The sequence below is a fragment of the Callorhinchus milii genome, unplaced genomic scaffold, assembly GCF_018977255.1.
Source record: "Callorhinchus milii isolate IMCB2004 unplaced genomic scaffold, IMCB_Cmil_1.0 Scaffold21, whole genome shotgun sequence".
NCBI classification, from domain to species: domain Eukaryota; kingdom Metazoa; phylum Chordata; class Chondrichthyes; order Chimaeriformes; family Callorhinchidae; genus Callorhinchus; species Callorhinchus milii.
In genome coordinates, this window is record NW_024704762.1 from 8,695,992 (window position 1) to 8,979,758 (window position 283,767).

The 283,767-nt window shown below is 47.4% G+C and overlaps 11 protein-coding genes and 1 long non-coding RNA gene across 26 annotated transcripts in view; 8 read left to right on the plus strand and 4 right to left on the minus strand.

Moving 5' to 3' along the window:
- Positions 1-3,012: 3,012 nt before the first annotated feature.
- On the plus strand, positions 3,013-24,150 carry LOC103182026 (microtubule-associated protein 1B). The gene is given in 8 exon segments (XM_042342690.1): positions 3,013-3,159; positions 7,851-7,952; positions 14,375-14,457; positions 15,204-15,344; positions 15,472-15,523; positions 15,526-19,191; positions 19,642-19,877; positions 20,575-24,150. Coding segments are annotated over 8 exon segments (4,581 nt in total). The 5' UTR covers positions 3,013-3,014; the 3' UTR covers positions 20,731-24,150.
- Positions 24,151-28,986: 4,836 nt separating this feature from the next.
- Positions 28,987-57,183, plus strand: LOC103182096 (FCH and mu domain containing endocytic adaptor 1). The gene is made up of 26 exons (XM_042342725.1): positions 28,987-29,078; positions 41,446-41,537; positions 41,647-41,721; positions 42,379-42,520; positions 43,200-43,352; positions 43,893-43,997; positions 44,136-44,234; positions 44,428-44,524; positions 45,109-45,153; positions 45,419-45,491; positions 46,235-46,259; positions 46,710-46,767; positions 47,380-47,558; positions 47,907-47,931; positions 48,422-48,484; positions 48,797-48,937; positions 49,377-49,796; positions 49,920-50,023; positions 50,153-50,270; positions 50,742-50,853; positions 50,937-51,092; positions 51,471-51,603; positions 52,184-52,389; positions 52,984-53,048; positions 53,203-53,367; positions 53,994-57,183. Exons 1-26 carry the CDS (start codon positions 29,052-29,054, stop codon positions 54,014-54,016), a joined length of 2,901 nt encoding a protein of 966 aa, XP_042198659.1. The 5' UTR covers positions 28,987-29,051; the 3' UTR covers positions 54,017-57,183.
- Positions 57,184-58,055: 872 nt separating this feature from the next.
- Positions 58,056-62,249, plus strand: rex1bd (required for excision 1-B domain containing). The gene is made up of 5 exons (XM_007898872.2): positions 58,056-58,173; positions 59,607-59,683; positions 59,982-60,186; positions 60,909-60,997; positions 61,522-62,249. Exons 1-5 carry the CDS (start codon positions 58,099-58,101, stop codon positions 61,610-61,612), a joined length of 537 nt encoding a protein of 178 aa, XP_007897063.1. The 5' UTR covers positions 58,056-58,098; the 3' UTR covers positions 61,613-62,249.
- Positions 62,250-62,323: 74 nt separating this feature from the next.
- Positions 62,324-70,713, minus strand: LOC103182028 (cytokine receptor-like factor 1). Of its 2 annotated transcripts, XM_007898876.2 has the most exons (9): positions 70,616-70,713; positions 68,471-68,749; positions 66,953-67,082; positions 66,258-66,427; positions 65,866-66,023; positions 65,517-65,685; positions 64,889-65,067; positions 64,387-64,423; positions 62,812-62,893 (listed from the first exon to the last, which is right to left on the minus strand). In XM_007898876.2, exons 1-9 carry the CDS (start codon positions 70,671-70,673, stop codon positions 62,877-62,879), a joined length of 1,197 nt encoding a protein of 398 aa, XP_007897067.1. In that variant the 5' UTR covers positions 70,674-70,713; the 3' UTR covers positions 62,812-62,876. The 2 variants fall into 2 exon arrangements, with proteins under 2 accessions (XP_007897065.1, XP_007897067.1); XM_007898874.2 differs by lacking the exon at positions 64,387-64,423 and having other exon boundaries at positions 62,324-62,893.
- Positions 70,714-75,003: 4,290 nt separating this feature from the next.
- tmem59l (transmembrane protein 59-like) lies at positions 75,004-82,955 on the plus strand. Its single transcript, XM_007898877.2, has 8 exons — positions 75,004-75,217; positions 78,271-78,376; positions 78,805-78,899; positions 79,746-79,898; positions 80,766-80,907; positions 81,295-81,406; positions 81,796-81,913; positions 82,619-82,955. The coding sequence occupies exons 1-8, from the start codon at positions 75,056-75,058 to the stop codon at positions 82,772-82,774; spliced, it is 1,044 nt and encodes a 347-aa protein (XP_007897068.1). The 5' UTR covers positions 75,004-75,055; the 3' UTR covers positions 82,775-82,955.
- Positions 82,956-86,694: 3,739 nt separating this feature from the next.
- On the plus strand, positions 86,695-97,436 carry keap1a (kelch-like ECH-associated protein 1a). Its single transcript, XM_007898878.2, has 7 exons — positions 86,695-86,866; positions 92,207-92,865; positions 93,596-94,036; positions 94,169-94,845; positions 95,239-95,444; positions 96,032-96,208; positions 96,948-97,436. The coding sequence occupies exons 2-7, from the start codon at positions 92,740-92,742 to the stop codon at positions 97,139-97,141; spliced, it is 1,821 nt and encodes a 606-aa protein (XP_007897069.2). The 5' UTR covers positions 86,695-86,866; positions 92,207-92,739; the 3' UTR covers positions 97,142-97,436.
- Positions 97,437-107,621: 10,185 nt separating this feature from the next.
- Positions 107,622-158,318, plus strand: ssbp4 (single stranded DNA binding protein 4). Of its 7 annotated transcripts, none has more exons than XM_042342604.1 (18): positions 107,622-107,797; positions 108,933-109,005; positions 109,307-109,368; positions 111,699-111,783; positions 151,854-151,943; positions 152,580-152,660; positions 153,100-153,159; positions 153,834-153,900; positions 154,048-154,118; positions 155,020-155,087; positions 155,249-155,297; positions 155,527-155,562; positions 155,886-155,937; positions 156,085-156,155; positions 156,400-156,478; positions 157,049-157,077; positions 157,341-157,442; positions 158,029-158,128. In XM_042342604.1, the coding sequence occupies exons 1-18, from the start codon at positions 107,742-107,744 to the stop codon at positions 158,059-158,061; spliced, it is 1,164 nt and encodes a 387-aa protein (XP_042198538.1). In that variant the 5' UTR covers positions 107,622-107,741; the 3' UTR covers positions 158,062-158,128. The 7 variants fall into 7 exon arrangements, with proteins under 7 accessions (XP_042198538.1, XP_042198539.1, XP_042198535.1 ...); XM_042342605.1 differs by having other exon boundaries at positions 158,032-158,128; XM_042342602.1 differs by lacking the exon at positions 107,622-107,797 and adding an exon at positions 107,983-108,064.
- A 5,595-nt stretch (positions 158,319-163,913) lies between these two features.
- Positions 163,914-173,374, minus strand: isyna1 (inositol-3-phosphate synthase 1). The gene is given in 12 exon segments (NM_001292878.1): positions 163,914-164,444; positions 164,811-165,028; positions 166,119-166,232; positions 166,429-166,509; positions 166,512-166,592; positions 167,034-167,249; positions 167,600-167,749; positions 168,155-168,348; positions 168,716-168,845; positions 169,255-169,416; positions 171,696-171,818; positions 173,191-173,374. Coding segments are annotated over 11 exon segments (1,635 nt in total). The 5' UTR covers positions 171,810-171,818; positions 173,191-173,374; the 3' UTR covers positions 163,914-164,269.
- Positions 173,375-173,459: 85 nt separating this feature from the next.
- Positions 173,460-175,343, plus strand: LOC121850536. 4 transcript variants are annotated; one of them, XR_006085639.1, is made up of 2 exons: positions 173,460-173,518; positions 174,510-175,025. It is a non-coding gene; the product is annotated as an uncharacterized LOC121850536 (long non-coding RNA). The 4 variants fall into 4 exon arrangements; XR_006085636.1 differs by having other exon boundaries at positions 173,470-173,518; positions 174,341-175,343; XR_006085637.1 differs by having other exon boundaries at positions 173,470-173,518; positions 174,344-175,343.
- Positions 175,344-183,435: 8,092 nt separating this feature from the next.
- ell (elongation factor RNA polymerase II) lies at positions 183,436-235,131 on the minus strand. The gene is made up of 12 exons (XM_007898883.2): positions 234,971-235,131; positions 220,666-220,713; positions 207,155-207,270; positions 204,728-204,888; positions 198,722-198,984; positions 197,064-197,188; positions 193,274-193,367; positions 192,187-192,694; positions 187,692-187,758; positions 186,149-186,320; positions 185,175-185,219; positions 183,436-184,872 (listed from the first exon to the last, which is right to left on the minus strand). The coding sequence occupies exons 1-12, from the start codon at positions 235,103-235,105 to the stop codon at positions 184,756-184,758; spliced, it is 1,851 nt and encodes a 616-aa protein (XP_007897074.1). The 5' UTR covers positions 235,106-235,131; the 3' UTR covers positions 183,436-184,755.
- Positions 235,132-240,004: 4,873 nt separating this feature from the next.
- fkbp8 (FKBP prolyl isomerase 8) lies at positions 240,005-246,593 on the plus strand. 2 transcript variants are annotated; one of them, XM_042342880.1, is made up of 9 exons: positions 240,005-240,055; positions 241,885-242,291; positions 242,773-242,942; positions 243,402-243,490; positions 244,061-244,281; positions 244,608-244,780; positions 244,859-244,936; positions 245,468-245,602; positions 246,354-246,593. In XM_042342880.1, the coding sequence occupies exons 2-9, from the start codon at positions 241,904-241,906 to the stop codon at positions 246,438-246,440; spliced, it is 1,341 nt and encodes a 446-aa protein (XP_042198814.1). In that variant the 5' UTR covers positions 240,005-240,055; positions 241,885-241,903; the 3' UTR covers positions 246,441-246,593. The 2 variants fall into 2 exon arrangements, with proteins under 2 accessions (XP_042198814.1, XP_007897075.2); XM_007898884.2 differs by lacking the exon at positions 240,005-240,055 and adding an exon at positions 241,389-241,472.
- Positions 246,594-247,334: 741 nt separating this feature from the next.
- LOC103182038 (unconventional myosin-IXb) overlaps positions 247,335-283,767 on the minus strand; it is a 39,834-nt gene continuing 3,401 nt past the window's right edge. Inside the window, exons 2-41 of one of the 4 annotated variants that reach the window (XM_007898885.2) lie at positions 276,234-276,328; positions 275,800-275,862; positions 275,159-275,258; positions 274,247-274,350; positions 273,917-274,046; positions 273,174-273,263; positions 272,751-272,867; positions 272,451-272,585; positions 271,818-271,939; positions 271,272-271,413; positions 270,893-271,088; positions 270,322-270,397; positions 268,998-269,090; positions 267,726-267,839; positions 266,826-266,865; positions 266,076-266,198; positions 264,985-265,065; positions 264,399-264,509; positions 263,833-263,955; positions 263,051-263,200; positions 262,699-262,865; positions 261,118-262,074; positions 260,733-260,799; positions 258,173-258,279; positions 257,689-257,837; positions 257,306-257,511; positions 256,983-257,090; positions 256,689-256,865; positions 256,163-256,204; positions 255,441-255,552; positions 254,761-254,834; positions 253,670-253,862; positions 252,976-253,104; positions 252,169-252,274; positions 251,615-251,746; positions 250,928-251,042; positions 250,119-250,166; positions 249,353-249,495; positions 248,797-248,924; positions 247,335-248,331 (exon numbers count right to left, since the gene is read on the minus strand). In XM_007898885.2, the coding sequence (XP_007897076.2) occupies positions 247,856-248,331; positions 248,797-248,924; positions 249,353-249,495; positions 250,119-250,166; positions 250,928-251,042; positions 251,615-251,746; positions 252,169-252,274; positions 252,976-253,104; positions 253,670-253,862; positions 254,761-254,834; positions 255,441-255,552; positions 256,163-256,204; positions 256,689-256,865; positions 256,983-257,090; positions 257,306-257,511; positions 257,689-257,837; positions 258,173-258,279; positions 260,733-260,799; positions 261,118-262,074; positions 262,699-262,865; positions 263,051-263,200; positions 263,833-263,955; positions 264,399-264,509; positions 264,985-265,065; positions 266,076-266,198; positions 266,826-266,865; positions 267,726-267,839; positions 268,998-269,090; positions 270,322-270,397; positions 270,893-271,088; positions 271,272-271,413; positions 271,818-271,939; positions 272,451-272,585; positions 272,751-272,867; positions 273,174-273,263; positions 273,917-274,046; positions 274,247-274,350; positions 275,159-275,258; positions 275,800-275,862; positions 276,234-276,328 (5,841 nt within the window). In that variant the 3' untranslated portion in view covers positions 247,335-247,855. The remainder of the gene's footprint in view (positions 248,332-248,796; positions 248,925-249,352; positions 249,496-250,118; positions 250,167-250,927; positions 251,043-251,614; positions 251,747-252,168; positions 252,275-252,975; positions 253,105-253,669; positions 253,863-254,760; positions 254,835-255,440; positions 255,553-256,162; positions 256,205-256,688; positions 256,866-256,982; positions 257,091-257,305; positions 257,512-257,688; positions 257,838-258,172; positions 258,280-260,732; positions 260,800-261,117; positions 262,075-262,698; positions 262,866-263,050; positions 263,201-263,832; positions 263,956-264,398; positions 264,510-264,984; positions 265,066-266,075; positions 266,199-266,825; positions 266,866-267,725; positions 267,840-268,997; positions 269,091-270,321; positions 270,398-270,892; positions 271,089-271,271; positions 271,414-271,817; positions 271,940-272,450; positions 272,586-272,750; positions 272,868-273,173; positions 273,264-273,916; positions 274,047-274,246; positions 274,351-275,158; positions 275,259-275,799; positions 275,863-276,233; positions 276,329-283,767) is intronic. The other 3 variants (XM_042342641.1, XM_007898887.2, XM_042342642.1) reach the window with 3 other exon arrangements.

The window sequence follows — 283,767 nt, forward strand, 5'->3', positions numbered from 1 at the left end:
CTTGTAACCTGAGTTGAATCAAGTAAAGTAAATAATAATAATAATAATAATAATCCTTGCATTTGATATAGCGCTTTTCACGTCGGGAGGACGTCCCAAAGCGCTTCACAGAACACACTGTAAAGTGAATTGACTGTATATTTGTGGGCGAACGCGGCAGCCAATTGCGCACAGCAATGACCCACAAACAGTCGTAGATTGAAAATGACCAATTTATTATTGTTTTTGGTTTTGGAGGGATTATTATTAAATAACAAAGCAACACTTACTTTTCAAAAGGAATGTTTACCCAATGTGTTCTTTTCAATTTATTGCTGAACTCAAAGCAGTTCACACAACTGACTGGGAACTGAGGAGGGAACCACAAAGCTTATCCGAATAAAATATAGTTAGATTCACTGAGGTCTAGGAAACGAGCATCAACGAGCAATATGTAGGAATGTGGTTGTTATCGTTTGGCGAAATGTTTTTCGTGGGTAATAATCTGTTCAAAAAAAAAAAAAAAATTTGCTCACTCAGTCCATGATTGTTTGTGAGACGATGCCGCGTACAATTGACTGCTGCGTTTTTCCTACAAAACATAGTCAATTCACTTGACAGTATATTCTGTTTAGGCACCTCGGCGATGTGATAAGGCGCTCTATCAAATGCAAGGATTGTTGGTATTACGTTCTGCAGCACTCGGTGCTTTTATTAAATAGTTCCTTACTCTGCCACTAAATGGGGCACTTAACTGCAAAATCTCCCTTCAACCAGTGAGGGGACCCAACACTGCACAGCTCAAGCACTTCCACGCCTGTACCAGCAGAAGGGGCACTTCATTTATTTGCCCACAACAGCTCAATGAATGACTCCAGAGCTGCAGATGAAGTCTTCCCTGGAGTAGGACTGAGGGTAGGACCTCAATACTTTGGCCATCAGGTGCCCTCTCTGGTAACAGCACCTCCTGCTCCCAGAAACTAATTGAACTTGCGAAATGCATTGAACATTTAGACCTCCACCAACTGCCCTGGCAGCAAACTCAGATAACATTAGAGTGGATGGGGAAAAAAAAACAGGACCAAGAGATATGGATGTTGAAGAGCCAGACACAAGCACAGACCAGATGGATGGGCCAGATGACCTCCTTCTGCTATTAATGTGTTCTCATTTCTGTCTCTGCCTGACAGTGACTTGTTGAGCATTTGGATCTTCCAATGTTGGTTTGAAAAAAATGGAATAAATTTGACTCCCATCACTTAGCAATCCAATCGGATCTAACAAGTCACATGTTCTGGTGTCCTATTGGTTGGAAAGAGGTCTTTTAGGTATTTTTCAGGTAATCAGAACTTAAATAATAGACACATGTCCCCTTTCCCTCCCCCCTCCCCCGCTTCCCGAATGGACCTTGGAGGCAGAGGACAGGTAACTAAACTTAAAAGTTCAATGCAGCAAATAAAACATGACCTAAAAGTAAGAAATAATGGAAAATTAAGTACATTATTCGCTCTCCAAGAGGTCAAGAGAGCATTGGGAATGAAGAGAAATAGAGACTAAAAAATTGGAAACGTAGAAATTCTGTTGTTTAGGACTGTTTGAAGATTAAAATTACCAAAAATGACCTCTATGGTCCTGTTATAGTAATTAGCATAATAATAATTCGACTGTTTTAAGGCATAAGAGATGAAATATAAAATAGCAGGTCTGGGAACTACAGAATTCTCTGGATGTGTTGTACTGTTGTTTTAAAAATATTTCTAATGGCATAACTGCACATCTTGTGCACATCTTTGTTTTTTTTAAAAAAAGGACAAAAAGTTACCAATGCTGTAAATTATTTGGAATCAAGTAGTAAATGTAGTAGAACAGGTTTCCCTGGGAAGATGGTGGAATGAAACAAGATTGGTGTCACCTGCCTCGGTAGGTAGCATTATCCTCTGAGGAGCAGTAGCCTCTGAGTCAGAAGGCTGTGGGTTCAAGCCCAACCTTAGGACTTTGAGTTCACTGTTATGGGTGAAGCCCTAATATGGTGTCTGGGGAACTGCTGTCTTATGGAGGAGGTATCTTGGAACTATTTGAATAGTGCTGTTCCCCCCCCCCCCCACCCCCCCCTGTGACTTGGCAAAGAATCCTCGTGATTTAAAACAAAACCCAATTTTTTGGCTGTTTTGTGGGAGGTTGTGTCTGGAACATACACTGAACTTGTCAGGACCTCTGATAGCATAAGGATTATAATTAAAATGTGGAGATTTGGTATCTTATGGTTACTTCTCTCCCCCCCCCCACCCCCCCTCCCCACCCCCCAGCTCAGCATCGCTACTGTGAAGTGCTCTGGGACACTACCCTGTGTGAGGGCCGCTCTGTTGTTGTGCACGCGCGCGAGTGGGGGGGTGGAGATGTAATAATAACCCTCGCCTTTGATACCGCGCCTTATCGCGTCTTCGAGACGTCTCGAAGCGCTTCACGGGATAGACTGCGAAGCGACTCGGCTGTATATCTTGCGGGCAAAGCGCAGAGGGCCAATTGCGCACGGCAGCGCCTGCCCCCCCCCCCCTGTGTCCCCACCCCCCCCCACACACACACACACACACACACACAGGAGTGGACGGAGTGACCCAAATTGTCGTATTATTATTATTATTATTATTATGAATCACTATCGATTTCAAGTGTGGGAACAAGGGCCGAGGAGGGGAGGTGGGGTGGGGGGGGGGAGGTGGGGTGGGGTGGGGGGGGGGAAGAGAAACAAAAACAACCCGGAAATGGGCGGGTGTTTATTTTTTTGAATGGTGGTGGTGGGGGGGAATGAGTAGAGATGCTCTTTTCCCGCCAATCCCGGTTTGAATGGAAACGGATACAAGTGGCGGGGGGGGGGGGGCGAGTTCTCGCTGCCGATTGGCTGGCGGCGAGGCGGTGGGCGTGTCCCTGGCTGTGACGTCGGAGGGGGGCGGGGTTTCAGGGCAGGGAGGGGGCGGGGCGAAGCCGGTGACGTTGCGGGCGGTGGTGGAGGAGGAGGAGAGGATTACGAGGGGGCGATGGCGGAGCAGCAGCAGCGACAGGGAGAGGGGGAGCCGAGCCCCGGGATGCAGCCACCGCACAAAGCCTCGCTGCTGGTGGTCCTCGGGGATGCGGGGCGCCCGGCCCTGCTGCTGCGGGAGCTGATCGCGCAGATCGAAAGAGGTGGGGAGGGGAGGGGGAGGGGAGGGGGCTTCCTCAGGGTGGGGGGGAGGGATGGGGGGGGCTTCCTCAGGGTGGGGGGGGGAGGGAGGGGGCTTCCTCAGGGTGGGGGGGAGGGAGGGGGGGGCTTCCTCAGGGTGGGGGGAGGGAGGGGGCTTTCTCAGGGTGGGGTGGGGGGGAGGGAGGGGAGGGGGCTTCCTCAGGGTGGGGGGGAGGGAGGGAGGGGGCTTCCTCAGGGTGGGGGGAGGGAGGGAGGGGGCTTCCTCAGGGTGGGGGGAGGGAGGGAGGGGGCTTCCTCAGGGTGGGGGGAGGGAGGGGAGGGGGCTTCCTCAGGGTGGGGGGTGGGGAAGGGAGGGGGCTTCCTCCGGGTGGGGGGAGGGAGGGAGGGAGGGGGCTTCCTCAGGGTGGGGGGGAGGGAGGGGGCTTCCTCAGGGTGGGGGGAGGGAGAGGGAGGGGGCTTCCTCAGGGGGGGAGGGAGGGAGGAGGCTTCCTCAGGGTGGGGGAGGGAGGGAGGGGGAGGGGGGGCTTCCTCAGGGTGGGGGGTGGGGGTTTTGCTCTCAGACTGTCTGCGATGCGATGCCCGGATCCCCGGGCGTTGGTGCACCAGGAGAAAGTGGAACCCATCCACCACCAACCCTCAACCCTCCCCCCACCCCCATCCATCCACCTCCTACACCTACACCCCCCCCCCCCCTCAACCCCCACCACACCCCTCCCATCCAAACCCCCCCCCCCCAAAAAAAACCCCATTGCATTGCAATGCGTAATGTGTGAGTGTATTATGGGGGGAGGGAAAGAATTTGCGATTGCACTGATGCGATCCCAGGGGGAGGGGGCGGGGAGGGGAGGGGGAGAGCATTGCATTAGTGTGAAACACTCCCCCCCCCCCCTCCCCCATCCCCCTCCCCCACCCCCCACCACTCTCACACACACCCTTCAGAAGCGATTTATTTTGGAATAGACGAGGGTTACACATTGTCTGGTGATATTGCAGTGCAGATTTGGGAGTGTGTGTTTGGGGGAGGGGGGGGGGGGGGTCAAAAAAAAATTGTGTCTGTGAGAATATCCCCTCTCCACCCCTTTTTGTTTCTCGCAAACGTTGCATTTTTTAGAGAAAAAAGAAATTCCCTTTATTTCCCTTTATTTGCACACCCCACACACACACACACCCCCCCACACACACACACCCCACACACACACACCCCACCCCACACACACACACCCACACACACACCCCACACACACCCCACACATCCCCCCCCCACACACACACACCCACACCCCACCCCACACACACACACCCACACACACACCCCACACACACCCACACATCCCCCCCCCACACACACACACCCCCACACACACACACACCCCACCCCCACACACACACACCCCACACACACACCCCCCCACACACACACATCCTACACACACACCCCACACCACACCACACCCCACACACACCCCCCCACACACACACCCCCACACCACACCCCCCACACACACACCCCCCACACACACACCCCCACACACACCCCCACACACCCCACACACCCCCCCACACACACACACCCCACACACACACACACACACACACCCCACCCCACACACACACACCCCACCCCACACACACACACCCCCACACACACACACACCCCACCCCACACACACACACCCCCACACACACACACACCCCACACACACACACCCCACACCCCCCACACCCACACACACCCCCCCCACACACACACACACACACACCCACACACACCCACACACACACCACACCCCACACACACCCCACCCCACACACACACACACACACCCCACACACACACACCCACACACACACCATCCCCCCCCCCCCACACACACACCCCCCCACACACACACCACCCCCCCCCCCCACCCCCCCCCAAACACACACCCACAACAGAAAGGTTCCTCCAATTTGATGGCGTTGATCTGGCGATGAAGGGGCGTTTCTCTCAATGAAAGAAACCTCCTGTACACCCACCTCCCACCAAAAAAAAAGGCTCTCTCCCCAAACTATTTATTTACTTATTGCAGCTCATACAAATCTGATTGATTAACCTTAACACTGCCCCCCCCCCCCCCCCCCCGTGGGGAAGTGGAGGGGGAGGAATTTTGGCAATAAAAACTCACATGTCTTTTTGGGGGGTTTTATTGTTGGGGTGTATTTGCAGTGGAGATTGTTGGAATTTTTTTTCTCACATGATTCTCTAGAAGAGAAACTCCTTCCTCCGCCCCTTGATATTTTTTTTTCGCGTGTGGGGGTGGGGTGGGGGGGGGGAGTGCAAGAAAACGAGAGCGAAAAAGCGTTAAGTGTTTTAATTTTTTTATTTAAATGCTTCAAAAGTTTGCAAGCTGCCTCTTCCGTCCCTTTTCGTCCCAAACCCCTCGTGCCTGTGCTGTACGTGCGTCCAGAAAGAGGGGAGGGAGGAGGGAGGGGGGGGTTGGGGGGGGGGAGAGAAAGAGAGAGAAAGAAGAAAACTTGCATCCAGATCGGATCGAAATCCGATGTTCTGCAATGTTAATGTGCGATTATCTCCGCATTCCATCGTCTATTTCGGACCTCCCTTAGACCTGATCAAATTTACTGATCGAATTTAATAGCGGAGGATTGGGTTCACGTGTGGGATACAGTTATGTGAGCGCGTGTGCGTTTCATGGGCGGACACAATGTGTTTGCGTCTTCCTTTTCGTGTTGGCGGGTTACAATGTGTGTATGTCTTTGCCACTTTCACATGTTATATATATATATATACACACACACACACCATTTGTTTGTGTCCATTTTGCATTGAGATACATTGCGTCGGCGTGTGTCTGTGTCTGTCGGGGTGTGGGCGGGTGGGGGGAGCGGGAGAGGAGGGTGTAATTGCGCAGGAAACGTCAAATCTGTACGGAATTCGGGTCAATTGGCAAAAGGTGGAAACGGATTCGGTTGCGGTTTACAGACTGTTGGCCGAGGATCCAGTGACAGCAAACCAGTTATCAGTAAAGCTCATCATAGCTTGGGATGTGACGCCTGGGGGACATTTTTTTTTTTTCCGCGCTTTGAAACCGGTTTAATTTTTAAACCCTTTTTAGTTTTGTGATCGGGCCACACTTAGTCCCAGCAGCGCAGTGATCGCAACAACAAGATTACATTTGTATAGCGCCTTTCACGTCCCAAGGCGCTGGACAGGGTACAGTATTTCAGACCACACGCCTCTGTTTACTTAGCTGTAAGTGGGAACACGGTTATTAGTTGATTGGCGGATTCCTTTACAGAGCTAATAATCCCTCCTGCTCCCCCCCCCAAAAAAAAACATCTGGTCGCTCAATCCACGACTGTTTGTGGGACACCGCGGTGTGCAGTCGGCTGTTGCGTTTCACCCACAAAATGTACACTTTACAATGTATTCTGTGCGAGCGCTTTGAGACTTCTCAGGAATGTGACAAGGGACTATATCAAAAACAAGGATTACTATTAGTACCATAGTGCATGATTTTGAGCACCCGGCCTGCCTTCAAAAAAGAACAATGATGCTTTTGAGAGGGTTCAGGAAAGAGAAGAGGAGGGTTCTGAGTTCGCGTAGAAAACAACACCCTGTGTTGTATTAATCCAATGCCGTTTCGTGTCGAATGCCTCAAAGCGCTTTACACAATCGGGGATGTTATGGAGGCAAATGTGACTGTTTATTTGCCCTCAGCAATGTCCTGCAAACAGCGAGTGATTCACCCTCTTGTCTCTTGAGTCAGAAGGATGTGGGTTCACATCCCAAGATAGGGCTGATATTTGAGCTCAGATACCAAGCTGACGCTCCATTGCAGTGCAGAAGAAATGCTGCATTGTTGGAGGTGCAGCCCTTCAGATGAGATGGCTGTTTAGATGGATAGGCAGCACCGTTCGAAAAGAGAAAGGAGTTTCTCCCAGTGTTCTCTACGTACGTCAATTGGTCATTCATTTCATTGGCTGTTGGTGGGATCTTGCTGCATGCAAATTAAATTGGCTGTCACGGTTTGCTTTTTTTTAAAAAAAAGTCACTCACGGAAGAAATCCCTGCAAAACCCTTTGCGAGGGTTTGATGTTGTAATAATAATCGTCATCCTTACATTTCATATGGCGCCCTATCATGTTGTTGAGGCGTCTCAGAGCGCTTCACAGGATATATTGCAAAATGGTTGACTCTGTATTTTGGGTGAAAGGATTATGGCGAGATGAGGAGCCACTTCATTTCAATTTTTGCGCGAATTTGGATGAGGAGGGGAATGTGAACTAGAAGGAGCTCCTGTTCTGTTCGTCAAAGTTGTGGTGGGGCGGAGGGGAGAAGAGAAGCTAATCATCATTATTAACAATACCCCCCAGAATCACAAGACGGTCTGAACCAAATTGAATGACGCCACCCAGCATGAGGGGCGCTATATAAATAATAACAATAATAATCCTTGCATTTGATACTGCGCCTTATCACGTGTTCGAGACGTCTCAAGGCAATAAATGCAAGTTGTCGTCGTTCTTATTCAATGCCACTGATGGAATTGTCACTCAGTTGAAGAAAGGAGTCCAACTCCTTCAGGGAAATGGCGGCGGGGGGGGTGGAGGGAGGAAGGGGACGAGCTTACAGTGTGTGCGTTTCTCTGTTTGTGTGCCGTCTCACCGCGTGTCTTGTCTGGCTTATCTCTAGGAATCCGCTCCTGGGACATCGATGCGGTGCATTACAGTCTGGACGAACAGCTGAAGCTCTTTGTGTCCCGGCACTCGGCTACCATTCCCGAGGAAGTGAAAGGTAAGAGATCGGCAGCTGGGGATCCGGTTACCAGCGGCCCATTCTCCGCTGCGTGTGAATTCCCGACAGCGTTAACCCTTTGCAGGTCCAATCCCATCTTCATCTCCTCACTGAATGAGCTGTAGCTGCTAATTTCACACCCCTCCCTTCCCCCCCCAAAGATTGTACAGTACACCTCACATACGTCGTGTCAGTTGGAACCATTTAATATAACAAAGTATGAGTTGTGTGAAAATTGCATAAATTGTAGAAAATTCAACGGGACTTGGGCAGATGTACTCTAGCAATTTCACCCACAAAATATACAGTCAGTTCACTTTACAGTATATTCTGTGAAGCTCTTTGAGACATCTCAACGCTGTGATAAGACATTATATCAAATGCAAGGTCATCCAATGCAAGGATTATTATTGTTATCCTAGCACTGTCCTTTCACCCAGTCGGATATGAAGCAAAATCTTAAGTGTGTTGCGGATGGCGTGATGTTTCTCTTTGTCCTCACTGAATGAGCTGTAGCTGCTAATTCAGGTCACGACTCGTGTAAACACGACTGTTGTCTAAGGTTCAATGGCCTCTGACATTCCTGACCTGTTCTGATCTGGAACCTGATAGTACGTAATCAGAGGGCCAATTGTTGGTTCTTTCTGTGATTACTTCACAAAATGAACGCCTTGGGATGTCCTCCTGACGTGAAAGGCATTTTACAGATGTAATTTTGAGTTGCATTTGACTCAGACTCTGGATTTTTTGGGGTCGGCCGGGTGTCTGACACATGCAGAAACCCATCACCGGGCTTAAGGGGCTCTGGAGAGGAAGGAATCGTGGATGTGTTTGGACGCCAGAGCATTTGCTGAAAACGCCCTGTGTTTTTCTGGCTTTACTGTGGGATACTGCGGGAGAGAGCAGCTACTATTATTGTCTTGGATAAGAAACATAAGCTGTCCGATCGATCGCAGGGCTTGGGTTCTGCGGGGTATCTGTCGTCCAGTATTCTGCTGCTGATTGTCTGCGGGGCACAAGCTGTTGGACGAGAGATTGCTTGCTGTGTTCAAGGATGGCACTCGGTTTGCCAAGAATGCTGTCTGCTCTGTGCGGCTGTGTGTGTGACCCTTATAGCAATAAGTCTCAGCTCTGGGGGGTGTTTTTGTTGCCGACTGAATGGAAAACAATTCTGTCCAACGTGTGTGTGTGTGTGTGTGTGTTGTTTGCGTCTGTGTCTCCATGACAGTCACTACAATTGAAAGTAACTCATTGTGTGAAGTGCTTTTGACATAAGACACTATATCAATCACATTATGTGTGTGTGTGTGTATACACCAATGCATAAGTTGTGGCTAATATGGAGTCAATGTATTGGAGGTTTGCTGGGGTTGGGTGAGACTCAGATGAGCAAATCCACCATTGGCTTTCAAGCTCTTGAGATTACTTTCTTTCCCTCATTAGCCAGAGAAATGCTGAGCATTCCTGATTCCTGAGAGCTAGTGGCAGCTGCTGCTCTCTGTGCTTGGAGGGAATAATAAGGGGGGTGGGTGGGGGGAGAGAAAGAAATGCCAGGGAGGGGGGAGGAGGAGGAATGCAGGGAATCCTGGTGTCTGTAGCCTGGGCATAGAGCTCAGTTGCGGTGGTGAACCATGTTCTCAGTAAAGGGCTGTGCGATTATCCTTCACCAGATTAGCTGCTGGGAGAGGTGGGTGTGTGGGGGCGGTGGTGAGTTTTACCAACACTGACTTTAATCAGTGTTGGGTTGGGGAAGGCTCCTGTTGAGACGTAATTTCTCCAAAGTGTGACTGAAGCAGAGATCAATACCTCAGTGTGCTGACCAGCGAGCCTTAACCAAATGAAGTGAAGAGCTCTTTGTCCTGGTTCCTGAATGATGTGAAAGCCGCATGACTTGCCCCTGATCAGACACCGGCTGCCCTCTGGGAAGCCTGGGCTCGATTTGCCAGCCGACCGCTGCAGAAGAACATTTAATTTGTCGGGACCGTTTTAGAACTGGCGTCAGAAAGGAGCCTCTTGTTTACACGCCCTCTGTTTTTTCTCTCTCGCTCTCTCTCTTGCTTCCTGTTTCTTTCCCGTAACCCAGTAGCGGAGTCTCATAGTGCAGTGGTTAGCACGCTCGCCTCCCAAGCAAGAGGACCTGGGTTCATTCCCGGGCGGGGAGAAACCTTAGGCAGATTTCCTTACTCCACACTCCTCTGTTTACCTAGCGATTAGTAGGAACCCGGTTGTTAGTTGATTGGTGGGTGGCTTTCCGGGGGTAACAATCCCTCACCCCCAAAAATGTTTGTGGGACACTGCTGTGCGCAATTGGCTGCTGCGTTTCACCCACAAAAGACAGTCAATCCATTTTACAATATACTCACTGTGAAGCTCTTTGAGAATTCTCAACGATGTCATCATTTTTCTCTCTCTCTCTCTCTCTCTCTCTCTCTGTGCAGTCTGACTAAGATTGACCCCTGGCTCCAGGGCAGTGTCTAGTGACGCTGACTGGTGCAGGGAAGACGTGTGTTTAGAAATTGCTTGGTCGTGGATGTGTCTGTTTGGCACACGCTGAGATCCGCGTGATTCCGAGATTGTCTTCACCTGAACAACATTTTTCCCCAAAAACCAGAGAAATCGTGCTTTCATTCTATCTGGGTTTAACTCGTTCTGACACAGCCTCTCCGCAGAGCTGGGACATCTGATCTAATAGCAATGAATGTCTGTAATTGATTTCACTGGGGTCTAGTTACTTGACTTTATTAAATTGGCTGCCGCATTTCGCCCACAAGATCCACAGTATTTTCCGTGGGTAATAATCCCTCCGCACTCTCGCACAAAAATTGGTTACTCGAGCCACGACTGCTTGTGGGACACTGCTACGCACAATTGGCTACTACCTTTCGCCCATAAAATACAGTCAATTCGCTTTACAGTGAATCCCGTGACGCGCTTTGAGACGTCTTGATTGCGTGATAAGGCGCTATATCAAATGCGAGGATTATTATTATTTCCGGATCCAACATTGACATCTCCAGCCACTGCTCAAGTCAGTCACATATCCAGTCTGCCGGTTCGGGTGGACATTACTTGATGCTAAATGGGAGTTTCTCCCCGTGTCCTGGCTGACAATCCCACCAATACACTGGTCAATCACTTTCATGGCTCTTTGTGAGACTTTTGCTGCGTGCAAAATGGCTGCCACATTTGCCTGCAAATATGCAATCACCACATGTTATTTATTAGCTGTTGCCTATGTTGTGCTGTGAGGTGTATTGATCTTTATTGCTGCCATAAAGATGCAAGGGTTGTCTTGTGATTAGAGCTGAAATGTTGACAGACACAATGATGGACTGCAGACTCGCTGGAGAAAGCTCTGTCTATCATGGGAACTCTGACCCGAGGCGACACCGAATGTACAGGGAAGTGGAGAGACAGAATCACCGACCAGGCTGTAAAGGATTCACTGAGCCCCAGTCGTTGTCTTCCAGGCCGGAGTTTGTTTAGAACATTAATTACTAGGAGCCGAACTTTGCAGCAATGGACTGTGGCAGTGAAGGGATGGGTCTGGATTCACTCCAATGTAGGAGTGCGGAGGGAGAGGAAATTGCACACACCCCGAAGTATCCATCTCTGCTGTTTTTGCCCATTTTTGTCACACTTGCGTTCTCTTGCAAGGCGCTGTCTCTGCAGGCGGCACCTTCACTCACTCACCCTTGCATCTACGCCTTGTCACACATTTTCCATATTTTACAATAATAATAAATAATAAGCCTTGCATTTGAGTGTAGCACCTTATCACATCATTGAGACTTATACGGAATATATTGTAAAGTGGATTGACTGTATTTTGTGTATTTTTAGCTTCCGTCTCTCGGTATCTCCTGTCTTTGTACTTGAATCCGACCTCTCTCTCTCTCTCTCCTCTCTCTCTCTGTCTGTTTTTCTCTCTCTCTCTTGTGTTAATTGCAGTGTGACTATCCTCACTGGTATCTCTTGATGAAGTTCCCAAACCCACACATTGCCGCTGTGGGCCACATCTCGGCCTGTCGGGAGTCCAAATTAATTTTAACAAAGTGATTAATTGTCATTTTGCCGTCTATCTGTACGTTGAGCATTCCTCCGTCAACTTCCTGATCGCCCGCTCCGCAAAGCAGTCCGTTGCACTTCTCTCTGGCGCGATGGCCTTCAGGAATTCAGAAACCTGCTGCCTTGATTTACAGGAAACCTGAAAGGAATGTAATTATTGCCGTGCGACTGTAAACGTGCCTCTAGGGCAGAATTAGTACCTGATGCTTCCTGGAATGTGGAGCTGGGCTCCTTCTGGTTCATCGCAGAAAATCTCCCAGACATGTGTCCAAATGCTGACTAGGTCAGGCACAGCTTAGAGACGGAGTCGAGCTTCCTCTACACTGTCTGTCCAGGACTCCTGGGTCAACCACAGCACAGGTTAACAACGACAACAAATTACATTTACACAGTGCCTTTTCATGTCGTGAGGATGTCCCAAGGTGCTGGGCAGTCAGGGGGTTGGACCCGAGCTGGTGGTTGCTTGGGATCAGGATGGGTGGAGGGCAGGAAGAAGAGCGGTAGAACAGAGTGAGACTCGCTCGACACTGCCCCAAACACCCACCCATTTTAGCCCTGACCTCATTGTAGTGCCCCCCGTTACACCAAAGTATCTCTTCCACCTCATGCCTTGACTGCTGTTGAGTGTCAATTCAGGCCTCTGGAAATGTCCTCAACTGGTTTTGCTTAGGGCTTTTGCAGATAATAATAAATAATAATCCTTGCATTTGATACATCGCCTTAACACAATGATAAGCGCTCAACAGAATAGACTGTAAAGTGGATTGACCATGTGATTTGTGGGCAGAACCCGTGGTTTGGGTCTGTGGAGGGATTTGTTTCAGCGTATAGGGAAACGGTTCACACTTCAGGCCTGCAGGAAGGCGGCTGGCGTCTGCCGGGCAAACTGGGTGTGGGGGTGGGGGTTGCCCTGTTCTCATCTCTGACCTCTTGTTGTAGGCGTGAGGGAGCAGTCACTGTGACTTCCTCCTCAGTCTGGGGCCTCTCAGCTGAACCGGGTGGTTTAACTAACGACCACAGCTTTGGAACCCATTGTATCCTCTCCGGCCTCTCTCTCTCTCTCTCTCTCTGGCTTCCTGTTTGACATGAGTTGAGCTTTGGTTCTTTCTTTCTTTCATTCATTCAGGAAGTGCATTTTGTGAACTAGAAGGACCAACAATTTCTCAACGCTTCAAATATCTGAAAAGAGCCTCTTAATCCCTCAAATGGGTACTCGTGCATCATAAAAAATAATCCTCTGTATTTCTGTTCACCCTACCCCAATGTGTTGTCCACCATCCCCCCAGCTGAAAGGGGAAGGCCGCCAAGGGACAGGAAGCCTTCCTCTCTATCTGTTCGGCTTCCTCTTTAATCCCTGTATCCTGAACCAAGTGACCCTGCATTGGCTTGGATGTACAACAATAACTTACATTTGCGTAGCGTCCTTCAAGTCAGGAGGACGTCCCAAGGTGCTATTGCAAATGTAAGTCAGGGATTTGGACCCGAGCTGGGGGTTTGGGATCAGGAGGGGTGGAGGGCAAGGAGGGTAGGGGGGTAACAGGGTGACCAAATGCAAGGCGGTCGAAGAGGAGAGGTAATATATTTGCCACAAAATGGTGAATCTGGTGAATGAGAGACAGAGACATCTCCGCACCAACAAGGCACTCCCGCCGGCTCAGTTGGTATGATGAGTGACCCTTGACGTCCATGTTTGTTGAGAGTCTGGCATCGACCCAGACTTTCACCCGTCTCGCAATCCTCAATATGTCTCTGAGCCAGGGCCAGGCTGCATCCTCTTAGGTGGCAGCAGATGCCAGGTTGAGCTGCCTGGAGCAGTGATATAAGCTTAGTATAATTTCACAGCAACCCTGCTCTCCCAGTCCTCTACCTCCCTCCCTCTCTTTCTCTCTCCCTCCTCCCCTCTCACCTTCCCTCCCTCTCTTTCTCCTTCCCACCCTCTCTCGTTCACTTCTTCGCTCATCAGCTCTTTAATCAACAAAAGCCGGCCGTCAGCCAGAGTCTTGTTCAATTCCCTTTGCTTCAGCAAAGCTTTCTGCTGTGACCTTGCCCGTTGTTTACAAGGGCAGTCGGTGCTTTATGTTTCAGCCTTGACGAACAATCCTCTCGTTTCCATGTGGCGCTCATAGCAATAAGATGTCTTAAAAGCGCTTCGCAGGTAATTGACAACAGCTGCAAGTGGGCTTTGTAATTGAGGAAACGTGGCAACTAATTGGCACCCAGTAAAGCCGCCCACTCAGCATCTTGCTCCCAATTGCTGGACACTGAGCCAGTTACTGAGTGCTTTGTTGGTTCTGAGCTGGTCACGACGCACTGTTACCTCCTCCACATCTCTCTGTGCTTCTCTCTCTCCTTAGGTCAGAAGATCCTCCATCACCGAGGTGAGGCTTTGGAGACTCTCGTCCTGATAAACCCTACCTGCGAATTGCTGTGTGCTGAGGTGAGAGTGCCGTTTGTGATCCTCCTGTGGTGTGACGGAATCTTTGGACTAGTTCGTGGCTTTGCAAACGGGATTTGTGTTCACTGTGACTTAGTTAAAACAGTAATTGTCAGCAAGTTTCCTTTCTTTCTTTTTTCCTTCTCCACCCCCCCACCCTACCACGTCCACGTAAGGATGACCATGTATGTAAGATGCTGGCAATAGTGGTGGTTAAAGGTTGAATTCATAAATGTGGGTGAGTGGGGTGGGCGTAAGGTGGCTTCAAAATCGGGCAAAATGTCACAAAGTTAGTGCTATTTCCTGATGAGACAGTTACACTCACCTTAGGAATCGTTTTGGGGGAGGGAGGAAGTCCAGAATAATACAGAAACTAGTTGACGGTGTGAATCAGACGTGTTGTTAATAGATGTGCTTGTAACCCCGGTTTCCTGTAGCTTAGTGGCTAGAGCACTCGCCTTGCAAGCGAGAGGACCCGGGTTTGATTCCCGGCAGGGCGAAACGTTGGGCATGTTTCCTTATTCCACGCGCTTCTGTTAATAAAAAAAATCTCAATCCATGACTGTTTGTGGGACATTGCTGTGCGCGTTTTGCCCACAAAATATACGGTCCATTCACTTGACGGTGTATTCCGTGAAGCGCTTTGAGACGTCTCGAACACGTGATAAGGTGCTACATCAAATGCAAGGATGGTTATTATTACTGTTCACGAGACAGCCCCTTCTTGACGTGTGGTATTTTCCCTGCAGGTGCGAAACCTGATCTCCGGACCCTCCCGGCAGAAGCTGTTGGTGTTGGCAGGACTGTGCCTGGCTGAGTCTGGGGAGCTGCTCTTGCAGAGCGGACACTTTGCGCTCCAGGATTTCATCCAGATTGTCAACGAGAAGGAGGTTGGTGGAGAATCCAATCGTCAGTGCCAACCCCTAGGGGGAAGCAGAGTCTCTACGTGACTTTAAAAGGGAATGAGACGCTGGAAATCTTTTATTTAACACCTTCATATCTTTTTTTTCTTCTCAGATCAGTGAGCTGTTGAGTTTGTCCCCTCCGGAGGACAAGGCCACCCTCACCCTCTCTGCCCTAACTTTGGCGAGTGGGAGAAATTCAACCTGGAGAAGCACAACCTGCACGAGTACATCGGGATCAAGGTGAACCCACCGGAAACGTTGGCCGAGATGGAGGGTCTGCAGGAATTCCTGGAATACCTGTCGGAATCGGTGGAGTCCCCGTCCCCCTTTGACCTGCTGGAGCCCCCGGCCACGGTGGGTTTCCTGAAGCTTTCCAAGCCGTGCTGTTACGTCTTCCCAGGTGGGAGGGGTGACTCCGCCTTCTTTGCCGTGAACGGCTTCAATATCCTGGTCAACGGGGGTTCCGACCAGAAGTCTTCCTTCTGGAAACTGGTGCGTCATCTGGACAGGGTAGACTCCGTCCTGTTGACTCACATCGGGGCGGACAACCTGCCTGGCATCAACAGCCTCCTCCAGAGGAAGCTGGCCGAACTCGAGGAGGACCAGTCGCAGGTCTCCGAGGCCAACGGGGACTGGATGAAGAATCTCATTTCCCCCGAGATCGGGGTCGTGTTCCTCAATGCTCCCGAGAGGCTCAAACATGTGGAGAGGAACAACAAAGTCAGGCGGAGCGTGGACGAGGTCAGCTTGACGCTGCAGTCCCTGGACACATTGGGAATCACGCCGTTCCCCTTCTGCCGGACGCTTGGCAATGCCTTGGAGCCGACCATCCTCTTCCAAAAGATGGGAGTTGGCCGTTTGGAGATGTACGTCCTGAACCCCAGCAAAGACAGCAAGGAGCTGGACTACTTGATGAACCAGTGGAGCGGTAACGGTGACCGCAAAGGGTCAGAACTCCCCATCCAGTGTTTGACCTCTATCTGTGCCCTCATCGCGTGGCACCCAGCCAGCCCCACAGAGAAGATTATCCGAGTCTTGTTCCCCGGCTGCGCTCCTCAGAACAAGATTCTGGAAGGACTGGACAAGCTGAAGCATTTGGACTTCCTGAAGCAGCCAGTGGCCACGCAGAAAGATCTAGAAGCCTTGAAACGAGATAAGAGTTCCAAACCGAGGCGCACAGAAAGCCGGGAGAGTCTCAAGAGTCTCACCAAAGGGTCAACGGGAAAGACGTCAGAAAGCACTCTGGGAGCAGGGAAATTGGCATCTAAACCAGTCAAGGTTGAGAAGAAGGATAAGACCAATGCTGGAAGAGAGAAGACCAATGGAACTGGAAGTGAAGGAGCGAAAGATCAGCATTCTATCACAGAGACTGATAAGAAAGCAACGGAACCAAACAATGTCAAACCTAAAGCAGACTTAAGGCAAAAGGGGCCAAAAAAAGACATTAAAGCATCGAAGCCCGAAGACCATAAAGACACCAAAGCCTCCAAAAAGGATGAGAAGAAGGAGCCAGAGGACAAGAAGTCGCAGAAGAAGGAAGAGGGCTCGTCATCGGTCAAACAAGACGGGAAGAAAGACCTGGTGAAGCAGATTAAGAAACTGGAGCCGAAGAAAGAGCCTAAAAAGGATCTCAAGGAAATCAAGAAGGATGAGAAGAAAGTGGTGAAGCAGCCAGTCAAGAAACCGGCAGCTGAAGCCAAGAAGGTTACCACAAAACCCGCTGGCCCTAACAGAGAGGCGTCTGAACCCAAAAAGGAAGCTGCTTCCACAACCAAAGCAACTGCCAAACCTAAGTCCAGGGCTCAGAAAAAGGACATGGATGTTGAACGCAAGAAGCCCCCTGGCGCGGTGAGTTTAGCAGAGGCGAAAGCGGAACCCGGTGCATCAAAGATGTCTACTCCAGAGGACATGACAGCTGATTTTGAGAGGTTACAGCAAGATGAAGGTGTGGCACAGAGCCAGGAGATTGGCTCCCTGGACCGCGGGACAAGAGCTCCGGACAGTAAGACGACCGTGCTTGATGAATCCCCAGATGAGGGCTTCACCACAATGGAGAATGAAAGTGAGCTGGATTCTTCACCCCAAGAGAACGGACACGAGGTGAATGTCAGCCCCGCGGAGAGTGAGGAGCAATCGCCCGAGGGACCTGCAGCAGGGGTGAGACATGGCGAGGAAGTTCGAGACGATCAAATGAACGGCCACCTCTACGTGACTGAGAAGGAAGACGATTACGAAATGGAAAGTCCTGGTAAATTCAGGAATTGTGAGGAGCTGTTGAGCCCCAGTAAGATGTCCAGCCTGACCCCCCTCGCCAGGACCCCAAGGAGCGACCGCAGTGTTAATTTTGACCTGACTCCAACTGAATTTCGGCCGCCGGATGACCTGAAAGGCCCCATGTTTATGAACTACCAGGAGAACCTGGAGGAGCACTGTGCGAGCTCTGAGGAGAAGACTTTGGAGATGGTCACACCTCCCGGCTCCGCTCCTGCCAGCGCTGGCCACACACCTTTCCACCAGTCCCCAGTCGACGAGATCCTGCCGAGAGCCGAGGATGGCGTGGCTGATAAAGTGTCCAATCTTCTCAATGAGGAAACCCAATTGAAGAATTCCAACAACAAGTCTCTGGAAGGAGGTAATCACTCCAGCTCGAGATCCAACTCGGAAAACACCAGCATGTCCATAGACAGTAAACACACAGGGTTCCTAACCCTAAGCCCGTTCAAGGACGTTGTCTCTGATGTCTCCCCAACTCTCACCACCCCGTCGCTGCCCGCTGAGGTGGGCTCCCCTCACTCCACCGAAGTGGATGAGTCTTTGTCCGTGTCCTTCGAGCAGGTTCTCCCACCTCTGAACGAGGCACTGGCATCTCCACGGGAGGACAATCAGAGAGGACCTTCCAATGGCGTTTCCCCCGACTACGAGACCTTTTCAGGAAAGGGGGAGCCGCACCCCATGAGCCTGCCCCTGAAATCCCTGCATGAGTCCTTTCGGATTCACAATCAGGTGCCGGTGGGCCTTGCTGTTGGGGACGGTGATCACGCATTCAATCACAGTGATGGAGTGGACGGACACTTGCCCCCTGTTTCGGGACTTCCCACCGAATCTCCCCACGACGTGGACCTGTGCCTCGTGTCCCCCTGTGAGTTCAAGCACCCCAAGACCGAGCTCTCCCCTTCCTTTATCAACCCCAGCCCCCGAGACTTGTCTGACGACAGCGATCTGTCCCAGGAATTTGCCAAGCCCGTTGCCCAGAGGAGACCCCATAAGAACCCGCGAGATGAAACCCCACCCACGTCTGCCAGCGACTCCCTACCAACTCGCTCGGACTCTGACGTCCCGCCCGGGACAGAGGAATGTCCCTCCATAACCGCGGACGGGGGGATCGATTCCGAGGAGGAGTCTGAGTGCCTGCCAACGGACAAGGCGGGCTCCGGTTCTTCCCTCCGCACCGGGGGTCCCCAATCACGTGACCCTCCCCCAGCCGCAATGAAAGACCCTACCCCTCCCCCGCCCCATCCCGGGCTTTGCATGGTGGACCCAGAGGTCCTGGCTCAGAGCACTGCCAAAGACAAGGCGAAGACCAAAAAGTTGGGATCCAAGACATCTTCTTCGGCCCCGGCCCGGAAACCAACAGCTCAGCCCAAACCCAAAACTCCACAAGCAGCGACCAAGGAAGTGGCAAAGTCTGCCGGAACGGGCAAGGGTGACCACCGGGAGAAAATCTCCAGGGTCAACTCCAGCCAGTCCATCAACGGGGAGGAGAAGAGAGGGAAGAACGCCCCAGGCACAAATCCCAGGCTGTTGCACAGCGGACTTCGAAATTCGGCCACAGGTCAGTATCTCTTCCCGTCAGTCGCGTTGGGCGGTGGACGTGAGTTCTGCTTTCACATCTTCTTGATGGTTTCCCAAGAGTTCAGAAAACGTGTGGCCACTCGGTGGGTTGTGAGAGGGTGGACTGCACTGCCTCAATTGATTATACACAATCAATTGGGTGGGTAGATTGATGGAAATTAGCTCAGGGTATTAAAGGGCAGGAAAAACAGTAAAGGGGACTGAATGGCCTACTCCTGTTCCTATGTCCCCACACACTCCCCCCATGCCTGCTAATCAGTCAAATGGCATACTTCCTGTCCAGGCTCAAACAGGAAGTGTAGCCAATTGGTTTTGGAGTCAAACTAGTTGGATTGGAGGAAATTGGGCAAAATGTATCAGAACTAAGGAGTGGGCTTTGACCTCTTGGGCTGGAGACCTTGCCTCAATGTGAATGTCTTGCTTGTTCCAGGTGCAATAAGTAAGAGCTCAGCGGGAATCAGCCCCCCACTGGGGCCGCCTGTCTATGTGGACTTAGCTTACATTCCCAACAACTGCAGCGCCAAGACCATCAGCGTGGAGTTCTTCAACAAGCTGCGCTCTTCAGTTTACGTCATCAGCGGGAACGACCCAGCGAAGGAAAACGCCATGAGAAGTATTCTGGACGCGCTCCTGGAGGGCAAATCCACATGGGGCAACAATATCCAGGTAAGACTTCTGTTCACAGGTGGAGTTCCAGGATAAGGCTGTCCCTTTGGGACATATTTTTACTCACAAGAGGCTCGGAGAACTCCCAGAGCAGGTAATGCTTGAGTTATTATTCCACAATGCTTTCAAACTGAACATTAAAAGAAGGAAGTGGAGACTAAGTGAGCTTGCACTGAGGAACGACAATTTGCTGGTAAATGCAGTTGAGGTTTGTTATTGGCCCTCTTCCCTTTTTCTTATTTAAATTTTCCCCACATTAAGTGTCGGCTTGGCTCAGCTGATAGGCCTCTTGCTTCTGGCTCAGAAGGTTTACCTGTAAAGCACATAAATATTGAAAACAATTGCTATATCAAATGTAAGGAATTGTTAATCCTAACATTTATTGTTATAGCTTTCACCTCGGGGTTTTTTTTGGGGGGGGCTGTAGCTGCTCAATAGGAGATTGACCTCACTTCAAAGTCCCTTCACCTCACTCTCTCACTTGCCTACCCCCCACCCTCCCTGCTCTCCACCTATCCCAACCCGTGCTCGGGTCCAAATCCCTGACTGTCCGGGGCCTTGGGCCGCCCTCCAGACATTAAAGTTGGGACGTCCTCCTGACGTGAAAGGCGCTCAATAAATGGAATCTTGTTGTTGTTGTTGACGTACAAACGTTGGTGTCGGTGGTATCTTCTCTGACTCTCTGTTTTGCTTCCAGGTCACCATAATCCCGACCTTTGACTCCCTGGTCATGCACGAGTGGTACCAGCAGACACACGAGCGACAGAAAGCTCTGAACATCACGGCTCTGGGCAGCAGCAGCACAGTGGTGATGCAGGAGGAGACCTTCCCGGCGTGCAAAGTGGAATTCTGATCAGCGGGGGACCACTGGCCACAAGAGACACGGAGGCTCTGCGGGGCGCACTGAACATGCTCGGTGCAGCCTAACATAGAGCACAGTGGTGTTTTGGTCTGTCCTAGAGTAGGGTTAGACCTTCTGGAGTTGTGTTTATAGTCCTGTGTTTCGGTAAATGCACGTATATCTCAATACTCTTACGATTATGTGATTTTTTTTAATATATGTAAGTTCCACCCTCGCGACTAGATTCCAAATTTCCCCAATATGCTGTTGAGCCTGGAACGTCAAATCTTTCCCCCACGGTCGGGGGGGGGGAGGGGAGAGTGGGTGGAGGGGGGAGTGGGTCGATTGTGGAACAAAAAGTTGTAAATGGCCGCCATTTGGACCCTTCATTCTTTGGAGGGCACCATTTTGTTTCCATTATTGTTTTGTGTTGGTTCTTTTTTGGAATATGTGTGCAGGTTTATTTGAGCTGTCTGGGATGCGGGAGGAGAGCACGAGAGGGGTTTCGGAAGGTGTTTGTTTGGGTGTTGTTGCATGTGGACATTGGGAGGACTTTTGACGTTAGTAGACTGGCGTTAATTCTGCGTGTACCAGTGACTTTAAAAAAAAATCCCTATTTCAGTTGGACAGGTCAATGTGTCAGACCTACGGTGTGCAATGCTATGGAAACACTCCCCTTTTTATTCACAGCCGCAAGTGGCAAGCTTCGAAATAGACGTTTTTTTTAAAAAAAAATAATCGACCTCAGTTGCCCGTTCCCCAGTTGGCCACAGGTCTCCACCAACCTTTTCTCTGTGAGTCTATATAACTGTAACTTTGCTGAGAGTCCCAGGTTTAGGATCTGTTATCTCGGCCGGGCTCGTGGTTTCTCTGTAAAGAATAACTTTAAACTTGATCGCTGTCGAGTCATCGATCCCATCAACCAACTTTATTTGAATGGTTTCCAAAGGCAGGCAGAGAAAATGTTTCACGAGACCATGTTTTGACCCTGTTTCTCCCAGGTCCCTGAACAGCACACACTCCCGAGGCTTTAAGAGAAAGGATCACTTGAACCTTTCCACGTAATCACTGCTTCATAGAATAGTCACACTGTGAATTTTGGGACCTCCTTCCCTTCTGTTGAAATCTTGAATATATCTTATGTATATTCTATAGTGAGTGTATAATATATTATTGCATGCTCTCAGTTTAAGCCTTTGGGGGGGTTAAGGAGCAGAGTTGAGAAAAGCGAATTCATTTTGCTTTTGTTTTGGATAGCGCAGGTGTTGGTGAGAAGGTGAGGTAGGGGCAGGATTGTTCAGGGGTATAAGTGAGGTTCATCTTTAACTTTGCTCTGAGACTAATTATTGGCGATTAAAACTGCAACTTGGACTCGCATCAGGGAGCAGAAGGAAGGAACGGATTCAATTTTTAATCTGGGATCGAATTCTGTTTCTGGGTTGTGTCAGACAGTACAAACCCGAGTCTGGCCACCACAGTCCCTGTAAACCTGGTGGTAAGTGTCCTTTCACTTTGATGAGGTCACACGCGGAGGCTTTGTGAGATGAAGAAATTGGTGGGATAGGAAGTAGTTGATCGAACAGATGAAGGTATAGGGATCAGTAGTGGAGGCTGCAATACTGTGTGTGTGTGCCGAAGAGGTGGAGAAATAACAGGACTGTGCAGTGCAGTGCAGATGCTTTGTTCATGGTGAGAAACGTTTCCTGTGGAAGGTCAGACTGGAGTTGTTGTTGTTGGACAATGAACAAATATTTTGATGGCTGGATATTTCTGATGAGCAAGTTTTTCCCCCTCCAGCCATAGGTCAATCAACTGAAAGTCCAGCAATGGGTTAGTCAACTATAAGTCCCTCAACCCCAACCAAAGGGAAGCAGTTGGAACTATATAGTGATCGCATCAGATCTAAAGGACTGAATCTCCCAAGAAATGTTTGGGACGGCAGCCTTTCGGGATTGGTTTGCTCAAAGCGTTAGTGCTTGATTTGAACTTTGAGATGGCCATTTGAAAGGGGATGATAAAGATGTAGTTAATTGGGGAGTTATTGCACCACTGTTTACATTCAGGAGACCTACAGCTTAGGTTAAATTATACCAGGTGAGCCTTAGCTATAATCTAGCTGAATTGGTCAGAACACACTCCAGACTAGACAGAATTACATTGAAACGAAGCAACGTAGTTGGAGGCCTAAAAAGTAACGGCCCCCAATCCAGTCCTTTATTTATTCTCTATAAATTAATATATACATGCCTTTGTTAATTTTTTTTGGTCCGACACTATTTTGTAATAACTAAAGATAGGGGAATGTTAGTCTCTCGCCCTGGGAATTTTTTTTACGAAGAAATAAAATAAGAAAAAAATTTGTTTTTAATGTGAGATTATTCAGTATTGAACACTAATTGTTTCTGGGCTATTTTGTTCTGTAGGGGAAAATGAAAGATGCTGTGAGTGCGTGTGTATGTGCGTGTGTGTGCGCCTACGTGTGTGTTTGTTTTTTTTTCCCAATTTATATTTTATAATGAAGTTTGGCAACATTACTGTATTTATTCACAATGAAAAGTGTATGTTTAAAAAAAAAAACTTGATGTAACTGACTTGACAGTTTGTGCCAATCATGAGTGGAAGGTTAGCCTGGTAACGGAAAATGGAGCTCTGTGATGATAGATGGACCGAGTGCTAAGAAACGACCACGAAGGGCGCCAATAAATGAGCCGGGCGGTCAATCTATCTGAAGCCTAGTAAGATTTTTTTTTTGTCTTAAATTCAATTGGGATCTGTTTCTCTACCCCTCCCCCCCCCCCCCCCACCCCCATTCTCAAAACATTGATGTTTTTCCAATTTCAGACTGAATTTCAGAACGTCCCAAAATTGTGCACAATCATAAATTTAAGGCCGTGTTTTTGACGGCCTAAAACCCGGTAGCATTTCTGGGCCTTGTCATTCAAATCACACAACAACCTTGGCTTAAAAACATGATTGACTACTTTGGGGTGTGGTTTGGGCTCTGGGTTTGAAAGGTTGTCTAACAGGGGAGGATGGTAATGAAATGTTGGCTGTTGATTGATCCCTTGACCCATGTTTTGAGGGTTATGGCCAATGCTGTGGGACATGGTCTGAGTTGACATCAGGAAACCAGTCTCGCTTCTCACTTTGCCCATTTCCCTGTCTCTGGTTCTTTATTGAAAATTATATTTCACTTGGATTTGAGAATAACCTGCATGGAACAAGATGATTGCTTGTGAATCCACTCGCCTCCCCACCACTCCCCCCCCACCCCTCCGCTCCCCACTCCCCCATGCAGAAGTCTAGGCTGCTATTTCTTATTTACTATTAAAGATTGTGTATACACACTGACTGCTATAACTGCTGGCACTACTGTTATTATATAATTTCTGGCTTTAAGATGGACTTTAACAATAAAATACTTCAAAATAATAGAAGGGGCTTTTAGTGGTTTTGTTTACCATCCACATTCAAAGATTTGATGTAGTTAACATTGAAAGTTCTCTGTACTTTCCTGCCTCACTCACTCACTCACTCACTCACTCACTCACTCACTCACTCACTCACTCACTCACTCACTCACTCACTCACTCACTCACTCACTCACTCACACCAGCTTCCAAAGTGAGTGAATTCCAGAATTTTCCAGCGTTCTCAGTAATCGGATAAGTCTGGGTGACATTTCGGGCCAGGGATGCAGGAAACTCCCTCGTGTCTAACCAGGTGAGTTTTGTGCTGTTGTGTGAAGCCCTTTTCTCTTTGGAAGCTCAACCACTGACTTGAACTTTTAGAGACAGTTCACGTCCCCTCCCACTGCGGCTGTGAGACTCAATATACACTTGACAAGTCTTGAGACTAATGTACAAGCACTGATTGGCATCTTTACTTTACAATGCTCTGATCCTTTGCTTCTTTAAGCGCTCTGGGATGCTACCCTGCGTGAGAGGTGCTATATAAGTTGTTATTGTGGGTGGTAATAATCCTTGCATTTGATATAATAATAATAATCCTTACATTTATATAGCGCTTTTCACGTCGGGAGGACGTCCCAAAGCCCTTCACAGAACACACTGTAAAGTGAATTGACTGTATATTTGTGGGCGAACGCGGCAGCCAATTGCGCACAGCAATGTCCCACAAACAGTCGTAGATTGAAAATGACCAATTTTATTATTGTTTTTGGTTTTGGAGGGTTTATTAGGTAGAGGATTATAGGTAGAGAGGTGATGCCCAACAGTTTTCCAGCCTTGCTCACATCTTGACTTGCACTGTGCACCTTGACATTTTTATTGTAAGAAAATGAAATCAAAAGCGCTGCAGTCTTTGTGCCTAAAGCATTTAGATTTTTTTATAATTTTAAACGATTGATTGGAACTCGCACCGCACGTTCAGGATTTGACGAGTTGTGTTGAAATGACGCGTGTTCTGTGTTCTCTCTTGACCGAAGGTTAACCAAAATCTTCTTCTGCGCCCCCTTTTAATCGGGGGGAGGGGGGGTGGGGTGGGGGGTCATGTAACGAGAGGAGGTGAAGGAAGGAGTGAAACCTTAGACAAGTTTCCTTACTCCATACACCTCTGTTTACGTAGCAGTAAGTAGGAACCCGGTTATGAGTCAATGCTCAGGTCGCTTTCCGAGGGTAACCATCCCTCAAAAAAACATTGCTCGCTCAATCCATGACTTACTGTGCGCAATTAATTGGCTGCAGTGCGTCGCCCACTAAATACGCATTCAAGCCATTTTACAGCGTATTCTGTGAACCGTTTCGAGACGGTTTCAACGACGTGATATTGTAAGGAAGGTGCCAGCGACGTTGCCATTTTGCTGACTCGTCTGTTTTGCAGCGAGGAAGGACAGGATGGAGCTGAGAGGAAGGGCTGGTCCCCAGAGGTGCTCAGCTGACGCCGCAGCTGATTTACAATTGGCCGCAACCCTCGGCGAGCGGGGATGGGGTGAGTGGTTGCTGTGGTAACTCTCGGATAATTTCTCACATTTTCTGTCGCTGTGGGAATTGCTTTGTCGAGAGATTCCGTCTTTCACCATCCAGGTTTGCATCTGATGCACAACAGCATAGAAAGCGCACACACACACGCACACGCACACGCGGTGCTGTGCACCAGTCAGTTTAACTCTTGGGAGACTACAGAGAAGTTCCGCTCTCGCGCGTTAACGATCTGCTGCTGATTATTGAACATTCTTTGTTTGTTTTTTCCAGTCCGTTCCTGTATCGGTTAGTGATGAACTAACAGCATTAAACCGTGTACGACACGTGTGTTAACAGAATTGCTAACATATTAAAAACATAGGGCTAACAGAATCCAGGGTGGTTTTGATGCAGAGCACAGGATGCAGCGTAACACGGCTTCGGATACATTGTTCTCGTCTTGGGATACGTTGTAATCGATGTTCAGTGCAGCGCAACAACAAACACACAATGTAGCTCTTCAGTGTAAATAAATACTGGTAACATTGCTAGATCCAGGCTGATATATATATGTGTGTGTGTATATATTGTATATATATGTGTATATATATTGTATATACGTGTGTGTATATATTATATATATATTGTATATATATGTATATATATTGTATATATGTATATATATATATTGTATATATGTATATATATATTGTATATATGTGTATATATATTGTATATATGCGTGTATATATTGTATATGTGTATATAATATACATGTATATATATTGTATATATGTATGTAATATACATGTATATATATATCATGTAGGGATATAATATCTATAGGGTATATGGTATATAGGTATATATGTGTATGTGTGTATATATGTATATGTATTATATGGGGATGTAATATATAGGGATGTGATATATATAGGGATATTATATATAGGGTGTATAGTATATGTGTATTGTGTGTGTGTGTATATAGAGGCCACAGAACAATTTCTCCAAATTCAGTAAATTTTTCTGCACAGAATGGAAACCCCATCGAAGGAAACCCAGAGCCCACCTTCAGACACGAGTGCCAACTGGTGGCCGACGAGTGCAGTGATCGGATCTCAGCATCACAATGTAAATAAGGGGCTTTTATTTTCATTCACAGCTATCAATCCGACCCATCCAGAATAGGCAGCCTGGCTGCTTGGGAGCGGAGGAGCAGTGAGATTCGCTCTGGCAGATGCACAATCTATTTGGTATCAATTAATATTCATAGTATTACAAATTAATAATTTGGTCACTCAATCCACAACTGTTTGGGGGACGCTGCTGTGCGCAATTGGCTTCCAAGTTTCGCCCACAAAATATACAGCATATACTGTGAAGCGCTTTGAGACATTTAGAAGACGTGAAAAGCGCTATATCAAATGCAAGGATTATTATTATTACAGTGTAATAATAATAATTTACTGAAGCGCTTTGAGACGTCTGAACGATGTGGACACAGCACTTTTCAGGTTGGGAGGATGTCCCAAGGCTAACACCCGAGCATCTGACCAATGAATTAATAACCAGAATCAATTCCAGGGATTGGTATTTTTATGTAATTATAGAACTGCTTTGTTTTTACATTTTTAATTTACATTGAGAATGAAAGGTATTTGTGGTGCAATAACGCCCCCTGCCGGGCACCTTCTGCAGCGTGATACGCAGAGCCAGATGTGAAGGTACTTTTTTCCCCAGAGAGAGACCTCTCCACGATCAGCGGTCTTGTTTCTCAGAGGCTCGATACATGCGTCGCTTCTCCCACTCCCCTTGCCCTGATAGAAAACCCCCAAAGAAATATCATCGCGGTGAGAAGCCAAATAAGGTGCATTGCCCGAAGGCATCCTCACAAGGACCACAGTTTCTTTTAAGTTATTTGTTTTCAGCCATGGCAGATGTGGCCTTATTGCTCTTGGCTAGGAATGGGAAATTAAATCACTTCTGATAGCTGTCTGCTGATCAAGTGTGTGTGAGAGATGACAGGAATTGGAGTTGAGATACAGATCAGCCATGATCTGATAGAATGGTGGACAAGCTTGAGGGGCTGAATGACCTCCTCCTGTTCCTATGGACTGGACTTGGCTGAGGTGGCCGCTCAAGAGTTGGGTGTCTCTCCCTCTCCAGGCTGACACAAGAGGAATGATGATTTGAAGAAGAACAGTGGAGAGCATCCAAGGAGCTGCATCCCAGCTTGTGTTGGCACCACAGGAAACAGGAGGTGTAAACTGGAGGTGTTAAATCTTTGTTAACTGTTAAGTTTCACAGTAGCTATCAAAGCCTAGTCATTGAGGTTTTGGCTTGCAGGGTTATAATAATAATCCTTGCACTTGATATAGTGCCTTATGTCTTGAAGACGTCTCAGAGGTCTTCATAGAATATACTGTAAAGGACATTGTATATTTTTTTGGTGGGTGAAAAGTGGGCCAATTGCACACAGCAGTGTCCCACACAGAGCCGTGGATTGAGTGATCAATTTATTACTATTTATTTTTTTGGAGGGAATTATTCCCCCCAGAAAAGTGATCCACTAATCGACTAACAATCGAGCCAATTGATACCGGAGGCCCTAACTGGCATAGTGTGTGTGGTTAAAGGATACAAACACCTCCGCACCAACTATCAACAACAATAATAACAATAATCCTTGCATTTGATATTGCGCTTTATCACATCATTGAGAGACATCTCGATGCTCTTCAGAGAATATACTGTATCATAGAATTATAAAGCACAGAAGGAGGCCATTCGGCTCATCGTGGCTGTGCCGGCTCTTTGAAAAGAGCTTCCAAATCAGTCCCACTCCCCCGCGCTCTCCCCGTAGCCCTGCAAACCTGTCCTCCACAAATAATTATGTCAAGCGCTTATGACTGTGTGTTTCGTGGGCGAAATGCCAGTGGCAATAATTTAGAGAGAGTAAAGTCATAATAATAGTAATCCTTGCATTTGATATAGCGCTTTTCACGTCGGGAGGACGTCCCGAAGCGCTTTTAATTCAAGAATACAAACCCAGTTGAGTAACGCTCAGCCCAGAAGAGTGGCTGTGCCTTTAAATAACCAAACGAGGAGGCGGGACACTCCAGATTGGCACCTGCGCTGCCCAATGAAACGCGAGGACCGGGAGCCGTTCCCCAATGGGCGATCCGCAGTGCGCCCGAGCGACAGGCCAGGGGGGACCAATCAGCGGGCGGCAAGGCCTGGAGGGGGTCCCGCCCACTTGACTGGCGGGCGGAGCGGCCAATGGGAGGAGCCGGTTGCCGGTCCGCCCGCCCTGGGGCGGGGAGTGGCCAATGGGAGCGCGGGGGGGAGGCGGGACCTGGGCAGCAGCGGCTCGGAGTTGGGGTCCAGTTGCAGCTGCAGCGACTCGAGATGCAACATTTCGGGGTCAGCTTCTGGGTAGGTGTCTGGGGCTGGGGGGGTGCATGGGTGGGCATGGCATGGCATGGCATGGCATGGCAATGCACATACAGGGGAGAGGATAATCAATGGGCATCACCCCCCCCACACACACACACACACCCTCACACACACCCTCACACACACCCTCACACAGGGTTATCAGTGGGCATTGCATTGGAGCTGCAACTAGTGTGCAGCCTGCATCAGCCTCCTGACACCGGCCGCCCCGCCGCGGGCAGGCTGCCCACATCTCGGACTGACCCACCGCCTTGGGATGTCCCGTCGATGCCAACGGCGCTCTTTGCCAATGTGATTGGTTGCGGTGGTGGCGGTTGGGCGTCTCTCTCTCTCGCTCTCTCGCTCTCGCTCTCTCTCTCTCTCTCGCTGCAAGTTTGCAGGTGCAAACGGCTGCTCTCTCTCTCTCTCTCTCCCCTGTTGATACCTGCAGTAAGGTGTGGGGGGGGTGTGTGTGTGTGTGCGCGCGCGAACCGGACGGTTCGTGGGCGCTACCCCGTTACAGTGTGTAAATCGCCCCGGTTTGTAACCGCGCTGCCCCGCTTTATTAAGCGGAATTCATCAGCGTCTGCACCGTACACCCCTTCGCGAATTCAACATCAGGAAGCCCGGTGGTTAGAGAGATCTGCAGAAATTGCCGTTTGTTTGACATGCACAGATAGATGCGTATAGTGTTACAGCCTATTCATTTGAAGTTGTGTGTGTGTGTGTGTCTGCACGTGTGTGTCGTACGGGAGTAATTGGACCTGCAAACAGACAGCTTATTTAGAGTGACATGTCGGAAATATTTTTGGATTGCCACAGAAAGGGATTGTGCAAATGACCTCTTTTGCGCCGTCAATCGGTGGAGGGACATCTGTGAATAGGCTTTGGAAAAAGTGTGCCAATGGCGGGTGTGGGGGGTTGGTGGGAAGGGAGGATGGGGGAAATAGGCTGGGTGTACTGTTTAGAGATTTGTCTATAAAATACTGCCCCTGTAGGTGTTTTGCACCTGGGATGTCGATGGAAATGTTAGGTGAAATAGATCCGTGACTGAGCTTTGTTGTGCCTGTTGTGCCTGCGGTGCTTGAGGTGGGCGGGTGTGGGCGACAGTCTGCCTGGCTCAATTGATAACAATCTCAACTCCCGAGTCAGAAGGTCTTGGGTTCAAGCTCCACGTCGGGACTTTCAACTCACAGCCTAAGCTGACAGTCAAATATATTGCTGGAGGGTTGGGTGCATTGCATTGTCAGAGGAGCTGTCCTTTGGATGACGCTTTAAGCCGAGGTCTCACCAGCTCGTTCAGGTGGGCAGTAATGACCCCATGACACTATTCGAAAAGAGATGGGAGTTTCTCTCTCCTGGTGTCCTGGCCAACAATACACCTGGTCACTCACAGTGTGGTGGTTGTTTGTGGGATATTGTACCCAATGCGAAAGGCATTTTATCAAATGCAAGGATTATTGGCCTTGCTCCCTCCTTCCCCTCTTTTAGATCACGACTGAAGACCTTCCTCTTCGACCGCGCTCACTGTCACCTCCTCTCCCCACCCCCTCGGCCCGGTGTCACGCTCCGCCACTGTTCCACTCTCCGAGATGTTGCCCCGCATGATGGGCGCTATATAAATGCAAGTTGTAGTTGTTTATTACCCAGTGCAGACAGGGCCTTGCTTACAGTCATTGCAGAATACAGCACTCACAGCTCCTATTTTCTGGTGATCACTTGACTGAAGCTGCGCTGATTACACCATATTCGCTTGTTCCATCCGTGCCCACTGCCAGTGCATGTTAATTGTGTGGAGCGTCTGTGCTGTTGGCACAGAGCACACCACTCACTCTTGGCAAATAAAGTCCCAAAGTATCTGTGTGAAATTCCCCAGTATTATATTAAAGTGTATAATGAGCTTCCCTGTTGCTTTCATATATGTGGTGTGGCACATTCAGCTCAGACGTGCTCGGAGCTCTGTGTTGTGGTCGCTGATTTCAACTGGGGCAGCAATTTTCCTCAACACCCATGGGCTAGAGTCTTGTAGTGTAGAGCACTTGCCTCACAAGCAAGTAGACCCAGGTTCAATGCCTGGGCAGGGTGAAACCTTAGGCAAGTTTCTTTACTCCATACTCTGTTTACCTAGCAATAAGTAGGAATCTGGTTGTTAGTCGATTGGGGGATTGTTTTTCCGGGGGTATCAATCCCTTAAAAAAATAATAGTTTGGTCCAAGACTGTCTGTGGGATACTGCTGTGCGCAATTGACTGCTGTGTTTCGCCCACAAAATATACAGTCAAAGCACTGTACGTTTTATTCTCTGTGAAGCGCTTTGAGACATTTCAACGATATGATAAGGTGCTATATCAAATACAAGGATTATTATCATTTCTCTAGGCTTTCTGTCTAATATTCCTGTTTGTGTCATTCCTGTTTGCAGAATGTTGTAGGAGTAGGTTAGCTGCTCCGCCTGCCCTCATAATAAACAGTCACTTCGCTTCAAAGTAACTCACAGAAGGAAGTGTGCGAGGATGTTTTGATTAAATAAATGCAAACTGAAAACGTAAACCTATTGATGGTATCAGATGATGGAAACAATTGTGATATTCAGGTCATCTACATAAAATGCATTCATAGATAAATCAACGGAATTTAATGTTGAGATAATGTAAGATGATAAAAATTGTTACTAATTGCCGCCCCTTCCTCCTCTTCTCTCCCCTACCATCCCAACAGGGGCCCTAAATATACAGGCCTGAGGACGTTAGTTCAAGAATATTAGCAAATTTGAAATGTACACAAGTTGATAGATTGGGCCCCTTTACAGCTCTTTTGCTGGAGGTTTGTAACACACCCAAAACCACAGAAATCGTTGCCGTACTGCGCTCGGGATACATACACTACAAACCACTACAAAGGCTTTAGCAGCTGAGAGCTAATAATCCTTGCACTTGATATGGCCCCTTATCACATCTTCGAGACGTTCCAAAGTGAATTGACTCTATTTCGTGGACGAAACCCAGCAGCCAATTGCGCACATCAGTCACCGAGAGCTGTCGCTGCAATTTCCTGCCTCCCCCCCCCACCCGGCCCTCACAGTGTCTGGCTAGCGCTCAGGAACCCTGGTTGACTACTCCCTACATAGAATTTGAAATTTGTTTTGAAATAACCTTCTCTTCTTCCAAATAGCGCTTTCTTTCAAGTGGGATCTTTAACATTCGCGTGAACCCTGAGGAGAGGACCCTTTGTTCAATGTCTCGTCTGAAGGACAGAACCTCCAATAGCTTTTGGGGTATTATCTTAGGCCATGACATGAGCTCAATTCCTTAGGCAGAGTTGTGAACCCACAATATTTTGACCCAGAGTCTCGAGTGTGGCTCATTGTGCCAGACTAACAACTTCTACTTTTAACACCTTCGTCCACATCATTTGTAGATGAGGAGCATTGGATGATGCATTGCTAATAACTTGACCGTTACAGCTGTTTTCCTTTGGTCTTATTTATTCACCCATTTTACAAGATCCAGTGAGCTTTCACACCAGAAAGGCCAGAGTGGTTGTGAGGCATTGTAATCCAAACAACAAGATACAGTGTTTGATGTCCACTATATTTACTGTATCTATCATTTCATTGCTCTCAGAATCTTAGGAAATATATAGATAATTATTTGGGTAGGATAAATTTGCAGGGCTATGGGGAGAGCGCGGGGGAGTGCGATTGATTTGGATAGCTCTAGCACAGACACGATGGGCCAAATGGCCTCCTTCTATGCTGTATAATTCTATGATACTATGATATAGTGTGTGGGCTGCCTTTGACAGATATGAATTTGCTGCAATAACTGTCTCTCTCAATAACCGCCTCTGTCTTTCTTCAAAATCCACTTGACCAGGTTTTGGTTCCAGCGTCTGTTTGCTGCAGATGTCTGGCTCGCCCACTTCGCTTCCCAGGATCCTGGGAAAATAGCAAATTATCTGGTCTCCTTGCATTTAAATGAGCTGAGAACATTTCAATCCCATTTCCCTGTCTCCCCCCCCCCCCCCCTCTCTCTCTCTCTCTCTCTCTGTGCCCTCATTACCTGCGGTATTCTTGCATGCATTGCATCAAACCTGTTTTTATCACAAATATTCAGGACTAGAGTTTCTTAACATCAATCTCGTTGCAATTCCTATTTCTCTACAACCTGAGGAGTCTTTCCAGTGACCGGATGGATAATAGGTGCTAGAGTCTATTATAAAACATGTACCTCAAACCCCACCCCCTGTATTCCCTTTCTTACCAGTAGAATATTGACTGAAGCCCTTATAGGGGGACCTGAGCTCATAGTCTAAGGTTGGAGAGTACCATCAGAGGTGTCATCCTTCAGGTGAGATGTTAAACCAATGTCCCGATGACCTGTCCTTCAGGTGGACTTTAGAGATCCCATAACACGATTCTAAAAGAGCAGGGAGTTTCTCTCAGTGTCCCGGCCACAAACGCTCCAGATACAATCAGTCATTCACCTAATGCTGTGTAGAAAATAGGTATTTTGTATTTGGCTGCAAAAAAAAACGATCACTACAGTGATTACTGTTGAGAGTTTTGAGATGTCTCAAAGTGAAAAGATGCTCTGAAAGTTCTTTAGAATCATAGAATCTTACAGCACAGAAGGAGGCCATTCGGCCCTTCGAGCCTGTGCTGGCTTGGACTCACTCTTTGAAAGATCTATCCAACTAGTCCCACTCCTCTGCTCTTACCCCATGGCCCTGCAAATTTTTCCTTTTCAAAAACCTATCCAATTCCCTTTCTCACCTTGAAAGGCATCTGTTTGTTTAATGACTTTCTCACCATAAAACTAACCAATACACTTTACAACTTCTTCATCCACTTTGTACAATGTCTTGTGAGAGTGTTGTTTGTGCTGCCCTGCCCATTTCCTCAAACATTTGTGGCTTTTTTATACGGTCGATACTTCCTCCTTTTTAACCATATTTAGCTCTCATTTTTACATCTCACACTTCCCCACTTCTCTGTCTTATTTAACGTCTTCCACTGAGGTTCTGATCTCTGGTTTTGATACTGTAAACGGCACTACCACATGGACTGGGCTCCTTGCCCATTTTGTGCTCAGTTGGCCGGACAGCTAACGGAATCCTAAATCGGCCTCAGTGTCTCTGCAACCACAAAGCTCTGTCAGATAGGGAGGTCCTAGCCGGACAAGCAGTGGGGAAAGTTCACAGACAGCGCTCTCAAGGGCAAGCTGTGTGGTTTAGCTGGTTAACATTGTGTCTAATATTTTCCTAGATTAGGTAAGCAGGGTCCATCCCTCCAGACAGTGAGCGCACACACCATTCCAGACACAGGGCGATTTCCACGTGCAGGTGGTTTGCTTATGTGGAGCTCAGTCTGGTTTCGAGTCTGTTAAAAGTGCACGCGTGTTTCCTCACGTGTGAGATCAGGCTGACAAAACAAACCCTGTGTTACTTCCCCTAAGGTCCACGGTTTGCCTGCAAATACACCGTCACTTCTCTTTACTTGTGAAGTGATTTGAGATGTTTTGATGACACTAATAATGCTGATAAATCTTGCATTTGATATAGCGCCTTTCACATCGGGAACATGTATTAAAGTCCTTCACAGGATATACTTTGAAGTGCAGCGACTGAGTATTTTGTAGGTGAAAACAGCAGCCAGTTTACCCACAGAAATGTCCTACAAAGAGCCGTTATGTGAATGACTAGATTTATTTGGGGAAATGTCAGCCAGGACACCGAGAGAGAGCGAGAGAGAGAGAAACTCCCTTTATACTGGTTCCTATGTTTGAATGTCACTCCCTCCTCCACAAATCACACTAAATGGTAGCTTCATATCTCAGCTTAAGAGAGCGGATGTATACGAGTCTTGTATCAAACACCTGCACTTTCTGCTGCTCTGTATCAAACAGTGAATTTATAATGAGCTTGTGATTTGGCAGGAAGTGTCTGTGTTGGACCTGGCACATGTTGAACGAGGAGTGGTGATCAGTAGTATCTCAACAAGGGTCTGTGTTAGCATCCGTGTTTGACAATGTACAGTTAACGTGCCAGGGACTGACGGAGAGGACGTCATAACAGAAGAGTGTGAGTGTGTTCCAAAAAAATTAAATGCAATTAATGACTCTGGGATGAGAGTCTCTGCCTGTTCAGGTAGGCATTAAAGGTCCCGTGAGACCATCGGAAAAGAAAAGAGAGTGTCCTGGTCAATAATTTCCGGAATAAAATTAGTCATTTACCTCATCGCACATTGCTGTATATAAAATGGTTGCCACTTTTGGCAATAAAACACACAGTGACTACACTTGACAGTCATTACTGTAAGGTGCTTTGAAGGGTTTTAGTGTGAGAAGACGCTGTATCAAACGCAGGTTGTTTCTAACCCAGTGAATTTTTTTTTTATCCGAACATTTTGGTATTGAATCCCAGATTCAAAGTGGAAGCAGAACTCCGGAACGAGAAGGGAATCTCGTGCGAGTCCGACACTCGTCCCTAGCCTTTCCCAAAGCTCTTTTTGTATGTTTCGGAGTCTGGCATTTAATAGAAATCGAACAGATGTGGGTTGGCAGAGGATTGAGCCTTCAGGCACGAGGTGCTGTGAGCGCGGAGGGTAAAAATAGGTGAGCGAAAGGAAGCGACTTATTCTCATGTGTAATAGCAACCACTTCGCACAGTCTGCACATTCATCATCCTGTCTCCTCCTGTCGCTGCCTCCGCTCCAAATGTATTTCCTCAAGCTCACCAGATGCCCTCACGGAGATGGCTATGTATTGGGCAGGAACAGCAATAGTGCAAACAATAGCAATAAGTCCTAAGTCAGCAACTGGAAACCGTGGCTATCCACTTCCCCGTTCCCCCCACTCCCCAACCCCCACATAACATCTATAAGCTTTTACATTTCAAGCCTAAAATTGTGGGACATTTTAGACCAGTAATCCGAAGAATTCTTTCGTCTGTCGAGGTTGTGGGGAAATTCTTTTTCTTTTATCGTGGTATTCGTTCAGCCTTTATCTGACGAGAACAGAGACTTTGAATCGATGAGGAAGGTTGGGTGGAGTTCATTGTAGATTAACATTCGTTAACACTCATTGTGAGAGTGTGGCTGGACGGTTGGTGAAGAGATGGGTCTTAAGATGGGGGAGGGAAGGAGGGAGGATGTGGTGGGACTCTGGGATAGAGTTCCAGTGATCGGAAGGAAGAGGATCTGGGTTTGATTCCCAGGCGGAACAAAATCCTAGGCAAGTTTTCTAATCCATAAACCTCTGTTTACATGAAGTAAGTAGGAACCCAGTTATTAGTGGATTGGCGGATCACTTTCTGGGGTTAATAATGCCACATATAAAAAATATGATCACTCAATCCACCCGCGTGTGTGGGACGCTGCTGTGCGCAATTGGCTGCCGCGTTTCGCCCACAAAATACAGTCAATTCACTTTACGGTGTATCCTGTGAAGCGCTTTGAGACGTCTCGATGACGTGATAAGACGCTACATCAAATGCGAGGATTATTATTATCGGAGGGGGTGGGGGGGAGGCGGGGGGAGGACAGAGAGGCTGAAAGCTCACCCAGTGAATTTCCAGGGAAGGAAGCATTCGGACAGCATTCCTCAGAATATAAACCGGACGCTGTTTGCACCTGTCAGAGTTGGATCAGTTACAGGGTTTCATGACTCCGCTCCTTCACACACTGCTGGAGATGAGCTTTCTCCCCTCGACGCTCTGACATCATTTATTTTCCAATTTATTCTGGTCGTTAACCCTTTGTTTCTCCCCCCCCAAATGAATCGATAGACAGGAACTCTTGAGTACTTAATGCAGCGAATGATTAGGAGGTCGGAAGTCAGTGTATTGACGTATTTTCTCTCTCGGAGAAACGCGTTGAAGAGGCAGAAAAGTCAGAAGGAAGCTCAGTTTGACGTCTCACCCAAAGGGTGGCACTTTGACAGTCCAGCGATTTCCCACCCCCACCCCATCCCCACCCCCACAGGACTGCACTGGAGCGTCAGCCTAGACTGGGAGCTCAAGTACCAGACGTGGGGCTTAAACCCACAACCTTCTGACTCCCAAGGCGAGAGCGCTGCTGGCTGAGCCAAGACGTGATTCCTTAGGAGTCTCGCAGTTGAGATGCGAGAGTGATCGACTCGAATGTCAAAGCGCTCTGGGGCGCTAACCTGCTTGAGGGGCAGCTACATAAATGCAAGATGCCGTTGAGCGTAAACACGGACCGACTTGTCTCGAACTCCTGCAGCCCGGCGCTCCGTGCGTGGGGTGAGGGTAGGAAGCCATGGCAGCCTCGGTCAGCCATGACATGGTCATGACATGACATGGTCAGGGCGGACTTGGAAGGCGATGGGGCCTGAACCCCGTCCGTCCCTTCTCGTGGCCTGGAGGCCGGGAGAAATTCCTCCGGATGTGGGACTCTCCCTCCGATGTCAGTGTTTCACTGCGTCTGTCTGCTCTCATCCGCTGGGATCGCTCCGGTTGCCAAGCAACTGGGTTGCCCTGGCTACGAGGGCTGCAAGAATAGCTGTAGTGTGTGGGAGGGGGTGGCACCAGGATGGACCTCACTGGAGCCAGTGTTCAGGGTGTACAAAGGGCTCGGTCACACTGGCCAGCACGTCACCCCCCCTCCAATAATATATCGCGGAGTCTGTTTGCAAATAGATTTCTCTGTGTTTTTCTTGGGGTGGGGGTGGGGGCTTTTAGCAGATTTCAAGGGCGATCTTCCTTTGAAACTCCTCTTTCCTGTTTTCTTCTTTCAAGAGCAAATTGGATAGATTTCAGCGCGGGAGCAGTATCTCGGGATGAAGGGCACAGTTTGAGACACGGCCATGCGCAGGCGACTGCCAGGATGGCGGAAGGCGAAACTGGGTGGACCTCGGTCTTCCTCCGCCTTGGCAAATTTTTGTGCTCTCGGGTGTAGACGGGGAAGGGGCAGGAAGAGAGAGAGCGATTGACTTGAATGTCAAATTGGGAATTATTTCGTTGATAAGGCACTAAAACTTCCGATAGATCTCTCTCTTCTGTTGCACTTTGTTGCTCTGTCTCTCTCTCTCCCCTCACACTGTGCTCTACGTCTATTGGGTCTTTAGCCTTTCTGCCCCCACTCTTTGTAACTTCATCCCAACTTGGAATATATTGAGATCCTCTCAAATTCAAGGGGCTGGGATGAAACTATTCCTCCCCACACCCGCCCTCCCCCCACCTCTATGTGTTCAGGACAAGTTACTCAGAAGCTCTACCGGTCTCTGTTATGGAGAAACCACTTTGTCTTTGTTTCATGTCATGAAATGTTTATGATCTTGACGTGTGGCAAGAGCACACCTGGGACTGGAGGATGTCTCGGCTTACACACGCTGATTAATTAATGAACGAGAAATTGATCGCTTCAGACCTGCTGCTTTTCCTGCTTTCCCCAGTCAAAGCTACCTTGGTTAACAAGAAGATTCCGCCCTCGGGCTACAGTCGCCCACAAAATATAGTCAGTTCATCTCTACAGTGAATCCTGTGAAGCGCTTTGAGACATCTCAAGGAGGCGATAAGGCGCTGTAACTTGCATTTATACAGCCCACTTCACGCTGGGTAGCTTGTTGTTTCTGTTCACCCAACGTTACAGTAAATCCTGTGAAACACTTTTGAGACGTCCTCGATGACATGACAAGGCGCTATATCAAATGCAAGAATTATTATTCGTACAGAAATAGTGGGTTCTGAGTTCAATAATTTGAGACTGTGACCTCTCTCCCCCTCCACCCCCGTGAATAACACATGGAAGTCTAACTTGTATGTGGCCTTTTACCACCTGATCTGCATCCTTTATCCAGTAAGGCAAACTGTGTTGAGAGTTTTAATAGGGAGCTGGGCTGCGTTGGGTGGCGGGGGGTAGTAGATTTGGATGGGTGGGTGAGTGGGGGGGGAGGGGGGTTGTTGGGTACATTCTATGGGGTAGGTTTGGAATAGTTACTGGGGTAGAAAGCGCCTTCCGGTTGCCTGTTAAGGAGGACTGTTGGCAGCGCTGTGCGTTCAGGTTGCAATTAGGCCAAGCAGCTCGCAGGGGCTAACATGTTGATGTGAGAAATTGCGTATGAACAGCCTGTGTGTGTGTGTGTCTCTCTCTCTGTCCACTGTTTCCTTTAATTCTGTGTCTGTGTGTGTGTATGTATGTCTCACTCTCTCTATCCACTGTTTCCTCTTATTTGGTGTGTGTGTGTCTCTGCCTCTCCCTGTCTCCCTCTCTCTATGTTCTCTGTGACAATCCCTCTGAATCCTGGACTTAAATCCAGAATAAAACAGGATCCAGATTCCCCCAAACCAAACACCTGCGACTGTTGTTTACCGGAATCAGTGAGGAGTTAAGTTCCAAGCCGAGTGCAGTCATGCATCAGGGAGGAAGAGACTTTTGTGGTTTATACAAAATCAAACACAACCCGGCAGTTTCAGCTAATGATAAATGTGAGAATAAGAGAGTGACTAGTGACATATCATTTCCACTGGTGGGTGAAACGGCAATAACACCATAAGACCTAGGAGCAGGAGTAGGCCATTCGGCCCCTCAAGCCTGCCCCGCCATTTAATAAGATCATGGCTGATCTTCTAACCTAATTCTATTTACCTGCCCTATCCCCCTATCTCTTAATCCCTATATCCTTTAGAAATCTATCAACCTCAGTCTTGAATATGTTCAAGGACTGAGCATCCACAGCCTTCTGGGATAGAGAATTCCACAAATTCATTAATCTCTGAGTGAAGAAATGTTTCCTCAGCTCAGTTCGAAAAGGCTGACCCTTAATCTTGAGACTATGACTCCTAGTTTTAGATTCTCCAACCAGGGGAAACGGTCTCATGGCATCTGCCCTGACAAGACCCTTAAGAATCTTATAGGTTTCTATAGGATCACCTCTAATTCTTCTATATTCTAGAGAATATAGGCCTAGTTTACTCAACCTATCCTCATAGATCAAACCCCTCATCCCAGGAACCAACCCAGTGAATCTACACTGCACCCCCTCTAAGGTGAGTATGTCCTTTTTTAAATAAGAAGACCAAAACTGCACATGATATTCCTGGTGTGGTCTCACCAAGGCCTTATACAGCTGCAGTAAGACTTCCCTACTCTTGTAGTCTAACCCATTTGCATTGAACGCCAACAAGGCATTAGCCTTCCTACCTGCACTTGTGACTGGTGTACAAGGACACCCAAATCCCTCCGAACACTAACACTACCTCGTCTCTCCCCCTCTAGAAAATAACAGCTTTTCTAATTTTACTACCTATGTGAATAACTTCACACTTCCCCATGTTGTACTCCATCTGCCACCTTCTTGCGCACCCACCTAGCCTGTCTATTTCCCTTTGCATGCTCTATGGGTCATCCTCACAGCTTAATCTCCCACCTATCTTCGTATCGTCTGCGAATTTAGATATATTAAGTTCTATTTCCTTATCTAAATCATTGATGTAGACTGTAAATAATTGAGGCCCAAGCACTGATCCTCATGGCACTCCACTAGTCACATCCTGCCAATCTGAGAAGGACCCGTTTATCCCTATTTTCAGTTTTCTTCCTGTTAAACACTCTCCAATCCATGCTAATATATTGCCTTTAATTCCATTGGTTCTAATCTTACATAACAGCCTTTTATGTGGCATCTTGTCGAATGGAAAAACACAGCTACTGGTTCCCTCCTATCTAACCTGTTAGTTATATCTTCAAAAAAACTCTGTAAGATTTGTTAAACATGATTTCCCTTTCGTAAAGCCATGTTGACTCTGGCTGTTCATGTTATGATTTTCAATGATGAATAATAATAACAGTAATCCTGACATTTGATGTCAAGGCTTATCACATTCAGAGAATATCATAGACTATTCCCATCAAGTGTCGTGACTGTATATTTGTAGCCAGTTTGCATGCATCGATGCTCCACAAGCAGCCAACTTGAGCTGGGATTCCATGAGACTGGCTTGTGAAGGGCTTCAAAGGCGACTGATAGCCGGAGATCCTCATTTCGTTAACCAAGAGGGCTAGACCAACTGGGGAGGGAGGAAGCGGGGGAAAAGGAGAAGAGGAAGTGTTTATGTGCTAAAGTTTTTGTGGTGAGAATGTGCAAACATAAAATTTCTGATACCTTCAATTGAGAAATAAAAAAAAAAGCCAAAACTGGGCCGAAACTCCAAACGCAGGACTGCCAGAGTGAAGCGGTGGTTGTGGGGGGCGGGGGGGGGGGGGTCTTAAACCATCCCCATCTCCTGACTTGGGAGGAGTTCTCATTGCAGGGCAGACAGGAGGACCTCGCTGGCAATGGTTTGGAGGGTGGGATGGCCCTAGCTGAGCCTGGCTGATCAGATCTCAGAACCTGTCTGTGTTTCAACAGGGGGAGAAAAACAATGGCTTTGACGTACTGTATCACAACATGAAGCATGGACAGATCTCAGTCAAAGAGCTGGCTGACTTTGTGCGGGAAAGGTAAGAGAGAAGCGTTCTGAGACGTCTCGCGGACGTGATAAGGCGCTATATCAAATGCAAGGATTGTCATTATTATTGATTTTTTTTTTACCCCGTCTTCCTGACACAGAGCCCTGATTGAGGAATCGTATTCAAAGTCCATGTGTAAACTGGCCAAGATGGTGAGCAGCAATACTCAACTGGGGTAAGAGTCCGTTCTACGCAAGCGGGTTGGTCCTTGTGTTCCAATTGTTCTTTGAAGTGTCAAGGTACATAGAGAGACCCGAGGGAGGTTGGAGTTCCAGATTCCAGAGGCAGAGTGCTGATGGCTTGTCCACAAATGATGGGGCCACGCAGAGTTATGAGGCCAACGTATTCTTAGGAGAGGAGAATAGAGGCCGGGGCAGTGGGGTGGTAGGAGGCTCATAGAGGTAGAGCAGATCGAGGTCAAGGAAGCGTTTGAATTCCTCTCGCGGGTTCACGCTTCTCTTGGTTTGGATTAGTTTTGAACCTAGTCCCCAGAGATAAAAGGTCACCATTACAATCAACAGCCACTCACCATTCCCTCCGGCCCCAAACAATGGTCCCAATCCATCAACTCGGAGGCGACCAAAGGTGAAGTGTTTCTGGCCATCTTCCCTTGGGAGGCACTGCCACCTAGTGACTTGACTGGGCAATTACAGGTGGGCCAACAGAGGCAGAAACACTGGGGACAGCGAACATCAACAACAGATTACATTTGTCGAGCGCCTTTCCAAGCCAGTGCGGCTCTGAGTGCTGCACTGGGGGGTTGGTGGGAAGGACATTGCTGCTGTTTGTATTGAGTGGCAATGGCAGAGTGTCAACGCTGTGCGTCCTGCAGGACCTTCTCTCCGATGTGGGACGTGTTCCGGATCTCCTCGGATAAGCTGGCACTCTGCCACTGGGAACTGGTGCGCAAACTCCAGGAGCTGATTAAAGAGATGAACCGGTTCAGCGAGGATCAGGTCAAAGTGCACCGCAAGGTAACAATCGTTAATCTTTCCTTAATGTCCCGATGGCGCCAGAAATCGCACACGTCCAGCTCGGGTGCTGGCGCTTTCGCCTCCGAGTCAGAAAGCTTTAGGTTCAAGAACCACATTGGGATCTAATGCTCCAGTACAGTGCTGGGGTATTACTGCAGCGTGAGAGGTGTGGCCCTTCGGATGAGACAACAACAACAACTTTCATTTATATAAAGCCCCTCATGCAGGGTAGAGTACCAGAGCGCTTAAGCAGAGGTGCCATCTGCCTGTTCAGGTGATCATTAAGAATTCCACGGCACTAAAGAGAAGGGAGTTTTCTCTCTCCCGATGTCCTGGCCAACAATCCCTCCAAATAAAGATGCTTCTCCGCTTCACGGCGTTTTGTGGGTGTTGTTGACGTGCACAAAGTGCCTGCCATGTTTGCCTACAAATAAACAGTTTGCAGTTAAATCCTGTGAAGTGCTTTTGAGATGTTTCCACAATGTGGATAAAGCGCTGTATCAAATGTGAGGATTATTACGAACAATAACTGACTCTGTGTGTGTTCTAGGACAATAACTACATTCCCCTCTTTATGTCGCTCTTGTGTTTGAGAGCATTGAGACTCAACAGATGCAACAAACAAAAGTTGGAATGAAACGTTTGCGATTCTCACGTTTTATTTCCTCCCCTGACACAGACGAAGGAGGAGGTATCTGGGACGCTAGAAGCCGTGCAGAACATACAAGCCAGCGTCCAACTGCTGCAGAAATCCAAGGAAAACTACCACAGCAAGTGGATGGAATGGGATCGGCTGAAAAAGGAAGGAGCCACCCAGAAAGAGACCGACAAGGTGATTAATCCATCGTAAAGTACTGGCACTTGGGCGGTTAATGTCTCAGGATGACTTCAGTGTTAAAGCTGTCAGTCTCAATGGGGGGGTTGGAGGGAGGGCAATAATGCCAACAACAACAACAAATTACATTTATATAGAGCCTTTCACGTGAGAAGATGTCCCAAGGGGCTGAATGCCAGGATACTCTCTACGTAACTGGCACACAATTACTTTGAGAACAAGTTAAAAGGAAGGGGCGATTGAGGCCAAGACATCAAGGATCAATATAAAAGGAGCTTGATGCTGTAAAGGGTGGACAGTAGAGTGGGTAATCAAATGAGCTCACGTACCTTCTTCACCCATATCTCTCTTATGATCTTGAGCTGTGTATCTGGGTCTCTTCATGTTTCCAACACACGAGATGACAAGAAGTCCAGATAACAAAGGACGGTAGAAAGAGTGACCTCAGATGTTTCTGGGTTTGCCCTTTACTCGCTCACTCGCTCATTACTCTCTCACCACCCTGTCTGATTGTCTCCTCTTGGCCTGTTCCCGCAGGCAGAGGTCAAATCCAAGAAAGCCGCCGAGACGTACAAAAATTGCATCGAAAAATACAGCGCAGCCCGGGCTGACTTTGAGCAGAAGATGACGGAAACTGCCCAGGTGCGTCTGTGTCCCTTTGTGTCGTGTGTCCCTTTGTGTCGTGTGTCTTGTTGACTAGTTTTACAAATCAGCTGTTCTGTGCCACTCCTAACCCTCATTCTGTGTGTGTGTGTCGGGCGCTTATTTTCATCTCAGCAGAAGTTCCAGATGATTGAAGAGGGTCACCTTCGGCACATGAAAGGGTTAATTAATTCCTTCTCACATTCGGTCGAAGACACTCACGTCCAGGTGGGCCAGGTGAGTGGCTCAGACTTACCCACGGTTTTGGGGGGAGGGGTGATGGGGGTTGGGGAGCAAGCCAGCGAATTGCAAAGATTCTCACAATGTTTCCGGATAACTGGGAGAAATGTAGGGAGTAGTGATTAGATGGAGAGATGGGAAGTGCTTGGTGTGATGCAGCTGGTGAGGTGAGCTCTGTTTCCCGGCTCAGGTGCACGAAGAGTTCAAGCAGAACGTGGAGAACATCCGGGTGGAGGATCTGATCAGGAAATTCGCTGAAACCAAAGGGACGGGCAAAGAGAAGCCAGGTAAGCAGCTCCACTTGTGGCTGTCCCAGCCCTGAACACACGATTCTGTGAAACAATACAATACAAAATTACATTCGTATAGCGCCTTTCACGTCGGGAGGACGTCCCAAGGTGCTGGGAAACACCAAGGAGTTTGTGCTGCTTTAAACATTGAACGTGGATATTTAAGTGTCCCATAGCGTAGTGGTTAGAGCACTCACCTCGCAAGCAAAAGGACCCGGGTTTGATTCTCAGACAGGGCGAACTCTTAGGCAAGTTTCCTTACCCCACACGCCTCTGTTAACAGCAGTAAGTAGGAACCTGGTTGTTGGTTGATTGGCAGATCACTTTCTGGGGGTAATAATCCCCTCCTCACTCCCCCCCAAAAAATGACTGGTTGAGGACACTGCCTTGCATAATTGGCTGCCCACATTTCGCCCACAAAATGCACAGTCAATTCACTTTACAGTATTTCCTGTGAAGCACTTTGAGACACCTCAACGACGTGGATAAGGCACTGTATCGAATGCAAGGATTATTATTATCATATGTTGTTAATATTATTAGATATGGCATTGATTCACTCTGACCATTGCTCTTTCTAGGATCCAGTGAGTTTGAAGAGTGTAATTCAGCCACAGTGCCAGAAGGTGAGTGCCTCCTCCTTTAAGGATACGGGGGTCACTCATTCATTTACTTTTTGTCGGTCAGCCGGGTGGCGGACATGCGTGGAAACCCATCACCACGCTTACAAGCATCCAACCCAGACCCTGAGCCGCACATTTGTGAAGTCACAGATTGTTTGAAGCGCTTTGGGATGTTCCGCTCTCACAGGTCATTGCACGAAACACAAGCATAAAGTCACTTTGTAGCCAAAGGGTGTTAATAACACAGGACTCTCATTCTATTATGCAGTTGTAAAGAAATCCCGAAGGAAAACGTTCATTATTCCCGGCCTGACCAGGAAGGAGAAAGACAACGACTCCGTGTGAGTTTATTCAGATTTTTTGTTTTACTTTGTGCCTGGGAGATTTTGTCTGATCTCTCGGAGGGACCGACATGTTGGGATAATAATAATAATCCTTGCATTTGATATAGCGCTTTTCACATCGGGAGGACGTCCCAAAGCGCTTCACAGAACACACTGTAAAGTGAATTGACTGTATATTTGTGGGCGAACGCGGCAGCCAATTGCGCACAGCAATGTCCCACAAACAGTCGTAGATTGAAAATGACCAATTTAATTATTGTTTTTGGTTTGAGGGATTATTATTAGGCTCTGTGTGGAGTAAGGAAACTTGCCCAAGGTTTCGCCCTCTGCCTGGAATTGAACTCAGGTCTCTCGCTTGCAAAGCGAGTGCTCTAACCACTGAGCTACAGGACTCCACATATACGTGCCTTTGCTTATGGGAGAAGGGGGAATGCTGTTTGAGGGCACTATAAACCGGGCCCCAATTCTGAAGTGTGGGTGGAGGGGAAGAGAAGGCTTCGAGTCATCCAGATCCCATCAGCTCCCTGCTAAGCCCTGGTGGGCAAATGCACAGGCTCGAAACAACTGTGGGTTGGGTGGCGAGGAAGTGGGGGAGAGAATGTGCAGGTTAATGCAATTGACCACACGTCTATCTGTCACGCACATTAAGAGAGCGGTCACTGTTTCTGGTCTACATGACCTACAAACCCATTTATTGACTGCTTATGGTCTCAAAGTCAATCTCTTTCCTCTTCCTGCAGGGGCTCGCCTGATGCAGACTCAATTGTAAGTAGACATTACATGTAAGGCCCATGCTCGCTTTATATATATGTGTGTGTGTGTGTTGTTTTTGACCCAATGTAAAACTAGACCTGAGGCAATACAAAGCTTGCCTTATAGGCCTGATTAAGGCCTGGGTTTAAACTTGGTGTTGGTCTTAGTTTCAGTCAGTTGAATCTAGGATTGAGCCACCCCTACATAACCTGCACTGGGGCAGGGAACGTGGAGAGACCCGAACAGTTAGGAGAGATGTTTAAACTAAGCAGCTCCATTTTGTAAATGGGTTTAGAATCGATCTCACGCTTTGTGATTATACTAATCATTTTCTCAGTGAAAGTTTCTATTTGGAGCTGCTACTGTTGCCCAGATTTTGGTGTAAGCGAGATAGCGTGTTCAGCGACCTGGGCTGTCTGACCGTAGTTTAGATATATTCTAACCCACGTTGTATTTTTGCAGAATTCTCCAGAGGTAGACGAGGAAGGTTACACCATCCGACCAGATATTACCCAGAACAATATCCTTCGTTCCTTCATTTTACCTGCCAGGGCCTCAGTCCTCAGATATGGCCGTTACACTGGGATTTATTCTCAGTGGATCACCACCAACATCTCAGAGACGTCATCTCTTCCTCATTGTTTTCTTTCTCCAAAGACAGAGAGGTTTTCTGTCCTTGTATCGAGAATCGACATCCACTATCCCCAGCTCAGGTGCAGCTCAGTTAGATACAGAGCAAAGTTACTTAAATTTTCCAACAATTTGCCTTAACCACTAAGCGCCCCTTGGCTATTACTAGTGTACATCGGTCACTTTCTGCATTGACGAGCTAACTTTTACAATCACTCGCTCGCTATATCGAGAAATTCCATCGAGGTGAAAGGCACTAGTTAAGTGCAAGTTGTGGATGTGTTCAGGATAGTGTTGCAGCTCCTTCTGCTTTCCTCTACCACCGCAACCCCTCCCACCCCACTCCCAAATGCCCCTGGAGTTCCCAATCTCAGCCACGTTGAGCAGGCCACAACGGAAGTCGGGGATGGAAAGGACGCAGGTCTAAGAAAATTGTAGAGTTGTGCTATGGGAATGGCAGGCAGGCAGGCTGCTCCGTTCAAACTCCTTGACTTTTGTAAACGCGAAAAAGAGACCGACTTCTGCTCGTCCAGCGACTCTGACTTTGACGATGACGAGCCTCGCCGTTTCCACGTGCAGATCAAGCCGGCGCTCCCGCGGGATGGGCCCCGGGACACCTCTGCCTCTGTGGAGGTGCTCAAAGCCTCCATCGGGAATATCGTCCTCTCCGCCAATCCGAGCGTAAGGGATTCCGTGCTACATGGTTGGGGAATGGAGAGGGAGGGTTTGGAGCTAAAGGAAAATTGGAGTTCAGGTGTAACTCTTCCAGGTTCTTGGGTGACTGCCATTGAATTGGTGCCATTGTGCCAAGGTCCCCAATCCAGCACTGTACAGCTGTCCATCTGGGACTTGAGGGGAGTTTGAACATGGCACCCAAAAAAAGGCCACTCACGTGAATGACAATTGAGTTGCAGTGATTGTTGGAACTCGGTGGAGGGGAGTTTGCAGAGAGGAAAGTCGCGTTGATGTGGATTTTGTCCATCTCACAATCTGACTTGATTTCTTTTTTTTCAATCTCTCTTATTACAGATCCTTTCCAAAAGAAATTCCTCCAGTAAGTGTTCGGCAATCTGCCAAAGCCTCGCTGTGCTGTAGAGCGTTGCTGGTGTCTGTTGGGAGGAAGCGTGTTTGCCTGCGCGCTTGAGTGTGGGTCAGGTTGGAAGGGTGGCGAGAGTGAATCAATAAGTTACATGGAGCAATACAGTAATCTTCGGCACAGAAACAGGCCATTTGGACCCACTGGTTGGTGCCGGGCTTGACTTCGGTCAGAACAAGGTTTATATTGGTCAATAGCCGAGGCTTGCATTGATGAGCTATTTCATGGTGATGGCACCTTTAAACTAATTCTGGATTCCTCCATTTACGTCTCTTGCTCCATCTATCTCTCCCTCCTATCTCTATCTGTCTGTCTTTCTCTCTCTCCTATTTCTGTATCTCTCTCTGTCTCCCTTTCTCTCCCTCTCCTGCTGTCTCTCTGCTTTCCGTTTGATCCTCTTCCCTCCCAAAGCGTTCTTGACTCTGATGGTCTCTCTTTCCTTCTTTAGGACATTCAGTCCAAATGGCTGCGCCTTCACTGGATGGGAACGCAGAGACGTTGCGAGCCAGAGGTAAGACCCTCACAGAGATTTGATGAGCTGCGCTTACAAAGTGATCACAAGTGATGATCTCCTTTGCCTGTATTAATGTGTGCATGACAGCGGTTGTCAAACACTCAAACCACCATCCCAGGTCAATGAAATTGACCGAAACTTCACAGCAAAGTCAACTTGCAGATAGATAATTTCTCTGTGACTTTCCCTTCTGTTTTCTTAGTGTTGCACTATAGTCTTTATCAAGCAAAATATTCCCTCGGCCTCGTGTTTATTGACGGTGCTGTTTTCACTCGGTCTTTGCTAATTCTGGTTCTGTGTCTGACCTAGATGAGGAGGGGTTAACATTCCGAGTTTCCACGCCTAGCCCTGAACCCAACAGAATCATTGGCTCACAGAATGGCATGAAGTCTTTGGATCCACTTTTTGGACCCCCTCTGGAGACTTCGTTTGAGAAGCTGGGCTTCGGAGGTAATGGAATACATCTCACCTCCTGACGCTGGCACACTCTCCCTCCCCATTGAATTGGTTTTCTCCATAAAAGGACAAGCCCTTTTTTTGGCACTTAGTTCTTGCCAAGGGTAAATTCAATTTAAAGGTGAAGGGCATGAAGGACATCATCAAAGTGAGGCATATTTTTTAGGACCTTTGCGTCCGTCAGGAAACACCAGATAAAGATGTGTCCAAGCTATAATAATAGTAATAATAACAATCCTTGCATTTGCCTCATCACATCTTCGAGACGTCTCAAAGCGCTTCACAGAATATACTGTAAAGTGAATTGACTGTGTATTTTGTAGGCGAAATGTGGAATATTGGGTGTTGAATGAAAGCAAAGTTCAAGATTTTTTTAAATCATTATTGTGGTAGATCGCTCTTCTCTTCCTAAACGGCTTCTATCTCCTTCCAGCTCAGTTCAATCAGGTGAGCGGCAGCACCTTGTCCATGAGCCCTCCTCCACTTGCCTCCAGCATCCCAGAGGCGATTGAAGACTCCGGCCTAGATTCTCCCTCTCAGCCCATCACTGAAGCCTCTTCGCCCTCTCCTCAATCCAGACCTTGGACACCGCAGGTAGTCACGCCGCCCATCCCCCCACCGATCAACACCTCCTTCTCATCCAATTTTGAGGATGTTTCCTTCGCCACCTCCTGCGGCTCCAAGACGAGCGAGGCGGCCCCTATTATAGGGGACGTCCATCTCGAGGCAGACCACCCCTGTGTTTCTCCAACCACAGACAGAGAGGCCTCACCTGCAGAACCAGACTCTGAACCAGACCTTTCCACACTACAGCCCTGTGCTCAGATCCCTCCCGACTCCACATCCACTTCAGGTCAGTGCCACCCAACCACAAATGCAGTAAATAAATAATATCCATTAACATTGGCAGTAGCCTTGTCCCGTTTGACTCAGAAAGCTCATTTCACAGCTGAAACATTTTCGTCTCCTGCTCCAGGTTCTCGGTCCGACAATCCCATGAAGAAAACCCCCACACTAGCACCACGTCGCAGACACTCCAAGAAAAAGCTCTTAGCATCTCAACAGGGAAATCCAGACACAGTACGTGAAGTTTAAGAACAAAGTCTCATCGAGTAAAATAATGACCACAATAAGAATAACAGTCCTTGTTTGAATTTGTTCAACCAAAGGCAATGAGTGCCCGCTAACTGCCAAGTTTGTTTCGTTCAGTCTAGGTCTCTTGCAGTTTCTCCAAGTCCGCCGCCCTCGGCCATCCTGACTCCAATGGATAATGGATCCCTGAGCCATGCTCTGCAGAGTCGACCTTCCACTCCAGCCATCAGTGCGTGTATGTGTTCTGTGGCCCCTTACTTCAACACTTGAGATTATTTATTGACCCTGTTAAAGTCTTTGTCTTTCAGATGCTCATAAAAAGCCTCGCATTCGATATATCGTGTCTTATACACTGTGAAGTGTATAACTGTGTATTTTGTAGACCTGGGGCAGGTTCCTGCAGTACCTGTCACCTCGACTGAGCACAAAAGATTCTAATCCCAATGGATTCTCCATTCCCTTTCTCTCCCTTTCGTTCTTCAAAGAAGCGTACAGATAAAACGGCTTAGAAGTGAATTGCTATTCAAAAAGGCTTTGGCAAGTTTTGGATGCAACGTTTATAGAGGAAATCTAGACCAAGTGGAAATTCTCCCCAATAGCCTAGTAAAATAAAGAAGTGAATGGGTTCCTTGTGTTTGGGGAGGGCGCGAGGGAGGGAAGTGGGGGTTGAATCATGAAAGTGATGATATTGTTTCCCGCTTCCTAGGTATCTCCCGGGGGCCCAGCCCGGTCACCCTGGGCTCTCAAGATTCTTTGCCTGTTGCTGCTGCATTCACAGAGTGCATTAATGCGTATTTCCGAGGAGGAGATTTCAATAAGTAAGTGGGTGGCGGAGCTGAGCACGACCCTATACTGTGTGAATTGTTGTCTCTGTCACGTATTGCTGTTTCCTCTCCCGCAGTGTTATTGTCAAGATCACTGGAGACGTCACAATGTCCTTCCCGGCCGGAATCGGTCGCAGTTTCAGTGGGAATCCAGCCCCACTGGTCATCAGCTTCAGACTGGTCAACACTCAGCCAATCGAGCAGTTCTTACCCAACGCCCAGCTCCTGTACAGGTCAGTGGTGGGGTGGGTGGGATGTGCCATTGCTGTGTGATGAGGCAAATAATATCAGTACAGAGAATAATTTATCCAGGGAGAACCCCATCATTCTCCTTCCTCACAGTGTCTGAGATGTGGGTCTCTGTCAGTCGTGGAAATGAAGAGGAGGTGGAGGGGAAGCAATGAAAGGGATGGGATTTTGGAGATAGGGGATTGGGAATAAAACGGGACAAAAAAGGGGGATATTTCTCCTTGGAGGAATGTCAGGTCTATGTGGGGGAAGGGATATTCTATTGGGCAAGAGGGTAGTGAGGGCTCACTCAGATGTGGATGGGGTGTCCCCTGGGGTGGGCCACCTGGGGTGTTGACTTCTGAGCGTCCTCTCCGGTGCAGTGACCTGTCGCAGAGTGATCACAACAGCAGGGACTTCTGGCTGGACATGTCGGCGCTCACAGCCCAGCTACAGATGCGAGCGGAGCAGAACCCAGGTGCTCCTTACTTCAACATCAGCCTCCTCAAGTACCAGGTACTCTCCGTCTCCAGCCCTATGTGTGTGTGTGCGTGTGGTGGGGGTGGGGGGGTGCGAACGACGCAAAATGGGGCCAGGATACTGAGACTCAATGCAGACAATGATATAATGGGAACGGTCGGGTGGGTGTTAAAGGGCAAAATCAACTTGCACAGAGGGGCTTTTTCACTAGGACCCTGTTGTCTAAGTTGACACTCCAGTGCAGAACTGGGGGGTTGTTGCACTGTTGGAAGTGCCGTCCTTCAGGTGAGATGTTAAACCGAGCTCCCGTCTGCTTGGCTTGTTTGGGTGGACTTAAAGATCCCATACCACTATTCGAAAAGAGAAGAGAGTTTTTCTCTCTCTGTGTGTCCTGGCCAACAAATCCCCCAAATAAAATGGGTCACTCACTCCATGGCTGTTTGTGGGACATTGCTGTGCAAAATTGTGCTGCCACGTTTCGCCCACAAAATGCCCAGTCACTCCAGTTCACAATAAATCCTGTGAAGCGCTTTTGAGACGTCCCTGTGACATGATAAGGTGCTGTACCGAATGCAAGGATTATTATTGTTTTAGTCTGTTACGCGTCTCGCTCCAGCTTTCCCCTCAGGAACGACCCTCGGCTCCCCTGAACATGGCGGCCCGCTGGCGGAGCGAGACCGCGACGGGACGGACGGAAGTGGTGATGGACTACGAGTACAACGGGGACGCCATGCCGGAGAGACCTCCCCTGAGGAACCTCCAGGTCTTGCTCCCTGTGGAAGGAGCGGTCAGCGAGGTCCAGTCACACCCTCCCGGCAGCTGGTGAGGATTTGAAGCTCCCCATCCATTCATGTTCTTTTAATAAAATGGCTCCCCAGGAGACCGAGCAGGGCCATGCGGCAGCAGGATGCAGGGACGAGAAATTCGGAAGCTCGATGCCCGCTCTCAGCCGAGTTTAGCTGATCTCAGCCGCGTTGCTGGGCAGGACCAATGGGGCACACCTGCACATGATTGGTTGGGAGGGTGGCATTGCCCTCATACCTAAGGGTGGGCTAGGAAGAGGTGAGGCCAACCAGGATTTCATTCCTAATCTGACATCTGCTGAGAAACACAGTGGTGTGGATTTCGGGCGAGAAATCCAATCAACTTGTAATTGGAGGCAAAGTCGTGGGAAGTTGCCCCGTCCCTCCCCGAGCCAATCACAGCCTCTGAGAGCATTGCCTCCCAACCAATCACATTTAAGGGTGAGGGCAATGCCTCCCCCCACCCAATCACGTGTAGGTGTGCCTGAGCGCTGCACCTCATTGGTTGAGGCAGTCTTGTGTGGTCAGGTCCTCTGACATTATCAGTGTCTCCTCTTCGTGGAGAAATGGCTCTTCCAACAGCTCTGACACCTCCTGTCTTCTCTCCCTGAAGGAACCCCGAACAGAAGAGGCTGTTGTGGAAGCTTCCAGATATCTCCGGCCAGTCCGCTCACCTGGGTAAATGCAACCCCTTGTTATTTTTTTTGTGACGCTCCAACCCTTAAGCATCGGTTTGGCGGGTAGTCTCATGTGGCTCACTCACACCCACCCACCTTCTACACACTCTCCTCCCCCCCCCCCCCCCACCCCCCACCCACCTTCTCTCTCGCAGGGAAAGGATCACTCCGTGCACACTGGCAGGTCACCGAAGGCCCCAGCAAACCCTCCCCGCTGGCCCTGCAGTTCACAAGCGAGGGAAGCACCCTGTCAGGGGTGGACATCTGCCTGGTGGGGGCAGGATACAGACTATCACTGGTGAAGAAGAAATTAGTCACAGGTGAGATGTTGCTCTTCGCTTGTACCACTGGTTTGCACAGCACGTTGCTGTGAGCAATTGGCTGCCGCGTTTTGTCCACAGAATACACAGTCACTCCACTTGACAGTATATCCTGTGAAGCGCTTTGAGACATCTCAACGACGTGATAAGACGCTGTATCAAATGGAAGGATTACTAATAATGTCTGACTCGCTCAGCAGTGCTAATTTGCACGCATACAGTGCTTTTCACGCATGGGAACATCTTGAAACTCTTTGCAAAGACGAGTGTGAGCTTGAACCGGAGGGGACTGGCTTCGACGCGGCTGAAGGTCACAACCGAAGGAGGTTTTTAGTCGTCTTTTTTAAAAACAGAGCGAGGAGCAAGGTGGAGGGAGGTTGGGGGAGAGTTCCAGAGGGAAGGCCATCACAAGGCATTTGAAAATAGGAACAAAGACATGATAAATTGATCTGCTTAGGGATAGAGAGTCAGCGGAGCTCGGTGAAGATAGGGGTGACTGGCTCATGAAACTCATGAGAAAACAAACTGAGGCCAATTCGGGGGGAATTCTCCCCCCAATTCCTGAGACGAGTCAACTGATGCAAACGTGTATTTTTTTTTTACTCTTTGTGTTTTTTTTTCAAAAGGCAAATACTTTGCAGGATGCTGATTGGTGATGAAGAGAGAAAATCATCCAATTCTCAACTTTTTTGACCCGTTTCCATGTGTGAATGTCGAGATCCGAGCTTCGTCCAAGTGGCTGCTCTGCTCCGCTCTGGGGGGTTACGAACTCGCGAGATGTCAAACCGTTTACCTCAGACCCTCGCTGATACCTTTCTTCTTTGTCTGAAGAACAAGTGGTTCAATGTTGGTGTTCAACCTTCTGGAGACCTTGGCACCGAGCTCGGAAAAGCTTCCAGCAAAAGCTCGGAACTATTTTTAAGATTTTACCTCTTCTTTCCACATCCCTCCTCTCCTCCCTCCCTGCCCCAGGAAGGATCCATCTCTACCATATGTTTTCAACACGTTTGCACTTTGTATAGCTAGTGGACATCCCCAGTTGGCTGCTTCAGGTCACACCTGTATCTGAGAGGATGAGTTGCCCATTCTATGAATATTGATGGGGGTCGGGAAGGATAGAGAGAGACGTGTTCAGTACGTCTCGACCCAACTCTGCCATTTCCAGAAGCAACCGGGTTTCCAGAACAGTGTGTGTGTGTGTGTCGTCCCCCTGTCCCCCCCCCCCAGATGTTAGTCAATGTATATTTCACTTGAGATCGATCGTGGACCTTTCGTGCTCCACTCCCCACATTGATCGCACCTATGAGGGCGCTGAGAGAGTGTCTTGGTGGGACGGAAATGATAGCAGATTGAGCTACTAGCATTTTTGTTGAGTGTGGAGTGCATCTAATCTTCATGGCGAAGCATCCTGAACTCAGCCAGAGCTCCAATCAGGTCTCCCTAGACGGGGCAATGGGTGAATGAGCAGAGATGTGCAGATCAGAAAGCTCCCAAGTATGATCCTCAGTCAGTCAGCAGTGGGGAACCTCACAATGGTGCCTCGGTGCTCCAGGTTAGGAAGGAAAATAATCAGCCATGGATCCTGATCAGTGTCCAGTTCCTCCTCTGCCTTCCAACCCCCAGTCCCCACACCACCCTCACTGTGGATTTTTTGTGTGTGTGTGCGTGTGTGTGAGGACAGTGCAGGCTCCACAGTTGAACGCTGGCTGTTTAGTTTCGCTCTACCTGCACAGGTAAAGAGCAGACCGCCTCCATGACCCATGCAGTCCAGTACAATTTATCACGTTCAGAAGAGGAAGGGAAAAAAATCTTTCGAGATTTCATCAGACTTCAAACAAACATGGCCCATCTTTAAAGGGGAAGTAACTATTCTCAGCTGTTCCAATGCTAACCTCTCCCTCGGACTTCTCTACTGGATATCGTGAAGGCTTACTGACCAATGGGAAGGAAATGGTGGCTTCTGAGCATTGACACTTTGGACTTCTGACTTGTGTGTGTGTGTGTGTGTTTGTTCGTTTTTTAAAGTTGCATCAAATAACTATCCAGTGACTGTGTGACATATAAGAGAAATGGGCTGTCATTCAGGGTCCCAAATTCCACGTGACTTTTAGCCTTAAGACCCTTATTCTTGAAGCGAATCTTCATTCCGGTAGTAATAATCCCTCAAAAAAAAATGTGGTCACTCAATCCACGACTGTTTCTGGGACACTGCTGCGCGTAATTGGTTGCCACGTTTCGCCCACAAAAGACAGTCACTCCACTTTACAGTACAGTTTATCCTGTGAAACGCTCTTGAGGTGTCTCAGTGTCGTGATGAGGTGCTATACCAAATGCAAGGATTACTATTCATTTGGTAGTCGCTTGTTTTTAAGAACAGCAGAAAATTGGCAGTGAAGTAAAGACTGAATTGGGAGCATGACAAAAATTCTGCCTCAATCTGGAACGTTAAGACTACGCAATCTTAGAGGCTAAAACCAAGTGAAGCTTTGGGATTCTGGACCTTTGAGACCTGAGTGTTGGAAGGAAAGATATTTGACTGTATAAGCTATGTGAACATGAATGGCACGTCCCATCATGTCTTGTGTGGTTCTGTCGGTGTACAAGCTGGCTGGTCAGAGGAGACATGAAGACCCGCTTGTGTTTTGGGGCCGAATGATGATGGCTGAGATACTAAGATGTTTCCTTGAAGAGTTTTGAATCTTGTGGAGGATTTTTTAAGAATGTAATGGTGTTTTTATAACTTATTAAGCAAAGCGATGTGTGGTATTTCACCATGAGTTTGGACAACGGCAATGGCAGGCATCCGGTTTGTATGTAGACAATATTTTGATGCCAGGCCCATCAACCTGTGCTTGAGTGTGAGGCTTGAGTCTGTGCTGTTGCAGGGATCAGTGGCTTGTTTTATGCCTTAGTCTGTGCCCATCATAGAGCTTGGTTAAAAGGTGAAGGCCAGGCTGTCTTTTCTGGTGCATGAGACTAGGCTAAGGTCCATTGTGATGAAGGGCAATAAGTGTCCAGGCTTTAGGCTTAAACCCAGCCTGGTACAGAGAACTATGTATATAAGCCTAGGCTCATCCTAAAGCAGTGGACTTTGGTATAAGCTTAAATGTAGGCCTGAGTCTGTCCTGTAGGGACTGTATGTTCAGCCTTTAGCTCAGCCCAGTTAGGGCCGTGGATTTGGATTTTTAATACCTGCAGCTGGCTATAAAATTGTCAAGTGGTCACTGAGCAATGAGTTGTTTTTTTTTGCCCTTTCCCTGCTTATTTTTCTGAGTGGTTTACACACACACAGAGCACTTGGGGACTGCAGCACAGTCTAGTAAGGTCCCCAGCAAAGGGGGAAGAGAGGAACCTGAGCCTGTGAGCCCTCTGCGGCCCTGGCGCTATGCGTGACTGTGCTTCGATCCTACCCTCTTTGTCCCCTGCCTTCCCATTCCGGTTTAAGCCGTCGAAACATTTCAGACCGTGGCGAATGACACCAGGGTTGTGACATCAGAGGGGAAGGGTTATTGTACCAGTGGATTTTGGGGCCACCACTGGATAGGTCTCGCTGGTGTAGATATGTGTGCGTACATAAACCACATGTGCATAAATACACTATACCTACAAACGTGCTCACCTCGCTGGAAGTGAGGTGTACTTTAAAGTGTTTTTCTATTCTAGTCTCCTGCTCCCTGGATCCAGTTTGGTCAGGGCTCGAGTTGTGTCGAGGTGATTGCTATGTGCCTGTTGAGTGGTTAGCAGTGATGGGAGAGCTGCCTGTAGGTGAATCTCCAACCGTGTTCTGAATAAGCAATAAACTGACTTCCTGATACACAAACGTATCCAAAGGTTTCTTTCTCTCGAGAAAGGCTCCCGGGAGCTAGCGAGTGTGGGTTGTATGGACGGTTACAGCACGGAAACAGGCCATTCGACCCAACCAGTCCACGCTTGTGCTCATATGTGTGGAGCCCTGTAGCTCAGTGGTTAGAGCACTCGCTTTGCAAGTGAGAGACCTGAGTTCAATTCCAGGCAGAGGGCCAAACCTTGGGCAAGTTTCCTTACTCCACACAGAGCCTAATAATAATCCCTCCAAAAAACAACCAAAAACAATAATAAATTGGTCATTTTCAATCCACGACTGTTTGTGGGACATTGCTGTGCGCAATTGGCTGCCGCGTTCGCCCACAAATATACAGTCAATTCACTTTACAGTATATTCTGTGAAGCGCTTTGGGACGTCCTCCCGACGTGAAAAGCGCTATATCAAATGCAAGGATTATTATTATTATTATTATTATTATTATATTCCACATGAACCTGATGCGGAATATGACACATGACAGGTAAATGGGACTGAAAGGATTACTGGCGCGGACCCAATGGGCCGATTGGTCTTCTGCGCTGCCACTTTGCGCGGTTGTGTAGGTGTTAGACGCAAAGACATTGACTAAATGCACATCCAAAGAGTTGGGCTGACGGTGGAACGGGATCGTCAGGTGGGCTCTCCTTCGGCTGAAACCAAGGTACCGTCAACTGCTCGAGATCCCTTGGACCTGTTGGAGAAGTGTCCAAACGGGCCTTGTACTTTGACGTCACAAACCTCACAAGCGTCCAGCACACACCAAAAAAAAAGGGCTGACCTATGGGGCCGGGAGTTGGGTTTGTAACCAGGAGAAAGGTTTCGCCTCCGTGCAGTGGACGTACGGAGCCTCCGGGCGGTGCTGTTGGAGGAGGAGGAGGAGGGTGGCGATGGGGCTGCTCGGTGCTGCATTGAGGAGCGCAGTGTGGGAGCTGAGCCTGGGGCGCAGAGCAGGGCCTGGCATGGTGAGGGCAACGTGAGGGCAACGTGAGGGCATAGTGAGGCCACGGTGAGGGCACTGCGAGGGCAACGTGAGGGTATGGTGAGGGCAACGTGAGGGCATAGTGAGGGCATAGTGAGGGCAACGTGAGGGCATAGTGAGGGCATAGTGAGGCCACGGTGAGGGCAACGTGAGGGCATAGTGAGGCTATGGTGAGGGCAACGTGAGGGTATGGTGAGGCCAAGGTGAGGGCAACGTGAGGGCATAGTGAGGCCACGGTGAGGGCAACGTGAGGGTATGGTGAGGGCAACGTGAGGGCATAGTGAGGCCACGGTGAGGGCACTGCGAGGGCAACGTGAGGGTATGGTGAGGGCAACGTGAGGGCATAGTGAGGGCATAGTGAGGGCAACGTGAGGGCATAGTGAGGCTATGGTGAGGGCAACGTGAGGGTATGGTGAGGCCAAGGTGAGGGCAACGTGAGGGCATAGTGAGGCCACGGTGAGGGCATAGTGAGGGCACAGTGAGGGCAACGTGAGGGCACAGTGAGGGTATGGTGAGGGCACAGTGAGGGCCTGGTGAGGGCACAGTGAGGGCCTGGTGAGGGCAGGGGGTGAGGGCCTGGTGAGGGCAGGGTGAGAGAGCATGGTGAGAGGATGGTGAGGGCACGGTGATGCCCGCACGTTAAAGGGTTTAGAGCGCTCGAGGAAAATAAGTCGGAAAGTCCTGAGAGGAGAGGCGGCGTCAGTCACCTGGTGTGGCGAGAAGGTGCCCGTTTCCTTTGGCGTCCCGGCGGTGGCGAGCCTGACCGTACCGCGGTGTGCGGGACGTGGCCGTGCGCCGGTTGAGCTGCCGGGTTCGCCCGCGCACTGCAGTGAGTCCGGCAAAGTGCTCTCGAGACATCTCGAGGGCTTTGAGAGGGCGCTGCCCTCAAACACAAAGACGATTCGTGTTAATATCTAATTATCAATTATTAATATACTGTTGGGTACCGTGTTTACTATCCCCCCCCCCCCCTCCCATTACAGGCTTACGTGGAGTCCTGTAGCTCAGTGGTTAGAGCACTCGCTTTGCAAGTGAGAGACCTGAGTTCAATTCCAGGCAGAGGGCGAAACCTTGGGCAAGTTTCCTTACTCCACACAGAGCCTAATAATAATCCCTCCAAAACCAAAAACAATAATAAATTGGTCATTTTCAATCCATGACTGTTTGTGGGACATTGCTGTGCGCAATTGGCTGCCGCGTTTGCCCACAAATATACAGTCAATTCACTTTACAGTGTGTTCTGTGAAGCGCTTTGGGACGTCCTCCCGACGTGAAAAGCGCTATATAAAATGCAAGGATTATTATTATTATTATTATACGTTAGCAGGTAGTATCTCTGACCTCGTCGCGCGCACAGACACAGAGCGTGCGGCTCGCTCACTCACTGGGGTCGCTGTTTATTGCTGTTTATTACAGAGCGGTCTGAAGGCGCTGGTGCGGAGATTCTACGCGTTGCAGGAAGAGAGAGTGGAGGCTTACAGGCTGTTTGACGAGTGAGTGACGGAAAGCGGCCGCCTGCGCGACACTCGTCAGTGTGGTGGTCAGACCACTCGCCTCGCGGGCGGGAGGACGCGAGTTCCATTCCGGGTCAGGGCGAGACTTTGTGCAAGTTTCCTCACTCCACAGCCGAACCCAAACTATACACAACAACTTTCCAGAGAAGCCCTGGGGCTCGGTGGAAGGGAGAGATCATCTGCTAAAATGTTATCAAACCTCACGCAGTGACAATAGTTTAATTGTTGTTCTCTTTCTCTTCTCTATCTCTCTCTCTCTCTCTCTCTCTGTGGGCAGGGGCCACCGGGCCTATCTACAGTCTTCTCCCGACTATGACTTTGTCCGTTACCGGCAGCTGGTGCACGAGATCACGCAAGCGTTTAACGGGATCTCGAAGGAGGTGATCGAGCTGAAGAGCCGGCTTCACGAGGAGTGGGACCGCCCCGACCTCTCGGAGCACATGGAGCGGATCCAGGAGCGGGAACGGGAGAAGTTGGAGCTGGTGAGGGGCATCACGTCACACAAAACCAAAAACAAAAACAGAGGGCAATTTCAGATCAGATGTTAAACCAACTGAGGTCCCGTCTGCTGGTTCGGGTGAATGTTAAAGAGCCCGCTACGCTATTCGGAAATAGAAGGGGGTTTCTCTCTATCCCAATGTCCAGATAAAATCGGCCACTCACTTCATGGCTGTGTGTGGGACATCGCTGTGCGCAAATTGACTGCCGCCTTTTCCAACAAAATACACAGTCGCTGCAATCTGCAGTAAATCCCGTGAAAAGCTTCTAGACTCCTCCTGACATGATAGGCGCCACATGTTTTAGTTGCTTGGACTCCAGCAGTTGCTTCAATGCACTCTCGCCTTGGCTCTTATTAACCTGCGCGTAATACTTTCCGCAATTAGGTAAGCGGGATCCATCCCTCCAGAGAGAGAGAGAGAGAGAGAGCGCATTCCATTCCACCAATCTATCTCTGGAATTTCCATGTGTAGGTGGGATGTTTGGTTTGGATACTCTTACGCATTGTGGTGGGTTTCTGCATGTGTCAGACACCTGGCCAACCCCCAAAAAAGGGGCCGCATCAAATGCAAGGATTATTATAATTATACAGTGGAAAAAAAACACCAGCGTTGTCTGGTTCTGCTCTATAACACACTGCGATTCTTCGATTGATTAACAGAGATGTATGTTTCTTTGGTTAACCGAGACGTATGTTTTTCCGCAGACTGCCAGGCTGCAGCTCGCAAAACAGAGAGCGTTGGACCATCCGGAGAATGAGAGTTACCAGGAGGAAACCCAAGAACTGAAGCAGAGGTTAGTGGCTGGTCACACGGTTCCCTTCAGTCAGCTCAGCGGAAGGCAGAAACGTAGGAGAGAATGCACAGTGCGTCATATGTACTGAGTGGTAAATTGTCTGATCGGAACAGGAAGGAGAGATCTTGGGGGTATTTGGTAACCAAATCCATGGGCACAGATTTCCCGAGGAGTTCACGTTCACGGAATCTTGGGATGCGCGGGGTAATGTACAAGACGGGGAGAGGTCATTTTAAACGTTATCCAGATGTGGCCTCAGTGAGACCTCATCTGGAGAACAACCCAGGACGCTCCCGTCAACCGAGAGGTTTCAGGCTCGTCGGATTCAGAGACACGGAAGGCAGTTGGATGGTAATGAGGATGGCTAACTCCCACCTGAGAAAGGGACAGTTATTACTGTCTACTCCTCTCCCAGCCCCCCCCCCCCCGCCGCCATCCCCCCAGTCACCAAACGGGCCATAGGGGTGTGACGTGTAGAGCAACATTGATTGACTCTGTGGATTATCTCCTCCTTCTCTCACCAGAGTCAACAAAACCATTGAGGCCATCAACGAAATCCTCCAAGATTTCAAGTACGACTCGGAGGAGATGGAAGAAACGGGGGAGAGGGAGTGAGAGAGGCCGGAGGTGTCCCTGTGTGTCAGAATCACTTCTCTCATCCAGCCCGGATGGTTTACCGAACCACAGGAGTGAGGTTTTGTATGTGGGGGGGGGGTGGGGGTTGAAGGAGAAGGGAGGTTTGGGTTACACGTTGTCAAGGTTCCAACACACCCTGAGTACTCTCTGACTTGCCCTCACTGCAATGAATAACTCATGATGTTATTCAGAACTAGGGATCAAGGAGGTGAAAAACCAACCCTTTTTCAGAGGTCAAAAGGGGGATGAGTGGGTGGGGTGGGTGAATGGGTCCCGTTTTCGGGATAGGTGTCCGGAATAGTTTCTCTCTGTGTGATAAACATTTAATTCCTCAAGGTGCCCAGAATTCACCCTGACCTGTTCCTATGTGGCTGGAAATCCTCAAGAGAGCGATCTCTATTGGCACATCAGTGTGATTACCACATTACCACACCAGGGTTGTACCTATGGGCTCGCTGAGCAAAATAGTCATCCAATTTGGAATCAAATTGAGTGCAGTGTTGTATATGTGCCCCCAATGTTACCCCTGTATAAATGTAGTCAATCGCTATTTCCCCCCTAGAATTACTGATGTTGTTCTTGCTCCGGATAAATAAACATTTTTTTTTAATACCTTAATCGTGATCACATCGCAATGCGCAGTGCCAGACTGGGGTCAGCAGAGCAAGGAATTGGTCGGGTAAACCTGAATCTTTGACGATCTGTACTTGTTGTGCTTTAATGTTCCTATTTTCTTGACAAAGAAAATAATTGTCCCCAAAATCGTTAAGAGGTCATTTCAGCCCCACAATCATCCTTTACATTTTATTTGTGTTAATACCCTCCGTGCACTGATTCTACAGGATTTTACAGCAGAAATCTTTACAGTGGGACAGGACAGGGGGAATCAATGGCCTGTCAAGGCCAGGTCACTGCGGACAAAATGCAGTTCTAGAACCTTCTTCCCACTGAGACCGTGTCCCTAATGCCCTCCACCAAACATACTATCTCCAGCGTCACATCTAAGAAATCTAATCGACAACAAAGTCACACAGACGCTGCAGAAACCCTCACGCCTCTAATAAAGGGAGAGCTCGTCTCTAATCTAACGTGCAGACGGTCCCAGGGGTTTTGGAGTTGACTGGGCAGCCTTCGCCGGGGGCTGTTTCCAACGTTCTGAGTTAACGTTATGCTTTGTAGCCACCAAGAACTTTCTCCTACGTTCACGAGGCCCATCTGTTGGGAGGAGTGTCTCTCCTTGGAGTTATCTGCTGGGAGAGTCTGAAAAAGAAAAGCAATTTGTGAGTGACTTTTATTTTGGGTTGAGATAGACTGATAGACAGAGAGAGTGAGAGTGAAATGGATTTACAGACCAGACACTTGGAGAGAGATCAGCAGACAGATAGGCCAGTGAGAGATGAAGAGAGGCAGAGATTGATGGGCAAACAGCGAGTGATAGATACCGAAATATACAGTGAGGAACAGATAGACAAATGGACACAACAGGAAACAGAGAGAAAGTGGTAGACAACAATAAAATGACATTTGTATAGCGGCTTTCAGGTCGGGAGGACGTCCGAAGGCGCTGGATAGACAGAGTTATGGACCCGAGCTGAGGGTCGGGATTGGGGAGGGTGGAGGGCAGGGGGGGAAGCCGGGAGATCGAAAGCACGGTCAAAGAGGACTGTCTTGAGGTGGGTCTTGAAGATGGCAAGGGATGGGGTGAGACGGAGGGACTGAGGGATGAAATGGGAAGTGGTATGACTGAGGGTGGGAGCAGAGTGGCGGAAGGCCAGCCCGCCGATAGTGGGGCGAGCAAGGTGGGGGACATGAAGCAGGCCGCAGCCCGCTGAGCAGAGGAAGCGAACAGGGTGGCAGGGGGTTAGGAGATCGCAGAGGTGGGGAGAGCAAGGCCTTTGAAGTTGAGGACCAGGTTCTTGGACTGTATCGTCTGTGGGATGGGAAGCCAGTGGAGTTGGGCGAGGATGGGGTGATAGGGTCATGGAACCTGGTGCGGGAGAGGACATGAGCTGCAGAGTTCTGGATGATCTGCAGCCTGTGGAGGGAGGAATTGGGGAGGCCGATAAGCAGGGAGTTTGCATAGTTGAGCCTCGATGTAATGAAGGAGTGTATGAGGGTTTTGGTGGCCTGTGGTGTGAGACAGTGGCGGAGCCGGGCGATGTTGCGGAGGTGGGAGAAGGCAGAGCGGGCCATGGCACAGATGTGGGGTAGAAAGGATAGTTGAGGGTCAAACAAGACCCTAAGGTTCCGAACTGGTTTAGAAAGGTGGAGTGTGCAACCATGGATGGTGATGCTATCAGCGCCTGATCCAGGACTTGATGTCTGACAGACATTCTGTCAGCACAGCAGTGCTCCTGGAGTCGAGACAGAATGAAAGACAAATAAATAATGAGAGAGAAACGGAGACAAACCACTTAAGACAGGTGAACAGACTGAGAAAGACGAGGCGAGACAGTGAGAGAGAGACAAACAGAGACAACCTGAGGGATAAAGAAATGGGCAGAAAATACAAGACTGACATAGCCCTAATCAGCCAGGTTAATTTGATAGACACCGTTAGTTACTATCAAACTCTTAATAGATGTAGAATTGATTTGGGATATTTTAAAAGGGAGATAGAAAGATACTTGGAAAGTATGGGTGCTAAGAGATATGGGAGTGAAAGTTTTCCCCTGATCTAATCAACTGGCGGAGCAGGCTTGATGGGCTGAATGGCCTCCTCCTGTTCCTATTTGGTTTCACGGAAGACTTGCCTTCCTGCGATCCAATAAAAACAGCAACTTCCTGGTTCTGGGGGAAACAGAAACAAAAATCAAAGAGGCAACATCTCAAAATGTGTTCCTCGTCTCAGCCATACACCCCCCTCTCCCTCCAGGGCACTGAGATAAATACAGCTGGGAATGGGAATGAGGGAAATGGGATTTCTCTGGGAATGAGTATCAGTTTCTTTGTCCTGCCTGTCTGTTCAGGTGGACATTTCAAAGATCCCATGGCACTATTTAAAAAGAGAAAGGAGTTTCTCCCCAATTAAAAAAAAATGGGTTCATTCATTTCATGACTGTTTGTGGGGACGCTGCTGTGCGCAAATTGGTTGCTGCGTTTCGCCCGCAAAATACACAGTCACTCCACTTTACACTGTGTCCTGTGGAGCGCTTTGAGACGTCTCGATGACCTGATAAGGCGCTGTATCAAATGAAAGCATTATTATGATGATTAATATATTACATGGAATGTCTCTGGGAATGGGGCACTTACCTGGTTGCGAGTCTTGTGTGATTTCTGCAGCCAAACCCGCCACTGGTCGTACAGCTTGATGTTGAGGGCGGAGCAGCCGTAGGCGTGTTTCTTGACCCAGCTGAAGAACTGCTTGAGCTCTCGCCGCAGGTTCGAGCCCTGCTCCCGGCTCTTCTGATAACAGGCTCCGCTGGCACGGTCTGCGGCAAGACGGCAAAGCAAATCAGTCGCTTGAGGCAATCGCCTGGACGCTCCCACACTCACACGCAGGTGGAGACAATCCGAGGCGTGAGATGCTCCTTTGCTGCCGTGACTCGAGGGAGGGGGAGCGAGGTAGGTGTAGGCTTACCAGCTGAGGGGGAGGAGACTCACTGTTCTGTGGGGGCGCGGAGCTCACTGTTCTGGGGGTGCGGAGTTCACTTCGGGGGGTGGCGGAGCTCACTGTTCTGGGGGGGGAGGGGCGAAGCTCACTGTTCTGGGGGTGGGGGCGAAGCTCACTGTTCTGGGGGTGGGGGGGCGTGGGGGCGGAGCTCACTGTTCTGGGGGTGGGGGGCATGGGGGCGGAGCTCACTGTTCTGGGGGAGGAGCGGAGCTCACTGTTCTGGGGGGGGTAGGGAAACAGAGACTCATTCCGGAGGTGGAGACTCACCGTTGCGGGGGGTGGAGGCAGCGGTGGGGCTGCTCCAGTCACTCCAGATTCCGGCTTTCTTGGAGCCGTAAATCCCCACGGGATTACACCGGACCTGCACAAAGTAGACGGTTCCCGGCCTCAGCCCGGCCAGGCGACAGGACGTCTGGTTCCCAATGTCGTCCACCACCTGAAACAGGGAGAGAGTCAATGTCTGCGCCAGGCAACCAATGGAACTTGGTTTGGAGCTGAGCCAGAAGAGCAGGTGGAGTCCAGAATAATGTGGTCAGTCCTTTCTTATATCCTGAACTCCCCCTCTCCCACCTCACAATTGCTGCCCACCCCTGCCTTCTTGCAATGCTGGACGTACCTTCCACTCAACGCTGTCCTCGACCCGGTAGCGGATCTGGTATTTGGCCTGAAACAGAAAATCCTTCAGGGCGGGAGGGGAGCTCCAGCGGGCACCCAGCTGGTCCTCCAGGTCACCCACACGATTCACCCGCACGTCGGACGGAGGATCTGTAGTAACTGTCCAAGGTAATGGAGAAGCGGTTACATTGGGTGTGACATGTTAAGCTTAGAGTTGTAACCCTGTTGTGGTCCTCTTCCACTGTGTCTTTGGTCATCTGCCCAGCCCCCTGCCCTCCGCCCCTCTTAACTCCAGCTCGTGCGCAAACCCTCGACTGTACAGCGCCTTGGGATGTCCTCCCGACCTGGAAGGCAGCTGTACATAAGTGCAATTTGTTGTTGTTGTTAACTTACCCACATCGAGGATGTCCAGGGAGATGATTTCAGAAGCCGCAGAGCCCAGCTTATTCGACGCCTCAACCCAGATTTCATAGGGAGTGAAGAGAGCGAGATCCCTGGGAATATAACAGGAATAGACCCCAGCCACACCCGGCTCCGAGCACTCCTTCTCTCTGCCGTACCACCTGAGGATAAGATTAGGATCACTGAGGCTGACACAATCTACAAGATGATGGTCAGTCACACAACCTCACGCTCACATAACTTGTGTAGTCCCATAGCCTAGTGGTTAGAGCCCTCGCCTGGCAAGCGAGAGGATCCGTGTTCGATTCCCAGGCAGCGCGAAACCCGAGGCAAGTTTCCTTACTCCACATGCCTATGTTTACCAGCAGTAAGTAGGAACCTGGTTGTTAGTCGACTGATGGATCAATTTCTGGCGGTAATAATCCCTTCAAATAAAAAATGTGGCCACTCAATCCACAACTGTTTGTGGGACACTGCCTATCACAATGTTTGCCCATAAAATACATAGTCAATCCACTTTACATAAACTCTGTGAAGCCCTTTGAGGTATATCATAAGGCGCTATATCAAATGCAAGGATTATTATTATGATTATAACTTTCCCCTTTTTGACCTGTGTGGCCACATTTCAGTTCTGCAGCTCAGTTATACAGACTCCGCTGTGTGTGTACCCTGACTCATTTTACCTTAGTTTATATTTCAGGGTGTAGCGGGTTCTCAGGAATGCCTCTCCTTCTCCACCGGGCAGCCACTTACACGTCAGGTCCTTGGTGTTTTTGGACCAACAGGTTATGTTGGTTGGTTTCTCAGGAGGCGCTGACATAGAGTGAAAGAAAGAAATAAAGGCACTTTTCATTTCTGAGGAGGGATCATCTGAGAAGCTCATATTTAAAGCCCCTCGAAGAAACGCGATGGAATTACACGACCCTCCCCTGCTCCCCTCCCACTAGCGCAGCATGCAGAGGGATCCAAAACAAAGGGCTCGTAATCCTAAAACTTGAGCTGAACAGGTTGGAAGTTGAGATCAGAAAAGAAATTTAATTACACCGAATACTGTGAGAAAAGGGAACGCACTGCCTCATTAAGGTCAGAGACACAGAATGGATTGGGATGTTTAAGAGCAGCCCCAAGCGCTGGACAGTCAAGGGTTTGCACCCGAGCTGGGGGGGGTGGGGATCAGGAGGGGTGGAGGGCAGAGAGGGTGGGGCTAGGAGAGTGACCGAAGGCTCGGTTGAAGAGGAAGGTCTTGAGACGAGTCTTGAAGGAGGCAAGGCGGGGCGGTGGGGGGAAGAGGTGGATAGATACTTGCGAAGTGAAAGGAATAAGTGGGTGTGGAGGAATGGGATGTTAAACAAAAAAACTATCATTATCTAATAAATTAGCTGAACAGGGTTGATGGGCTGAATGGCTTCCTCCTTTTCCTAAATGGTTATATGAAGGAGTGGGATATCAGTCAAAGTTCTTGTCCCTGATCTCCCGCTAATGGTCCCTGTTCGAACCAGTGAGTGTAGCCATCGGGCGAGGTCAGGATCATAAGAGCTCCCCTTTGAGATGCCTGCCACCCCTTGTGAAGCTGCCCAAACACACACACACACACAGCCTAGACTCAATTAGACCTTAGAGGTACGAGACTTTACCCCAATCAAAACAGCTGCCTTTAGGAAAGGAGGGGAGACAAATGCTCATTGTGTCATCACATCTAACCCTCCCCGGGAGGGATTTGAAAACAAAATACCGAGCCTCAGTGAGATCCCATCTCCTTTGATCTGACGAGGGATCAAATTTCATTCCTGCCTTTACAGACACATAACAACCGTCATTAATCTTAGTTACACACCAGAGGCAAATATGTGGCATGCGATGGGAGAATTATTACATATCGCATATTTCTTCCCCCGCACAGAGGTATGCAGGTGTGCAACCATTGCACAATTACACACGCAACAGTAAGCATGCATGCACGCACTCCCTCAATCCCTCCGCCTTGCCCCCTTCCCCATCTTCTGGTTGTGCCTGAAGAACTTTTTCTTTGACCGTGCTCACAGTCATCTCTCCCCCCCTTACCCCCCTCACGCTCAAGTGCTCTGGGACGCTATCCTGTGTGAGGGGTGTTATGTAAATGCAAGTTGTTGTTCTGGTACCATCCCCTTCACCCCCCACTCTCCCCCCTCTCCCTGCATAATAGCCCCATTGTGGACACTCACAGCCCACGTAGAGACACGACCCTGCCAGGATCCTGCCATCGGCCCTGTGGCACACCAGGTTGTCGCCGGATTGCTGCTGAGACCCGTTGAGGTTGCGCAGTGTGACCCGGAGTGCCGTCTCATTGACGACTCTGCACAGCTCGGCTGGGATCTGCCTGCCGTTTAAGGTCCAGAAGAGGTCCCGAGACTTGATCTTTGATTCCGACGTCACAGCACAGGTCGCGCTCAGCGAGGAGCCTATGGTCAGGATGGGGTCCTGTGGCATCACTGAGCCCATCGCTATAACACAAGACAATCACTTGAACTCTCGTTAGTTTGAGAGTAACCCTGGCCTAGATATTCAACTCACTGTCCCAACCCTCCTTACCTCATCTCCTCAATTTCCTCCAGCCCTATGCTCCCGTCCATGCCTTCTTACTCCGGTCTCCTGCTTCTAATAATGATAATCCTCGCATTTGATACAGCGTCTTATCATGTCTTCAAGACGTCTCAAAGCGCTTCACAGAATACACTGTAAAGTGTAGTATATTTTGTGGGCAAAAATAATATCAAATGCGAGGATCATTATTATTATTGTAAAGTAACTGAATGGCACCAGCCCACTAATACCACCACTAGATGGCACTTTCGAGTGGCACAGTGTCTTCCTCTGATGGGTTCTCCTCTGAGGAAGTCCCCAAGATCCCTTAGCCCCACTCTGCACCCCACATTAAGGTGGTTGAGTAAATCTTGGCCGCAGTGGCCTCTGGTTGAGTAGGGCTCACAGCTGGCTGCAGAAGTATTCCACTGCAACATGAATATTGGCCTTGAAATGACAGGTATCACTGGACCAGTTAGTCGGATCTCTGTAAAGTGAACTGACTGTATATTTTGCGGGTGAAACGCAGCAGCCAATTGCACGCAGCAGTGTCCCACAAACAGTCGTGGATTGAATGACTATTATTATTATTATTATTATTACCATTTGGCTGCAGAGAAGAAAACAGCTCCTGAGCGATTCAGGAGAGGAGAGGGTGGTTGGGGAAAAGGGAAGAGGGGTGGCGGTGGTTGGGAATAGTGGAATCGGTTTGAAGACGTGGCGGGGGGCGTGAGAGAAAGGGGCGGTTGTGGGGGCGAGAAGGTGCGGCGGTTGGGACAGGTAACCGGTTCTGGAAGGTGCTGATGGCAATCGCCAGCCAAGCAGAGATTCTAGCAATCTGTCACATTCCGGCCTCCAGTAAGAGCAGATCCCGGCTTTGAAAGGTAACATTCAACTTGGATGAGAGAGCAAAGCGCCTGTGATTGATCTATGTCCCAACAAGACTCTGGCAACTCCTTCAGGCGAATGATAATCCCTCTTTTATTTCGCTTCCTTTCAGGAGAATTCTTCTCTCAAAAAATATGTTGCCCATTTTTCCGTCTCCTGGTTTTCTGTTCTCTCCCTCTCTCTCGCTCTCTCTTTCTTTCTTTTTTTTTAAAAACTTTTTCTGTTCTCTTTCTCAAAATAATTGCCTCCCAACGCTTGATTTCTATTTTATTTCCCAGCGATTTACATTTAAAGTTTTTTTTTTTTTTTACCATCACGTTTCCACGAATCCAGGTTAAATCAGAGCCACAGTCTCATGGTAGAGGGGAAAGTTTTTTTTTTGGTGAAAAAAAAAGCTCAACTTGTTATTAGAACCCAAAATTGTTCAAAATTTGAAATATTTTTATACATATATATTATATATTACAAATACTGTACATAGCTCCTTGCCCATTGCAGTGCCTGATATACTTCGTTTTTATACACTGATAGAGTCTGGTATCATATATTTCTATATGAACAAATTCTGAACAAATATGAACAGATTTCTGTGAAAGTTGAGGTGTTTTTTTAAAGGCAAAAGACATAACTATAATGCATAACAAATTCAGAAGGATTTTAGGATCGTATATTAAACTGAGTTATTTTAGAACAAATATATATACTTATATATGTGTGGATGTATAAATATATATATATATATAAATGAATAGAAATGAAATGGAGGAAAGAATTCCTCAAAATAAATAAAGAGCAACGTGTTAGTTACACTCACCCCCTTGACTATAGGTTAAATCGTCTGTTAGAAAAATTCTTTATTCTATTCGGTTCCCAAATGCAATTGCAAGTACAGTACTTACGAGTGATACCCAACACTGCTTTCAGCAAACAAAGGGCGAGGAGAGGAGAAACGATCATATTTCCGAAAGTTCTGTGCACTTAACTTAATGTATTATAATTTTTCTTCCCCCCCCCCCCCCCCCACCCCCCACCAAAAAAAAAAGGGGTGAAAAAAAAATCAAAATAAAAGTGATGTATAGTCTTTTTCTTCTTCGTGGTCGATGGGGAGTGAGTGAGTCGTTCTCATGAGAAACAGCACTCGTTGGACTGAGTGAGATAAATCGTGCCCAACTAACTGGAGTGGAAACTTTTCTGTCTGTCTTGTCTGTCTGTCTGTCTGATTCCCTCCACCAACCCCCCCCCCCAAAAAAAAAATTGGAGCCTGAAATCTGACAAGTTTCTCCCTGTAAGAACCTTGATCCAACCCCTTGCATTATCCTGACTTGTCTTTTTTTGTGTGTGTGTGTGCAGATCCCACCTATCTGTCTGTTTCTGCTCCAACCCCTGGTGTCTGGCTGGTTTGGGATGTTGAATAATACTTCCTCAGTGGTTAAGATTCCTGTAAGCTTATGCATCGATCTCTAAACCAACCAACCCAACCAACCAACCACTTGTCAATGGCTGAGCCATGGTGACTCACTCACTCACTCACTCACTCACTCACTCTCACTCACACTGTATATCGTTGAATGAATGGTTCAGAGGAAATGTTGGCAGGAACCTTTCAATAGCCCTGGGAACGTGTAATTTTTTTTTAAGCACAGGCTTAGCTTAGCTCCTGTATCTCCAATGCAATGTCTGATATACTTCGGGTTTCCCCCCACCCCACCCCCCCACACACACACACACACTGTAATAGTCTGACATAATCTGCATTCCCTTCCATGTGACCTACTGTCTGTCACATCTTCACACCAAAATAGCTCCCATCTCCTGATTTAGCACGCTGACCATCCACGGCACGTCTCGGCGTAAACACTCTTGATACACATCACACCCTTCGCTGTAACGTTCGCTGATACAACAGCAACAACAACGAGTTACATTTTTGCCCACAGAACGTACACAGACGTCTCGAAGACGTGATCAGGTTCTAAATCAAATGCGAGAATTATGATTATTATTTGTAAAGCGCCTTTCACGTCGGGAGGACGTCCCAAGACCCTGGACAGTCAGGGTTTTGCACTTGGTATACAGGCACATCGCTCACTGTAGCCGTTTGATATGTCCTCACCTCTCATTGTAACACTCTCTGATATATCTTTCACTCCTCACCGTAACTGCATTATAACGCACTCTGAGCTTCACCCCTTTGTAACAATCCAATCACTCCAATCACTTAGATTACTCCAAATGAGGCTTATTTGGGGAGTTGGGGGGGTCAACCGGGTGTGTGATACATTCGGAAACCCATCACCAATGCTTAAGAGTCTCCAAACCAAACTTTATTGAAGGAAGGAAAATGGAAAGGAGATTTTTAAAATGCTGGAAATCCACACATCAACACAAGTCACACCTTTCAGTGTGTGTGGCTTAATGCTACCCTACGCGAGGGACACTATATAAATGCAAGTTGTTGCTTTACTGGACACTGTCAGGACTATTGGGGGGAACTAGTATTTACAGGGTTAATAGACCAATTCCTGCAATTGGGCAATTGATGCTCTTGCTCAAAACTGACCTTTTGTAAAGCAAAGCGGTGAAATATCCTGTTGTTGCCTACGCATTGCTCTCTCTTTAACACGTCAGTGAGTGGGTAGAGAACAAGGCATTTCATACCCTCTCCCTCATCATCTGTCCCACACCACAGTGATACACTGCTCACACAGAGGAATGGACATAGTGGGGTGTTGTTTCTCTCGCAGTCACTGAGCGCTTCCAAAGTGACACAACCAGCCCTGATCAGAATGAATGGCTCATGACACACTGCTCTGGACTTGTCGCACTCAGAAAGCATCTCTGGAGCACTGTACAGTATGTGAAGCTATTCTTGCTAACCGCAATGATGGGAAAGGAAATTCCTGAATCATGATGATGGTGTATATCAACAAATTATCCTGGAGCTTTGAGCATGGGCCAAAAAGCTGTGAGGTCGATTGGAATATGAAAGAGAGAGTGATGTAAAATATAAGTTAGGCTAATAGCTCATGGGCTAACCCTGTTGTTTACTCCTCTCATAAAAGTTATTTTAACAACAGCAAGATTACACTTATATAGCGCCTTTCACATTGGAAGGATGTCCCAAGGCGCTGGACAGTATGCAGCATTTCAGACCCAAGCTGGGGTCAGTGGGGGGAGAAGGAAGAGGAGGGGAAGGGGGGTGGCTGATGGAAGAGGAGGGTTTTGAGGCGGGACTTGAAGGAGGCTGAGGAGGGGGTGAGGCGGAGTGATTGGGGAATGGAATTCCAGAGGTTGGGGGCAGAGTGGCTGAAGGCACTCCGCCAATGGTGGGGTGGGTGGGTGAGTCGGGGGATGTGGAGCAGGCCGGAGCCGGCTGAGCGGAGGGAACGGGCGGGTTGGTAGGGGGTTAGGAGGTGGCAGAGGTAGGGTGGGGCGAGGCCATGGAGGGCTTTGTAGGTGAGGACCAGGAGCTTGAACTGGATCCTCTGAAGGATAGGGAGCCAATGGAGTCGGGTGAGAGTGGGGGAGATAGGGTCACGGTGTTTGGTGCGGGAGAGGACACGGGCTGCAGAGTTCTGGATTATCTGCAGCTGTGGAGGGAGAAGTTGGGAAGACCGACAAGAAGGGCGTCTGCATAGTCAAGCCTTAGTTTTCAACTGCTGGTAGGACATTTGTAAACAAGTGTTTCTAACCTCACCTTTGTTTTTCATTATTGATCTAAAGTAAGTCATTGTGTGTGTGTATCACATTAATAGGCCATTCCAGTTCCGATGAAAGGGGACACCTAAAACATACCCCAAATTAACATTAGTTGCAGGATCGCGAAAGGCAAGTACAGGAACGGGGAAGTATTCACTTGCACGGAGAATATTCCCAAACTGAAACGGGTCACATAAACAACAACCACAACAAAGGATCCTTAAGGCCGGGACAGCAACTTGTTTAAGCGCTCCGAGTTGCTGCCCTCCTTGAAGGGCGCTACGTCAATTCAACTTGTTGTTGTTGTTGTTGTTGTGTGAGAAACAGCTTGACGCCTGACTCTGGACTTGGTATTCTAGAAGGATGAGATTAAATGGACCTTCTTCAAATGAACCCTCTCTGTTAATTTGTGAAATCCGCCCGAAATACTCCAGCAAGTCTGCCTGCAATCTCAGAAAAACAGCGTTACCCCAACAAACAATGCAGCAGTGATATCACAGTGAGTCTGTCACAGGGTCACAATGAGGGAGACGGTGTAACAGTGAGACCGATATCGTGTCCTTAAGGGAAATAGCTTTGAGGCGGTGGAGCAGCGAGACTGTCACCGTTCGGCTGTCACAATGTCACACATGGACGCAGTGTAGCTCTTAAGATTAAGGCGGTGTAGCGGAGGTCGTAACCGACTGACAATCAGTTCGGGGCATTGTCACGAGTGCTAACGGCCCGGTTTGATGGTGCAAAGCATCTCGTAACCCACTGACTGACTGACAGTGTAGCAGTCAGAACCTTAAAAGACATTGTAACGGCTGGTAACAGGTTTAACCAACTGGCACAGTGCGGCGATCGGCTTGAAATAGTGTAGGCGTCTGGCACAGCGAGTGTGTAACAGTGTAACAGTGAGTGTGTAACAGTGAGTGTGTAACAGTGTAACAGTGAGTGTGTAACAGTGTAACAGCCTGACACAGTGTAGCAGTGAGTGCAACAGTGTAACAGACTAACACAGTGCAACAGTGAGTGTAACAGTGTAACAGTGAATGTGTAACAGTGAATGTGTAACAGCCTGGCACAGTGTAACAGAGTGAGTGTGTAACAGTGTAACAGCCTGGCACAGTGTAACAGAGTGAGTGTGTAACAGTGAGTGTGTAACAGCCTGGCAGAGTGTAACAGTGAGTGTGTAACAGTGAGTGTGTAACAGCCTGGCAGAGTGTAACAGTGAGTGTGTAACAGCCTGGCACAGTGTAACAGTGAGTGTGTAACAGTGAGTGTGCAACAGTGAGTGTGTAACGGTGAGTGTGTAACAGCCTGGCACAGTGTAACAGTGAGTGTGTAACAGTGAGTGTGCAACAGTGAGTGTGTAACAGTGAGTGTGTAACAGTGGCACAGTGAGTGTGTAACAGTGAGTGTGTAACAGTGGCACAGTGAGTGTGTAACAGTGAGTGTGTAACAGTGAGTGTTCACTCGGTGGCCGATCCTCTCTCAGTTGCTCTGTGGTGTTGACGTCAGAGTGAGACTGACGCAGCCCTCCTCCTGCTCTGCAGTGTGCGGTGCGGTGTGTGCGGTGTGTGCGGTGCGGTGCGGGGGGTGTGTGCGGGGGGTGTAGCGGAGGGGGTTGGGGGGTGGGGGGGGTTTCAGGAGGAGCAATGGCAGCTGTGACGGGGATCTTCTCCCCTCTCTTGGCTGTGCTGTGGGTCACCAGCTCCGGCAGCCACCCGACCACCGACCCCTTTGCCATCCTCCTGGGAGACACTGCCCGGTGCCAGGGACGGTGCCACCACACCTTTGCCCAACAAGGACAGCCCAGGGTAAGCCGCTCGCCTTCAGGACCCCCACCACACAAAGTCCCCCCCCTCTCTCTCTCCTCCCCACCACCCCCATCACCTCCTCCCCCTCACCCCCTCTCTCTCCCTCCTCCCCACCACCCCCATCGCCTGCTCCCCCTCACCCCCCTCTCTCTCTCTCCTCCCCACCACCCCCATCACCTCCTCCCCCTCCCCCCCCTCTCTCTCTCCTCCCCACCACCCCCATCGCTGCTCCCCCTCACCCCCTCTCTCTCTCTCTCTCTCCCCACCACCCCCATCGCTTGCTCCCCCTCACCCCCCCTCTCTCTCTCTCTCTCTCCCCACCACCCCCATCACCTCCTCCCCCTCCCCCCCCTCTCTCTCTCCCCCCACCACCCCCATCGCTTCTCCCCTCACCCCCCCTCTCTCTCTCTCCCCACCACCCCCATCGCTTGCTCCCCCTCACCCCTCTCTCTCTCTCTCTCCCCACCCCCCCATCACCTCCTCCCCCCCCCCCTCTCTCTCTCTCCTCCCCACCACCCCCATCGCTTGCTCCCCCCTTCTTCCCCCTTCTGCACCCCCTAAACCATCACCTCCCCCCCCCCCTCTCTCTCTCTCTCTCTTCCCTCTCCTCTTCCCCCTTCTGCACCCCCTAAAACCATCACCCCCCCCCCCACCACCCCCTGGGTCTCCCTCTCTGCACCATCGATGCTGCAAGGAATGCAAACACAAAAACAACCCCCACCCCCCACCACCTCCACCCCCCCACCCCCCACCACCTCCAAACTGGCAAAATACAAACCCACCCACCCAGATCTCAGCACAGATCTAAGGACTTTTTACCCCCCCCCCACCCCCACTTTTGTTTTGCCCATTGCTAAATGGTAAAAAAAATGTCGACAGAGAGAGAGAGAAGGGGGGGGGGGGGGGGAGGGGGGAACGTTTTTTTTAAAAAAAGCAAGTAGCAATAGACCTATAACTCGTTTATCACCCCCCCCATCCCCCCAATCCCCCCCTCCATCCCCCAATCCCCCCTCCATCCCCCCCCCCCCAAGCCTCCTCCTTCCTCTGCATTTCAAGCAAAATACATCTTTGTTCGGTGAAAAAATAATAATCATAATAATAATGATCCTTCCGTTTGATATAGTGACTTATCGCGTTGTTAAGGCGTTAAAAAGCCGTGCAAATGTTAACCAGAGCATCCCCCCCCCCACCCCACCCCTACCCCCCACGGGGTCAGAGAGTGTGCAGGTAAGACTCCCGTGCGTGTGTTTTATACTGCAACCCCCCACCCCCCCACACACACACATGTATCCCGGTCTCATTTTCCTTGTGAGACTGTGGGGGGTGTGGGGGTGGTCGCAATTCTAATCCAATCTAATACTGATGATTGTGTGTGGGGGGAGAGGGCGGAGGTAGATATATTTTTTCTGTCTGATTTGCTGTTGTTTGCGGTGTCAGATTTCATGTCTGGTGAACCTTGTTCATTACAACGCACAGCGCGTCCGACGTGAATTGATCAGAGCAAAATTGGTGGATTTTAAATGAAATTAATTGTGTCTTATATTTAAAAAAAAGGCACGATTGCAGATCATACAAACACGAAGGCCCCAATAAATAATCTCCCAGCCCACCTCCCACTGGGATTTTTGTTTTTGTCACCCTTTGGAATTTTTTATTAAAGTGGTTGGCAAACCAGCTGTTTGCGCCATTGAGATCGCATCCCCCCCCCCCCCCTTTTGCAAAAATAAATAAAAGTCTTCTTTGGGTGAAAATAGAGAGTGTAATGATTGTATTGTATTTTGCGGGTGAAACTGGCCATAAGAATGTCCCACAAACAATCATCTAGTGGGCGACGATTTTGTTTTATTTTGGGGGAATTATTGGCCAGGACACCCGGAGAAAGAAATTCCCTTCTTTAGCATTCACCTGAACAGGCAAATGGGTCCTCAGATTAGCATCTCAGCCAAAGGACGGCACCTCTGACTACGCAACACATCCCCAGTACTGCAATAGAGTGTCAGCCGAGACCGTGTGATTCCAAATAGAGTAGGAAGTGTAATAAATGAGTTGGCATCAAATTGTTAACTGACAGTTGATTTGGAAATAGGAGGGCAGGGATCCTACTTATTGCCTCTCGCTCCGTGTTTCAACAAAACCTTGCCCCAATTCTGGAATGAGACGATCATAGCGGTGGTGAATTTCTCTCCCTCCCTCCGTCCCTCAGACTGCCCCGCTCTCCTACACTTCACGAGCTTTTGAAACCTAAGCTTGTTACCTAACCAGCGTGTTTTGATTTACCCTCACTGCTGCTCCTTGTGTCCGATTGAGGGGAGGGAGAGGCAGGTAAACAGCGTCTCCTGAGGTTTGAACTGAACTCAGGAAGAAACATCTGCGCAAAGACAGGCGGCACCGCAGAAAATCCTAGTTCTGATTGATGGTCGCCCAGCATGTCTGGCTGATCAGTGAGGCTTGGGAGATGCAGTCGCTGTGAGCTAAACGTCTTAACAGGTAGAATGCTCCTCACTGGAGAGTGTCGCACTGGCCAACTGCACAGTTACTATACTGCATTGCGATGCTTGCTTGTACTGTGGCTTTGAGATGACTCAATGACATAAGGAGCTTATATCAAATGCAAGGATTACTATTATAATTATGGTCGTTGGAACTTTGTCTGAGGTTTCTCAGTGATATAACATGTTTCTGATGGGAAAACCAGCATTTGAGCCTGCTCTCATTCCACTAGCAGGTCATAGGAACATAAAAACAGGAGGAGGCCATTCAGCCTCTTGAGCCTGATCCGCCTTAGATCACGACTGATCTGTACCTTAACTCCACTGACCTGCCTTTGCTCCATATCCCTTGGTATCCTTACTGAACAAAAAAGGTCAGTCGGGTGTGGACTAGTGACAGTGTGGTAATCATCGGGACATTCTCCCATTGTGAAAGGCCTTCACAAATGTAATTTTGCTTTGCCGTTGTTGTCAACGACTGGTCAGTCAGTTGTTGTCAATGACGGGTGTCCCATTGGTGAATGAGCCATCATTGACTCGTGTCTTTCTGTGTTTTTCCTGAAGGAGGCGACACTGAACGCTTGTCAGAGAGGATGCCGGCTGTTCTCCATCTGCCTGTTTGTGGACGGAGCCAGTGGCCTCAACAACACCCGAGCAGAGTGTGAGGCAGGTAAGGTTCTGCGATGATGTAAAGTGCAGCATCATCGTTATTACGAGCAGGCGAGCAGCAGCCATGCAATTAGAGAGATGTCCGGGAACCCAAACAACAACAAATTGCATTTACATAGCGGCTTTCATGTCGGGAGGACATCACGAGGCGCTGGAATAATGAGGGGTAAAAGAGTGGAGTCCTGTAGCCTGGTGGAGTCTGAACGACATGATAAGGCGCTGTATTAAATCCCAGGATTATTATTATTATTATTATTATGATTATCTTTGTTACTATTAAAATGTAGTTGTCAAAATTCCCTCTGAATATCTTTGATGGTCTCTCTCTCTCCTCCTGGCTTTTTGTTACCCTGTGGAAATGTAGCTTGGCAAGCTATACAACGTGGGGTACCGCTCAAGAGATCTGATGCCCCTTGCTTGTGTTCACAGCGTGCCTGGAAGCTTACGCTCAGAGAGGGGAGCAGCGAGGTTGTAACACTGGCTGCAGGGAGCAGTTCCTGGAAGAAGAGAAGAGGCAGAAACAGGTACATGGGTGGTGTGTGCGTGTGTGTGTGTTAAAGGGGAGAAGGGTCGCCCCCACAAAATACACAGTCACTCCACTTTACAGTATATCCTGTGAAGCGCTCTGAGACGTCCCAACGGCACGATAAGTCGCTGTATCAGATGCAAGGATTATTATCATTACAATTATAAACTTAAACCTTCAATCAGTCCACAGGAAGAATCTTTTCACGGTGATGCTTCTAAACAGCTTCCTGTCACTCCTCCCAATCTCCCCTTTGCCTCGCCCCACCCACCACCCCTGATCTCTTACCCCCTCTAAGGCTCGTGGGCACATGGGATGCTTCGATCAGGAGATACAGGCATCAAGAGCAGAAAAACCTGCTGACTTGTCCCCGGACAGCCTGTGCAGGCAGTTTCCTTACAAATGTGAAGTCTCGAATCCTCAGTGGAGCCGGGCTGATACACTGAGGCTTCACCATCAATCACTGGCTCTGACCAAGTCAATCGCTGAAGGCACTGGGTCAGGAAATTTTATTTCTGTCCTGTAGTGTATTGGTTAGCAGACTCGGGAGCGCTTAACGGAGGCTGAGCTCTCTGCCGCGTAAGGAGGAGGTGACCGTAAGCACGGTCGAAGAGGAAGGTCTTTAGGTTTGATCTAAAAAAAGGGAAGGAGGGGGCAAGGTAGAGGGATTGAGGGAGAGAGTTCCAAAGTTTCAGGGTGTAGTAGCTGAAAGCGCAGGACAATCAGGAATAGGATTGTATGTTGTTACTAACTCCAGAAGCACTAGTGATGGGATCTGTTTGTAATTAACACTCTCTCTCTCTCTTCCGCCTGTATTTCCTCCCCCCCCCCCCCACCCCCTCAGCTACAGATAGCTACCCCCAAGGAGCACGCGCCGTCCATCTTTGATTACATCTCCAACCTGTGCAGTGACATTGTCAGCTCAGCTCAGAGCTTCATCTCCTCCACCTGGACCTTCTACCTGCAGGCAGATGATGGCAAAGTCGTGGTCTTCCAGGTCAGCCTCATTTTACTGCTTTACCTGCGGCTCCTTCATTAGCCTCTGCCCAACGCCAAAGATACCTCATTTCCATTCCATCTCGGAGCGCTTAATCCTTACCCTAACTCTTAACCAAACTCACCTCATTTCCCTTGTGTCTTGGAGCGCTTCACCGTGACTCTAATCAAACGCATCTCATTTCCATTCCATCTGCAAGCCTTCGCAGTCAAATTGGTCACTCGTTTCATGGCTCTTTGTGGGACATTGCTGTGTGCAATTGTGCTGCCGCATTTGCCTCCAAATACACAGTTACTCCACTTCGGAGTAATTCCTGTGAAGCGCTTTGAGACGTCCTTCTGACGTGATAAGGCCCTATAACAAATTCCCTCTCTCCCTCCCTACCTTTCTTCTTAATAATCCTTGCATTTGATATAGCGCTTTTCACGTCGGGAGGACATCCCAAAGCGCTTCACAGAACACACTGTAAAGTGAATTGACTGTATATTTGTGGGCGACCGCGGCAGCTAATTGCGCACAGCAATGTCCCACAAACAGTCGTAGATTGAAAATGACCAATTTATTATTGTTTTCGGGTTTTTTTTTTGGAGGGATTATTATTAGGCTCTGTGTGGAGTAAGGAAACTTGCCCAAGGTTTCGCCCTCTGCCTGGAATTGAACTCAGGTCTCTCGCTTGCAAAGCGAGTGTTCTAACCACTGAGCTACAGGCTACAGGACTTCTTCTTTCTTTGCATGTCTCCCTGTGACTCTTCTTGTGGGACTCTTTCATCCATATCTCTCTCTCTCCATTATTTTGAGGTGATGACTGAAATGACTTCTCTGGGCAGCTTGCTTCCTCGTGTGTTTATTTATTGCTCTCGCCCGCAGGCTCAGCCCGACATCGAGTACCCGGCTGAGGAACTACAGGCTCCGAGGTCCAACGTGGCTGAGAACATTCCCAAAGAAGACCCCAGTGAAGCCGAAGAGAATTGGCCGAAGCTGGTGTCAGCAACACTGTCCCCTCGTGCGGGTGAGTAGAGGAGGGGAGAATAGAAAACAAACATTGCATGGATGTGGGGAAAGAGCAGGGGGGTGGGACTGATTGGATAATTCTTCCATAGAGCTGGCACAGGCAGGAATGGCTTCCTCCTGTGCGGTAATCTATGATTCTATGACTAGATGGGACTTTCCTTCCCCATTCTCTGATTACAATTCTCTCCTCGTTGCACTTACTCTGTGCCTTTGGTCACTGCGCTTGAGTTCTCTTTCCTCTCCCCCACTGTGTGGTCTGCTGTGTGTGTGTGTGTGTGTGTGTGTCGTCCCTGCAAAGCGTTGCAACAGGTTCTTCCTACGTGAAAGACATTGCTCAGGCGGTGGAATGGTTGCAGTGATGGTGTTTGTTGCTCTCTCCCTGTAGCTGCACCCGAGGCGATAGAGAAAAGCTCGAAGGAAGAGCAGGAGTTGAAACGCATGTTCGTACACCCAGAGGAACCACATTCTGAGCACGACTTCCTGGGTTGCATGTCAAGGTACGAGTCCTTATGTACTGAGCATTCCAGTTAGGGAGTGAGGAGGTGGGAGTTAACAACAATTTATATAGTGCCTTTCACGTGGGGTCGCGCCTCGGAGGGCTTAAAAGTGGCAGAGCCTGACTCCGAGCCGGGGGGAGGAACGAGGTGACCATAAGCACGTTCGAAGAGGAGGGTCTGTATCACCAGTAAAGGATCCAAATTATAATCTAACTGAGTGACTTTTTTTAAAAGGAATTATTGCCCCCGGAAACACGATCTGCCAATCGACTAACAACCGTGTGGAGTAAGGATATTCGCCCTGACCAGGAATCAATGCCCAGGTCCTCTCGCTTGCGAGGCGAGCGCACTAACCACTACGCTACAGGACTCCCTTTCTTGTGTTGCAGGCGCTCTGGCCTACCCCGGTGGATCCTGGCCGCCTGCCTGGTCCTCTCCATCCTGGTGATGCTGTGGCTCAGTTGCGCTAGTTTAGTGACAGCCCAAGATCAACATGTCAAGTCACAGGTGAGGAGCAGAGATGGCAGGTAGTAACCTGGTGATTGTTTCCTTTCTGGATCCCCACGTAGCTGTGTATTCAGAGCTCTAGAAATGTGACCCGTACGGTTGCATTAACACGGGTTCGAAAGCCTGTGATGTTTGCACAAGGATGCTCTCGCTCTAAAGCGTAACTCAGAGCAGAATACAAAAGCCGTCCAATTCCTTGAAGCACTGAAGCAAAAAGCATCAATGTATGCAAGAGGAAATTTGATGTCTACACAAGGGAGAAGGGAACAGAGGCGTTTAGGAGAGGGGAATAGGAGGGGTGGAATCTCGTGTGGAGCATAAATACCGGCATGGACTAGTTGGGCTTAATGACCCATTTTACCACTCTTCATCAATTTGTTGAGATATCGTTGATGTGTTGAGCCTTGTCTGGTTAACAGCGAATATAAAGGCAGCTTCACTTTGTACCTAAGCTGTGCCGGACATGACCTGGGAGAGCTGGATGCTGACACCTGGTGTGCAAAATGGAAAAGTTCTATTTTGACCACTTACATTCAGTAGACGTCTAGTTTATTGGGACTCCATCCTACACAATAGGCTGAGAAAAAAACACCTCTCAGCATGTATTACAAAGACACCCCCCCACCCCCCTTTGTGTTGTTACCCGTTCCCCTGAATAGTGTAACTAACCATTGCTCATTCTCTTTCACGCTTGAATCCCACCAGCTGAGCATCAATGGAGATGAAGATTACCTGGATAGCGTGACTAAAGGCACTTCCTACACTCTGGCCCCAGTCCTCGCTGTGAGAGTCGGAGACATGGACAGCGAGGATGCGGGACCTCTGCCCATGAAAGTCGACCTGAATAAAACTCTCATCTAGAACGTTGTGTCTCCCCAAAACAAGAGAGACAGTTTTTCCCTCTTTGCTCCAGCACGTTTGCAAAATTTGAGAATAAAAATCAACCTAATAATCTTCCCCCGAAATGAAATATTCCAGAGAGGGGAGGAGGGTGGTGGAGGGAGGAAGGTGTGATGGTGTCTGCATTTATCGACCCCCCCCACCCACCTCCCCCACCCCCAATCCCACCCTCGGAATAGAGTTCTTAATGAGTTTGAATTCAGTTCTCTTAAGATTTATTTAGGATCCAATGAAAATGCCATTAAAATCTAACAAGATTCTCAAATTCCAAATGAGTAATTTAGAATCCTAGAAATGTTTTGGAATGGGTTCCTATTTTCTGATTTGTTTCTAATATATATATATGTGTGTGTGTGTGTATATATAGATCGATATATAACATGGTTGTAAATGATTTGGCCCCAATCTTTTGTCCAACAGGATTCCCTCACTGAGATGCTTTTTTCTGTGATCATGTGGTGGTGAGGGAGGGGGTCGGACAAAGATCTCTCTGGTTAATTGCAACCTCCAGAAATGGGAATGAAAGCCACTAGAGTGGGATCTAATGGGAAAGGGAATAGGAAAATCAATTCCGTAGCATTATAGTATAGTCCCATATTAGTTCATCGCTTTATTTATTCTAACTGTGTTATCGAACAGTGCGCGAGTGGGGAGTGGGGGTGGTGGGGGGGGGGAAGGGGTGGTGGGGGGAAGGGGTGTTGGGGTTAGGGGTGGGAGGGGGAAGCTTTGTAGTCAGTTCCTGCATGTTTCATTCACTTCGCTCTTAACGTGTCAATTACAACTGAACCAAGGATGAGATGTGTGTGTGTATGTCGTGGGAGCCGTGGGGAGGGGGGAGTTTCATGAGTCTTAAGCCCTCTGGGACATACGCTGGCTGAGGGACGCTATATAAATGCAAATTGTTGTTGTCCTTACATAGCTGCACAGATCAGCCAAGGTCACACCTTGAATAATAAATAAGAAGAATCCTTACATTTTGGTATAGCACCTCATGTGTTGGGAGGACGTCCCAAAGTGTTTTGCAGGGTTTACGGTAAAGTGTGTTGGACTGGGTGACAGGTTTTTTTTGTGTGAATCTTAGCCATGTTGCCATGGAGCAAGGAATTTCAATGGGCGGATTGGAAGATTTCTGGAAATCTTTGATTTGCGAGTAAATCAGATGTTCATTTGACCTTTGGGCTCCATCTGGAGTGCAGATGGATTGGGTGAGGGGATGAGGGGATGGGTGGGTGTATACGTGAATGGACGGGGTCGGAAACTGAATGTAAGTGTTGCCAGACCCTGGAATATCATGTTGAACCTTCACATCTGTAATAAATTATAATGGGAGTGATAAGATCTTTATATATATATGTTTATGTGTGTGTGTGTGTGTGTGTGGCAGGTTCATGGGTGGGAAGGGTTAGGGACATTAGGTAAGATGTTGAGGTAGATAAGTCATATCTTAAAGTTTGGGGCTGAGAAGGGGAATATGGGAGAGAGCGATGGAGCCAAAAGGTAAGTTTATTGCTTTTGCTAAGGAGAAAATCAAGAAACCTACAACTTTTGGTGGCTACGGTGACTCAATGTTTATCAGCCTCTCTATTCACTTCCTATCCACCACACAAGAACTTCCTTTACCCTAAGCGAACAGCTTTTAGTTGCTTTTAGTTTCCTTGTTTTTTTGGTCTTTAAATGTTGTTGCATTTCCTGTTCAGGATTTTCGAAATGTAAGCTGATAAAATAAAATAAATCTGATGGAATGACTGTGTTTGGCTAATGTTAGCTGCAAGGAGAAACTGGCCATAATCCTCTAGCTTAGTGCTGGTCAACATGTGGCCCGTGGGCCGGAAGCAGCCCATGGGGGCCGTCAAGAAGCAGCCCCCAAACCCCTCTACCCCACCCCCGAACATTCACATGACTTTAGGTAAGTCCGTGTTCAATCAGTAGGGTGCTTCAACCGTGCCCTCAGCTCCCCTCTCGACTCTCTACCCCCTCCTCGCTCCCTCCCTTCCCTCCCCTCGCCCTGACTATTTCCCCCCTGCTCGGGTCCCGACCCAACTGTTCAGCGCCTTGGGACGTCCTCCCGACGTGAAAGGCGCTCTATAAATAAAATCTTCTTGTTGTTGCTTTCAGCTTTTTTCTTGATTGGGTATTTCTTGATTTGTGGCGTAAAAAGATTATGCTTTTCCTTCTCTGTGTTTGGGGGTGTGTGTGTGTGGGGGGAGGGGGTGGTGGAGGGGAATGCGAAGGAGGGGGTTGGAGGGCATTCTAAGCCAGGCAAAGCACCAATTGTTGCCCTTTGGGTGTCCAAAAGTAATAATAATACTTGCATTTGATACAGGGTCTTATAAGACGTCTCAAAGCACTTTACACTATATTGTGTGGGTGAAATGACACTTGGAATGAGCACGAGTTGGGACATCGTAGGGAAGATTAGGGGAGAAAAGTGGATAAAACTATAAATCGCAATGGGATTTGAGACTGGGCAAATTGGGGGTGGGGAGGTGGGGTAGAAGAAGGGGGTCGAAATCTTTGCCTTATCGGGCCACCAGCGGGAAGGTCACTGCGGAATTTCCAGAGAGGAATTTGAGGAGGATATCTGCAGGAGCGCACGGAAAGCAAACTCCATCGTAACAGCAACGATCCTTGCGTTGACACGGCGCCCTATCAGGTCTTCGAGACGTCTCAAAGCGCTTCACGGAAGACGCTGTAAAGTGAATTGGCTGCGTGTCTTGCGAGCGAAACTAGTAAGAGCTGCGAAGATTGCAACCGGGACTTAAGCATTCGACTTAAGAACGGCGCTGGCAGCGATGGGGTTAATTCCCCTTTTCCCCCTCTCCTATATTACATTCCCCCCCCCCCCCCCCCGACACCCCCTCGTTACACACGGTCCAGTGTGACTCGGTGTGACTCGGTGTTGGGGCTGCCTCGCCTGTTAGACAGGTTCCTCCTCAAAAGGCTCACAGAGTCAGAGCTGTCACTCACTCTGGAGGCAGGAAAGTGCAGAGTCACGGTGATGAGTGGCAAACTGTCCCTCTGGCACACACACAACACACACACAACACACACAGGGTTGGGGGGGGAGAGGCTGTAGGAATTTGGCCCCATTCTCAGCAACTGCTGATTGGTTTGGGGTCAGAACCCCTTCCTGAGCTGCATCAGCACAGCACAGGGTCACAGCCACAGCACAACACACAGGCAGGAAGGCACTGCACACACTGTGCATAGCACACAGGCAGAAAATACACAGGCAAACACACACACACACACAGGCAGCACAGTGCACAACACAGCACACAGCACAGCACACAGGGCAACCAGTGTACAGCCAAACACACAGCACAGAGCCACCCCCAGCACAGAGCACAGAGCCACCCCCAGCACAGAGCACACAGCCACCCCCAGCACAGAGCCACCCCCAGCACACAGCCACCCCCAGCACAGAGCACAGAGCCACCCCAGCACAGAGCCACCCCCAGCACAGAGCACAGAGCCACCCCAGCACAGAGCACAGAGCCACCCCCAGCACAGAGCACAGAGCCACCCCAGCACACAGCCACCCCAGCACAGAGCACAGAGCCACCCCAGCACACAGCCACCCCCAGCACAGAGCACAGAGCCACCCCAGCACAGAGCCACCCCCAGCACAGAGCCACCCCAGCACACAGCCACCCCCAGCACAGAGCACAGAGCCACCCCAGCACAGAGCCACCCCCAGCACAGAGCCACCCCCAGCACAGAGCACAGAGCCACCCCCAGCACAGAGCCACCCCAGCACAGAGCCACCCCCAGCACAGAGCACAGAGCCACCCCCAGCACAGAGCCACCCCAGCACAGAGCCACCCCAGCACAGAGCACAGAGCCACCCCAGCACAGAGCCACCCCAGCACAGAGCCACCCCCAGCACAGAGCACAGAGCCACCCCCCAGCACAGAGCTTGACAGACAGTACAGCCCATCACACACCACCACAGTCAGGCAGACCCTACACACTCACACTGCTGTCCTGGACACATCCTATTCCTGCCCAAAGCCATCACAGGACCTGCTGCCCCGACTGGGGACACACTCAGTAAGCCAACAACTTGCATGCTTCGACTTGGGGGGGTTTTGTGGGGGTTATTTTGTGTGACTGCTGTTCCACTTCACCTCTCCCAGAGCCTCACTCACTTTGGCACATGAGCTGTTGTGGATGTGGTGTGTTATTGGGATCATGTGGGGGGTGGGAGGGGGTTGTTGTTGCTGTTGTTGTTGCAGTCTGTGTGGTGCTCTGATAGCCATTCCCTTTACTGCTTGTAACTCTCTCTCTCTCTCTCTATATATATATATATGTGGGTGGGGGGGATTATGTGTGTGAGGGTATTTTTTGTGTAAGATGAATATCTCCCAAAACATTTCAAAATAATATTGGGGATGGGGGGTGGGTGGGGGGAGAGGAATCTAAGTCAGTTGTAGTCCCCTATTCTGATTGCCCCTCTGCCTGATACATTATGTTATTACAGCTTATGTAAACGTTATCTTAAATATTTAAGAAATAGTTTCTAAGTGGTTTTCAGTGGTCGATCCGTTAAAGCAATACCACTGCCACGTTACTTATGAATGAATGTTACTTTTCTTTAGTAGGTTGGAACTTCCTAAAACAGCTACGTTTTGCTCCCGAGGTTATTTTTGTCAAGTCACTTCTGTACTATCTTATTAACAATAACAGTCCCAGTCGCACTGACCATTATCGGAACTATGTTTGTTTTATATTGCCACATTAGATGCGCATTCAATTTATAATATCAATACGTTTCCTGATCTCTTATTTCCTTATTTCTTACATTGTAACCGCATCAGGTACAACCACATATACAGTCTGGTTGTTTTGTGATAACATCTGGTTTGTTCCCGATTACTGTCCTATCTGACTTGCCAGACCCAGATTATTGTGATGTTATTTTTCAGTGTTGCTTTCGTTCACACCAGTTAGCCTTTACGTCAATATCTTAAGTGTTTACGAATAGTCCAGTGAGTATATTCAGCTACAATCTTATGCGGTATCAGATATTCTGATTGCGCGAGGATTGATGACGTGATGGCAGATCGCTCTGGTTTCTGGTGTTTGTTGACATATTTGGCATTTTTGATCAATGTTTCTCTTTGAGACCTTATTTTCATAATATTGGGTAGTAATCGCTTGGTCTTGCGCTGAATATTATTAGAGCTTCTGTTTGGGCTCTCTGCTCACATTCGTCAACCAGCTGAGGCTCGGGTTCACATCTCAGCCTTGTTCTTTCGTTTCTCTTGGAAGATGACCATTCACGATTTTCTTCTCCCATTTGCTTCCTCTGCAAGATATTATATTATTAGCAGTAGCTTCCAGCGCAGATGGGATCTGTGCAGATTACAGTGTGGTGGTTGGGGGCGGGGGGGCTACACAGATGTGGGGCACTTAATGTGCTTGGAATGTAAGGCGCATGGTTATGCGAAAGGAAGATGGGAGGGGGGGATATTTTGGAAGGAACTCAGTGGGGTGGGCTGTTGCTCTCTTTGCTCTACGACACCCTCAGGGAGTTTTTCCACGGAGCGCTCGCTGGGAGCCCCACCTTTTCTCAGACTCGGTTCTCACGTACCAGTCTCTCCCTCTTATATTATACCATGTCCCAGGTACTGTTTCTGCCAAGGGGCTGGGCACAGTGTAAAAGCTGGCACCTGGTGCCCGGTCTCACCCAAACCACCCATCCTGTCTGGTTCCAGCGAGTACCCACTTCCAATGACCAATTTCTGCTCCTCACAATGAGCTCACTCTCCCTCCTTTCATTCGTTCAAGTGTCTCCCCTGATCCCCATTCCCTGACTTAACCCAGTTCACTGTTAAGATTGGTGCCATTTTGCTTCCACCCTTGCCCACCCACCTTCCCAACACATCCTCTCAGTAAAACCCGTTTATCTCGGGCTTCAGATTATTTATTAATTAAATTAATTAATTTCCCGCAACTCTTCCAGTTCCAAAACAGTAAAGACCCCCGACCCACTCCTCTCCGCACCTTAAGATCCTCAGTAAATGCACCAATTCCTCTTGCACTAATCGACAGGCCTCTTAACTGGCTCACATCTCAACAGTTTAACAGCTGAATTAATTACCTTCCTTCCCACCTCACCCATAATTAACTGTCCAATAAATTAAGCTCCCCATTCATTTTTTTTTCCTTCATGAATTATTCAGCTGGTGACAAAAGTACCTTCTCCATCAGAGTCCATTCATTAAAGTGTCTGCTTAATTAAAAAGCCTTCTTAATTAGAGTCTGCGGAGTTACTGTGTAACTGAGATTGGGACCGTGCTATGCTTTTGGAAGACTGTGTTTACTTGCACACAGCTCCACATGTTCTACTCCATATTGTTGCTTCCATTTACCCAGCCTCGACTGTGAACTCACAAAGTCTTGACATAAGGTGTGTATTATAATTATAATAATAATAATCCTTGCATTTAATAAAGCACCTTATCATGTCATTCAGTCATCTCAAAGTGCTTCACAGGAGATACTGTAAAGTAGAGTGTCCCACAAACAGAATGAGTAACCAATATTTTATTTAGGGGATTTGTTGACTAGGACACCCGGAGAAAGAAATTCCCTTCTCTTTTCGAGTAGTGCCGTGGGATCCGTGTGGATGATCTTGAATGTCCACCTGAACAGGCAGAGATGAAGCCGCAATCTTCTGACCCAGAGATGTCAGTCGCCCTTTCTCAGAGAACCTCGTTGTCTGACTTTTACTCAAGAAATCTCAACTCTGGAGTAATTCCGGGCTTGCACTCAGTTGTGAGATAGAGCATCTTCCTTCTAAGTGGCAGGGTGTGGATATTCAGAGCATTGATTAATAATGAAGAACAATGATATCCATTGAGAGAGCACGACTGCTGGGCACTGCTGGTGGGTTTGCCTGTTACTGAGCTGTGTGTCACTCATGCGCAGAATCCATAATCTGCATCTCACAAGCCAAGGGCGAAAACCTCGGTCAGAGAACAGTGTGTGTTTGTGAGGTCCGTCACAGCCTGACGTAACACAACTTTCATGGGTTATACAGTGAGCGGGTGGGCCAGAGGAAATGGAGGGAAGGGGGGAAGGCCAGACACGGCCTGCGGGTCGCCAGTTGGACCACCCTGATCTAGTGGATCAAGGCATTTTATCCCGGGTTGGGCAAAACCTTAGACACGTTTCCTTACTCCACACTCCTCTGTTTTGCCTAGCAGTAGTTAGGAACCCGGTCGTTACTCAATTGGCAGATTGATGTCCGGGGGTAATATTCCCTTCAAAAAAAACATGTTTTGCCTACAAAGTACACAGTCACCCCACTTTACAATATACCCTGTGAAGCACTTTGAGATGTCTCAACGACACAATAAGGCGTTATATCAAATGCAAGGATTATTGTTGTTGTTATATTGAGTTACCAGAGACTGCAATGATCGGTGCAAACACGTACAGTAAAGACGAGCTGTTGTGTGTGTGTGTATGTGTGTGCACGAGGGGGGGTGTGGTGACTGCCGATGCTGGAAATATGTAGATGAGTTGGTCTATGAGTAATGGGTTAATGTTCTGGGTGTCATTCTCTATCGGGATGAAGGGCTACACCCAATGTGGGAACCTATTTTTCTCTTTCGCTTGGCGATCAAACAGCATAGTCATTTGGGGTCATTTCAAGACGGAACCAAAAAAGGAGTGAAGTGATTGTTGGGCGGGCAACAAGATGGCAGGGAGGGGCATTTGTTGACCCCCTTCAGAAGCATTTGCACCCAGTCTTTGCCCCTCCTGACAACCCTGCAGATAAATTCGTTGCTCACCTCATGGCTGTTTGTGGGAATTTGCTGAGCGCAAATTGGCTGCCGTGTTTGCCTGTCACTACATTTGACAGCAATTGCCTGTGATGTGCTTGGAGACGTCTTGACATCGGAGAGTAGTGGTTAAAGCGCTCGCCTCACAAGCGAGAAGATTCTTAGGCAAGTTTCCTTACTCCACTCGCCTCGGTTCACCTAGCAGGTAGGAACCCAGTTGTTAGTCTCTTGATGGATCGCTTTCCGGGAATAATAACCCCTATTAAACCCAATCCAATCACTCAATCCAAGACTGTTTGTGGAACACTGCTGTGCGCAATTGGCTGTCACGTTTTGCCCGCAAAATACCCAGTCTCTCCACCTTACAATATATTCTGTGAAGCGCTTTGAGACGTCTCAATGACGTCTCAAGGCGCTGTATCGAATGCGAGGATTAGTAATATTATTACTGGCACTGGATCAAATTTCCTGACTGTAGAAGTATTTATTCAAAGGGTGTGATTGTGCAAGTGTCCTGTTTACTCCCGTAACTAACCAGTTTTTCCGAAATAATGTTTTTCCGGGCTTTAAGGAGTTAATTCCTCCCTCAGCGATGGAGCTGTTACACAGTGACTAATCACAAGAGATCCTCTTTCAGTTTTGCCCTCACGTGACCCGATCTGTCATAGAAGGTGAAAAGCGGAGTGGAAGAACAGTACGATGACCCAGCACAAAACTTAAAAGCCTTTTCCTCCCGAAGACTTGCGTTCGCACAGCCTGAAGACCGGGAAAGATGCGCATTTAACCCGTTGTCTCTGTGCAGACTGCATCCATTAAACTGCCTGGGCCTCCATCGACCGATCACCTAATGTGGGCAATCTAGCAGCTAAGAAAAGCGGTTTGCAGAGAAACCTAACGCTAGATGTGCTGTTAATGAGGTTGTGCTCCAGTCTGCGGTGGGTGAAGCCGTCTGTTGTGTCGAGCGCTCCTTCAGTGAGGCGTACCCTCCCTCCCACCCCTACCACCACCCCCTGCCCCGGGCACAAAACATTCCGGGGTAAGGTGAGCGGGGCAAGTCTCTCTGGGGTGGTGTGGGTGGGGGGGGGGGGGGTGGGTGGGTGTTGGGGAGGGGGCGCCAGAGTGTTAGTTCCACTCCAGACACAGGGAGATCTCCTCGCCTACGTGGAACTCTTGGTAGTCTGATTTTGAGACTCTGTTAAGCGTGACGATGGGTTTCTCTGTGTGTCGGATACCCGACCGACCGCAGAAGTAAACTGAATAGCGCAGGTCGGTGCATAGCTCAGGTATACGAGCGAGATATTAAATTTACGAACACTCTGTGTGTGTGTGAGTGTGTGTGTGTGTGTGCACTACACTAAGCACTGTATGACTTTCTTGAGGACTGTGTCTATTCTGAGGGAGATGGGATGGTGCAGACTTGAGGAGCCTTTTGTTAATGCACTATTGATGATAATAATAATAATCCTTGCATTTGATACAGCGCCTTATCACGTCGTTGAGACGTCTCAAAGCGCTTCGCAGGACATACCGTAAAGCGTAGTGACTGTGTATTTTGTGGGCGCAACGTGATCCCTAACATCCTCTCTTCCCTCTCCAGCTTCCGCTCCCTGCCGAGGGTTAATTGGATTGGGATCCGAACAAACGGTTTGCCCAGCGACCGAGAGAATCCGTGGCTGAGATGAGAGAAGCGTCCGATGACTCGGAGAAATCAGCTTCGCTCGGTCGCCGCTCGTAGGCCTGTCGATCCACGACGATTCCTCTCCTCCGCAACCAAACAGTCCATCGTTCAGTCGGAAACAGTGTCCCAGCCACTGGGGTAAAACAAGTTGTCTTTTTGTGAAAGGTTCTCCAGGCCTTCGACAAGAGAAGAGCCGCAAGTCACGAGGGGCTGCGAGCCAGGGGAGCGAAGGAGAGAGAGAGGTGGGAAGGAATCCTTAAAGCCCTGAAAACAAGAGACGTTGTGTGGGAATACGACTTCCAGGTTTTTTTTTTCCGCGCGAAACCTCTTCGCGAGGTGCTTTGTTCACAACGAGGGGGAATCATGACCCGAAACTGCTCAGCGGCAAGAATTCCAAGCCAAACCCAATTCCGAATTCCAAGCCATCACGGGAGCAGAGTTGAAGCCTGACCATGCTGTGTTCCAAGAGGGGACGACCCAATGCCTCGTGTAACCCTCCCACCATCGACGTGCCAGCGCTGAGCGGATGCAGACACCTGGATTGCACTGTCCAGGGTCACCCTTCCCAGGCGCTGGAGGTGAAGTGATCTCTGTCGATTTGTTGCTTGTTTCGTATTTTTTTTTCTTAATTGCGTAGGTTAATGTTAACTTCTCTCTGGTTCATCTGAAGCATTGTGTCCCGAGTTGAAATTACTTGTGGAGTCCTGTAGCGTATCGGTTAGAGTTAGCCCGCTCGCCTCGCAAGCGAGAGGACCCGGGTTCGATTCCCGTTTGCCGAGTTTCCTTACTCCTTTTCCCCTCGTTCCTCAGTAGGGATCCGGCTGATAGTCGATCGGTGGATCGCTTGTCCCGGGGGTAATAATCCCTTCAAAATAAATAAAAATAATAATAACTTGGTCACTCAATCCACGGCTGTTTGTGGGACACTGCTGTGTGCAATCGGCTGCCACGTTTCGCCCACAAAATATACACTCAATTCGCTTTAGAGTAAAGCGCTTTGAGACGCCTCGAAGACGTGATGAGGCGCTGTATCAAATGCAAGGATTATTGTATTTGTTTAGCGCCTTATCAAGTCTTGGAAGGCGCACACACTTTCTCAGCTGTGTGAGCCAAAGGTCTAAAGGGTAGAATGTTCCTAACAGAGAATGTCACACTGGCGTACTGTACTTCACTGCAATGCTTGCTTGCACTGTGGCTTTGAAATGTCTCGAAGACGTGATAATAACATCCAATGCAAGGGTTATTTCCATTGGGTTCCTGACGTGAAAGGCCCTATAGAAATGTAACGTTTGTTGTTTGTTGTTGTAGGTCATGCGGGAACTGAGGAACAATAAGCAGTTGTGTGACGTGACTCTCCGAGTGACCCACGAGGGCAAGGAGCAAAGCTTCCTGGCTCACAGGGTGGTCCTGGCATCCTGCAGCCCCGTCTTCAAGGCCATGTTCACTAGTAACCTGCGCGAGCGGCACTTGGCCGAGGTCAAGGTGGAGGGAGTCTGCCCCAGGGTGATGGAGAGGCTGATCGAGTTTGCCTACACGGCGAGGATCTCTGTGAGCGAGCCCGCCGTGCTCCACGTGTTGCTGGCCAGTATGATGTACCAGGTGGAGGAGGTGGTCAAGGCTTGCTGCGATTTCCTCGTCAGGAACCTGAACTCCAGCAACGCCATTGGCATCTCCAACTTCGCCGAACAGATCGGCTGCACTGAGCTGCACCAGAGGGGGAAGGAATACATCAGCATGCACTTCAATGAGGTAAGTCTCCCCCCTCTCCCTCTCCCTCTCCCTCCCTTGTGAAGGCCATATTGTATATAAATACAAGTTGTTGTTGCCATTGAGAACACTGTCTGGCGAGCTTCACCTCTCCTCTCCGCTCATTCCTTGCAGGTCACCAAAGAGAATGAGTTCTTCAACTTGACCCACTGCCAACTCCTGGATCTCGTCAGCCAGGACAGCCTCAATGTCCTGTGCGAGTCCGAAGTATACAAAGCCTGCACGGAGTGGGTGCGCTGGGATCTGGCCAGCCGCGACCAGTACTTCCACGCTCTCCTAAACGCGGTGCAGATCTACGCTTTGCCCCCGAGGTTCCTCAAGCTCCAGCTGCAGGAGTGTCCGATCGTCAACAAGTCCAACACCTGCCGTGACTTCCTGGCCAGGATCTTCCAGGAGATGGCGCTGAACAAACCTCTACCCCCCACTAAGCTGCGGGGGAATCAGTTGATCTATGTGGCAGGGGGGTACCTGCACAACTCTCTGAGGTGGATGGAAGCCTTCAGCCCCCGGACAAGCCAGTGGATCAAACTGGCCGACCTCCCTGAGCCCAGGAGTGGGTTAGGCTCCTGTGTGGTCTTCGGGCTGTTCTACGCCATGGGCGGCAGGAATAATTCCAAGCATCTCAATGTCGACTCAGACGCCCTGGATTGCTACAACCCCATGACCAACCGCTGGACCCAGCGAAGTCCCATGAACGTGCCCAGGAACCGGGTGGGCGTCGGGGTAATCGACAGCATCATCTACGCTGTGGGAGGGTCTCATGGTTCCTCCCACCACAGGACAGTTGAGAAGTAAGTGACTGCGAAGGAGTCCTGAGTAATATTCCTTGCATTTGATACAGCGCCTTGCGTTTTGTTCAGACGTCTCAAAGCGCTTCACAGGATACACCGTAAAGTGGAGTGACTGTGTATTTTGCGGGTGAAACGCGGCAGCCAGTTGCACACCGCAGCATCCCACATACAGTCGTGGCTTGAGTGACCGCATTTTTCTTTTTGATGGGATTATTAACCCCACAAAGCGATCCAGGGATCGACTAACCCTGACCTTGGAAGTATATTTAATCAGAAACTAAATAAACTGTATACTTTCCAAGTTAAGGGAGCGTCTGCAAACAGCAACCTGGAAAGCATTCACTGGAACCACAACTCCGTTGAGTTTACGGTCTTGTCCTTCTTTGCTCGTAGATACGACCCCGAGACCAACTGTTGGACGTTCGTGGCACCTATGGCGGTGAGCCGGATTGGCGCTGGAGTGGCCGTATGGGACGGTCTTCTGTACGTCATCGGGGGATTTGACGGGGAGAACCGCTGGCAGACAGTGGAGTGCTATCACCCTGAGACAGACAAGTGGCACTTTGTGGCTCCGATGGGCAGTGTTCGCAGTGGGGCAGGTTATACACTTTCCACTTTGTTCTTGTGAGAAATTGGGGGTGAGGGGCAGAGGGTATAAAGGCCTGGGAGCCTGAACAGAGCCTGGTGTATGTAATAATAAGAATTATATTATAATAACACACTCAAACTTGCTTAAGTCTGATCTGTATAAATCGTAACATCTCCTAACTTGTACACCTGCCCAAGACCCGTTGAATTTTCTATTATATATAAGTTTCAGGTAACTCATACTTTGGGTAAATCATATTCAACGTTTGGTCCCGACTGATACGACTTATGTGAGGTTTACTGTAATAATAATACTTGCATTTGATACATTGCCCTATCACGTTGTTGAGACATCGCAAAGCCCGCTTATTGTAAAGTGGAGTGACTGTATGTTTTGTGGGGGAAACGCGGCAGCCAATTTAGGATGGGAGACAGGGACGGGGTGTGTAAACAAAGGGAGCTGAGTTAGGGTTAAAGAGGGTGTTGCTGGGGTCAGTTTGAGATGTCATGGGGGGCTTTATTGGGGGAACAAGCCGAGAAATGAACACATTACGTTACTATTTCCCACGGACCCTCTCCTCGGCTTTCCTCCCCTCAGGTGTTGCTTCTCTGGACAATTACATCTATGTGGTTGGCGGCTTTGACGGCACGAACCAGCTGCAGACTGTGGAGCGTTACAGTATCGAGAGGGATCAGTGGGAGAGTGTCGCGCCTTTGAAACACAGCCGGAGCGCACTGGGAGTAACGATGTACCACGGAAAGATCTACGCACTGGGTAAGGCCTCTGTTCGTTCACCGCGGGTAACGATAATGATTCTTACATTCGATACAGTGCCTTTCGCGTCTGGAGGACATCCTCACAGGATTCTGGGGCTGACGGATATTCAGCGTCTCTGCTTATACTGTAGTAACCATCAGGGTACATTTACTTAACCTTTCATTCACTAAATCCATCTCATTGAGTAGCAGAACAAGGAGGCGCAATCTTAAAATTGGACCGAGGCCATTTGGGAGTGAAATCAGGAAGCTTTTTTTCACACAAAAGGGAGTGGAAATCTGGAACTCCCCCCCTCTCTCTCTCACTCCCTCCCTCCCTCCCTCCTCCCCCAAAAGGCTGAGGATGCTGGAAACATTCAAATTTGCAAGACTGAGGTGGACAGATTTTTGTTAGGAATACGGGGCAAAGGGTGGATTATTGGGGTTCAGGTACAGATCAGCAACGATCTAATAGAATGGCAAAATAGACTTGAGGGGCTGAATGGCCTCTTCCTGTTCCTGTGTTCATTCCATCCCATTGGATACAATTCCAATGGATCCAACCCCTTCCCACTCCATCTCACTCCCCTCCATTGCTGATGAATGGTCACTCGGGGCGAGGACGTCTCGCGGGGCGGTGGGGGGTGGGGGGGTGGTTCTGCTCAGGGGAGAAAGTAGGAAGGTTTTTGGCTGAAATGGAGGTTTGTGAACCATATTGTTGGAATTGAATTCCCTTTATTCCCCCCCAAACCCCACAGGAGGCTTCAGCCAAGAGTTCCTCAAGAGTGTGGAGTGCTACGATCCCGAGAGTGACCAATGGACTGAGGTAGAGAACATGCTGTCGGCACGGAGTGGTATGGGAGTGGCTGTCACCATGGAACCCTGCCCCAGGAACCTCAGCAAGTCAGAGACTGATCTGCCACTGAACGCCACACTGCCCACGTTGTGCTGAGGCCACTTGAGACATGGAAGAACTTTTTAGGATCTCAGCCTCCACTCTCCTCTCTCTTTCTCTCTCTTCCCAATAAACCCCACTCCCACCCCAAATTCGAGGGACCACTTTGGGTTGAGACTAAGCTACAATCAGCGGTGAACCTATTGGAACCTATTGGCGAAAAGAACATATGACAGTGTTGGTGGTGGTGGGGTGGGGGGGGGCAATGGGATCCAGGTTTTCAGGTCTCACCTGAAGATGTTTTCCACCCTCTCCCCCCCGGCTTGAAGTCATGCTCCGCCACTGTCAAGCGCTGTGGGACACTACCCTGTGTCAGGGGCGCTATATAAATACAAGTTGTTGTTATTTTTATGATGCTGAGTGGCGTGAGATGATGTAGAGTTCAAGCAGGCTATTCAACGTGGACTTTGTGCACAGGTAACACACGTGGGTTTGAATTAATGGGCCCCAAGTGAGATCCAGACTGGAACAAATTGTCTTATCTTTGTAGAGCAGTGGCCAAGAGGAACCGTCTCTAAGCAGAAGCCTTGAACTGAACGCTATGTCGATCGACTGTCAATCAGCTTTGGGAGTTGGGGACAAAGTTTGCACTAAATTCCCCTAGAGATTGGTTTGCAGTGAATCAGTTGAGCAGATATGGAAGCCATGGCTCGCCTCTTGCCATCCCCATGACTGGTTGATGTACAGAAACCTTCTGCGCAAAGATTATACATAAACATATATAGCGTATATTACATATTTTTAACAAAATCTCCCAACAGTGTTTACGCTGCATGTTTCAGTCAGTGACACAGCCCATGGCTGAAATCCTTCTTTCCATTTATTCAGTGTTAAGATTCTCAGCCATTTATTTGACACTCTTGGCTCCTAGTTGTGCTCCATATGTGTGAATCAATCACCTTCAAGATAAAGGACTTTCTCTCCTCTCCTCTCCCATCTCCTGGCCTAGAGTCTGCTCCGCTTAACATTTCAACGCTCGGAATGAAAGAAACCCAGCTGCTTTGGGCAACAGTGATTCTGGTTTAACCTGTTCAGCATTTTAACCTTTTTAATTTATCTTTTAGGCAAAGCCATGGCTTCTCCACTGTGCTATCAGGAGGCTTCACACACTACAATTCCTGTACAGTGCCCCTTTTTACAGGGCAGTGCCCCTTCAACTCCACGGACAAAATACTGACCTGTGGTGCTACGGTTGGGGGGGGGGGATTGAGGGCAGCCCGGAGTCGGGGGTAGGTTATGAGGGCTGCCTCCTCGCACCGATCCTTGCATATAAATTCCTGTACGTAGTGTCGATAGTGTAAATACAGTATTATACTTATGTAAATGAATGATGTGCCTTTTGTTGTTGGAAGGTGCCATTGTCTCAGGTGTGAACTAATAAATGATGTTGCCGGAACCTCCTTTCGCTCGTCGTTTACGCCCTTTTAATCCTCTGAAAAAAACTCATCGAGATGAACTTCTCATTGAGGAACCAAGTTGCAGGGTCAAAGCCTGGAGTGCAGAACCAGGACACGACAAAGGCGGGAAAGAGTTGGAGAGAAGATGGGTGGGTGCAGTCTTCCGCCCCCATATTTTGGAACTTCATCCTACACTCCTTTCTCGTCTCTCCCTCCCTTGTATCCTTCAAGGTACGTCTCAAGACCCTCCTCTGCGTCTTTGGTCACAATCCTACCCCTACTCTCCCTGCCCTCCTGATCCCAACCCCTTGCTTGGGTCCAAATCCCTGACTGTCCCGCGACTTGGGACGTCCTCCTGACGTGAAAGGTGCTGCATAAATGTAATTTGTTGTTGGGTGTTTAATGGCCTGTAGATTGTCTCACTTGCCAACCAGGTATATCTACAGTACTCCAAGGCACTGTTGCTGAGGCAAGCCAGCCACACACTGGGGCCAGGGAATCTTCCCACTCAACTCCCTGATAATCTTGCAAGCCAAAACCCTCATGAGTAGGGTGTTTCCTCGCTGGAAAAACAACGGGAATCTTGCCAGACAGTGTTCTCAATGGCAAGCTGTGCGGTTTTACAATATATAATTTGGGATATGACATGTGCATACCGCTGTCAGGATGGTAGAAGGCGAACTGAGTGAACCTTGGTTTTCTTTCGTCTAGCAATTCTTATGTTATTTTTGTTTAGCTTGTTAAATTCCAGCAGTTACCGCAAACCATATACTAGGGTGTCCCCAAGCCTTGGATCTTGCCAGCCTGTGCCAAATACTCGCTGGATTTAGATAAGCCGGTTGCATCCCTTCAGAGAGAGTGTGTGCATTGCATCCCAGACACAAGGATATGTCCAGGTTTGGGTGTCTTACAAAGGTGGGAACGCTGGTTATTTTAAAGGTTGTGGTTTATTCCTCTTAACGTAAGGGATCAGTGCACTGTACAGGCTGAGAAATCCATCTAAAGGTTTAAGTTAACTGATCTGGCAATGTAACCCAATGCCTGTTTGCCTTGTTTATTTGTTTGCCTACAAAATACCCAGTCGCTACACTTGACAGTAAATACCGTGAAGTGCTTTGAGGTGAACGTTTGATTTGAAAAGCGCCGGATAATATAATATATTAGTGCTGCCTCACACTATATAATATATTAGTGCTGCCTCACACTATACGAACGTTATGAGTACTGAGTCGACTTAACGCCCTCGGTCTCTTTCGATGCTGGAGCCCTATCGACGAGAATTAAAATGACCTCGGCTTGGAAAAATTCCTCGTACGAAGTTGGAATTCCACAAGTTTTCCACTAGAGAGCAGCGTCGCTGTGTATGTGGGAAAAGGGCTGGGCTCACATCCGAAGTGGATCTAATACTGTACTCAAATCCTAAAATCTAAGCCCGGAAATGTATCGGGTTCCGAGCCGCTAAGACCTGAGCAACATTTGGAAACCGGTCACGATTCGGAAAGAACCGCAGAGACCCAGCCCCAAAATTAGGACCAAATTTTTAAGAATTTCTCTCAAATTCTGTGCGATCGTAGCTTTTGAGACGATGAGTCAGTCTTAGGACTGAATCCCTGTGAAACATTAAACCACTGATCTATTGTCTCTGCATATCGATAATTTTTTTTTGGAGTGGGAGGGGACGGTTAGTTTGAGTTCTGTCCCCTTTCGGCCTCTGTACTGGGGCCAGAACTCAAACCGACCACAGTTCATGGGTAACTAGACAGTGATATACACAGCCACACAATTTGTGGTGTGGGGTTTCCACGAAGATCTGGACACTTCAGGGTGAGTCAAAATCGTGAGTTATATAATGAACCAAAGGCTGCAGTAGATTACGCAGGATAACTCTTTCAAGAACAAATTAAATAGATTTCTGTTAGGGAATAGTATCTTGGGATACCGTATATAGTTTGGGACATGACGTGTGCAAGCAACTGCCAGGATGTGGTGGAAAATGAACTGGGTTGGACCTTGGTCTTCTTTTGTTTCGCAAATGCTTATGTCCTCATAGACTGCAGTGTGTTACTATGTGCTATATAGGGTAACACACAGGTTGGAGCTAGAATAATAATCATCCTTGCGTTTGATACAGCGCCTCATCACGTCATTGAGGGATTTCTCAAAGCGCTTCACAGAACATGCTGCAAAGTGAATTGACTGTGTGTTTTGCGGGCGAAGCAATGGACCTCAGTGGCTCAGTGGGTCGGTCAGAGGTAGGTCATACAAGATAACTCACAGGTTGGAAGTGTGTGACGCACGGGTTATAACCCATGATGAGAAAGGAAATTTACAGGTAAGGCGACTACCCCTTTAAATGAACTTTCTCCCCCCCCCCCCCCCACCACCACCCCCTCCCTCCTCTCCCTGGCCTGGGTGGAACGAGTTTAGTGAGCGGCACTGATTCCCCACTGTGCAGAGACTTGTTGCTGAGTGGCTGAATGCACTTTGGCTGCCGTCAGCCTGGCACGGAGACGGCTCGAGGCCAGCGGGCACTGACTGGCCAGGACCCGCTTCCCTCTCGTAATGAGACGGCGCTTTTAAAAATGCTGCATTATATCTTCGTCGTTTTTTTTTTATTTTAAAAAAAACTCAAGTCAGGCTTGGCTGGTCACCAGCTCAGACAATCCAATCCGAACAGGCATTTCTGATTTGCAACCAGAAATTGCTGATCCCACAGAACTTTAAATACACTAGAACCCACCGCTGACTACTTACTGCAAGGTGAGCCGCAGATCCGAGCTGCCTTAAAGGTGCCATATATATATATATACATATATACCCCAGGAACAGGACACTGGGGCTCATTTAGAAAAGCAACAACAACAACTTGCATTTACATTCATCAATTCATTTACGGAACTTGCGCTCCGAGACGCCGCCCCGGGTGAAAGGCACCGTGCAAGTGCAAGTTGTTATTGTTCGCAGCACAGAAACAGCCCATCAACTCTACCCTGGTGTCTTTACCTCATCTATTTCCCGGTCTGCGGCTCAACTCACCTCATCCATAGCTTCTAACATTCCTCTTTTTCGCAGCGTCTTATCTAATTCCCTCTTCGCGGGCAAAACCCAAGGCAAGTGTCCTTACTCCGCACACACACGCACACACACGCCTCTGTTTACCCAGCGGTAAGTAGGAACCCGGTTGTTAGTCGATTGGCGGATCGCTTTCCGGGGGTAAAAATCCCTCCCCCAAAAAATTGAGTCACTCAATCCACGACTGTCTGTGGGACCCTGCTGTTTGTGCACAACTGTCTGCCGTGCTTAGCCCACAACATACACAGTCACTCCACTTTACAATATATTCAGTGAAGCGCTTTGAGATGTCTCAAACAACGTGATAAGGCGCTGTATCAAATTCAAGGATTATTATTATATAAATGCAATTTATTGTCGTTGTTGTAGGGGAGGAGCTGGTCCTCAGTCACTGCAAAGGGAGCGTGACCTGTTTAGGAGCCCTGTGCGCTGAGCCAGCCCAATGCCACGCTAAACACTGGCGATGGCATTGAATGCCAAGTGGCCCGAGCCCTGGCACAGACAGACAGGCGGAGGCACAGGCAGAGCTGGGGCCGGTTTCAAGGAGCCCAGCTGTTCTCCCTGCCCGATTGATCCTACTGCAACCACTGCAAAATGCATTGGGAGAGAGAGAGAGCGAGGGAGGGAAGGAAGGAAAGAAAGTGGGAGGGAGGGAGGAAGAGGGAGGAGGTTAAGGGCAATTAACAGACGGTCTCAAACACCCCCCCTCTTCCCTCTGCCAGAGCTGCATTGCACCAGCCTGATCTGGGCATCGGACACAAACCAGTGCATGTTGCAGTCTCTCTCTCTCCTCTGTCTTTCTCTCTCCCAGCACTGAGTCCAGCCTGAGCCAGAGGCACACTCACAGTGAGCCTCACTCAATTGAGAGCTCTCAGACCCACAGCCCATCTTATCCTCCCTCAGTAACCCCCCTACCCCTTCCCTCCCACCTCTCTCTATCTCTCCCTCCCTCGCTCTCTCAGGGCAATACATAACAGGCATTTTACAATAAAGAAATAAACACTTCATTGAATAATATTTGTAATAAAGAGAGGGAGGTGACAGACTGCTCCCAGCTCTATTTCTGACATTCCCAGCTCCTCTCTCTCTCTCCAGTTTATTTTTATATAGATAGATACAAAATATAATGTAATAATATTCCTTGCATTTGATACGGGACCTTATCACGTCTTCGAGGCAGTCTGAAGTGCTTCAGAGAATGTACTGTAAAGTGAATTGACTATATTTTGTGAGCGTAGGTAAATATACATATGTTAAAAAACAAATTGCAGATATTTTTACACGACGATAATGATTAGTGAATTGCAATTGGCAGTTTGGCACTCCAAACAAATCCCCAGAGTCCAGAAATCCCAAATCTAGGAAGACCATATTCCCTTTCTAGGAATCCCAAATCCCACACCCCAAAAATCCCAATAGGAACTCTCTCTCTCTCTCTCTCTCTCTCTCTCTCAATCCCTCCGCCTTGCCCCCTTCCTGCCCCATTTTCAGATCACCTCCAAAGATCTTCCTCTTCGATCGTACCCGCAGTTACCTCTCCCCTCTCACCAGCTCAAGGTCAGGCTCCGTCACTGCTTCCCTGGGTGAAAGGCTCCCTAGTTGTTGTTGTTGTATTACGCAATTAGAAGTAATGTACCTTTAACAGACGTGCACATATGAAATATTTCCACAGAACAATAAGGGGAAAGGGGGCTCGATCCCCACTGGCACAGAAACGTCCTAATACACTGTCAGATCATCGCGTAACCCTTTTAATAAAGTAAGTTCTGGTTCCCAGAAAGTTAGGGGTCAAAGCAAGGTTACAATTCAGCGTTGGAAAGTAATTTGCATTGATTTCCACCATGTTACAGGGAACGAATAATCTAATATGTCACATGCGTCTCTCTCTCTGCCTTTATAAATGACTCCAGTGCCAGGCAATGCCACGTTCTCTGAGAAGGTCACCCCATAACCTTCTCCCGGAAGACCATTATCCAGCTCCTCGTGTTGGCTCATTGAGTAAACAATAATAATAATAATCCTTGCAATTGATGTAGCGCCTTATCACGTCTCCAAGCGCTTCACAGAATATACTGCAAAGTGGATTGGCTGTGTATTTTGTGGGCGAAATGCGGGAGCCAATTGCACACAGCAATATCGTGGATTGCGTGACCATATTTTTTGTTTTCTATTACGGAGGGATGATTACTCCCGGAAAGCGATTTGATAATTGATGAACAACTGGGTTCCGACTTACTCCTGGGTAAACAGAGGCGTGTGTGTGGAGTATGCAAACTTCCCTCACGGTTTCGTCCTGACCGGGAATCAAACCCAGGTCTTCTCGCTCGCTCTAACCACTACGCTACAGGATTGCACTTATGGAAACAGATCTGCAGACACACACGTCTCGTTTCTTAATACCCCGCTGCCATGTTTTCAACTGTGTTGTATTTTCATTGGAATGTTTCTACACTGGGAAATTGGCTGTAATTATTGCTTGTTTATGCTAATGGACTTCTTCCCAAGACCCCTGGAGTTTTTCAGGCACCGCTCACCAGCCTCCTACACACAATGAGAGCAGAGACGGAGAGAGACAGAGTGTGAAAGAAGCGAGAGGAGAGAGAAGGAGTGCGAGAGAAGGAGAAGGAGTGAGAGTGGGCCAGAGAGAAAGCCAGGGATCGTGTAAGACTGAGAAAATGAAAGAGATGCAAAAGAGAGTAAATGAATGTGGAAGAGATTGACATATAATAACGACGACAACAAATTACATTTGTAGAGCGCCTTTCACGTCGGGAGGACGTCCCAAGGCGCTGACAATATACTCACGTAGTGAGAGATAGATAGAGAAAGATTCACACAGAGAGAGAAAGTAAGAGAAAGATGAGAGAGGGAAGGAGGAAGAAAGAGAGGGACTTGAGGGGAGGTGTAAGTTCCTTCCCCTCCTCCCCACCACCCCATGTCCTCCCTGGAAACTCTAACGTATACTGGGGTTCACCCTCTGTAACTCCTCTTTTTTTTCTTGCGGAAACCCGGTTTCCAAATTAGCGATGAATATAATAGTTTTCCCAATTTCTCCACTGTTCTCTATTTATGATTGAAATGGTTTTAAGGCTGAGACCAGGTAGAATTTCGAGTCTCAGGTGTGACCCTGGGCAGTGCCTCTACCCACTGCGCCACTAGGGGGCGCTGTAAGATGGTTATAAATAGATGAGGTGTACTATTTGTGACACAAGGGATTGGTGTAAGATATTATGCCCCAAAGTCCTTGGACAAGGAAGGGGTTGGGGACAGGGGCTAATTTTCCTTCCCTCCCCAACCCCCATGGAACAGAAACACCTCGAGACAAAGAAAACAACGATTGTGTTTTCTATCCCTCTTTTTAAATTATTTTTATTTGCATTGAATGTCGAACACGAGCTTCCAATTTTGGTAACAGCATAAAATTGCTTTCAAATATTAGGAAACAAACAAACTCCTCCAACTATGACTATTCTGTGACAGTGATTGTGTTGTGCCCTGGACTTTATACAGGGCCTTATAACAACAAATTACATTTGTATAGCGCCTTTCACGTGGGAAGACATCCCAAACTGCTGAAGCGAAAAAATATTCCCATTCTCATTCAAATGTTTCCCAAAACGAAATATCTTGGAGCTCTTCACACAGTGAGTTACTTTGAAGTGTAGTGACTGAGGTTTTAAGTGGTCAGACAGACAGTGAATCAGCAGTATCATCATCCCCATGAAGTCAATGATCAACTAGTCAGACTGCTACTTGGGGAGTAAAGGGGATTAAGGGATATGGAGAGAGACGGGGAAATTAAATTAAAAGATTTGGTCGGATCTTATAGAATGCCAGGACAGGCTCAAGGGGCTGAAGGGGCTACTCCTCTTCCTATACGAGCCTCCCTCTCAAATCTAGCATTGTCACGAAGTATTTAGTCTTCTCCGTTTGGAGATTGGATATTGAACCAGGAACGGAATAGGATTAAAACGCTAATATGAATACAATTGAACTATAACACTGAGCTGCACAGACCCAGATGTTGCGGTTTTGACTCCGTCTCCAGGTCTGTGCTCGGTTAGCTGATGGCAGCTGGTGTTTGGCTGGGTCGTGGGGGGTCTTGGTGAGGGTGATGGTGGGGGGAAATACTATCTTTAGCCTCAGTAATCCATAGCCTTGTTGCCTAGGATCGCACATGGAGACCTGGGGGCCAGGTGCTGTTGGAAACATGGAGCATATGAGTCAGCGCCTTTAGGAGTGAAGAGGAACTCGCTCTCTCACATCAATGGTGGATCAGTCAGTAACAAGCTATTGTTGACAGTGTAGGGCAGTGCTTCTTTGTTGGATGTGAGATTCAGGATCCCATGAAACTATTTGAGAAGAGAAGAGACTTTCTTCCAATGTCCTGGCCAAAAATTGTCCAAGATAAGCTCGAACGTTCAGCCCTCGGCTGTATGTTTTGCACAAACAAGCAAATGAACAGTCACTACACTTGACTGCAATTAGTTGCAAGCACTTTCTGACATTATATAAGTGCCGGAGCAATGGCGAGGATTGTTCATTGCGGTCTGAGGAACACAAAGTGATGCCCCTTTAAGATAACACGCTTCCCCGTTGAAACAAAGGGCTTTTCTTTTCCACAGTGACTGCAGGAGCCAAATAACTCTGAAAAAAAGTGACTTTATGTAATCTGAGCGCAATATACAATTGCTTAAAGGGGCCGTTGATTTTCGTAACTTGATTGGCGCTGGGCAAATCTTTTTCCCCCAGCTTTTTTGGGGGGCGGTGGGGTGTGGCGGAGTGAGACAGATGACACAGAAACATCCACAGTTACTAACTATCACAGCGACCTGTTTTATTTTGCTGGCAAGTCAATCATTCACACATATATATTAAAAAAAACAAAGAAAAAATACCAGAAACGTGAATAAAAAGCGATAAAATGCCAAAACTTTCCCCTAATTGTCTGATAGGCAATGGGACAGCCCAAAGCTTCGGACATTCCCCCGGTGGAGGGTTGAAGGACAAATGTCTAAAATGAGATAACTGGGGCAACAGTTCGGGGTTACAGTCATTCTCACTGACCCCTGGTTAGTGAAGGGAACTATCCCACCCCTGATCCAGAGACCCCCCACCGCCCACCACCACCCCACCACCCTCTCGCTCTCGTCCCACTGAAAAGTGGATGTATGGGTGGTTTGTTGAATAAGGTTAGTAGTGGGATGGAGTGTGACACTCCCCCTCCCCCTCCCCCTTGAAGATTTACTCATGAGTAACAGTCACTTGGGTGAGGTGCTCAGAGGATGCCCTGGGAGAGGATACTAGTGGAAAGAAAAAGGAATCTATTTGCATTCATCATAATCCTTGACACTTGGTACAGTGCCTAAAGCATCAAGTGTCACTTGAGAAATTTACTGCAAACTGTAGTGACTGTGTATTCTTAGGCAATTTGCACACAGCAACAAACGGTCGTGGATTGAGCGACCAAAATAATCAGGTTCCCACTTACTGCTGGATAAACAGAGGCGTGTGGAGTAAAGAAACTCGCCTAAGGTTATAAATATAATAATAATCCTTGCATTGGATCCTAAGGTTTCTCACCGCCCGGGAATCGAAGTCGGGTCCTCTCGCTTGCGAACTGTGAGGCGAGCGCACCAACCGCCGCGCCACGGCCGCTCCACGTAACGTTAACAGCTCGCGGAACGCAGCCTCGTCAAATAACGAGGCTATTCTTTTTGTCACGGGTGGGCGGGGGTGGGTGGGTGGGGGGGGCGGTGGGGGGGGTGCGGGAGAGCAAATCGGTCGGCTGCGGCGCGGGCGGCCGAGTGTGCCTTTAAGAAAAACCGGTTTGCCCCATCCATCGGCAGGGGGAGCCAAAGGGATCTACAGGAGCGAAGGCTCCTCTGTGGAGCCTCCAGCTCAGACGGTTTCAAGTCTCCCCCTCCACCACCACCACCATCCCACCCACCCCCCCCACCCCCCCTCCCATTCCCCCCATTCCCTCCCCTCCTTCGGAAAATGTGGCTGTGTTTGTGCCCAATGGTCGGGGAGCTTTGCACAGAGGTAGCTATGGAGATGGAGATTGCCTGGCTCCTGCTCTTGAAGGTTTGACAGGTGTGTGCTCAGCCAGAGACAGAGACCACGGTATGTACACCAAAGGGAAAGGATGTACTGTTCCCTCGGACAGTCAGGCAAGAGAGAAGTAAGTGATGGCTTCAACACCACACACCACAACACCCAGAGACACACACACAGGGACACAGGGGACAGGGGGGACAGGGGGAGAAGGAGGGGGGGGGGGGGAAGGGGGAAAAAAAAGAAAGGAAGGAAGGAGGGAAGGAGAGAGGGAGAGAGGGAGAGAGGGAAAGGGGGGCAGAGACCCAGCAGTAGAAATAGAAAGGGGATACATGTGGAATTGGGAGAGTTGGATAAGGGGGGATTTCACTCTTCGAGAGGTGCCTTTCTCTGGGTGTGTTTTGGGGGGGGGGGGGGTTGGTGGGGTGGAGGGGTTGGGGTTGGTTGGTGGTGGTGGGGTGGGGTGGGAGGGGGTGAGGGGGAAGTTTTTTTCCCCCATTTTTTTCATTTTTTTTTACCCCCCCCCAAAAAAAATATATATGTTTGTTGAGCTGTTTGAATTATTTTTTTTTGGGGGTGTGGGGGGTGGGGGGGGTGAAAGGTAAGGGAAAATCTTTGAGGGGGGAGAGAGGGGGGGAGAGGACAGGGAAAGAAAGTATCTCTCTGGCTCTGGTTATTGAGTGTGAGATGGATACAAACGCTTTTGTTATTGTTAATGCTGATTATTTTTGGGGGATACAATGTTTTTTTGCCTGAAATCGCTTCTTTTAGCAATATTTTACCCCCCCCCCCCCCCCGCTTTGATCTGAGTGCTCAAGAGAGAGAAAGAGAGAGAGAGAGAGAAACATTAGAAGGATACACATCACAATATTAGAAGTCCAGTTTCTAAACACTAAATAATAGAAGTCGAGCAGTTTATTTATTTATTCCCACTCCCCCCCCACACACTCCCCCACCATTGCTTTTCTGTTGCAGGAGATTTTCCTGTTTGTTTGTGTTCTTCAAGGATGTTTTTTTTTAAAAAACAATTTTAATTAGAATTTATTTCTCTCTCTCTCTGTGTGTGTGTGTGTGTGTGTGTGTGTCTCCTTCCTCCACACACCCTCTCACACACACACACACACACACACACTCACAAAGTTCTTACTTTTTTGTGTGTGTTGTTGTCACTGCGTATTCTTGACTTCTTTTTTTCTCTCTTTCTATCCCTCTCTCCCGCGCTCTCTCTCTCTTTCTTATTCCCCCTTTCTTTTTTTCCACAGATTAGCCTTGTACGTTTATGAATACTTACTTCATGTGGGGGCACAGAAATCGGCTCAGACTTTCTTATCCGAGGTATGTATGTGTGTGCGCGCGTGCGTTTTTGTGTTTTATTTCAATTTTGTTTTTATTTGGGTTTTATTGTGGTTTAATTCAACATTGTTCCGAAATGTGGCATTATTTCGCCTCTCCTTCTCGCTCAAGCGACCGATTCTATTTCCCCTTGTTGTTTGGTGAATATTTTTCCCCCCTCCCCGCAAAAATAAGACATAGTCACTCCACTTTACGGTGTGTCCCGTGAAGCGCTTTGAGCCGCCTCGAAGGCGTGATGAGGCGCTGTATGAAATGCAAGGGATTACTATTGTTTTTTTTGCAGATTCGGTGGGAAAAGAACATAACGTTAGGTGAACCGCCAGGATTCTTACACTCGTGGTGGTGGTGAGTGTTTATTTTCACGTGGAAATTATCTTTCTCCCTCTATTCTTTTGATTTATATATATATATATCATATATATCATATAAAACCCAACGTTTGATGTTTGCCAGAAGGAGATCCGATTCTTGAACAAAGGAAATCTGACTCCAGATGGTGTGAGGCAATGTCATCCCCTTTGAAAGCCAGTGAGCTGGGGTGATGGCTTTCTCTCTCTCTCTCTCTCTCTCTCTCGCTCCCTTCCTCTCTCTCTCTCTCTCTACACGTTTCCAAAATATGCAGAGATAGATAGACTCCTGCTCTCTCTTCGACACCCCCCCCCTCCCCCCACCCCCAACCCTCACCCTCTCTCTCTAGTTCTTGAAGCAACTTCGGACTTATTCAAAAGTGGCAGATTTTCGATTTCCTCCCCAAGAACAAAACGAGCGATTATTTTATATTAAAAAATTCTCCGGCCAGCCCCCCGCTGGCTGGCTGGCTGGCTGGTTTGGGAAATGTTGCTGGGTTGGTGTGAAACTGCCGTGAAACTGAGCCACACTGAGCTGTAAAGGTCCCAGGCTCCATCCCCCGCCCGGTCTGTTTGTTGCTGTTAGTTGATCCCAACCTGGTTAGGAGTGAGTTGGGGGTGGGATTACACTGGCCTCAGTGCACCTGGCTGGGGTATGTGTGCCTGAGTGTGTGTGTGCGTTGGCGGTGGAGTGGGGGAGGGAATCAAGGTAGCATTGATGCTTTTTTTGGGGGGGCGGGGAATAGATATGGTATTCTTTAAGAGTGTCAGAATCAAGTCAGCCCTCTGTGACGCTCTCTAGTCCGGTTCCTGAGCCCGGCCGGCCCGCAGTATTCCAGGGCACTCACTGCTGATGACAGCACAGCCCGGCCCGGCTCATCAGCAGGACTTGGAAGGGCCGACCAGTCACTGGGGGCAGGGAATCATCCCAACTCAGTTCCTGTTAACCCCGCAGCCACTAACGGGTAGGGTGGTCCTAGCTGGACAAGCAGCGGGAAAGCTTGCCAGACAGTGATATCAATGGCAAACTATGTGGTGTTAGTTGGTTAGACTCCAGCACTTACCCCCAATGCACACTCTGGGCTCCTCCAAGCTTTGGCTCTTGCCAACTTGCACCTAATGCTTTATGGAATTAGCTAAACCAGGAGGCATCCCTCCAGGGAGAGAGAGAGAGAGAGAGAGTGAGAGAGAGAGCGCATTCCATTCCAACAATTTATCTCTGGAATTTCCATGTGTAGGTGGGATGCAGGGAATTCTCAGTTTGGTTTGGAGACTCTTAAGCAACGGTGATGGGTTTCCGCATGTGTCAGACACCCACCCGGCTGACCAAAACAAAATTCAAATAATATTGAGCAACGTGTTTTGGGAAGGATGAATGAACCTCCCAAGTGATGGCTCTGTGAGTCTTTCACCACCCGCTACCTTCCACCCACCTCCCCCCCCCCCCCCACCCACCCCCCCCCCCCACACACACACACACACACACACACATTGAGCCTTGCTTGGGCATCCCCAACCCAGGGTAGACAGCAGGAGTGACACACTGCTCTGATTAGAAAGTGGGCCAAAACTTTGTCGTCTGGGTCTCTTGGGAGGGAAGGAATGTCAGGATTTCAGGCTGTGGTTAGGGATTCCCTGGCTGAGCGAATGAACATGTGGGGTGGGTTGGCCGGGGGTGGGAGGTGGAGAGAGCCTAGACTGGGTGCTGAGATGGATGGCCAGAGTTGAATCTGGGTTGGAACTGTGTGGAGCTATGAACATGTGTTTCAGCCCGACTCAGTGGTAACCCTCTCGCCTGTGAGTCAGAAGGTTGTGGGTTCAAGCCCCACATCAGGACTTGGAATCACATCATCTGAGATGATGGACAAATGCACTGCTGGGGTGCACTGCATTGGCAACAGATGCTGTCCTTTGGATGAGATGTTAAACTAAGGTCCTCTCTGCCTGTTCAGGTGGATGTTAAAGATCTCATGGCACTATTCAAAAAGAGAAGAGTTTCTCTCTCCTGGTGTCCTGGTCAACGAATCCCTAAAATAAAATTGGTCACTCGCTCCGTAGCTGTTTGTGGGACACTGCTGTGCGCAAACCAGCTGCCGAGTTTCACCCACAAAATACACTGTCACTGCATTTTACGGTATAACCTATGAAACAGTTTGAGATGATGTGAAAAGGCGCCGCATCAAATGCAAGGATTATTATTTTGTGAGGTACATTGCACGTGTGAGTGTGAGTGTGGGCGGGCGAGCGAGTGAGTGTGTTTCGGGGTGGTCTGCAATTGCAGTGTTGATGATATAAAGCGTGACATCCGACTCTTGTTGTTTCCCGCAGCGTGTTCTGGGATCTGTACTGTGCTGCTCCAGACCGACGCGACACCTGTGACCACTCGAGCGAGGCTAAAGCGTTCCACGATTACGTGAGTTTCATGCAAAAAAATTTGCTCCCGTTCTGGGAAAGCCTGACGGGAATATTCCTGCCTTGGGATGGAGGTTGCATTTCCCATTCTCCCAGTGGCGCGGACAGAGATGCGATCTTTTTGGAGCTGATCGTGGGAAAGCTTCATGACTTGATGCTGGGGTAGGGGGGGGGGGGGTGTTGGTGAGGGGTTGTGAGGCAGGGAACTGATTGCCTTTGTTGTGGGGGGGTGGTAGGGGGAGCTGAGGTGGGGGGGAAATGGCTGCTGTTCCCAAAGTGTACCCATTGTTTCTGAGGCCGAGGGGATATTGCTGGCGTTGTTGTATTTCAGTCACAGGCTGAACCTTCTCTGCTCTGTTGGTTGGTGCTTCCCATTAACCAGGTCAAAATGGTTGGACATCAACTGTGGGTGGGAGGTGCGAAAGGATTAGCGACTAAAGATTCCTGGACATGTTGCAGGTGATTCTCTGGATGTCCGCTCAGAGCTGATCGCAGTCCCATTTTCCGGAGTTCCATATATCCTAACACGTTCCCCCCATTTTGCCGGGATGTTTGAGACTTGCTGATTGCTAATCCTTTCGAACCCCCACGGTATCGCAACTGAGATCCCAAGTGTGGGCAAGGATGGAAATTGCGCCTATTTCTGTTGCTGCTGTTGTTGTTGTTGTTGTCGTGTCAACTTGTCAAGTTCCGGCTGTGGAAATGGAGGTTTGTGGTGTTCAGACCTGTTGAGAGGTCTCCAGTCTTCTCTTACTGTGCATCTCTCTGTACAGAGTCGCTCGCTTGCTGTTGTGTATTGAAGCTGTATATATAATGAAGTTCGCCATTGCCTTGTACTGCTCTGCGCCTGACCTGGGAGTACTTCACACTGGGTGCAAGAGTCTGAACACATTTCACTCCCTGGGTGGACACCCAATTCATTGAGTACAAGAAGGTTGTGGGTTCAAACCCGACGACAGTAGGTTGAGCTCATAGTCCCGGCTTTGTTGCTCTTCTCAACATCATTTGTTTGAGACGGGCTGTTGTGGGGTGGATTCTCATGTCCTGCGACAGGACTTATGAGGCTGTGAGTTCAAAGCCCAAGTCGGGACTTTGAACATCCACCTGAATAAAAAGGACTTTTTTTTGTGTTTGGGAAGTCCTCGTGACGGTGCAAAGCACTACACAAATGTCATTTGTTGTTGTTGCTTGGAGATGCTGTATGACTGACTGTGAAGTCCCTGACAGGTGGCCCTGGAATAAGTCTGTGAACTCAGAGAAGCTTCATTCATCTCGTGCGATGTTTTGTGAAGCCTGCTCTCCCTCAGAGAATTGGAGAGCTCAGTCACAACAAATTGCTTCCCTCTCACTATACTTACCTCCGCATGTTGAGCGATCAGCCTAGCCTTTTGAAGTCACTGCCTAGTGTACATAATATGTACATGGTACAGACTAGGATGGTCACGGGTTTGGAATCCACGCCAGTCCTGAGTTACCTGATCTCACACAAGGCTGGTGTTGGGGTTCCAATTAGCCTCATTCATCCCTGGTTCAAGGGAGGAGGTAAGAGAGCAAGTACATGTACCTTATCATGTCAAACCAACTCAAAGCACTTAATAGGGACTTAATATCTTATCAGACAGGTGTCATCTGCAACCCTGCAACACACACCGTGCTGGAGTATCATCTTCAGATGAGATCTTAAACCAAAGTCCCATTGTTGGATATTCAATAGGACTTTTTCAGTGCCTTGAATATCTATTAGGAGTTGAACTCATCTCTTAAACCGGAGGAGAGAATGATATCAACTGAGCTGTAGCGACTGCCATCCAAGCAAGTTCCTGTTCTTGGTCACAGTGCTGCAACTTCTTGGAATGATTTCATGTGAGTGTACGTGTGTGTGTGTGTGTGTGTGTGTGTCGGTGTGCACATGCGCAAAATATTTGGTCACTCAATCCACGACTGTTTGTGGGAAACTGCTGTGCGCAATTGGCCGCTGTGTTTCCCCACAAAATACACAGTCACTCCACTTTACAATATACTCTGTGAAGCTCTTTGAGATGTCTCAATAATAATACTAATCCTTGCATGTGATATAGCGCCTTATCACGTCTTCGAGACGTCTCAAAGTGCTTCACAGAATATACTGTAAAGTGAATTGACTGTATATTCTATGGGCGAAATGCGGCAGCCAATTGTGCACAGCAGCGTCCCCACAAGCACTCATGGATTGGGTGACCAAATTATTATTATTATATATTTTTTTGAAGCGATTATTATCCCCGGGAAAGTGATCCGTCAATCGACCAGGTTCCTACTTACTGCTTGGTAAACAAAGGCGTGTGGAGTAAGGTAACTTGCCCAACGTTTCGCCCTGCCCGGTAATTGAACCCAGGTCCTCTCGCTTGTGAGAGTGCTCTAACCATTAAGCTACAGGACTCCACAATGTGATGAGGCGCTATATTAAATGCAAGGATTATTATTAGTGTGTGTATGTGTGTGTAAAAAAAGTCTCTCCCTGTATTTTTTCGTGTTGATCTTAAACAAATATTCCCTAGTTGCCAACGAGTGGAAACAGCTTCACCCTATTTGCCTTATCGAAACCCCAAATAATTTTGATTACCTCTTTTACCAGCACTCCCTCCTCACAATCTTCTGTCTCATAAACAAGCAGTGAAATTCCTCTGCTCCCAAGTTATTTTCTTCCCCTTTCTCTCCCCCCCCCCCCACCCCCACCATCCCCCCACCACCCCTTTCTCTCAGTTTGCCTGGGAGTGAAACTTATCTTACGGTTTGACTGTGAGCAAATGCACAGGCTGAGCTGATCGAACCATTTACCTCCTGTTAGGGAGATGGAACTATTTTGTACAGGGGTAGGAGGGGGTGGGTGGGGGGTGGTGGTGTGGTGGGAAGTTACTGTGCCTCACGTTTAAGCCAACGCACGTTGGGATTCTCGTGCCTCAGTGACATCCTTTTAGACTCCGCGGCTCTGAGGTGGAAGCCGTAACTCTCGGTGGTAAATGTGTAATTGTTAAAAGGGGATTTGGGGCCTCTCTCGCTCTCTCTCTCTCTCTCTCTCTATGCCTCTCCTCCCTTCCCCCGAGTTATCCAGAACACACTGTGCCCTGGAGGAGGTGCTGAGAAGATTTTGACCAAGGATTAATGATGTGTTCGCTTGGCCTCTGACCCGAGAGTTGGGCTTCAGGCAGCAGATGGAAGGATTGTTATTAATGAGGGAGCCTGTGAATGCATTGCTCGGGCTGGCTGTAGAGTGGGAGCATTTGGGAACCTCACACCATCACTCCAGCTCTTAAGAGTTTTGTGCAAAATAATCCTCTAAAAATGTAACCAAAGTAATTAATCAATATTGTGTAGAGAAACGAGAGGGTTTCTTTTATGTACACTCCCAATTTTTCCTCCCATCAGTTTTTTTTCCCTCTGGTCTATATCTCGTCTGAAGGCGCTGACTCCTTGCTGGGGAGAGGGTTTCACAGGCGCCTTGTCTTGTCTTAAGCGCCTTCCTATCTTCCTTCAGGGTGAAAAAAAAACCTTGACATTTAGTAACGGGTTCTGTTAAACCGTGGAAATGAAATCCATTTATAGATCGGATTCAGGTCTGAACAATCTCCCTTCTCCCCTCCCCCCCCCCACCCACATGAGAATCGTTTGCTCCAAAAGCTGCCATCTTGAATATGGACTATGTGCCATGACAGTGATCTGTGACTGATTTGAGTTAAGCCGGGTTCTCCTGTGTCCTCCGCACTCGGAGCGCAGCCATTGGGCAGATGGGAGGTCAGATCACCTTTCCAGGTCTATCGTCAAACTATCTCAAAAAGTTTACAGTCAATCCACTTTACGGTATATTCTGTGAAGCGCTTTTGAGACGTCTCGAAGGTCAGACGCTGTATGAAACGCAAGGATTATTATTATTAAATCCCGGGTGTCGCAATGGTGTTCGGGGGTTTAGGGTGAGAAAATGTCAGGGGAATCCCCAACCCAATCTCTTTGTAACATGGGGTGATCCTGTAATATTAATGGTCCTTAAGTACTTATCCAATTCCCTTTGGGAATGCTGCTGTGGATGTGTTTGTGCTGAAACAACCCTAGTATTCTAACCACCAAAATTCCCAAACTTCCTACTTTGTCTCTGCTGTGGATCCTCAATGAATGTCCTCTTGTTGCCTACTCGCTGGAATTGGTGGCTCACTGATTTAGCCGCTTACCGGAGCCCAAATGCAAGGCAGACATGCAGTCACACTGGGTTCCTCTCAACCCCAACGCAAGCCAGATGTGCAGCTGCAGCCAGCTCCACTCAAAGCTCCAATGCAAGCCAGATGTGGAGTCGCACTAGGCTTCTCTCGGAGCGCCGATGCAAGGCAGACGTGCAGTCCCAGAGGACTCGTTGGGAGTTCCTCTGCTCTGTTCAGTAAGTGTAGCCAATCTGAGCATCTGTCTGGATTTCCCCGGTTGGTGTGAGAGGAGAGGAGGCGGACTGAAAGAGATTGGCCTTTTCTTCCTGATCGTTCTTTCTTTCTTTCCAATTTTCTCGCTACTCTTCGCCTCCCCCCCCTCCCTGACCCCTATCCTGGGGCCATGGGGACAGCCCCACAGTGGCGAGTCACGCTCTGTCTGAGACATCACCCAGGCGAGGTTAAGCGTTGACAGACTGTTTGACATGTAGACATTTGTAGAGTCCTGTAGCTCAGTGGCGAGGGCACTCGCCTCGCAAGCGAGAGGGCCTGGGTTCAATTCCCGGGCAGGGCAAAACCTTAGGCAAGTTTTCTTACTCCACACGCCTCTGTTTACCCAGCAGTAAGTAGGAACCCGGTTGTTAGTCGATTGGGGGATCGTTTTCCCTTCAAAAAAAATTGTTCGCTCAATCCACGACTGTTTGTGGGACGCTGCTGTATGCAATTGGCTGCCGCGTTTTGCCCACAAAATATACAGCCAATTCACTTTACAGTATGTTCTGTGAAGCGCTTTCAGACCTATCGAAGGCGCTGTATCAAACTCAAGGCTTATTATTATAATTATAGAACCATGCATCCCCAGGAGTGAGTTCCTGGCCGGAATCCGATCCAAATCTTCGGCTGTTTTATACAATGCAAAGAGAAACAGAAACCAGAAGTGGCATTTTTGCCTCTACAGAGATCAGCATTAATGGGACACTCCTTACCCCCTCCCCAACACCCCCCCCCCCACCCCACACACACCCTCCAGTCCCCACCCGTAAAGCACAAAAGAGTTAATGGGGGGGCGGGGGATGGTTAGAGAGAGGGAGCGAGCTGAGTTTAACTACGCATAAAAACAGTTATCTCTTTTTAAGAGCCTTAGCAGGAGTCCTTGTGTTTGTTTGTGTAGGGGTGGGGAGAGCAGGCGGGGGAGGGAGCGGGGTGGGGGTGGGGGGTGGGGATTGTTTGCAGTAAACAGATTGAGCGGGTCACACGACATCCTGTTAACAGGACTCTTTATCTTTGACGTTTCACACTGTCCTTAGCAAACATCAACCCACCTCTCTCCCTGCTATCCAAAAAGAGCCCCTTCCCATTTCCCAAAGCGTGACGTCTTTCTTTCTCTCTCTCTCTCTCTCTCTCTCTCTCTCCCCTCTCCTCTCACCCCCTTACCCCACCCCCCCTCCAACCCTACACAGTGAGGAAGATGGTTTGAGTCCCTACGCCTGCAGTCTTGCCACTCTCAGTGTGAAGCAGTGCAGTCTGTGTGTGACCTAGTTTAATTCCTGAAGCGGGGATTGCAGCCCAAATCCCGGGGGAATCTCCTCCCTCATTCCAGACAAAAATCTTCCGACTCCAGCATACTAACTAACCAGACTCCCTGCCAGTGAAGCAGGAGCTCGGAATCCAGATCAAATCCACTCCCTACTGGGGCGATCGATCACGGGACCTCTGAACGCTCAGTCATCAAAATCCGCTTTGTAGTATATCCTGTGAAGCGCTTTGAGACGTCTCAGTGAATTATCCGAGAAGCGTCAGATATTCTTTCCCCCCCACCACCCCCACCCTCCCCTGAGACCTGTTGTGTGGTTTGGGGGCTGTGATAATCATCTCTCCCACCTGCGAACCGAACCCAGTGCCCGTTCGCCGCACTCTTCTGTCTTGCTCAGTCGGAGAGATCTTGCACCTCTGGGTTCAGAGATTGTATTATAATAATAATTAATAACAACCCTTGCATTTGATACGCCCCGGCATCAAAATGTCTCCAAGTGCTTCACGGGATTCATGTAAATTGCAATGACTCAAATGTATTTTGTAAGCGAACATGGGATTTCGCACAAAGCAACATCCTACAAACAGCCATGAGGTGATGCCGAATTTTCTATCTATAATAATAATAATAATGATAATAATCCTCGCATTTGATACAGCGCCTTATCGGGTCTTCGAGACTCCTCAAAGCGCTTCACAGGATACACTATCAAGTGGAGTGACTGTATATTTTGCGGGAGTATCGCTGCAGCCAATTGCGCACAGCGGTGTCCCAACAAACAGTCGTGGATTGAGTGACCAAATTATTAGTATTATTTTTCTCTCTGGGGGATTGTTGACCGGTACGTGGGAGAGAATCTCCCTTCTCTTCCTGAATAGCGCCCGCGGGGTCTTTAACGCCCTCCTGAACGAGCATTGCTTTGTTAGGGACGAGATGGCACCTCTACAACCGCACTCCCCCAGCACTGTACTGGAGCGACAGCCTAGACTTAAGAGTTCAAAGTCGTTGCATTGGAGTCTCTGAGGCACACACCGGCAACCGTGTGCCTCAGAGACGAGAGTGTTACTGACTGAGCCAGGCTGACACCTGTGGGTTTGAGACTCCTATTGACTGTCCCCGAGGTAGGGTCAGGGGTATTCACTATCAGCAAAGAAAAAAAACTTTTGCTCCGAAAGCCTTTAGGACAGCAGTGGGAGGGGGGGGGGGGGTGTGTGGCGGGGGAATTGGGGCTGAGGGTGTGGTGGGAGGGGATTAAGACAGGGGCTTTCCACCAGCGGAATAATTCTCATCCTTGGGACGTGCCCAGGCGAGAGAGGCACCAGGTGCCAGCGCTGACATTGTTGTAGTCTGCCTGTTTTTGCCCGTTTTTTTCCATTCTCTCCTCTCCTCTCTCCGCATCGCTTGCTCGCTCGCCTGACTTCACATCTCCACCCTCCAGAAATCCTCAAGCAGAGAGTTTCAGAATATTCTTACTGTATCGGGGCGAGGTGGGGTGGTGGTGGGTCAGGGGGGGGAAAATTGGGGGTTATTATTTGCGCGGACGTCTCTTGATAATAACAATAACAATCCTTGCATTTGATCCAACGCCTCATCGCGTCTTCAAGACATCGCATAACACTTCACAGGATACACTGTAGAGTGGCTTGACCGTACGTTTTGTGGGTGAAACGCACCTTATCACGTCGTTGAGACGACTCAAAGCGCTTAACACAATGCGCTGTAAAGAAGATTGACTGTATACTTCACGTACAATGAGGGGGGTGTCAAGGGGTCAAACCTTCTGACGGTCTCTAACCTATAATTAGTTTGCGTTCGACTTAATGGCTCCTGGACAGGGTTAACCTATATTCCCGTCCTCTCCATGGCTTGCTTGGATTCCTGCGTGTGCTATTGTGGCTCTATTCCCTTCCCCATCTCCTCAGGCTGTGAGGAGGTTTGTGAGTTCTGCTGGGGCCCCACATATAACCCTGGTGAGCTCATGTCCCATTCTTCCCCACCCCCCCCCCACTCCCCCCCCACTTCCCCGAGCCATTATCCCGTTTTGGCCTGTCTAGATTTGATCCAGCCCTGGGCTCCTGGATCCTTTCCCGGACTTGACCTGGGATGTGCTCCCCCCCTGCTCGGCCCCCTCAGCTGTCTCCCTGCGGGAGAAAGCTTCACTGTGGCCGAGGAGTGGTCCTGGACCGTTCCTCGGGGTCAGACTGAAGGAGTGAGGAACGGGTGACAGACGGAGAGAGAGAGAGAGAGAGAGAGAGAGAGCAGAGGGACCCAGCCAATTCCCTCAATAAAATCAGCAGGGTTTTGAATCGGAGTGGTCTGGAATTATGGGGGAGGAGAGAACAAGAAGGGGAGTGAGTGTGTGCGTGTGCGTGCGCTCGAGTGTGTTGAGTGAGAGTGAGTGTGTCGGTTTGGGTATGTATGTGTGTGAGCGAGTAAATGAGGGAGTGCGTGAGTGTGTTTGCGAGTGAATGAGGGTGTGAGTAAGTCTTGGGACGTCCTCCCGACGTGAAAGGCGCGATACAAATGCAATTTGTTGTGGTTGTTGTTGAATGTGTGTGTGAGTGAGTGAGTCTGTCGGTGAGAGTGAGTGTGAGACAGACAGAGGCTGTGTTTATGTGTGTGAGACAGACAGACTGTGTGAGAGTGAGCGTGCGTGCGCGTGTGTGTGTGTGTGTGTGTGTGGGAGTGTGTCCCTGTGTGTGGCGATAGTCTGGCCGGGGTATCTGCGCGTGAGTGTGTTGGAGGTTAGTGTGAGTGTGTGCGTGTCTCTGTGTGTGGTGCAGCATGTCAAACCCGTGGTGTGTGTGTTTGCGTGTGTGTGGGTGGGTGTGCGAGCAATTTCTTCTAACGCTGAGCAAGCAGCCTGTAGGCTGTGACCGCAGCTCACACACACACACACGCACACACACACACACACACACACACAGCCAGTGCAGGGGAGCAGAGCAGTGGATTAGTGTGCCGTGCTGGTGTGTGGGGGAAGGGGTGGGGTGGGGGGGGGGGCGGGGGCCGGTGGGAGGGGAGGGGGTTAGTGTGCGTGTACTGTCCCTGCTGAGTTGCCCCTGGCACATGAATAATTTGATTTCAAATGCAGATCAGCGCCAGGTTTCTTTCCTCTCCCCCGGAGAACAGAAGCTTGCTCGGACTGGAGAGACTCTCTCTCTCTCTCTCTCTCTCTCTATCCACGCTCAGCTCTCTCGATAAATAAACACACGCACACACACACGCACACGCGCGCAAGACCGACCGTTCATCCTAAATTTAGCCGCTTTTGTACACGTCCTAAAGATATCATAACCGGTTTCTTCCACCGGCACTGTGTTGGCGTGATTGTTATATTAAAAAAAATGGGCTCATTGATTTGCCTCTTTCTTGGTCATAGATATATATATATTTTTTTAATGGTTTTACGTATAAACTCGCGCTGGTGAGTTTCAGTGTCAGACAGATTCCCGAGTGTATGTACAGTACGCACCAAGTGGTGGGGGAGAGGGGGGGAGAAGTTGGCCGATTTGCGGTCCGTGTGATGATTGGTGTCAGCTTGGCTCAGTGGGTAGCACTCTTGCATCCGGGTTAGAAGGTTTTTGGGCTAAAGCCCCACTACTTAGGATCTGAGCTCACAGTCCGGGCTGATGACCCCATCCATCACTGTATTGGGGGAGTTCTGCGTTGTCAGAATTACCATTTGTTAGATTTCAAACCGAGACCCCACCCCACCACTTCTTCAGGCGTCTTTCAAAAGATGATGGAAAAGCGAAGGATGTCGATAATGTTCAGATTTGTTACAGCCAAGATTTTACTGTGAAGCGTAGTGACTGTGTGTTTGTAGGAGAGCGTGCTAACTGCAACCGTACGGGAAATCCCACATGATGGGGACAAACAGCCACGTCCACAAGCGCTCTGGGACGCTACCCTGCATTGGGGGGTGGGAGGGGGGGGGGGTTATATAAATGCAAGTTGTTGTTGTCGGTGCTGGTGCTGTGGAACCTCCCCGGAGATTCCCGGAACTTTTGCTGCTGCAGCAAATGGAGGGAGGAAAGCAAAGGATGGGCTTCGTTAGCTGTGACTGTGCGCATGATTCTTGTTTGGAGCAAGGTCCCAAGCAGTTTGATGCTCCGACCACCCTATTCAGGCTTGTGTCAGGAGGAAAGGGGATGTTTTATGGTGGAGGACATTCCTCACAATTGTTCTAGACATTTACTGCTTTCCCACATTGGTCTCAGACATACCAGGCAAAAGCCCTGAGAGATTAAGGGTGTTGTCCGTGTAGGAGAGGAGAAGAGGGGACACTGACTTAAATGTTAAGGAAAGGATGGACTGAGGTGGGAGGAAACTCTAGTCTACAAAACGCACAGTCACCACACTTTTCACAATTTCCTGTGAAGGGCTTTGAGATGTCTCGACAACGTTGTAAGGCGCTATATCAAATACACAGATTATTCTACAATTTAGCGGAGGGAGCTAGGCATTAACTAACTAGATAGACTGACTTCCTGACTGACTCACTGACTGTCTATTCGATGCTAAAGAGACAATGACAGTTTCCAAATGAGAAGGGAATCTGGTGTCTCAGTGTCCTGGCCAACAATCTGCTAAATAAATTAGTCATTTGCCTCATGACTGTCTGTTGGATATTGTTGTGTGCAAAATGGCTCCCTCTTTTGCCTACAGAGTACACATTTGACAATAGTATGTTGGGTTTGTGCCCTAAATTGGGATTTTGATCTCAAAGTCTAGGCCCAACTTCCAATGAAGCACTAGGAACGTGCTGTATTGTCAGGGGTGCGTCCTTCAGATGAAACGTTAAACCCAGGTCCCTTCTGGCCGGGCAGGTGGATGTTAAAGATCCCGCTGCTCTTGTCATGTTCGCCTACAGAAAAATAACCAGTCACTACACTTTACAGTGAATCCTGTGAAGCTGCTTTGAGATGTCCTCCTGATGTGAAAGGCGCTGTATCGAATGCAAGGATTATTATTAATTGATCACGAAGCCCTTTGAGGTGTCTTAGGCTTGAAATCAGATGTAAGGATTATTTTTTNACGTACTGTAACTTAAACTGGGAACAGAGACACAGTCTCGGGGCTGATGTGTGTCTATGTGTGTGCGCGCGCGCGCGTGTGTGTGTGTTATACAACATGAAACTTGTGAAGTCCCAACATACGTGTTCAGTCTTCTATATTGGTGATGTTGAAACGGAACAATTATTATTCTATTTCCTGAAGGCTGTTATGTATCAATGACCTTGATATTGACCTCTGCGGAGCACCTGGTGCTAAAGGACATCTCAGAATGCGCTGGAGGGTAGCGGTGATGGCCAGAGCTGTGGCCCCAGTGCATGCACCCTCGCATGCAGCACTGTAAAGGGAGCAATCGGGGGAGGGCTGCAGAGTTGGTGACTGAACGAACCATAACAGCTTCACGCAGGAGATTCGCACAAAGTCACTGCTCCACACCATCATTTTCTGAATGAGTCATGCAATCAGCTCCTCAATTCCAGAGAGGATACAAGGGGTGGAGGGAGAGAGAACGAGAGAGAGAGAGAGAGAGAGAGAGAGAGCGATGTAGAGAGAGAGGGGGAGGGGGACAGAGCGAAAGGAGGGAGGGAGGAGAAGATTAAAGAGTAAGAGAGCGAGATAAAGAGAGGCGAGATAGAGGGGAAGGGGGAGAGAGAGAGAGGGAGGAAGAGGGGTACAAAGAAAGGGAAGGGAGAGAGGAAATGTGAAAGAGCAACAAAAAGGAGGGAGAGGGGGCAAGAGAGGGAGAGAAAGGGCCCAAAAAGCAAGAGAAAGACAAGGAATGGGGGAGAGGAAGAGGAGGAGGGAAGGAGAGAGCAGGGAACAGCGAGCTAGACTAGAGCGAGTGGGGGAAGCACGGAATGGAGAGCAGGAAAAAGGAAGGAGCGCGAGAGAGAAGAGCTGGAGAGAGAGAGAGAAAGGGGCAGGGAAGCAAGGGAAAGAAAGGGATTGGGGGAAGAGGAAGCAAAGGAAGGAGAGGGGAAGAAAGGCACTGAATATGTGAAAGTGTAAGGGAGACGAGAGAAGCAAATTGCTCCCTGTGTTCCGCTGATAATAGTGAGGTCTCTCACTATCTCAGGGCCCAGGGCTGGAGGTGGGGAGAGAAATCCTGGGAGGGAGTTTGATCGTTTGACTCAGGGATTTGCCTCTCTCTTATTTCCCCCCAAAACCCACTCCCTGTGTAAATGGCAGGACATCCCGGGATGGCAAATAATTTGCGGATGTTTGCCGTCGGACGGACGCGTCGTTCATGAGCTGCTACGGCGCTAGAGAGAGAGAGACGGGCCATTCAGCCCCTCCAGCCTGTTCTACCCTTCCGTAAGATCACGGCTGATGGGTACCTCATCTCCAATTACCCGGCCCTTTGCCCCGTATCCCTGACCTAACAAATATCTATCCACAGATGGGAATGGATCCAGCATCCACATCCTTCTGGGGAAGGGCGGGGGGGGAGGGAGAGAGAGAGAGGGAGGGAGAGAGAGTTCCAGATTTCGGGAGAGCTTGCAATTTTAGTGCGGTGGTTGGGGGGCGCGGGGGGGAGGGAGGAGGGGGGTGGGGGGGGCGGGGGTGAAGCCAGGAGATGTTTTTTGCGTGGAGATTCACACTGGAGGGGTGCAGTACCCTCTCTCCCTCTCTCTTTGTCGGGTATGTGCGGACATAAATCAGGTCCCCCCCCCGCCCCGCCCCGCCCCCCCCCCCCCCCCAGTCCAGCGTTAATGAGATTCTGCGTAATACACACACGGCCTCAGAAAGCAGTCTGCTTCACAGGTCAACTTGGCAGATTTAGGCCTCGTCTCCATGGCAACGCTGGCTTGCATATGTAAAGTCTGAGCACTTTGGGACCCGCTGGAGACACTGAGCTTCCCCTCACCCACTGCCGAGCGAGCGAGCGAGCGAGTGGCAGGAGCATAAACAATAGGCCAGAGGGGTTAAGACAGCGACTCGAACACACAGCCAGAACTTAACCCCTTCGACACCAAATTTCAGCGGCGCCTCCAATGCTCTTGCTGCTCCAGATTCGCCCGAGGACGTGCTTGCTCGAGGCACGAGTCCAGTGATAAACGTTGCGGCGCCGTCTGATGTTTGTGCCTAAAATCATCTCCCCAAGTGTTTCGTTGGTCAACACCGATCACCGTGATCACTGTCACGTGTTTGTAGACAGACGCGGCATCCAGTCTGCGCACAGCAATGCACAACCAAACGGACTGAAGTCAATGGCCAAACTTACTTTGCTTGAGCGTCGTTGGGCAGGACGCCAAGAGAAACTGCCTACCCTTTTCCAATAGTGTCCTGGGAACATTGAACACTTGGGCAGAAACTTGGTTTAAATCTCATCCAAAGGAGGGCATCTCTTCTATGCAGCGCTGCCCCAGTTAGCTCTAGACTGGGAGCTCAAGCCCCAATGTGGAGCTTCTGACCCACCCGAGAGTGCTACTAACTGACTTTGAGCTCATGGTTCAGACCCACATTCCAGTGTAGTGTTGGGGGAAGCTCTGCATTGTTGGAGATGCTGTCGTTTGGATGAGACTTTTAACATCCCACCGGCCTGTTCAGGTGGATGTTAAAAGGAAATCAGATGCTACGTGAAAAGAGAAAGGGAGTTTCTCTCGTCGGTGTCTTGGCAAACAATCCCTCAATTATTTGGTCATTCTACCTCCTGGCTGTTTGTGGGACATTACTCTGTGCCAACTTGGCTGCCACGTTCGCCTACAAGTACAACAACAACTTGCCTTCACACAGCGCCCCTCACGCAGGATAGCGTCCCAGAGCGCTTGATAGTGACGGAGCATGGCGGCGAGTCGGGGGGAAGGGGGGAGGTGTAAGCACGGTCGAAGAGGAAGGTCTTCAGGCACGACCTGAAGATGGGAAAGGAGGGGATAATGTGAAGGGATACAGGGAGAGTGTTTCAGAGTTTCCGGGGCATGGTGGCTGAATGTACAGTCACTACACTTTACAGAAAAAGCTCAGGAGGTCAGAAATTCACACAACTTTGTGCCGAAGAGAGCCTGGTCGATCTCCGCTGTGTTTCTTCCCAAACTCAGTGCGTGACTCACTCCAAAAGCCAATGAAATATTGATGCCGATAATCAAAATATTAGGGATTTTGCAAGCCAGGCAACTCTCTCAGCTGACAGCTTAGGAGTCATTAAATAGCCATAAAAAATTCATACCGACCAATATTGGCGGCTGATGCCAATCGCATGGGCTGTGTATAAGGCAGTGTTCCCTACAGCCCCAAAAAGCTCATTGTGGCGCCATGTAATATGTGATTAGCGGCAAGTGTTTTGTCTGCAAACTTTCTAGGAAACTTCAGGAAAGTGGGCAGGGGTGGGTGGGGGGGGAAGGAATCCTCCGTTACCACCACCCCAGATAACCCCCCCCCCCCCCCCACCACCACCCATTTCTCCCCCAAAGTGGCCATCAAATCCCGCGTGCACTCTGGGTTGCTATATAAATGGAAGTTGTTATTGATGTTACAGATGGGAGTAACGCAAGTTGTTATTGTTGTGAGAGCTTCACGGAGTGGTGGCAAGCTGTCTGACTCTTAGGGGTGGGGTAATTGGGGAAAGAGTTGCAGCCGAGCTCAAATCAGATCCTTAACCGATGTCCACACACACATACACATGCCCACCTACATGTGGGGGGATGGGCGGTAGGGGGGGCAGTGAGGATGGATGGGGTGGAGGTGGGGGACTTTGGATGTGGATAAGGAGTGAGATGTACAGTCACTGAATCTAGTTAGTATATTGCACCCTCCTGTAAGTATGGTTAGGTAAACAGAGAGAGTTTATTATTATTATTATTATTATTAATCCATTCCGCCAATATATCACCATGTGTAGGTGGGATGCATGGAATTCTTGGTTTGGTTTGGAGACTCGGTGATTGGTTTTCCGCATGTGTCAGACACCGTGGCTGTCAAACAAAAATACATGTAGTGGGTGATATGATTTGTGACTGGTTAACCTCCTCCCAGACGCAAACGCTTGTGGTGGGTTACCCTGCGACAGAGCTTGCAGTTCTTCAGGGAAATGTCACACCACGGGCACTGCGGGCAACCAGCTGGGATCACTCGTCCCGACCTGTCCGCACTTAGCCACAGCACCCAGGTCTGCTTTTCCCCCACCAGACACATCCCCTCCATCTCTCCCCCCACCACCCCCAGCCCCCCCGGCTTGAACGAGAGGAACGTGAGTGACTTCAAAGTAGAAGGGGCCACAGTAGCAGTTCTGTAATGTGACCGCAAGCTTGAAATTGTTAACATCTGTACATTCTAAGCCGTGGGTAGTGTAGTGGGGAAACACTGTTTTACATTAAATCGAGACAAGAGCCAAAGCTCAGAGTCCTGGACAGTCAACGTTGAGAAAGGGTCGGGAGTCACGACAAAATAGTTGGACTGACGGTCATTGTTGGGCGACACCAACAAGGGGTTTTGTGCACCCTATAGGTTTTTAGAAAGAAGGGGGGAGAGAGAGAGAGAGAGAGAGAGAGAGAATTAAGGGAGGAATTGGAGGATTTGAGTGTACAGGACTGAGGGTTTAGAGCTCGGGAGATCGAGAGAGGGCACTTCAGAGCAGCAACAACCAGAGAAGTAATAATAATAATCCTTGCATAATAATAATGATGATTTATAGTGCCTTATCACGTCGTTGAGAGCTCTCTAAGCGCTTCACAGAATATATTCTTAAAGTGAATTGACTGTGTGTTTTGTGGGCGAAAGGTGGCACAAAATACACAGTCACTTTACAGCCCCAAAGGAACAGAGAGACATGTTGCATTGGAGGCAGAGAGTCTGAAGTGGGATACGACAGCCAGGCTCTATTCTGCAGTGAGATGGAGATGGAGGAAGAGACGTGGGAGGAAGGGGAGAGACATGCTGAAGGCTTGGGCTTGAAACAGAGCCAGGACTTGTTCACAATAAAAGTCTGCTAATAAAACTCTGCTAATGGTTTGCTGTAGAAGTGATGGTGGTGAATCTTGAGTGCAGTCCGGCACGTGGCTGCATAGCAAACCCTCCCCACGAAGGATGTGTTTGACCATTCCCCAAATCAATCCCCATTGAATAGCCAGAATATTGTGTGTCTTGGCTTTGATTCCAGTGCGGTCGGGATGGAGCGAGGGCTCGAAAGAGGGAAAGGGGTGAGCAGTTCACCCCTTTCTGTAACCCCTTGTTCAAAGGTGGACTAACCCCCCCCCCTCCCAATACTAGAGCCATAAATAATGGCCGGAGTCAATGATGAGGTAGGGCGGAGGGTTGGGGTGAGGAGAAGAGTGTGTCTTCTCTTCAACTCGCCGCCAGGAGAGAAGGGGTTAATGGGCGAGCTCACCGGACAGGTCCGCTCTCTCTCCCCGTGCCCTCACCCGCAGAGCAGCCGACCCAGCCATCCGCAGCAGCCTGCGACCACGCTAGCTATGGCCCTAGCAGGAATAGCAGGAAGTCGACGGATATCCTGTTTGAAGGAGGCTGTGATTTGTGGTCAGGCCATGTGAAAGGAAAGGAGTGGGGCCTGGGGCGGTTTCGGGGGCCTTGCTCAGAGCCTTTGTAATGAGATCGAATCTGCCATTAGGCAGACTACCCAACACCCACCCCTTCCCCCCTTCAAACCGCTTTCCCCCCAACACACCCCGTGCACACCCCACCCACCCCCCACCCCCCCCACACTCGCCTCCCGCCGCTTAACTTAGAACAAAACACTGTGTGGGGGGGAATTATCATCTCTCTTAACATTTCCAGTGCAGCCCAGAGATTTGTAAATAAGAAATCAACTCAAATAATTTTGACGGTTCTTTGCGACTAGGGCCGATCGACTAGGAGCAGACACCCAGGATTTATGCTGTTGATTTCTTCCTTCTTCTCCCCTCCCTCTCTTCTCCTCTCCTCCGCTCCCTTCCCCCAATTCTCATCACCACCGCCAACTCCTTCCAGTTCTCTCTCCTCTTCTCTCCCGAAGAACATGACTCTTCTGGTGGCCCTGTTTTCATGGGATGCCTCACATCCGGGGTGGGAGTGGGTGGGCTCTGGGACGCTAGGGCAAGGGGGTGGGGGTGGGAGGGTGGCCGATCAAAGGGAAGGTCGTGAGACAGGCCTTGACGGGTGCGGTCTAAATGCAAGTTGTCGTCGTTGTTGGGAGCTCCTCTGAGCTGTAGATGGACGCACAGTGTAGAGGGGGCTTTACTCTTGCTGGCTTGGGGGTGCTGGATTGACAGTGTAGAGGGGGCTTCACGGTGTATTTTAAAAAAAAAGAGTGTGATTTGGACGTAACCTGATTTCAGAAGAAGATCATTCCAGTTAAATTATTCATCTGTTTTAATAAATGTAATTTTTTTTTAACGGATGGTTTCCTATTATCCTGACTGTGACTGAACTGTGAGGTTGGCCTTCAGTAGATCACCACTGGAGTGTCGACTGGAGATGCTGGAATCCGTACTTGGCCACACAGTGACTCTCTCGATACTAAATGATCTATGGTACCAGGTCACTGCTTAGTGACCGTCCCAAATATTAATTAAAACAGGAATAATTTAACACGTGCGATATAGATAAAGTGCTCAATTCTTTCTGAGCTCCCAATCCGCCCCGACTTGGCCATTTTAAAGACCATTTAGTCTTCAGATTGAAGAACGACGCAGAGACATTTAGCATTAATAATAATGCTCAATCCTTGCATTGAGTAATTTGATAAGAGTGTCGGAAAGAACTTCTCAAAACGCCTCCCAGGCTTTACTGTAATGTGTTGCTCTGGTGTATGTTTTTGGGTGAATGTGGCAGTTGATTTGACCCCCAGCGATGTCTGCAAATAACATTAAAGTTTGGGCAGACTCTTAAATTCGTTCTTGGATTTCTTTATTTTCCCCCAAGTTTCTGAAAACCGCTGCATGGTCACAAAACGACGGCCTTAATCCCCTGCGTTCGGTGTAGGGGGAGGACCCGCCGAACAGGATTCACCGTGAGGTGTAGTGACTGTGTATTTGTGGGCGAACAAGATTAATGAGGAACGGACGGACAGGACAGTCAGTCACGGGGCTGTGATGTGGAGTTAACTTCTTCACCGGGAGAATCAAAACAGTTCCAGGGAATCGGTATAATGTTACTCCCACCTCGCTGTGCGTTCCTTTCTAAAACCAGCTGTTTAACGGTGCTGAGCGCCGCAAACTCACTGCGCCAAACAAATCCCCACATCTGTTTGTTTCCCTCCCGGTGACCAGCACAAGCTCACTCCAAACTGCAGATGTGACTGAATATGTCAGGAGCTGAGGCTTCCTGTGTGTGTGTGTGTGTGTGTGTGTGTGTTGGGAGGTGTCTGTGCGAGTGTGTGGGTGTAGCGGTGTGTGTGTGTGTATGTGTTGGGAGGTGTCTGTGCGAGTGTGTGGGTGTAGCGGTGTGTGTGTGTGTGTTGAGCCCATAGGAGTGGGACTTTGTGTGTGAGTTGTGTGTGTGGTGGTGGTGGGGTGGGGGGGGGGGGGGGCGAGTGTGTATGTAGGGAATGTGTTTGTATATGGGGAATGTGTGTGTATGAATGCAGTGGGAGTGTGTTTGTCTGTGTGTGTGTTTATGAGTGAGTGTGTGGGAAGGGGAGTGAGTGTGTGGGAAGGGGAGTGTGTGTGTGGGAAGGGGAGTGAGTTGTGTGGGAAGGGGAGTGAGTGTGTGGGAAGAGGTGTGTGTGTGTGTACATATGGTGCGTGTGTGTATATGGGTGTCTGCGTGTGCGTATATGGGGAGTGTTCGTTTCCATGAGCGAGTGAGAATGTGGGGAAGGGGCTGCTGATCTCTGACTCTCTGAACACCAATCCCACAGGAGGATGGCGGGGGGAGGATGGCTGGGGGAGGATGGCTGGGGGAGGTTGGCTGGGGGAGGATGGCTGGGGGAGGATGGCTGGGGGAGGATGGCTGGGGGAGGATGGCTGGGGGAGGATGGCTGGGGGAGGATGGCTGGGGGAGGATGGCTGGGGGAGGATGGCTGGGGGAGGTTGGCTGGGGGAGGTTGGCTGGGGGAGGTTGGCTGGGGGAGGTTGGCTGGGGGAGGATGGCTGGGGGAGGTTGGCTGGGGGAGGATGGCTGGGGGAGGATGGCTGGGGGAGGATGGCTGGGGGAGGATGGCTGGGGGAGGATGGCTGGGGGAGGATGGCTGGGGGAGGATGGCTGGGGGAGGATGGCTGGGGGAGGATGGCTGGGGGAGGTTGGCTGGGAAGTGGGGATTAGCAACATTAAATCTGTGTATGTGGGGAGCGAGCGAACACAACCTCAGAACAGGGTCAGGATAGTCAGCTCACAAACACTGAAATAAACCACTGTTTTCGTTCATTTATTTCACAATCCTACTCTTATTTTCCCACGTTCTGCTACAAGAAACCATCAGAAGGGACCCAGGTCTATTTTATGTTGTTATTATTAATGAACATGACTAATATTATTAATAAAATGAATAATATTTTAATCTAAATAATATTAGTACAGTGCTCGGGGACTGTGTGTGTACGTCTGCTGCGATTTGCAAACCCAAGCTTGTTTTCTATGGAGGGAAAGAGGGAATAATCCAGTCCCCCCCCCCTTTTGTTCCTCCAGTTTCCTCTTCCAGAGACGTTTAATTTCATCCCCCCTCCCACCCCCCCCCCCCCCCACAGTTCGCTATCTTGCTTAAAGTGGCCTTAGATGTACCTTAGATGCTGAGCTCAGTTGGGTGTTCAACCTTGAGGGTGGTGGGAGGGGGGAGAGGAGATTAATAATGATTTCCTTTAGGTGGGGAGCTCTTCCGCCTCATCCCCTCCCTTGCCTCCTTCAAGACCCGCCTCAAGACCTTCCTCTCTGATCATGCTTTTGGTCACCCTCCAACCCGCAACCCCTCGCCCTCCACCCCTCTTGGTTCCAACCCCAGCTCGGGTGCAAACCCTTAACCGTCCAGCGCCTTGAAACGTCCTCCCGACATGACAGGCGCTGTGTAAATGTAATTTTGTTGTTGCTGTTGGGGAATCGGTGACCAGTGGTTCCATCCCATGAGAGTCAGCAAACAAAATAAAGAGGAGCATGCGTGTACCTCTCCGAGGGTGAATTAAGACGTGGAATTATCCGAGCAGTGAAAACACTGAGAGATACGGCGAGAGAGAGAGAGAGAGAGAGAGAGATGGAAAGTGGGATTCGTTTACAGAGAAAGGGAGTCTTAGAAAAAAGACACAGGGCACAGAGAGCGATGGGTCGAATGGCCTCCCCGTGTGTTGAAGATGCCTGTTCCCGCGAGTGACAATCACTGGTTCGATACGTCAGCTCCAATGTGACAAACTGGACATTTCCCCCAAATCTCTGGGTCGCTTGCCCGCCTGCCGAAAGCGCTTTGACCCAGAAGCTAAACCTGGCGTTAGACAGGCACGTCCTGAAGGTAAAGGTCCCGCATCGCTCCCAGATCAGGGACATTTGTAATTAACTGCTGCTCCCAGCGGGGCCGTAGACGGGATAAAACCTCTTGATCTGAACCCCTCTGATTGGATTAGTGTCTGGGATTTGCTCTGTGTGTGTGTGTGTGTGTGAGTGAGTGTGCGTATGTCGGCCCGCTCCTGTACAGCTCGCACGGTGTGTGTAACTGCCTTTTAATATCTTTTTATTACGTGTTTTAATGCCGAGTTCTCGGCTAGAAACTGTGGGTAGAAACTGCCTGGGAAGATTTACTGAGCCCGACGGTGTGAGTGAGGGGAATTAATATACACAGAGATGCAGCGATTATAACGTGGGCGTGTGAGAACTCCATCAGTGTGTGTGTGTGTGTGTGTGTGTTATGTGAGTCCCTCACAATGTCATGTTCATTAACTTCTCCCAGCCAGGGCTCTGTCTGACTGACTTTACTGATCCTTCCACTGATGTTCATTCCCTCAAACCACTGGGCTCAGGACTTTCTCTCAGCCAACACCAGCGCCACTGACTGTGTCTCTGCTTTTCGCATGCATGCATGCATGCATTAGCATGCATTAAATATGCAGCGCTGTTGGGGTGAGAGCGAGGGGAGTGGGGCTGGTCGGTCGCTCCTTCAAAGAGCCAGCACAGACTCGATGGGCCGAATGGCCTCCCCCTTCTGTGCTGTAAGATTCTACGAACAGGCCGAGTCTGCCGGTTCCCAGCAGATGACTCCCTCATCCACCGTGGTTCCTCGGCCTTCGCGACGTCTCAAAGCGCTTCGCAGAATGCACCGTAAAAGTGGAAGCGACTGTGTATTTTATGGGCGAGACGGGGCTGCAAGATCTCGCACAGCGGCCTGGGATTGAGTGGACCAAATTATTATTATTTTTGGTGTGTGGTGGTGGTGGTGTTGGTGGTGGAAGGGGGGGTGGGCAGGTGGGGAAGAGAGAGCAAAAAACTGGGGACCGAAAAAATAATAATAATAATAATAATAATTGGATTGCTCCCAGTGCTGCGATAACCCACTGCCAAAGCCACTCGCTGGTCTCGCTGTTAAGCTCCTTGTATAATTACGGCTCCTAAAGTAGGACAACGTCTCGTGTTTTTCTCTCTCCCCCCCCCCACCACCCCCCCCCCACCCTCTGACGCTGGATGGCTGAGTTAACCTCAAAGCTCCACGCCGGGATTGCCACAGGGGAAAGTGACACATCTCAGCCGGTTGTCTTGGCTACGGCTTCTCTCCACGGCCGGGCGAAAACCAAGCTAACCGTGATTGACAGGCCCGCGCCATTCCTCTGGCTAAAGGCTCCCGGATTCTTGACCACGAACCCCCCCCCACCCACTCACTCACTAACCCCCCCCCCCTCCACCTTTGAGATTTGATGACTTGCAAATGTTTTGCTACCGGCATTAGCAGAAGGAAACGGTTAGGGCTACGAGACCCAAGCATCCTGCCCAGAGGTCCTAGTGGCACCCTTCACGCACCCCCCCCCCATTACCCACCCCCCCGCCCCAATTTATTACGAATACAATAATAATAATATAGCGCCTTAGCATCTGCCAGACGCCTCACAGCGCCTCGCAGGGTAAGTGAATTGACTATGTTTTGTGGCCGAAACCGCACACAATGCATTGGGGTGGGTGGGGTGGGGTGGGTGCGGGTGGGTGGTGTGGGGGGCGGGGGGGGCAGTTGTTTTCAGATCTGTTGCAGTGGTTAGTGCAGTCCCCTCGCAAGTGAGAGGACCTGGGTTTGATTCCCAGGAGGGGTGAAACCCAAGGCAAGTCTCCTTACTCTGTTTACCTCGCAGTAAATAGGAACCTGGTTGGCAGTCAATTGACGGATGGCTTCCTGGGGGTAATAATCCCCCCCCACCACCACCAAAAAAATTGGCCCCTCAATCCACAACTGTATGCGGGATACTGCTGCATTTGACTCACAAAATACACAGTCACTACACTTTACAATATATTCTGTGATGCTCTTTGAGACGTCTCAACAACACGATAACGAGCTGATTCCTACTGACTGCCAGACGTGTGCCGAAGGTTTCGCCACCAGCCAGGAATTGAACCCGGGTCCTCTCGCTTGCGAGGCGAGCACTAGGCTGCAGGACTCCATACAGGATGTTCGTGGGGAGATGTGAAAGAACTGCTTCCTCAGCCTTCGAAGGGTTAACAGTGCCTCAAGTGACTGGAGGGAGGGAGGGAGGGATGGAGGGGGGCGCTGTAAAGGATCAGGGGAATAAAGTGAATGAGCGGCAGATTCTTCCTCAGCTGCCTCCAGGCTGCAGCTCCGAAATAACACAAAAGCCTTCAGAGCGGAGCTGAGCTTTGATTGGGGAGGGGGAAGGGGAGGGTGGGGGGAGGGTGGGGGTGCGCACAGCAGGGGGGAGAGTAGGAAAGAGTCGGGGAGTGGGGTTGGGTGGTGGTGGGGTAGGGGGGTGCTTGCGGTGAAGAGAGAGAGAGAACAGACCGGCCCATGTCAATGCAGAAAGGGAAATAAGAAACAGAAGTCGAAAACAAGGACTTCTGACCGGAGAGGGCACGTGTGTGAGTGTGTGTGTGTGTGTGGGGCGGGGTGGGCGGGGGGGGGGGTGGTGGAAGGGGGAGACGAGAGACAACGGTCACAGGCAAGGCTGCCCAATTCACAATAGACTGTGTGAGCGTCAGCTGAATCTTGGTGGCTTTCAGCGCAGAATAAGAAAGAATGTGTTATGGGCACAGGTCGTCAACCTCTGCCCTCTGCCCGGGTCTCTCTCGCTCTCTCTCTCTCTCTCTGACGCCTCCCGTTCATGTGTACGGTTGTCCCACCTTGACTGCCTCCATTTGTACCAATGTGGCCCATATATGGAGTTCAACCCCTTTTGTTTCGCCCACAGTCAATTCACTTGGCAGTGTGTCCCGTGAAGCGCTTTGAGACGTCTCAACCACGTGATAAGGCGCTGTATCAAATGCGAGGATTATTATTATTATTATTGCTTTTATATTAGGTGATTTTTGGGGGCTTGGTGGGCCAGGAGTCTTACACACAGAAACCCATCACCTTGCTTAAGAGTATCCAAACCAGACTGAGAGTTCCACCTCGTTCTGCCACCCAACACATTGGAAATGTCCCTGTGTCTGGAGTGGAATGGTCACTCTCACACTCTCTTTCTCTCTCTCTCTCTCTCTCTCTCGCTCTCTCCCTGGAGGGACACACAGCCTGCTTACTTAATCTCGGAGAGTATTAGGTGCAGGTTGGCAAGAGCCAAGACTTGGAGACACTTGACCCTGCCAATGGGTGGCAATGGTTTTGCCAGCAAAGCCTCGCCACATACTGGAACATTCATCTCTTTCCCTCCGGTGCCTAGATGTTGAGGTCATGGGACGTCCTCCCGACGTGAAAGGTTCTATACCAATGTAGTTTCACTGGTTTGGACGCTGGACTTCTCGCACTGGAGGCGATAGGAAAGCTGTGCATCACTCCTCTTGCTCCTCTCCCCTCACCCCCAGGAGACCCAATATTAGTGAAGTGTCGACCATAATTATTCCTGCTTAATTAACGTCATTAAGGGAAATGACAATTAATGGCCAAATCCCTGTTTATTTACATACAGCGAGACTCTTCAAAACTTTGACCTTGACTTTGGTCACCGTTCCCTCCCTCCCTCCCTCCCTCCCTCGCTGCTCCTAATCCCCGTTGTGATGGCGAGAAACCTCGAGACGTTCCTTCTATGTTAAAAGTCGCGGCAAAAGTACAAGTTGTTATGAAACAAGCTGAGAGAATAATAAATCCTTGCGTTTGATACAGCCCCTTATCACGCCGTCGAGACGTCTCAAAGCGCTTCACAGGATGCACTGTAGAATGGAGTGACTGTGAATTTCGTGGGCGAAAAGCGGCAGCCCGTTTTTGCACAGCAGCGTCCCACAAGCAGCGGTGGATTGAGTGACCAAATTATTATCTGGGGGATTGTTGACTGGGACACGGTGGGAGAGAGAGAGAGAGAGAGACATTCCCGCTTCCAGTGGTTCTTGGAAGTTTGGGATTTGCGGGTGACTGAGACTCCCTCGCAGAGTCTGTCGCTGACCTGATTATTTTTGTCTCTCTCTCTCTCTCTCGATCGATTTTGGGGGGATCAGTTCTAACCATGTGCTCGGATGATCTTTTGAACTCGTTGCTGATGTGGGCTGCGGGGAGGAGGGGGAAAGGGGTAAGAGGGTCAGGGGTCGCTTGACAGTTCACATGCTCCGAGCAGGTTGAACTGTCTCATTGGCGTTGATCATCGGTGCTGATCTGCTTGATTTCATCCAGAGGGCAACAACTGGGACTAGAATTGGCCTCAGCGTCCCTGAGCTAGGAAACTGGATAGATTTCCCAATTCCCAATCGCTCGCTCGTCCCCAACCGTCTGCCCCAATTCCTTCCCCTGTTCTTCTGCTGGAACACGGCGGTTGGTGGGACACCGCTGTGCGCAATCGGCTGCCGTGCTTTGCCCACAAAATGCACAGTCACTACACTTTACAATACATTCTGTTGAGCGCTTTGAGGCGCGTCTCAACGATGTGATAAGGCTCTGTATCAAATGCAAGGGTTATTATTAGCAAGGACGTGTGAGTGTTGGGGGGGGGAGGGAGGAGGCGTGGGGCTTGAGGCTGGCTTTGATGCTTCGCTGCTCCCCCCGCCCCCCCCCCCCCCCCCCCATCCCAAGGTTGAATAGCCTACTGGCATTGCTCCTTAGGCTACTAACAAACAAAATAAAAGGCCCTTTGGGTGAGGGACTTGTGCTCATGCAATGACAACTCAGGCCCCTTCACGAAGAGCAGAGAGAAAGAATTTCACATGGATGAGATAATGATTGCTTGCTTGTGCAATGGAAACTATTCCATCACCGTAGTGTGGTCATCTGTGTGTGTGTGTGTGTGTGAGTGTGAGTGAGTGAGTGAGTGAGCGAGCGAGTGTATGTCTTTCTCTTTGTCTCCCTGCCTTTGTCTCTCAGTTTCTATCTTTGTCTCTCACTGTCTGCGCCTCTTCCTGTGTTTTTTTTCTCTCTCCCTCTCGCTCGCTCGCTCTCCGTTTGTCTTTTCTCGTCCCTCTCTCATCCTCCCTCCCCCACCCCCCCACCCCCCCCTTTTCCTTTCTGCACTAATCTCCTCTGTTTGCCAGTCCCCGTGTTTCTGTGTGTGTTCCCCCCCACATTGGTTTCTGACTCTGTGTCACAGTCTCTCACTATAATTCTGTGTGTCTATATGAACTCGTGTGTGTGTGCGCGTGTGTGTGTCAGTCTCGCTCTTGCTAAGTCTCTGTCCCTTGCTTGGCCTCTGATTTGGTGTTGTGCGTGTCTCTCTGTCTACCTCTTATACTCTTTGTAGTATTATACGTGTGTGCCCCTCTCTCTTTATTTAATAATAATCCTTGCATTTGATATAGAGCCTTATCACGTCTTCGAGACGTCTCAAAACGCTTCACAGGATACACTGTGGAGTGACTTGACTGTGGTATTTTGTGGGCGAAATGTGGCAGCCGATTGATTTTTTTATTGTATTTTTTATTTTTATTTCTTTGTGTCTCTCTCACACTCTCTGATTTTGTCTGTGCGCGCGTGTGCGCGGGTCCCTCTCTCTGTGTCTCTTGCACTCTGTGTAGGTTTTATCTGTGTGCCTCACTCTCCCTGTGATTTTTGTCTGTTTGTATGTGTGCGTGTGATAGCCCTGTCTCAGTAGTGTATTACACCTCGCTGGTATAACAGTGGAATAGGATGTTATGCAGATCTGAATTTGAATAATGCCAGTGTGTGTCCGGGTGAGGTTGATTTATCCTCTTTCCTCTAGACATTCTCTCCAGCCGCCGCCTTGCATTCTGTAGGCTTTCTAATTATTTCTCTTCTCTCGGCTCCAGCCTAAGGACACACCGCCTCACTCCGCTCCCAAAGTCTCTTAACTGTCTCGCTCCCTTTGTGTTCCTTTCCCCCTGCAGTTTCAGACTCTCGTTTCCTGTGCTATTGTCTTCCGTTCTCTGTAGTCCTGAACCGAGCCCAGTTTTCAGGCTGGGTGCAATAAGACAGGAGGAATCATCAACAGTATATTAAAGTGTCATTCTGTTCACCCAAAAGCACACAGTCACCCAAAAGCGGACTTTATAGTATACCTTGCGAAGCACTTTCGGACGTCCCGATGCGAAAGATGTTTCAGCAAATGTAGGGAATATTATTATGGAGTTCCGTAGGATAACTGTCGGCACGCTCACCTCGCAAGCGAGAGGACCTGGGATCGATTCCTGGGCAGGGCGAAACTTTAGGCAAGTTTCCTTACTCCACACACACGCACATGCACACGCGCACACGCGCCTCTGTTTACCCGGCAGTAAGTAGGAACTCGGTTGTTCGTCAACTGGACGATGGCTTTCCTGGGGTAAAAATCACTCCCGTTTGTGGGACGCTGCTGTGTGCAATTGGCTGCCACATTTTGCCCACAAAATACACAGTCACTCACTTTACAATATATTCCATGAAGCGCTTTGAGTCGTCTCAACAACGTGATACGGCGCTGTATCAAATACAAGGATTATTATTAGGATAAATAATATCATGAAACAGGAAATGAATGGGAATCTGATACCCCCCCCACCCCTCCCACTGTGACGAGGTGTGTGTGTCAGTGTGTGTGTCAATGTGCCTCTTAACAGTTGGTGGGAGACACCACCGGAGTGTCTTGTCTTGTCCTCTCTTGTCTACCAAAGCTATAAACAAGGGCGTGTTTTTTAAATAGCGTTTCTGGAAGGGAGCCATAAACAATGTGTTTTATATGGGGGTGGAGGGGAGGGGTGAGCGGCCGTTGGTGGGGAGGGGAGGGGTGGAGGGCTGTGAAGGGGGAGGAGGAGGGCGTTCAAGTGAAGGCAACAATTTATCTACAATCGATTTTCTCTGAAAGAGAAATGGAAACCGAAACATGGAGAGGTGGGGGGGGGGGAGCTCGTAGCGAAGCCATTCGGCTCATCGTGTCCGTGCCTCCCTCTCCCTCTCTTCTCTCTCTCCCCCCATTGTTGACCAAGTCGCCCTTTTATTTATCCTCCGCTCTTTCCGTCTCCCTCCTCACGTCCCTGAATGTTTTGACTATGATTTTGTAAAGGATGTCCTGCCTGCTGATGGCGAGGAATCTCATAGAGTAGCAGCAGCTCATAACGGGGTGGGGGGGGGGGGGTGGGATGGGGGTGGGGAGAGGAGGTGGACGAGGGGCAGAGGATGGCGGTTGTTGATGTTGGAGAATTATATGGTTTTATTAGTGAGCGAGTCATAAACTGTGAGTGTTAATGTTTAACACACAGTGACCTGGAAGGGTGGAATATGCTTGAGCTGAGTAAGAAACGAGTGGGGGGGGAGAGAAAGGAGGTTTTTTTAACCCATTGCGGACCTGCCATAACACCAATGCCTCAATGCAACCCCCCCTCCCCATTTTGAATAAAACAGTAAATCCCCCTCCCCTCCCACCACCCCCGCCACCCCACTTCTTGGTAGAAGGTCGAGAAAGGAGTGAGCAAAATTGGCTGATTACCCACTCCCCCCCCCCCCCTCCACCCCACCCCCCCATACATGATTAAACCACCCACAGAATGCACAGTCACTCCACTTTACAGTATATCCTGTGAAGCTCTTTGAGACGTCTCAAAGGTGGGATAATGCACTACGTCAAATGCAAGGATTATTATTATTAAACTCCTCCCTCCTTACATATTTAAGTTCTTCCATTCATTCTGTTAGATCGTGGCTGATCTGTACCTCAACTCCAAAGTACAAAAGGGGGAGGGGGAAGAGGAGGGGAGAGGGGTATAGTTTCAAAGGTGGCAGAGAGAGTGGGGGGGCTGTGGGCGTGGGGGAGGGGAGGGGGTGGGGGAGTTAACCAGGGCTATTGTGGGAGATTTATTGCTTTGAGGAGTGAGTGCAAGCGAGGGCAGGAGGAATGCCAGTGTGGATTTGGTTGTGTGATGGAGAGGGATCTCTGGGGCTTGTTGTGTGTTGTGTGTGTGTGTGTGTGTGCGCGCGTGCGCCTGGGGCTCTCCGAGATCTGCCTGCGTCCACAGACTGTTCATTGTCTTGCAAATGATTTGTACAATACAGTAGACGGGAGTTCAGCTGTGCTGCCCTTGCACTGATCCAGACCTTTGATAAATGAGCATGAGAGCCAGAGCACTGTCTGCCAGGGACTCTCCTGGGTCCAAGGGCCCAGCACAACGGGAAAGCTTGCCAGACAGTGATATAATAATAATAATAATAATAATAATAATCCTTGCAATTGATGCAGCGCCTTATCACGTCTTCACGCTTCACAGGACACAGTGTTGAGTGAATTGAATGTATATTCTGTGGGTGAAACACGGCAGCCAATTGTCAATGACAAGCTACGCGCTTTTAGCTGGTTAGACTCCAGCAGTTACCCAGAACGCACACTGGGCTCCCCCCAAGCCTTGGCTCTTGCCAACCTGTGCCTAATACTTGCTGGAATTGGAGAAGCAGGATGTGTCCCTCCAGGGGTCGAGAGAGAGTTGAGAGCACATTCCATTCCAACAATCTTATCTCTGGGATTCCCATGCGTGGGTGGGAGGTATGGAATTCTCAGTTTGGAGACTCTTAAGCAACGGCGATGGGTTTCCGCGTGTGTCAGACGCCCGGCTGACCAAAAAAAACAAGTCCAAACAAAGACAGAGCCAAGGACCAAGTTGCCAACCCACCAGGACTTGGGTACCAGGAACATTCATCGAGGGGGACGTCAGCCTGGGTGGATGGGGGGGAAACTCTATATAATTAGTGGTGGCCAACAAAATAGTCATACAAATAACAAATAATATGGATTTAGGCCATAAATCAAGAAACACTTAAGCAAGAAAGATGTATTTTGTTAGCCCAACCAACTCTATAATCCTCTCCTGGGACCTATTGCCGTCTGAGATCTCTAGAGATGAATCCTTCAATTTTTCTTAATCTTAAAGCGTTGTGTTTTGAAGCCTTGGTTATGGAGGCCTGGAACCAGTCTCCTCCCTCCTTCTTTTTACCTCTTTCTTCATCTGTCCACACTCTAGTCTCTTTCCATCTCTGTTTTTCTTTTCTCCCTTCACACTAACCCTTTTTTTTCTCTCTCTCTCTCGCTCTCTCCTCCCCGCTCTCTTTCTGGCCCGGATATGAACCCAGGAACCAGAGGTGAAAGATCGAAGGTGGTGTGTGAGAGAGTGAGTGAGCGAGCGAGCGAGCGAGAGAGAGAGAGAGAGAGGAGCCTTTATCCCTCTGTGGACAGAGTTGAGTTGAGGCCCCAGAGGTGAAAGGTTTTTGTCTATCCCGCTGTTCCGCCCAATCATTTCTCTCGAACAGCACTGAAGGAGAGAAGCAGTTGGAATAAAATTTACACCGGGAGGGCATTGCTTGGTTTTAGTAGAATTCCTGTGAAACAAATCCATTTGGGCTTTTTCATTCCCTCTGTAATTTTAGATCCAAGTATATCCTGCTTCCTGCCTTAATCGTTCGCTGCACTAACTCCGTCCTCTCACTTGGCCAGGCCGCGATCAGACGCACAAGCCCAGGCTAAGAGCCTAACTTCTCGCTGCTGTTATTTTCTGGCTCCTTACAAATTAAATGCAGGAGGTTCGGGGAAACAAAACGCTATTGCATTTGATGGCAGTAATAATATGATAATAACCCTCGCCTTTGACGCAGCGCCTTATCGCGTCTTCGAGACGTCTCAAAGCGCCTCGGGGAATATACTGTGAAGCGAAGTGACTGTACGGTACATCTCTTGGGCGAAACGCGGCAGCCCAATTGCGCACAGCAGCGTCCCACAAACGGTCGTGGATTGAGTGACCGCATTATTCTGCTTTTTTAATTTTTTTTAAAGAGGGACTATTACCCCTTTGATACAAGACCAATGACGTTGAAATGTCTCGAAGCGCTCCGCAGGGAATTTGCCGTCAAGTGTAGTGACTGTGTGTGTGTTTGTAGGCAAACGCAGGATGCGATTTGCGCTCAGCAAGCTCCCACAAACAGCCACGAGGGGTGGGGTGATCAATCAAAACTGGTCATGACACCAGGGAGAGAAAAATATACCCTTCTCTTTTTGAGTTAGCGCCATGGGGTCTTTAACGTCCAGATGAACCGGCAGACTGAACCTCATTTTAACGTCTCAGTTAAGGAATAGCACCTCCCCACTCCCCCCGCCCCCCTCACCACCCTCTCCTCGGTCCCCTCCGCACCCTCAGACCCTCTCCCTCCTGAAATCTAGAACGCACAGTCCCAGAGAGGAGTTGGAGGATTTAAGAGACGGACGAATACTTAGGGGAGTCAAAAACTTACAGAGGACACAGCTGGAAAGTGAGGAGGTGGGATTGGGGAGGTTTTAATGGAGTGAGTGGTCTTGGCGAGCGGGCTTGTTGGGCTGAATGGCTTCTCCTGCTCCTGATTTGCTCCGAAGTTGAAGGCAACGAAAGTGTGAGCAACCAGGGGTGGGAATGAAGGTTATTTGAAGCGTTGGTTAATTGGTGGGGGTTTATAGTGGGGGTTGAGCAATAGGGGTCACATTCATCTAAAAACAGCCTCGCCCCCACCACCCCCGCCCCACTCCCCCCACCCACCCCAGTTAGCACAGAATTCCTATAAAACCTTTTGACAATGGAGGGACAATATTTCTGTTGAAGATTTGTGGAGAAACGTCTGTTTACGTGTAGTCAGTCCCGCACAATGTGATCTTTGTCCTCGTCCTGCTTTTACAACAGCGCGTAAGGCAGATGCCCTCTCCCACCCCATCTGCTGTGTCTAGGTCTCTTTCTGTGTGTGTTTGTGTGTGTGAGAATCTGTCTATGTTTCCCTCCTCGCTGTTACACGTCGTGTGTCTGTGTTATGTGTGTGTGTGTGAGAGAGAGAGAGAGAGAATCTGCGTGTTTTACTTTAGTGTCGCACTATCTGTCACGCTATCTATGTGCGTGTGTATCTCTGCCTCACTTTCTATCCGTCTATGGCTTTGCGTGTGTACATGTGCATGACTCTTTTCGCGCTGTGTTAGACTCTGACCTTGTGCATGTGTGCATATGTGTGTGTGTGTGTGTGTGCGCAGGAGACACAATTGCTTATGTGCGCGCGTGTGCGTCTGTGAGCGTGTTGGCCTCTACGACTGGTATAAGTCTCTCCCCAGAACCATAGATGTACACGGAAATCATTTCAACCCGTTTCCCATCCCCTCCCTCTCTCCCCCACCACCCCCCACTCTACCCCCCCGCCCCCAACCCCCACCCATAGTTTACTACATTTTTGTCTGAATTTCTAACACAGGCACGAGTCACAAATGCACTCCCAGGGCTCGGGTGTAATTGCAGAGTGTGTTAGCAGCCTCTCGTGGCAGAAGCGTGCACTGCAACAACAACAACTTGCATTTGTACGGCGCCTTTTCACGCCGGGAGGACACCCCAAAGCCCTGGGACGACAGCGAGTGCCTTCGGAAGATTTGGTTTCTTCCCACCCAACATGCACCCACACATGCACACACGCGTGCACACGCACACGCACGCACGCACGCACACAGAACTCCCCAGGATTAAGCCCCTCCTGCTAATTTTTTCGGCGCTTCGCAGTTATTTCTCCACTAAAAATCCGCTAAAAATGTCAAGGCTTTAGTCTGAAGGCGTGACCTGTGCTGTACCTTTCCAACTGGCCACTGGTCACACACCCACACACACACACACACACACACACACACACGGGTCTTGGCATCAACGGGCTGATCCCCTTATGGGAATGAGCAGTGGAGGGGATTAGAGAAAAACACCTTCCCCTTCTAGAAGTTGGTTATCCCATAATGAGTCAGTAACAATAATAATAATAATCCCTGCATTTATCACGCCATCGAGACGTCTCAAAGCGCTTCACAGGATATACACTGTAAAATAAATCGACCGTGTATTTTGTGAGCGAAATGAAATGAGTAATGTTTTACCCACCTCCGGTAAAGGAAACGCATTGGTGACATTAACAACAACAATAATAATCCTTGCATTCGATGTAGAACCTTATCACGTCGCGCAGACATCTCAGAGCGCTTCGCAGGGCAGCCCTGCTGTAAAGTGGATCGACTGACTGTATATTTTGCGGGCGAAAATGCTTCAGGTGATGCAGATTTGTCGGTTAATGAATAAAAATGGGCAAGCAGAGCAGAGTAGACCAAGATGGGAGCTAGCCGGGCACTAGGACCTGTGGATGTTGTGTGTTTGTGTGAGTTGTGCCCCCCCCCAACCCCCCCCAATCTCTCTCTCCTCTCTCCCCACACCCAACCCCCCCCCCACCTTCGCTCGCTGTGTTCGGGTCTAATTCCTCATCCCCCCTCCCCAGGGACCAGCTACACACAACGCTCGGCTCGCAGGCAGCCAATGACGTGCCCGGCTCCTCCGCTCCCCCAGCGCTCATGATTAATTAAGTGGTAAAAAGAAGCAGATAGAGCCGGAATGCAGCCTCTCTCCACACAGAGATAACAAGACTGTTACATTCCCCCCCCCCCCCCACCACCACCATCCTTCACCCCTACAACATCGCCTCGAACCCCCACCCCCCCCACAACAACACCAAACCGACTCCTATCAGGGTCCCGCGTATTGCTACCCCACCCAGCCACGGATATAATATCTGTAGTCAATGGTAAATCATCTCAATATGAGTGTGTTTATAACAAAGTCACTCACACTCACTCTCTCATGCACTTACTTTGTCTCACTCACTCACTCACTCACTCACTCACTTACTCCCTCACTCTCATGTACGCTCGCTCATTCTCTCATGCGCACTCATTTTCACTCTCACGCTCACGTTCTCACTCGCTCGCTCACTCACTCACTCACTCTCTATCTTCACTCACTCTCACACGCTCACTCTCCTCACTCACATACTTTCACTCACTCTCTCTCACTCGCCTTCACACTCACTCACACTCTCACTCATTCACTCACTCACTCACTCACTCCGTGTCTGCTGACAGCAGTGATTTAATATTACACTGAACCGTGCATTTGAGAGAATGTCTTATTGTATCACTTGTGGCCTCTCACCCCCCACCACCACCAGTCTGTACCTTATGAGTGAGCCCTGTCCGTCACAGCACCAATGTCCATACACACAGGGATGAGGAGGGTGGGGAACCCTGGATGAATATTCCCGGCTATCAAACGCTCACGTGTGTGACAGCCCGAGTGTATAACTCGCTGTAGCTAAATCTGGGTATTGTAGAGCAGGGCTCGCTCGGCAGGTCAGGTCTCCGCGGTGCCTGACGCTACAGCAGGAACGTGCTTCCTATTGCTCAGGGATCCCGTTTGGATCTCTGTCCTGTCCCTTGGCTGCACCGCGCAAGCCGCCCCTCGCGGCAGGAGGCAAGTCTGAGTGGCGTTTCGTAGGTGCAACGCAGAGCAACCTCCGTTATAGCTAACACGGTGGCCAAAACCGTGAGCGCTATCGAACGCCAGAAATGGAGCATGAGACAAAATAGCCGACTTACAGGTCATCAGGTAATTGCTGGGTGTCGGGGGAGTGGGGGGGGTTGGGTGGTAGGGTGGTCGGAGGGAGGGGGTCACATCCTACGTCCTGCTCCTGGGCGCTAAGAGAAAGAAGCGCTTCTATTATTATTTTCTGCGTGAAATGACTTCAATAACGCTTCATACCCGCCTTCCAGGACGTTGGGTCACTGGTGACATCGCTTCTTATGAGCCAACGACCTGGAAGACGGCCATTTTGTCGTGTCATTTTGAAGCGAGTCCACTCCATGCCGGATATTGGAAGTGTCCAGGGGGAGACTCTGGACTGAAAGTGAATGTTCTAGTGAAGCACTTATTAAGAGTTGCATATCTTCCGTGGTTGTGTCCTAAGCCAGAAGATTGGAGGGGCCCCACCAGAAAACAATGGGGAATGAAAACCCTGACTGTCCCCCCACCCCCCCCCCCCCAAACCAGGCTGAATTTTAAGGGGGATAAATTCAAAACAAATCTGCGGAAACACTTAATTCAATGAGCGAGGAGCAAATGTATGGAACAGGCTCCCTGGGGAGATGGTGGAAGCAGAAAGTGTTGATTCTTTGAAAGGCAAATTAGATATATTTCTGTTAGGAACCAATATCTCAGGATACAGTATATAGTTTGGGAGCGGCGGCCAGGATGGTGGAGGGCGAACCGAATGGACCTTGGTCTTGTTTTGTCCAGCAAATTCTTATGTTCTTAACTCAACAATTTCCTAAATTCTAGAATCTCTGAAACGCTAAGAAACTGAAGTAAATCTAGAGCTGGCGCAAGTTCTTCCCCCCACACCCCCACCCCTCCCCCACCCACCCCCATCCCCCAGTGCAATATTTCCACTCTGCAGCAGAGAAACCGAGCAGAGCTTGAAACCTTTATTACAATCACAATAATCTTTGCAACTGATAGAACATCTGCTATGCCCGAAACATCTCGAAATGCATCGCAGGGAATTGCTGTCAAGTGACTGTTTGTAGACGTCATTTTGGGGGATTTGGGGGGGCCAGGATCCTGGGAGAGAGGAACTCCCTTTTCTTTTCAAATAGAGTCATGGGATCTTGGCAACGAGATCTTGAAGAGGGACCTCAGTTTAACGTCTCACCTGAAGGACGGCACCTTCGACAACGCACAGCTAGACACGAGCGTCAGGCTCACCTGTGATCTCAGAGTCACCAACGTGAAGCTCTGCATTGATCTGGAAGCATGAACTCAGCTCTGCTCCTGTGCAGCAGGTCATGTATCTGCTGCTCCCAGGAGGCTGGGGAACCAGGGCTGATTAATATTTCTGCGCCGTGTTGCTAATTAACGCTGTTAATTTCGGCCAATTAGCAGTACACGTGTTGCAATCAGAAGTCGGACTCAGCCAACGCAGAGACTGGGGGGCTGGGAGTGGGAGGGGGCGGTGGGTTTGCTGACGTTACACTCCTGGTGGCCAAACTGTTTGGTCTCCGACCTAATCAATGTTCTCCCATCGAATACCTCTCGATGCACAGCCACGACCAGCGCCGCTCAGTAGCAACTGGAAACAGGACATTGATTTTAAACAGACTCACTTAGACTAGTGCGAGTGTTCAGCCAGACATTTCTTGACAGCCCCTCAAAGCCACTTGCAGCCCAAGGGCCATGGGTTGGCCATAGAGAGTGGCATAGAGGGGTGTAGGGGAGAGGTATAGAGGGGTGTGGGAGAGGGTAATAGAGGGGTACTTACTGCAATCTGGCTGTACAAAGTGACACACACACACACATGCTGTACATACCCACACACTGTTCGGGGGCTGATGGTAAGGTGGATGGGGGCCGTGGTGTTTATAGGCAAGGTATGATCGTCACAAGCTGAGGCGCCTGCAGCGATGTGGGCTGATGGACGCAGGGCACAGGGCCGGGCAGCGCCCCCCAGGGGCCAAAGGGTCAATGTCACCCCGAGGCCGTGGGCGAGAGGCTGGCGAAAGGGTTAATCCCACCAGCGCCTCTCGCTTGCCACTTGCAGCGAGTGGGCATCGTGCCCAGCACCCTGCGTGTCGGAGCAGGGCTGGGAAGCAGGAGAGGTTCCCTGACAGATTTGTTTAGAGTTAATTAATTTACCTGATTGAGGCAGCATCTGCTGGGAACCCGGCACTCGCTCACTAGCGAGAGAGAGGGAGACATTCCCCAGATCTCTGTCGGAATTTGTGACGGATTTAAAAAGGACCCACGTAGCTCTCTTCCCCTCCCACCTCGTCCACCACCCATAAAGCCCCTCCACCCCTTTCCCCCACCACTCCACCCCCAAAAAGTCCAGCTCTAGGAACTCCCCACCAATACTCCCAACAACTGTGTTGTCCTTGGGGAGTCCCGTAACATGGTGGGTAGCGCTCTTGCCCTTGCAAGCGAGAGGACCCCATGGTACAAGGCTGATAACACCTCCAATTCACACAGGAGGTTGGGACGCAGTGTCCTTTTGCTGTCACTAGGTGTCTCCACTAGAGCATTGGTACTTAACCTGGTGAGTGAGCAGATGCTCCCTTTACAGCTTCTTAAATAATAATGATAATCCTTCCATGTTATGTAGCGCCTTATCACATCTTCGAGACGTCTCAAAGCGCTTCACAGGATACACTGTGAAGTGAATTAACCGTACGTTTTGTGGGTGAAACGCGCCAGCCAATGGCACCCGGCAGCGTCCCATGAACAGCGGTGGATTGAGCGACCAAATTATTATTATTTTTAATTTTACCTATGGAGTGATCCTCGCCCTAACAAACGGATAAACGTGGACTCACGCGGGGACAATGGTAAAACTCTCTGCATCCTGGCAAATGTTGTGAAGCCTCAATTCAATGTAATAATCATATCATAGTAATCCTCGCATATATAGCCTTATAGCGCCTTGTCACGTCGTCGAGACATCTCAAAGCCCCTCACGGGGTACATTGTACAGTGGGTTCTGCGTATATTTTGTGGGTGTAGGTGCAAAGAGCCTCATCTCTTTCGAATAAATAAAAATAGATGGCAATACTTGTATTAATAATAGATTTTACCCGCGTGAAAAAAAAAACAGCTTCACAATTGGATGCAGGTTGCAAATTGTCAGCGCTGTTATCTTGGGGGCTTCTGTAAGCTGGAAGCACAGACAGGTCTCCTGGGAGGGTGGTGGTGGGGTTAGTGAGGGGGGAGAGAGAGAGAGAGAGAGAGAGAGGCTGTGAATGATTGACAGGTGAAGGGTTTTAATGGGCATTTGAGAGGCAGGCAAGGTTGAGGTTGTCATGACTACTTGCAGCCTGGAGCCCCCTCACCTGATAAGCGATGGGGAGGAGGAGGGGGGGAGAATTTGTCAGCGAGCAGGTAGACTAGTCAACGAACCCCCACACCCCCACCCCCACCCCTCCCTCCCCTCCCATCTCCCCTCCCCATCCCCCCACCTCCTAAAAAAAAATTTCACAGTAAATTTTCTGACTAACACAAAGTGACTCCGGAACTGACGCCGGTAGCAAACCATTTCCCAAGAGGCCATCGACTGCCTGAGACAAAGGGGAATAAATCATTGACTTTTTCTCTTTCTCTCTCTCTCTCTCTCTCTCTCTCTCTCTCGTTCTCTCCCCCTCCCTCTCCCTCTCTCTCTCTCTCTCTCTCGCTCTGCCCGATTTAAAGAGTCTGCTGTTCTCTCCACAGCCTTTGATATATATTCTTTTTGCAAATAAACCGGGTGGTTTATAGATTTCGTTGACAACTCCTCTTGCCTCTGTGAGTATCAGCCACGGGGGCACATTAAACCCAGAGCTGTTTCCACTCTGCGTTCAACACAAATGGGTGATTTTATTTCTCTCCCTCCACCATCGTCCTCCCCCTCCTCTATCCCCCTCAGGGGGAGGGGAGAGGGTGATGACAGGGTCAGGGGGAAGGAAAGCAACGGAAAGGTTTCTGTCTTTAGACTCAGCAAACACAGCGGTTTTCACTTGCACAGCATCCCAAAACCTTTTGTGCAGGAGAACGTCTCAAAGCGCTTTGCAGACACACAGCGGAGGAGTCCTGTAGTGTAGTGGTTAGAGCCCTCGCCTCGCAAACGAGCGGACCCGGGTTCGATTCCCGGGCAGGACGAAACCTTAGGCAAGTTTCCTCACTCCACCTCTGTTTGCCGAGCAGTAAGTGGGAAGCCGGTTGTTAGTCAATTGCCGGATCATTTTCTGGGGGTAATAATCCCTCGACGCAAAAATGCGGTCAATCAATCCGCAACTGTTTGCAGGACGCTGCGGTGTGTAATTGGTTGCCGTGTTTCGCCCACAGAATACACAGTCACTACACTTAACAATATGTTCTGTGAAGCAAGCACTTCGAGACACCTCAGCAACGTGATGAGGGAATCAAACCTGGGTCCTCAGGCTTGCGAGGGGAGCGCTCGAACCAGTACGCTTCAGGACTCTGCTTTTTCTCTCTCCCAATGCCCTGGCTGGAAATTCCCCCCCCCCCCCCCCCACCCCACCACCCAAATAAAATTGGTCAGTCACTTTGTGGCCATTCATGGGATGGGTTGCTGGCCATAAAGTTTGCTGCCGCACCTGTCTGCAAAACAACACAGTCGCTGCGGAAAGATTCAGTCGGAATTTTCAAGAAACGAGCTCGTGATTAAGAGGCTGCGTTCGAGAATTCTGCCCAATTTCTGCGCAATCTTAAATGTTAAAGCAGTTGGGCGGGTGGGGGAATAGAGTTAGAGACGGAGGTGGGGGCGAGGGGTTTTTTTTTTTGACGGTGGGGGGGTGGGCGGAGGGGAGGTGAAGAGGGGAAATTGTCAAGTGAATGATGCCAGGCTGTTTCTGGAGCATTGCACCGATGGGGCGGGTGAGCGGGGAGGCTGGGGGGGGTTGGGGGCTGGTGGTGGTGTGGGGGGGGGGTGGGGGGTAATATGTGAGGGATGTTTTCAATTGGCTGGTTTGTCAGGAACCTTGGTGCTAGCGAGAGAGCGAGAGAGAGAGAGAGAGCTTAGATGTTCAGTGCCATTAGTATGCATGACCAGCTCTGAGCAAAACATTCCCCGTTGGCTGGGGAGCCGCGAACGGCTGAGCGCTGAGTGGGAAGGATTGCTGAAGGCAGTGAAGGGTGATCACCCTGACTGTGGTGGTGGGGGGGGGGGGTGGGGGTAGGGGTGTGAGGGGTATGGGGGTGGGAGTGGGGGGGGTATTGAGGGGTTGGGGGAGCACAAATGGGTTAGAGAGCCTGTGTAGGAGTCAGAGAGACCGATTGCTTTGTGTCTCCTGCTTTGTACGCTGATTAACCCTTTCACCAACCCTTCTCCTTCTCAACGGCTCCTTTTCAGCGGCTTATATTGAGGAGCTCGGGGAGGGGGAGGGGGTGGGGATGGGGGGTGCAGGCAAGGGTCTTGAGTTCAGGATAAGGCCTCTTCCACTGGTCCAAACGTGAAGGACCGTAACAAAAAGACCTTATGCTGTTATTTGGAAGAAAGATGGGAACTTTCTACTGAGATTCTTTTAAGGCTGAGATTCCTGCCCCGTACAAACTGACCAGCCCTTGGGATGTCCTTCCGACAAATTACATACACATGTCATTTGTTGTTGATGCTGACCAGAGAGGGAGGGAGGGAATGGCAGACAAAGGCCTTCAATGGAGGAGGTGTCAGACAAAGAGGTTTGTTTGGACAGGGACAGGTCAGGAGGGAAGCAGTGAGATTGTACTACGAGCACCACTCTGTGCTATGAGCCACACATCAAAAGGACCCGGTCAGGGGATCTCCTCACTCAAGCCCTGCAGGCCCTAGTGGTAGGTTGGTCCTAGCTGGGCAAACTGTGCTTGAAACTTCCTTGACTTGGCAAGCTAAGCCCTTTTTCACTGGTTAATACTCCAGCTCACAAACCCCCCCCACACCCCCCCCCCCCCCCCCAACTCACAATCTGGGCATCACCCAAGCCTTGGCTCTTGCCAACCTGCACTGTGATGGGTTTCAACGTGCGTCGGACATCCGCCTGACCAAAAAAAATCTTGACAATGTGACACTCCCTAACCCCCCTCCCCCCACTCCCCCCTAACGTACCCCTCCCACCACCCCCCTTCCTCCTCCCCAAGCAATGCACTCGAGCGTCAGCCCAGACTGTGAGCTCAAATAGCCTCAATGTTGGGCTCGAACCCACAACCGTCTGATTCGGAAGGGAGAATGCTGCCGACTGAGCCCGTGTGATCTCGGTGGGACGCTTTCTCCCCCCACAAAAAGCTCTGGGACGTTACCCTGTGTGAGAGACGCTATAGAAATGCGAGCGGTTGATCTTGTTGTTGGATCCTTTCAAATTGAGTTGGATGGATATTTGTTAGGTCAGGGGATCGAGGGGCAAAGGGGGGTAATTGGGATTGAGGTACAGATCAGCCATGATCTAATAGAATGACGGAACAGGCTCGAGGGGCTGAATGGCCTCCTCCTGTTCCCATGTTCCCCAGCTCCGATTTTGCTCCGGCATCTGATCGCGTTTTTTCCTCTCGTCTTCTTTCCCACAGAGTGCGGCGGCAGCTCCCAGCCCGGTGCTCGGCAACATGGCGCCCAACGACGGCATGCCAGCCGGCCCCATGCCCCCCGGCTTCTTTCAGGTACTCGCTCAGGACGGAGCTCGTGTGCGCGTGTGTCGGGGTGAGGGGGGGGGGGGGGGGGGAGGGGAAGCTCGGCAAAGATAGGGGGGAGAGGGTTCGGTGAGGGGGAGATCTCGAGGACTCGTGACTTAACCTGTTCAGCGGTGACAATTGATGGGTTGTTGGGAAAGCCTGGCCTTTGACTCCTGCCCTGAGCTCATGCTGTGCTCTGCTTCCTGTCTACACACCAACACTCCCCCACCCCCACCCCCCATCCTTCTCCTCCCCCCCTCGGCTGGTTCTCTCCTTTGCTTTCTCCCTCTTTCTTATCTTTCCTCTTTCCCTTCTCTCTCCCCCTCGCTCTATCCATCCTCGTCTCTTCCCTTCACCCCCCCCCCCCCTCCTCTCTCTTTCTTTCTCTGCCTCTCTCCGCTTTCTGGAGTCTCTCGCAATCTCTCTCTCTCTCTCTCTCTCTCTCTCGCCGTCTCTTTCTTCCCTTCTCTATCTCTCTTTCTTTCTCCCTTTCTCTCGCTCCTGTGCCAGTGACACTGAACCCGAGTGGGGTTTAGATTCCAAGGGTCACACTGCCCCCTGCCGGCTACGTGTTGAGTTCCCATTTTCCAACGTGCTGACTTTATTGTTGTTTCTCTCTTGTAGGGCCCCCCTGGCTCCCAGCCCTCGCCCCACACGCAGCCTCCACACAACCCTAACAACCCCATCATGGGGCCTCACAGTCAGGTAAGAACTTCTCCCCCACCGCCCCCACCTTAACAGTAAGAGAAGAAGCTTAGCACCGACATGTGGATCAAGCAACAAACACGCTACTCCACATGCGGACAACATGTCTCGCTGCTCACTGACAACACACTACACTCACTATACACTGCGCTGATAACTAACACGCCATACTACGTGTTAACAACACGCCAATGGCGGCCGGAGCCCTGCCGGGTAAATCTTCGAGGCCTGGTTGGGCGGGAGGTGACCCTGGGATTCCCATCCCTAAACATGTCACAACGGCTTGACCAGCGTTAGCCCCAACATGTCCTTGTCACAGCAGGTTTGACTTTGGTCCATTCAAGCTACAAGGGTTAGATTGGGGGGGGGAGGGGGGGACAGGAGCTGAATTGGGTCAGTGTTTTAACTTTTGTCGCGGTTTCTGCTTTGCTCTCCGCAGCCTTTCATGTCCCCTCGTTACCCCGGAGGGCCCCGGGCGTCCTTACGAATGTCGAGCCAGGTAAGTGCGTGACCTCACCCCCAACCCCCCCCCCCACCCCCAACCTCCGCCACAACCCCACCGGGGTCTTTAACACAACGCCGAGCACACCACCCACCCACCACCCCCTGGCTTTGAGGATGGAGCCAACAGACACTGATGCATCAAGCCCAGAATCTCTGTACTCTCTCCCCCTCTCCACCTCTACCTTCACCCCACACACGCACGCATAGGCACGCACACGCACACGCGCACACACGCGCACACACACGCGCACACACGTGCACACACGCGCACACACACACGTGCACACACGCGCACCTAACAATAGGCTCTTAAGATCAGGACATCATGGAAGTTCCCTACAGTTCACCACTGCCCTCCGGTGGCAATGACTCAGCACTGCAGCGCCCACCGCACTTTCCTGATAGAAATATTTATTTAAAAGTCCTTTGTGCTGTCGTTCCTTTCTTGTGTTGCTCAGTTGGGGGAGGAGGGGTGTGGGGGGTGGTGGGGTGGGGGGGTGTGGGTGGTTGTGCTCTGTGATGGTCGGGGGCGGATGGTGCCCAGGGGGCCAGGATGGTGCAGGGCACAACCGTATCAAAGCCACCGATTCCACTAAATGGGGCATCGCCCCCAGAATTGCTGTGTTGTGTAACGGACGTTTAATCCCAGGCTCCTCTCTCCTGCCGCAGCCTCCTGTAGGAGTTCCAGGATCTCAGGCTTTGTTACCGAATGCCATGGACCCTACGAGACAGCAGGGTAAGCGTCAGCCCAGGAGGCCACCAGCTCTTTACTCTCATCCCAATTCCCCTGCTCTTCCTTCCCCCCCCTCCCCCCCCCACCCCACTCTGATCCCATTCCCCTGCCTCATTAAAGTGGTTTTTAATGCCTTTCTCTTTGTCGCAGGACATCCAAACATGGGAGGTCCCATGCAGAGAGTGACGCCCCCGAGGGGCATGGGCAGCATGCCCCCACAGGTAACCACTGCGTTCATGCTTAGACACCTCCCGTAGGTTCCCCCCAACACCTCCCCTCCCGCAGCTCAAGCCATGAGACCTCACAATAATAGAGCCTTTGCCTGGTTTGGAATCTGCAAACCGCTCCCTGCCACGACCCCTCTCCACAGGCAGCGTCAATGGGGATGTATAAAAGTGGAGATAGCCACTTGGGGAGCAATGGTATTTAGGGGTACAGAGAAAATGCAGGGAAGGTGGAGTCCTGGAGCTCAGTGGTTAGAGCACTCGCCTTGCAAGCGAGAGACCTGGGTTCAATTCCAGGCAGTGCGAAAAATTGGGCAAGTTTCCTTACTCCACACAGAGTCTAATAATAATCCCTCCAAAACAAAACAATAATAAATTGGTCATTTTCAATCCACGACTGTTTGCGGGACATTGCTGTGCGCAATTGGCTGCCGCGTTCGCCCACAAATATACAGTCAATTCACTTTACAGTCTATTCCGTGAAGCGCTTTGAGACTTCGAGAAGACATGAAAAGTGCTATATCAAATGCAAGGATTATTATTATTATTAATAAAAGATCTGTTGTGACCTAAAACCCCTCTCCTCCCTCTCCCTCTCCCTCTCCGTGGGTAAAACCACCACCCACTCAGGTCACATCCCAGGCGTGTAATGAGTCGCTTTAGTTGGGAGTTGGGGCTCGGATTGGGGTTAGCGCCCCTTGGGGTGGGGAGGGAGAAAAATCACAACAGCAAGGAGAATTGTGCCTCCCAACCAATAAGTGTCATTCACATCAAGTCTCGGGGGAGAGAGAGAGTGGGGGTCCGTCCGGACAGTGCCTATTAATCTCCAAACGAGAGAATTCCCAACATTCCTAGGTCTCCCTCCCGTCTCACTCCTTGCTTCCCTCTTGTGTTCCAGGGTTACGGAGGTGGGATGAGGCCACCGCCCAGCTCCCTCAGTGGACCGGGAATGCCAGGAATAAACATGTAAGGTTTCCCCGCTCGGAGGAGGGGCAGTTCTCTCGCGGTGTCTTGACTCCCTCGCGGTCCCGAGTAACAGTGGCTCCAGCCGGGCAGTGCCGGGGTGGGGGGGGGGATTGCTGCGTTACGTTACTCGGTATCTGACCCTGGATTGTATTTGTTTACAGAGGCCCCGCGGGAGGGAGACCGTGGCCAAACCCTCCAAACGCTAACTCGGTAAGCGAGAGAGAGAGAGAGAGAGAGAGAGAGAATGACTGAGGCCATGTGTGCGTCCGTGTGTCGATTTGCGAAGGAAAGGAAATAGTTGGCGGGTTCCCTGGTCACTCTCTGGCTGGTTACTTGCTTACGCTGCCCCGTGTGAAGGGCGCCATTTAAATGCAAGTCGTCGTTGGTTATTCTGTGGCTGGTTACCTGGTGATTAACAGTTGTTTCTCATCCCCTGTAGATTGCCTACTCCTCGTCCTCTCCGGGCAACTATGTGGTGAGCAGCTTTCTGACATTCCCGGTGAAACCCCAGCGCTCGCGATGAGATCTCGATGACCTGTAACTTATCTGTTGTTCAGTGTCCAATAATTCCACTTGTCCAAACCAAAGTGCAAGGTCCACATAAGACATGGTCAATGTCTGGCCCCCACCCCTCCCTAACTGTATAACTGTGGCAAATTGGCAGGTTGGGGGGGGGGGGGGGGGGGCGGGGAATGAAACTTACAAATGGATTCACCTGTAATTGACATTGAATGATCAAATTAGACACGGGTCGAAAACTCAAGAATATTCCTGTCTTCTCTTCCTTTCTCCACACAGGGCCCACCTGGGGGGGCTCCTCCAGGGACCCCCATCATGCCAAGTCCAGGAGGTACGGTTGGAAACTCTCTCTCTGTCTCTGGGTGGGGGGGTGGTGGGGTGGGGGGTGATGGTCGAGTTGTGTGTGTGTGTGAGACGATGCTTTGTATCATTTTGACCGTTGACGTCTCACCGCCTGTCCTCTCGGTTGTTTTTCCAGACTCCACTAACTCGAGTGAGAACATGTACACCATCATGAACCCGATCGGAGGGGGCGGGAACCGGCCCGGGGTAAGTGCCAGCCACGCGCAAGCGCGCGGTGGCAGGTGATCAACACGCGACGACACGCAACTAACTGCACGTGATGGCATCACACGCAGAAAATGCACAGCTGCAAACATTGTACAAGACAGGCCCCAGCCCTTCCCTCCTCCCCACAACCCCCCCCCCCCCCCGCCCCTCTCCCCCCAACACATCCTCAACCAGCACTAATTCAGCATCTTAACTCCCGCGCTTTTTCCCCCTCGTGTTTCAGTTCCCGATGGGCCCGGGAGGCGAAGGGCCGATGGGTGGAATGCCAGGAATGGAGCCGCACCACATGAACGGAACGTTAGGTAATCTTCACTCCTCCGGGTGGACATGGACGGGTTTCACCCACTGTCAAATCCACTTGCCACTGCACTTTAAAATATATCCCGTGACGCGCTTTGCGACCTCTGGACGACGTGATAAGGCGCTGTATCAAATGCGAGGATTATTATTATTATCATCATTATTATTGCAAAGTTTTGAGGGTTTTGATTAATTCTGCAGTTGAGGGACCCTCGGTTTATAACTGGTGCTGCAGCGTCATCCAGTGGCCATATATTTCTTACCACCCTTTCACAGTGCAGTTGTGAGTTTCTCCACGTTAGGGGCTGGTACATCACGGAGAGGCTGGAGGAAGGGAGGGGTGCATTAAAAAGACTTGCCAAGTTGTGAGACCCTTTCACGATGGCCATTAGTTGCGTTGCCAATTTTTCCGTGTACGTTGACTGGTGACGAGAGAGAGAGAGTTCATCTGTTCCTCCCTTGCCCCGTTAAACGGATTAAAGTTTAAATGCCGTGCGTGTGCTGTGTGTAACAACCGGGTATTTGCGTGTGATAACCGTGTGCTGTGTCTTAACCGTGTTTGTGTGTTACAGGCTCTGGGGACATGGACGGGTTGCCAAAGGTAAGGGGGCGCACTGACACACTGCACTTCCCTGGGTGGGGGCGGACTGTACCTGAGACGAGCAATGTTTTAGGGCTGGGGTTGAGGAGGACATGTGATGCAATGAATCCATAGGACAACCTTACTCTCTGCCCCCTGAGTATCGGTCAGGACATGCGTTGGGCTGGGAGACCTGGGGTTGGAGCAGTGATTGGAGCTTCCCTGTTATTGTGTATTGTGGTCACTGAGGAATGTCGCCTCTCCCCCCCCTCTTTTTCCCGCAGAATTCCCCAAACAACATGACGGGGATCAACAATCCTCCAGGAACACCCCGGGACGACGGAGAGATGGGGGGGAATTTCTTAAATCCGTTTCAAAGCGAAAGCGTGAGTATCGAGCAACTGGGGTCAAGAACCTTCATGAAATGATCTCCCCCCCTCCCCCCCACCCCTCACCCAGTTTCCAAGCCGAGGCGTTCGGCTCATTTGGGAGAAGGTTTGTGGGTTCAAGCCCCGCGTCAGGATTTTGAACTCCCAAGTCTAGATTGAAGTTCAGCATTGTCAGGATGAGATGTTAGACCACCGTCCCATCTGTGCCCTACTCAGGTGGACGTTTAATTTCTCTCTCAGCGTCCTGGACGACAATCCCACAGTAAAATCGGTCGTTCAACTCATGGCTGTTTGTGGGCTATTACTGTGCGCAAATTGGCAGTCGCTTTTGCCTACCAAAATACACGGTCACTACACTTAGGGTTAGGATTACTGCGTGCGCACTTGCCACCTGCATTAAATATACTCGTGCGCAGTTGTAGACGACTGATTAAATCGGATTTTCTACGACTTCTACAGTTTGCCTGCAACTCGGACCTCGTGTAAGTCATATTAAATGTTGTACGACTTATGTGAGTTTTAATGTGCATCCTCTGAAGGTCTTGAGACGTTTATATGTGTTGTGTGTTTTTCTGTCTCTCAGCAGTATTCCCCAAGTATGACAATGAGTGTGTGATCACACCCCCCCTCTCCCTCCCCCACCCCACACCCTCTTCCCTCACTGAACAAGCCCTGTTCGGTCGCCATAGAGATCAGCAAGAGCATTCATGAGGAGGCCATACCTTCAGGCGTTGAATTTAATGAACTCTACGTGAAGCCTGAGGCTTAGGGGAAGAAATGAGGAAAACAAACCACCAACACAAAATGGAGACGTCACCTTTACACATCGGGGAAGATGGGAGAGGCGGAGGGAGAGGGTGGGGGAGACTTTGATGCAATGGGGATGTGGGGGTGAGGGGGGGGGGAGGTCCCAGAAATATTCAAAGACATTTTAATGTTTCAAAGTCTGCTTTTATTTGTATAAAAATGTTATTCCCATTGAAGATAAGGAGGCAGAAAAAGCCCTTGTTCTATCCTCTACCCATCTTCATGTTGAGTACGTGTCCTGGTAATAGGGAGACTGGGTAACTGTGTTTTCGATGGGGGAGGTGGGGTGGGGAGGAGAGAGGGGGGAATTATATACAGCTGCTATCCCACTTGCTTGGGGAAGGGGAGCTTATTGGAAGCCCAGGGAATCCCATTGGCTCGCCACTGTTTTCAAGAGATCCACCACTTTGTTTCACACCCACTCCCTTGTTCTGGATCCCTCTCATCCATAAAAGAGATGAACTGCAGTGAAAGAAGAGGAGAAAGAGAGGAGCCGCCATTTTGAGCTCTCTCCTCCACCGAGGGCTTCACTCCTCCACCGTGGGCTTCACTCCTCCACCGTGGGCTTCACTCCTCCACCGTGGGCTTCACTCCTCCACCGTGGGCCTCTCTCCACCGTGGGCCCGTCTCCTCCACTTCCCACAAGAGCACAAGAGCTTACGATGAAGCAGCCTCTCGCCAGGTGAGGAATGACGGGGCGGAGAATTCCAGGGAAGGAAACAGGAATGACGGGATTGATGAGGAGCCACCACGGAGAGGTTAGCCCCCACCCCCTCCTCCCCGCCCCACTGCGGTCCAGAGAAACTCGCTGCCCGAGACTCAACACTCACAACGTCCCAACCTGCACGGAAGCCATTTTGATGGGTGAAACCCTTCACCCTTTGTTTTCTCCCCTTCTCACCCCTCCCCCTCCTCCTCCCCCTCCCTCCCTCCTCCAGGGACATCCCCTCTTCAACGCTCGTCTTCAGAAATTTCTCCGCTCACACAGCCTCCTCTTCAATGACTCTTCTGATTGGACAATTGCCGGGTGTCTCACTCACTCGCTAAACAGCCGATCGCTTGAGGAACCCCACACACTCTCCATTACCTCTAAGCTCAACGGTCGGCCATAGAATTCCCTGTAAATTTGATCCGGTACCTTGTGTTTTTTTTTATTTCGATGTTTGGGAATGCTCTTTCCAACCAGTAAATATAGATTATTGTTACTGTCATCAACACTCTGCTGAGGGTCTCTCTCTCTCTCTCTCTCTCTCTCTCTGACTTGGCCTTCTGTTACAGGGGCAATGTCTTGGGGGTGAAGGGGGAAAAATGTTTGGCAAACTTTTTTTGTGGGGGGTGGGGTTGGTGGGGGGGGGATTTGGTTTGGTTTCATTGCTCATTGGCAAGGTAGGGCTGTGATCCAAATTGGTTGTACAGTTTAGATGGGGGTGGAGGGCGATTTGAGGTAGGAAATGGGGTGTCATTGGGTCCCGCGTATTTTTTGCACCCCTTCCCCCCTCTCCACACACACACACACACATTTTCCACCAGAAGCTCTGATGTTTGCATAATATCTCAACATTTCTAGGTAAGCCAAGTTATTTCCCTCAATCAATCGCACAGGGCAAGTGAGGAGAACCTGCCACTAGATGGAGGCAGATAATAATAATAATAATAATACTTGCATTTGATATAGAGCTTTATACGTCTTTGAGACGTCTCAAAGCGCCTTCACAGAATATACTGTAAAGTGAATTGACTGTATATTTGTGGGCGAAACGTGCCAGCCAATTGCACACAGCAGTGAGTATCCTCACAAACAAGCGTGGATTGAAGTGACCGATTTATTATTCTTTCTTCTCGAGGGATTATTGTCAGGCGTGCGGAGTAAGGAAACTCGCCCAAGGTTTCGCCCCTGCCGGGAATCGAACCCAGGTCTCTCGCTTGCGAGGCGAGTGCTCTAACCCTCGAGCTACAGATCACCACCACCAGTACAGGTCAGGTCAATGAGCCACGAGCAATGGGTGAGGTAGTGCTAACAGGCAAAACATATTCCTAGTTGGTTGTTGGAGCCCGGGATAATTTACAGACCACAGTGCTGCAACATTTCCTCTGAGGGGAGGGGTGGGGGGAGATTTGCAAATGTCCTCCTTTTGTGCAGGCACTTGATGTAAGGCACTCACTCCATGTCTGTTTATGGGACATTTCTGTGCACAATTCGGTTGCCCCATTCGCCCACAAAATGCGGGAGAGGTTTAAGGGGAATGTGTGTGGTGGGGGGTGGGGGGGGGAGGGAGGGAGGGAGGGGTGCTAAGGTGAGGGGGGAATTAAAAAAAAGTTTGCTGCTTTATAAACAAGAAGATCCTCGTCAAATCTCTTGCATTTTTTTAAAATAAAAAAATGTTTTTTTTATTTCTTTGTTAAGACCTTGTACAGTTCCACTGTCTCTCTCTCTCTCTTTCTCTCTCAGCTTTCCCTCCCTCTCTCCCTCCCTCCATCCTTTTCTCGCTCCCTATCTCCCTCTCTACCTCCCCCTCTATCTTTCTCCCTCCATCCCTCCCTTTGAAGCTTTCTCCGATTGCTGTCTCGTACATTGCGTGCGATGTGTAACTCACACCAGGTTCCCTCCTCTGTCTTGTTGTCGCTTACAGATTTGACAGTATTGAACACAGAGTGCACTCGGCCAGAGGCATTTTCTAGTTCCTAGACCCATAGGTCCCGTCCTGGTTTAGTTGTTCTGTGTAGTATATATATATTATGTCATTTGTATGTCCTTTATATTGTAAAAGATTCTTTAGATCAACAGTTGCATATTAAACTGCATCAATAAACCTCATTGATTTTTTTTCTTATTTTTTGGCTTTGTCTCGAGTGTTTTTTTTCCAATAAATCATTCATCGAGATAAAGGTTTGCAACAGAAGGAAATTCTAATCATAATGTAATAATAACAATAATAATCCTTGCATTTGATATAGCGCTTTTTCCACGTCTTCGAGACGTCTCAAAGCGCTTCACAGAATATGCTGTAAAGTGAATTGACTGTATATTTGTGGGCGAAGCGCGGCAGCCAATTGCACTCAGCAGCGTCCCACAAACAAACATTAATCTGTTTATTGTTTTACAGCCTCTTTGGAAACGATGTGTATAGATACAGCACTTAGTGGAGCTCTGTACGCAGACGGCACGCACTGAAATGCTGAAACAATTAATTCCCGTCTCCTCTGCTGTGTGACTCCTCAGTTTTGTGTGTCTCAGTGTCAACTTCTGTGTCGAAGAGAATAATAATCGTTGCTTTTGATATAGGGCCATGAGACATCTCAAAGCTCTTCACAGAATACATTCTAAAATGAACTGACTGGATTTTGTGGGCAAACAAGGCAGCCAATTGCGCACAGCGGTGTTCCACAAACAGTTATAGATTGAGTGACTACATTTAATTTTCATTCACATCTGGTGTTGTACAACTTGTGACCCTACTATGTGTGCAGTCGACACTAAAAAGGGAATGACTCACTCCATCACTGCCACTGTTTTGGCTTGTGCGTATGCGTGTGTGTGTGTGTGTGCGTATATATGTATGTCTCAGTGTTTGCACAAGGGTATGTCTTGGAACATCTTGTCTGCGTCACGGGGATCGATAGGGCTGCTTGAAGGGAATTTGATTTGCATTGACGTAAGTTACCGATGGGAAGAACAGAGAGGGGTGGATACGAGGGGGATACTGACGGAGTGTGAGGGAGACACAGGACGAGTGTAGGGGAGAGACACGGGAGACTGATGGGAGTGTGGGCGGGGGCAGGCTCAGGAAAGGGCAGGGGCTAATTCACTCCCCACTCACTTAATGGAACATGTGCACTTCCAATATTGACAAAACAGAATTTCCTGTTTCACAAATACAGGTTGGCTTTGGCAGTTCCTGAAGCTGGGTTTGACTGTAGACAGCAGGAGACTGTAAAACCTCAGAGGAAAAGCAGGCTCACTGTATTAGAAAGTAACTCCAGTTCCGGCAAGGTCACATTGTGCTTCCCTTCTCTACATTTCCTGGCTCTCATCTGCTGCTGAAGATTATTGGGATGTTCCGATTGATGTTCTAATGGAGGCTCCAATTTTCTGAAGAGATTTGACTCCCTCCCTCCCTCCCTCCCCATTAATGTCTCCTCCAATTCTGCCAGCTGCTTGTAAACAACAATAACCTGCATTTATAATGACCCTTCGCATGGGGTAGCGTCTCGGAGCGCTTGAACAAAATCCAGGGACGCTTATATGGAAAAGTTGAACTTACCATTTCCTGATGCTGACAGTAACTGGAGAAGCTGTTTGGAATAATGGCTGCGTTTCTCTAACGAGTGCATCTGTGTTAGAAGTTTATCGTTCTTGCTTAGTCTGTGGCTCCGTTTTGGGTTGGGGGCTGCTCGGGGGAACTAGATGTCGTCCTCCTCAAGGCTCAGTTCTTTCCTCTCCCAGCTCCCCTTAAAAAGTCACTGTACTGGGTGTCCACAAAGTCGTTAGCCCCTGTTATTTTTCTACAGTGCACTGACCAACAATTGAAACGTTAGAAGATTGATAAATGAAGTACTTAATTGTATTGAGTACAAGTGTTTAACTGTATTCAGACGTCCAGAGGATCGGGCGGATTTTTGGCCAGGACACCGGAAGATAGAAACTCCTCTTTTGTATAGTTGTTGAAAGTCCACCTGAACAGGCAGAAGGAACCTCGGTTTAAAGTCTCATCCAAAGGACAAGTCTAGGATTCTGGGCTCTACCACTCCTCCGAGTCACTCATTCACTTGCATTGGGAAATAGGAGGTGGTAGACCTAATTTCCTCAATGCCATTTAGTTCCCCCAACAGTCACTGAATGAAAGCTGTAGCAGGGAACAAGCAGTTGACCCATCTGTTCTCAACAGCCTATCTCAGAGCCAAGACTCCGAGCACCCTCTTTGAGTTGAGAAGCTGGGGGAGGAAGAGATGTTATCCTCTCACCAAACACACAACAAAATCTTTGTTTATTTCTGAATCTTTCCGTTGATTGTTTCAATGTTTGTATTTAAACATTGATTGCTAATGAAATAATCAGAGGAACTGGTCTGGGGGAGTTATTGAGCCCAACAATGTAAGAACCTGACCTAGAACACAAGGTTGTATGGGCACAACCGCTTGATGTCTTGTGTCTCCAACGTCGCGCAGAATTGCTCACAGGGAATTTGGCAGCTTTAGGGACTCAGAATAGTAATCTTCACATTTGATATAGCGCCTTATCACTTCATCGAGACGTCGCAAAGGGCTTCACAGAATATTCTTTAAAGTGAATTGATTGTATATTTTGTAGCCAATGGTGCACAGCAGCAATCGAGTGATCAATCACTATTAGTTTTTTTGAAAGGATTATCATCCCTGGAAAAGTGTCCAATCGACCAACAACCGGGTTTCTACTTACAGCTAGGAATCCTGTCAGCAGGCATCATTGAGTTAAAGAGTATTTTTTGAGTGTGGAACATCCTTCTGGGTGTGGTGGGCGAGTTAGAATCCATATTAGGTTCAAGGAACTGGATCTAAAGAATAATCTGCAAATGTGGTGGTAGCGACATGAAAATAAGAGATTCAAATAGAAGAGTTTCTGGAATGTCTCCCATATGAATATCAAATAATGACGACACTGATGGAAAGCAATTCAGACATTTCGAGAAACAGGACTTTATTTTTTCATAAATTCCTGACACTAAGTTTACATTTTCATCGTCGCTCTAACCAATTTGTATCAATAGTGTTAACATTTTGACATTCTGCCTCAGAGATAATATTGAAATAGTTCTTACAAATAATTCTAAATGACACTGATATCTCTGGACGAATTATACAACCATACTCTACGAGTGCTTGCTCTGTAACTCAGAAAATAGACTTAAAAAACAGTAAATCTTAAATAAGGAAAATTGTTGAGATCCTCACAACCAAACAAGCTACACAAGACAACATAAACTTCCCATTATGGCTGAAGGCCAGTTAATGTGCAAGAGCACCACTAGCAACAATTCTAGTTAATAGCCATTGGTGTGGCCATTTAAAACAATGTTCTTGTGGGAAAGGTTGTTGAGTTTTGGTATTTTGTGCAACATAGCAGCCGGATGCTCAGCCGTCCTATTAGTCACAAAGCTCCTCTGCATTCTGTGTTCAAGGTGCATGTGGTTCTGAGGAGGAAGCCCCAGACATGCTCTGGAGAAGGGGGAGAAAGTCACCGTGTTAAGATTGTCAGTTACAAACCAGAATCAATTTCATTTTAAGACTCAAAAGAAAAGAACACAAATCAAAGCACAGAATCTCAGCAATGGAGTTTGTGAAGCTTGGGAAATTTTACAGGACTTTTAAAAAATGTTTTCCTCTCAAAAGTACTTCCTTAACCAAGAAAAAATACAATTGTGTCACCTGTTGCTTGTAGAGGGAAATATTGCCTCATGTTGAAGTTGCAGTGAGCAAGAGTATTTTCATAGTATTCCCCAACATCAAAGGTTTTAAAGTTACTGTCCCCTCCCCTGATCCTCTTCAGCACCTTAAAGTGGAGTTGATTTGTCAAGCACTCACCTCAAAATGTTTTCAATGCAGGTCCTTTGCCTGAATAGTGAATTAATGACTGGAGTTCCTGCTGGGACGAGGGGAGCCTTACAAAGGTAACTGAGGATTGAGAGGACACTATGGAAGGTTTGGAACTCTGGGTCGGACTCAGTTCGGAATGTTATTCTCTGACAGAGTTCAGTCAGGATCACCAGGTCCAGAATAAGAGGACTGGCCAGCAAGGAATCCTACACAGAGCAGACAGGAAGAGTTACATTTATATTTACATTTCACCCACAAAATAGTCAATTTAACTCTACAGTTGAAGTGAAGTGCTTTTGATACATCCTGAAGATGTGATAAGACCCTATACCAAATGCAAGGATTATTACATACATCAAGGGAAGGATCTCAAATGTTTATATTTGTAGCAAACACAAACACAAAATACTGCTGATGCTGGAATCTAAAACAAAAACAGAGAGCTGGGAAAACTCAGCAGGTCAGGCAGCATCTATAGAGAAAGGGAAGTGAGTCAATGTTTCAGGTCCACAACCCTTTGTCAGAACTGGGGCATGTTGGGAGGGAGAGGCTTTTAAGGACAAGTTGAGGGGAGGGGGCGGGGGGGAGGCAGGACAAGGACAACAAAGAAAACACAGGAGAGAATGTATTAGTTGATGGGTTAAACAGGTGATAGTGGCATAATACAAAAAGGAGGGCTTTGTACAACAAAAGGGGGGTGGGTTGAAACAAAACTGGGGAGAAGAGGTGTTAATGGTGCAGAACAAGCAACACACCAGAGAGAGGCAAAGAATGTCTAGGGTGATGATTGTAATGATAACAGAAGATAACTCTTCTGGTAACAGAAAGGCAGGAGGGGAGAAGGTGAGCTGTCATGGTCTGAAGTGGCTGAAATTGATATTGAGGCCAGAGGGTTGTAGGGTCCCTAGCAGATAGATAAGAGATGTTGTTCCTCAAGCTTTCGCTGTGGATCATTGGAACAGCGCAGGAGAACATGGATGGAGAGGTCAGACTGTGAATGGGAGTGTAAGTTGAAATGGCAGGAGACCGGAAGATCAGGGTTGACCTCGCTTACAGAACGGAGGTATTCTGCAAATCGCTCACCCAAAATATAGAGACAAAAATAAATCGTTAAGTTCTCATCACATTACATTCGGACTCAGAACCAGATTCATCACAATGTTTTGAGTTCTGCAGGCAACCTTAAATATTTCTGTGTCTCTTGTTCTGTATATTAGACACTGCAGTGAGCACAAAGGTGGCTTATGCTGACCCAACATTAGCACTGGTAATGAGTCAAATGAAAATCAGCATTACCTCACAGGTATTGTGCAGGACAATAGTGTTGATGCCACCCATCATGATCTCTGATGTGTACTCATCCAGTGCTCGCTTGCTGTCTCCAACATATGGAACATACTTAATTACAACCTGAAAAAAAACAAGACATGAGATGCACATCTCTGGAGGAGGGAAGAGACATTTACTGTTGATATTGACGTTAGCAAACATTTAGGATAACAGGCTGGGAAAATAAAAACAGAATTGTTACAAGCTTCTCCCATCACTAAAATGACTTGATGAGGTAGAGGAGAAGTATATATTCCCACAGTATATATGTACGTACGCAGTGATCCGGTTTCTCAGATGGTTTGTACAAGATGGGATTGGACTGGACCATGTCATCCACCACATTACTCTTTGAGATTCCTTTGATCTGAACTGCTGTGGGGCAGACAAATTCTTCCCATCATTGTTCCCCAAGTGATTGTAACTGACGATTGAGACGGTCTGGAAGGAAGAGCACAATAGGCAAGTTTGACATGCTGATTTACAATGTGGACCTGGACACGGGGCTGTGAGATAGCGACAAGCAAATGAATCCAGTTGTGTCTTAAGAAACTAGCAACTTTGCATGAATTATTTTTGCCAGTAACTTGAGAACTGTACATAAATGAGCAAAGCAGGTCATACTGACAGCCAATTATATGGGGCATTAAATCAGCTTGGAAACAGGCTACCCACCTGCCTCCAGGCCAAGCACATAAAGGGCAAAAATAGCAAACTAACAAACAATTTTATATCCCCAACAAAAAAAATTGTAAAAGCTTTCATTTCTAATAATTTTTTCTCAGATAAAATATGCATTGTGATCAGAATGACTTAACATATTATAAGTGTGGACATATGGACCAAAAGGCTATCGACTTCAAGAGGATGGAGCCCTCTCACCTTCAATCCAGCACTGACCAGGAAGTCTACAAGAACGGATTTGATTTTTGTCTGGCCAGATTTGAGGTCATCTCCTCCGATGAACACATTGTGTTTCATGGCAAGATCGATGACTCCTGGCACAAAGGTATTCTGTGGAGACCCATTAATGTAGGCACAACCCTCCAGAATGCTGGCCACGGCAAACATGGATGATGGGGACATTTCTCCTCCTTGCTGAAAGGGAAAGAAAACAAGGAATAATCAACATTTTTTTAATAAACAGTAATTTAATTGAATAAATAATTTTTAAAAATTCACCCACAAAATACAGTCACTACACTTTACAAAGTGTTCTGGGAAGCGCTTTGAAACGTCTCAACAACATGATAAGGCATATCAAATGCAAGGATTATTATTATTAACACCAAATCTACTGAATTGGCGAACTATATGGCGAAATGCTATAACTCTAAACTCAAGACCAAAGGTTTAACAAAAGTTGACAGGACTTAAAAACAGTGTGCCCCCACCCCCATTTCTGAAGTGAAAAGATTTATAGAAGTCATAAAAAGGCTCCAATTTACCAAAACTGTCTTCATTAAATTTTCTGCAGTGTCATTTATTCCATGAACAACATCACAAAAGCACTCTGTGTTAGCTGTCCACAAAACGATCACTTTATCAACTCCACTCTTTGTTTTAAAGTCCTGGATATCTTTTCTAATTTGCTCTATCTGTGAAGGCAAAAAGGAAAAAAAATCTTTAAATTCCTTAAAACTCACCTTCCACGTCCTGAATGTATTTCGACAAAGAGAACGACAGTAATAGTCAACATGAAATGGTCAATGCAACAAATGCACTCCACCTGAAATCAGGTGTAATACCATGATAAATAATTCAAATGTTTACTATTCAAAGATAGTTACCAGCAATTGAAGCCTAACAGTTCCAAAAACATAGGCTCACTCCTCTTCAAACATTATTACAACTCCTACTTGTGTCAATAAAGAGTGTATTTCCCCAAATTATGCACTGCCCATTGTCATTCGGAGGTCCCACACAAATCTCTGGTGGCACAGTAACTCTAATAGTGCCCCACACCCAATCATTCTTGCACAGACTCGGTACACTTATTCTACCTGTTCAAATTTGGAACCTTGCAACACATTGTCTGCCCGATCCTTTTGATTAGCTGCAATGAATGCTGGAATATAAATGGAAGGTCTGGGTTGAAGGTTCCTCATGTGAGGCCTCAGTTGTTCCTGCAATTCCCAATCCAGGACTTTAGCCCTTTGCATAGCGTCAGCAAGATTCATGGAAGAGATATCCCAACCTGAAAAGAATTCCAAATTCAGATTGTAACCAATGGGACAATGGGGGGGGTGAGGGCAAAAAGAACTTCAAAATACATGGCTACCCACAGAATCCCATATTGATATCCCACAGAATACATTAAACAATCCTTTATTATATAATAAAGCTTTCCGCTAGCTGAAGATGCCGAAAGCTTTATTATATAATAAACCAAATATACAGTTGCCAGTAATTATTTATGGGGGGGGGGGGAGGGGTGGAGACCCAAGCTTTGCAATGTTTTCTTCGGCTGCTCCAAAAGCTCTGGAGTCTATTGAAAAACAAAGTCTTATTTGTTCTTTTGTGTGCAACCAACCATTCCATACACCCTCAGAGAGTTTGCTTACCATCAAATATAATGTCATTTGGGTTCACCATGGGCAGTAGGTCCTTGAAGGGCACATAGTAGTCACCAGCAGGACCAGTTCCCAAACACACAGTGGAGGCTTGAAACAAGGATCCATAGTAATTAGCATCCTGAGTTAGGAGGCAGAGGGAGAATAAAATTGTGTGAAAGAACTATGTAGATGATAAATTGCAGGGGAAAAGACAAAAAACTTACAAAATATGGTCTAACAAGCAAGGAGAAACTTAAACTTGACGAGAGAAGGATAATTGGGGCTGAGGAATAAATTGTGCAAACAGCCTCACATTCAATCTCATCAGTAAACTCACTGTAAGTCACATGCCTACACCTGTCTACCCAATGAGAAAGTTATTTCTGGAATTAGTGCAGAATTAGTAATATTGTTCATCAGTTCTGGCACAAAGACAAAAGTCAATGTAGCCGATCACATCCAGACTAAATAATCAACCAAGTGGTTCCTAAGAATTTTCTTTTTATATAATTGAAATAATAACTTAAAGGTAAAACAAAGCCATTTACCTTGCTTCCAGTTTTGGTCATCCAAGAGAGACCCAGTTTATTCGCCAAAACAGCTGCAGTAACTGTAGTGCCATTGTTTCCACCCCAACCAATCAGCATAACTCCAAGTTTGGGCACTTTCCTCTCCGTGCAAAAGGTGAATTTTGTAGAGCAAGGTTTTACCTATACAGGTGCCAACAAATACAATTGAGTTGCTCTGCAGTTAGTACCCCTGAGACAGGATACATCACCTAGAGATGGAACAATTCTATGCCGGCTATTTTACAATCTGCTCAAGAACGAGAATCTGGTCTCAAATACGTTGTACTGGGGAAATCACATTGAACTCGATGTTGTACACACACAGAGAAACATTTAGAAATGGAGAGAAATGGATAACATTATAGGAATGGTATACGGGAGAAGGAAATATGGTTCTATACTGCACCCAGGTAACATTACATATATGTACACCGAAATAGAGGTGCCCAACACCCAGTTAATATCATTTACATGGTATACCATAGACCCAGGTAATATTATTCATCTTGTACACTGGCTTCCAGACCAAACATAATGTTACTCTTTAGCCAACCATCAGTAGTGTGACCAGCAACCTGGGCTACTAGTCCTCTCCCTCCATGAGCACGATGGACTTTGTTTGCCCACAAATATACAGTCAATTCACTTTACAGTGTATTCTGTGAAGCGCTTTGAGATGTCGTAAAAAGCGCTATATCAAATGCAAGGATTATTATTTGTTCACCAGCTTCATTGGACAGCACAAGGAAGATCAGGAACCTAATACATGGGAAGCACAGGTACAATGCAGTTTTCTATCATTCCAAAAGTATAGCATGTTTGAAATCTAATGACTTGCTGGACCATGTTCCCCCAAAGACCAGTTTAGTTAATTGTTCTGAAGCAAGACTTTTCTGTACAGCAGTGAGATCAAATCCTCTCATTCCGCATGTACCACCTCCATTAACTCACATCGTCAATGTCACTATACATAAGTGACATGAGAAATTCCTCGCCCTTGATTTCCAGACAAATCTTCCACTTGATGAGACCACCAGGGTCACAGTTCAAAAGAAGTGTTTATTTGATCCTCAAGATTGACAAATGCAGTCGGTATATATTCAGAACGTGATTAGACCATTGAGAGGCAGACAGACATGATAGGATATCAAGGCACAGGCCTCATCGACATCACAATCTCAGACTTATGGTTAGTCTGTTGTTTTATGGCCCACCTCAAGATAAAGCCAATCAAATGAAAATGAGAGCTAAGATAGTTGATTCTGACCTAGAACATGTACAGCATGCTTAATCATTTTAAAATTGCATTTTAGAGATTAAATGAGAAGGGGAACATTTTGATTTTCCATTTAATAATCTACAGGAGTACACAAACCAATTGCCTACCTCTTACCCAGATGCCTGCTGCTCGTTCTTGTACTAAGACACTCTAGCACTGAAAATGATCAAAAGTTTCATCACCTCTTAAAATATGTGCGAGTACAAGCAATGGCAATCGGAGTGAGAAAATAGGCAGGTAGCAAGTGAAGATTTCTGATGCGCAGAGCATAAAGAATAGAAAAAGCATGCAGTAGAGTGATGCTTATCTCATGTTTTCATATCTACATTGGAGTCAGTCCAATTTGTGTAGATATTTGGGCTCCCTATACTCATCAATGCTTATAAAAGTAAAGCTCATGCAAGGGTGGGGAAAGGAACAGGGGAAAGAACATCCGCAAAGTCTGCCTTTGTAGTGAGTCCTGCTTGAAAGTTTCAAAGTCTGGTAGACTGGACACGTGAAACCTCCTGGGCCACAGTTTGCACTGCAAGAGACAAAACAATAACTATATACTTGTAAAATAATAACAGCATTTAATTGGTACGGTTGATTGGGCTCCACCATATGACACATCTCAAACTGGTTATATAATAATAATAATCCTTGCATTTGATATAGCGCTTTTCACGTCAGGAGGACGTCCCAAAGCGCTTCACAGCACACACTGTAAAGTGAATTGACTGTATATTTGTGGGTGAAAGCGGCAGCCGATTGCGCACAGCAATGTCCCACAAACAGTCGTAGATTGAAAATGACCAATTTATTATTTTTTGGGGGTTTTGGAGGGATTATTATTATAGCAAATATTATTATTTGGAGGGTTATAGCACCCAGTCTGATGGCCACACAAGATTGACAATGGTGCTTAAATAGCAATAGAAGTTACTGATGTTCCTTAATTGAGAAGCTGTTCTCCAAGCTTAGTTGATGTGCTTTCAACCAATTGGCTTTGCACAACTCTGAATATCTGAGTTGCTGACTTCTGGATCCTTCCTAAACATAGGTCAAAGCTTAGACTTGTCAAGTCTTGGGCATTGCCACTCACCCTCTCTGACACTATCCAGCTTCACTATCGGTCAAGATAAAAGACAAAGTACTTCACCTTAACCTTGCCATTCTCCTGAAAAACTTCCGTAGTCTGGTAGGAATACTGTGCCTCAATGGAATCCTTGGTGTAGGTCACATACGGGCTCTCAACAAAAAACATGTCAGCCATCTTTCGTACCTGCAGTAGATTAAGGGGTAAATAAGAAAAGCGGAAATAAATTCACGGGTGAAACAATGGAGGGAAAAACACAAATACGGAGCGTCTGAAAACATCATTTGTCGGCAATTTCAAGTAACACAAAGTGAACTCTCTCCTTGAATCATTTGTAGAAAGGGGGTGGGGTGTGTGGTGGTGTGTGGACAACAACAACAACCAACTTGCATCCATGTGGTCGATTGGCGGATCCCTCCACCCACCGGGGTCGACGGTCCCATCCAAAAAGTAACTAAACAAAAACCATTCGGTCGTGCTGTCCGCGGGACGCCGCTGTGCGCAAATGGCCGCCGCGTTTCGCCCACACAAAAAAAAAAAACACAAGTCGGCCGACTTCACAGTGCATACATAGCCCGTGAAGCGCTTTTGAGACGCCTCGACGGCGCGGCGCGGCGCTCGCTATAGCAACCGCGAGGATCATCAGCATCATCTTCGCCGTCACCATCTTCTTCTTCCCAGCACCTTCTCGAAAAACAACCGAGTGCGAAGGCCGTCACGTTGACATTTTAACGTTTCCCCCAGACCGACCGACCGACGCGCGGGACGCACCGAAGCCCTCAGGCTCGACGACGACGACCAGTCAAAACGCCACGCGAAACACGGACAAGCGGCCGCGGCCGCGTTCACGCGCGGACCCCCCCCCCACACACACACACGCACTGTATAAATGTAGGTGGGCTATCAGGCGTCTGGAGAAGACGAGGCTCGACTGGACCGGACGGACCGGACGCGATGCAGCAACCGGCGGCGGCGGGCGTCGCGAGCGGGACACGTTTGAAAAATAACCGCCCCTCGAGCGGGTATGCCCCGCCCCCCCCACCCACCTCCCAACCGCTCTCCCTGCGCGTGCGCATAGGGGGCCGATTCGGGAGCCGTCAGCGCGAGGGGCACGTGCGCTCCGTTTGAAAGCTAACCGTCCCCCCCCCGGGGCTCGAGCCCGCTCGCGGACCTCGCCAGTGAGGCAAAGTTGGCCGCTGTCAAGTGTTTAACAGCTAATTCCCACACACCCCCCCCCCCCCCTCCCTCTCGCAGCACCTTCCCCACACAACCCGATGATAATTTGAGAAGGCGGCCCTGTCCAGAATGAACTCATCCCCGAGCGCGAGCCGGTCCGGTCCGCCCGCCCGCCATTGTGACATTGTCGGGAGCCCTCTCGTCATCCATCTCCCTCCCTCCCTCCCTCGGAAGCAGGGGTTTCTTTTTTTGTGTGAGGGGGGGGGCTTTCCTCCCATCCTCAACCCCTAATCTTCCTCCATCGCTGCCTCTCTCTCTCCCCCCCACCACCACCACCACCTCTTCCTCTTCCTCTTCTTCCTCCGCGCGGGAGATTACAGACCTCGGGTTGTCCAGGAGCTTCCGGAGTGGATTTTTGTTGTTGTTGTTGTCGTTGTTCCCCCACTCCCCCGCCCGCCCGCCAGCCGCTTCCTTCCTTCCTTCCTTCCTTCCTTCCTGCCACACGGTTTGGGAATGAGGGAAGTGGGATCGGATTTAGTCGCCGTCCTTCCGCGTGAGGTTTCTTTGTGACGGCGGCAGCACCACCACGTGCTCGTCCACAACCAATCCGGACGGTGACCCCGCCCCCCGCCCCGCCCCCCCCCCCCCCCCGCGGCCGCCTCGGCAGTGACGGGCGGAGACTGAGGAAGATGGCGCCGGAAGATTTCGAGGTAAACGCTTACGGTTCTTAAGAGCGACGCGAACCGACCGGACCGCGCGACCAAACACCCCCGAGCGCACACACACACACACACTGAGAGTGAGAGAGAGGGAGAGGGGGCCTTTCACGTCGGGGAGGACGTCCCGAGACGCTGGACAGTCGCAGCGTTTCGGACCCGAGTTGGGGGAGGGGTGAGGGGGGGGTCTTATTTAATGTACGGTCCCAATTGTGCGACGTCACCCTCTCGGTTGAGCTTTCGCAGCTCAGCCTCTGCCCTTCACATTTTTGTGTCGGCAGATTGTTCAGATGCGCTTCGCCTGTTTGCCTTCGGCCCCCCCGGGTCTGGCCTCCTCCCCCGAGCCCTCCGCTCCACCCTCGGCGGTCGGGCCTTCAGCCACTGCGCCCCGAGGCTCCGGAAATTGGCCGCCGCGTTCGCCCACAAATATACAGTCAATTCACTTTACAGTGTGTTCTGTGAAGCGCTTTGGGACGTCCTCCCGACGTGGAAAGCGCTATATCAAATGCAAGGATTATTATTATTATTATAACTCCCTCCCTCCCTATTTTCAGGTCTTCTGCTGAAGACCTTTCTTTTCGACCGCGCCTTTGGTCACCTCCCCCCCGGGATCCGTTACTGTAAAGCGCTCTGAGACGCCGTCCGGCGTGGAGGGCGCTATAATCAATCCAAGTTGTTGTTGTTGTGACCCTGTCCGGCGCGGCCAGAAATCTCTTATCAAAATTTTTAAAAATTGCAAATATTCATTTTATGCAACACAAGAAACCAACTGACTATGAAAGAGTGTTTATTTCGATGTAAGTGTCTTTCTTACAGTAGAACAATGCTTTGATCGCCTGGTCTTCATTCTCCTGTAATCTCACTTGTACATGTGGTGCTGGGAATAAAACAACGAAATCAGAGGTGCATTTATGGCAATAACCATTCCTTATTTTCTTACTGCATCCACATGAAACATCATACGCTGCATCATCAATTCTTTCAGAAGTGGCTGAAATTCTATGAAAAATGGCAGTTCCATTCATAGATGTAATTATGTATACCCTATATTTATGACATTCGCTCTGAGACGCCGTCCGGTGTGGAGGGCGCTGACATTCCTCAGATAACTCTGTAAATCTGTAAGGTGATTAATGATGTGGGAGGCAGGAGGGGAGATGGAAGAGAATGTAACTCACTAAGACTAGAGATAAATGGAAGGTGGTGTTGTAAGTTGGTTAAAATGGCATAGAAGAAATGCTTATGAAGCTTCTTCTCCAAACATACTCGACCCTTGCACATCCTTGTACCCATATCTTCTAGATAAGCAGACCCTTTTGAGACAAAGCAGCTTGCTCATTATTCTTCAATACAGGACATCTTGCTTCTCCCTTCCAAGGCTGGAGCCTGTCTGTCTGGTAGAAACATTTATAAAAACCGCGGTCTAACTTAAGTTAGTTAACTCCAGAGCATCACTGAGTGGTTGCAGAGAACAACGAAGATTGAAAGCTTGGACAAAGAAGACAGAAGACTTGAGAACTAGGAAAATCTTAAGGCTTGATCACTTGAAGAACTAAAGTTTGGTTTAAAGTTTCGCCCCCTCTCTTATTTTCTGGTCCCTGCTGAAGACCTTTCTTTTCGATCGGGCCTTTGGTCACCTTCCTCCCCCTCCTGCGGCCCCGGGATTCGCTACTGTGAAGCTCTCTGAGACGCCGTCCGGCGTGGAGGGCGCTATATAAATCTAAGTTGTTGTTGCTTGCTGTAAAGACAAAGTGCCGAACCTGCAACGCTCGGTAGTATTGCTCTGTTTTATTAAAATAGACGTTATTTTTTCAACACATGTATGCATAATTAAACGTTTGTTTTGATTAAAACATCCTGAGACTGACCTGTTGGTATTACCGAATCCAAAGCTGTTTTGAGTGGTTGCAAACACTCTACGACAGTGAGGAATTAAATATTCTGAAATAGCTTGATCTAGTGATTAACATTTTACCAGATGAGAGGTGGCATTGTCATGGTTCATAGGGGATAAGACTACAAAAAGTGCCTAAAAAGTTCAACATAGTATATGGTCTGTTGCAAGATACTCAAGACTGGCTTTGGCTGTGTTTGGGTTACATGTCATAAACAACTATGTTATGGACAAATAAAGTCTAACATTACACCATCATATGTCAATAACTTCTCCAATGTGCAACAAAATCATTAATTGCAGAAAAACAAAAAACTCGAGTTAAAACCATTACTCCAAATTTTGATGAATTTAAATCAGCATTGGTGTTTCATGATTTGTTGGTTTACCTTCTGCTCCGTGCACTTGGTGTTACAGTACTGTTTTGGGCTCATTACCCATTATGATTGTCTAGTCTCTGACCATTTTACTTCAGTCGCTCATAATGGACTGCCCCTCACTTTATATTCTTTCATCCCTAATCCAGGGATTTTAAGTCTATTTATACTGCTTTCATCAATCCACTGGATGACATCATCTAATTACCAAAGAGGGGAGACTTATTTTTCCTTCTATTCTGGAGGCATTGGTTCCTTCATGTATGTCAGCCATTTGAGTTTTATTCATGTTTGTTTTGACAGTGAATTTTAGTAGGCTGGTTGCCCATGGGATGTCATGAACTTGTGCTTGTTTTCATCCACACTTATGAAACAAGGAGCAGGAAATCTGTAGATATATCACTGACGTTAAAGTAGGAAAGAATCGGACTGAATGAGAAACTGAGGTAGATGAGCAAGCTTTCCACAGTGCTGTAAGGGTTAAACGTTAATCAGCACAAGTCTGTCATTACACGTACTTGCTTATAAATATAAACACTTTAATCACCTTTATGTATTAACTAACAGCATCTGACCTTGGAGAGCTAGGAATCTGGAAGCAGAATCGCAGCTCCCAAGAAAACATTTGGGAACAATGCTGACCAACCAAATCTTTTATCATTAGTATCAGCTAACCATGTAAATCATAAGTATATACACACACAATCTCTCTGCCCACAGATAGCATCTGTGTGTCATTCTCCATTAGACTCAACCCTCAGTTAATATATTTTCCCTTTCTCCTCTTTTGGTAACATTTCTAAGGGTGACAATTTTCCAATCAGTCTGTATTGAATTGTTAATCTCAGCTGGGACATGGGTAGAAAGGGCTCAGTGGAGTTTTCCAAGATTATGCTGGAGGTGGATGTGTGCCTTGTGGGTAAATGGAAATTTAGCTATACTTAATGTTTTCTATTGTTATGTAAGTAGCCCTACTTAAAATTTGTGCACATAGTGGCTGAGGGCAGGATGAAGTTTAGCAAATAGGGCTTTGATGTTTCAGTTGCTTTTTCTTTCCACCGCTTCAATTTGCTTCTCTTCTGAATATACGGAATGATCTTGAGGTATTGTTAATTTTATATTTATTCCTTACTCCCTCCCACACCCTCCTATTCCCCTGTCCCTCATGTGAAGGTCTAGCTTCCTCTAAGTGCATCTACACAATCTCACTGGCCCAACCATGATGTACACAGAGAAATATATGCACATCTGAGCAGCGAGTCATTGGAAAACTGGGGAATGAAAACCTTCACAGAATTCCCTCTTTACAGCTCAGACCAGACTGGGGATTACAACCTAGCAAACATTTCTGGCCTGGCTCACTTTATCAGGGAGTGGTTTTTATCTAATGAGATCGTTTGAGTACAGGTTGGAGATTTATTTTGGTCAGACATTTATTGGGGGCGGGTTTGAGCCTGCACTTATGTGGAGGTCAGGTACCAGGAACTCCATGCAAGCTTTCTGCCCGTAAAGGCTGGCAGTTATACTTCAGTGAGGGTAACGGCTTTTTCTTCACCAACATATTTGTACGTTGTCTCCGAATTCTCTGTATAGGTTGCTTGATTTTTCTTTTGTGCTGCACTTTCAGATACTGCACCTTCAGGACCTTATTCTCAACCCTCAGCCCTATTCTAGAAGCAACATTGCCACCTAGTGTCCCATCATATTCACATTAAATTACTGGTGCCTTTTGCATTGAAATTACAATATTTTATATTAGGAAATAACAATCTTTGAATTGTAAATATTCACCCCCGGTCAGTCTTCCTCCAGGACTCACGCCCCATGCTCACACGACAGGACAACTCAAATACTGTTAATTGGCCACAATATATATTTATTGGCTCATAAGAAATCCTTCAAAACAGTACTTTACATTTTAAAGTAACTTGTACAGTATTACTTAGGAAATTGGGGGTCTTTGTAAGGGAATGCTGTGTACAATTCATATACAAGAACTGTCTTTAACAATAAAATCATACAGGAGCCAGGACTCCCCATCCAGCATGCTTTGAGTTTCAGTACATCACCAGTCTACTTTGCCACTGTATAATCCAGTCAATTCACTTCCTTTTATCTAAACCAGAAAGGAAGGTAAACCTGGCCCCTTCAAGATATTCCAAATCATAATAATTTCTGATCCAAATTATACGGATCATCAATCAGTATTTTAAGCGACTCCTTCACAGTGCTGGGAATGCTCAGCATATATTACATTATTGTGGTTCACATAATAGGAAAAAGAATTATGAAAACCTGCTTAGTTTAATAGTGCCTCTCCCAATACTGCAACAGGAATCCTCAAAAGGGAGGGTTCTCTGAGCGACCGACTAAACCAGTGAGCAGAGAAAGGGTTGACATTAAATCACTCTTACCTATAAATTCTACCCCAGGGCCACCCACAGTTATTTACAGTGAGCAGCTAGCCATTGGTGCTTAATGTGAACCACACAGTTGCTTGTTTCAGGAATACTTTCACAGAAGTTATGGCACGTGAAGCAATGGTTTAGAAATCACACATTAGATAAAACGATTTCCCAGTGAATCTTCCAGTCAAACAGAGATGCACACATCTTGTGATAAGCAAATCAAGCACTACGATGACCGCTGAATTCAGTGACTTGTGTTGCTGCATTTCATTAATAAAGCACTGCTCTCTGGGACTGGCTTTGGGGGTTGTCAAATAGACTATCTACATGAAATCCGACAGACCAGCTCTTTATGGCTGTGGGACTTTTACCTGTGTGCACATTCTGTCTCACCTAACAAATGAAGATAGTGCCATAGGGAACAAATGACCACCAACTGCATGAAGCATGTCTGCAGGAATTGCAGCTGTGTACAGGGCTCACTAATTCACCTGGATCCTCACAATATCCCATCAGCCACATACATTGGTCCAATTCACTGTTTATACTTTTGGGAGTTGCACTAATCTAAAATACCAATTTATCTTTTCCATTCTAGTACATCAAGGTATATGTAAAGGGATATTGTCAAGTTTCCCAAAGGTGGAACTTTGTGAATGGAAACCCAATGCTGAGTTTTAGTAAGATTTGGGCAAAATTTACTGTCTCTTCCCCCCAAAAAAATTCCTGGTTAAATTCAATTCATTAGTGAGAGGCAACAACTACCACAATGCCTCTGCATCCAAGAATATACAGATTGGATACTGTACAGCTTATGCTTATAGGGTTTTGCACCCAACAGTACTGTGAAACCAGGAATAAGCAATCACAGTGGCCAAAGGAACCTTGTCCAGAGGCCATTTGACACTGAGACCCTATGGCAATGGAACATGAAGCAGAATTACCTTCTCTTGGGTGGAGATCCCATTATTTTAGAACTTAAATCCATAGAAAATCTGTTGCTTGGATGCTCTCCTTCTGCATGAACCCTCTTCCCTCAGATGCAATAGCTCACATTTCCCAATTGACTGCATAATGTATTGGAGGTCAGTGAGCAATAAATTTATGGTATGAGAACCAACAAGCCACCTCTCCCCATGCAATGGAAACCAGTGAGCAGGGTAAACTGATTGCAACTCATACCAAAGTAAACTGATTGATGTCCTGGCATCCTTAGAATCCAGTCAATTCTCCCAACAGTAAAACACAAATAAATCATACTCTGAGCTCAAGGGTTCCATTCATTTAATATCCTGTCCAAGAGTCCAGTTTATCTTGTTTCAGAAAACTTTATAACGCTCATCTCTACATAAATTTCTTTTTAAAAAAAACTAAAATACATTAACCTAAAAATAAAAACAGCCAAGCAGGTCGTAGTATTTATATAATTATTAAATATCTTATTGATCTACAATTGCCCGAGCCTGCATTCTTCAGTATATACAACTACATTATCAACTTGTCACTGAATACAAGTTTGCTTTCAAAAATATTACACAGCAGTGTAGAAATCTTTTAATCCAATAACTTTTAATACTCTTCTCAAAAAAATATTTGTATTCGAACTGCTGGAGTTTTAGAAACATTGGGATGTTTTTGACTCAAATATTCTCAGATGCCATTTTTCAGCCTGCTGTAATACTGTACAGTGGGAGAGAGGGCAGAATCGCTGAGCATTCTCGTTTCACTGAATAAATCAGAAGGGAATTAAGACTGGGAACGTTGGTTAGTGCCTTGGTGGAACCCCCATGTGCACATTGGCAACATGGAGAAGTTCATTCTCAGACACCGGGGTGTACCCTTTTATGTGGGAAGGGGATAGACTAGACCCCCAAAAAATCAATTCAACTCTTGCCAGGGCAAATTAACCTTTTATCAACTGAGTACCTTGATGTTTAAAAGGAGAATGATAGCAGCAGATTCTACAGAAATGTGCAAGTGAGGCGCAGGACAAAATACTACTTCCTAAAAGGCAACAGGAATATGGAGGCGGAGGATGTACAAGTCATCGGCAACAAGGGCAGCTCAAAACACTATGTCAATTATTTAAGGCTTGAGTAACAGACAAATAGGATATTAGCAGCTGAGGGGGCATAGAAAAATACCAAGTTACAAAAACAGGAGACTGTGGCACATGGGGAAGGTCTCTCCATCATAAAAATACATTCTGATTCTGTTATTTTGAATGTAGTGCAAAAATGTTCTGCAATACTTAAAGAGGGTTAAAGAACAAGAAGGGGTTACACAGAAAACAGCAATGCCAGAAAACTCTCACCCATACGGAACATGTCCCTTTTACATTGCAAATATCCATTCAGAATTGTGATCAGATTTGTTTGGAATAGTTTAGATTTCGACAATCCCTTACGTTGTTCAGGTTTTCAATGGAGTTCCATTTTAGGTAAAACTACCGCAAGAGTTGTGGTCTCATCGCTACACCGGATTTTACCTGAACCAGTGCACTGCCTCTCCAAGGTATTCATTCGTAAGAAATAAGAACAAAAAGTCACAGAGTAAAGCCCAGTCAAATGGAGGGTAAAATCCCCTTTGATATTTAGTCGCTTCAAGCTACAAACCCAACTGAAAGCTCTGTACTGGTCAGATCAATCTTGCAGCTGGAGGGCCAGAGGTGCCAAGAGGAGACTGTTTTCGAACCAAATGGGTCACATTCACATTCTCAAAGCACTTGAAAAATATTTTAGTTTAATTTGTTTGGAACGAGGGAGAAGGGAAGAAAGTTCTTTCCCTTCGCTCCCCAGAGTAACGTTCTTTGAGCACCAAAGCAGCCCTTGGGCAGGCCACACTGGTATTTGGGCTTCACTAACTGGTTCCAAATTTTACCCGCACACTTATGAAGTAAAACATTTCACAGCTAAGAGATGCCATGTAGTTAGACATTGATCCAGTATTCCATAACTAGAAAGCGGGGAGCCAGCTTGTAAAGTCAAGTATTTATTCCATGCCCAAGTCTCCATTTCCCAAACCAAACAGAAGTTTATGTTGAAACAGGACAGGTATTGAATAAATAAATTCCAACACTGAATTGCGTAACTCGCTGGGTTGGTTTGACAGGTTTCCAGTGTAGTGTAGGTAGACTGCTGGGTTAAGAACCCATCTCCTGCACAGACAGGACAGGCAAAATATCCTTCTAGTCCAGACAGGTATTAAACTAAGATGCTTTTACAGACGCCCCAGAGTTTTGATACTGATTCATGTTCCTGTGTACTTACCAGGTAGCAACACTCGCAGGGCAAACATCCTAGGCTTTCTTTTAAAATCGCCACATTGGATGTTTCCATAAAATTTGCATCTAATATCGAGTTGTGACACTACCTTCACACTTTGCAAGCTCAATTTTTCTTTCTGACAAATCATGTCGCAAAAGGGAAATCACCTACCTTGCTACCCTCATCTCTTCCACCACTGAATGTCAGTGCCGCTCACCTCGGATTTCAGCCTGTGAAGTTCCACCTACAGCAGTCTCTAAACCCGTTGAAAATTCCCTCCTCCCTCCCACCCCCCAAAAAACCATGAACATATTATGTCCCTTCCTACGCTGACAAGTCCTAAATTTCTGTTTACTGGCTAGTAATTTAGAATAGGGGAAATTACAGTATTTGGGAAACAACCAGGAAAATGATGTAAAAGAAACAGGAGTAAAAACTAAAGGCAGAATGTACAAACAAGGGAAAGAAGAATTCAGGCCCAAAGACTAATTGAAATCGTGGCAAAAGCTTGGAAAATAATACTCAACATCTAGAATCTTTGAACATTGAAGAAAAGAACACAGTAACTTGAGGACTTCCTGTTGGTGCCTTGATCAAAATCCCCTCTTCCAGCCTGCCGGTCAGGTCCCTGGTCCCATCAGCTGATTAAATATTAAATAAAAGAAGACAACACCAGGATATGAGCCAACGGAGGGGGTTTGGTTAATGCGGACTGATACCTATTCCAATGGGAACAGCAGCCAACGGCCCATTCTCTGTAACAAGCATGTCCATAGTCTAACCTCAATAGGTTCCAAATACGTGGCTTTATTTTTTTCTATTTTTATCGATCTATATTTAGAGCTTTCACTGGTCCAGTGCTTACCAAAGCACTTTCCTGTACAGATTTACACTGGCTTCTGTGAAATCATGTTTAAACATGTAGAAGTATTTTAAAGTTCTCTGCTGCATCACACCTAAAGTAGTAAGAATTTTTGTGCATTTCCTCCTCCCACTCAAAGCAATGATCAAAATGCACTCACTGAATGGAAAGGAACGCAATGTCACAGGAAATAGACCCACATTTAAAGTATCAAATCAAAGATTAGAATCTGAATTTTGAAGTTCAAATCAAAAATTAAATAACTTCACACTTCTCCCTTGAAGGGTTAAGGCATTATTGGGCACAACAGTAGGCTTCACGTTATCTTTGTGGCAGTGTGTTACTCAGGAATGGATTAAAAGGGAGCAAAACTAGAAATCCCCATTGTATACAATTTTATTGAAGGTTTTTTTCCCCCTGCTCCTCTCTCCTGAAGGCACTGGCTCTCGTTGGGCTACAATTTCAAGGCTGCTTTACTTGTCAAAGTAGTCATTCTTCACATGCGAGCATAAATAACGAGCGCTGGTAGGTTATTTTGTCTTGAAGTGCATCATAGCCACACTAGAATGCGTTCTTGATATCTAATACTCGGCACAGATCACTGAATAGTAATCTCAATTATACAGGCCTAACTAATCCAGGAAAGACCGGGAATCAAACCTGCAAAGTTCAAGTCTATACAGCTTAGTGCTTCACCAGAGGATGACTTTACCCAGTACATAATTGGGGATATTAGGATGCACTTCATATTCAAATTTTAACTGGTTTAGTTAGGTTCCAAGGAGAGCCATTTAACTGAAATAGGTTGTATATTACTCATCTATCTCTATACAGTACTACTAAACGTCTCTCCTCCCCCCCACCCACCCCCACACACAAATACTCCTCATATCCATTTAGAATTCATTGACAGTGGGAAAATACATAGCTTGTTAAGAGAATAGCTGCATTTGCAAGTGCAAATTAGATAAAGGTGATTTTACAGACAGAAAGTAAGTCAGCAAGAAGTGCAATTTAGAGATCAGATTGATCACAAAACTAGATACAGATTAGGTAGTTGCCTCAAGCAGACCAACAGCATCTTCTGCGGGTGGTGGGGGGGGTGGGGTGGGGGAGGAGAAAGAGAGAGAGAGACAAGAAAGAGCAGCTTTGGACCGCGTTAGTCTACGGATCAGCAGTCACCCACCTGGCTGCCTGTCAGGGAGAAACAAAATGAGAAATTTGTTGCTTCCTGTCTCTGGCAATTTACTAGGCCATGACTGGAGCACAAGTACAATTCAGCCAATCACCACAACCATGACTGGCCAGATACTGTCTTGAGGCCAAAACATCTGGTACAATGTCACCGAGATGGGAGGTCAGTGTCTTCTACCGAAGTAGTAAATTAATTCAAAACAGATAATCACAATTCTGTGCCGTTACAAAAATTGAGACAATTTTAGGTTTATTTCCCACCCCTTTGTGTTTTTTTTCTCTTCAATTGTTTGGATAATTAATCAGGATCACAGTGATTAATACTGGTTAATGACTAGTTTTATACACCATGCTATAGCTTTACATTGGAACATCACAATGCTAACCAGGACAAGTGATTTTTATTTTCCTGATACTTGCCTCAGGGATAGTCGTGGTTATTCCAACAGTAAGTGACACGTCAAAGAAAGTTCAGGCACCCAGACTCGCAGCCAGGGCTCAATATAAGGCCAGGATTGTATGGTCTCATATAGGCAGCTAAACAGTCAGTAAACCAATCCTGAAGAATGTACACCACTTGTAATATTAATAGTACAGAAACAGGGAAACTGAAAGCTGACAACTAGTCTGTGTTCAGAGACCTCTAGGATCATAAATGGCTTCCTGCTACATGGCCTAAACCCAACATGTGATCTCAAAGAATGTCCTGGACTGGAAGGAGATACTTTACCCATTACATCAGGCCACTGTCTTCCCGATGGACAGTTTAAATACTTTGAACAGGGAAGAAATAGAAAGGGCACTTAATGCCACATCACCAGTGCAGACAGCCTTGAAACAAACAGGCGCCAAGCCCACACCAGATTCAAAAGGCTGGCAACAGTTTACACATAATACTTGACAATACCTTACACTGTGAAGAAGGCAAATGGAGAAAAAAGCAGCAATAATTTCACTCCAGGAGGAAGTTTCAAGAGTCATGGGATACATAATGAACAGCAAATCTTGTTTACAGTTTCCATTTTAGCCAGTTGTGACCTCTGCTCTTTAGACCACTAAATTCTTCTCATTATACATTAATTGACCATGGTTTCCCCCAAGATTCTCTAATAAGAGTTAGTGCTGGCCTCAATCAGCGGATTATCCTCCTCTTGTGGCATACAAAGGGGAAATTGGAAACACAATTAGATGCAATTTTTCTCTTTAAAAAATTATATGCTCAGTTTCTTGCTAATGCCAGGACTGGAGCTGCTTCTGGTCATACTCTGCTATCAGTTTCTTAACGTGAGCCAGCTTATTGTGTAGATATTCACAGCGATACTTCTCCTGGCTGTACTTGGGATTTGTCTGCAGATAAATAAAAAAAAGGTAATTCTTAAGAATTCAGACAATTCAGCAAAGAATCAGGACATCAAGAGCTCAACAGTGGCTCCAGTCAGCATTTTCAGACTCAACACCCCAACATTTTATGATTGGTTAGATCTATTTTGTGGGTTCTCAGTGTGTAGCCAACTAAACATATTGACATTTTTTAAACATCCAACTATCAAAATATTCTGCCCTGCCCTTCACAACTTCCTGAATGCAATCTGGCTACAAAGCTTCATATCCCCACAAAAAAACATTTCAGTTAATGGTCAGACCCTCACCTTTTTAATTTTACGATACTCTTGTAAAATTTGATCGTGGATAGTCTGTGGGAATAAAATAAATTGTTAAGGATTCATTTGGGCGATTTAAAAATTCCCTGCATTGACAAGCCATTTGGATGTACTGTATAGTAAAATAATGGCTAAATGGATCAGCAGTTAAAAACTGGCCAAACAGACAGAAGTGAAGAGAAAATATTTAAGTAGCAAGAAAGAAAGCAAGAGACAGATGGAGATATGAAGGGTGCAGTTGTCTTACAGCCAACAGCTGCTCTGCCTTTAATGATCCACAGGAGGGAAGGTTCGACAAATAGTGGAGATTGAGCAAACTTGTCTAAATTTAAAGTGGGACTGAAAATTAACCATTAGATACCGTAGGGGTGATACTATATAACAGTCCTGGAGGTCCCAGGTTCATTCTCTAACTTGTGCCGAGTGAGCTGATCTTAGTAACGGTAACAGTGCATTAAACAGCCCTAACAGGCACTAGAGGTTGAAGATTAACATTCAGCAGCTGGGATGAATCAACAAGATTTAACACCTTCAAAAATAAAACTGAACAGTGATCAAGTCGAGCATATAGGAATTGATGGAAATAGAAGAATAAATATTATTGAACAGTGAAGATGTGGGGAAGAATGCTGAATACTCTAGACTTTTTTGCTAGATTATTTTTGGGGTCTCTATTCAATACATTTCAATACTCTACCCCCAGGAGATAGAATGAAGTCGATGATAAGAACTGGGTTCTGAGAGTCACTTGACTGGTTGAATAGTCTTCTCAGCAGATACAGCATTAATAGTGCTTCCTACAGTATAGAAGAATGAACTGCACAACCCGGCCTTTCTATACTTGCTTCATCATATTTTAAACAACAAAATTCATGCTGACAATTATTAACCTTCATGTTAATTATCTCTTTAATCCATTTACTTTGTGCTTGCGGTAAAAAAAAATTAAAAAATTAAAAAACCTTGTAGTCTCCTGATCCTGGAGAGAGCTGTTTGAGTTCTGCATCCAGCTGGGTGAAACGCCTCGTTATGCTCTCTATCCTAGAGTGGAGATCCCGGTACTCGCTGTACTCTGCGTTGAAGTCATTTTTATAGCTTTGCCTCTGTTCTTGCGATGCAATCGCTGTGTACTTACTGTGAAAGAAATTAAGATTTGTTAAAATATTCTCTACCAGCTGGCATCTTCATGGTTGAGATATTGGGGTAGAAAGGCTGAAGGTCTGACTGCCACTGGTGGATCGGGGAGGTCGGGGGATATCGAGACAGGCCAGTGCCTGCCGAGCAGAGAGCATGGATAAGTTGGTAAAGTTTTAGTAGGTCGCAGAGGTGCACGATCGAGGAGGGTTTTAAAAGGCGAGGACGAGAACCTTGAACTCGACCAGTCACTGGAGACTGGTAGCCTGCCTTCCCACTCAGCTCCAGATAATCTGCCAAACCAAAGATCTAAAAGGTAGGGTAGTCCTTGCTGGACATTCAGCAGGAAGTTTACCATTGTTCTGGAATAGTACGCTACACTGTTTTAGCTGGTTAAACTCCAGCAGAAGCCAATGCAGATTCTAAGGTTCCCCCACCCATAACTCTTGAAAATTCTGCAGGAACCAGATAAGCAGGATGCACTCACTCAGGAGAGAATGCATTTCAATACCAGAGAAAACAAATGTGGAAAGCGCAGTAGTTTGGTTTGGAGACTCTTAAGCATGGTGATGTTTCCATATGTGTCAGACACTCAGCTGATTAAAAAATTCCACCAGATGGTAAAGCAACTATCCTGTGTAAAAACAGTCAATTCAACTGAGTTGAGGGATTTCAGTTGAAGGGCCGGGGATGGGGGGTGGGGGAGAATCAATCATGATCCCACTACTGATCAACTGATCACCATTAAGTAAACTTTGCTGGAATGTGTGACTTTCGGGCAAAGATAGCGGCTGGGTTGCGAAACCCCAAATTGTCAATACTCTGGCGTCAAAAAGGGTGTCATGAACTATATACCCTGCATGAGTCAGAGGAAAAACGCAGGTCAGACCGTCAACTGGAATGTATGTCTCTTGCCACAGGCAGAAGACAAAACATAACGAATCTGGAGAGTCTCGACCATTTCCTATTGGGCAAGTGTCCACAGCACAAAACCGACCCAAATTTGGCAACTTCACTGAGAGGCTACAGGATGGCTGATGTGGAAAACGGAAATATCAAACTTGTGTTCTCCCTCAAGATAAGGCTAAGGCACCCAAGGCGTAGGGCAATCCATTATTCTATTTTTTTTAGATTAGTGAATCGCTGGGTAAATGTGGATCACTTTGCACGCAACAGGGTGGCTATTTAGCCCCATCTCTAGCTGTACTGTACAGCCCCATCTCTAACAGTATTACTGTACACAAAATGACAGAGAAGGCATTTAATTTCAGTGAACTGGATAAAAGGTGTAATTAGTCCAAATAGGTCACTATTACAGCCAACATGCACCACAAAGAACCCCTCCACTCCCTTGGCACATCTTTTACTTACAGTAAATAATCCGGTGTTTCCGACGTTGATGTTGGAACACTTGAGTTGTTGCACATTCCATTCAACCCTACAAGGAAACAGATTATGTTTGTAATAAAAACTAAAAGTCAGGGCTGGAAGAATCCACATTACAAACGAAGGCGGAACGATAGAATCTTAGAAGTTATAACACAGAAACAGGCTAATCTGCCTATCAAGTCTGTCCAGATCTTTTTCTTCACATAATCTACCTAATTTAAGCCTGTTCCCCTCCTGCTCACTCTCTATATCCTTTAACATCTATCGTTGTAAATCTTGGCACAGGTACAAGGAGTCAAATGGCCTTTTTCTATGGTATGTATTTTAAAATTCTCTCAGGCTCACACAACACAAATTTCTACAACTCTCCATCCAGCGCACAGTAGCCCAAACCGAAGTATACAAGAAACTTGAGAAACAGTGCTCATATTATTGACTCTTTCCCCCAAATAGCTAAACAACCCCAGACCAGCCATGTGAAAAAGACTGCTTTGAATATGTGTGGTAATAGTCACATCTCTTTCTATTTCACCACCAAATATAGCCAAGTATTCACAAATGCTCTTCCCCTGAACTAATTTGAGAAACATCAGCACATTCACTTTTAGTAAAACCCGTTAAAACCCATGTTCATGTAGTACAAAATACAGCACAAAATTGCATTTGTAAAGCGCCTTTCACATCAGGAGGATGCCCCAAGGCGCTGAACAGTCAGGGATTAGAGATTGGGACTGGAGCGGTAGATTGGGGTTAGGATCGTGGAAGGGTGGAGGGCAGAGAGGGTGGCCGAAGGCACAGTCAAGGAGGAAGATCTTGAGGCGGGCATTAAAGGAGGTAAGGGAGAATGCGAGGCAAAGGGAATGTGGGATGGGGCTGAGAGGCTGAAGGCCCACCACCGCTGATGGTGGCGCCATGCGGGGTACATGGAGCAAGCCGGAGCCTGCTGAGCGGATGAAGCGAGCACCTTGTTACAGCAATAAAGAGTGAGGCAAAGCTTTACAGACTCAATCTCGCCTACTCGTCGGAATCTACCATTACACCATTATTATACTAATAGTTTATCAAGAAATTACAGTGAATGGGTGGCTGGTTACGTGCTGAGTTTTACAACCATTTCAGCACTTGTTCAGTGCAGATTACAGACATACATTTTACAGTGGATCTTCTGAGTCGCTTTAACATGACTATGAAAGGCACTATATCAAACACATGGATTAGTATTTATTATAATGGATTTAGAACAAACAGATCAATCCATGTAATTCTACCATTCCACCGCCAGATGTCTTCATTTTCAAGTCTTCTACTTTTGCATTTTGTTTGTCATTGCAGAACCACCAGTGTTTGTGTAGCAACATAAACAGGAAGCCACTGTTATAATGTTCAATTGTACTACTGTGGAGTGTGTGTGTGTGTGTGTGGGTGTGTGGGTGGGGGGAGAAGAACAACAGGGACAAGTATGAGTTGAAGCAGAGCTCTCACTGGTTACTGCCTCACTTATTAACAGAAGCTGACTGGACATGAATAGATAATTGTCAGCACAGGATGCTGCCTGAGGTTTTCAACAGCATTCTGAGAAAGGAAAAGGCAGATTCACGTTGCTATCAAGCATTGTTAGGACGTCCTCAATGTAGAAAATGAAAGTCAGCTGTCACCCCTGTGCCGACATACCAAATGTCTTGGCAAAGGCACAGCAGAAAGATCCTCACATAATTTGCGCTGCTTCTGAAAGGACCCACATCACTGCAAGGCATTCTCTGCGCTTCCACACCAGAGTTGGACTAACGTCAAGCACAGAAATGTCACAACCAAAAATAGAAAGGGAACTATTGGCTTACGCTATTCCTTAGGCATTGCTTCTCAACCCATGTCAAACAAATCTATGCTCAGGGAGCGCAGGTACACCTTCACACCTGCAGCATTCTGCAAAGCCAACATGCTTCCAAGCACTCTACATGGACTGCACTGAGCCGCCAGAGTAAGGAGATGGGTTTCTCTGCCAAATGCCATACAGCACCACTTGACTGGAAGGGATTTCCTGCTCCATGCTGGAGTTCATCTCACACAGTAACACTTTTCCAGTCAGGACCAACAGGGTCCACAAGCTCAGGCCCACAAGATTTGCTGACGCTTAAATCGGCAAGTTGCGATTATAGGAGGTAAAGAAAATGCAGAAAAATGAATAATCTATCAAAATTTGATAGATAATTGTATTACTTGCACAGTGTCAGTTACTGATAATTTCTATCAGCAAGTAACACTGGGTGCACATAACCCAATCGCCACAGACAGGTGGTCAGGGAAGGCTCCTCAAAGCATTAACTACCTCATTTTTAAATAGATACCATTCTGTTTAAAGCGCACAGCGTCACTGGCCGAGCAACAAGAGAGCTGAAGCACGTCTTTGTACATTAGGTGTTATATCACCTGACCTGCTGCGTACACGTGTTTCAGACCATACTGGCACCTGCAGAACTGCGGTGTGAAGGAACACCACTGGTATTCTAAGCATCTGTGTTGACCGCATCTTGGATGTGAAGTCTGAAATCACGAATGATCTGCCCACACACATATTATATGGGAAACAATATATACTCTCTTCCTCCCCACTCCAACAACCCTGTTCGGCCGACCCCTGAAAGCAGTGATCTGACTGGCTGTAGGCCAAAGTGAGATGACACAAGTGACCATTTTTCAAGTAAGCTGAGACAGTCAGCAATGAAACATTACAGCCGAGACAGGCTTCTTGTAACCCGTTACCACAAGTACAACATAACAGCCTGGACAGCAATATGCCTCATTTCCTTCCTCTTCCTGCCCCAGACACTGAGGCCAATCACCATCCTCACCACTACTCCGGCAAAGATCAGCCAACACAGTACCATACTGCATTCACTGAGGCATTGTAAGGCCTGACTTCATAAAAATTTTATCTCAGAAGGTAACCAAGAAGCTAATCATTTGCACAGATATGGGCAAGTTATGCTGACCCCATTCTGTGCATAGGCAGGAAATTCACGTCAAACAGCTGTCACACATTCTGCTTACAACAAGAAGTTGCATTTGTATTGTGGGCTTCACACAGGATAGAGTCTCAAAGTGCTGAATGCACTGAGACGATACCTAAAATTTTAAACTCCAAGTTTTATTTCGTCATCTGGATTCCTGTAATGGAAGACGGGACATAAACACCTTTTCCTTTTACTTGTCAAAACATATGGGGCTTGCAGAGCACTGACAACTGAACACTTTAATAACCTGACATTGGAGCTAGTTTCAATTTCCAGCTCCCTGACGTTTCAGCACTTTATATGAATCAATGCCAGTATGTGCTTACACGTGAACTATAACAGAGATGCATTCTCTGCCTCAGCTCCTTCCCAAACTGCCAATACCTAAATATATTTACAGTTCTAATGAGTCACAGAAATTGAACAAGACTAGCTCAAATACACTGAGCATTAACAGGCAGTGTGGGAAGCCAGGGAAGGAAATTAGACCCCAGTTCCTGCACCTGAATAAATTATTCAAGTAAGAGAATGCTGAACAAATAAAGAAATACCCCCAGGAACCCCTGCAGAAGTTACTTGTTCCCAGGAGTTCCTAAGATAATACAACTAGCACCCGGCACGCGCGGTTCCAGCCATTACAGGGTCTGTGTGTTTGTGTAATGTTTAAATGGCGGCTGAGGCAAAAAGAAAATCACCATCATTTGGGTGCTTGCCTCCCAGGAAAGGGTATTGCAATCATCGATTCCAAGCAATCCATCACCACAGGCTATAACAGTCCTGTATTACCCCACAAATGTGTGGAGATTGTCTAAAGGCGAGACAAATGGTGGATTTACTAAAAAAAAGTTATTTAACATTGGATCTTAGAAACTCAGGCGCAAAGATAAACGTGATTTTGTCATCTTTTTTGTGAAGTATTTATCAGGATTGCACTATAGCACAATAATCTAAAATTTACTGTTACTGTATTTATAAATATAAGTTTGTTTTTATCACACTGAATTGACCCAAAGCACATAATACTTGGACGTGTGATATGTAGGCAAACTGAGCAACTGATCCTCAGCAACACACTGTACCACACATACCAATAGATAACAAATTAATCATGTCACAGTAACGTTGGCCAGAACACCAGGAGAACTCCCTGTTCTTGTTCCAAATAGTGCTGTGAGATCTTAAAGTCTCCCCGAGTCACCAGGCGGAACCTCGTTTTAACATTATTGTTTTTGTCAGCAAGCCAAGTTCAGTTTGTCTCTATTATAGTGAAAACCGTGCTCACCCACACATATACAAGTGAAGTCACTACTAAACACAAGATTATTAATCACTTTGATTGAGGGGATCTCCCATTGTGAGCAATTATCCAAGAGACGTGAAAGCATTGCAATGAAAGGGGATTTGTGTTCTTACAATCAAACCTTTAGCACAGACATAGAGTTTCAACTCCAGTGACCAGCACCCACCTGTCCCCTTTGGCGGAGCCTCCTTCTTTTGCTCCTGGCAGCTTGGAAGTAAAGCGAAGTCCCTGGCCTGCCCTCCGCACCCCTCCTCGCTATTCTTCCTTTCCCTCGTTCGCTCTTTGTCTTTGTGCTTTTTCGATTTTTTCTTTGATTTCACATGAGACGTAGCGTTCTGTTCACTTGGCCGTGGCAACTCTGCCGGGAGCGGGCAGCTCGGCCTGTCCGGAGCCTCCTGGCTCTCGCAGTCCCTGCCATTGTGGCTGGAGTCATTGCTGATGTCCGAGAGGAGGTCGTGAGGTCCCCTGATCTCCGCTAACATCGGCAAAGTGGACGTGGAGCTGACCGACTCGGCTGTGGCTGGCGGGACAGATGGAGCCGGGGCTGCTGCTTCCTTCCCATTGGAGGGATTTAACCGGCCGTTTAACGTCGGAGGAACGCGACTCGTCAGAAGAGATATCCGAGGCTTCTTATTGGCCAGGGGATCAATGAAGTCATTGGGCACAGGTCGTTTCTGCAGAGAATACAAACAGTTCTCAGTAGAATCGAACATTTATCCTCAAGGTTTCCAAGTTTCCCCCCATTCTAACCCTAGCCACACACATTCCTTGTCTGTTTATGTTCAGTCGCTGAACTGTCGCACATTTGTATGAAATACTAGTTTGGTGGAACAAAATACAAAATATACACTGGAAAGGTAGACTCCCTCACCTCTAACACGTACAGTGCAGTAAAGCGAGAACAGATTTGTAGGATTCATAGGCAAAATCATACATGTAAAAGGTGAAAATATTCATCGACTCCCTTGATGGCTTAATGGAGAAGACCAGCACTCACTTATACAGACCAAAAGGTTTCTGGTTCAGGCTAAATTAAGCTCATTTCGGCTGTGGCAGCACTTGGACTGAGGGTAATTCATGCGCCATCTGTGAGATGATCTGACTTTGCCCCACTGTTCCAAGCACTCTGGCTGTTGTCAGCAGGTGGCGCTGCTCATACAGTCCCTGTACACACAGCATTAACCCGGACTCAACACAGGACAGAAACAGTCAGAAATCGATCAGATGCAATGCCAACTCCGCAGGTGTCATACCTGTGGTGGCGATGCAGAATTCACGTTGTCCTTTGGACTCGAAGATGGTGTCTCTCCCGAGCCCCCGCTGGTATTGGGTGGTTGGAATAATTTTCTACAGAAAAAGAAATGAACCAGGTCACATCTGCACATTCCACTGGTATCTGTGGCTGACTCGATTGCCAGCATAAGGGTACGCAAACCAAGGAGAGGTTTGTGAACATCTCACTCCAAGCAAAGTGCAAATACGTTTTGTGTGTGTTGTGTTTAGTTTTAGGCCCCATCACGGAAAACCTTCAGGGAAATCAGGGTCACCTCTGGGCTGAGCGGGCTCCAAGGGGATGTCCTTGGGAACGGAATGTCGCAATCAAATTGAACTTCTGGAGCTGTCTGATCACTGAGTTAGTCTGGTCCACAGAACTCTGTCCTCCAAGGCACTGCTGATGTCAGCCTGGAGTCACTGTGTCGAGTGTTAATTCTAAAATTACTGCTCTAATGCAAGGATTATTATTTTAAATTATACAGGCATCACCTCGTACTTAATTTCTTTTAAAGATTTATCTTGAAAAGTCTTTTTAAAGTACTCAATTTTTAAAGGATCTTTTGGATTTGTTTGAGAGGAAGGACAGCATCTGGTTACGGTAGCGCTGGCAGATGTTCCAGCCTCCCTACCATAGAAAAGCACAGGATTTATGGAGGGAGGGTGGGGAGTGTTCTAAAGGAAAGGTGAAGACAGCACACATTGATTAAAACTGGGAAAAGAAAGGTAATGAGGCTGAAGTTGATCTCCCATAGAACAGAGCAACCAAGAAACAGAAACAAGCAGAGAATTTAGAGGGTAAAGAAGAACAAAATGGCAGGGAAAGAACCCGAGATGTCTGGAGCACAAGGCGAAGTTTCACCAAGTAGCCTGGATGCCGTATACTTACGGCAGTAAGTAAACTAGTTTCATACAAGAGCAATCTTTTCAAAAGAGGCGAGAGAGTTGCAGCAAGTAACTCGGCCTCCAGTAAAACCTCCAGAACAGTAAAGCGCTGGGTCAGAACTGGAAAATTCTTCCAAAATTCCATCCTAAAATTTGTTTTTCTTAGTCCGGTTTCTCAGCTTCCACACACGAACGCTAAATACCAGTTCAGTTCCAAGTCTCCCTGCCAGGAAACATCATACACAGAGCTACATTTCGCCTGCCCTCAAATGGTGACACTGAAACCCAGTGTTCATTGCACCAGTAAAAGAAACGCTACCCTGGTCGGCTGGGTTCTGTACTTTACTCAAGATAGCAAACTTTGGAAGTGGTGTTCATTGCAGAGTAGATGATGCAAAGGTCACTAACTGCTTCACTGTGGTAACAGACCAATACCACAGTTTTACAATGCGTCTTCCTATTTTGGTGCATAAAGTCAATTCAAAACAACAAAGGTCAGACAAAATAAATATGCGAGGCACTCTGAGCTGTGCACAGTTCCAGCCAAAGCCATTCGGTGAATACTTGGATGGCCTTGGTGATACTGAGTTTCCAGTCAGATAATTTTTAATGGCTGCCAACTCGCAGGACAGTTAAGGGGTCAGAACCCAAATGGTGAAACCTGATGTGTGGCTTTCTAACGTGTCCAAACTACAGAAAAAGACAGTTTTGTACATTTCCCCACCACCCCAGGAAGCTCAGCTTTGTGTTAATTAATTCACAGATACCCACAACAGTGCACAGTGTGCACACAGCCCTGGTAAAGTAATCCACTGGTATAACCACACTCTGGTCTTTGGAAATAAAAATCAATATTCGGAAGAGAATTTAAATCTGGCAGATGATGAGGCCATTTAATTAATCAAGTTTTTTTTCCTTCCAACAATAATCTATATTGTGATTTATTTAAACTCCATGGGGAGGGGTTGAATGAACGATCAAAGCTGAAAGAGAAGAAAATCTTTCAAATTTCTTGCCGATTGATCCCAACAAAATTTCACGTGAGCAAAAAGCCACCAGACACTCATCTAACGTTCAATCGTGAATACATTCCACAGATGATATTCCAATGAGCAAAACTAGACTGTAACAGTGCCTCAAAGTATTTCATCTATGTTTATTCTTACAATCGTCAATACCTTTGCTAAGTAAGGTATTTATCCAGCTTCTTCTTAAAGTCAGCTGAACCGCACAGAAGCACCCACTGCATATGTAGTTACCCTCCCTGATACTATACCCCTAAAGATCACAGTAGCTTGTGCTGCATTTGCTCGTAGCACCAGATAAACGTCACAGCACCTATGCTGTTTTGGAGAGCTTTATGTGCTTTATTTTAATATACAGGCCGGGTACAGATTGGCTGAAGCCACAGACCGTGTTTACCCAGCTGAACGCATCCTTTCCAGTGTCTATTTTTAGACATGATCACCTCTTAGCCAATTGCAGCTCATGAGAAAATGTGCTCTGAGGTCCAGGAAGCCCAGTGTGGAGAACAGGCAAAAACTGCAAGCTCCAGTAACAGCACTTAACCCTCACATGGCTACAGAAGCACACAGCAAAATAACAGCTCTAACCCATAGCCCTGGAGCTCTTGTAACCGTGCAAAGCTGTGACCTATTCAGCAAATTGAAGGCCGTCACTGGAATCTATTATGCACCGGTATTAATTTTAATCCTTGCAAATGTTAACCCCATTTCTATTGGGGAAAAAAAGGGAATCTTGGGTTTAACTCCAGCCTGTAAACCCTTGTCCTCATTCGCAGCTTTGCAGTGCTCAACTCAGCATCATCACAATAATATTTGGACACCGAAACCAGCACATTCCTTCAGAAAACACTCCAATTCTGCCTGCTGTAATATTTTGGAAAATTATAGAAAAATACAGTCCACATTAGAGCAGGCAGCACACAACAACAACTTGCATTTATATAGCATCCCAGAGTGCTTCCCACACGTTTTAGAAGCTGAAAATCTCTGTACTCGGGAGGTGAACTGCATTCATATTACGCTACTGAAGTGAAAATCGAGTCCGAAACTAGTCTACCATTCTCTCACACTTTGGGAGAAAAGCGTAAATGCACCAAGTCTCCAGAATAAGATGGGAGCGTCCATCATTAACCTTGAATCCTAACTTCAAAAATCAATTTCTCCAGGACAGAAAATATTGCAGACAATTATGCCCGCCCAGCCCCAGCTTATGCAGCACTATGTCGGCAGCCCTATTTTTAGCTCCTATCAGATTTTGCGCAAAGGAAGATGGCTCAATCTGGCAAGAGTGTGTGTGCTGAGCACCAGAACTCGGAGACAAGCAAACTGCAGTTACAGCCATTTAGAGCAAACAGCATTTAAAGACGCTGCCAAGAAGGGTAGCGAGCAATCAGTCTCTGTGGAGTTACAGAAGAGGAAGCAATATAATTGGAATGACTGGGAGGTGGGAGCGGAAAGAAAAAGGATTCAGTGATGGAAATCTTTGCACAAGGATTTGAAGTCTATGAAGATAATATAATCTAGCATTTTGGAAGACCAATGGTTAATCTGGAAAGCAGATTCTAATGCAGAAATATCTATAGCTTTGTTCCATTTATCGACCGGGAAAGTCCCAGCTTCAGGCCTTGGTTTGTGCTGAATTATCAATAGCTGGTACAACTGTAACTGGCCTCAGTCATTCCAGGTTTCCAGCTGAGGTTTTTTTCAAGGAGGTTATAGGGTACTAGAGATCTACAATCTATGGAGCTATCATTGCCTCTAAGGCGCAAAAATGAGCAAAGAGCTTCTAGTAATGTTTTCATTTTGAATATCGATCTCACAAAATCTTTGCTGTCCTACAATTGGAGGTGAATTCACGTACCTTACAAGGACCCGCTTCAGTAACCGCTGGTCCTCTTCAGAGTAACCAGGCCAGTCTCTCTGAATTTCTTTGTACACAAAGTCCTTCGGCGTAAAGGTACCATCCTTGCTGTTCATGTTAGCTACCTGCAACACATCCAGAAAAAAAAAGCTCAAACAAAGCATGACAAAAGGCTTTGGTTCATCTACTGACCCTGGGTTGGGATTTTTTTTGAAGCAGGAAATGGCCACAGCTTCTGCTGGTTTTTGATCCTAATGAATTATTTTACATTGGTGAAATGTTAGGAGTTTAGAATCTGAACTAAGGAACCCCTGATGCCACACAAGGAAGGTGGGGGGAGAGAGAGATGGGGAGATTTGAAGGTGAAGCAGTGAAGCACAGGCTGGGCGTCGTTTTAAACAAATTGTGGTTTCTATATCTGGAACAATTGTCACCACCATTGCTTGGCATGACACTGCACAACTGAAATCCCCCACTGATTTACAGCTACCATCAGAAACAGTCACTAATATGCCTGATACAAGATGAGGGCATGCAGTCAGTGTTGCACAGATAGAGTCCAGCTGACTTGGTTTCCTCATGAAGCGCCAACAATGTGAAGTGAAAGTCAGGCGAGTTAAAGGACAATCAATAGAAACCAATGGGATCTGGAAAGTAGTAGTGCTGGAATGTGGCAGAGTTTTGCGGCAATACATTAGCAGGTCAGGACAGTTGCTGAGTAAACCATTTTCACTATTAGAATAGCTGTTAAAAGCATTCTGTGTGGTTTTCTTTCAAATTCAAATGCAGTACAGGAACAGTCAGCAGAGTATTCTGCCTTTTATTTGACAGGCGTAGTTATCCAGAGCTTCATTATAAGGGGGAGATATTTTGCAAATTAACACAAGCTGGTGTTTTTCAACTGTCTTTTGTATGTGAATGTGAGCATTAGGAGACAAAACATGAATTGTGTGGGAAGCTCTCCCCAAACTATTTCTACATCTAACAATGATGCAGTTTATTTAACTTCCTCACAAGTACTGTATTACAGGTCACCTAATTTACATTGTTTAGATAACATGTACAAATTCAAATCTGTAGTACAAAACTTGGTGGGGCAGGGTTTGTATACCTGTTGTACAGTATAAAGCAGTTCTACCCTTTGTCACACCTTGTATGAGCATCGTCTCCAGAATTACAGTCCCTCTTGAACTGATCACTTCTAAAGGAATATTTTAGACCTGAATTTAGCCAAGAGACCAGGTCAACTACTTGCACAAATGAAGAACCCTCAATGAATTCTCGAGAGCAGGAGAAGACAGTTCGCTCAGATGCTGCAGAGTACCTTCAGCTCTAGCCTGAAGAGTTTAACTTTACAAATTATATTTCACCAGTTTTCAACCAATTCAGCAAATTAGCTGCTGTGATCCTGGAACCAGGGTTACTTACTCAATGGCTGCAGTCTCTATACTGCAGTGAAGCCAGGGCTCAGACCTGTGGTAGAGATTCAGTCATAAAACCTCTATTTATTATTGCACTAATAATGATTCAATGCTTGTAAACAAACTCCTGCCATCAACAGGTTTCCTTTATGTTGCCATGAGGATTGCACCGATGGGAGATACACTTTGCTTATTTTATTGTGTAGTTTGTCGCAGTCAACGATGATAATACACTACCTGTTGCAGGAGGTTTTCCAGCGAGTCCTTATCCTGTTGACTGACTCCATCCTTTTGCAACCGAAGAATTAATTCTGGTTTCTTGTAAGGCTTCAGAGCCAGTAAGTGGATGACACGGTCTCGGAAGGGCCTCTGGGAAATGCTGTTGTTGACGCATTTCTTCATTGCGTTTGCCAGGTTAACTGGGATCGGCCGTCTCCTTTGGGGAGCAGTGTCTGAGACCCCAGGGGCCGGTTTGCGGAGCTGAAACTTTTTAACTGGGACTAAAGAGAAACAGCAAATTAAAGTCAAACCTGCTGAACAAGCAATGAATCTCACTCGCACAAACATCAATCAAGTTATTTCAAACTGACTGGTGTTGAACATAACATTCTAGGACTTGTTGAGGAGTACAGCTGTTAAAATGCCATATGCAATCCTTACGATACTGTTCCCCCGCCTTAGGATGCTGTTTTGGGGAGGAGAGAAAAGAGAAGCGAATAAAGAATAAGGAGGACATTCTCACCCTATGCTGAATGCAATCTCTCCCCCCACCCCAAAGTTGATCAGTCCTAGATGAGTGACCATGTCCTTAGGCTAATTGAGGGAAGGAAGAAATGGGGAGCGGGAAAGAGAAAAAGAGAAGATAAATATACTGACTGGTAAGAATTAGTTGGGGGGGGGGGCAGATGAAATTAAAACAAAAGAGGTTGACTATTCGGGTCTCTCACTTCGGTTGGTAAAGCCTGGCGTGAAATTGAGCCATATAAACTCTTTCAGGAGGCAGGAAGCAAATACAAAAAGCAAACCCTCTCTTTTCAGGATTTAAATCTAGTCCGGGAGAGGGGGATTTGAAAGAGTCAGTTAGAAAAAGAGGGTTAATTTTACCAGCAAGAGAAAAGATTGGAGAAATCATTGATCATTTAAGTTTGCAATCTCACAGGTTGAGTCTTAGTGGTGCTTCAACAACAACAAATTGCATTTGTATAGCGCCTTTCACGTCGGGAGGACGTCCTAAGGCACTTCAAGCACATTCATGCGATTTGTCACCCAGTCATGGTGATCATCATAGCAAACAGCAGGATGTTTCGATGGCCGGTTTGAACTTCTCCTAATTGCTTGACCTGTGTGAAAATTTGACCTCAGATGTTGGAGGTGCAAAGTTATTCCTCAAGAGTACAACTTGTGGCTTTCTCCTGCAACCATCTTCTCAGTTTCTCTTACATTGCCTTTTCACTTTACTTTTTCATATTTATTTAGTTACATTGATTCATTCCCTTCATTATTTCACACCTTCCTTCCTTTCATTTTTTTCCAGAAAACTTCACAACCTCTCATTACAGTAAAAAGAACGATTTGACATTTTGGGTTCAATTGCTGAATATTAATTAAACGCAGCTGAAATTCTAGAGATCTCCTCACATCTGGGTTTCCCACACTGGGAAATGTATACATTCCACGTTTAATGCTGGCAAGATCATTTATAGATATTATTAAACAATGCCTCTCAGCTGATCCATGGTATCCAATGTGAACCACCACTATTGGTCACTATCTAACATTTCCCACTTAAGCCAATTATCCAATGAACTACTGCCTCCTTCATGTCAAAAAGCTTTCACGTTCCCTACAAATCTCACGCGAGGTACCTTATTCCATGCCCTCTAAAAGTATTAAATATTGAACATTCATCATATATATATAGATATATTCTTAAAGGATTGCAACTAATCATGCATAACCTACTTTTTCTAAATCTACCTTGTCTGCATTGCTACTGAATTGTTTCCATTTAAAACACTCTCAAAACTTTTGTTTTCCTGCTGCAGATAATTCTTTTAATTCCTAGGTTTATACTTCCAGCTTTTGTATTAAAAAAATGAGAACATTATCTATTTTCGAGGTTTCTGGGGCTGTCCTGGCTTTAATCAGCTCAGCTGCAAAAAATTTTAGCTACCGCTCCCTGTATTTCTGCCCTCATTTCCTTAAGTATTCTTGGATGTATTCCATCTGGTTCAGATTATTTATGAATATTCAAGGTGTCCAATATTTGCAGTGGCAAGCTCACTCAATCTCATTTTCTATGGAATGAAGCATCACCACCTCTTTACTACCTGAAGGGAAATATTGACTGTTTTTTTACTGAATTCAAGGATTGTTTACATTGCAATTAAACTGGACTACATAAGAGTGACTTGACAATTACTAGCAACTCTGAAAGTGTTAGATGCAGATATTAGAAATTCCCCGAGAGGAAAAATAAGACCCTCTTCCTGAATCCAATTCTCTTACCATCTCAAACTCCTTCCAATATTTTTTTGCCACCTATCACACCATTTGCACCGCAATCAGCTAAAATACAGTACAATTTACATTTGTCTAGCACCTTTCACATCGAGAGCACTTCGCAAAGCATTAAAACTACATTATGTCCGCCTGCACAACAATGTACTTAAGGCTAACTTAATTTTCCTCCATCTGCTTCCCTTGTAAGCGTTGCATGTGTTTAAGGAGAAAGTGTTACAGCAGTCTAACACTACCGTACAAAAATAAAATAATTTTTTGAACTGGTGTGAGGAATAACGAGATGAACAAACCATTTTTCAGTAGGTGTGCTGTTGTGGGGGATGCAGTGTTGAGCGTCTGTGGTGTGAAGAGGGGGAAATGCAATACAAAATTGCAGCTTAATTATCATGTGTAACAGACTGTCACAACGTGCCTTCCAAATGTCACTCAACATTGAGCCAAATTCATTAACAGTGAGAAAAGAACATTTTGTGCCATTTTCTGTGTTTTTGTAAACAAGACAAATATACAGCACACAGAACCGCATATGTAGGAAGGTGCGAAACAGGTTCAACAGTCTGGAAAAGGCTGGGGAAAAGGGGGAAATTACAGGAAGTTAGACTAAGCGTCCTTCCTGCAAGCCTAGTCGTGGACAGGCACTAGTTCTACTTGAACAAGTCAATCCCGCAGTCTTTTTACACTGAGATTAAATTAATGAAGCCAGTATGGGCAGCTTTCAAACTGTGCATTGATTCAATCCTCTGGAAGATGTAATGAGTGGTTTAGATTTAAAAATTACATTTAGTGTTGATACTGTGGTGGGTGTTACAGTAAATGCCAATCTCCATCTGAGAATAGATTCACTCTGGTTCAATCCATTAACAGCTGTAATTGAATATCCTACATTAAAAGATAGAGAAAGGTATTGCAATAAATATCAGATATCACTAACATGGCTGTTTGTGTACAAATTGGTTAGTTGCCATGCTTCCTCACAAAATAGATAGTCAATCCACTTTACAGTATATCCTGTGAGATGTCCTCCCGAAATGAAAGGTGCCATATCAAATGTAAGGTTTATAGGTGTAAACACAGAATTTCAGAAGTAAAACGTCCCAAATTAAATACTGCCCGGACTGGGTTTCTTTTTGAACTCGTGTGAGGAATAAGCTTTCTTTCCTCAAAGCGTGATTTCAAGTAGCATTTTGTAAAAGTTAAATGAATTATTAAAGACTATTATGGTATCACTTAGCAAAATGACCCAATAATTTAGTTTTTTTTTAAAGCTTTCAATACCAAACAGGGAAATATTTAATGCTGGACAGACACATTTTAGTAAAAGAAGAATGAGAAGCCAGGAGACCCTGGTTTTAAAAGGGAGCAAAGTCATTAGTGGAGGAGTTAATCAGTACAGATGGATAACCAATTGCAGGTCTTCTATAATGACCATCTGACTTCAATTCAGCGACCTCACAATCTTAAACTCACTAAATCAATGATCGAGGAGGTCAGCAGCCCTTAGCTTCCATTACTTTTTGAACCAAAAAACTGAAATAAAGGCATGAAATTAATCATTCCTCGTTTTTTGTTTAAAGGGCTATATCCTGGTGACATATTCCTTCTTCAAAGGAAGTCGCTACTTATTGCATAGGGACCCCGTTATCTAATTTCCAGCACCAATGACTTTTAGCATTAAATCTGAAGAGGAAAAAGTAGTTTCAAAGCAGATCTTTATCACTAACTGGGTGGGAGCAGCCATTCATTGCTCTGCAGCCTTTGTCCCCTGATATCCCCAGGGTCCCAGTTTGCTGCAGTTAATGCCTCTTTTATATCAGGTCTCTAGCTGCACTGGGAGGACGCTAATGCCTTGAACAATACAGCCCCATCCTTTATATTTACAATTCCTTGTGTTTCCAGGTACTGTTTGGTCGTCTGATACCCACACGAGACCCAATAACACCACAGCTACTGCACACGTACAGTAACAGAAGCACGGCACTGCACCTAAATCATCAGACGTCTTCACTACCTGTTCTGCTATTACTGAGGTTGTGGTGACTGAAAGAAAAACAATCTCAAAGGACATCGCTTCAGCATGCAGTTTTACAGAACAAGACAATTGCTGCTGCTGTCCTTCTAGTCATGGGGAGTGGAAGACTGAACCAAGCATCACGGCTCAACCGTTTAAAATCAGACTGATACGTTTTCATTGCGGGTCTGCTGTCACCAACAGATCCATTGCATAAATCAGGCAGAAAGTGCACTTATGTAGAGATGCCACAGGCACAGTTCTCATTATCTCTTCCTCCCCCAATCATTAAGTAGAGGAGAAATCCGCTCTGTGTTAATAAATATTCCAGTGAAAAAGAATTTGGTTTCACACTAACAACTCCTAGATTTCCCAGTAACTTCAGCCAGCAATAAGCTTAGTGAAGTGATAAAAGACTACTAATGGTGTCTCTATAGAGTTAGCACTGACATCTGCACTCAGAAAATGGAAACCACCCTCTCTGAAACTGATTTTTCTTGTGTAAATGTAATGATGAAACAGAATTAATGCTGCAAGCTAGATATTGGAGAACTCCACGTTATTCTGGGAATCTGTAATTTCGCTTTATTAAAAGACTGTTCCCTGCAGCTAACTCAAATAACAAGTCAGCTGTCAATTCATAATGTACTGAAATAAAAGACGATGGTTTTAATGCCGTGTAAACTATGTCTAACAGTGGTGGAAGCTGGAGCAGCGGTCAATAAAGTCAGTGATAGTAATGGGAGTTAACAGAAATGCGTAATGTCCATTTTAAGTGAATGTACTGTATAAGATTGAGAGATTGAAAATGGAAAGGGAGGACAAATAGAGTTACATGCGGTCAAGGGCTAATTGCATCACTAAACAAGAGATTGTGTAACTAAAACACACAAAGTCTGCCTATTTTGGTGGATTTAAAGATCAAGTGACGCTATTCAAAGAGAAGAGTTTCTAACATAGAGTTCCTGTGCTGTCCATCGATCATCCAGAAAATTTGGGTCGCTCGTTTCATGGCTGGTTGTGAGACCCTTGCTGAGTGCAAATTGGCTGCTGTATTTGCCTACAAATACAGTCACTTACTTGATAAGTATCTGTGAAGCGCTTTGAAATATTTTGACGTTATATCAAATGCGAAGATAACGAGCTCCAAGATTCGTGCATATAGAAAAAAAAATTGCACAGGGAACCACCAGCCCCACTCGCTTTGTAGTCAGTCTTTGGAAAATAATGAGCACTATTCTCTCAGGTAGTATCTGTTTAAATATTCCTTGTGTGTGTGTCGGATTATACTGGCAAGTTTTACTCGTCCAGACAGTGTATATAATAGGATTGTACACGGATCATCAGTAAATGTCCTGGGAACAATAGGCTGCCATGACTCTAATCTTGAGTGCTCTCCAAATGTGAAACCTAAGTTATTCCTCCTCAAACCTATCATCATGTCTGTGATTCAAGAGAATAAAGGAAGTAAGATGTGAAGACCTCATCTTCATTACACAGTCTCAAGAGTGGGGGATCAGGTCAGAACCGATGATCTATGAATCCGAGATATTTTAATACAGGAGTCCATTGTGCCTGCCCTGTGCTAGCTCCCCACTGGAATGACCAACTCAAATCCCATACATATGCCATTTCAGATATTTTAGTACAACAGGCCATTCACTGACTGGTCCAATAATGGTGCTAAAAGTCTAGACCCACAGCTTTCTCACCTCCACACCTTCCTGGTTTAATAACGATGGTTCCACGGCTGCGGGTTTCCTCCTCCGCTTGTGTCATGCGCTCTCTCGTCATTTGATACGAGTCGTCGGTAGCGCACACAGTGATTTTATCCTGTATGCCTCCAAGACAGTCCAGCTGCACACTCCCAGATCTAGTGCGGAAATTTAAAAAAATGCACATTTAACAAGAACCTACCCATAGGAATTCAAAGCACAGAAGGCCATTTGGGCTATTGTTTCAACCCTCAATGTGCAGGTTAAGAGCCACTAAACACCAGAGTAGACACCTTAAAATATACCTCAATGCTGAATATGAAGACTTAGCAGCAACACACAGCTACTATCCTTTGAGAATCTAAATGAAGGATGCCAGGCATACAGTGTATGTTAATCCAAAACATCCTATGGCCAGATAGGAATTAAAATATACACGCTCCATCAATCACTACCCCAAAGTAACTGAACAGTAGCAGATCATTATGCTCCTTCATACATTTGGAAAAGTGTGTAATTAATGCCTAGGAGTGTGGTAGAGCATTGTAACACATTAGAACACAGAACTATGTGATTACCATTGAAGTTATATGAACTTCAAATTGACCTTAAATAGCAGGTCTGTCAAGTCTGGCTTGTTTCCAGTGATGCCATCAGAAACACGTAGCCTTGTTTGGCCTGCCAATGTCTAATAGGAGACTTCCAGTTCTATTTACCAGGATAGATTTGTAACCTACGTCATTTGTTCTCAGAGTAAGAAAAACACCCTTCCCATTTCCAATTGACTGACATCTATTTGTGTCTGAAACCAGGAAGCATCATACCTTGGGTGTCAATTATGTAATGAATAAAAGATTGCTCTGAGATGTGTAAACACATCAGCATTTGGAAGAGCTCACATCGGTGGGTGGTGGGACGGTTGGGGTTAGAAGTAGGAAGAGCTCGAGAGGTTTGTACAGCCTGAGAACAGTTTGGAGATTGTCCTGATCTTTATATCTGAGGTCTTGCCACAGTTAGTTATGCAAGTGTATAAATGGCAGACAACAGACTCCAATCCCCATCGCAATCTCTAAAATCACATAAAAAGGATGGCTTGAGGGACAACCCCTTCTCCTGGGGAAGATTCTACCAACGCACAAGTTTAAATACCAAGCAACTGGTGGGATGCACCATACATTGACAATTTCAAGTGTGGTTTCCACCATGTCATTAAGTGGTTAACACTGCTAGTTCACGGAAGAGGGTTCTGTTCACTTAATGAAAACAATTCAATCCTGGTAACTTGCAGCACAGCACGTGTGGTTGGTGCTGGAACAGCACAAAACAGCAATGAGGGTAGAACAGCATTCCAACTGATTAGATAACAAAGCTTTAACAGCTAAGGTAAACAGATACCTTACACTTCAGGTCCCACCTGCCACCAGCCTTATGGACACAGTTTCCACATTAAAAGCCCGTTTCCATGGTCACTAATACAGGCTATTTTCTCCTTTCGTCAATTTTATCCCTCCCCACCTGAGGGCATTTCACTCCGTTTCACGTCTCCCTTGCTCTCCCCCTCCCCCAAAGCTCAGGCTTCTAATCACTTGTGTGAAGTGTATTGAGACGCCCTCCCGATGTGAAAGGAACTAGATAAATATAAATTGTTGCACTTTAGGGACTGTTCCATGAGTGCCAAGCGCACACCGTCACCTCGCTCAAGCGGCCATTATTTCCCGCATGAACCATAGCAGAAAATGTTAAGACTGTACACCTGCCTATATTGCCCTCATCTACCATTCTTAATGAACTGTGCATGTACTTGATATCCCCGCCATCATTCCCTCTGATTCTAGTGTTAAGGTTGAGATAGTTCCTCTCACCAACAAAGGGATAAAGGGGGCTGCTAGAGCACAGTTCAGTGTTCACTCTCTAATGCATTAAGCACTGTGGGCCAATGTACAGAGAATGTCCCTCCACTATCCCTCAGGATCCCAAACGTTCTATTGCAGTATATTTTTACTGAGTTTTATTAAAAAAAAGAATCTCCACACAGGGCTCTGTGCCAAAGTGCACAAGAGAGAACTGTGATTCACTGACTCCAAATTTCGGCTGCCTTTTGACCTTGCCAGATGGCACAGCAGGAGTCAGAGCTCACTGTAAGGCTATGCATGGCTGTAAACCCACATCTTATAACATAGTGGTGCAATGTGCTGCTACAATGGATTCCCCAAGTCGCCCCTATGTAGTTTGATCTGCTCTTCCTCCCTTCCGCGCCCCCCCCCCTCCCCCCCAATTAGTGAACACAGCAATGTGAAGCATTGCTAAATGACTTGATCGCAAAGGCGACCCAGCACAAAGCATGCGTGTACCCCAGGCTCAACAAAGCACAAGATAGGGACATTGTGGCCACAGTTTGGGGCACAGACAAGGCACCTCACTTACCGGGATTGATATTGCTGAACACAGTCGAAGCTGCACTGGGGTTTATCCCTGCCGTCATTGGTAAACGTGAAGGTCCGCACCTCATTCGGGCAATCTGGCCTTGGGATGGTGATTCGCTGTTGTAGGGGATGGGGGGGGAAGAGAAGAAAAAGAATTGAGAAAACACTTCGAAACCCAGCAAAAATTTACCTTGTATGTGTTCAACTAATCATGTAAACTAGGGGGCTGAGCATGTATCAGAAACAAATCCAAGAGTGATATGAAATATTACAAAATATCCCGAGTGATACTGGCAGCTAAGTAAACCACGATGAGCCAACACATCACATCACATTGTTTTATGGGATTGGTTCTCCCTTCTCTCCTGAACGTACTGACATTTGTTCTACCCGGTGTTAATATTCATGAGGGAGCCCAGACACAAAGTGACAACAGAAGCTCCTTGAAGACTCACTTCAGTCAAAGAGCTTGTTCTATTTCTGCCAAAGTATGTTTGTTGGTGGCACAGGACGCGTGTGATCAAAGGCTGAGATAATGAAATTAGAAAACTCAAATTCGAATAAACATGAGGGGGAAAAAAAAACATTCAATCAAACTTCATTTTATGGAATGGTAGTGTCAGTTTGTGTTGAGTTTCTGACATTGAGCACTACACTGAGTGACAATGTGTAACTGGTGCGCTCTCCCATTCAAGCCACAATTTGCAAGTCTGTAAAACAATCCATTCTTCTGAAAGCCAAGTAGCAAAACAATATCTTCCTCTTAACAATTCACACTTGCACCATCAATGGCATTCTAGACAATGCAACTGGGTAAAAGGTCTTGTAAAGACAGCTTTGCAGAAGAAAAAAAGTCCATGTGAAATAAGACCATTTGCATATAGTGGCAAATTGGAGCTGAACCACGTTATAAAAATCAAATCTCTGTTGTTCTAAAAATATGGCAGATTTTGCATTTTACATTCTTGAAATGCAAAGCTTCAGCTTCTAAGTGTGTCAGCGTGGCTCAGCGGCAGAACTCTGGCCCTTGAGTTGGAAGGTTGAAAGTTCAAGCTCCACATTGATGACTTGAAGCTCACTGTCTTACGCTGACACTCTTGTGCAGTGTTGAAGGAAACCTGCATTGTCCGAGACCTGCCATCCTTCATATGAAACACTAACCGAGATCCTGTCTATCTGCTGAAGTGGACCTTAAAGAACCCATGCCATTGTTTGAAAAGAAAAGGGGAATTTCTTCCAGTGTCCTGGCCAACAGTCCTCCAAAACAATTGGCCATTCACTTCCTGGCTGTTTGTGGGAACTTCCTGCGTGCAAATTGGCTGCTGCATTCGGCTAAAAATAGTTACATTTAATTACTCTAAAATGATTTATGATGTTCTGACATTATAGACATGATCTCAAATTCAAGGATTCCTCTTTGTTATTCACAATTGAAGCGCCAGTGGAGAATTGCCTACTCCCATCCATCAATTTTTCAAATGGTTTAACATGTTGCTTTTGATTTTCACCCAAGTTTTATAACAAGTGGCGAAAGAAAACGTGTGTGTGGTAATGTCTGTGACAGAGTGACATCTCTCCTTCCTGCTGGTGAATCCATCCTGACACATTAGCATCTTTATCAATAGGAGGTGATACATCCCAATTCAGAGAATAAATAAAATACCAGACAAGTAAACATTTAGCAGCTAAGAGTGATAAGGAAACAAAAGGGATAAACCTTTTGACCACTGAGCTCATCAGTTCGCTCTCAACAGGAACCTGATTGCATATAAACAGGTCGATCCCTTGAGCAAAGCAGCTCTAAAGAGGTGGCAGAAATCTAGGCTCACACTTGACCGATGTGCAAAAATTCTGAAGGACTCGATGAATAACACCTACATTGTTTGGTTGTGAGGACTTCCTTTAAAGGTTGCTTCCCCAAAGCCTTTTCACAAACCAACAGTTGCAGAATTTAATAAAATGGTTCCAAAAATCAGTTCCTCATGAATTCCACAGGATTATCAACTACATACATCAAATCCATTCTCTGGCACGGAGACTCATGGGATAATGTTCCTTTAAGAGTGCCTGGAGTTCCTCAGCCTGGGACACATTTTCGTTCTTTCTCTCCCTACTCGCTCTCTCTCCCCCTCTGCTTCCCCCCCCACCCAATCCCCAACTGACAAGAGGAATAAAGTTCTAAGCACTTCAAATCAGAGAAACAGAGAGGAAGAAGGACTAGGAAGTGGGGGATCAATTCCACAGAAAGGCAGACCGTATCTAGGTAAATGCTAGGTAATCTAACTTCCTTTCCGAGTCATTTATCTTCCACATTTATCAGGGTTACACATCTGTACTGGCAAAGAGTAGAGTTGTGTAATTCTGTGAGCTGATCACAAGGCCTATCTTCAAGACCAATGCGCCAAAGCATGTATCTTCTGCAGAAGATGGATCAAAACAGTAATGTTTACTGAATGGACAGATACCGTTCCATCTGGATGCCTTTATAGATACAATCCAAGGCAATATTGACCCCTGAGGTGGCCGCAACCCAAGTAGATGAGATTTACTTTGCTTGACAGATCCTGACCGGTAATTTGTATTGTACCAAATATATTTTATTGCCCCATATTCAATTGGTTGCTAGGAAACGGGGTTGAAGTTTTATTGCTGAATGAAATAATTGTGTGGAATGACGCACATCCTTACCCTATCAAGGTATTATACTATCAAGGCTGCTTCTGTGCTGTGAAACCTACCTCCAATACAATGGTGAGGAACATTAGGAATACTGACATTTACAAATTATTTTGTGTGAAAAAAATCCGAACCTGATCTAAATGTGATTTTACTTAGACCACAAGGGATCTACCAACAGGGCTTTGAGCTAGAAGCGCTAAAAGGAATTTGAGGTTCCACAATTAGAGTCTCATATTGAACACCATTAGTGTCTATCAATAACCAATGAAGGTTCACGTAAAGACTTAAGTAATTGTTACAACCAGAGTAGTCACAACATTATAATCTAATGGGTTAAAGTTAAAGCTGTCAATTGGTTGTTCTGGGAATAGCTATCCAAATTTCTCACCCCGTTAGTGATGGAGGAACAGATCCTTGGGAAAAGAGCTAAAGGCTGAATGAAACTCAAACTGTTTAGAGATATGAGTGCTAGCCTTCCTCAGCTGGTATAAGGTTACTGAAATTCTTACGAGGGTCATGATTCTTGGCAATGATTGGGCTGGTGAGGGAAGTGAACATTTGGCACATTGGGAGTGGAAAGGAGAAGAAATTATATTTGGTTCAGGAAGCCCCCCCCCGCAGACTGTAGCTCACTTAAACTTTAGAAATACTGTAAACATTTAGTTAAAGGTCAAAATGACGCACACAGAAAGTTACTGACTTCCAGAAAGTAAACCTGTTCCAAACCCTGGTAAATACAGAAACAGTCTGGGATTATCACAATCCCATTCCTGGCACTGCACGTTTGCTCTTTGAACAACTCTTTTTTCCCAGAAGGTGCAGGAATGGGGGGATGGGAGAAAAGGTGCTTTCTGTGCCAGAGCCTTACTGTAAAAGCAGACAAATTTCTTTTGACACACTTCCCAGATTCTACCAGTAACTCTGCACTACCACGTCATGGCCCACAGACCTCTTAACCCTTTCAAGCCTGTGCCAAATCAAAACCAAACTACACAACTGGCTCTACTTGAGGGTAATTTTCAAGTTAAAATTAGGAAACATTGCAGGGTGTATGCGAATATATATTTAAAAATAACAGGAGGACATTTGAAGCACATGGTATTAACAAGAGACAATTGGGGCAGTGGTGGTTGGATAGAGTCGCAGCTCACAGACTGGGAACTCACTCGTTCGAATCTCATTCCATGCAGTTTGTCAGCCAAGACTGCATGAGGAAGCTAAACTAGCCTTGGCTGCCCAGAGGTAGGGAGCGAAAAGCTATCCAGGTTCCTGCTCTCATCCTTCAGCACACACTTCGGGTACATGTATGTGGCAGCGGTAAGGAGAGGTCAGATTTGGCTGCAATACTCTATGCAGTTGAGTGGCCTGCCAGCACTCGCTGCCGAAGCACCCACTGAACGGCATCCCAGCACAAAGAGACCATTAGATAAAACACAATTTTATTTAATAGCGCCTTTCACAACAGGATACACAGAGAGAGAAAAAACCCACATATACACAGAAATCACAAATATGGCAAGAAGGGTTAAGGTAGGGCTGGGATCAAAAACCAACACACGTTGAACAAAACTGTTCCCAATACTGTTTGTTTTGTCCTCGTGTTCCAAGTCTACAGAATGGACTGCATAGCTAAAGGTAGCTACTATAGAACTGAGGTAACTTGAGGGGGTAATAGACTGTAATGAATGCTTCATTACATCAATATATTGGATTACAAACTCATTTCCTTCGTTTTATTGCCTTTGGGGATTGGCGATTATTTATGCAGGATGTTCCCTCAGGAAATGATAGTTCCAGATAAGTTACATTATACATGGACTGAAGAAAGAACGGGATGGTGGGACAGGCACTTACCCATTTCACACCCCTTTTTGTAAATAAATTGATTCCTTTAAACATCAGGGACGAAAGACACAAAAAAAAAGGGTTAAAGAAATGGAGCTGAAGAAATTCTAGGAATTGAAGGTATGTTCCACAGGCATGTTTTTTTGGCAGCAAGGGAGGAAAAGAAAGAAGAGAAAATCAGAATATCTTTAAGAGTCAAAAATATTTACAGTCAATTCACTTTAGTGTATTCTGTGAAGCGCTTTGAGATGTCTTAATGACATAAGGCGCTATATCAAATGCAAGGATTATTATCATTTACGAAGAATATTAAAAGATGGGGAATCAGTAAGAGTGGCATTACTTAACTCATGGGGTGAGAAACACCAGCGTAGATTTCATTACAAATCACTTTAGAATTATTCACTTAACAGTTTGATAGGATTTTACAAATACGTTGCTGCAGATGCTTCAAGATTCATAGGTGTGTGCGAGGTTTAAAAAAATGCAAATCACGACTGAGCAGCTCGCATTTCTAGTAATGTGTACAGCTGGGTGCTTGTGGTCAAATAGACTTCTATTGACCCACTGAAATCATGAACTGCCATATCTGCTGGGAACCCAAGTACATGCAAATCTTTGAAAGAACCTTTTCAGGGCTATTTCCAGATTTCACAAATTCTATTATTTCCTATTTGGGGTAGTCTGTCCTCCACCCCCACCACCCCAGGCAGAACTGTGTAATTTCTAATCCTTTACATTAACGTGAGCATCAGAAGCAACAATCTGAAACATATTATAATTTGGGATAAAGGATATTTTCGCTTCGCCTACAGAGCTGGCTAGCGGCACTCTTTGGGGAGAAATGAGAATTCATTCGGACATATTATTCACTGAAAAATACACTAGATTTAAGCAGGTTTATAGACTGTATGGCCCCTGGCCATATAATCTCTTACTTTAAGCGTTTCACTTATGGTGACAGCTCCACATTAGGATGTTCATAAGTAGACAACGGTGGCAGATGATAACCTATATAAACACAGGGTCCAGAGTGAACCGTCGGTCTATGCTGAGCAATTGGGGTACCACGATTGGTCTAAGCATTCTGTGCTATGGAAGATTCCAATTTCTAACGTGTGTCCGTCCAGCTGTCAGGAGAGGATAAGATGAGGTGATTGGGGCTGATGTCTCCACACAATCAAATAGCTTGTCAATTATCAGTCTGCATTCACACAAGAAGATCCAGAAGTCACTTTAACAGTATGCCAGCAACCGTACTTACTTTGGAGAGAAAATCAGCACTTGAAAAGCTGCAAAAGTCTTGAACATTTTAGTCCAACAATGCTCAGACAACCAGTCTCTCACTATCACAATAAAGCATTGCACAATTCCCAAAAGGCCTTCAGAACCAGCTCAAAGCTGAGTAACTTAAACACAGGACAATTTGTAAATGAAAAACCTAGCATTGCAAAACAGTCAAAGCCATCCCTACCTTCTTTTGACATTCAGAATAGATCATTACTGGCTTAGGGATAGAGAATCCTCTTATATAGCAGTCTAGACACATTTTCTGCTGCCTTTATCTATAGTTTCAGGACTCCGGGGAACAGGATACAACACTCAATAAGGGAGTCAGGCAGCGAAATGAAAGGGAGAGGTCAACAGAACATTTGCTTATAATTGGGAAATCCAAGACTTTCAAAAAGTATAGGACACATGTAATAGTTTTAGAATGTTTATGGGAGGGGATCTCCACAATACTGATCCACTTTACACAATGGCCATTATTTCGAACAAACCCAATCAGCCCCATTTTCCAACATGCTCTGTAAACCATAGCAAATGAGAATACTTTCATCACTGCCAGGTGACTGCTGTGCTTTGAAGAATGCCTTTAAAATAACTACTTAACAAAATAACTGCACAGTGCCATTGTCGCAGGACACCAGTCTGAGGGAGTTCTCCCAACTCAGTAAGTTTCAAATCTCGCATAGGGCATCGATCCGAGAAGACGTTCAACAGCAAAGTTTGAGGGCAGGCGGTTCGGAGAACAAAGTCACATCAAAGAAAGATTTGAGCTAAACATCTGCTGCCCGTATTGGTAGATGTTCAACTTTATCTGAGAACTGTGCGTCTGGATAGAAAGGCATGGCGTAGCATCTAAAGAAAAACATGCTCAACCTTGGTGAGTGGATAAAAGGCCTTTTTAAAAAGTTTACTTGTTCTTGTTCAGCTGCCAGTAACATCAGTCTTGATGCCCACCTGAGTGCCCTGGTTAACTGGTATCAAATTTCATCAGGGCAAAGATAGCCAAAGTTTCTGGAACTGCCAAAATCTATGCGCTGCCATTAGCTAATGTCGACTTCAAGTTCCTCACTCTCATCTAAAGGCTCGCTTCCACTGTGATCTTCTCCAACACTGAAGCTAGACCAGATTTGGAGTCCAATATATAATAAAATAAATATCTGATCACTCAATCCACGATAGTGCTGTACGCAATTGGCTGCAGCGTTTTGCCCACAAATTATACAGTCAATTCGTTTTACAGTATATTCTGTGAAGCACTTTGAGATGTCTTGAAGACGTGATAAGGCTCTGTACCAAATGCAAGGATTATTATTATTATAAATCAACCGTTTACCCCACAGTGAGTGCTGAAAATATGCTAAGGCTCCAGAGTTGAACAGCTGACTACGTTTAAAGGCCTTTATGTCGTGCATGAAAAACTGCAACTTGAAAGCGAACCATCCAGAGCGCTGAAAAGTCGGATTTACTCAGCATTACTGCACTCTGGATGCTTCCATATAAAAGAGGCATAAATAGCTCTTACATTCTGCAGTAACCTCACCACGCAGAAAACACAGGACAGACCCAATTTACATGACACAAGCAGTTGAACAGGTTCATCCAGGGCCCCTCTTGAGACAGATAAATGATTAATAGGAATGACAGATGCTGCAATCCCGCTAATCGTACACTGGTCAAGTCTTATTCAAAGAATTGCAGCATAAGCATTATTCAGACTTTCCCAGTGGTGCCTGGCTATTAAAGAGGAATCCACTCATTCCTTAAAGGAAACAGGAAAAAAAAAGGAAGTTTTGCACCCAAATCATAGGTAAGATGATGAAAATGAAAATGTATTTTAAATGCAAGAGTGAGATAGTCAGATGAATTGCTAAAGTGCATTATCACAAGCAGCACAAAATGCAACCACACACGCGCCAAGTGAGTACTTTGCCACACAGATCACAAGAGTTGACTGATGCCAATTTTTGTGCCTCACAATAGTGCACCAAATGAAAGATTAGTTTTATATGAAATGGACTGGCACTTCTAACAGAAAAGTCTCAAAGAAATGTCACTGACAATATATGGAAATCACTTCAAGCCATACAGCATCGTAACGGGGGAGGCTATGCAAATGTTTACTGGACCGTGACAATTCTTTTTATATTTTTTTCCATTCAGCCTTTTCTCCAACCTTTGAATGGCTCCCTTACCTGCTAAGCATCTCTATATTTAAGCATCAAGTGCAATTTTTCCATCCATTCCTTGACCCCCTTTAAATCCAACCAGCTACTCCACCTAGGACTTTTGATTCTTAGCCAATAAGAGAGATGTTAAATTAATTCTTTTGTTAACACCTGAGGAAATAATGTTGGGCTCAGTTGTTTGTGACCTGTCATGGTCTAATAAACTGGTGCAACAGGCTCAATCGGCTGCGTGGCCACATCCTGTTCTTGTGGAAATAACTTCTAAATATTGTCAATCATAATTCTTTAAGTGTTTCTGGCGAATTTGCAAATCTATTTCATACTGAACCAGTACGCTGAATAACCTTGAACATACCTAAAGATAAAGTATTCTCAAGCAGCCTAACTACTTCCCCCTTTTTCTTCAATGAGTGTTGCAGGGTGGAGGAATAGTCAGGCACTGGCAACACCTGTAAACTGTTCAACTTTTGGAAGAGATTAAGCACGCAGGCCTTTTACCCAGTAATATGTTGCATGAAATATTCAGATTTCACTAATAAGATGCCACCATTGTATTCCAACCGTGAAATTTTCCTGCTTCAAAAACTAACCGGCCTCCTCCACATCGAATGCTGAGTTAATTGTTTTTCCACAAAGTTCTAGCACCGTTCAGTGTTTCCTCCGAGTAGGCAAGCTTTTATAGTGACTCCGTGGTCACCGTAGCATAGAAACACAAATGGACAAGTGCATTGTAACAGTCTCCTTTCAGGGCTTGTTGCATACAAGAAGGTAGTCAAATAAAAGTCAAAACAAGTCCAATCTGAACTTTAGCTGACAGTATCTTTTGGTGCCTGCAGATGGCAAAACAGCTGTGCAGCCTCCAGTCTTGCCTTCACCTCTCCCAGGCAAGCAGATAACATTAGAATCCCCCCCCCACCCCCACCTCTTTGAGGCCATCATACTTGAACCGTCCCTGCCTTCAAACAGGAGGCTTTAGCATTCACTTGCCAGAGCAATTAATTACGCAGTTTGACAAATGGAGTCCACCCAGAGGTCAAACTGCTCCTGGCAACAGGGTCCATAGCCTGCCAACCGTGCAACGCAATTCCTGCCCACAGAGCTCACTCAGCCTGATCTTAAACCGCAATATCTGGTGCCAAGTTCAAACTTCATTACGAGAATAGAATTTCCAGAATCCCAGTCTGCTCTGCGTGCACTGCACAAGTCACTGCTATATAAATCACCACAAAAATTTGAAGCCTGAATAGTAGTAGCGTCACAAAGAAGTCATCGACGTCATTCGGTTGGGAGAGGTCGTGGACCTGCCGTCAAAAAGGGCCCAAGCAGCGACAATTCAATCATTATTACCGTTTGGTCTACACAATTGGGCAGCGTCTCGGGGCAGCGTCTCGGGGTGCTTAACAGCAAGATCCTGGAGCCGAGCCAGGTGGGGGAGGGAGGAGGTGACCTTAAGCACAGTCAAAGAGAAAGGTGTTCAGTCGTGATTTAAAAGAGGGGAGGGTTTGATTGATAATTCCACCCAAAGTGTATCTTCTACATTCTTCAGCTTTCAACAAATTTAAAAAGAAGTGAATTCTCCATGTTGAAACCAAGAAAAAAGTCAAAAAAATTGGGTTGTGAGCAGAGGGAAACAGATGTAATATAATCGTTCAACGTTCACTATCCCCCAAGGGAAACCCAAGAAAAGTTACAGGTTTTTATTTCGATTCATCTTCAAGTTCGAAGCGGTTGAGTCTGAAATGGGATTACCCCAAACATTTGCCTAATTTGGGGAGGAGAGAGTTATTTTTGGAAAGGGGATTAAACTCACATATAAAAACACACATTGGGAATTAAAACTGAGACAACTGTTAGGTCAAAAAACATTTCTAGCAGATTTAATAGGCTTTAACCCCCCTCCCGCCACCCGCACAGTAGAGCCAACTAGACTCTGATCATCATGATTCTTCCTCCATCATGCCTCTCTGAATCCAATATCTGACTCCTGAAATCCAGCAATGTATTCTGAATCAACAATGCAATTGTTAGGATAGAGAATATGAAGTACAGAATGATGTCAGGCTGGATAATACACTAACGCCACACACACAATACAAAGTGCATTGCCAACAGGAAATGTTGGCCAACAGGAGCCTGCCTAGAAGATCATTCCACTCCAACATTCAGCAGGGCCAAGTATAAATGCCAACACAAAAGCCCAAGGCTTTGTTGGCCTTACTGAAGTCTGAAACTATCCATTCAAATGGACTTCTAACACTGAAGCTACGCTTAAATATTTTTCCCTTGGAGCTGAACTGCTACAAGAAGGGAGTAAACAGGAAAAATAAATGAATGCAAAATATATTCATCAATCAATTCCAAATTAATACAATGGAGGAGAGGAACAGAATGCTGATACTCAACATGAAGAAGCTGATATGAAGAATGGCCAATTGAGTGAGGTACCAGAGGGCGCCCAGCAAACACCCAGCATGTCAGCAGCTTCAGGAAAGGAAGGGAGAAAAGCAAAGAAAAATTAAAAGCGTCTTGAAGAAAGACCTTTATAAATATTTCACATTATTGAGTCAAACATGCTCTTTAATATCAGTAATACTAGTGTGCAATTCAGTCCTAGCTTCCTGTTCAGGAAGTCAATGAGTGGAAAGATAAATAATGAGATAATATTACAAACTGATATGGTCAACCATTGGAGGAAAATACATCTCTTTCAGAGTTTTGAAAGAAATAGTTATTCTTTAGATTAGATCAGAAACATTTTGGAGGATATGTCCCAATAGATTGTCTGAGAGTATATTGAGCCGCACAGATCAGAAGAGTGCAAGGTCTAAATCCTGATCTATATGTCCAAGTGATCTCAGTTGGGAGGGGACAGGCCAGAGCTCCTGTGGGTTAATTTATCAAGACAGAACTGGACTCGAATTTTAGGGTCTCCACGCCCAAATAGCTAATCAGCTTATCACTCGCAGCTATGAAGACTTTGTGCTGAGGTAATGGGGGAAATACAAACCCAGGAAAATTTATTAGACAAACAGACATGGAGGATGGGGGGGGGGGAAGAAAAATCACAGGAGGAATAGCCCCCAAATATTTGTGAGTCACCAATATTGAACTAAGCAGAAACTATTGATCGTCAGCCAGCAAAATTTGTCACTCCATCGCTACAGCTCACCTGCACACAGCAAATTTTACAAGCGACATCGCTTCTCTGGGACTCAGGTTTCAGCTCAAACCATATTGCTGAATAATCCAAGTGGACCCACATGATTTACATATTTGTAAATGTGGCTGTCAGAAACCTAATTCAAATATAAAATATACAGTCAACCTGCTGGTAATGGCAATCAGGACGCAGGTGTCTTGTACAACTCAGAAAGGGGAAGGGGCAGGGAGGGGGGGGGAAGCCAATGTTGCAGGACTGAAATGGGTCTCTTCGACTAGATTTGAAAATGGTTTGAAAACAAAATCAACTGCTGATCCAACTATGATAACTACTGTTTACATTGCTCATCGACCTTTTGATCAGAGCTGCACATAAACACCCCAATCCATACCCATCACGGAAATGTCTTGAACACAAAACATATTAGTCACCCAGTTTGACGTTCAGGGACTTAAAAGTCGAATTGATAAAAGTGCATTAACTCATCACATTCCAGGTGAAGTGGCTGCACAGATGCGAGAGCATATATATTTTCTGTAGCTTACTCGCCTTTAAACTTTACCCTACCGAATAAATTCTACACACGTACGTAATGGGTGGCCTCGTGCTTGAACACCCAGCCTAAAGAGAAAGTGGAAATAAATGCTGCGACCACAATTATCCCTTTGCATTGCACTGAGGAGAACGCTGTATGTTGTTTGCAAGAAAAAACATTTCATGATACAAAGTACACAGGATAAAGCCAAATGCAGTACAGAAGGGGTTAATTTGTGCTGACTCATTAAAAAGCGAGCTACGGGTTTATGAAGAGCACAGGCTCTCGTTTCGATTTATAAATAGCTATATGTTTAAGTTTCAGATTTCTATAAGAGTCCGATAGGGTTTTAATAAAAGAACAGAAACCTTGAACAGTCCAGTCCATCTGTTCCAATCAGTGCAGGGCCAGTAGCAGGCGCTTCTTACGTGCACATCTCCATGGCACTACGGAAATCAATCTCTGACTCAGATCTACTCCATTAGAGCACAATTGCACTTTATTCTCATTTCACCTTTGCCAGTTCTCTTAGTCACTGCTCTGCTGCCGTGCATTCAAAAGCAGTGCAGCTATGCAACAGCTAATGATGAATAAATGTCGTCAGCACATCTCCGACCACAAGCAAAGGTAGATAAGAATTGCACTTAAGAGATTAATTAGCATGCTGGAAATCAAGCATAAATCTATCTTCAAATATTTAGATGAGATATCTATTAGGTTGGGTTTTTTTTACAGGGGAATCTTTTTTTCTTTTTCTCCCCTTTTTGAAGACTTCACTTGGATTTACTCACCCAAGGATTTATGGATGGAGAACAACACACATCATGAAGATACACCCAGCTCAGACACTCAGTGAGCCATCAAGGAAGGCATCAAGTATATACTTGCACTGGCTACTCTCCAACCCCTTACCTCAGAGACCATTCTTCATGACTGCACCTAATGAGCAACCACTATTTACGTCACTCAGGACATGGAGCAGTACATAACAGACAAGGACGATTGTATTCTCATTCAACGAGTTCTCCCTGTCGCCCCCAGCCTGTGGAACACTGAGGCCAATACGGTTGCTCTGTCTCTCTTCCCCCACCGTCCAAACCCCCATTACTAGTTCTCAAGTTAACTAATTAATAACATACATTCAAGATCCTTCCATGACCTGAAATATTTATGATGTGCAAATATTATATTAAACACATATGCAATAAAAAAAAATCTACCTCCCTTCCAAAAATTTTCAAAAACATCCCCTCACCCTTTCTCCCCACTGGAATATTGCTCTACTGACACTCTCCAGACACCCTACTGAAGCAGCCAATATTTACGTGTCAGCATCGACAGTGAACTTTGACATCTTATTCAAACCACGGTAGGAGCGACAGATAGCCGAGCCCAAACATATATGGGTAGAGAACGACACACCACGAGGACACACACAGCCAGACCCCCAGTGTGCCATCAAGGGAAGGTATGTCCATTTTGCAATCGAAACAGAAGGCTGAAAGTTCTCAATAATGGACACGCACTGCGCCTGGGACGCTGCCAAAGCATGTGTGAATAAAGTTCCAATAAACCGGAGCACATTGAAGTTGCATGAAACTCCTGCAGCCCAGATGTCATTTCACACCACTGTTATCACTTCACACCTGGACTGCTTTCCCTGGCTCAGTTTCAGGTAAACTCAACAACTTGAAACGCCCGAGGTGTCCATCTTCCCACGTCTGCCATTTTACGACTTGTGGAAAGAAGGCTCGCAAACGTGATTAACACGCGATGTAAAAAGCCAGACAAAAAACAAAAAAATTCCAAGTACTCACCCCTTTGTTTCCTTCAAAGCGAATTCCGGGCTGGGGGGAAACAGTGCCCTAAAGAGAACAAAAAAAACATAGCTAAACATTTCAATGTCATGATCTTTGCGCTGATCTTCAAATGCTTATCCTCCGTGCTCCATTCTCTCTTCAAGCTAGTCTAACTCCATTCTCCCGGACAACAACAACAATAACAAATTACATTTGTGTAGCGCCTTTCACGTCGGAGGGAACGTCCCAAGGAACTGCTGCGTGTTCCCCGCTCATTTGGCTGCCAAGCTTCCAGCCACCTGCTCTCTGGAATTCTTTCCTAAAATCACTCTGTATAATAATCATTGCATTTTATTATAGCACCTTATCATGTTAAGATGACTCAAAGCACTTCACTGAATATACCCTAAAGTGGAGTGACTGTATTTTGTGGGCGAATCTGCACACCCCTCTGGGGTGGGAGAAAATTAAGTCATGAGCAATGATGTAGAGAAGCCAGTAATGAGTCCAGTCTTTGGAGTGGGTAGAAGAACATTTTACAGAGGAGACTTGCCCTGCAGTAATGCACAGGTAATATAAGGTTCTGCTAACACACCCAAATACAACTGGTGTTTAGACACAACTCGCACTCACTATTCTCCAGAGTTCCTGATCTCAGCTGTGTTACCAAACAGAGGTTTTGCAAGCAGGGGAAACAAAGGGTGAATCACATAGATTGCTGCTCTTGCTTAACATCCGGCAGTCACAAGCAATTTTGGCCCAAACCTGCACGGGGTCATCTGACAAGCCTTATTTGGGAATGGTGCGTGGCGACTTTGAGTGAGGAGGATGTGTACAACAGAGTAACAATTCATTACAGATTGAAACCTGGAGCAATGCCCAACAGAGGATTTATTACATCTTGAGCCACGACATGCAGAGTGCCTGTGACTGATGATTCACAACATCCCAAACACAGCACACACACACCAGTTTCCAACACTTCATTTTCTGCCTCCAGCAGGTTCCTCCACTTAGGACCTGTACCTAGCTAGTGCAGTATTTTGTGGGCAAAACGCAGCAGCCAAATGCCATTTGGCAAAGAAAACAATTTGCATGAAGTACCAAAGTACCAAGATTCACATTTCACGAACAAACTAATATAGACAATTGTTCCTGAAAGAACTTGATGCCCATCTACAGTTGGTATGTGCAGTAAAACGTGATCCATTAATATCAACCCTATTAGCTGGAAGGTGATAAAACTGAATTTAAGATTGTGAGAATGTGAGAATGTAATTGGAGAAGACACTGACCCAACCCCTCAGGGTTAGACTAATTCTCTGATCCGCTTGCATTGCCTTTCCAAGACCGATGCAGCATCAGAACAGCGGCTACTATTCCCAAGCCTCTGAAGAACCAAATCGCTCACTATTGTAGAGAATCACAATTAAACATCTCAGCCAAGATTTCAAAATGTTTCAGCAAATCAGTTCCATTGCATTGTTAGGCCCAGCCAATTAACAGCACACAAAAAAAGCATTATGGATGCAAAACCTAGACCTACATTTAAAAGGATATTCCTAGTCAGTCGTATCTTAATTGATAACGCACCTATTTTTTTTAAAGATAACCCCCAAGAAGACTAAATTACTGTACACACTTTCTCCAATTGACGTTACAAGAGGAAAACAGCAAGACAAGCCCAGGCAATACGATGTCAGCTCTGACAGATCACTGCATTAGCACGTAGTGATGGCATGTACAGTCAGCAGCATCTCAGCAAGTCTGTCTTTTCCAACACACGTTTGTTGTAATCATATACACAGACACACATTTGTAATGACAAGGAGAGCGAGAGGAGTATTGAACCATTCAGCATTCCTTTAGTAAATGCGTGCAAAGGTTATGAAATTGGAAAATACCAAAAGCTGTGATAACCAACTCTGTCTGTGATAATACTTTTGCAATTTGTTCAGAAATCGCATTCTCAGGGTCACAACTTCCACTTATACTGCGCCCTTCACACAGAGTAGCGCTTCGGGGGATTTAACAGAGCCTAACATCGAGCCGGGGGGGGGGGGGGGGAGGTGACCGTAAGCACAAAGAGGAAGGTCTTCAGGGGTGATCTGAAAATGGGGAAGGGTGGGCAAGCCGGAGGGATTGAGGGAGAAAGTTTCAAAGTTTCAGGGTGTAGTGGCCGAAAGCACGATGGTGGAGCAGAAGGGACAAGCAAGGGCCCAGAGCTAGCAAAGCAGAGGCGGCCGGTGGTGGAGTGGGGAGTAAACAAGCGGGAGAGGCAGAGAGGTGCTTGGGCATGAAGAAATTTGTAGATGAGGGACAGAGTCTGCTCAGCATGACGATCAGCATGTCAACAAGGAAATTTTCAATAAAGGCCTAATGCAGTATTAGCAGCTGCTTTTAAGCTAAACGTGTGCCATTGCATTCATTTTGCATTCAGAGTTAGTGTATACGGGATTCAAAGTCTCAACAACATCGTAAGGCGTTATAGCAGATCTGAATTAATAGTAATAGGATTCCAAGAATTACTATTATAAAATGGTCTCTGCGAAAAGGCTTTTTTTTCCAAAGTTCAAGAAAAATGCTTGCAAAACCGGCACTTAAAAAGATTATTTTAAAACCAGAATGTTTAGTTGCATTAACATAAGAGGATACAACATTAGCGAAGGAGGATACAACATGGTGGGAGAGTAAATCAGACAGAATGGCTCCCAAAGCACAGATTATGGGGTAACTGACTATTTTGTCAGTAATACTGTTTGCACTCTGGAACTACTCATTAACGTCGGGTTTTGGAATTACTTTCACTGCGGTTAATTATCAGGTTCCTGGCTTGCAGAATTAACACCCACCGATTTTTTTTTAAAAATCAAGGAAGTTGATCAATTGGGGGCTGTAATATTTGGAATACATCAGGACCTTCCAGATTTTGCCACAAAACAAATGCAAAATCACACTGCACAGCATAGAGCAAGACCCAAGTGTGCAGCAGGAGAATCAACCACCATCAGGACAAAACAAAGAACAATTCAATTATTTTAAACGGAGAATAATAGGATGCTCAAAAGGGAACAATTCAGCCAACGTAAACGGTGAGTGAAATCAATTGTTTGAGTCCTGAGTGGATTACCAGCCCTCAAACAGGTTTTATTTTAAATCACATTTGGAAAACCATGTAGCCAATTGTATTCCGTTCTTCCTCTGTGCTTTAGGGGGTCTGGGAGCCAGGGTTGAAGTGACCATTGATGGCCAGTTTAATGTGATTTCGTTTTACATCTTTGGATTGGAGCAAATCGTAGAAATGATCATCTTGAGCTAAACTACTCATGCTCTATGTACATTCTAGAATAATTACGTTTAGAATTACTTTTAGAATATTGGGCTTTTGAACAGCTATGAATTTAGCACCACTGCATGAATTTATACACCCAATTCAAGTTTCTTATTAATGATGGCCTGAGTTGTAGGCTGGCTTTTTTGACTGTATTACTCACTCTCGATCTTTAGGGTACTTTAGGATACAAGCAATACAGTGAAAGGTGAAAGTGGCACTATTCCACAGCTTTACACGCTGGTTATAAGGTAATTAAACCTGGCTTTTACATGAATGTAAAGCAGATCTAATACATTAATTCTTTGCATACTTTTAAGCCAGTCAGATGTCACTGAACTGAAAAGTGTGTGAGGCAACCAGAGCATTGACCAGCACAATACTGTAAAATCTTAAATCTTATACATCCCTGACACTTCACCAGCATTCAATTAGTCAAGTCCCTCTAGAATCTGATTCAGGAAAATTAATAGTTGAGTAGCTGGCTAAGACGTGCTGTCACTTGCTTGCTGACGGAATGACTAATTCCCAGTTTTTCTAAACAGGAATCAACAATATCTTCACCACAATAGCTCAGGAGCCAAGCATTAGGTCTCAGCAACATCAATAGTCTGTTCACTACGTTCAGTTAGTTTTGACCAGTTCACAATCTCCAGAAATCCAGATTTTTTTTGAATGAATGAATCGTCAGCCTTGATCTGCTAAAATAAATTATAAAGATACAAAATGTGGTTTGTGCAATAGCTCTTGACACAGCCTTGATTTAGTGTTCTCCTCCCAAAATGCAAATGCCATTTTATTCACAATACCACTCGGGAGGTGATAGTCGACGGCACAAAAAATAATGTAAAGCAGAAAAATCTCTGTGGGTGTAGCAAAAGGAGGGATAAAGGGATAATATATTCATTCTGGAAGCAGACTAGAGAGTATTTGATCTTTCTCCATAATTTTTTTCCTCTTTGCAGACTATTCCGAACATCTCCCAATGTACATGCGTGAGACATGATTGAGTGTTGTCGGACTCTTTGGAGATTGTGCGAGCATCACAAGTGAGTCCAATAATGTCCTCATCTGACATCTATGCCTGTTACTTACTGTCCAGCAGGGGTGTCTCAATTGCAAGCAGGAGAGAACGTACTGCCTGATTTTCACTAACCCAGACATGATGTAGCCAGTAGTTACCCTAAATGCTGCCCTATCTGAGAACAGCCAACTCAGCAGAGAGCAGAGGTTCAATCTTGCAAAATTTCAGGCTGTGGGGTCAAGTGCTGCAACCAGCTGGTGCTTCATCCACTAACACTTCGCAGAAGTTTTTTTTTACTACTCCATACACCTACTTCATCCTCCTCCTTCAGTGTAGATTTTTACTCCACAATTAAACATTAAGAGGATGATGCTTTCTAGCTCGCAATTGCTGTAAACGTGGAACTGCAGCCTTGCAGCTGGATTGTAAAAATGGGGTGGGACAGTACTAATTGATTACAATTAACACATAATTAAATGAAGAACTGTCTTGTCATCAAGCCAGATCTTATTAGTCAGTGTACACAATTTATAGAGCCATTTGGATCCTGTTCTTCTCAACCGCTGAGGATATTGCAGTGATAAAACCAAATTCTCAACTGTTTTAATTTATTACGTAAGATTTTTTCGGGGGGGGGGGGGAGAGAAAGAAAAATACAGCCTAACTATAGTTGCTCTGATCAAAGGGAGAAACGAAAAATATTCCTCGGGTCATTCAAGTATTCTTAAGTCATGGTGGAACCCAGCCAGCCAGAATAGCAGCATAGGCTTCATGATCTGTATTAGTTACATACGGGCTCAGGGGCTATCGGGAATTAAATACCTCTTATTCTGTCTCAGTACAATAATGTCAGAAGCGACATGTGCTGATAATCCCTTTGAGAAGTGTGTGGAGGAGATTTCGCACTTAATACATTTTCACAGTAATTCTATTAAAAAAATTAATTATCACCAAAATGAGTTCAACTACACTAATGAACTCATTTAATGTTTAACAAGCCAGTCTTTTCACATGCAAAACTGTACTACAACTTCTTTGTCCCCAAAACAAACATCTTCAATCCACGTGGTGCCCTGTGGCGTAGTGGTTAGAGCACTCGCCTCACAAGCGGGAGGACCTGGGTTCGATTTCCGGGCAGGGCAAAATGTTGGACAAGTTTCCTTAGTCTATATGCATCTGTTTACCTAGCAATAAAATAGGAACTCGGTTATTAGTTGATGGCATATCGTTTTTCCGGGGGCAATAATCCCTTCAAAAAGAAATAAAGAAGACTTTGGATTATTATCGAGACATCTCAAAGCGCTTCACTGTACTGTAAAGTGAACTGACCGTATAATTTGTGGAAGAAACAAAAGTGAAAGACGCTACGACCACTTCATTTCCTTTAGCCACCTCGGTTTTTCCTGAACATAACATTGCTTGCTTCCCAAGACAACTGTTCCCTTCCAGACAAAAGGTGTCAGAAATCATCAACAACTCCCCAGGCGTGCCCGATAAGACATCTTGATTCAGCAGCAACAAGCAATTAATCAGTCTGACCCACTTTTAATCTTAAAATCTGTAACAGAAAATTAGCTACTCTGCATAACCTTTCAGTGCTGTAACACCATGTGCTCTGTGATACAACAAATGGGCAAATTTAATTTAAAAAAGTTGCTCGCATATTCACAACTGGATTCAAACTATAATCATTTGCCCCTCAGGTGAGGAGACCTTCAATCACAAGTCTCCCCTACAGATTTAACAGCAAAAAAAAATCCAGTAAAATACATGACTTCCGCATTATTATTGATCCATTACTTCCAAATTCAATACAATGTCCTTGTGAATACTGGGGTTTGATCAATCACTGGCTGGCATGTGTGGTAGTGTAGTTTGAGACTTGGGAAAGCGGAGATTCCAGATCAGACCTAGCCTATGGCAGGAAATACATCAAAGATATTTATCCCAAAATATTAATACTAAAACATTTCCCGATCTACAAATTCAGCTCAAATTCACACAAATTGCCATTCATTTTAGAATTAATCCACTAGGGCCTGTGCTGTAATGTCACATTAGCTGTAATATGACCCTCAGTGTAATAGTTCAACTCTCAGGCCACTGTCGCTGATTTGTCCATCCTGTAGGCACAACATCATAACTAACACTCCAGTGGAGACTTGCCATCAGGTTTTATCTCTGCTTGGTATCTCCCTGCAGCGGTGAAGCTGAGCAGAAATTAACTAGAGATGGACTAAACCCTCATCATTCCTACACTGACACTGCAACTCACTCCGTCGCCATAACGCCCTCACTGAGCGATCCCTTTGGGTGATGACACCAGATATGGCAGTTGCCAATAATACTTCCTCGCCCCATGGATGAAGACCCTCAGCCAGAAGTGAAATCCCTGGTGATTTTCCACTATTAGATGCCTCACTCCCCTGACAATTGTCAATTCAGTCAAGATCAGCAAAGTATTCATTACATTGAAATAACCTAAAAAAAAGTTAGTCAGGGCTGCAATCTGGTAATGCTTCCAAGCTTCAGTCCAGGGTGAAATCTATTCTGACAAAAAGAAAAGTGGACAAAGAATAGGACCCAACATCACATAGGAACAGAGAAGGCCATTCAGCCCCTCGAGACTGTTCCGCCATTCTATTAAATCATAGCTGATCTGTACCTCAACTCCAACATAGGAAAGAATTCAAGTCAAAAATGATGCCCAGCGGGCAAAACATGAGAAAAGAAAGGATTAGAAAGTCCCAGGTTATTTAATGTAGCATCTTGATAAACAACATACCAGGAATGCTGCTGCTCTATCAAACGGAAAAGGTTTAAAAATGTACGCATGTTCTCTCCTATAATCCTTAGATAGGCAGATTAAAAATAGATGTTTGCTAATTATCAGATTTACAAAAATGTGAAAATAACCAGCGTCTGGTATTCTCAGTTCAATGACATCCCTGGAACTTAAAACAGTCATATTTTCAGAAGAATTTTCAACAGAAACTAGAACATCTAAAGCTGTTTAACATCTGAATCTCCTCATCCTCTTCTTTGAAACACAGTAGATAAAAATATTTGTATCTCCAACACATTCAAAGATAAATGAACTAATATGGGAGGGAAGGTAGAGATTTCATCTTAGTGAAGATTTCAATGTCAATCCCTCCCTATGTGAAAGTAGTACACAAATGTGAATTTATATTGTAAATTAGTCATTTGTATTGTATTTAAAGCCATAAAAGTCTAATTTCTTTAGAGCAATCATTAGAACCTTACATAAGTAATAAGGTCAGATCAAGTTTATAACAAATGAAAAGCCAATGGTTTCATTACATTTATCTAACCACTGATATCTGTGTTTTACTGCCGCCGACTTGTTCTGGCTTCTGAATTTAATTCCTTATTCCACACAATAATACTGTTTTTATTTTAGGAGGGGAGAGAGAATTTCAGAGCTGGAAGTGACACTAAAGTAATTTCAGTCATGATAGCTGAATGTTCCCCATGGGAACAGCCATAAACATGCTATTTTGCTGCAATTAATCTGATATTTTTGAAAATAGAGGCCACATGGGAATTCCAATTATATAATAGCATGCTACAATTCCCCAGCTCCTCAATTTGCCAATCAGTATATAGATACAGCACTGTGATCTCATTTGAAAGTTGATGTAATAAGCGCAGCACAGATGGTCCCAACTCTAATTGCGTACCAGTTTGTAGGTATTAACAAAGCCACACCAAAATGACTTAATTGCCCTAACCCTAATGCAACACAACATCAAGAGATGCTGCAAAAGTTAATGCAAAAATCTAGCAAAACTGGATCCATTTCTGTACACTCCCAGAACGTGTAGCGACCAAATTTCGCTGGTAGAACATCTTGGGAGTTTGCAGCATGGAAACATAATCAAAAATTCAGGGACCTAATCATTTTCATAGTCAGAAACTGATCAAGGGCCTGTATCAAATAGAGAACGATTGAATTTCTCAGAAATCAATAGAAACTGAACAGCAAAGGACGACTGATAATGTTTCATTCTCTCCTGTTTAAAAGCTTAGTGGAAGGAAGGGTACATTCAGTTTGCTTAATTATATCCAATTTAAAAAACAGTATTTATCAAAGGCTAAATAAAGAGCAGAAACAATTTACTAAATGATAGGAGGTGTAAGATAGGGAATGATTAATGAAAATCTCAGGAATACAATAGCTTCAGAAACACCAGGTTAACAGAAGTTTCACTATTATTTTTGTAGGACACTGCCATGTGCAATTGGCTGCCTCGTTTTGCCCACAAAATATGCTGTCAATTCACTTTGCAGTATATTCTGTGAAGCACTTTAAGACATCTCAAGTTCCCCATCTTGGTTGGGCTAATTAATGAGCAGAACCTTGACACTCCACACAGTGACTGGGCCGTGAAAAGTGTCTAGAGTACAAGTCATTCTCCACTAATCTCACCACTGTACTTTCAAACAGGAAGTTTGTTCATCAACCTTGGGAAAGGAGGAGGGAGAAGGACACAATTTCTTTTGAAACAAGGCCATGACTCTAAAATTATGACAACTGCTACATATTTTAGTAGACCATACCTGCAGTCTGAGTGCTGGTAACCTGGCCTAAATTTCCTAGCAAATAAGTTGTGTTTCTTTAGAGGTTAGACAGGGAAAGAGAGTGGGGGGAACAAAACGAGAGGGCAAACAGATGGTACTGATATGATACACTAACAGTCAGACTGATCATTTACAGTTACACAATGAGATGCTGTATTAGTATTGAAAGGACCCATAGGCCAATTTCAGCTAGGCACTTAGCAAGTTTGGTAAATTTCCAACAAAATCTTTGAGTTACTGAGATTAGTCAATGTTCACAGTGAGTGCCGATGGCCAAAACCATCTACAGCTGTGTTTAGTCACAACCTGCAGAGAAGACATTTGCCTTGGATCAGGAGGCACAAATCTCATACCCAGTTCCATCACCAGGGTATGATTAACTTACCAGATAAGCACAGGGATTTAGGAAAAGAACAAGTCATGCTAGGTCCACACAGACAGTTAGAGGAACACTGGCAGAATCTGCAGTGCAGGCTTCCTGCCATCAACTGAAGAATGATGATTAGCTTAGAGCAGGTGGTCAGTTTTATGCCAAGAGCTCAAACACAAAGACAGCCGGGTGGCATCTTAGAGCCCTTATAGACTCTTGAATCCAGAGAGAATGCTCACTCCAATGGTCTTAGCTTATTCCACAAGGCATTATATCTTGTGCAATAGGAATTCCAATTCACATCTGAAGTTTTAATCCAAAATAGGATTTTTGGTTCCAGTAATTGCAAGATAGCAACTTGCAATTATACAGCGCCTATAGCATAAAAGAATGTCTCAAAGCGCTTGATATATATCGTGGCGGACAACTGCGCAGGGAAATAGATTTAATGTGTGGACCAAAATAAGTTTTTGAAGATGTCTTTGAAGATGGGAGTCCTGTAGCTCAGTGGTGAGAGCACTCGCCTCGCAAGCAAGAGGCCTGGGTTTGATTCCCGGCAGGGTGAAACCTTGGGCAAGTTTCCTTACTCCATAGCCAGATAATAATCACTCCAGAAATAAAAACAATAATAAATTGATCATTTCAATCCATGACTGTTTGTGGTATACTGCTGTGTGCAATTGGCTTCCGCGTTTCACCTACAAATATACAGTCAATTCACTTTACAGTCTATTCTGTGAAGCATTTTGAGACGTCTAGAAGATGTGAAAAGCGCTATATCAAATGCAAGGATTATTATTTATTATAAGGTGGAGAAAGCAGTAGCAAGGAGCAAGCAAAGTGGGGGCATAAAGCCTGAAGACATTCTCACAGATGATAGGGAGTGATGGAAGCGAGCAATAGACCAGAAGATTGGATGGCAAAGGCTATAATTTAGGGCTGAAAAAGACTGCACACATAGGGCAGGGCAGGACTGTTGAGGTATTTGATGAACAAGACAAGAATGTTAAATGACCCACCAAAGTAGTGGGAGCCAATGGATCTTGGTGAGGATAGGGAGGTCAAAGCTTTGGGTTTTTGAGAGACAGGGATAGAGGCAGGCATTGTGGCAAAGGTGGAGAAAGCAAGATTAGTCAGGGACCCAATGTGATGAAGGAAAGTGAGCTGAGATTTGAAATGGACACTGGTTTAGCAAATCTGAGACCGTGAAAGATCAGGATTAAAAGCAAAATACTTTTTATTCATCCTTCCACGAAAACTGTAATGTAACAAGCAATGCTAACTAACACAGGTGACAGAATAGACATTTAACAAAAACAGAGTATTATAAAAGCATTTCAGAAATGCAAAACCATGATTTGCAGCTATCTAAAATAAAGGGACTAATTTTAATCTTTTTTATAGTATATAATGTATAGGAGTTTGCAATAAGACCAATTTAACCTTGAGGTTGAGATGATATCATTGACCATAAGAGAGGGCTGAATGGTTTATAGATGTCATCTGCACACCGAGCTTAAATTACAGCCTTTTGTTTATGCGCTTTTTTCTATGGTGTGCACAGTATATCACAGGAACCGCCTCTCAAACAAGCCAAAATTATAAATCTGGTCTACTGTCATGCTGTAAAACGCCCCTTGTGAAATGAGCTTTAGGCTACATCAACCAGTTCCTAGTGGGCATGGGCTCACAACATACAGTATTGCACTAAACTGCCAACCTCAGGACGCCTGGAGTGAGAATGAAAATTTCATATTGGTATAGAAGTGGGAGAAAAAAAAATCTTTAAAATTTCAATGAAAAGCCAACATTTTCAACCACGTTAAACTTACTTCCAGTAGACATTTTCACTCCTTCGTCTACCCTCAAGGCAACACCCACTGGGCACATAGTCATCCAGTCAGCCTCCTAACAATGGCTGGCTGACACAAAGGCATTCCTAATTACAAGAGTAGAAAAGCTTGTAGGGCCCTGTTCGATCCACAGTCAGGAAATCACTCTCTAGAACACTAACGCCTCCTGCTCCCTAAATAACTATTTTCTTGGCTCAGGCCAGTAAGAAAAAGTTCACATTGCCAGCACTCAAAAAAGACACTAAGCATCAAGCTTTTTTGAGCACTGAATCTCAGTCACAGCTTTCAATTCCTGTTAGTTGATGAAAAGCCAGTTTCAAGGAAATTTGGCCTCTTACCGTTTATTGATACTCTTTTGTGTACCTAAAAAAAATGGCTTCTACATAACTAATGACACGCCATCCCTTTACGTAATGAAAATAACCTTACAATTTGTTGATGATCAAATATGATAGCAGGTGTAGTCAATGTGCATTGAGATGTCTCAACTACATGATCAAGCGCTGTATCAAATGCAAGTATTATTACTATAAGTTTCCCCCAACACTTCCAAGAAAAATGAACCAAGCAATGTTCTAGGATAGGTTTCCAACCTTACATCCTCATTAAACACAGTCACCATTTGTCTCCGTGGTAGCAGGCACCACATTACTCAGATGAAAAAAGCCCCAGAACAATCTGAAAGCAACTCCGGTCGCACAATTGCTTGCACAAGCCATGGCCAACGAGGGCACAAGTGAGTTAGGGGTCGGGTCAGGTCACTCGTGGCATGTTTTTCACATTCAGAAAACTATTACTGGTGGATGCAATTTCAAAACCACCTAATTTAATGCACTATTTTCTCCAGCTGTTTATTCTATTTTGTTTTGATGAGGGGAAGGAAGAGAGGGGGGGGGGGTTGTGTAGGAGTCCTTCTCTGACTGTTTAGCAAATGGCAATTTTTTTTAAAAAAGATTAAAATCTGCTGCAGTGGGTCTAAGAGATTGTTCAGCAGATTGTTAATTCAAACAAGCGAAATGCTTAGGGGTTCTGCACCATTCCTGGCCAGCGCTCTGCCAAATAAGCACTTTAAACGTCCACAAAAGATTTCCTCCGGAAAACTCCCGAACCAACCATTAGACCCAATTGTCATCTCCTCCCCGGAAAAAAAAAATTCACAAGAGAAAGGAAAGCTCCCACTTTACACTATTTCAACACGATTTACGACTGAGCTTTCCCACACGGGTGTTATTCAGGAGCAATTACACTTTGCTAAAGAAAGGCGTCAATCAAAATTGCACTAAACTCTCTCCACCTCGGAAATAAAATACATTATAGTCTCCTTCCAATTGTAACTGGCACATTTGCACTAAATCCCTTCAGAAATCTGCGGGATTTATAAAAGCTTCATCATTACAGCGTCATTTAAACGATGCAGAGAGAGAGAAAAAAAAATAAAAGTGAGTTATTGCTTTTTCCAAAGGCTAAGTAAGGGATTACCAAGCTTTCAACCAACTCCGTTTAATATTCCGCCTGCGACTCCAGAATGTATACTCAAAAACTCAGTAGCACAAAGCCACTAGACTGAAAGGAATTTAAATCTAAAAAAAATCACTGAGAGTGAAATTGTTTTGCATTGCTGCCGGGGCGTAGGTTTTCGGATCAATATTCCCCTTTACAAAAGTTCCTGAAAAGTCAAAATATTGATTCGCCCGAGCTGTCGGCATCTCTTTCTCTTTCTAAATTAGTTTCTCATTTGCTTTAAGATTTTAGGCCATTCCCAATTACCCTTCCCAAGACTAGCAGTAATAAATAATTGATGCCACTTGTACAGGAGACTGAAACATTTACGCAGACACCGAGTTCTCAAATCTGATTTAACTCTACATTTAATAGGGATATTGTTTTGCAACAATTCCTCTTAAATGAGTCCAGCTTCACACAGTGGTAAAATCCCTGAGTAAAGGGCCTGAGACGCGACGTTGAGTGAAATGAGACCAGGATTCCGAAATTTGGGACCAGAGACAAACCGTGAGGGAAAGTTTAAAGATGCTGTCAAGTTAAAAATGCAACACGCAAAGGGGGATTTAAAATAAAACGTTGGAAAAAAAAACTTTACAAGAGCCCCTTTTTTTTTCAATTCCCCCAATCGCAGTCGTGTGTGTGTGTGTGTGTGTGTGTTTGTGAGGGGGGGGTGAGGAGTGTTTTTTTTAAAAATAAACACGAGTTATCTTACAGAATGGTTTTGACAGGAGGTTGAAGGCCATGAAAAGCGTAGAGAGAGAATGAAAAGGTCAGCGAAAAACGCAGCCAGAGATTGAGAAGGGGAGGAGAGAGTGAGAGAGACAGACAGACAGAGAGAGATAGACAGACAGACAGAGAGCCATTTTTGGCTGTTGAATTTAAAGCAGAGACAGAATATATGAGAGGAGGAAAGGATAAGAATAGATGGCTGTGAAACTGAAGTAATTAAAACGACGAATAGATGCACTTCGTTTGATTTATCTCCACACACACACACACACACACCACCACCACATTCCCCCCCACCCCCACCAAAAAAAAGAGAAGCCTTTTTTCCTCTTGATGTTTTCTCATTGTTAAGAAGACAAGCAAAAATAAAATAAAATAAAGGGCAGGAGCAGAGGGAAGAAACGAAGACATGATTTCACAAATCAAATTATCACCATTGCCCCCTCACACAGTTTATGTGAGGGAATAAAAGTGAGGAGGAAGGAAGGGGGGGGGCGGCGGGGGGTGGATTCATTAACCAGACTGCCAACACTAACTTGTACATGTTTATAGTTATATCCCACCTCTCTGTCTGTCTGTCTGTCTGTCTGTCCTCCCCACCCCCTTTCCCTCTTCAGGCTGAGCTGATGAATTATTAGAGGGAATTATCTCTGGACATGTCCTGGTAGTCGCCCCCCAATGGGGTAATGGTGGGAGTGGGGGGGAGTGGGGGGGTGGTATGTGTGAGGGGGATCTGACCCTGCCCTGAGGAGGAGGGGGGGTTGGGGGGGGGGGGGGAATATGAGCTGGACGCTGGAGGAACTAGAACCTTCTGTCCCCTCACATCCCAACGCCACAGCGCAACGCTCTTGAGGTGGGTTTTTTTTTCAATTCCCCCTTCGGATGCCCCCCCACTCCCGGCTCCTTACCTTGCGGTTCTGGTAGGCCTCGAGCGCCTTGAGGGCGGTGTCGGTGAGTTTAACGTGAAGGACCGAGATGTTATTCCCCGATGTGAGTTTGCCACAGGAGAGCCCGTAGCTCTGCTCCTCCTTCAGCGCCGCCATCTTGCCTCGCGCCGCTTCCCCCTCCCCCACACAGACAGGCACCACGGGAGCCCCGGGGGCCAAACGTTGCCAGTATCAAACATGGCGCCTCCTCCCATCCAAACAGCCGCCTCCAAATCACACTTGCCTGTCTCAAAGATGGCGCGCGCCGAGGTGGTGGTAGGCCGCTGAGGGGGGGGGGGGGGACAATCACACGCCCGGCGTGCCAGCAACAAACATGGCGGCCCCTGCGCCCATGCTTTGCCATGAAGTAAGATGGCGGCGCCCAATCACACTCCACCATTGTACCAGACTGGATCAAGTGTGAACACTTGCAGCTCCAGTGAGGGATCCATCAATCAATGGATCATGGGGACCCTGGTAGCAAAAGTCACAGGGCAATCAGCGAGGCTTCTAGGCAGAAGCACACGCTGGCCTCACACATCCTTCCGATGAGACGTGAGATCCATTCTCTGCATTAAACAATCTCCAAACATTATTTCGAAGAAGATCCCAGAGCTCTCCCTGGAATTCCCCCCGGAGTTCTCCCCGAAGTTCTCCCCAGAATTCTCCCTCTCCCCCGGTGTCCCAGACAATATTTTCTCCTTCGTCCAAAACACACAGATTGTGCAGATTTATTCGTGAATCATCTCATTGTTGTTTGCAGGACATTGCTGGCACAGATGAGCTAACACATTTGTCTTTCGTAGCCACATTGACTGATTGATTGAAGCACTTTGAGATGTTTTGAAGCGATAAGATGCTCCATTAAATGGAAGTATTACCTTCCTTAATCGTGTTTTATGTAATAGGGAGAGTGTTTCGAGTATCAATAAATGGTCCACTGCAACAACTAACATTTATCTAGGGCTATTTTATAAAAGGACAAAATGTTTAATCATGGAAGTGGGGCAAGAAGTGCATGGAATGCAAATGTACAGCAGAAGAGAGGAGGTTTTTCATAGGAATTCTTTAAAAACAAGAAGATAGAAAGGTGAAGTCGTTTTAGAAATGAGCGTCCGAAGATGAGGCCAAGGTTGCTAAAGTTCTTAGTGAGACCTGACCTGGGGAGAGGAAAAGTAAGGGATGGATTGATAAACGTGATCCTTTGTGAATAATGTGTGTTGTACATGTTGGGTGACAAGGACCAGGCTCAACAATGAAGCCCTCCATAGTTGACTGGCCTGGTTTAGGTACCAAAGATCAACTGACTCAGTGAAACTGATCCCCATTGAGCAAAAGTCAGCACCTTCAGACGAGGAGGGAAAAGGGAGAAAATTGGCAAAAGAAAATGGCAGGATCAAACATTCCAGAGGCGTAGTCTCTCCTCTCCATGTTTATGAGACATTAGCTACTCAATCCTCTTGCGATACTGTTTGTTTATTTATTTATTCACACCCAAATAGCTTTCAAGGAATCATTTTTTTAAAAATCACCAATAGAGTACATTTAGCATTCAACAATAATATAGGGGAGAGGTAGGAAGGAGTCTAAGAGAATGTTTATCTGATATTTAACAGAAAAATCCTTACAATTTTACAATACTACCATCTACTGGGGAGAAAGGGTAAGTTCTTATCACTTGTTTGTAAGCGGTATCATAAAGATTAGATTAATGTGCATTTGCTAGACACGTAATATTTAATTTAATACTTTTTCTAAGTACTAGATGACATGCCATGAAATTATGAAATGTCTGTAAAGACCGAATGCGAGACTATTTAAACGCCCACTCTGTTTCACCATTACCCAAACATTATATCAAAAAAATTACATAAATTTAGGATTATCCTTCTCTATTGAATTCCACAGGTGCCAGTCACCTTCGGGTACATAGACTGTGGCCTTTCATGGATGTGATTTGACAATAAGCATCAGCAACCTACCGACTATGGAGGGAAATCACAGCCAAGTCTGATATTGTCCACACTCAAAGTCCACATACAAAGTCCACATGCATACATTACAGTTGGGTTATCTATGACTCTTGGCTATGACCATGATTGAACCAAGGACTATCTGGTTTGCTCAGCTGTCCACCGCACAATGTACTGACCCATCGATCCATCAGTGGAGGCAAATCAATCCATTTGAAGCACTTTGAGCCATTAGACCAATGACTCTCTTACACAAATAGAGATTATTTAGACCCTAGCTTTGGTGTGACAAGTGAGATGAGGAAGTTACTAATGCATGTTGTGCTGGTAAATTACAGACCCTTGAGCTTCGGTTGACGTGCAGGATTAAGCTTTGTAACACGCTCCTGAGATGAAATGTAGGTTATGGCTGTTGGGCTGTGTTCTGTCAACATGAGACAAGGTTAAGATCAATTTAAAATCTCCTGGCGATGATTATTCTGTCATAATCCCATCGAGCCATGTGATTTAAATTGCACCTATAGATTGGTTGATGGCCAATCCCAGTGTCATTGACCCCTGTTGATTATCAGTCACACAGAGGAAATGACAGGCTGACTAGATTGACATTGCCACTGTGCGCATTGCTCACCCTGGCCAGACACAGATCAGCAAAAAAAGCCTAGGCAAAAGGCTCAAATATTATTTTTATGTAATTGGTTTCACGGCAGAGTCCACCTCTCCTTGGGACGTCCTCCTGATGTGAAAGGCGCTATACAAATGCAATTTGTTGTTGTTGGAGGTAACCAGTGATGATTGCAATTAGCTACCATGTTTCGCCTGAAAAATAATGTGGTCATTCAATCAACCACTGTTTGTGGGACGCTGCTGTGCGCAATCGGTTGTCGCGTTCCGCCCACAAGATACACAGTCAATTCACTTTACAGTATATTCTGTGAAGCGTTTTGAGACGCCTTGAAGACATGTTTTATATCAAATGCAAGGGTTATTACTATCATGGTTAGGACTGCTTTTTCCAATTCTGAAACCAACAAGACCCACCTCAAACTTTAGGAATGCTAGGAAAATAGATCTAGCCCCAAGTGGAATTTCTATCTCTGGAATCAATAGCTCTGGAATTCCCACGTGTAGGTGGGATGCATAGAATTCTTAGTCTGGTTTAGAGACTCTTAAGCATGGTGATGAGCTTTCATATGTGTATCAGACACCCGGATGGGCAAAAAAAAGTGAAACTTCAATCCTCCCCCCCCTCCCCCAAATGTCCCAGAACTCTAAAATACAGCGTTTCCGTTTTCTCTTTTGTGCCATATGTCCAGACTCTGGGTCAGTTATATAAAAGTGGTGTAAAGTGTTGCAATTTGCACTTGCTTTTTCCTCCTCTATGTTTTACAGGTGAATACTTAGTAAACCACAGCTGTTGTTTACTATCTGAAGCCTCGGTGCATAATCAACACACAAGCCATTTCTTGGCTCCTACAGTCCTGATAAACAGCAGTTGTTACTTAATTGAGATTGTTACCGGCATTAAAAATACACCAGCATTGCGGTGGTGGCAATTAGTGTCTTTGAATAGAATCTATTGTAACAGACAGATACTCTCATTTCGCAATTCCTGATTACTTATTCCCCAATTCTCATCCAGGGAGAATCAGGGAGGATTCAATGCCAGGAAATTCCCCACAGGCACGGTGGGGAAATCAGAGGGATTGACGGCTCATTATTGTTGGCAACCACCAAAATAATAACATTGGCAGACACCTAATAGCACATTCATTGACTCATCAACTTTGTCTGGCAGGTAAATGAAGGTGCGAAGAGGGCAGGGAAACAGATGAATCAGAATATTTTAGTGCAGGATTATTTTCTATTTTTTTCCCCAGAGGGGTGATTTTGTACCACGCCTTTCCAAAACAGATTGTGCAGATACATCTAACCTCAGATACAGATTTGATGTCTTCACCAACCCACAAAAGGCGGAAAGCAAAGAGTTGGAGGTTTTTGTTTACCCACAGAGTTGTTAGGATTTGGAATGCCCTTCGAAGTACAGTGGTCAAGGATTCATATTTGCTTTCGAGAGGGAACTAGATAGATACCTGCAAAATACAGTCACTATACTTCACTGTAAACCTCTGTGAAGTGCTTTGATGCATTCTCCCAATGTGAAGGCGCCATATCAAATGCGAGGATTATTATTATAGAGAAATAATCCGTGTAGATATTGGGAAAAGGCAGTTAAATGGATCTTAATGGACTGCTCTTTCAATGAGTCAACCCAGACAGGACACTAATGGTCTCCTTCTGTGCTGTAAAAGTTCAAGTTTTATGGTTCAACCTCTTTCTATAGAGAATTGTGCAGTTTGAAACATCCCCTCCATCGTTGTAAAGCACTTTGAGTCATTCTCCGATGTGAAAAGTGCTACGTAAGTGCAAAAATTGTGTTGGTTGTTCTATTTCTGTGCTCAACCTCCATATCACTTAATGTGCTTACTTCCCAATTAATTATCTCTCCCTCCCTCCCTCCCCTCCCTCCCTCCCGCCATCCTTTTTGAGGACGTGAATCGATTCTGCAGTGGAGGAAAGAGAGTCGACGGCCATAGACAAGTGGCGAAGTGGACGATGAACTTCCAAGCGGGGTCACGCGCTGCAATGGCCGTTTGCGGGGGGGGGGCTTCGCCGCGCGCTGATTGGCTGCCGCGTTCGCCTGCAAGCCGCACAGTCACTTCGCAACTTTGCAGCGAAGCTCTTCGACGCGTCTCAACGAGGCGATGAGGCGCTCTACCAAACGCGGGGATTGCTCTTCGTGACTGCGTCGATGACTGTGGGGGGGGGGGTGGGGGGTGGGGGGGGTTGTGGGGGGTGCAGAGTGTCTGACTTGGTGGAGTGGGCGTGGCTGTGAGGTGGGTGGGGTGGGAGTGGGGGGGAGTGTCAGTGTCCCTTTAAATGTTTGCAACTGTTGCCACTCTGAGTGGGGGGGGAAGCGGAAGTCAGGCAGAGTGGCAGGCGCCGGCAGCCAATGGGAGGAGAGGCTGGGGTTGCAGCCCGCCAATCAGGTGGCGGGTGGGCGGGACCTGCGAGGCAGGACTCCAGGAAGAAGGTGAGAGATGGGGCATCAGGGCACCAGGTGGTGGGGAGAGCCTGGCACCGGGGGGGGAGACACCAGGGGGGGAGACACCAGGGGGGGAGACACCAGGGGGGGGGAACAGGCACCAGGGGGGGGGAGACACCAGGGGGGGGGGAGCCTGCACCGGGGGGGGGAGACACCAGGGGGGGGGAGACACCCAGGGGGGGGAGACACCAGGGGGGGAGACACAGGCACCAGGGGGGGGAGACACCAGGGGGGGAGACACAGGCACCGGGGGGGGAGACACAGGCACCAGGGGGGGAGACACAGGCACCAGGGGGGGGGAGACACCAGGGGGGGAGACACAGGCACCAGGGGGGGGGGGGGGAGACACAGGCACCGGGGGGGGAGACACCAGGGGGGGAGACACAGGCACCGGGGGGGGGGGGGGGAGACACAGGCAATAGAGGGTGGGGAGAGATAGGCACCCAGGGGGGGGTGGGCAGGCTGGGGGGAGGAGGTCACCAGGGTGGGCACCAGGCAGGGAGAAGATTCTGGTGGGTCACTGCAAATGGCACTGGGATACCCAGAGCTGGGTACTCTTGTGGTGGGGGTGAGGGGGTGGGGGGTGAGGGGGAGGGGGGGTGGTGGGTAGAAGGTATGGACAGTGGGGCAATTGGCAAAAAAAAAACCACCCAGGGGTATGTGGGCAGGGTATCAGGGCACCGGGAATGGGGGTGGGAGGGCATCACATAGTGGCAGAGAGAGAAGGGCTGGGCAGAGGATGCCCTCCCACCCCCCGCGCCCCCCCTCCCGCCAGCCCCCAAATGCAGAGCACCGAGTGGTGGGGAGAGGCACACCAGGACTTGTCGGTGTTCTTTTGGTTTCGCCCGCAAAATACACAGTCACTCCACCTGACGCTGTACCCCGTGAAGCGAAGCGCTTTGAGGCGTCTCAACGACGTGATAAGGCGCTGAATCGAATGCGAGGATTATAATCTATTATTATTCCGTGTGTTATTGTGTTAATGGAATGGAACGAAAGCCCATGCAGGCTGTCGGGTCTAACACTGCAACCTACATTATTCAGTTCTCATCAATGGCATTCTAATCAGCACTGTCCCCTTCTCCCCAACTACAATATAATAATAATAATAATCCTTGCATTTTGAAATAGACGTCTCAAAGCGCTTCACAGAATACACATTAAAGTGAATTGACTGTGTATTTTGTGGGCGAAACACAGCAGCCGATTGCGCACCGCAGCGTCCCCACAAACAGCTTGAGTGGATTGAGTGACCAAATTATTATTTATTTTTTGGAAGGGATTATAACCCCAGAAAAACTTGCATTGTAACCTTCAGGCCTGTTAATGAACCACTGAGCCTAGTCAAACGACCTGTTGAGATGGGAGCAAATTCCACAGAAGCGGGAGGGGAATTTAATATCTTGTATGAACCTTACCAATTTATCCCTCTTTTGTGATCACATTGAATTCTTATTATTATTTAGTAAGCTATTAAGTGTTTATGGTTGGATTGAGCCCCTGAATTTGATTTAGTTTCCTTTAAAAGTAGTAAGTTAAATCGGCCTTATCACAATGTGAACTCTGTCCGGATACAAGTGTGCACAGGGCAAAATTACTGCGCAAGTGTAGTATTAGCAGCGAGTTACAAAACAAATCTGCTTGAAAAACATTTGCTTGCGGTACCTCCCGCATTATTATTATTGCATCAATATTTAATTTAAGCGTAAATGCAAGTTGTTGTTGTAATTATTATTAAACTATTTAGCTATTTTGATGGGCAACTTCAGTAGCTAAATTCTTTAACTGGTGGTTATGTATTTCTTCCTCTCCTGCAGTGCCTCTGTCTGAGTCTAAATGGCGAGTGTGGAAGAGACCCAGGAAATCCCATTCGATTCTCAGTGGGGAGCTGGGGATGGGACCCAGCAGGTCACAGAGAACGAGCACACAGACACACTAACCTCAGACAAAACCTCGAGCCGAGGGAAAGCTTCGCTCCTCGACAGCGGCGAGGACACAGAGATATCCAAGGAGGACACGGATGAAGATGACCCTAACGATCTCCCCCCTCTTGAAGACGTTGGTTCTGCCATTACGTTTCAGGATTGTAAGGATGAGAAATTTGAAAGCGAAGAGAGTTCAGACACCAAGGTACAAAGGGTGGAGGAGAGTGAAGGTGCGGATAGTGGACCAGTGACTGCAGATGATGGAGAGAAGCCAGAGGGGGAATGGCTGGAGGTTCTAGGTATCTGCAACTCTTTATTGGTCTTGTGTAACCTCTCTTCCCTTACATCACCTTCCCTTAATTAAAAATCATCCGCCATCTTGATCCTGCGCTAAGGAGCAAATCTAAGAACCTGTCAAATTTAGTCCCTCTTTTTGGGGTCAGTCACTTACACCCGATAAGGTCCCACACATAGGTTTAGAATAATTGACTAATTAATCTTATTGTCCAACACTCGGGAGAAAGTTTGAACAGCATTTATTTTTCAATAGTGTTCATGGGATTTTTCATGTTTAACTGAATAGACAAATGGGACCTTGGGCTGTGAGCTCAAGTCTCGATGTGGGGCTTGAAGTTCCAACCTTAGGCGAGAGTGCTACCAACTAAGCCAAGCTGCCACGGCAACAACTTGCATTTATATAGCGCTCCTCACGCAGGGTAGAGTCCCAGAGCATCCCAGGCACAGGATGTAGCCTTAATGCCTGTGTCATGGCTTCTGCAGGGAACGGGCTGCTGAAGAAGAAGGTTCTAGTAGCAGGTAGAGGGGAGCTCTACCAGCCACAGAAAGGTCAGAACGTTACCATTCGACTGAAGACAAGTCTGGAAGATGGGACAGTACTGCAGGAAGAGCCTGGTCTCTCCTTCACCTTGGGAGATGGGGATGTAATTCAGGTATGTAATGCCTCACTGGGAGCTCTAACCCCCGAACCCAACTCCCCCTAAGGAAATAGTCCGTGGGGAAAGTAAGGCATGTGGAAGACGAGGATTAGCTGTCTTGCACAGGGGCTCAGCATAACAGGTTGAGGGTCAATTTGGTGTTGTGGCTACTGGAGAGAAAAAAAACTTTCCCATAAAATAAGAGAATTGCGGAGAGAAGAATTAAACCATTTGGGAATTGGTGGGGGTTGGGGGATGTTGAAGATCATGGTGACTGAAGTCTACAGGATTTGGATGCATAGCAGCAAATTGTTTGAGGCTCAAGTTAGATAGATTTCCATTAGGAAATAATATCTCGGGATATTAGTTTGGAACACAATATGTACACACAACCACTAGTATGGTGGAAGGCGAACTGGTTAGGCCTTGCATGGGTCCTGTTCTCAGAGCATCTCTCTCTTTCTCTCTGGTCAGGCCTTGGATCTGTGTGTGCAGCTGATGGAGTTGGACGAGACGGCACAAATTATCTCGGACTCAAAGTATGCCTACGGGACCCGGGGAAGGTAGGTGAGGCAGAAATAAAACTCCTTGATACAGGTTGCTGAGCGCAGAAACCATCTTCCTCGCATCGTCCTTCGGATGAGACGATAAAGCGAGGTCCCGTCTGCCTGTTCAGGTGGGCGTTAAAGTTCCCATGGTGGTATTTGAAAAGAAAGAAGGGAATTTCTTTCTTCCTGGCCAGCAAACCCCAAATAAAATTGGTCACTCACTCCACAGCTGTTTGTGGGACATTGCTGTGCGCAACTGGCTGCCGCATTTTGCCCACAAAATACACAGTCACTCCACTTTAGGGTATATTCTGTGAAGCGCTTTGAGACATCTCGACGGCATGATAAGGTGCTATATCAGATGCAAGGATTATTGTTAATAGGTGAGAACACATTTGTTTGGGTGAGAGATAACAGTTGATGTGATGGTGACCGATTCAAAGAATCGAATGCGAAACTCATCTAATTCACTGGAGTAATGAACTTCACTCCAGGTTCAGGAATTGATTGGGACTTGAACTCGGACGAGCCCATCACGTTCTGTGTAGAGCACAGACAGTTAACTTCTTCCCCTCTCTCCCCCAGCACACAGCCCGCTATCCCCCCGAGCGCCAGGCTGCACATGGAGGTTCAGCTTGTGGATGTTGAGGAGGCCCCAGATCCTGAGCTGCTGTCGGGCAGGGAGCGTCTGGACCTGGCCAACAGTAAGCGGGAGCGTGGGAATGCCTATTACCAGCGGGCGGACTTTGTCTCCGCCACAAACTCTTACAGCATCGCCCTGAATATCGTGGGCTGCAACTCAAAGGGTAAGGATTGCAACCACTGCTCCACCTCCGCTCCTGAACAAAACCAGACAGAGTGAACATAAGTCCCTTCATCTCACGCCCTCCCTTGCCTCCTTCAAGGCCCGTCTCAAGACCCTCCCTTTCGACTGCACCTTCGTTCACCCTCCTAACCCCCCCCCACCCTCCACCTCTCCTGATCCCAACTCCCAGCTCGGGTCCAAATCGTTGACCATCCAGCGCCTTGGGACGTCCTCCCGACGTGAAAGGCGCCGTGTAAATAATTGTTGTTGCTAACCCTGAGCCCCGGCTACTGTGACTCAGTTTGATGCCTGCTCTCACTCTCCCAGTTGATATCACCGTAGAAGAGGAGTCTGAGCTGCTGGACGTGAAGGTGAAGTGTTTGAATAACTTAGCGGCCACTCAGCTGAAGCTGGAGCACTATGAGTCGGTGCTGAAATCCTGCAGCGCCGTGCTCCAGCACCAGCCGGACAACATCAAAGCCCTGTTCAGGAAAGGGAAGGTAGGAGTGGGCTGGAACAAGGGGAGGGTGTGTGTTTCCGAACGGTTCCTCGCTTAATGCCGTGGCCTCTGTTTGCAGGTATTGGCCCTGCAGCGAGAGTACACAGAGGCGATCGCTGTCCTGAGAAAGGCCTTGAAATTGGAGCCTTCCAACAAGGTGAGTTGTCAATGCGGGTGGAGGCGGGGGAGAGAGGTCTGGGTGTGGTTTTTGCTTCACAAAGAAAGGGTAGTGACTGTACAGCTTGCGTTGGATACTCTTAAACATGCTGATGGTTTCCGCATTTGTCAACACGCCCGGCTGATCAAGAAAAATTGCAGATAAAAGTTGTAGCCATTAACACACAAATGGGCGTGAGATAAATGGTTAAGTTAAGGATATCTAATAGTATTGGTCTGGGCTACTTTACTTTCTCAATCCCATTTAAAATCTCTACAAGTCTCTCCCAACAAAATCTTTAAGGCACAAGGAGCCCTATCTTGTCTAATGGTTATTAAAAGCTCATTCCCGATAACAATGGGGACATCCCAATTGCTGTCCTCTGCGTTGAATCTAGGGCATGTCCCTTACTTTCCTCTGTGTGTGTGTATGTGTGTTTGTGCACATTACACCTGATTTGACGGGAGTGATTGACTTGCTGTGGGTTCTGCGTACCTCTTGATCAGTCCCTGGTTTGTTTCTTCGCTGTAGATGCTCCACACAGAGCTCTCGAAGCTGGTGAAGAAACACTCAGAGCAGAAAAACATAGAGCAGGCGATGTACAAGAAAATGCTGGGTGACATAGCCACCTCCTCTCCCTCATGCCCACCCTCCAAATCGCCCTGGGTAAGTACGTAAATCAGGAGTTTAAACCCGTCACTCTACACCGGTTAAAGAATCTCTAGGGGTGGGTTGCAGGGGTGGGGAGGGGGGAGGCAAACCCTGGAAGGGGAATGGTAAGTGGCTGAAAATGATTTAATTTGGTTTGATAGTCACAACAAATTACATTTATTTAGCGCCTATCAAGTCGGGAGGACGTTCCAAGGCGTTGGGACAGTCAAAGATTAGCACTCAAGCTGGTGGTTCATATCAGGAGGGTATAATTGGAGTTGAGGTACTGATCAGCAATAATTTATGGAATGTCTGAAACGTTGTACACTGTCCAGGGCCTTGGGACGTCCTCCCGACATGAAAGGCGCTATACAAATTTAATCTTGTTGTTTATAGATGGCGGAACAGGCTTGAGGGACTGAATGACCTTCTCCTGTTCCTATATATGTATTATAAAATAATCCTTGCATTTGATATAGCACCTCATCATGTCTTCAAGACATCTCAAAGCGCTTCACAGAATATACTGTAAAGTGAATTGACTTTATATCCTCTCGTATGTGTGTGTGTGTATATGTGAGAGAATATAAAGAGAGGAACTTTCAAGTCGGATATTGCCCAAACGTTCTTCATCCCTCTGTGGAAATATTGCAGTACTTCAGTAGGAGATGCTCTTCTGTGGCTGAGACACGAGAGCAGAGGGAGCTTAACTGGTTCTGAAAGGTCAGGGATTTCTGTTCTGACATTGGGATCCCTTGTTGTGTAGAGCATACCTTGGAAGTGGCTGTTTGGAGCGTCGATGGTGGCTGTTGGAGGTGTCGCTGTCTCCATCATTGTTGCTGCTAGAAACTGAGCCGTCGTCAAACAGAAAACAACATCACCATCTCCCTGCATACAGGGAGGGCGAGAAAAGGCAAACTCTGAAAGGGGTAGGCTCTGTCGCGATTGGATTTTAATCAACTTGTTTCTCTCTCCTATTCCTCCCCTCTTCCCCCCCCCCCTCCCCTGCCCCCTCCCGGTAATCTCTGAGCGCTGCTTGTGGCGATTCAGAGTTTTTGTAAATAAAACTTATCCGAGTGTCAGGAGTCACTACCCACTCGGTCCTGTCCTGTACAAGAAGAGAGCGAATGATTCAGAGAGTGCATTCGATAATTGACGACAGACTGAGTTGAGATTGTAACCTGAGATGACTTGATTTAAACAAAGCTCTGTTTTATGATGGAGAGGAAGGAATGAAGGAAGAATAGGAAAGTAGTGAAATTGATGTACAATGTTTATAGCTGTAATAAAATGTTTATATTGAACTTACTGTGTCACGTACCTGGGCTCGGACGTACAAACACAGTCATTGTACTCGACAGCAAATTACCCGTGAAGCAGTTTAAGACGATTGGTTCAACGTGTTCCGGTGCTATGATAAATGTTATTTCTGCATCGGAGGTGACCCTGGAAGTGAATGATCTACTGCAATCCAACGCTCTCCCAGCCTTGCGCTGGGGCGTCAGCCTGGATTGTGAGCTCCACAACACAGAGCTTTGCAACACTCAAACCTTCTAACACCAGGGGAGAAAGGCTACCAATTGAGCCAAGAGACTGACAATCACCTCTGGCACCTGACAATCGCCTCCGAAGCATCCTTCGTTTAAGGAACAATACAAAAGTCCCACATATTCTCCCAATATCTTCAGGTCCTCCCAGGTGTTCCCAGACTGCGTCAACCCCCACAGCAAGGGCAGAGACAAACCCAAACAAGTAATATATTTATTTAAAAATAATTTGTTCATGGGGAAGGAATCAGATACACTTGTGGGAAATACATGTGCAACCAGACGCAAACCCAAGAGCCAATGTTACGTTAACCGGCTTGCAACTTACCTGCATCCCAGTCATACAGGAGACGTGTGTACACACACGTACATACACACAGCATACCCCCACGCACACATACGCACAAATACAAACGCACAGCATATTATCAGGGACGTCTAATGGAATCTCATTCTCGGTTCACGCAGTGACCACGTACAGGGATAAAGCGGGAAAGGACTGTACAAAACAAAAAGGAAAATAAAATATTAAAAATTGTCTGGAAGCCGACGTCTCCCGGAACAACGAGGAAGGGAGGCAAGATCCAGAGTCTCGAGCGATGCCTTGGGAACGAACGAACATTTGTCCTCGGTGTGACAACTTGGCTGAGGCAGTCAGTCACACATTCCCCCCCCCCAGCCAACCAAAATCACCAGTTTGTCTCAGCGTACAGTCTCACACTCAGGAGTTGTCTGTGTAAGGCATGTCAGATAGCGGGTCAGAGAACCGTCGTTGCAGTTTGGCCGGTGTTGGTTTGACGTCTTCGGTAACGAGACCCACAGCCTCGGTCAAGTTGACCTCCTGGGCGGCGATGTACATGGACCGGATATTGTCCGACCTCCTGGACGGCTGCTCCCGTCGCCGCAGGATGACCCCGGCCGGTTCCTGCCTGCCGGGCGGCCACCTATAGCTGTCCACCATCCTGAGGATGCCGTGAGGCAGCTTGATGTTGCGTGTGGGAATCACGGGGTTGCGACGAGGCAGCCGCAAGCTGGAGACCAGGGAGGCTGGGCGCCGCAGTAACGCAGGAGTGCGAGCGCGCGGACCTTCTGCCTTGGCCGGAGCGGTGACGGGGTCTGGGGTGGGTGTGGACTGGCATCCTGCTATCGACTGGGACCTGTGTTTTCCAGTGAACCGAAACACAGCAGCATTTGCTCCTGCGCGGAGAACGGGAACAAAGGTTTCATGATAATAAGAGTAACAACAATCCTCGCATTTGAGGCAGCGCCTTAATCATGTTGCTGAGACACCTCAAAAGCGCCTCACAGTCAAGTGGAGTGACTGTGTATTTTGTGGGCAAAACGCAGCAGCAGATTGCGCAGGGCAGAGTCCCACAAACGGTCGTGGACTGAGTGACCAAATCATAATCGCCTAAGTCGTACATCTGCCCGAGCCCCGTTAAATTTCCTATTATTTTAACATACCTCATACTTTGCATAAGTCGTAACAAATGTACGGTTGACTGAGACAGACTACTGGTCCACCAATTTTCCTTACCCTCTTCCCCCCCCCCCCCCCTCCACACATGCCCACTCACTCCCCGTGATTTATTTTGAATAGAAAAAAAAGATGTGGAAAGATATGTACAAAAGCACATGGGGTGGAACCTACTTTTTACTGACCTCCGCTCCCCGCTTGCGCCAAGCGTTCGTCTATCAGGCTCTCCATGCTGAGCGAGGCCTCGGAGTCCATGTTCTCCTCGTCAGATCCCCTCTGCTCCAACTCTGGGAGCCTCAGCGTCAGCTCGTCTCTGTGAGAAAAGACAACAACAAATTACATTTGTATAGCGCTTTTCACCTCGGGAGGACGTCACAAGGCTCTGGGGGCTAGGTGGGGGGAGGAGGGGTTGGGGGCTGGGGAGAGGTACCCCCAGCTCCCCAAACCATAACCTTCAGATCACCGACTTAAAATTTTGAGGTGGCATAGAAATGTTTTCAATAAAAAAACTCTTAAATTGAGTATTTATTTGGAAATCCAGGGATTCTGCAAAGAAGGCTTCTAAATTAAGACTGAATCCCATTGTTGAACAGGCATAGCCCCACATATGCACCCCTTTCCCCACCCCCATCATACTCTATGTCAGGAGGGTCCAACTGGAGGCCCATGGGCCACATTCGGCCCTCAGCAGTCAAAAGGTTGGGCCACCCTGCCCTACCTGATCCTCAGCCCCAGACAGACCTTTCCTCTTTTATTGATTGGATCCGCTCGATCAGTATTTCCTGTTCTCGTTCTGTGTCTGTGTCGGAGGACTCCTCAGTCAAGCTTTCCAATGTGGTGGCTATCGTCTCTTCAACCACCTTCGGAGTCCGAGGTACTTTGTTCTGATGAGAAGCAATGATTCCTGTTAGTCAGGCTCCAGCGAGGGTGGAGGTGGGAGTGGGGGTGGGGGTGGGAGGGGCAGCTCTGGCTATAAACAAATTCCTTGTTTCCTTTTAAGTGAATTTGAACATGTGGAATATTGGTCAGGATACACACAGCAAAACTCCTTCTCTTCAAAATTGTGCCATTGGAGCTTTAAAGTCCACCTGAACCTCCAGACAAGACCTGGTTTAATTTCTCACCCAAGAGACTTGACAATGCAACACTTCCTCAGGGCTGCTCTGGAACATCAGCCTGTTCTACGAGCTCAGGACCTGGAGTGTGGATCAAACCCACCCATGATGTGATCCGGGCATGAGTCAGACGCATTGAACATTGCCCAAACTAATCCCAAGGTTTATAATTCTTACCTTTCTCCCTATTAACATCTTAGCCGTGAACAATGTTAGGTTTCCGGGTGTCGCAACTCATGCGATGTGACATGCAACACACATGCATTGTGAAGGGGTGAATGTTTGTCATAGGGGTGGGTGGGGGGGGGGGGCACCCATGCAATGATAAAAAACAAAACAGCATGAGGGAGAGAAACGTGCAGGGTAGTTACCAGACTAGTCGCTCTACCTACCAGGAGCCCATCGTAAGTGGAGGAAAACCTCAGCTCATGAGGCCAAAGCTACAGAGAAAAAGTGAATGAAGGCTTGAGTTCCAGTCATCAATGTCTCCAATGCTTGATAAATGGAGTGAACATTGGATTGGCGGCTTCTCAACTCACTCGCATCCCACACGAACAAAGAGACAATGCTGCCCAATCTATAGTCACCTCCATCCCCCCTCTGTCCATTGACCTTTTGGGGCTTCCACAGGCTCATTGGACTATTTCCCATCTCCCCCACCCCACACACCACCCTAAAGACCAGTTGTGTAGCTATTCTTCCTTCTGTACCACTCCAATTTACTTCCCAAAGAATTCTTGACCACCCGAATTAGGACCGATCCCTAACTCAACTGATTTTCCCTTCATTCCGTGCTTACAGTTGGTCGCAGACTCCGTGCAACTCAGCTCTCGATCACTTAAATTGCTGAATGAGACCCAACAAACCCAGAACAACCTTTTCACATACATCATGGCAAGAGGACAACAACGGGTGGCTTCAGGGGTGTGAAGGCCAACTTTAGGACAAGCACCAGTCACTATTTCTTTGCACAGAGAGTACATAATGACTGGGATAGGGTTTAATTAATAAAGGTGACTGATGCCAAGATGCTGGGATTCATTTAAGAATAGACTTAGTGCAGTAAATGAGAAACTCAGCTTCTGGATAATTCTGGGAGGACGAAACCAAATAAGCTGCACATCCCTTTCCGCAGAGTTGCTGGAGTTTCCGAAAGAAAGCGCTCACGGTTGTGGCGGGTTAGATAAGGTGTCTGACTTACCCGGAGCAGCGAGAGCCTGCGCACAGCGATGTGTTCTGCCGTTTCCAAGTGAGCGATTTCGTCCATTTTCATTCTGTATTTCCTCAGCTGCTCGGAGATCAGCAGCTCCACACACCTGAGACCAGGCCGGAGAGAAAGAGTCCCATCAACCAACCTCCCGTGGTGACAACACCCCTCCATTTTTCTTCACTAACTCACCCCCTCCCCCCATTTGCCTCTTCGGGTGTTCTACAGGGAACAGGACACGGCAGAGTGAACAGCAACTTGACGAGACGAAATCCAGGATGTCACATCGCAAAAGGCCCATCACACCCCCTCCCCCCCATCATCGCCCCACCCCACTGACTCATCAATAGCTACCTATCATGTCCATTCCCACAGGTATGGAGGAAAGGAGGGTTTTCCCAGAAGAAGGAACCAGGAAGGAATAGAATTTGGTACTCCCAACACCCACCAGGTGGCACTGTTCTACTGGAAACCAAACATGGCTGCAATCACTTGGAATCAAACAGAGGGTATGTGTACACACACACTGTACACAGAGGTGTGTACACACACACTGCTGTTCTACGATACACAAACAGGCAGATGCGTTGGGGCACGAACTGATTGAGCGAGCGAGTCCGCGCACGCGCTGCCTCTAGAAAGTTTTAACTTCAGAATCTCTGGAGGCAATGGGAGACTTACATGGTCGTCTTCGAGACGTCTCTCATACTCATCAGCGGGTCCGAAGTGTCTGGCGAGAGGAGGATGCACGGAGCGAAGACGATGGCCAAAGCATTGGTAGACATGCGATTGGTGTCCTCCACCACAGCCACCCTGAAACATAAAGAGGGAATGCCTCACCATGTACACATAGCCAATGCGTCACGGTCCCACCGAAAGAACGCAGCCCCCAATGCAACACACAAACCCTTCTCAATCCCCATCCACGTAACAAAACCCCTCTCCTGCTCCACATCGTACACAGTTTCGCCATGATACGTCAGTCCTGTGTCCAACCCAAAATGAGTCAGTCTGTTCTGTGCTTCCAGCCTTTCTCTGCACCACATACAACAACAACTTGCATTTACACAGCGCCCATCACACGGAACGCTTAACAGTGACGGAGCCTGACTCCGGGGGGTGTGTGGGGTGGGGGAGGTGTCCGTAAGCAGGTCTTCAGTCCTGATCTAAAAGAGGGGAAGGAGGGAGGGGGCAAGGCGGAGGGATCGAGGGAGGGATGTCGAAAGCTTACGTACTTGACTAGGTGGAAGATGAGTCTTTCGAGAGTGCTGTGATTGGCTGGTGGGAGCTGCTCCAACATGTTATAAGTGGCCACCAGCTGCTCCTGCCTCTCCGGGTGCTCTACAGGGAATGAGAACACAACAGAGTCAACGGCAACTCGCGAGAGAGAGAGACGAGATCCATTTACTTATTCATTTATTTTGGTCACTCGGGTGTCTGACACATGCGGAAACCCATCACCGTGGTTAAAAATCCAAGCTGAGATTTCCATGTCTCCCATCTAAACTACACGTGGAGGTTCCAGATCGTTGGAATGGAATCCACTCTCTCTCTCGCTGGAGCGATGTATCCTGCTTACCTGATTCTGGAAAGTATTAGGCATAGGAAGCCCAGAGCGTGCGCTGGGGAAACTGCTGGAGTCTAAACAGCTAAAACATCACAAGAGAGTGGGAAGAGGCATCTGTCCAGGGATTGGGAGTAAGAACCTAGTTGATTTTGTAACCAGAGGCCCTGAACATAGCCTCAACACATCAGAAGTTTATGGGTTCATGGACCCATTCCCTGGCCTATTATCCTTCAGATTAATTAGCGATTCACCTTATAGTAATCATATTAATCCTTGCATTTGGTATAGTACCTCATCACCTCTTTGAGAAGTCCCAAAACTAAAATGTAGTGACTCTGTGGTTTGTGGGTGAAACGCGGCAGCCGATTGCGCACAAATTTATTTGTGGAAGCTTGCTGGGCGTTGTGGAATGATAAACTACTGTAAACCACATGTTCTTACACTCTTCTAAGCTCTGACACACAGGGTTACTCACCAATAGCACGCAGGAAGTCACTGTAGAGGGCGTAAGTCATCAGGGGTTCTGGTAACTCCCGCAGCCACTGCTTCAGCAACCCGGTGATGGCGTGAATGTGGTAATTCTCCAGAATGACTGAGGTGGGGTCTGTGAGATAAGGCAGATAAGCAAAAAAAAAGAACCTCAACACAAACTCAACAATGACCATACTCCGCGAGTTCACAACACCACACTGTCAGAACATGACATCTGTTTCCGATCCACATTTATCTCCCTAACATTTTCTCCTTAGGACAATAACTCCGCCCAATGTTGATAGGAACATAGGATCAGGAGTAGGCCATTCAGCCCCTCGAGCCTGTTCCACCATTCTATAAGATCATGGCTGATCTGTACCTCAACTCCAATTACCAGCCTTTGCCCCATATCTCTTGATACCCTAACCTAACAAACTTCAATCATGAAAATTTGAATGGATCCAACGTCTGCAGCCATTTGAGGGAAAGAGTACCAGATTTCCATGACCATTTGTTTGAAAAAAATGATACCCTGACATCCCACACTGTTCACTGCAGCACACTAGATTTGGCACTCTTCACTGTAACACTCTCTGATACACACCGCACTCCTCTCTATAACACTCTGTGATGACCAATGTCACCTCTGAGCTGTTGTACAGTCTGTCCCCACGTTACTCCATGTCCCCACCTACCAGCTTCCAGTTTCTGCCGAAGCTCCTTCATCTTATTGGCTGCTCCAGATTTTCGGTAGATGCCCTCGGTGTAGAGTCCATGCATCTCCACGTACTCTAGCAGGATCTCCATCAACAACGGCACCAACTGCTGCTCGTTCGTCAGGTCACACACACTCACCCCAAAATGCTGAGATGTGGCGTTGGGATTGTTCTGAGAAGGAGAGACTCTGTGAGAGGGACTCTCCTAGACCCAGACGCCTGCCGGGGGCGAGCTACCCGTAGCATAGTGGTTAGAGCACTCGCCTCGCAAGCAAGAGGACCTGGGTTCAATTCCCGGGCAGGTCAGAGCGAAACCTTAGGCAGGTTTCCTTACTCCACACACTGTTTACCCAGCAGTAACTAGGAACCTCAGGGGTAGTAATCCCGCCAAGAAAACGATATAAAAAATTATTGGTTTGGTCACTCAATCCACAACTGTTTGTGGGGACGCTGCTGTGCGCAATTGGCTGCCGCATTTCGCCCACAAAATGTACAGTCAATTCCCTTGACTGCACAAGCGCTCTGAGACGTTTCAACGACGTGATAAGGCGCTATATCGAATGCAAGGATTATTATTATTATTATTATTACGGAGTCTGGTGACAGGCTGTGTGAGGAGCAGCTCGGTGCCACGACTCGCCTGGTTTCCCCCGTCCGTTGATCACAGGTGCAACAGAGCAAAGCCAATGCACCAGCTGTCAAGCCATCTGTACCAGGTCTATCAAAAGGCAATTAGTTCAGGTCCACTAGCGAACCTGCTACTGTTCCAGCAAAGCTCTTTATTTACTGTTCCGGAGTGGTCAAAGTTCCTCTCATTCCTTGTAGCTCCAGGGAAACATCCCCCCCTCCCCCCAGCAACGTTGCACGAAGCAGTACCCATGTTTTGGCTCTTGAAAACAGCACAAACGGGCGCGCAGGTATTCTGCTCCTCCGGAGAATAAAGGCACAAAGGCCAACATTTCCCGATCCTGATATTACTACTACTAATCCTTGCATTTGACACAGCGCCTTATCACGTCGTCGAGACGTCTCAAAGGGGAAACAGAACCCATTGCCGTGGTAACACTTACCTTCCTGGTACAGGTGGACGAGCAGGGGTACTGGATCTTCGGGAGACACTTTTTGTGGCAGGTCATATTACAGGCTGCGAGAGGGAAGCAGAAGGGATGTGTTCGTTCAGGCGTCCTGTGGGTTCAAAGACCCTCGCGCTCGCCAACCACTGCCCAAGCCCCACCGGCCGGCACCTCACTCAAACAACTGAGGGTTAGAATCTCAGGGTATTCATTCATGGCAGTAGCACAGCCAAGGGACCACCTGAATAGGTAGACTGATGGATTCTTCCCCCCTCTGCCCCTCCCTTTAGACCCCACCATAAAACCTCTCTCTTCAACCAAACCTGTGGTCACCTCCCACTTCTCGGCATCCAATCCCGTCTTTGTAAAGCACTCGGAACTACTATCCTATGCGATGGGCGCTGTATAAATGCAAGCTGTTTTGTATCACCCGACATCCACACAGAGGCACTTTCTATCAATGGGTGGTGATGGGTCAGGAGAAAGGGGAGATAAGCAAGAGGGTGATTACTCCCCTCCCAAGCCCAAGGATATCAAGACTGATTGAGGCACCTCTACTGCTGACTCCCCAGTGGCCTACACTGCACCTCTTGGTCAGTGTGGCTTAAGATTCCTATTGGGCTGGATTGTCGATAGTAGGCAGGTTGGGGAATGGTTTTCTCGTGTCCTGTGCTTACCGCAACACAGCAAGGCTCGCTCCATGGTCCAGATGTATGAGGAACAAAGCTCGCAAGATTGTAGGATGTTCACTTGGTAACTGCGGAACCTGTGGCCATAATACTCCTCCTTCTAAAGGAGAGAGAAAGAGTAACGGAGAGAGAAAGAGAGTTAGGAACTTTCAATCAATGGTAGATGTATCGACAGCTGCATCCGGTCAATCCATGCTCTCAATGCTAAGATATACTGTTTTAGCTGATTTAGACTCCAGCAGTTACCCCCCAACGAACACTCTGGGCTCCCCCAAGCCTTGACTCTTGCCAACCTATGCCCAATACTTTCTGGAATTAGGTAAGCAGGATGGGTCCCTCCAGGGAGAGAGAGAGAGAGAGTGGATTCCATTCCAACAAAACTATCTCTGGAATTTTCATGTGTAGGTGGGATACATGGAAGGGTTTGGAGACTCTTTAGCACGGTGATAGGTTTCTGCGTGTGTCAGACACCCGACTGACCAAAAAAAACACAGGAGCAACCTCGCAACAGACGCTGAGTACTGCCACCACTGGCACCCACAAATGGCATTGCCAACTTAGTATTGCCACTCCAGTATCGGCACATCCTAGATTAGAAGAATAGTTTCCCCCAGCTTAAGGGTTATGTAACTTATTAGACACTGGAGGAGTATCTGGGGCTGATGTCTGATTCACAACTGCCCTGGTCTACGTCACATCCCAACACTTACTATTTGGTTCCGTTTTCTTCTCTTTTTCTGAGCTTTTGTTGTCTGGAAGGAAAGAAACCAACAGATTAATCACTCGAGCGTGTGAAAAGAATCTCAGGCATGCCGGTCACAGCTAATCGTACAGCAATGTCTAACAAACAGCCACAAAATGAATGACTCATTATCTGGGGGAATTGTAGTCTGAGCTTAGCCTCATGTGTCAGCCTGGTGCAGTTAGTAACAGTCTCTTGCCTGTGAGTCAGAAGGTTGTGGATTCAAACCCCACGTTGGGAAGTTTCAACTCCTACAGTCTTGGTTGACACACCTGTGCAGCGCTGGGGGTGGTAGTGGGGAGGGGGGGGGGAGTGTGCTGCATTATCAGTGAGACATTAAAGGGCGGTCCTCTGCCTGTTCTGGTAGAACGTTTTGCCCACAAAACATACAATTCCGTTCACTTTACAGTGTATTCTGTGAAAAATGCGTTGAGACAACGCCAAGACGTGAAAAGGGGCCGTGTCAAATGCAAGGATTATTATAGGATTATTACCTTCAAGGCCTCTGCTTCCTCCTTCTTGGCGTAGCTTCGAGCAAACTCGTCCAGCAGGCTCTGGAAGAGGTTGAGCACCAGTTGGATCTCGGCTTTCTGCCGCTCCTCTGCCAGGCTGGTCAGCAACAGCTGATAATTCTGCATCAGGCCCTTGTAACCCATGTGTGTTTGGCTGTTCTGCAACCCAAGGAACCACAGAGGAGAGGGTGAGACCAGGAGACCTGAACCTTACTTGGCTTTGTTTTGGAAGTGATTTTTTTTTTTAATGGGGGGGAATCCAGAGGCCATACTCACATGCACGGAGTACATGCTCTTGAGGGTCATTCGGAACTTGTCGGTGGTGGTGATGAAAAGCGTCTCGATTCGGGACTCGTGGGAGCTGCGAGAGTTCAGATCATTCACCTGGCAACAGGGAAGATACGGACATGAGGGAGGGAGAGAGAGGGAAGTGGGGAGAGAGGGAGGGAGAGCGAGAGACGCATAGAACGAGACGGACACAGACACACACACACGCAACACACACACGGGTCATGCCCCAAACTATGTACTGTATCCCCGGATATCATTTCCCAACAGAAACCCATCTTGGTTTGTTCTTGAAAGGGCCCGAACCTGACCTTGTTCATGAGGAACTCGTCCAGATGTTTGAGTTCGTTGGAGTTGGTGATCTCCTGGTGCACGGAGGCGTCCCACTGCTCCGACACGGTGGTGGCGTTGCTGATTTTGATGCTCCGGCTCCGCTTCACTTTGGTACTCTGCTCCTTGCCGCCGTGGTCCGGCGGTGTGTGCCGGGGCAGCGTGGAACAAGCCCCCCACTCCCCTCCTGACAACAAAATGAACCACGTGAGAGATTCACAGCCCGTCACTCTGGAGCTCTCTCCCTCAATCCCTCCCTCCCCTCTTTCAAATCCTGAATAAAGACCTTCCTTTTTCGATCATGCTTATGGTCACCTCTCCCACCCAACCCCCCACCCTCTCCCCCTTCTCTCCCAAGACTTACTCTCCCCGATTTTCTTCACCACCTCCTGAACCACGTAGGGCATCGTCGGGGACTCACTCTCGTCCTGGGTCGGTGGCAGCTCTTTCGAAGACTTTTTCTCCGCCTGGCGCTTCCCCAGGAACCTCATCAATGGTTTACGGAAGGTCGACCTGCCAGAAGTCACAAGAGAGTCCCTGAGAAGCAGTTGGGTTGATTAAACAGCTTCAGATATAATAACAATCCCTGCATTTGAATTTGACAGCGTCTTATCACGTCGTTCAGACGTCTCAAAAGCGCTTCACTAGAGGAGTGAGGAGAGGGTGAAGGAGAGAGATGGAGGAGGTTTGGTGAGGTAGTGGAGGGGGGAGATTGGCAGGAATTACAATGTCGCTTTGGGGTGTTCAGACAAAGTGTAAAGCCCCCACCACAAAGAAGAAGCCACCCACAGGCTGAGGGGCGACCAATGTTAGCGCGAAAAAAGGAGCCTGGAAATCCTTGGACCTACTTGGGAGGGTCCACCTGTCCGACATCCACGTGTTCTTGGGAACTTTTCTTCTGCACCAGATGTTTGGTGGTGGTCTTGTCAGCTTCCTGATGCCCGTCGGCCGGGGCCTGGAAAAGCGAGAGACCATCAGAGGCCACGGCATAGCACAGAACCAACCAGGCCCGAAAATCATGTTTTTTTCCCCAAAAAAAGTTTAGGATCAATAATTGGGAACGGCAAGGGGGCAATGGTCATTGGAACCCTGGGATGACAGGAGACAGGAGACACCCTCCACCCACCGTGTCTGTGGGATGGGAAGACAGCAGGTCTCGACCCACAATACATCCTGACCCAGTAGACACCCTTCCCATGAAGCACTGTCCTGTCCAGCCCAATTTTTTCCCCCCAAAACTAAATATACACAAATTTTCAGACACGGAGGGTAGCAAGTTAGATTTAAAGGGAAAGGTTAACAACAATGACAACAACTTGCATTTATATCTAGCTCCCTTCATGTGGGGTAGCGGCTCGGGCAAAAACGTACATTCATATAAAAAGAGAGCACAGCAGCGTCCATGCTGAAAGACAAGTTAACAAAAGAGGAAAATAGCTCAAACAAAATACAGCGTCCGTCAGCCGGACGCTGAAGGAAGCTTCCCTTCAGAAGAAGTCACCACAAATCTTTGACGGTAAACACCCGTGATATCCCCTTCTTTGACACTAAGCACCACTTGGCTCTGCCAGAGTGTAATTCATGAGGAACGACTGAGAAAGGCTCCAGTGACGATATGGAGCCTTTTTTTTTTAAAAATGTAAGTAAACCTTTGCCAAACCCCGATTAATACTTGACTGGCTGGAGTGGGTCCGCACGCAGCAGGCCACGAGAAAAATGCCCGTGAGACATCCGACAGGCACGTGATTGAATTATTATTCAAAGGTTTAACTTATGAATTCAAATCCAGGGGCCTCGTCTTTAAATTAGGAAAGGAAAGAATTCTCTAAGGCAAAGCAGCCCACAAGTTAACCCTCTCATACATCGAGCTCTCCCATGGCAACAACAGATTGCAATCATATAGCTGCCTTTCATGTTGGGAGAATGTCCCAAGGCGCTGGACAATCAAGGGTCTGCACCCGAGTTGGGGTTTGGATCCAAGAGGTGTTGGGTTGGGAAGATGACCAAAGGTGGGGTCAAAGAGGAAGGTCTTGAGATGGACCTTGAAGGAGGCGAGGGAATGGGCAAGGCGAAGGGATTCAGAGATTGATCTGTTGAGTGGACGGGCAGGGCGGGGGCGTGAAGCAGGCCAGTGCCTGCCGTGCGGAGGGAAAAGGTGGGTTGTTGGTAACACACACACGCGTGCGCGCACACACTTGGCAACGCAGGATCCCACGAACCCCGGAGATCGAAACTTCGAAGTGACTTTCACTGCGAAAACAGTAAGGTCTGGCTCGAGAGGATGGGAAGTTGTCTCTAAATTCTTTCCGGCACCCAGCTGTGGGGCAACGCCCTGCCTGACCCAAATAGCACGGACCACATGTTAAAAATAGCCCTTTGGGTCGGGCTGAGGTTGGTTTTTTTTCCACCGTTTCGGAGCAGATTAATGGGCACCAGCTGGCTCTGCTCGATCCATCCTGGCTCAATTACAGGGGGCAGGACAGCACGGTGAGTGTGGGTAAGGGGCTGTGGGCTGGTGTGTGTGGTGGTGGTGGTGGGGGGAGGGGGGAGAGAGAGAGAGAGGTGGCATATCTCTGCCCCTCATTCCCCCAGTGAACCATGTCACCCCCCCCGCCTCCCTTCTCCATCACTTATTTGGCTCATCCATTGAGTCTCAGGTTGTTAGTAGCCACACCTCCCACAGCCAACTTGTACCCACACACCAGCCTGGGCAGCTCATGCTATTATTCCATGTTCTCAGCGGGCACAGCCTCGCCCACCCTCCTAACAAGGTGTAGAGTAGGGCACCTTTGATGGAAGAGTGTTTTCCATTAAAATAGCTTCATTTTTTTTTCCATTCCCGAAATTCTCCCACTACATTGCCTCAAAGCCCTCCCCCCATCCCCCCCCTCTCTGTCTCTCTCTCCATCAGACAATTCCATACTCAATCACCGCTACCTCTCACTGCTACCCCTTCACCACAAGCCACGAGACAGCCAGAATGTCTCAGTCGTCTTCTCACTACTCACACAGTAAACACATCAATGGCTTGAATAAGGAATGCAGATTGCAGTCAATCACGGCATCTCCTAGGAACGCTGCTGTTAAGTGGCCATTTTGGAGGCTTAACCCTAACCCCACTCGGGATCCTTAATTGAGGAATTCCTTTGAAATTAATAATAATTATAATAATAATCACTGTATTTGATATGGCACTTTATCACGTCTTCGAGACCTCTCAAAGCGCTTCAGGGAATATATTGTCAAATTAATTGACTGTATATTTTGTGGGCGAAACGCAGCAGCCAATTGCGTCTCCACAAACAGTCGTGGATTTTTTTTTTGAAGGGATTATTATCCCCAATTTGAGCTATGCCTCCCCACCCGCCTGCCGACCTGCCCCGTTATACGATGAGAAAACGCGACTACCTCTCTCTGGGGGCTCCCAGGGTTCTGCTTTGTACCCTCGTCCTGAGGAGATGAGATTTCCTTGTTCCTGTTGGGAATTGAAACATAATTGAACAGAGGCCGTGAGAACATATCTCCCCCTTCCCCAACGTTCACTTATCAGCAACTCAAAAAGATTCCCTCAACAGCTCCCCCCCCCAATCTCTAGTACACGGCTGCTATGACTCCTATTCCATTCGGAGCAACAATAAAAAATGACCCTTGTAGAGGGCCCTTCACTTCAGAAAGACATCCCAGAGCGCTGGGAATAAAGCTCATTTAAGAAGAACTGCCCCACCAACCCCCTCCCGCCCTCCCATTTGCCCCCTGTGGTCCCAGCCACAGCCCAGAGCTTCACCAAACTCACTTCAAGTCTTTCATCTGCACTTGGCTTTCCTTCCTCACGACAATCGCTTCTTTCTTGGGCATCGTTGGGGTGACCGTCTCTGCTTGCCTCCTGTCTTTCCACTTCTCTGCCTTGTTCCTCAGCTCCCCCTTGTCATTGTAGCGATGGATGGCTCCCTGATGGGCTCCGGGACTGTCTGGTCTCTGCTCAACCTCCTCTTGGTCTGAAGACTGGGAGAACGATCTGGTCAGAGTTACTTGCCCAGGGCAAGGGCTGGTTTTCAGGGGGAGACTTGTTGGCCGAAGCGATTGACTAGGGGGCTGATGGTTCCGTTTCTGATTGGCCACTTCCTCGTCCATTCTCCTCAGTTCATTCACGAAACCCTTGGGTATTTTCCTGCTGGAGGCCATTTCCTTTTCCTGGAGGAACTCGTTCGTACTTACCACCCCTGCCCCCGCCTCCGGCTTCCCGGGCTCCACAGCACCCACTTTGTTGGCGTTCTGCGCCATCTTCTCCACAATGTCGATGGTTTTAACCTCTTGCTCTCTGGTTCCAGAGGGGAGTGGGGGCGGCGGGAAGTGGGAGGTTGTCTCCTCGGGGTTAGGGGAGACCAGGCGACGCTGGAACTTCTCGTGTTCCAGCCCACGTATGCGCCGGTTTTCCCGCTTCTCCCGGCTGGCGCTGGTCCGCTCTGTGCCCTGTGCCCCCGACGTATTTTCCTGGGATTTCGAAAGCTGCTCCTGAGATTCTCCGTTCTCCATCAGGCCTGGAGTCAGCTCGCTTCCCAGCCACGGAGGCTCCGGCTCCGAGGATTCTGCAGCGAGGGACCGGAACACGGCCTCGGATTCCCCCTCGACCGTACTCCGCTCCGGTTTATGGGAACCAGCTGCCGTCTTCCTCGTTTGGGCTTCCCGTTCCTCATCCTCCTGCCTGGCTTTCTCTCGAGCTCTCTGCTCCTCCTCGCTCTTCAAACGTAAGCTGTCGATCAAAGCGCAGAATGACACCCTATTTAAGAATCGGCCCGACAAGAAACACGTCTGAATGGAGGAAACCCCTTTACCCCATTTGATCTGACCTTTCCAGAACTCCCATCCCACTGTCCTCCCATCACCAGGTCAACCTTTTTCTTAAATCAATTCTTAAATGTCCTCTGCGTAAAAAAATACTTCTCAAAATGCCCTTCTCATCCGTGGTGTACCTGAAAGTATTGCTCTGTATACTGTGTATTGTCTAAATGACAACAACTTGCATTTTATAGCGTCCTTCACACAAGGTAACGTCCCAAAGCGCTTGATTATTACTGTATTATTGTAAACTCTGGATTGGTTGGGAAAGTACTGGCAGCAGCGCACCTCTGTAAGGTGTCCTGTGACAGGCAATTGGTTTGGACCCAATTTGAAGTAAAGCAAAACACTGATTGCCATCTGTCCACTCCCACATTCTGGCAATGATGAAAGATGAATCAACCGGTCATCACAATTAATTAAAGGGTCAAATGCACAAACGTTAAGTTACCTCTTGATTTGGCGGATAACCCGGAACACCCCAAGGTATTATTACCATAATATAATAAAAAGAATCTGTCTACGTGGGGGAACAAACCTCCTCCGTACGAGATAACCTCGACTCGCTGACTGGAACAGCTGGATCGATCGTTTCTGCTGACGGTGTTTCTGTCGACGGCAACATCTTCGCCAGGAGACCTGGATGACGGCCGCTGCTGTGTTCCTTTGCAAGAACCTCCTTACCTGGTAGGATCGCCAGGACGCCTACAGCGGGACACAAGCAGAGGAGGGTAAAGGGACTGATGAGAAGGATCCACCTTATAGGCAAAGTCACAGCAGCACAAGTCAGTGACCTCGAGGGGAAAATAACTACCGGAGGTTTAGGGGAGGCAGGAGGAGCAAGAGAGAAGATAGAACATTTATAGGGCAGAACCCCACCCTACACACACCTGTATGGTGATGGCCGCTTGTCTCATTTTCACGAACCGTCTCTTCTCGAGGACGGCTCGAAACCAGCCTTGCAAGAGGATGATTTTCCGCATGACTTCCTTGTGCAGAGTGTCCTGGAGCTTCTGACGCTCAGTTTCCTTCATAAACACCTGGCGAAGGGAGAGGCAGGAGCGGAACAGATCAGCACAACTAGTAACAGCCTTTCGCTCGCTGGTTCAGCACTGAACAAAAGCCCAGCGGAGATTAAGCAGAAGGTTTGGCTTATGCTGAACTGCTCTCTACCCTTCTAAGGGTGGAAAATACCACAAATTCAAGGTCAGGGACCACCTAAAGTAACAGTGTAAAAACTGTAGGACCGGTGTACTTGTTTTAGGCACTAGTCGGGGCACCAATATTATACACTGAGAGCCACCGAGCGTGGGGGAAACCTGTTCTACTGAAGCAATATAACCCCTTGAAGACTGCCCGAACACTAATTAGGTCTGTTCATTGCTCCGTGTGCCACGATGAAAATATTCAGTTATCCCAGTAAAGTGCTCCGAGACTCCGTCCCACGTGAAGAGCGCCACATAAATGCAAGCTGTTGCTGCTGTTGTTGTTGTAAAGACTTATCTCTGGACGAATTATGTCTAATAATCCTTGCATTTGATACTGCGCCTCATCATGTCTTCGAGACGTCTCAAAGCGCTTCACAGGATACACTGTGAAGTGTAGCGGCTGTGTGTTTTGTGGGCGAATGAGAGTGTGTTAAGTGGTTCCTCGTCGCTGGGGTGAAACTTACTTTTGTTTTCCCGATCTGGCAGTTTTCCCGATTCAATCCCATCTTATGGAACAGGGTGCTGATGGCTTCCTGTGCTGGCTTGGGGTTTTTGGGCAGCAAGACCTGAAACTGATTCACAAACTCCTGGAACGGGAAAGAAAAGGATGCGAAACTGAATGAGCTTCGAAACGTTCCAAGAGGAAAGCACGATCGATCCTCACCATCTCAACTCAACAACAACTTGCATTTGCATAGCGCCCTTCACATTGTGACAAGAGTCTCAGATTATAATAATCTTTGCATTCGATCTAACGCTCTTATCACATCTTTGAGGCATCTCAAAGCGCTTCACCGAATGTACTGTGGGACGTCCTCCCGACGTGAAAGGCGCTATACAAACGTAATTTCGCAATGTGCTGCGTATTTTGTGGGCAAAACAATTACACGTACAAACAAACAAGCGTCCACAAGAGTGCACAGGGTTGGGGTACTGCAAAAGATATCCAGTCATTCTCTGGGGATACTTTTGGTCAGTGAATTAAAGAGAAACTGCTGCCTTTCCTCTTCTCTCCGCTCGAACCGCTTACCTGGAAGGTGTACTTGGCGCTGTAGCCCGACCTGCGGATGCGAACGGTCTCCAGCATTCCCGTGTACTTCAGCTGCTGAAGAACCAGTTCATCATCCAGGCACAGCTCCGACTGCGGAGAACGGGAACATTACAATAATGACAATAATAATCAACCTTGTATTTGACGCAGCGCCTTATCATGTCACCGAGACGTCTCAAAGCGCTTCACAGGATACGCCGCAAAGTGAATTGACTCTTGAATGCATTTTGTGGACAAAACACGGCAGCCAACTGCGCACAGCAGTGTCCCCACAAACAGTCGTGGATTAAGTCATCAAATCATTATTATTGTTATTTTTAGAAGGATTATTGCCCCCGGAAAAGCAATCCGCCAATCGACTAACAACTGGGTTCTTACTTACTGCTTAGTGAACAGAGGTGTGTGTGTGTGTTTGTGGAGTAAGGAAACTTGCCCAAAGTTTCGCTCTGCCCGGGAATCGAACCCAGGTCCTCTTGTTTGCGAGGCGAGCGCTCTAAATACTCAGAGACAAGAGAGGCAACCGAGAAGCGGAATCGTTTCCCCAACTTTTTTTCCCCCCTTTTACCTTTTTGGCATTTGAACGGATACATCGGATAAAGAAGGGTTCGGCTTTTCCCAGCGTCTCCATCAATTTATTCAGAGAGGCCTGAGAGAGAGAGAGAGAGAGAGAGAGAGAGGGGGGGGGAGAGGTAGAGGAACAGACAAACAAATTAAATTCCTCGCACAAGATCCAGAAATTCCGTAACTAAACTATCCCAGGGCAGGAGTCTGTCTATCTCACTAGCCATTAGGGTAACGTCAACAGGGTGGAAAGAGTAAATATTGTAATATCTGTGTGACTGAGGGACGGACCTCTCTACTATTTAAGACAATCCGATTACTATTGGGAGGAATATAACAACAATAATAATTGTCTTTGCATTTCATACAGCGCCTTGTCACGTCGTTGAGGCATCTCAAAGCGCTTCATAGATTACACTGTAAAGTGGATCGACTCTGTATTTTGTGGGCCAACACGGCAGCCAATTGCGCACAGCAGTGTCTCGCAAACACTCGTGCATCGAGCGATCAAATTGTTTTTTTATGGCTACGAGGCGTCTGGTTAATTTCCTGTCTGCTAGATTTTTGACACTTTATAATTTATAAACGATAAGCATACATGAAATCCCCTCTCGCACCTCCCACCCCCCACCCCACTTCTCCCCCTCCTGTGCCCATTGTTGGCTGGAGACCGTTTGTTTTCAATGAGTTTTAACAACACAATAAAAAGTGTTGAGCAAATGTTTTTTTTTAAAATGTTGAGGAACTCAGACACAGTCCCACATTGTCGGGCACAGACCGGGCTGAGATACAGGGGAGAAAATGGGGGAGGCAACGACAGCAGCTCGCATTTTATACAGCGTCTTTCACGCCGAACCCGCGCAAAAGGCACAAGTTGTTGTTGTTGTTGTTGTCAGCGGTGGAGCCGGAGGGAGGGAGGAGGTGCCCGTAAAGAGGAAGGTCTTCAGTTGTGATCGAGAGGAGGGGGCAAGGCGGAAGAGTTGAGGGGGAGAGTTCCGAAGCTTCGGGGCAACAGTGGCTGAAAGCACGGCTGCAGAGGGCAGAGGTGGGGATGGCCAGGGTGTGGAGAGGTTGTGCCGAGGGCTCTGTACTTGCCTGGAACTGTGCGCTGATGCTCGGTGGCTTCTTCTTCTTGTGCAGGTGAAGCAGGGATTTGGTTGTGCGATCGTACAGCGTCATCCGGACTATGTGCTTCAGGGAACTCGAGTCCATCAGGTTCTGGAGAGGACGGGACAGGGTGGAGAGAGGGAGCGAGGGAAAGGATTAACGAGAGCCCAGGTCACGTTTACTGTAACAATAATGATAATAATAATCCTTGCAATTGATACGGCGCCTTATCACGTCGTTGAGACGTCTCAAAGCGCTTCACAGAATACAATGTAAAGTGGAGTGACTGTTTATTTTGTGGGTGAAACGCTGCAGCCAATTGCGCACAGCAGCGTTCCACAAGCAGTCGTGGGTTGAGTGACCAAATTCGTCTTAGTTTTATTTGAAGGGATTATTACCGCCAGAAAGTGGTCCGCCAATCGACTTAACAATCTTGTTCCTATTTACCGGTTTAAAGAGGTGTGTGGAACCAGGAAACTTGCCCAAGGTTTCTCCCTGCCGGGAATCAAACCCGGGTTCTCTCATTTGCGAGGCGAGTGCCCGAGCCACTGAGCTATAAGGACTCTGTTCCTTTTTATTTCACACACGACAATGTTGAGTGTCTACTGGACATTGAGGAACGAGCTAAAGGCCGCGATGAAGAGATCATTACGCTCACTGTTCTAAGACGCACGTCAAAAAGTAACGTTTACAGAATGAGACCCCAAAAAAAATAAAGATATAAAAAATAAAAGTTACCTTTGGAATGACCTGCTTCGGTTTAAAACTTTTATTTTTCCTGTTGAAATATCAAAAGTTTAGAATAAAAAATTTCTTTTGCTAAGAGAGAGACGGGGTGGGGGGGGGGGGGGGGGAGAGAGGAGGGAGAGAGGTTAAAGGTTAGTGAAGCGAGCGAGCAGTCAGGGTGGGAATGGGTTGTCCAACAATGCACTGCACGGATAGGAAGAAGGTCACTAAGAGATGGAAGACACCAAGAGGAAGAATGAATGGTTTGGTTGGATACTTTTCTGAGGGTGCAAAACATTTCAGGGGGTGGGTTGGGGGTTCCAGAGGTCCAGAATAGCCCCAGAAGGACACCCTCAACACATGAACACTAACTTCTCTTCACTGGGATCACAGTTTCTCCCCCCACCACCCACCCCCTCCACCCCTCCCAATGCTCTTCCTTTTCCTCCATCAACTCTACTTTGCTCTTTAAATCCACCCCATTCCGAGAGCAATGGGAATCACAGGTACTGTTGTACCGAACGTTACATCTTTGGGCTAGAAGAGACCACTCCTAACTCTAACCACTCTCCTCGCGTAGTGGTTAGAGTGGTGGTGGTGAGTGGGGTGTGGTGGAGAAAATGAATCGCCACGCTCAACAAAACAGTAGCCTCTCAGAGCATTCAAGAGCATCTAACCTGCTCTACGTGTGGGTGGACCTTTCGTGTGGGAACGAAAATTGGCGCAAAGAAGCGCACACAGAAAGTGTGGAGAGTAACAAATAGAATCAGGGCCATAGGAAGCAGGGCTTAGCTGTTTCAGCGACGAGAGTGAGGCTGAACTGAAGCTGTGGTGCTGCTGTTGCTGTTGTGGGGAGGCTCGTGGTTGCAGGGTTCTGGCAGGTGGTTGTGAAGCAGCAGGAAGACAACTCACACGAGATGGCTGTGGGGTCGCTCAAGACGTTGCAGTGGTTTGAGAAGACTCTGTGGGTCCTCACTGTACTGAGCACGTCCCCGAATATTCCTCATGACCTGTGCGTGCAACTCGCTGGTTGAGAGTACCGAGGGAGGAAGAAGAGAGGGTGGGGAAGAGGGAGGGAGAAGGGGAGAGAAGATGGGAAGAAAGAGAGGGGGAGGGAGAGGAGGAGAGAAAGAGTGAGGGAGGTGGGGGGGGGAAGAGAGAGCACCAGAGAGGGTGGAAGAGGGAGGGAGGGAAGAAAGAGAGGTGGGGGTAGGGGTAAGGGGAAAGAAAGCAAAAGAGAAAAAGCGAGAGAGAAATGGACAGGAAAAAGGACTTTTTAGTAAAAGCACCCAATCACCAAAGGAATCACAAATGTTTCGGGCCGGGCAGCCTCCACAGGAAGTAGGACCCAAACAGACTTAGGCGGGCAGTGCGGTCACAGTTTGCAATGTAAAACCCTCAGCCCACGTTCCCGAGCAGGTTAACACCTCACCACAAAGCAGCGAGAGACTTCGCAACAGAACCCGAGCCACCATCAGCCACCGGACGGACTTGCCAAAGGTTCAAGACAGGCTCTCTTTCTCTCTCTCTCTTTGGAAAGAGAACGCTAGGCGTTAAAAGAAACTTCCTCGCTCACAAACTTCACGTTTCATCTCCTGCCTTATAGAGGATAAACACGCGGTTAAAACTGTGAACCGTCGATGGATTCGACCACGGCCGTGGCTGTTTGCACCTTCTCCTTTGGAGGCTGCCCTGCCGTTTGATTGGTTTCTTTCACCATTCCATGCACCATGCGTCATTGACATTCTTACTCGAATGACCTAGGAATCTTGGGTCCTCATGCACCATGCTCCAAATCTGGTCTCATTCCATGCTCCTGTGAATTCTGGCCACATGCATTACTTATCTCCTAGAAAAATCTGACGGTACCCACTCCACCCCCACCCCCCACCCCCCCCACCCCCCGCCTAACCCACCCTCTCTTATTTGAAGCAATGCAATGGGAGAGAGGCGTAACTAATATAAGAGCCTCTCAAGACAGACATCAGCCACACAAAGTGAGCTCAATGTTGCATCATGTGTACGTTCGTCAGGAAACTGCACCCATGTGATCTGAGGGAGGGCGGCATGGTGTCTGTGGTGAACATGCCCAGAAGATAACTAACTGTGCAAACACACAGCGTTGCGAAGGTACTTTGCCTCCACCAGTGGCCCCCGTTAAAGAGGATCCTTCCACTTACTTACTTTTTGCCGTCATAATAGGCAAAGATGTCTTCGAGTGCCTCAAAACTGAAATCTTCATAAGAGGTTTCAAAAGATAAATCGAGTAAAGAGCGGCTGCAAAACAACAGGAGAATACAGGCAGGCTGAACATTAGACCTCTCAACCTCTGCTCAAATCATCTGTCTAACCTGGAGGCCTCTCGTTCACCCGCTGACATCAAACAGAAGATCCGTGGAGTAAATTCAAATGGTGCAACAACGTGTCCGGCCACCAGGAGGGGCTGTTATTTCTGCCCCTCTCTGGCGCCCTCTTGGGGAAGAAATCTGCTTTTTAAGCATTAACCAACTCCGAGATAGATTCCGTTAACACACACACACACACACACACACCATAGAGCTGAATGTTTTGACACAGTCACATTCAAAGATAGCATTTCTACCCACTTCCCTCTCTCCCGTTTATGCTTTAACCTTTACTCCACTGGACAAACAGGAACTCCTTATGGCCACTTAATCAGTCACTTATGGGTTTAACGTTGTGGGAGGTTAGACACTGGAGAGGAGGGGGGGGGGGGGGGGAGAGAGAAGAGAACAAAGCTTCTGAACAACAGAAGGCAAATGTTTGGTGGTTGGGAAAGTGAGTAACAGTCGTGAAGATTTCATTGAACAATTCATTGATTGTTTTGTTCCACGTTTGTGGCTTCAACAGATACAGCGAACATCCCAAAGTAGGAGAAAGCAGAAGTCAGCCTTGGTCACTGAACATTTCAATGACTCACTCGGGGTTGGGTGCACAGCTCTTGTGGTTTAATCAGACTTCCTTCTCACTGACGTGATGATGTTATGTTCACACTGAGCACAGGCCTTTCAGGGAAAGCCAACCATACAGTCAGAGAAAGGTTTGGCATTGAGAGCAACCCTTCACTGGGCTGCCACCAGCCTCACCAGGTTCCTCCAGTTAGCCTCAGCATTTTCAAGTTTACTGGGTGGAGAGAAGGGAGGGATGGGGGTGTTGGAGTTAGCTCGACAATGTTCCTGCTCATCATTCAAGACTGAGGTGGATGGGTTTTTGTTGGGTCGGGGTATCAAGTGATATCGGGCAAAGGAGGGCATTTGGAGTTGAGGTACAAATCAGCCGTGAAATAATAGAATTGCGGAACAGGCTCGAGGGGCTGAATGGCCTACTCCTGTTCCTATGTTCATTCTGTGACTCATAGCTGAAAGGTGCGAGTGTTCAGGGTGAGGTCAGGGAGCAGAAGGGGAGGTTCTGACCTTCAACCAAAGCAATGGAAACCCAACACAAGTTCCTCTCACCAACCCACCATAGACCCTCGCTTGTGTCTTACCGATAGACTTTCTCTGCTGGAGTGTTCGCCCTTTGAAGTTCTCCGAGTGGAACACGTGGCTTTCGGCGCATGACTCCTGCCGGGAAAGAAAGAGAAAGAGAGAGAGATTTGGGCACAAAATCACGAGAGGTTTGGGTGAAGAAGACCTTTCGGCCCAATTTCGATTCCTGGGCAGAACAACTACAACAACCACCACATCCCAAAGCGCTGGAAACTTAAGAAACGAAACCTAAGGCAAGTTTCCTTCACCTCTATTTACCGAACAGCAAGAAGGAACCCAGTTGTGCGTCGATTGGCGGATCACTTTCCAGGGGTAATATTCCACCCCCAAAAAAGATATATATTTGATCGCTCAATCCATGGCTGTTTGTGGGACTCTGCTGTGCGCAATTTGAAGCCGCGTTTCATCCCCAAAACCCGCAGTCACTACAATTTGCAGTAAATCCTGTGAAGCGTTTCGAGACGTCTTGAAGACGTGATAAGCTGCGATATCAAATTGCAAAGATTATTATTATTATTATGATTAATTTGTATTATATTATTGTCGCTGTGGTTTGAAGGTGACTCGAACCTGCGTGGTTCTGGGCTTCCCGGCGCCCAGCGTCCCAGAATGCGGCGGTCGCTCGAATGGTCGCTCGGAGGATGGCCCAGCGGAATACAGAGACGGGATCCATCCCGATCAACTCCCGGATAAAAGCACTGTCGCTGCTCCGAAGGAGCGCAACGATGTCTGGGCGCATGTAATCCGTGTTCTTCTCCCGGAAATCCTGGGGAAGAGGGAGTGTGGGTGTGGGGGGTGGAGATAATGAGTGGGAGGGAAAGAGAATGTGACAGAGAGAGAGAGAGAGAGAGGGAGGGGGTTAGAGGAAGGAAACTTATCCATAGATAGAAAAGGGTTCCTGCTTCCAATCCAATGAGAGAACGCAGACCCTCGCAGAGCAAGTTTGTACCTTGATCTGGTATTTGACTTTCCCGGCGAAGTGTTGGATGACGAAGGCCGGCTCCATCACCGGGGTCCCCACAAAGTAGCGATTGTCCTCGTGCTGCTGCTTGAACTTGGCGAGAAGCGTCTGATTGGTGGCGTGCGGGAAACTGCGAGAGAGAGTGTGAGAAAGAGAGAGAGAGAGAGAGAGAGGTGGGGGGAGAGAGAGAGAGGGAGGCATAGAGATCTTGTTGATTAATCTCTGCAGGTGACCCACCACATAGATCCACCACCCAGTCACTGGACACAGTGACCCACCCGCACCACCCCTCCCCAATACCCAGTTGTTACGGTCTGGAACGCACTGCCTGAGAGGCTGGTGGAAACAGATTTGATAATAGCTTTCAAACAGGAACTGGATAAGTATCTAAAAAAGGAAAAATGTGCAGGGCTAAAAGTGTGGTGGGTGGGGAGTGGGACTAGTTGGTAACTCTTTCAAAGAGCCAGCACAGACACGATGGGCCGAATGGCCTTGTTCTAGGCTGTAAGATTCCATGATTGTGTGAATTCGTACTTGCTCTCCTCGTCCAGAAGGTGGAAGAGGCCGGTTGGCTTCCTGCTGATCAGGTGGATGCAGCCCACGTTGTCTGTGTAGTCGATGTTGTGCCATGTGATGCCCTCGCTCTGGTACTCCTCCTGCGCAGCAAACACCGGGCGTGAGCGGGAGAGAAAGGGAGCGAGAAGAGAGAGAGAGAGTGACAGGATGTGAGAAAGTCAGTGAGTCAGTGAGAAAGAGAGACAGAGAGTGAGATGAAGAGCAAGGAGTCAGAAAGAGAGTGAGAAAGAAAGATTAAGAGAGAGAGATAGAGAGAGACTGTTGTAAAATCTCTGGGGGGGGAATAACCGACCACATTATTACCAGTGAGGTCCTTCCCCAGGGGAATGAGGGGAAGGAGCATCTGATGGTGTGTAGACCATCCCTGCCCAGTGACACATACACCCTCCCCTTCCCCGATTGTCACAGTGACCACCGTCAGCCGCAAGACTTGGCACAGTATGAGCCTCCGTACCCAACTCGGTTACACAGCGTAAGGTGGGGTGGGGTGGGGGCTCACTCAATGATGAGGTGGGGTGTCAAAGGCCAAGGCCATGGTGGAGCTCGAAGGCCATGGCCATGAGGTGGGGAGTTGAAAGCTGGCCGGCTCACCTGCTCGAGTTTGAAGATGTGCTGATTGAAGTAATACTGAAGCTGCTCGTTGGCATAGTTGATACAGAACTGCTCGAAGCTGTTGTTCTCAAAGTCTTCGAAGCCGAAGATATCGAGGACGCCGATGGACAGACACTGAGCAGGAGACCAGAAACGCAGAGCAAGAGGTCAGAGCGCGAGGAACTCCCTCAACCCCGGAGCAAAATTCGTTCAGGAATAAAAAAAACACCACACAAACAAAAAAAAAAAAACACCCGAACGTTTATTATTTTTGCCTGGGATAATCTCGAGAATAATTACCGTAACAGACTCCTCCAGGTCCTTCTTGTTCAGTAGGGCGTGATTAATGCGAAGCACGATCCAGTCGAACAGAGCACTGTACAGGGATTTGGCCATGGAGTCCCGGGCGGTAATAGCCTGGAGAATAAGAAAGCACACAGCGAGAATGGTCAGATACAGTTAACACGGAAACCCTGCCTCTGGTTACTGACTGACTGACCCCAGGACAAGACTACTTTACCTCTGTGTTAAGTGTCTGATTGACTGGCTGACTACAGGACAATAATAATATAATAATAATCATCATTGCCTTTTGACGTTGTCGAGACGTCTCAAAGCGCTTCACAGAATAAAGTGAATTAATTGACTGGATATTTTGTGGGTGAAACCTGGTCTCTGTGTGACCAACCGACCGAGTCGCAATCCATTTCCACAACAACTCACCTCATTGAGGCTGTACGACAGAATCAGCTTCTCGCCCACCGTCACTGTCTTCCTCTTCGTCAACGCTTCCACTAACATCTCTTGCTTCACCTGCGGAGATGGACACGGAGCAATTAACACGAAAGATCCAGAGCGGAGAGAGTCGCTGGGGAACATCTCAAACGTGTAACACACTGTATTGTAGCTCAGTCACTCGCACATGAGTTAGAGGTTGTGGGATCAAGCCCCATGAAGCTCCTCTGACACTCTAGTGTAGTGTGGGGAGTGGATGGACCAGCATTGTCCATCCCTTGGATAATAATAATAATCCTTGCATTTGATATAGCGCTTTTCACGTCTTCTTAGATGTCTCAAAGCACTTCACAGAATAGACTGTAAAGGGAATTGACTGTGGGCGAACGCGGCAGCCAATTGCACACAGCAGTGTCCCACAAACCGTCGTGGATTGAAAATGACCAATTTATTATTGTTTTTTGTTTGGAGGGATTATTATTATTAAGCCACTGAAGACTTATCCCTTATCCAAGGGATAAGCCACTGAATCGAGTCTGTTCCTATCTGTTCACGTGGGCATTAGAGATCCCATGGCGTTAATCCAAGTGGCTGGACCTCACCCTCGTGGCTGTGTTAATAGCTGGCGCAGTTGCCTAATAAAACAGTCACTACACACAACAGTAATTACTTGCCCAGAACTCGGAGATAGGATAAACCACACCGTAAGTTCTGTCGCTCTTTAGACCTACCTTGAGAAGCTGTGAGAGAGTCTCCAGGACTTCGGGGGGCCCAATCTCCAGACCCTCGTCTCTCCCTGTGGCTTTCTTCTTATAAGTAACATTGCCCAGATACAGGATCGCGGACAGCACCAAGAATATCCTGGGAAAACATTCGGCAAAACGTGGAAAGGATGTGTTTAACAGTTGGGGACGAACGAATCCACTTAACCCTGTGAAGCGCTTTTGAGATGTCCTTCCGATGCGAGGGGCGAGGAGAGTGGAAGTTACCAATGGTTTTCTCAAAGAAAAGACGAGTAAAACAAATATGGCGAAATAACAAGGTCCGGAGGAAACACTCACTGCTTTTTGGTTGCATGGAGAAAGCCCACCATCTCCATGGCCTGTTTGAGACGCTCAAAGTCATGCTTCAGATCCTCCCCGTCGTCTATACAGAAATTGAGCTTCTGGGGGGACAGGAGCAGAGGCACAGATTAGCATCTCACAAAGCGACTGGCACACAACTTGGCCCTAATGCTATTCAGGTGTCCCAATGTGGGCACAGGAGGAAACAGCCAAAGGACAAACCGGGGGAGCCCACTGGCACAGTAACAGTGGTCAATAGGTTTGTGGTCTCATTGGTCTCCTTTGATCATCTTTAAGCTAAAATGTGTCAGTCTGGTTCAGTGGCAGCACTCTCCCCTCTAGGTCAGGAGGTTGAGGGGTCAAGCCCCACATCAGGACTTGGAATCACACAGCGTAAACTGACACCCCAATGCAGTGCTGAGGGTGTGCGGCATTATCAGAGGTGCCGTCCTTTGGATGAGATGTTAAACCAAGGTCCTGTCTGCCTGTTCAGGTGGATTTTAAGGATCCCAAGACGCTATTCGAAAAGAGAAGGAAGTTTCTCTCTCAGCCAACAAAATTACCAAAATACACAGTCACTCCACAGAGTAGACTGTAAAGTGAATTGACCGTATATTTGTGGGCGAAACGCGGCAGCCAATTGCGCACAGCAGTGTCCCCCAAACAGTCGTGAATTGAAATGACCAATTTATTATTGTTTTGGAGGGATTATTATTAGACGTGTGGAGTAAGAAAACTCGCCCAAGGTTTCGCACTGCCTGGAATTGAACCCAGGTTCTCGCTTGCAAGGCGAGTGCTCTAACCCCTGAGCTACAGGACTCCACAAATAAGGTGCTACATCAAATGCAAGGAGTGGTTCTTGCGCTCAGGGCAATGTCCTTTCTCTCACACTATAAGCAGGGGATGTACCTGATTGAGGTAGTAATAATTTTCCGGTTGCTGCAGGTGAAACTCTCGACGCTCCTCCTTTGTGGCTCCCATCAGTAGGTAGTAAAATACGTGATAGTTTCTGAACGAGAGAGGAGAGAGGTGAAGGTGAGAGAGGGAGAGTGGGGGTGGGTTGTGGAGGGAGGGAGAGAGAAAATAGAGTTAAAGGTTCAGATGTTGGCTCAAGACAAGAGTTTAGTTCCAGTACCCTCTACCTCCCACCCCTCGCTCCCAAAGGGCAGGGAGAATAATATCATCGCATATTCAGGAGTGGGGTATATTAAATAAACATCTGAGCCATCAACCGGCGGAGTGGAAATACAATCTGGAAGCTTTGGAAGGAAAATCGAGTGAGCCATCTGTCTACAGCCTCCGTCAGAGTGGACAGAGAGAGAGAGAATCAAACCCCTACGACCATTGATCCTACTATGTCCTGTTTCCGTGCCGCCCATTGAAGTCTGGTAAGCAGACACCCCCGGCCCCTTCCCAAAGCTTTGATGTGCTGCTGTCAGCCTCAAGGGTATTCTTACTTGATCGTACAGTCCCCCAACCCCCCGAGTGCAGGTCATCTAAGGTCACCGCGGCCTGAGCGGAGAGCTCATTGACCTCTGGACTGAACCTACCTCTCATCGTTCTCCTGGGACACCAGACGGGATTTCTCCAGGAGGTATTTCTCCACCACAGCCCTGGAAAAGATGCGGAGAAAACATTCAGGAGAAGGCGAGTTACGAGCGGGCTGGCGAAGCGAGGATAATAATAATCTTTGCCTTTGACACAGCGCCTTATCACGTCTTCGAGATGTCTCAAAGCGCTTCACAGAATATACTGTAAAATGAGTGACTGTGTATTTTGTGGGCGAAACAGATTTGCCTCACAGGGTCTTATTCCCAGACTCCAGGGTGAGTTAATCTCCAGCAGAGAGACATGTTCGATATCTTGCCATCTGTGCAGAATTCGGTTTGACGTTGAACCACACAATGAATTTTTTTTCGTGGGGTGGAGGGCTTTATCTGCGACCTGGAAGCTGAACCGTGAAAGATCACGGGCTCGGACTCACCCTCTGACGATTCCACTTTCTAGATAATTGACCTGAATGAACTTTCCGAAGCGGCTGGAGTTGTTGTTATGAGCTGTTTTGGCGTTTCCGAAAGCCTGCGGAGAAAGAGAGAAAGAGAGGGAGAGAGAGGTGACGTCAATAAAGTACCATCATCCAGAGACATCGCACAACATAATAATAATAATACTGAGAATAAATAATAACAATAATAACAATAACAACATTGAGATGTTTCAGCTTACACCTCAAACAGCCAAGAAGTAAATGGCCAATTTTATTTGATCCGAAGGTATCGATGGCCAGGACTCTGGGAGAACCTCCCTTCACTTTTCCAACAGCGCCGCTTTAACAACCACATGAACACACACACACACACACACACGAGACCTCGGTTTGATGCCTCAACCAAAGGACAGCAGCGACCACAAGGGAGACCTCCCCAAACAACAACAACAAACTACATTTACACAGCGCGTATTTCGACAGGAGGACGTCTCAAGGCGTGGACGGTCAGGGATTTGGACCCGAGCTGGGGGTTGGGATCAGGAGGGGTGGAGGGCAGGGAGAGTGAGGGTAGGAGGATGACTGAAGGTGCTGTCGAAGAGGAGGGTCTTGAGACTGGCTTTGAAGGAGGCAAAGGAGGGAGCGAGGCGAAGAGACTGTGGGATGAACTTCCAAAGGGTGAGATACAGCCCTGGAGTTTCAGCCGGGGCTCAAGTCCTAAGCTTTGAACCCACAACCTTCTGACCGAGAGTTGCATCTGCTGCCAACTGAGCCAAACTGACACCTAACAGTTCCAGCACACAAAACACTCCACACTATGCAGGAGGAAAGCTTCAGAATCTGGGTCAGTGACTTCTTCAGGCAAGGATCATGAGTGCGTTACACAACAGGGTTTATATTTAACCGAAACAGCAAACTCTTCAAAAATAGGATGACGTTTTCTTTTTTGCATGCACTTTGCTTTTTTTTATTATAAATATATATAATACACAGAAACTCTTCTCTTCCAGGAAAGAGCGGAAGTGGGGAGAAAGGGAAGGGCGACTGATAAATAGTGAGCAGTGTTCCCCAAGACAATCTCCACATTGTTCTTCACAGAACCGCAATGAGGGATGATGTCCACAACCACCAGCCCATGTGACCGCAATATAACTGGGGAGAATGGAGCAAACAGCTATCTGGTTTATACTCCGAACAGGACCATCTCCAAGGCATCTTTGATTCATTGGAATGGAGGTACAGATCAACCATGATCTAATAGAATGACGGATCAGGCTCAAAGGGCTGAATGACCTATTCCTGTTCCTATACATGTCTCTCCTCCCTGCCCCCACCCCCCCTCCCGTTGAAGCATGGACTTGTGCTTGGAGACAGCTCCTCCCAATTGGTTACCCAAGTGGCCATTATTCATGTGTGGGCTTAAACAGTGAGCATCAACAAGGATATAGATGGGGAATTTGCCATCAAACCCATCTGGGCCAACCTGTTGTCCAAATCCAATACAGTCCTGAATAATGAAAACCCCTTTTTTGGGGGGGTTTGAGAATCTTAAGCCTGGTGATAGGTTTCCGCACGTGTCAGACTCCCGGCTGACCAAACAAAAAAAGAAAGCTCAATCCAAGAGGATGAATTTAGTGCTTGGATTCAAAGCAAGTTCTCAAACCCAAGACCAACAACAACTGATTACATTTGTATAGCGACGTTCATGTTGGGAGGAGGTCTCAAGGCTAGAGATGGAAGGTAAAAATAAGGTATCTGGAAGACTGTAGGTCATGAACGAGAGGCATAAAGCATTGAGATTATTGAGAATGGATAGAGAACATAAGGAGCTGGAGATGGAGAGCTAAGGGGAAGCGAAGGGGAAGGAAAGGCTGTGAGGTCATGCAGAGGGAACAGAGGGGACATTATGTAGTGGGGAGCGTGCTGCCGGGAGGACAGGGGTGGGTGGATGATCTGATCCCCCAGAGCGGGAACCAACCAACAGAAACACAAAGGAGGAATAGGAACCGGCTGCAGGAAAGAAACCTTCAAGGACGGAACCGCAGAATAAAGATGTTGGGTTAGGATCAGGCAAGAGCGACAGAAGCTGGATTTCCTGTCCTCGTTTTAATAAAATTAAAGGCTGAAGAATGGATCATTCATCACATTATACTGCCTGCCGTGGGACATCACCGGCTCAAGGTCACAGCTGCGTTTGCCAATGTAAGTAAGTAAGTCACTACACTTCAAAGTGACCTATCATGTGAGACGCATTGAGGCCTGACGGGGCGATGCATCAGAATCAATGTTCCTCACCATCGAGGCATGAGTGATTCTGAACACAGGTTTGCTGTGGGACAGCATCTCTCCAGAGCTACTTTAAGTACCTAAAGATGCTGAGCATCTGGCTACATGCGAAAGGACATGAGTGACTATTCTCCGCGTGAGTAATACGGCCCTCAAGTTGGCCATTCCCGTTGTTCATATGTTCAATAATAATAACAGTAATCCTCGCATTTGATCAGCAGATACTGTAAAGTGAATTGACTACATTGTGTGGGCGAAACCCGGCAGACAATTGCGCACAGCAGCGTCCCCACAAAACAGTCAACTAGCAAATCAAGATACTCGGTCTCCAATGGCCAGGAGGAAGTAGTGCTCCCCACGTCAGGGAAATTCGGGATAAGTCTCCATCACTTGGAAGTGTAGTGACTTACTCTGATAAGACGATAAGTCCCAGGCAGTGCTCGCTAGCCATCCTCTCCAGTTTCCAGAGCTTTATAGTCACAACCCAACCACACACAGTCATTCTGAGCTCTGCCCCATTCCCCCTCTCTTCTCTGCCCTCCCTCCCTCCACAACCTTCCCCCCCCCACCCCACCGCGCCCCCACTCCCCCAGCCTTCTTTAAACGAGACCATACGGTCAATCTGCTTTCCTCGTGTCATGTTTCCAGCACATCACGTCATCTTCTAAATTACACCATTGTGGAATGTTGCCAGATTCTCTCTCTTTAGTTTTAAAAAAGGGAAAAAAAAACATATTCCCTTTCAAAAATTAAGAAGCTTTCCCCCTCCCCCAGCCCACCCCTTCCCCCATCTCCTGCATTCCCAATCGTAGAAAATAGCCCCCCCCACCACCGAATTCCTAGTCATTCCCTGCATCGCAGTGGGTCAAGTCTTTTGTGCCCTTTGTTGGTAGGGGTTGTGTATGTGGGAATCTTTTTACCCCCTGAATGGGCACAGAGTTGGCAAAAAAAAATACACAAAGCGGAGTTAAAGAGTTTTGCTAACTGTGACTGCCACAGAGTAATAACAGCTGGGCCTGAAACCAAACTCCAAAAGGCCCCCTCCTGGATTAAATTATGTCTCCTACACTGAGACAATCAAAGGCAGGCCCCTTTCCTTCCCCCCTTCCCCCCGCCCCCCCCAATCCCCTCCATAAACGTCCTCAAATAACCTCCAGTCTCGTCGCTGCATTCTCCAAATATGGGCAAAGGACTAGTGAGTGAAGCGAGAGAGAGCGAGAGAGAGAGAGATGGTGTAACCCCCCTTTCTCCCCTCCCCCACCCCGCTAACCACTTTCTTACTCAGCACAGGAAGCCCAGAGACTTTAAAATAAGCAGCTCTCGTGCACTTTACGAGCTACTGAACCACAAAGCTGCGCAAGGCTCCATCCATTTCGGCTCATCTTAAATTATACAACCATGAGGAGGGAAAGAACGCCTGGCTTGCCTTGAATTTACACTGCCCTCCAATTATCGTCTAAATCCATCCCAACCGCCTGGACACAACAGAGAATTTGTTATTTTTTTAAAAAAGCCTTTCATCACACCGAACAGAACTTTTCAGTAATTACCCTCCACTACTGTACAGTGACTGTCTATTTGTAGGCCCCTCTAGCAGTCATGAAGTGAATCACCAATCCATTGATCACAAGATTGGTTTGGATGAAAAATGATTGCCCTATGGCCTATTTGAGCTCACTCTTCCTTCCTCCCGTTATAGCATTGAGTTGCTTCTAAAATGAACCCAGTGCCCTGGCTTTAACCATCCTTTTCTGCCAATCCATTCTAGGTAATTACCCTCTGGGAAAAGATGCGTTTTCCTGGTAGACAGATTGTCGGCCAAGACCCAGAGAAATTCCCTTCTCTTTTTGAATAGTACCAAAGGCCAAAGGTCTGATTTCAAATATGAGGTTTATTATTTTTATTATTACATGTTGTTGTTCTAGGAACCGGCTTCAGATCCGGGCCCAATGACAGGCTGATTATCAGCCCATCTGTCTCCCTTAACACAAAGCCAACACCAACACAACACCACACATCAGCACTAAACTAGGCGACTCGCTCACTCACTCACAATCCAAGGTCATAGACTGCAAAAAGAGTGGAGTGTCGCTTTAAACCTGTTCCGCTTCCCCCACAACTGAAAGAGGAACTAGGTTTCGGGGCCGGGAGAGAGTCTGAGACAATCAGGCATCGCACTCTCACCCAGGCACCCGCTCTTTGCTCTCGGAAGTATTGGTGCCTCTGCGACTAAGGATCTGGGTTAGCTTAGGTTTACGAAAGTGCTAAGAGGTCCAGATCCACCAAGCTGTCTCCAGACCAGACCTTGGCTGTGCTTAAATCAACACCACCCATGCCCTTAAATTATAAAATTAAAGCTAGGCCATTTAGGGGTTAAATCAGGAATCATTTTTTTCACCCAAGGGGTAGTGGAAATCTGGAACTCTCTCTCCCACAAAAGGCTGTGAATGCTGGATCCATTCAAATTTTTAAGACTGAGGTTGATAGATCCTCGTTAGGTCAGGGTATCAAGGCTTACAGGTAATTGGAGTTGAGTTATGAATCAGCTATGATCTCATGGAATGGCAGAACAGGCTACAGGGGCTGAATGGCCTGCTCCTGGGACAGTTGCCTTGGTGAGGCCTCAAGGAAGCCTGACCCATTGACTCTCTCTTCATTTCTGCTCATGTGTTTCAGACAACAGACAGACAGACAGACACTGGAATAAGCGATCATGGTCAAATAGAATAGGAAATGATCTCATCAGTATGTTGACATCAAAAAAGCTTGTTCCCACCAAGTCTAAATTTCTATATATGGACAGAGAAGGGCTACTTATTTCTATGAAGATTTATCATTAAGGAATCTCTGATGGAGAGGTTACATCAAACACACTGCACTGTCTGTCATCATTAAAATTGTTCCATTAAAATTGTTGCATCTAATAAGCACCATTAATGGCTCCCACACAAAACGGGCAAACCACATCAGGCGCACTCTTTGCAGCCGCCCTAGCAAGGCTTCCTTTAAGTGCTTACCATCAGGCGTCAATAATTAGACGTGCAAATAGTCTAATTATAGGCTAACTGCTTTAAGTGAATTTACTTTTGTTGAAAGACTTGGGGAGAGGCAGCACTGTATATACACAGGATCACAATGGTGACCTCCCATCATCCTGGGAATCCATTCAGTCAGTTACTGAAACCGCCAATGCTCCCCCCAGCCCATTGCCCAAGGTGGTCAATCAGTGCCAAGCATTTTGACCACTGCCTTTATCTTTCCGCTCAAATGAGTCACATCCTGTCGCCACCATCACCCCCCCACAACCCCTCCTCTCTTCACACTCTACAATCAAAATGCTTGCCTCTGCCTTCATTTCACCTTGTGGTTTAATCAGACCCCTTCCATCCCAGGAGAATCCACTCAAAACAAGACAGAAGGGGAAAGGGGAGGGGGCGCGGGGAGTGGAGCACAGGCGTTTAACAGGGCTGTGGGAAGGTTTAATCTAATTGTTTCCCCATTCAAGGGAAACAAACAGAAACTCCTTTCTCTTTTCATGGGATCTCTAAGCTAAACAGGCGGATTGTCCCTGAGTTTAACATCCCATCCTGGTGATGGAAAAGACTTTGACATTATTTTTCTCCCGAATATTTATCCAATTGCCTGTGAAATGCAGTTAAGGATTCAGCTGCGACAGCCATTTGTGGTGAAGCATTCCTTTCGCCATCCTGCAAACTCCCGGCAAGACAGTGTAGGGCCCCCAACAGGAGGGAGGGGGGCGGGTGATCCGGGGGGGAACGGGATGGGGGGACGTAAACAACACAGAGCAGGATTCCAAACATTCAGATCTGTGGAGTCGGGGTGGAGGCGCAGGAGGAAGGGGGCCGGGTTTAGAGAGATCCTGGGTTGAGATGTATTCCAATCATTGGGAAGAGTTAGCATACCAGAGAGGTGAAGTCACTGTATGAAGCAATGATGGTGTGCTGGGTGTCTGTATCTACTTAGCATAGTTCCAGATACCCCGGGGGGTGGGAAAGAGAGAGGAGAGATTGCCATTAGCACAGACACTAACTGATGCACAGATGGCTTGCATTTGGTTCAGTTTTAACAGTCTTAAGTCATTGAGTCCTGTAGTGTATTGGTTAGAGCATTCGCCTCGCAAACGAGAGGACCCAGGTTTGACTCCCTGCCGGATAAAACCTCTGGTAAGTTACCTTACTCCACACACCCGTTTACTTTACTCCACAAGAACCTGGTTGTTAGTAAAAATCCCTTCACGAAAACGTCACGCAATCCACAACTGTTTGGCTGCCGCATTTCGCACACAAAATATAGTCAATTCACTTTAAAATATATTCTGTGAAGAGCTTCGAGACGTGTCAATGAGGTGGTAAAGTGTTATATCAAATGCAAGGATTATTATTATTACTATTACTTCCGATTAGAAGCTAAAAGGAGGCTTTATAAACCTATCATCCTAACCCAGGATGGTTTGAATCAGTGAAAGAACCAGCACTAGCTCAGAGCAGCCCAGAGGGTTGGACCTTCTGGCTCTGAAACCGAAGGAGTTGCAAAATAAATTCGATTCAACGGGGAGGGTTTTGGTCAAAAAAGGTAAACTGGCCGCTGAGAAGCGAGAGGTGTCCCTGAGGACCTGCGAGGTTGAGGCCAAACAACCCCTGTACTGCTGCCAATTTGGAAGAGGCATAAGGAAAGTCATCCCTGTTCTCAAAACTCATTTAATATATAATCATTTCAGTTCTTCTAAGCCAGAAACAGCCTGTGGCAATCAAAATTCCTCGTTGGCAGATGGAGAGCAGTGAGGTGGGTGCCAGGAGCGTCCCCTTTTTTCCTCTTGTGTGGGTGGTCCAAAGTCCTGCCCCCACCCCTCTTCCTCCCTTGCCAGTCCAACCCAGGAGCCTGCTCTGCTCTAAACCTTCTATGAAGCAACCACTTCCCCGCACTCCCCCCACCAAACCACTCAGATGCCAGCACAGTCATCAAGGCTGGTATTTCAAGGCTGCTAAAGGGATATCTCGTCTCTGCAATCAGCTGATTCCCCCGCAGACAACTTCCGTGCAGCAAATGAAAACAGGAAGGAGGTTTTCTTCCTTCCTCCCACCCCCCAACTCTCATTCTCTCGTACAGTGTTGAGAGAAGGCTATGGTAGGCCCCCACCTTTCCATCTCATGAGCCACAACTTCTCCTTTCACTGGGAAGAGTACAGAACTGAAACACTTTCCGTCAACAGGACCTTAAGAGCAAA

Excerpts from the sequence above, each read along its gene's own strand:
- LOC103182096 (XM_042342725.1), top strand. The coding sequence starts at position 29,052 with ATGCAACATTTCGGGGTCAGCTTCTGG. Across the intron at positions 44,235-44,427 it reads CTCACGTCCAGGTGGGCCAG|GTGCACGAAGAGTTCAAGCA; the intron begins GTGAGTGGCTCA and ends TTCCCGGCTCAG. Across the intron at positions 51,093-51,470 it reads AACGCCCAGCTCCTGTACAG|TGACCTGTCGCAGAGTGATC; the intron begins GTCAGTGGTGGG and ends TCTCCGGTGCAG.
- rex1bd (XM_007898872.2), top strand. The coding sequence starts at position 58,099 with ATGGGGCTGCTCGGTGCTGCATTGAGGAGCGCAGTGTGGGAGCTGAGC. Across the intron at positions 59,684-59,981 it reads GCTTACAGGCTGTTTGACGA|GGGCCACCGGGCCTATCTAC; the intron begins GTGAGTGACGGA and ends CTCTGTGGGCAG. Across the intron at positions 60,187-60,908 it reads AACGGGAGAAGTTGGAGCTG|ACTGCCAGGCTGCAGCTCGC; the intron begins GTGAGGGGCATC and ends GTTTTTCCGCAG.
- LOC103182028 (XM_007898874.2), bottom strand. The coding sequence starts at position 70,673 with ATGATCGTTTCTCCTCTCCTCGCCCTTTGTTTGCTGAAAGCAGTGTTG. Across the intron at positions 66,024-66,257 it reads CCTGGACATCCTCGATGTGG|TTACTACAGATCCTCCGTCC; the intron begins GTAAGTTAACAA and ends TACCTTGGACAG. Across the intron at positions 65,068-65,516 it reads TGCCTCCACCCCCCGCAACG|ACCGTGCCAGCGGAGCCTGT; the intron begins GTGAGTCTCCAC and ends GTCTTGCCGCAG.
- tmem59l (XM_007898877.2), top strand. The coding sequence starts at position 75,056 with ATGGCAGCTGTGACGGGGATCTTCTCCCCTCTCTTGGCTGTGCTGTGG. Across the intron at positions 75,218-78,270 it reads CCCAACAAGGACAGCCCAGG|GAGGCGACACTGAACGCTTG; the intron begins GTAAGCCGCTCG and ends TTTTTCCTGAAG. Across the intron at positions 78,377-78,804 it reads CCGAGCAGAGTGTGAGGCAG|CGTGCCTGGAAGCTTACGCT; the intron begins GTAAGGTTCTGC and ends TTGTGTTCACAG.
- keap1a (XM_007898878.2), top strand. The coding sequence starts at position 92,740 with ATGCTGTGTTCCAAGAGGGGACGACCCAATGCCTCGTGTAACCCTCCC. Across the intron at positions 92,866-93,595 it reads ACCCTTCCCAGGCGCTGGAG|GTCATGCGGGAACTGAGGAA; the intron begins GTGAAGTGATCT and ends TTGTTGTTGTAG. Across the intron at positions 95,445-96,031 it reads CAGTGTTCGCAGTGGGGCAG|GTGTTGCTTCTCTGGACAAT; the intron begins GTTATACACTTT and ends TCCTCCCCTCAG.
- ssbp4 (XM_042342599.1), top strand. The coding sequence starts at position 108,003 with ATGTGGAATTGGGAGAGTTGGATAAGGGGGGATTTCACTCTTCGAGAG. Across the intron at positions 153,901-154,047 it reads GGACCCTACGAGACAGCAGG|GACATCCAAACATGGGAGGT; the intron begins GTAAGCGTCAGC and ends TCTTTGTCGCAG. Across the intron at positions 157,443-158,028 it reads ATCCGTTTCAAAGCGAAAGC|CAGTATTCCCCAAGTATGAC; the intron begins GTGAGTATCGAG and ends TCTGTCTCTCAG.
- ell (XM_007898883.2), bottom strand. The coding sequence starts at position 235,105 with ATGGCGGCGCTGAAGGAGGAGCAGAGCTACGGGCTCTCCTGTGGCAAA. Across the intron at positions 186,321-187,691 it reads GAAACACCGGATTATTTACT|TAAGTACACAGCGATTGCAT; the intron begins GTAAGTAAAAGA and ends TTTCTTTCACAG. Across the intron at positions 185,220-186,148 it reads CAGGATCAGGAGACTACAAG|ACTATCCACGATCAAATTTT; the intron begins GTTTTTTAATTT and ends TTATTCCCACAG.
- fkbp8 (XM_042342880.1), top strand. The coding sequence starts at position 241,904 with ATGGCGAGTGTGGAAGAGACCCAGGAAATCCCATTCGATTCTCAGTGG. Across the intron at positions 244,781-244,858 it reads CCCTGTTCAGGAAAGGGAAG|GTATTGGCCCTGCAGCGAGA; the intron begins GTAGGAGTGGGC and ends CTCTGTTTGCAG. Across the intron at positions 245,603-246,353 it reads CACCCTCCAAATCGCCCTGG|AGCATACCTTGGAAGTGGCT; the intron begins GTAAGTACGTAA and ends CTTGTTGTGTAG.